At 37.7% G+C, this 288358-nt stretch overlaps 1 protein-coding gene and 1 long non-coding RNA gene across 2 annotated transcripts; one reads left to right on the forward strand and one right to left on the reverse strand.

Annotated features, from left to right (window-relative positions):
- Positions 1-16015: 16015 nt before the first annotated feature.
- Positions 16016-189601, reverse strand: LOC103348339 (uncharacterized). Its single transcript, XR_011380185.1, has 4 exons — positions 189489-189601; positions 24182-24226; positions 17487-17549; positions 16016-16153 (listed from the first exon to the last, which is right to left on the reverse strand). It is a non-coding gene; the product is annotated as an uncharacterized lncRNA (long non-coding RNA).
- Positions 31012-31392, forward strand: LOC100341515 (cytochrome c-like). Its single transcript, XM_008256867.4, has one exon. The coding sequence runs from the start codon at positions 31060-31062 to the stop codon at positions 31375-31377; it is 318 nt and encodes a 105-aa protein (XP_008255089.1). The 5' UTR covers positions 31012-31059; the 3' UTR covers positions 31378-31392.
- Positions 189602-288358: the final 98757 nt, after the last annotated feature.

Genomic DNA, 288358 nt, shown 5'->3' on the forward strand with positions numbered 1-288358 from the left:
AGCCTAGAACTTAGTCTGGGTCTTCCAGCTGGGAGGAAGAGCTCCAAGTACTTGAGTCATCACCCACCACGTCCCATGATGTGCACTAACAGGTAGCTGGACTGAAAGCAGAGGAGTCAGAATCAGTACCAGGCATCCACATGGGATAGAGTTATCCCAAGCAATGCCCTAACCATTGTCCCCAGTGTCCACCCAAAGGACCCACGGTCTTCCTTTCCAGAATTTCAGACCCATCACCTCTACCTCATCTACTAACAAATGCACCCTATAATTAAATGCTCTCAAAATATTGCATCTACAACATACCACTGGATCCTGGACATGAGCCTGTCACAATCATGACAGTAACTGCAACTAACTCCTCATCACATTGGCTTTTCTTTTACTAACCTTTGTTTTTAATTCAGGAGCAAAGCCCTGAAAAATTGTCTCAGAAAGATTGATGTCAGAAAAAGCCTGGGGGCCTGCGATATAGCATGTTAAGCTGCCACCTGTCGCTCCCCCCCTTCATGGAGGAACGACACTAAGCCCTGCCTAGGCTTCATATCCGAGTCACGGCACCATTATGTCGCTCCCCCTCTTCGTGGAGGAACGACACAGGACCCTGCGCTGTTCTTTCGTCTGCTCGGCCCTCCCCGGGTTTGCTGCTGGTTCTTCCCGGGTTGGCCACTATCCCTTCCACCTCCGTGGAAGGGCAGTTCCCCCTGGCCACATTCCCCACTTCCGCAGGGGAGCGGCACACCGCCGGCCGGCTTTCTCGGGGGCTGCACGGGTTCCCTTAGATGTTCCCCATAGATGTTCCTGGTGCATGCCGTCTCTCTCCTCCTTTATAGTCCTCCTCCGCCAATCCCAACTCGGCTGCCCACACGCCGAGTACGCTGCTCTCCAATCAGGAGCAAGTCCTACAGTTAATTGGTTGAACTGGAGGCAGCTGTGCGGAAGCTGTTTACTTCTCTCCCAGCGCCATATTGTGGGAGAGCAGATGCATAGAATAAGTCTTAATTCCAGTAACTTAGTCTAGTCCGGTTTGCTCCCCACAGATCCCCCTTTCTTTTTATTTTTGGCGTTGATACGCGCCTGTCTTCGGTGTCCCGCGGCACACACTCTGCTCTACTTGCTAGAGTTGCCACAGGCTCTTACAAGTCCTATCAATCAGGCAAACCGAATCCGGGTCCTCTCTTCGCCATGTTGTGAGGAGGTTTTTAGGCGCTGATGCGTGCCTGTGTTCGGTGCCCTGCAGCGCATGCTCTACTCTGCTAGAACTGCCTGCAGGTGCTTACAAAACCTATCAGGCAAACCGAATCCAAGCCTTCTCATTGCCGTATTGTGGGGGAGACTTATTAGTGTTGGTTCGTGCCTATCTTCAGTGACCTGCAGCTCATACTCTGGTCGAGCTGCTTGCTGGCGCTTACTGCCTTAATCAGGCAGACCGAATCCAAGCCTCCTAATTGTTGCATTGTGAGGAAGCCTTACTGATGTTAATTCGTGCCTGTCTTCGGTGACCTGCGGCGCATAAGCTGCTAGCCGCCGCAGGTGCTCATCACCTCACTTATCGGGCAGACCGAATCCAAGCTTTCTAATTGCCATGTTGTGGGGAGGCCTTTCTATTTCTCTATTTCTCTATGTCCGGGCATTCCTATTTCTCCCATTCTACTTCCATCTTCCAGCATTCCTATTTCTCTCACTTTACTTCTAAACTTCTGTTTCTCTTATCCCTGCAGCTTCCCGGCAGCGCCCGCCCCGCGGCAGCTTCACGGCTCTGCGCGGCTTCCCGGCGCCTCGCCCCGCCGGCGCCCGCCCCGCGGCGGCTTCACAGCTCTGCGCGGCTTCCTGGCGCCTCGCCCCGCCGGCGGGTTCCCGGCTCTGCGCGCACGCTCCGCGGTCTCCACGCACTTCGCGCCCGCACCACGGCCTCGCGCCAACGCCCCGTGCTCTCTCTGCACGCGGCGGCTTCCGCGAATGTTTCCGCCACCACCGGCATTCAGTCCAAGTTCCCCGGACTAACCTGGCGAATTCTGGCGGCCCACGTCTCTGCCTCTGGTTCCAGATCTTCGCCTCTTGCTCCCCGGGGTGACTTGAAGAATTCCAAGATGGCTTGGCCTGCACTCGCGGCTTCATCCTCCCTAACATTTTTCTCTACCCGGTATGTTTCCTTAAGTTTTCTTCCAACAATATTCCTCTCATTTCTCCTGGCTACTCCCCACAGTCCGTATCCGAGTCCAAGTTTCCTCTAGGTTTCACTTTCACTTTCAACCTGCAGTCCGTATCTAAGTTTCTTCTTGCTTTCACTTTAAATCCTAACTTCTTTCCCACAGTCCATATCCGAGTCTCTGCCTAGGCTTTCAATAGCTTCTTCCGGCACCTAGGCTCTTTGCTAGTCTCTCTCTCTGGTATTTTCCTGCTTCTTCCCTCCTAGGTTTCCTATCCGTCCGAGGTTTCCTATCCGAGTCAGGTTTCCTATCCGAGTCACGGCACCATTATGTCGCTCCCCCTCTTCGTGGAGGAACGACACAGGACCCTGCGCTGTTCTTTCGTCTGCTCGGCCCTCCCCGGGTTTGCTGCTGGTTCTTCCCGGGTTGGCTACTATCCCTTCCACCTCCGTGGAAGGGCAGTTCCCCCTGGCCACATTCCCCACTTCCGCAGGGGAGCGGCACACCGCCGGCCGGCTTTCTCGGGGGCTGCACGGGTTCCCTTAGATGTTCCCCATAGATGTTCCTGGTGCATGCCGTCTCTCTCCTCCTTTATAGTCCTCCTCCGCCAATCCCAACTCGGCTGCCCACACGCCGAGTACGCTGCTCTCCAATCAGGAGCAAGTCCTACAGTTAATTGGTTGAACTGGAGGCAGCTGTGCGGAAGCTGTTTACTTCTCTCCCAGCGCCATATTGTGGGAGAGCAGATGCATAGAATAAGTCTTAATTCCAGTAACTTAGTCTAGTCCGGTTTGCTCCCCACAGCCACCTGCAATTCTGTCATCCCATATGTGTGCTGGTTCATGTCCTAGCTGCTCCACTTATAATCTTGCTTAATGCTAATGTGCATGGGAAAGCAGGGGAAGATGACCCAAGTGACTGAGACTCTGAACTCACATGGGAGACCTGGAATAAGCTCCTGGCTCCTGGCTTCAGGTCAACTCAGCTCTAGCCTATGTGGCCATTTGTGAGTAAACCGGTGGATGGAAGGAAGTTATTTCCCTTTGGCTCTCCATCTCTCTCCCTGTAACTCTAGCTTTCAAATAAATAAATAAATATTTAAAAAAGAAGGAAATAGTCTGATGTCTAATGGGAAAATCTAAGGGAAATGTGGATCCTCCCTACAGTAGAAAATTTCCTTCTTTATAGTTTTTCACTGGGATAATTTCATTATAAAGAGCTTAGTGAACCCAAAACCAAAGCACTTTCTGTTAGTAAGTCTAAGTCTAGGTAACTGGCAGTGTAGTCTATATTAAGGTAACAAAGTGCCATCCAGTCCCCCTTTCAGTTCTTTCTTTTGCTTACAGTTAAAAAAAGGAATAGGTCCAAACTCCCTTCACCTTTGCAGTTTCTGTTACTGGGAGTAATGTCATAAGAAAACACATAATTTATCCTCTCAGGGGCACAAATATGTGATAAAATTCTAGAACAACTTAAACCCACACTTTTAAGTAAATATATTTTTAAAGAAAACATGAACTTCAAAGGTGAAACTACTAAAAGTGTACTCAGCTAACACATAAACATCCAGAATAGCTTAATTTATTGGCCATTTCCAGCATCAAACACCTGTTTCTGTGGAGAGTATTCACTTCTCCTTTATATAACTGAAAGGATCAAAAAAGTTGTGTTTTACGGTGGTCTTTAGCATGGAAGTCAAATGTTTTAGACGCCTCCATCCCACATCAAAGTGCCTGGTTCAAGTTCAGACCCAGCTTCCAATTCCAGTTCCCCATTAACATGCACTGTGGGAGGTAGCAAGTAATGGCTCAAGAACTGGGATCTCCGCCATACACACGGAAGACCTGGATTGAGTTCCAAGCTCTCAACTTCAGCATGGCTCAGGTCTAGCTGTTGCAGGCATTTGAAGAATGAACCAGGGGGTGAGATCTCTTTCTCTCTCTCTCTCTCTCTCTCTCTCTCTAAACACACACATACACACTTTTCTAAGAAATAATTTTTTTAAAGATGTGTGTTCTTTGTTTCATGACAGAAGTATCATTGTGTTTCCAAAAACAAATAGGTCATCCCCTAAAGATACATTCAGACCTCAAATTTATGAAATTAGTTTCCATTTTAGAAGACAGGTTTATATTTTCTTGTAACTGAGAAGAATCTCTCAAGAAAAAGTAGTCAGACCTAAAATCAATTACAACACACAAATGAGTACTGAAATCAAACATGTAACATGAATGCAAGAGCCAGGCTCTCTATATTTGTGAGGGTGAGAAGATGACAGTAGAAGTTAAAGAACATCAAACAGAAGAAGAGATAGAGGTTTCTGAATAGGAATTTATTCACTGGGAAATTTTTTGTGTGCCAAAACAGTACCTCAGCTGCTAAAGAATTAGAAAATATGAATGGAACTGGTACATCAAACATGATTTAGGCCCCTAATTTGAAGAAACTGATAGACCAAGCAGAATTCTGGTTACAGGCAACTTGTCTATGATGACCAGAGTGGAATTAACCACAAATTTAATGTGATGGCTTACTGCCCAGTTTTGACTGATTTCAGGTTCACATATGATGTTTAACCCATAAGCAGAGATTGTGCACTGGGAAAAAATTCAGAAAGACCAAGACACTGATACATCTTCTAATATTAATATTCTGATTTAAATTCAAAGTCCTCTACCTATTTTCAAAAGCTTCAACAACATATTTCAAGTGCAATTTTCCTTATATATTAGATTTAATAAGTGGTATTAAAATGTACCTTCTAAATCACATTCTTACATTTAAAAGGTGCTTATTAGATACAGAATTCTTATAGAAGGTCATGACATTAGTTTCTGTACTTCCTTGCTCTAGGAGTACTATGAATGCAATTTTCTTGGATAAATCAAGCTGTGTAACTCAGGCAGAATGTTTCACTATAGCCCACAGTAGAAATTTGATTTCTTTCATAGCAGTCAACCAATTATCTCTTATTTTTATTCTTCCTATCAAAAGGGCACATTCATACCTCTAAAAAGAATTTATTAAAATAGACTTCTTACATTTACATATTTCAGTAATACTGTACATACTGTGAAAAAGCCAACAGTGTTACTGTAGCTCCTGTTAAAATTAATAACTTCTTTCATAAGCAAAGCTGTCAGAAAATATTTCATTTAAGGTGAAAAGCTTTGACCCCATTGCCTCCCACTAGGCATCTTTATTTTGTGGCAATGAACATTTGTGTTTCAGTCAGTCAACAAGTACTTACTGACCACCCTCGGGTCACATTCACCCATACAACAGAGGAAAAAGGAGAGCATGAATAAATGGAATTTAAGACAACATTCAAATCTCATTAAATCAAGACCTTCAGACTTTCCTAATCAGATATTGGATAGGCTTGACTCTTTTGAGTTTCTGTACTTCTGAAAGCAGATTTTGCAGATGGTAGCCCAATACAAAAATGACATGTGGGGAAAGCTAAAAATATCATCTGTGGCATTACTACATTTTCAGTAGTTAGAATAAAACAATACAAATTTACAAAAGGGAAATAACGTTATACCATTATCTACTTACTGTTACAACATAAGAGCTCACATACTAAAGAGGATCAGAGACAAGGAATGGCTCCCAAGAGTTACTGATGGTCAGTCTGATACCTAAATTTAACTAAGAAAAGAATGTATCAACCAAAGGAGGAAGACTGTAAGTATCTGGCCAGAATTAGAAGTAAAAAATATGAAACACTGTAGAAACATCATTTTTGGCCATGTAAACCTCCTCTAGAAGACATTAGATAGTGCATTTGGGTACTATGATGGCAATATCTAGGCAATACCTTGGAGAAACTAGCTACTTGCAATGTAATAAAACACATCAGCTGTTTCGGATGCCATTTTTTCTGATTATGTGGGCTAGTAAACATTTGACATAATTGTGATGACGTTTCATGTTGAATACTCATTTCATATTTGAGGTATCTCCAACATTGCAAGTCTTGGCTGCCTATGGGAAATTTCAAAATGCTTGCCCTACTTATTTCATTACCACACACACAAAAAGCTCTAGTATAATAGGGATGATTTACAAAAATGTAAACTATGAGAAGAAGGGAGCTCTTAGGGAAACACAAATAACAGAAAAAAAATGAAATAACATTAAAGAAATTTGAGGCACCTGCATTGTGATGCAGAGAATTAATCTGACACCTGTGAAATTGGCATCTCATTTTGAAGTGTCTGCTCAAGTGTCAACTACATTTTTTTCCTTACCCAGCTCCCTGCTAAGGCACGTAGAAAGGCATGGCCCAGTACCTGGATCCCACCCATGTGGGAGACTCGGATGGAATTCCTGGTTCCTGGCTTTGACCTGGTTTAGACCTGACTGCTGTGGGCACTTGGGAAGTGAGCCAGCAAATGAAGAGGTTTGTCTGTCTCTTTCTCTCTCTCTCTCTCCCCACCACCCCCCCCCCCTTGCTCTGCCTCTCAAATAATGAATAGTAAATCCTTTTTAAAAAGAAATATAAAATCTGGAGAACCTGCAACTAGACCAATCAATAAACACATACCCAATTCTTAACAGGTCAACATAAAACCTCACACTTAAGTATTCAACTCAGTCCTTACCCACAACATGATGTTTGGCTTCTGATAAACAATTACAAGATACGCCAAAAAGCAAAATGAAAATGTAGTTTGAAGAGACAAAGCATAATTATAATCAGACTCAGATACAACACAGATGTCAGAATTATGAGACAGGGAATTTAAAATAAGTTTTATTAATTTTCCTAATTGAAAAAGTGTGCAATATGAAAGCACAAAAGGATCATGTCAGAGGAGAAATGGACAGTTTAAGAAAGAATCAAAAGAAAGTGATATTAATAATTGACACAGTAAAAGAAATTAATACCTTTAATGAGACCATCAGTAAAATTGACAAAGAATTAATGAGCTTAAAGTAACTCACAGACTTTTTAACTGATATATAAGGAGTAAAAAGAATGAAAAAAAATAAAACCAGAGATGAGAATAATAATCAATAACTGTGACACTGTTATCCATTAAGCTACAATGATCAAGAATTTTTTTTTTAATTTTTTTTTTTTGACAGGCAGAGTGGACAGTGAGAGAGAGAGACAGAGAGAGAAAGGTCTTCCTTTGCCATTGGTTCACCCTCCAATGGCCGCCGCTGCAGCCAGCGCACCGCGCTGATCCGATGGCAGGAGCCAGGAGCCAGGTGCTTTTCCTGGTCTCCCATGGGGTGCAGGGCCCAAGCACCTGGGCCATCCTCCACTGCACTCCCTGGCCATAGCAGAGAGCTGGCCTGCAAGAGGGGCAATCGGGACAGAATCCGGCGCCCCAACCGGGACTAGAACCCGGTGTGCCGGCGCCGCAAGGTGGAGGATTAGCCTATTGAGCCACGGCGCCGGCCAAGAATTTTTTAAAGTTAATGACAGACATCAAACAATAAGTCCTGGAAGTTATAGGAACACTGATAAAGATATATCTATATCATCATCATCATCATCATCATCATCAGTTTATGAAGCCATTTTCAGGGTCAACTACTTCCAAAGACTTAGTTCCATTACAAAAATAAATCCTTAATGTTAAATCTAATTTGTTAGGTTACTTGCAGCCAAAAAATATTCTTATTGAAATATTGCTTCATGGTTGACTGATAAGGAGTGAATACAATAACCTTTTTTTAAAATCCATAACAGACAATTTAATTTATTCCATGTTTTCCCATCTCACAGTAATGTCCAAAAATTCACAATTTACTCTCCACTCCCCAATCTACTATTAAATCTGATCTAATCTTCTGCTGCTTTTTTGCCTTGCTCCCTCTGGATGCACATTCTCTGACTCACTCAGCAAATATTTTTTTGTTTTCCTACTCTGCTACTGTTATTGTCCTAGGTTGTATACTTTCAAAGAGCACTAAAACAGAATCTAAGTTGATGGCTAATCGATTAGGTTTTATCTTTGAGTCAATGTGCTGAAAATATTGTGTTTATGCTTTTAGGTGACAAATTAATAGAGTTTTTTACAAAGCATGACCCGGATCCAGGGTGAAACATGTACAATGGTCACTGGTCAAAAAAGCAAGTAGATTAAGTATGCCAAACAGTGAACTGAGAAGGAAAGGTCAAGAAAACTGCACCATGAATTATTGTACAAGCAGGAGTTCAGGGCTCTGCCACTTACAAGACAAAAGTACAGGGGTCTTTTCAGAGTATAAAAGGAAGTTGGTATAAGAGTAAAAGTGTATTCATTATAAATTTTAGACTACAGGATATTTTACTCAGGGATACAATATCTTTTTAATGAATCTTTCACAGAAATTTGTAAAATAATACTTTACAGACTTAAAATTATTGATTTAAAGAATATTTAAAAAGCACTGCTTAAAAATTTATCCTGTTTAATGTTTTCCTTTGGTAAAGATATTTTTAACACTATTTCTTCAATGCAGGAGTTTCCAGTTCTCAATAGCTGTCATAATGCCAAGTGAAGAAGTTATTCATCCATGAAAGATTCCTTTGTTAAAATACAGATCGCATTATTTATACAATCTGAATGTTTAATGAACGCATACAAATTCAAATGTCAATGTAGATAAACTAAAATTACATTTCCATCAATGAAGAAAGGCTTTTGAACAAAGGACAAGACTTTGTTTTAAGGTGAAAAAGTTAAAGAATGAATCCTAAGTTATTTTTTTAAAAGTAAATGACAGACAACTGTATGAGAGTGTCCTTAAAGGTTATCTTAAAAACAAATGTGAATTTATAACTTTAAGCATTGAATTATGTAGACATTTCATCTTATACTTTAGATAATAAATTAAAATAACACATTTATATCCCATATCATGAAGCAAAGTGGTAAAAATCATTTTCAAGCCATTGTTAGGATAACAAACAATTTAAGAACTTGCATGTGCATCCTGACTGAAGGGGCATGAGATGTAATGACACAAGCTAGGCCTACATTGTAGCACAGTAAGTTAAGCTACAGTCTGTGACATCAGTATCCCATATGGGCTTCAGTTCTAGCTGTTCTGCTTCCCATTAAACTCCCTACTAATGAGCCTGGGAAAGCAGCAGAAGATGGTTCAAATTCTTGGGAGACCTGGATGGAGTTACAGGTTCCTGTTCCGGGCCTGCCTCAGTCCCAGCCATTGCAACCATCTGGGGAGTGAACCAGAGGATGGACGATTTCTCTGTCTCTATCTCTCCCCCTCTCTGTAACTCTGACTTTCAAATAAATAAATAAATCTTTTTTAAAAAAATGACAAAAGCTGTTAGCAATGAAACATTTCAGCATATCTTTCACTGAATAATTTGACCATAACAAAAGATTCTATGAAGTGAGTTTTTCAAAAATATGTGAAACTTCTCTCAAATAAAATCTCATACTCATATTTGTTACTTCAAGACATTTACCCCATTTGCAGCTGACATAGATGTTATGATTATAGAAATGATCAGCTCTTGTGAATTCTTTCCTGTTGTAGCTATACAAGGAAAGGCATTTTTGTGGAACCATTTTCCAAAGATTTCCCAGGTGACATGAAGTCGCATGGAAAGGAATCTAGATACACTGTCTTCATAGATGCTTCCCAGCAAGGTTACTCTATTCGTAGACAAACCAAATTGTTAAAATAACAACAACAACAAAACATTGTGGTAATCTGCAGTACTAAGTGCCTAACTCATACTTTTCCTTCTCAGCCTGGTTCTAACAGTACCATTAACATATATACCACGGAACTGCCAACAAAGATTTTGGAAAAATATGTAAATTTATCTTCAATAGGTATAAATAAACAGGCACAGAACAAATGTATGATGGAAAAGGAGTCAGTGAGTTAGGCAGCCGGGACTGCTATCAGAGAGCACAATAGAGTGGAAGTCTGAAAAGCAACCAACACTTCGTTTGTTCCAGTTCTGAAGCCAGGAAATTTGAGATTAGTTAGGTTCTTATGAGGATACCTTTCTGCATTGAACACTGCTGACTTTTCCTTATATCTTCACGAGGTATAAAGAGGGTAAGACAACTCTCTGAGGTTCCTTTTATAAGGGTGCTAATCCTAAACATGTGTACTTAACTCTCAGGAACAAATTACTTCTCCCAAATCACACTAATACATTACACTGGGGTTATGACTTCAACATACACATTTTAGGGACCCAATCATTGAGTTCTTGCAGTCAGAAATTTTTCACTACCCTTTCTTCATGTATAAATAATCTTCTGATTGTTGTGTGGGAAAACATTCTTCATTGGGTACTAAATATAAATCTCAAGAGCTATAGATTCTGGCAAAAGCTACTTAATTGTCTACATAAGAAAATGTTCAACTGCAAATCAATGTGTACAATTTCAAATATCTGTACTTGTGAATTTTAATTTGAATTCATTATAATTATTTTTTTCAGATACAAAAGAGAGCAGCCTACATTTAAATGATATAAGAAGAAAAAGGCAATCTATTGATTTATATCACTGAAAATTATAACATGAGCTCTGGATCTAGGAGCTTAAGTGATGCTGCAAGATCAGACTGTACCCTGACTTGGCTCTTCTGTGTCATCTGGAGGTTTCATTTAAAAAAAAAAAAAAGCAACCCATGTGATATCACAAGAAGGAAGTCTGACTTTTCACTTACTTCCTAGCCATGATTCAAATTTACCACTTCAAGTCTTCTCAAAGAGAAGTCAAATGTCTCTGATAAAAATGTATACTATAAAACTTTGTCCTCCTTTTCTCCAACAGGAATTGCAGCTGCTTACTTATAGGAAGAACTACACATTGGAGGAAGGGAAATAGGATATTACTGAATTCTGGCTCAAGCTCAAAATTGTTTAATCTTAGAGAATTAAAATTTTATCTTTGTCCAGGAGAATGTCTACCTGATAAAAAAATCATGCCCTTTCCTCGAAGAACAGAAGAGTTTAGACTAGCACCAAAGACTTGAGATGAAAGTATATTGTCTCTTATTATTATTAAATTCTCTTATTTTAATGCTGTGCAAGAGTAGTATATACTGCACTATGACAATGGATTGCTTATATGTTATAAATTCAATTTGTTTTTATATAATACTTTCCTTCCAACAACAGTAATGTCGTTTTTTCAAGCTCATATGGAGCACTCACAAAGATAGAAGATATGAGCTATGAAAAAAGTTTCAAGTTAAAAGGCTAGAAATGATACTGAGAGCATTCTCAGCCCATAATCTGATTAAGCTATCAATAAGAGAAAATATTACAAAATACAAATACGTGAAGATTAAACACACACTACAAAATAATAGTCAAAGATAATACTCAAGTCAATTTTTTTTTCTTTTTTTCTTTTTTGACAGGCAGAGTTAGACAGTGAGAGAGAGCGACAGAGAGAAAGGTCTTCCTTTTTCCATTGGTTCACCCCCAAAGTGGCCACTACGGCCAGTGCATTGCGGCCGGCACACTGCACCAATCCAAAGCCAGGAGCCAGGTGTTTTGGTCTCCCACGTGGGTGCAGAGCCCAAGGACCTGGGCCATCCTCCACTGAACTCCCGGGCAACAGTAGAGAGCTGGACTGGAAGAGGAGCAACCGGGACAGAATCCGGTGCCCCAACCGGGACTAGAACCCAGGGTATCGGAACCACAGGCAGAGGATTAGCCTAGTGAGCCATGGCGCCAGCCACTCAAGTCAAATTTAAAAATTTATTTATTAAATGAGAATACAATTTGCCAAAATCTGTGGAATGCAATGAAAACAGGGCTTATAAGGTAATTTGTAGTGCTAAATTTATGCATGAGGGTACTTCATAAGGTTTTTGGAAAATGCAGTTAGAAAGTATACTTTGGTGCAAAATAATTTGAAATCCATGCCTTTTTTTCAATATTTTCCATGAACATTTTTAAGAACCCTCATACTAAACACACTCTAAACTCAATAGTCTATAAGCTTACACCTTAGAACAATAGTGAAAGAAGAGCAATGTAAATGCTGAACAAGTAGAAGAAGATAGAACATATACCATTGAACTAAAACCAAATTCAATATTTAACCATAATGATATCAAATGCTGATTTCTTAATGAGATCAATGAAGTCAACAAATGCATAAGAAGACAACACACACAAAAAAAGAGAAAGCTGAAAATTATTGATTTCAGGACATTAAAGAAGAATAATTCTTATTGATGCCAGGAACTATTAAAAGAAAGAAGAAGAGGGAAGAGAACAATATGTCCAATGCTTGATAATTAGATTAAAATAATCAATTCTTCAGATTGAGAATTCTGACACTACCGTAATTCTATATTGGAATTGAGTAAGCAAATGGAAGGCGGTTGGTAGTCCAACAGAGAATGAGAATTTACATTTAAACAAGCAGAAAAGGCTAGAATGATTGATGCATTAGCTCTTAGATCTTGGTTTCTTTTTTTTTGGGGGGGGGGGAGGACAGGTAGAGTTATAGAAAGTGAGAGAGAGACAGAGAGCAAAGTCTTGCTTCCGTTGGTTCACCCCCATAATGGGCACTACGGCCAGCGCTGCGCCCATCCAAAACCAGGAGCCAGGTGCTTCTCCTGGTTTCCCATGCGGGTGCAGGGACCCAAGCACTTGGGCCATCCTCCACTGCCTTCCCAGGCCACAGCAGAGAGCTGGACTGGAAGAGGAGCAACCGGGACCAGTACCCGGTGCCCCAACCGGGACAAAAACCCGGGGTGCCAGGCGGAGGATTAGCCAAGTGAGCCACGGCACCGCCCCAGATCTTGGTTTCTAATGGTATCTTACCACAAAAGTAACCAGCAAACATTGGATAGCCAACATGCAAGAAATACACAAAAGCAATCATGGAGCAGCTTGTAGTGCCAGAAACGGAGTATTAAAAAACGAAAAATATTGTGGAAATCCTAGTGAGAAAACTAGAGCCAGCTGAAAGAGCTATCAATGGCCAAACCTGGAACAATTCAAGCAAATAGACTAGAGAAGTACTGAACTGAAAATCATAAAATAATATACATAAATCCATACTTACATAAGTTATTGGCTCAATAAATAAGTGGAAGAGAAAAGACAAATCTCTAGTGCAGAATTCCAAATAATTAATGTAAGAGCCAGAGCAAAACAAATAAATGCTTAAATATGTGCTAAGTAACTTTCTCCAAAGGGTATGTAATATGACATGATAGGAGAGCAAATAACTTTAGAATGGAGAAGGAGCTTAAGGTTAACATTAACAATAAAACGTCAGGCAGATAATACATCCCTTGGTATAATGGCATTTTAGTTCTGTAGTTTTCCTTCCAAGAAGGATCACAAAAAACAATCAGTAAAAACTTGAAGGACATTCTACAGAATACATAACTACTACTCCTAAACTGCCAAGGTCATTAAATAAGGAAACCGGACAGTATGAAAATTTTAGCACTCTAAGGAGACAGGATAACCACATGAAATGCAGTATCTTGGATAGTACACTAGAATAAGTAAAATACCTGAGATTGGAATATGTAAAACATAAGAAAATCTGAATAAAGTATGACCTCAGAAGTTAATACCATTAATACTAACATTGTTTTGTGAATTGTAAAACATACATCTTACATAGTAAGATATTGAAAATAAGGAAGTAAGGAAAACTGGGTATGTAGAATAATGTACCTTTTAATATTTTTCTATAAATATAAATATTTTCCAAAAATAAATTTTATTAAGCATTCTAATTTTTGAAAATAAGAAGTAGGCTAAAATTCTTTCCCATTAGATGTTTTATTTTAAAGAACATGAAAGAAGTTGCCAGTAACTTGTGAATAGTTCACATGAAAGAATTCTCTTACTGTGATCACATCAACGACTTCTTGACAACAAAATAAACTTTAATGACATGTAGTAGAAACTAAAAACACTTTCTACAGAAAGTGTCCTGATTGTAAATTAGGGAAGCAGAAGTAAGGCACATCTAAGCCTTAACTTCTTAGATTCTCTACATTAAATGCTTAAGATGTGTTCTCCTGTCATAAATGATCTTTAAATTATATAACACCTTAATTTATGAGTTATGTATACTTTAGCTGGTAGTCAAAATAGCTAGTCTTAGATTCTCTAGAAATGATTTGGCTTATATTTATTTAATGTATTTAAATGGACAAAATTGGGGAAATACTGTCACGATATCAAATTCAGATATTTCAAACACATAGGAACACACAAAAAGAAGAAAGATGAGTAAGAATGGCTAAGAAGTATCATGATTCTATTGTACAGAAATATGTGATCAAACATTACACTGGCCCTCAGAGTTCATTAAAATTTTCTGCAGTGGCATTTGAGAAAAAGAATTATGAGGAGATCTGGAAATCTCATTATTTTCTGGAGAAACAAACGTTATTTGTCATAGGTGTGGTATATACATATTTAATTTTGTGCATGTAAAAATGGTCTATGACATATCCTCAAGAGAAAACTTTAAAAACTACTCTCATCACACTCTACCAAACTAAAATTATCTAGACCTTACTACTGAAAATTAAGAGGTAGGTTTGATTAAAATTGGTTAATTGAGAGATTTTACTTTTCCATACTAAAATATTTTAATTTCAAAATATCATTTAGCCTATAGAAAATCCTCTTACTCATTCTGATACTAGAAATTCATCAAGTAATTTCTTATAGAATATTTGCAAGAGGTTCTTAAGTATAAGTTGAAGCAAATGAAATCTTAAGTATAAAAGTCAAGGTTCTTTTTTTTTCTCTAAGACAACTACCTTTGGTTATAATAAAAAAAATCCATAAAAGTGACATTTAAGTCCAAATAACCTTTATAAAAAGGAATAAAAAGCTTATTTCACCAACTTATATGAAATTTCAGAGTTTCAAATAAAAGAAACCCAGAGGTGGGTTTGATGAATCTTTTTGTTCAAATTCAGGCCTAATCAAGTGTCTCCTAAGGAAGACTTATCAGCAAGATGTTCAAAAGAAAGTATTGACTTGCTCACATAAAGCCTTAAATCTCCTACCAAGATATCTGAAAGGACTAACGAAGGATTTTGTCTTTTGGTGAGATGAAGGAATAAAAGCAGCCTTAGGAAACTGTATAGTTTCATTATGGATTACTGAAAGATTTCTAAGTAAAGATCCCTGTTCATCTTCAAATGAAGCCCATCCCCAACTACAATATGTTACTCTATCTGAAGCCCATGAGTAAAAACATTATCCAAAAAAACCTGACATGTAGTTTTTTACTTTTTAAAAAGGTTTATTTTATCTATTTGAAAGGCAGAGTTACAGAGAGAGAGGGAGAGACAGAGAGACGGAGACAACTTCTGTCCACTGGTTCACTCCCCAAATGACCACAATGGCCAGGCTTAAGTCAGGAGCTAGGAGCTCCCTCTAGGTCGTCCACATCAGTGCAGGGGCCCAAGCACTTGGACTGTCTTCTACTTCTTTTCCCAGGTGCATTAGCAGGGAAGTAAAGCAGCCAGGACTCAACCAGTACCCGTAAGGGATGCCAGAAACGCATGCAGTGATTTCACTTGCTATGACACTGCACTTAGTTTAAAGAAAGCTAAGCTTCCTTCTCATACACATTTTGTAAGCATCAACTATGAGTTATTACAAAAAGAAAAATACATGGCAAGGAAAGCTATTTAATTTCTATTTTCTCTCCCTGCCCCTTTCTTTGTCTTTACCTTTACTTCCCTTCCCTTCCCAAACCTTATCTTTATTAGAAACTTAATAGTTAATTCTTACTGATTTGGCTTGCTTTAAAGAAAAAAAAAAGTACATGGTGATTTGCTTAACTTTATTTAAAGGCAGAATGAGGCAGGTGCAGATGAGTTGGGGTACACTAGTCCGAAGTTCTCTTTCATAGCTGAAAATCTCCAGTCTTCTAAATGTGCTCATGCAATCAGCCTCAAGAACATTGCTGTTCAGGTATGAATATACTACTTCACGGTCTGGTTTCCATAATTATTTATGGATGGCTTCGTTCGTTGTACTTGACTGTGGTTACCTGTGGATAATTAAGATTACAGGTCTCTGTTTCATAAATGTAGGAATGGATATAGCAGCAGCTCAGATATAGCAGCTCAGAAGGCTAATAAGTGAAGAGGGAGCAAGGAGATACAGGGTCCATAAAGCAGCTCAATTCTGAAAAGCCTCTGGGAACACTGGCAACTTCAGAATTCCAAAAGTTCCAAAGTTAAATTGTTTATGAAGGAAAGAAAATATGAAAAAATAATCTTGCTATGAATGACCTGGTAATGTCAAACCTTGGATCTCAACCAAATTTCAAATGAAATCAAATACATATAGCAAATAAAATGATTTTGTCTACCTGTCCAGGTATCATATGATAAAAAATAAAGAAATTTTAATTAACATTAGAACATGCATAAAATTTATGAATTTTTCATTTTGGGGAAATCTTTAAAGATTACCTCAAAGAATTAGACAATTACATTCAGAGAGCCAAAACTGAGATACACTCAAATACTGTCAGCTAAGAACTGTAGGTAGGAGTGTCCTAAATGTATACTGAAATGCTATGTGGTTAAAGAATGAATTGAGATCACCACAAATGTCTACATCAAAACTACATTTATTAGGCTATAAGTCAAAAAGCAGCTTATTATGCAAGAACCATTTTGGGTAATCTCTTGGGAAATGAGTAACAGGGCCAGACAGAACATCTAATCATCACCTTTGATCTGTCAAACAGGTCTTAAAATCTCCTTGGGAATTTGTCATTATATAGGTAAAATAATTTTAATCTAATTTAAAATTCACAGCAGTCCTAATGCTTGAGATATTAATTAATAATACCAATGATGAGACCAAGTATCACAGCACTTAGGACTTCCTATCATTATTTACGTAAAAACTTCTTTCTGGGGTCCCTGAAAATCGAGAGGATATAAGCTTGTGTAACAATAAACTCATCCTTTGCTTTCACTGCATACTAGTAATGTAATTATTCCCTTCTATGCTTACTGTAAGAGCTTTGGAGCGTTTCTCCTTTCTAGGTGAGAAAGACTTGAGGTGAAAAAAGACATATCATTAAAAATGTTTATTTTATTGTCAAAAGTGGTTAAAGTGCTGTTTTTCTTTTTTGACTTGGCTTCAAACTGTAACATCAGCATTTCACTACTGTTTTCACAGCTCCCTTCTGACAGGTTTGCTAGGCTATGAACACTTTTTCCTACCACAGGACTTCAGGACTGCAATTTCTCATAAATTCACAAAGACTGTTTTCTTAGTTTTTAGTTATCCTTTCTTGCTAACTTTTATCTTATTTTAACATGATTCACTTTTCAATATCATAGGATTTTTTTTAAATTGCTTACTCAAACATTTTGGCTCAGGCAGAGGCTGTTCATTCTAAAAGTATTGCACATTGTTTAGGAGTGCTGTGAAAAAATAGAAATCACATTTAATTTCTATTTACCTTGAAATATGAGCATATACTTATATAAGTACATATATATATATAGTTTTGCCAAGCATTTATTCCAAGCTTCAAGTAATATACAACACACACACACACACATATATAGTCATTTTTCAACTTTTGTTATGCCTGGTTCTATTTTTTGCCAATATTTATTGGGAAAAAATAAATTTTCATCTCTATAACTCAGTACAATATCATATCTTAATTTTAAAAAGTTTGAGAAAATCTTAAGTTGCATCCCAGATAGAAATATTAGCATGTCAGAATCAGACAAACAGAATTTGAAAAATTACCATTAAAGCAGATATGCATTCAATGTCATATATAAAGCATCTTCAATTAATAAACTATCAAGTTTTGAGCAGCTAGAATATTGTGTTTTAAGCTTTCAATATTCTCACATGATAGTTTATTACTTATAGATATTTCTCTATATTTTACCTACAATTTAACAAATTTTGGGGAGGTGGGTTTTCATGAAATAGTTTACATTTTTTCCCCACTTAAAATAATGAGAAATAAGAATTCCCAGCTCCTGGATGTGGCATCAGTCTTGGCCATTGAGGGCATTTGGGGAATGAACCAGAGAATGGGAGCTCTCAGTTCTCTTTGTATATATTCCCTCTCTTGCTCTCTCTCTCTCACTCTCTCTTACTTGCTCACTCTTGCTCACTCTCTCTCCCTCTCTCTCCACACACACACACACACACACACACCCCTTCATCTCTCTCAGTAGAAATAAATAAATAAGTAAATAAATAAAAATAGTGGCAGCATACCATGGATGATCAGTAAATACCACTGAGTATTATTTTAATTATATATTATAATATTTGTAAGATATAAATATAAAATACAAGGAGGCAGAAAAAAGTCCTCTCTCAAATGTCTTATAATTCAAATCATCTTTCTTTTGTATTTATTCCTCATTCATCAGGCCAGGTGAGTTTTCTTAAAGATCTACTTAACTCAAATATTTTACATTTATTGGATATGACTATGTTTGAATCTTTGTAAACTAGGAACATAGTGAGTAAACATTCAAATGTAATTGACTCTCAAGGCATGTACCTTGGACTAGAATATAAAAATCAATTCCTTTGTTTATCATTTGGAAAACTGCTGTCCAAAAAATGCAATTACTCTTCTAGAGCAATTCTTTTAAGTGTGGAAATTCAAAGAGCAATTTCTTTAAGAAATGATTTTGAGTTGACACCTTAAGAAGACTAAGGAAAGAATCACACTAATATAGGAGAAAGTTCATGCTAATAACTAGCTTTGGAGAGGAGAATGGTGTCATGGTAGAAGAGGAAGAAAAGGCTATTTTATCTGAAACACAAACGTAAGAAAGCATGGCAAAAGAGAATGGCAAAGCAGACCAAGGAAAATCATGCAGGAACTTTACAGTATGGGAGGGAGTTTTGATTTTGCCATTTAGAAAATATCCTGAGAATATTGGAACCCACTGAGGAGTCATTTTTCTTATTAAATAAAAATAACTCTACTAACTAAATGTGCCCCAAAAATAAAAAAGTAAGGAAAATGAATTCAAACCTTGTTTGATCATCTTGGTAAAAGAGAGAAAGTAAATGGATTTTATAGATATTGAGTGGATGTGGATAGAGTCACAGTATATTTAAGATATAAGGCTAATAGTTATAACAACTGATGTTATGCATGAATTGATAGAGGAGAACCAAATATCTCAAGGATGCTTTCAGGTATCTGGATTTTCAACTAGTTCAGTGGTGTTGCCATTCACTAACAAAAAAAGCATCATATTAAAAGAAAAAAAGGGCTTCCCTTTCTCAACAGGAATACAGAAAGTAATAGCAAGGGAAGGCTGAATTACAAGGAAAAAAAGTAATCACACACACACACACACACACACACACATCATTTTTTCAAGCTAGCAGAGGAAATTTGGAAATGTTACCACAACTTTAAGAAGTTTGGAATGAATTGCAAAATGAAGATAAAGAATCTAGAAGTGAGAAAATAATCAGATAATAACAGATATCAGTGAGACAGAAGGAAGATTTGCAATAAATAAGCAAAAGACCCTAAAATAAGTTATTTTAAAAGAATAAGGAAATTTAAAAATATGAGCAAAACTAATTTTAGGAATAAAAGAAGGCCCAAATTACCAATCTAAGGAACAAAAATATGATATGACAACAGACCCTTAGGCAAAAGTTACAAAATACTCTGAACAAATGTACAACAACAGATTTTATACTCATAATGAAATGCACACCAAACTTTACATCTGACATAGGAAAATATTAAATCTAACACAATAATAAAGGGACATCCTGAATAGGTCTAGGTTGGTTCAAAAACATGCATATACATATGTAGAAACTTTCCCAAAAAATTATATTCTAGGACTAGTTGGCTTCATTTGTGAATTTTTTCAAAACTTTCAGGAAAAAAAACAAAACTGTTCTTCCTCTATATTTTTGAAAGATAGAGAAAAATACAATATTTTCCAATTCATTTAGTGAGATTTGCATAATACTGATTCTAAATCTGATTAGCATACAACCAGAAAAAAATCATAGACCAATATCTCACAGGAATATTAATATAAAAATCCTAAAAACAACATTTAAAATAATTTGGTTAAAATGAAACAGAATATGAGTATATGGAGTTGGTTCCATGAATGCTAATTTGGTTTTAAATATAGAAGCTAATCTATTATAGCATGTTAACAGAATGAAGTAGGAAAATAGCATATGTCACATGTCATCAATAAAAGCAAATAAGAAATGAATAAACCTTCCTTATCAAATTAAGGACATCCATAAAAACCTATGGTAGTTTCCCTTTCTCCCTAGGAGATGCATTCCAAGATACCCAACAGGTGCAGCAGATAGCACTGAGCCCTATATATACACTATATTTCCTCTACATGTATATACATACCAAATATAAAGTTTAATTTATAAATTAAGAACCATGAGAGATTAACAACAATAGAATGGAAACCATATAGCAATACAATGTAATAAAAGTTGTATAAATGTGATCTCTATATCTGAAATGTTCCTTCTAATATTTTCAGACCATGTCTAACTAAACCTGTGGAAAATGAAACTACAGATATAGAAGGAATACTACACCACTAACATAACACTTAATGATGAAAAAAAAATATTCAACACTGCAAATTTTGACTGTTGATAAAGAGTGGAAATCATATGAGTAGATGAGAATGGTTAGGCAGGACATAAACTGACAAGAAAAGAAAGGCTCTGGTGATCTCCGTGGAATTTCTAAAATAAGTGGTAGAAAGAAAGATGAATGAAAAAAACAGCCTGAGAAAGAGAACAATGTACATCAGAGCATAATATCATATAACTCACAGATGGAAAGTATTTCAATAAGGAGAGAAGGATTTTTATTATTTTCTCCTTCTCCACTGCCACAAACCAAGTTTAGACCTGTATAAGTCATCTACTGCTGTGTAACAACCAACCACAAAAACCTGTGTGTTATATAAAAGTATAACAGTATTTATTATGGCCATTCATCAAGAAGTCATTTGGGTCTCAGCTGATTCAGTCTGTGTTTAGCTGGCCAGTTGAAAACTGAAGATCTGGTCTAGGGCAGCTTCATATTATTTCTCAGTCCACCTGAGAATGTTTTCCTCATGTAAAAAGCTATGATACAAAAGGGTAAATAAATATGTGAAGTCTCTTCAAGTCCTAGTATTGGAACTAGTACACAGTCATTTCTGTCTGTATTTTGTTAGATAAAGAAAAATAACATGACTAGCCCCAAACCAAGAAGGAAGGTGCACTCCTATTGGGTGGAACTACAGGGTCCATTAACACTGGGTAGTTCTGGAGATGGATGGTGGTGACACTTGCACAACAAAGTGAATGCAATAATGACACTGAACTTCATACACAAAAATGGTCAAAAAATCAACACTGACTAAAACAGGAAACGTTGTCCTTTAAAATTATTTAAACTTATGGCAAAACCAATTGTTTTTACACTAACTTCAGTGCATGAGCATGTATGGTAGTTCTAGAAAATTCCTTTTTAGGAGAGAGTACCTAAACACAAAAGATAAGTAGATTTGACCACAGAGAACCTTGAAGCCTAGTCCTGAGAGGTTTTGGCTGGATCCTATTGCTACTGCCCCAAGACTCAGAAGGGAGACCAAAAAATGAGTCATGAGGTTCCAAGTTTCCACATAACCATGCACTCTTTAAGTCACCAAACTCCTCAGTCTCTCTCGTCTCAGAGGCAGCTAGACTACTGTGAAAACATGATAAAAAGCTTTAGACTCACTCAGAAAAGCATCCAGTATTTTGTAACAAATCCCAGGTGAGTATATAGTCTCAGGTTAAGAACAGGTGAATTAAATCAGCTGACATGAGTTCAGGAGGTAGAAGGGGCAGAAAGAAATAGCTTGGGCTCCCATGTGCCCCTGGTGGAGTCAAGTGTGGCCTCCCACGCAGCCCTAACAGTGACTTTTGCTTACCTCAGGCATTTTCCTTTTGTGAGACCCTGCATTTTTCTATATTTTGAAGTCCAAGTAATCTCAGATTAAAATGTTTCTTAAAGAATTTCCTGGACAATATACATAACAGGAACTGACTTTACTAATGAGGTATAGTATATGAAATATCTGGCTTACAAACTTAAAAATCAAGATGCAATCCATTCAAGCTCAACAATTTATTACTGACTGAAGTACAAAATTAGTATTTACATAATGACCATCTTAAAGCTAATCAAATATTTCTATTCTACTTCTATCTATAACTATACGGAAAACTACATTCCAAGACAAATGAGAAGCAATTAGGAAAGCTTTTCATTAGTCCTACATTTATCAAGTGATTTTTTAAATCATGGATTACTTTTTATGACAAAGTTGATCAAATCCTCTTTATTGATGTACACAGTCAGTAGTCTGCCTGAGAACCAGGAAATAATTGAGACAAATATTGTCCCCAAACCTGTCTTTATTATGAACTTATCTGGAAAGTCTAAAAGCAGAGACTTTCCATATGAATGGAAAGAAGGGGAAAAAGAGATAATATGAATAAATCTTAGGGAATAACAATATATTGATAAAAATAATTTATACATAGTTTCAGGGGTGTTTTCTGATGAAATTAAGTTTTCTGCATTTTGCAGGATCCTATACTCAAGTATTTTGGGAGTTTGAAGAGGGATGAGTTGATTATACTTCAGTTTGGATCCACAATAGACTGATCTTTAACATAAATGAACTTGGAGATTCTAAATGAAAAATTTATTATAAAAGATACGTTTTTATATGAATAATCAAAATTCAGATATTATGATAGTGAAGCTATTATTATGGAGGCACTAAAGAAAAGCGAATATTATCCTGAAATTATAAAACTGCCATTCCTACCAAAAGTTTAATCCTTCCCCTGTATATTTAAATGATGTTGATTTCACAAGTATCTGCAATCTAGTACACTGATGCAAAAATTATTATGTTGCATTGTACTCAGAGTTATGCACAAATTTTGTAGGCTAGACAGTGTGCAGCTGACACTCCATTAAAATTTTTGTACAGTTTTATGAATGATTGATTTTGTATTCATATACTTTCATTATTTATATAACTTGATTGCTTAATTATTGTATTTTATCTAATACTTTTGAAATGTACACAGAATAGGTCTTTATAGAAAACATTTGAAATAGATCATTGAGTTCTAATTTATAGTGATGTCATTTAAACTTACTTGACATATTCCAGTCTTTGCAATGAAGAAGCAAGCTCTATCTGCCATATTACAAATCTAAGCATTTATCAGTGGCATTGTCTTGATTCTACCCATAAGTGGTGCTAGTAAGTTTTGTGATTCAACTATCCTTTATGTCACTTCCTCATTTTTTTGCCAAATGTATTCCAGTATTCCTTTACTTAGGCCAAATTCATCAAAACATCCAGTATTTCTTTCCAGGGACAATTCATATCATTTCCATCTAAGAATCTTTTAGTCCAGACCACTGAAATTTCTTGCTACCATGAAAAAGTGGAAGTGCCATGTTTCCATATTTTCCCCTCTTCTGAAAGTGCTTGTTGCTTCAGTGGTTGTCAAGAATTGTCTCTAACACTCATGCTAGTCTGTGTGGCACCCTCCCTAAATATGCTCTAGCCTAATTCCTTGCTTAGAGTTCCCACTGTGCGACCCATAAACCATGGAGCTAACAAGTACAATCATGCAGTCTGTCATCACAAAAAAAGTACTCAATGGAGAGAATAACAACATAAATGCACGTAGAATTTCATTTGTCAACCCTTTGTCCTGGCTGCATCTTTCAGGAAAAGGAAAAAAAAGGAGGAGGGAGAGAAGGTGCCCTTTTCATAGCAAAAGCTGCCATCATATCTGAAGCGTCTAGCAATATCATTACTTCTTCCAAAGGAAGAACTTGTTCTAATTTGTGCATTCCTTCTTCCAATCCACACAAAATTATAGAATAAGCTAACTACAAACTTCACTGACTATGTCATCTACCAGCTACATGTAAGTGGTTTTTTGTGGGTAAATCATGACCTGAGGGAAAATTAGAGATACTTACTGATCTTTGAATGAAGAGTCACCCAGTAACTATTCTAGATAGAATCTGCAACATAGAAGATACTTAGTAAGTACTAATTATTCAATCAATTACCCCCCCCCAAGGTAGAGAACTTTGTACCAAATTTAAGATCCAGAAATGAAAACCTACCATCAGTGCTCTTTTTATTTATTTTTTTATTTATTTTATTTAACTTATTTGGTTGTGTTATGAAATTACTTATTTTTCAAGAAACATAACAATTCATACTAATGTTTTGAATTCAGACAATATCTACTACCAAATAAAATTGGTTTGTTTCAATTCTATCTAAATAATTCACTGGGATGAAGTTTCCTTATTAGATTATGCACAAGGAGGGCAAATACTTCATTAATTTTAAACACATCAATCTAAGAACACTGTATACATCAAACAGAGTAATGACTGACACTATAAAAAACATAATACACTGCATATCAAAATCAAATTCCCCAATGCTCACTTCAGAACAAATACATATCTTTATTTGTATTTTGTAAGCTTCATAAGGAGAAATTCAATTACATATTTAAACCACAATGGGGAGGCGGGTGCCACGGCTCACTTGGCTAATCCTCCTCCTGCAGCACCTGCACCCCGGGCTCTAGTTCCAGTTGGGGTGCCGGTTCTGTCCCGGTTGCTCCTCTTCCAGTCCAGCTCTCTGCTGTGGCCTGGGAAGACAGTGGAGGATGGCCCAAGTCCTTGGGCCCTGCACCTGCATGGGGGACCAGGAGAAAGCACCTGGCTCCTGGCTTTGGATTGACACAGTGCGCCAGCGTAGTGGTCATTTTGGGGAGTGAACCAACGGAAAAGGAAGACCTTTCTCTCTGTCTCTCTGTCTCACTGTCTCACTGTCTAACTCTGCCTGTCCAAACACACACAGACACACACACACACAAACAAAACAAAAAAAACATAATGGGAACTGGGAAATATTATATGACAGATAAACTACTATTCTATCATTAACTATAATATCCTAATATGTACTATATATGTAACAATTTCTCATTTTTATTTTATATTCTTTTATATTTAGAAATCAGTGGAGAATTTTTTCTTTTTTAAATTTTTTAAAGATTTTATTTATTTATTTATTTGAAAAGTAGAGTTACAAAGAGAGTGAGAGACAAAGGTCTTCCATCTGCTGGTTCACTTCCCAAAGGGCTGCAATAGCTGGAGCTGGGCCAATCCAAAGCCAGGAACCAGCAGCTTCTTCTGGAGCTCCCATGTGGGTGCAGGGGCCCAAGCACTTGGGCCATCTTCCACTGCTTTCCCAGGTCATAAGTACAGAGCTGGATCAGAAGAGAAGTAGCTAGGACACAAACCAGCACCCATATGGGATATTGGCACCACAGATGAAGGCTTACCTTAAAGTGCCACAGCACGAGCCCCTCAAAAATTTTTCTTTTAATCCAATCCCTAGTTGAGTCAACATCACTGATTATAATAGAAAAAAATTCACTTACTTCAGTACCATATCTCACTTTTTACCCAATTATTAAAGAAATATTGATGAATGTTTTAATGAACAGTTTTATGTATTTTATGCATTTTTTAAACGAGTTTGAACGTTTTATAACTTTGAGTGCTGAGAGGGGTCATTAGAAGAGCTTCTGCAGTGCAGATCAAGTGCTGTTTCTTAACCTGTGTCAATCAATGCAAATCTCTACTAGTAGTGTGTTTCCCACACAAATGCTAATGTCCTGCTTTTAAAGGTTGTTCTTCTTTTTGAAATCTTTTCTTGGCTTATCTTTTTCACTTAGAACAGAAAATAAAACTCCTGTCATGAGCTAGAAGACCCTCAATGCCTGGACTCTTCTATCATACTCTTGTACACCCACTACACATGACACAGGGCCATGTTGCACCCTGTGTGTTCAGTCTGGAAGCTATGTTTCCAATTGTCATCATGGCACACTCCATTTTACTCAGCACTTGTGAAAATGCTGCCTCTCCAGGAAACATGCCTTATTTTTCTAATGCCACTAATCAGTATGGTAAATGTCCCATCAATTTGTTTATCATATGTTTCCCTCTCTGGGAAACATCGGAAACATGCTCTGTAAGAGCAGAGACTGGTTTTGTTCATTGACACGTGACTGTCATTTATAATAGAGCTCAAAAATGTTTTATTAAGTAAGTGAAAATAAAATCACTAGGCTATTAGTCATGCATAGGTAGTATATTAGAAGATGAAAACAATATAATTCAAGAAATTCTACAGGCAGATATTGTGGTATAGCAGTTAAGCTACCTCTTGGGATGCCCACATTCCATATCTGACTGCCTGTGTTTGAGTTCATCTCTACTTCCAATCAACTATTAACGTGCACCCTAGGAGGCAGCAAGTGGTGGCTCAAGTACTTGGGTCCCTGACACTCACATGAAAGATTCAAAGAGAGTTTTGGTCCCTAGCTTCAATCTGGCTCAGCCCTAGATGTTTGGCTGTTGCAGAAATTTGAAAAGTGAATCAAGGGATGGAATCTTTCTCTCTCTCTCTCTCTCTCTCTCTCTCTCTCCCTCCCTCCCTCCTCCCTCCTCTCTCTTTCAAATAAATAAAACCTTAAAATATTGTTGCATAAGTATAGAGATCAATATTTTAAATGAAAACAATCAGAATATTCTTATCCATCATCAAATCACATGTGAACTCAAACTAATCTTTGACTCATAAAAATGCTTGTTTAGTGCATTACTAATGATTTTAAATAGTAAGTTTATATAGAAAGCGTTATGCTCTTCCAATTGGACATATTTATAAGCAAGTATTTTTAAAAGATTTATTTATGCAGAATTAGAGACAGAGATCTAAGGAGGGAGGGAGGAAGGGAGAAGCAGAGAGAGAAATCCCCCATCTGCTGGTTCACTCCCAAAATGGCTACAATGGCCAGGACTAGGCCAGGCCAAAACTAGGAGACACGATGTTCAAGTAGGTCTCCCAAGTGAGTGGAATGAAACCAAGCCATCTTCCACTGCTTTTCCTAGCACATTAGCAGGGAGCTGGATAGGAAGTGCAGCAGCTGGGACTCAAACCATTAGCCATATGGGATGTTGGTGCTGCAGGTTGTGACCTAGCCTGCTATGCCACTGTGCTAGTCTCAAGAAAGTATTTTTACATTTTTGTCCTTATCCTTAATTTTTGATGCAAATTCAGATAATAAAATGGTTGTGTACCATGATGACTAGAAAATCACTTTCTCCAGAGAAAACAAATCATCTATATAAGAATCATTGCTACTTAGAATTGGAGTACAACATTTTTTTAGAAGATCAATCCTTGCCATTTTCTCTGTTTCACTGAATAGAAGAGTTGTAATGTAATATGTAGCATCCCCACCAGAGATGAATTTTTGCCTTACATGTAAATTTATAGCTATTCTTCTTGTGATTATATCAATGTTAAGGATTTTTAAACAGGACTGCAATACCTATTCATTCCAATACCAAGGATTCTTGAGCCCCAAGAGAAATGTTTAGGTCACTAACAAACAGAATCCATGGGAGAGTTTAATATATAAGCAAATCCACATTGAATATATTTAAATCTACTGGTCGCAACTTTGCTTATGAGGGGAAAATGAAAGGAGGTAATGATGTCAATGTACATCTAATTGCTCCAACTTCTCCAAACAAAACTACAGAAGCCACTATCTTTATTATAACTCATTAAATCCAGGTGTAAAAATAAGTCCTTACTCCAAAGCTAGAACAGATGTCTGGGTCTGAAAAATAGAATGTCTTTCTTGGCTTAAGTACATTTGTTTATTAAGCAAAATTAGCACGCATGTTTTATGTACTAATATTGCAATGTATGTGATTGCACAAAAATTGTGAAAACACAGTTTCTGTTTCAAGGTACACAAAGATGAGTAAAATTCAAATTATGACTCTAAAGAATTAATATTTCTGTAAAAGACAGGCAGATAAAATAATTTCACAAGGGCAGGAGTTAGCCACCATAGTTAAGACGCTGCTTTGGATGCCTGCAGCTCCAGATCCTAGTGCTGGATTTGAGGTCTTCCTCTGTCCTCATTTCCAATTTCCTGCTATTGTGCACCCTTTGAGGCAGCAGGTTATGGCTCAAGTACTACTTCTGTCCCTGCACCAACCAGGGAGACCCATAAAGAGTTCAGGATTCCTGACTTCAATCTGGCACAGCTCCATCTGTCTGAAAACATTTGGGGAATAAATCTGCAGTCAGACAATATATTTCTACATAGTTATATCTCTATGCCTCTCACATGGCAATAAATAAAAACCCTAAAATAATTATCACAGATACTATAAGTGGAACACTCATGACATATGCCTTGTATTGCAGGATCTTCAAGAGCCTGGGATCTTTAGACAGGGTTTTCCAAGGAAAATGATGCTTGCGATGTCTCATAAAATGAGTAGGAATTAAACAAATGAATGGCCGTGAGAAGCCTTTTCACAGAACACTACTACGAGGCAGAGGATAGGGAAGGATGAGGTAGAGAGGAGACGGAGTTCACATTAGGAAGGTCCTCATATGCCCACATGAGGTCAGACATTCAGTAGGTGATGGGCATGATTGTTGTGTGGTTATGTGGAGGATGGATGCAAAGGGTCATAAGACTGATGTTAGATGGACCAGATGGGAGACAATTAATTCTTCTAATGCTGACAGTGATCAGGTTAACTGTTGTAAGAAGAGGACACTTATGTGAAAATATTTCAGATCAACAGCAGGAGGGTTTATTTTACTAGAGTGAGAAAACGAGTAAAATCAGAAAAAAGAAGACTTACATCTTATCAAAATATTTGTGTTGTGAGAGAAATTATATAGAAATGCATCCATGTGCATGTCAATAGCTGAAATTACTGGGTTATTTTTCAGTAATATTTGCTACTACTCCCTCTGGGTGAATTATCCATTGCCAGTTGTAAACAACAGCTGTTGCCTTATGTCTTGATTTGGCCAAAGAAGTGGGAACAGTATGGCCAATGCCAAGAAGAAATTCTAAGCACAATTTTAAGGTTCTGTGTTCTATTTTATATCTCAAAGCTAAAATCAGCAATGTCTTGGATGGGGGCTCTTACTATAGTGTGTGTCAGAGACAGAGAAAGTGCAGAGCACAGCCCTGGGACAGAGTTGCCAAAGGCCCAGAAAGTGCATGTTGCATGAGAGAAAAACAACCCTTCTTGTCATAAGCCACTGCTATTTCCGGAAAGTTTATTTCTGCAGCATCCCTCAGTCCCCATTATCTAATACCTTTCCTAATATCAGTCTGAGAATGAATAATTGCCTACACAACTTATTGAGTAAATGGGTGAGCTTAATGGGAACTTAGAGTACATGAGTGATGATGTCAGGAGCAGAATTGTAAATTATCAGGAGGCAAATACAAAAAATAGTGGCAAAGGTTTAACTTAAGTAACTGCAAGAAAAAAAAAAATTTGGCCTGAAACTGAATAGTGAGTGTAATGTCCAAAAATAAAGGTTTCTATTTTCTATGAAAGGATGGGAGTTAAAAAGGGCAGCAGCAAAGTGGCTGGAGGAAAGCAAAGATTTACAGTAGGTCTTCCAGGAAATGCTGATCTATCTTGAAGGAAGTTTCTGCAAATACAAGCAGAACACAAAGACCAGAAAGTATATAATTAATAACACAACTCTAGTTAGTCAGTTTTGCTTCGGGAGACCATACTTATAATCTACTGAATGTATCTGGTTTATTTCCTGACTCTCCCCCCAATACAACAAAAGGTACCTCAGGCATTTTTAAAATGCTTCATGTTGTATGCTGCATTGTAGCAAATGGAATGAAAGATTTCCATAAAAGACAAATGGATGTCACATCCTTCAATTGTCTTCATAAGACACCTCCCACTTCTTTCTGTTGAATTCTTCTGTTACTATCAGTAAACAGTTATCAAAAATAGTATGTAGACTTTTTTGATATTTTTAAACTCAAAAATGTATATTCTGCACACATTTGCTTGGGATGCAAAACAGCAGAGAAGGAAATGAATATTTAGGTGACAGTCCCAGAGTGCTGATTGTCACATAAGGGTCAAAGGGGCCAGTGGAAAAAGGGATCTGGTTATCAAAGGTACGACAGAAAACAGAATGGAAAAATCAGCATGTGGAACATTCTCCAGAACTCACCCAACATTAAGCCACAAAACAAGCCTCAACTGATTTTTAAAAATCAAAATCATATTTTCTCAGACCACAATAGAACAAAATTAGTAACCAACCAGAGGGACTGTGGAAATTATACAAATTTATGGAAATTAAACTACATGCTCCTGACCAGTCAATGGATCCTTTTAATTCTTATCAATGTACTATTTTGGAGAATGACCCAAAGCAATTAAGCAAGAAAAAGAAATAAGGGCATCTAAGGAGGAAGTTCCCTATTTACAGTTGATATAAACTTACATATAGAAAACTAAAACCTCCACCTAAAAGCAAAAACAAACAAAAAAAGGTTATTACTGACAAATGAAATCAGTAAAAATGTAGGATAAAAGGTCAACTTACAAAAATCATTAGCATTTCAATATACCAGTAACAAATCAAGAGGTAAAGAAATCAAGAAAGCAATCCCACATACAATAACAGTTATAAAAACTGGAAAATACCCTGCAATAAACTGAAACATGGAGGTGAAAGAAATCAAAGAGAACACTAAAAAGTAGAAAGTCATCCCATGGTCATGCATTTGAAGAACTAATATTTTTAAGTGTCCACAGTACTCAAAATAGTCTATAGACTCCATGCAATCCCTGTCACATACCAATGACATTCTTCACAGAAATAGGATGTGAGAGTTAGAGAGTGGACGTCCAGCTTCCCAGTGTGCGAGCTACTAACGAGCGAGTTAAAAATGGGTGATGTTGAGAAAGGCAAGAAGATTTTTGTTCAGAAATGTGCCCAGTGCCACACTGTGGAAAAGGGAGGCAAGCACAAGACTGGACCAAATCTCCATGGTCTGTTCGGGCGGAAGACAGGTCAGGCCGTTGGATTCTCCCACACAGACGCCAACAAGAACAAAGGCATCACCTGGGGAGAGGACACGCTGATGGAGTATTTGGAGAATCCCAAGAAATACATCCCTGGAACCAAAATGATCTTCGCTGGCATTAAGAAGAAGAATGAAAGGGCAGACTTGATAGCTTATCTAAAAAAAGCTATGAATGAGTAATAACTGGCCACTGCCTTATTTATTACAAAACAGCAATGTCCCGTGACTTTTTTTATGTGCACCATAATTCAATTATCATACACCAGAATTCAGATCATGAATGGCAGACAGAATATTTTTGTCCGACAGTCTAATATTGCCTTGTGTGGTTACAAAGGAAATTTTGGTAGTAATTCCAGTTCAGTGAATGCCCTCGCTGTTTTCGCCTTCTAAGGATATGATTGGACTTAACTAAAAACTTGTCAATGCCATCCCAAAACCTGCTGGGAGATTGGATTTAGATTTAAATGCTGAGGAAATTGCCTCACTGCCTCAGAACTGAACAAGATTCACTTGTTCTTTATCTGCCCAAGGCAAGAGCTGAAGACATTTGGAAACGTCTACTTCGTATTTTTGGTCTTAGCTGTGGCAATCTCATTAGAATTTCCTGTATCTAAACTTCTACCTTTTACTTACTGAAAGGCATTTTAGTGTGGTTTATGCATATCAAATAAAGAATATTTAACACTTCTCACATTTTATAGATGATCTGTAAGGTCAGGTGCTTTGAACGTCAGCATGACCAGGTGGAGTAACAAGTTACACTTGCTGTTGAATTCTTTACTACCTTGGACTAAGTTAAAATTCAGGATTGTCTATAAGCAGCCATTTGGAAACACATAACACTGAGGAGCTACTGTATGTTTGTGTTTAGTAATGGTGCTTTTGCCAGCTCAATGGAAGGACTAAGGTAGAGGAGATACCATCAGCACAAAACCTCTAAAATATGTGATCACAAGACTTAAGAGAATTAAAAACAGAATTATAGATCATGAAAAAAAGAAAAGAAATAGGATGTGAGAAAATATTTGCAAGCTATTTAACTGACAAGGATAAATAACTCAACCCAACAGCTCCAAGCCAAAATGCAATTAAAAAATGGACAAATGAGCTGAGTAGACATGTCTCAAACGAAGATAAACAAATGGTCAACAAGTATATGAAACACTGCTCAACTACATGAATCATTAAGGAAAGGAAAACATCAAAACCACAATCAAATATTATCTCACTCCAGGTAGGATGGCTGCTAACAAAAAGACAAAACAACAAATGTGAGGATGCAGAAAAGGGGGAACTCTCATATACTATTGATGGGAATATAAATTTGTGCAGCCCTTTGGAAAACAATATGGAGTTCCCTCATAAAAACTAGAAATACAACTATCATACAATCCAGCAGTCCCATGGGTGTGTATCCAAAAGAAAGGAAACAAGTATGTCAAAGAGATACCTGTATTTCCAGGCTTAATAAAGTACTATTCATGATGGCCAGAGTATGGAATCAACCCATGTGTCCCACTGATAGATGAATGAAGAAAGAGCATGTGGCTATATATGCACAATGGAGGAACAGTCAGACTTAAAAAAAAAAATGCCATCCTGTCATTTGCAGCAACACAGATGAGCTTGGAGGACACTGCGTTAAGTGAAACAAGTCAGGCACAGAAAGAAAATTACTGCACGTTCCCACTTACATGTGAAAGCTTAAAAAGTTGATCTCATAGAAATAGAGTAGAATAGTGGTTACCAGAAGCTGGAAAGAGGAGAAGGCAATGGAGGGAGGATGATTGATGTGTACAATGGTTGGATAGTAACTGTAACTTCTAATATTCTACAGCACAATGGGGTGATGTTCCCAAAACAAATGATAAATGTTTAAGGTGACAGATATGCTAATTAATCTGTTTGTTATATGTTATATTCATGTACTGAAATACAACACTGTACCCCCATAAAAAGGCACAATAATATGCATTGATTATTAATAAACATACACATGTTATTTTAAGCACTACTTTAGCTGCATCTTAAAACAAACAAAAATCAAAATAAATACAAAAGAAATGCATATCAAAACCATGATGAGATATCACCTCACCTGTGTCATAACAGCTATTGTCTAAAAGACAGAAAATAACAAATGCTGGTGAGGATGTGGAGAAGGGAGAACTCTAAACACTGTTTGTGGGAACGTAAATAATATACCCACTGTGGAAAACAGTATTGAGGTATCTTTAAAAACTAGAACTATACTTGCCATATAATCCAGCAATCCCACTACCCACAGATACCTGAAAGACATGAACACATTGTAACAAAGAGATTTCTGCACTAGCATGTTTATAGCAGCACTGGAAACAACCAAGGTGTCCTTAATCGGATGAATGGATAAAAAAATTTTGACACATACACAATGGAATATTATTCAGCTATAAAAAATAACAAAATTCTAAGATTTATATCAAAGTGGTTGCAACTGGGGGCATAAAGTTGGACACAGAAAGATAAATGCTACATGGTCTGCTTTATATGTAGGAGCTAATTTAGAAAAAATCAAAAAACAAAAACAAAATAAAGACAGAAATGCCTGTGTGTATCAGTGTTGCTGCAAATATAGCTTGATCAAACTTTGTTTTATATTATTGCCAAAGAGTTAGGAGTGATATACTACTATATTTTTAATGCTCTGTGATATAATGTTCCTAAGTCTGTATATGTGAAATGCATGAAATTTGCATACATACTTTAAATAAAATGTTTAAAGAATAGTGTATATGAGTGAAATAGACATATTTTCACTTGATTATTGGCCTTTATTATTTAATTGTTGAACTCTTTACTATGTGGAGCATTAATCTTTTGATTACAATGCAAAGAAATGAAAAAAAAAAGGGAAGGAGGATGGAGGGAAGTATTATATTTTTAGAATTTTATCTATGGGCCGGCGCCACGGCTCACTAGGCTAATCCTCTGCCTTGTGGTACCGGCACACCGGGTTCTAGTCCCGGTTGGGGCACCAGATTCTGTCCCGGTTGCCCCTCTTCCATGCCAGCTCTCTGCTGTGGCCAGGGAGTGCAGTGGAGGATGGCCCAAGTGCTTGGGCCCTGCACCCCATGGGAGACCAGAAGCACCTGGCTCCTGCCATCAAATCAGTGCGGTGTGCCGGCCGCTGCGGCAAAGGAAGAAGACCTTTCTCTCTGTCTCTGTCTCTCTCTCACTGTCCACTCTGCCTGTCAAAAAAAAAAAAAATAAAATAAAATAAAATAAAATAAAATAAAATAAAGAATTGTATCTATGAGCTACATTAAATCTGTTCCTTTCACATCAATATTACATTAAAATATTTTTAAAGTCTTACTGGTAAAAACAACTAAGAAATATACAAATAAGGAAATAACAATACCTGATTCTGCAAGCAGATATTTACACAGCAATAAAAATGTTAACATAGCTTACTGATTTTCCATTTAAAAAAGAAGAGAGAGAGAATTTAAAATAAATAAATATTTCCATGAGGCCAGCATTGTGGTACCAAATGTTAAGCTGTCTAGTGCCAGTTTGAGATCTAGCTACTCTGCTTCTAATCCAGCTTTCTGCTAACATACCTGGGAAGGCAGTGGAGGTCACTAACATACTTGGTACCTTGCTACACATGTGGAGACCAGGATGGAATTCTTGATTCCTGGCTTCAGCCTGGCCCAGACCAATCTGTTGAGGTCATTTGGGGAGTAAATCAGCAGATGAAAGATCTCTCTGTCTCTCTTTTTCTCTCTCTCTCTGCCTTTCAAATAAAAAAATGAAGCTTTTAAATATACAGAAAATTCAAAATACAAGAAAACACACTTTGCTACTCCCCAAATTATGCCTTATTTGCTACATATGTTCTATTTTGTAAAGAAATAAAACACTGTGGAAGAAATTGAAATATTCTTTAATTCTTCTGCTCTTCCCAACATCCAGAAATTATCATTATCATAAATCAATGTACATTTGAGGCTTTGCATTTTATACAAATATTTACTGATAGAAATATATGTATATTTTAATAAAACATATACAAAAAGACAAAGACTACAATACAATCTGGTTGTACCCTTAACTCCTTGGCACACTCATTTCATTTCATATTATTTAAAATCTTCTTTTCTAATCTAAATTTGTCCATGTTACTCCTGTTTTTACTCTTACAGTAAATAAATGTTTAAGCTTGAGATTTACTTTATGCATTTAGTTTCCCTCTGCTACTCCATACATTTCACCCACATCTTCAATCATTTCTTCAGTGATGATCTATAGAAGTAATCTATCTTAGTTCTGTGTATCTTTACTACACAATCACTCGCAAATGCTGGTTTAACCGGGAACAGAATTCTAAGTGAAGAGTAAGGTCTCTTTAGCTTTTTGTTTTCTTTTTTTAATTAATTTATTTATTTATTTTAACAGGCAGAGTGGACAGTGAGAGAGAGAGACAGAGAGAAAATCTTCCTTTGCCGTTGGTTTACCCTCCATTGGCCGCTGCGGCCGGCGCGCCGTGCTGATCCGAAGCGAAGAGCAAGGTGCTTCTCCTGGTCTCCCATGGGGTGCAGGTCCCAAGGACCTGGGCCATCCTCCACTGCACTCCCTGGCCACAGCAGAGAGCTGGCCTGGAAGAGGGGCAACCAGGACAGAATCCAGCGTCCCAACCAGGACTAGAACCCGGTGTGCCGGCGCCGCAAGGCAGAGGATTAGCCTAGTGAGCCGCGGTGCCGGCTGCTCTTTGTTTTCATGTACATATATCTGCGGCTATGGCTTTTTTTGTCAATTTAATCTTCCTTCCTTTACAAGTAATCTGAATATACTCTTGTTTCTTTTAATATTTCACATTATCATAAAATATTATGCAATTAATTGGTTTTCCTCTCAGAGTGTATTTTCCTTTTTAAAATGTATATTATTCACTTCTCTGTGTACATTTTCAGTATGAAGATTTTACATCTCTGTGTTTCTAGAAATAATAAACTATTTTCTATCCATTCTAAATATTTTATTTTTCAAATGCTTACAACTTGTATTAGAATTTATCAGTTTATTTTCTAATTAAATTCTATTTCATATTTTGTATTTCTTTGTGTTATTTCAGTGTGGCTTGCTTTCTTTTATTTTTAAGTATATTATTTTTCTCTAAGAATAGTTTATAATTACATCTAATAATATCTCCTTTCCCCATAATCAAACAATGCATATTTTATTTCCAAAACTTATACAATTTGTTCTTTCACATATTGACTTCTCCATCTTTGGCAACTTCCTGTTGTGTTGTAGGCACACATTATCAATTGTTAAGATCAACATACATAATTATTTTGAAACCTCACATAGTTTCACTATTTTTTCAAAATTTAATTATAGTGTTTGGTTTCCTTTTAGACCTCCAAATTACAGCGAGTTTTTTTGTGTGTTTGTACTTTCAATTTTTGACAAAAATCTCAACTTCTTACGGGGTTACCATGCAATATTTTCAGCATTTTCTTCCATCTCTCCAAGTGGAACTGATAATGATGAACTGAGTGATGATCCTGCACAAGCTTTAATCAGGTTCCCAATTCTGAGTGATTCTCTCTTTCTCTCTCTCTCACTGTGAACATTTTTTACATTGTTATTAATATATAGAGAATAATTTCATGAATTTCATAGATATGATTCCAAGAATACAATGATACTTTCTTCCCTCACTCCTTCCCTTCATTCCTTCTTTTTTTTTTCTTTGTAAATGTTGCAATAAAATATTTAAATTTACTTCATATTCACAGGTTCAATGCTCCCCTAAACAAAGAACTCTACAAGTAACAGTTTATAGAACACTGTTACATAGAGGTATAAGCAAGGGTTATAGACAACAATCAAAACCTAAGATGTCCCTTTAGTGCTATATGTATTAGCTACAACAAAACAGAGAAAACATATGATATTGCTCTTTTGGCATCTGGCTTATTTAACTAAGCATAACAGTCTCCAGTTGCACCCATTTTGTTGCTAAAGACAGGATTTCTTTGTTTTATGGCTGAATAGTATTCCATCATGGATATGTACCCACATTTTCTTTATCCAGTCATCAGTTGATGGACATTTAGGTTGACTCCATAGCTTACCTATGGTGAATTTAGCTGCTTTAACCATGGGGGTAAAGATAACTATTTCACATGTTGATTTAATTTATTTTGGGTATATTCCCAGGAGTCAGATGGCTGGATCATATGGTAGATCTATTTTCAAATTTCTGGAGAATTTCCAGATTGTCTTCCTCAATGGTTGTACTAGTTTACACTCCCACCAACAGTGGATTAGGGTACCTTTATCTCCATATCCTTACCAGCGGTTGTTTTTTTGGTTTGTTTGTTTGCTTGATTTTTGGATGATAGTCATTCTAATTGGGCTGAGATGAAACTTCAGTGTGCTTTCTTTTGCATTTCCCTGATGGCTAGTGATCCTGATCATTTTTTAATGTGTCTATAGGCCATTTGTATCTCTTCTTTTAAAAAATTCTTGTTCATATCTTTCATCATTCCCTAACTGGATTGTTTATTTTGTTGTGGAGTTACTTATATATCCTGGATATTAATCCTTTATTAGATGCATAGTTTGAAAATATTTTCTCCCATTCTGTCAGTGCCTCTTCACTTTATTGTTTCCCTTGCTGTACAAAAGCTTCTTAACATGATGTAATCACATTTGCCTAATTTTGCTTTCACTGCCTATTTTTCTAGGGTCTTATCAACTGGAAATTTATTTCCAGCTTTACCTTGGAATGCCAACCCTCTCCCGGTTCTTCTGGTATTTTCCTGTGGTCAAAATCAGCATGTCTTTTCTCTATTCAGCCACCTTGGATCTCTTTCCTCCTTGACTCCTGGAAGGTTATGCAAATCTCCAGTTTTAATCCTGTTTCTCACCAAGATTTGAGGTTATTCCTTTCAATTACTGAATCAAATATTTAATTCCTATTGGCCACATAGCCATTTATTATTTGAGATTATGCATTTTTTCTATTTTTATGTCTCACTGAAATATTTCTCTTATATTTGAGTATATCTGTGCATTTTAAGTGATATGCACTTCTCCTTTGTATAGAGTCAGAACAGAGATAGAAAGGATTAAGTTTGTGTTCACTCTGCTACCTTAAACAAAAATTATGTTTATTAATTTATATCTTTTATATTTAATTATAAACCTCATCCTGCCTCCAGACATGTGCTACCAACCTCATGACTTTTTCATTTGGTTTCCCATAGCACTTACCACCATCTGACACAGTGTACATTAATTGAATTATTTGTTCTTTATGGCTTATCTTCCCCATCTTAAAGAAAAGGATTCTGATATAGGAAAATTTTCGGGGATTCCAAGATGGCAGATCAAGGAACAACTACTGAGTTAGTCTAGGGATAAACAGCAAAAAAAAAAAAAAATAAAATAAAATAAAATAAAAAAATAAAAAATAAAAAAGTGTAGGAAGTGCATTCTCAGGGGAGATTTGGAGAGAAAACCATACTGGAAACCCAACAAAAGGAAGAAAACTCCACAGACCTGTGTCAAGGGTGCGAACACGCAGCACAAACACGAACAGAACACACAACTGCTTGGAGACGGGGTGAGACCAGACTGTAGCAAACTGTGGTGATTTAGCAGAAGGGAGAGAATGGTGTGAGTCTGGACTGGAGCCCTGGGGGGTAGACATTTCTAGCTGTTGCCCACAGCCCCACTGGAAGTAGAGGTGGCATGCTTATCTCGCTCCAACTTCCCCACAATGGTGCCCGCTGCCTGGCTGAAAAAGAATGGGTGCCATTTTGGGTTCGGGCAGCAGCTGTGGAAGCCCTTATGTATGCACACAATGAGTGGAAGAGAAGGACACCTTCTCGGCAGTACTGATGGCAGTGGCAGGGAGAGAGTAAGATTCGGCCAGCAGCTCTTGTATATGTGTGGGATCAAGAGATTCTAATGGAGGGAAACATCCGCAGTCCCCACTGACTTTGAGCCTGCATGGGAGGTGCTGGGCACCCATATAGGACTATAAGGCACTGCCAGCCTCCCAGGATCAAGAGGATGGTTTTGGGAATGTCTGCCTCTCTGCTGACTGGACAGACTAGCAGGGCAGAGAGAAACCTCTGCACTCAAGACTGTGAGAGCACATGGGGACCCAGTGGTTACATAAGGAACTGCAGGGTGTAGCTGGGTCTCTGGGAAATCATGCTCAGAGCTCCATTTAGCCTGGGCGGGTCATTGCAGTGGGGACTACGATTACAAAGGAATGAGATTCACTGTAAAGACTGCACAGATCATTTGTGCAGTTTATACGGTAGCATGGATGAGTCTTAAACACACTGGGGGTGAACACCTGGGCAATGCTCACCTTGGAGGAGAGGAGGTGAGGGGGTGTACGCGTCAACAGAAGTGACCATTCATCCCCTTCTGTAAACAAGAGATCTACCATGCTAGACTGGGGTATTACCCAGGATATGCACCCCACTCTGAAGCACTGAACAGAGTTTCTGGGCCACATCCACTACACACCTCTTGGTAATCACTGAAAGTGCAGACATTCTACTAAGCCATACAGGCATAGCTAAAAGACAAAAGCCATCAGAAGAAAAATAAACAATTAACTCTATAATGCCTAAAAATAAATACAAAAATCCAAGAAACAAGAATAAGGAAGACAACATGACCCCCTTAAAAGGAACACAACAATATTTCAACGTTAGAATGTGAAGATGAAGAAAATGCTGGGAATGGAATTTAAAAATCAATCAGAGGATTACTCATAGGCGATCAGAAGCAAATCCATGAACTAAAGACTATACATCACATGAATGAAGAATTTTCCCATGAAATTGAAATTATAAAGACAAATAAAAATGAAATATTAGAAATGAAGAATTCAATAGATCAAATTAAAAAAAATGTGGTGGAAAGCCATAAAAGCAGACTTGTTTGAAAGAAGAGCATCTAAACGAGAAGACAAATCTGGACATCTTTGAGTCAGGCAAAAAAAAAAAAAAAAAGATGAAGTTTAAAAACTTAGAAACACTGTTGGACTGTGGCAAAAAAAAAAAAAAAATCTACATGAAGGAGGCTGGGTATGGGGGAAAGAACTGCTATATCCCTAAAGCTATACCTATGAAATTTGTATTCATTTAATAAAAGCTTTTTAAAAAAGTTCAAAAAAATTTTTGGAATATATGGGAAACTATCAAATGGCTCAACATATGAGTCTTGGGATTTTCTGAAACTGTAGAAAGGGAAAATGAACTAGAAGGCCTATTTTGTGAAATAATTACAGAAAACCTCCCCAGTTTAGAGAAAGAAAGGGAAGTTCAAGTAGAGGAAGCACAATGAACTCCTAACAGACATGACCAGCAAAGATCTTCACCGTGACACAATGTAATCAAACTCACCTAAGTAAATATAAAGAAAAGACTCTAAAATGTACATGAAATGTCAGATTACTTTCAGAGGATCTCCAATTAGAGTCACAGGTGACTGCTCCTTAGAAAGCCTACAGGCTAGAAGGGAATGCCAAGATACAGTTGAAGTCTTAAAAGAAAAAAACTCAACCCAGAATACTGTACCCTGCAAAGCTCTAATTTATGAATGAAGGTAAAATAAAGACATTCCATAACAAACAGCAATTGAAAGAATTTGTCAATGCTCATCTAGCCTTACAAAAGATGCCTAAGGATATGCTGCACACAGAAACAAAGAAATATAGCCATCATTACAAAAAAAAAATGAAGGCAGAAAATCTCAAGTAGAAATACAAAGGATATACAAAGTAAACAATAGGAATATTTGTAGAAAAATGGCAAGGCCAAGTTGTTACTTATCAATAGTCACCTTGAATATAAATGGCCTCAATGCTCCTGTTAAAAGATACAGATTGGCAAAATGCATTAAAAAACAAGACCTATCTATTTGCTGCCTACAAGAAACACTTCTCACCAACAAAGATACACGCAGACAGAAAATGAAAGGATGGAAAAAAACATTCCATGATAATCAAAAGCAAAAAAGGGTAGGTGTTGCCACATTAATATCAGACAAAATGAACTTTAACACAAAAACTGTTAAAAGAGATGAAGAAGGGCACTATGTAATGACTGAGGGATCAATTCAACAAGAAGAAATAACTATAATAAATGTATACATAACCAATTACAAGGTGCCTATTTAAAAGAAGTGTTAATGGATCTAAAGACAGATATGGACTCTAATACAATAGTAATGAGGGACATCAACACCACACTTTCATGAATGGATAGATCAACTAGACAGAAAATCAACAACAACAACAAAAACATAGCTAATTGACACGATTGACCAAATGGATCTAACTACATCTGATATCTACAGAACTTGTAACCCCATAGTTGTAGAATACACATTCTTCTCATCAGTCCATGGAACTTTCTCTAGACTATATGCTAGGCCATAAAGCAAGTCTCACCAAATTCAAAAAAATCAAAATCATACCATGCATCTTCTCTGACCACAATGAAATGAGGCTGGAAATCAACAACTCAAGAATCTTCAGGTCATATACAAACACATGGTTACTGAACAACATATTCCTGAAAGAACAGTGGGTCACAGAAGAAATCAAAAAACCTCTGGAAATGAATGAAATCAATATATCACATCACAATTTATGGAATACAGCATCCTAAACAGGCCAATAATTAAGATGGAAATTGAGTAAGTAATAAAGACACTCCCAACAAAGAAATTTCAAGAATCCAATGATTTAACTGCTGAATTTTACCAGACATTAAAAGAACTACTTCAAATTCTTCTCAAGTTATTCAAAATGATTGAAAGGGAGGGAATTCTCCCAAACTCATTTTATGAAGCCTGCTTCACTTTAATTCCTAAACCATAAAAAGATATAACAGAGAAAGAGAATTATAGATTGATATCCCTGATGAACACAGATGTAAAAATCTTCAAAAAGTATTAACTAATCGAATCCAATCACACATCACAAAGATCATTCACCTGGACCACGTGAGATTTATCCCTGTTATGCAGGGATGGTTCAGCATTCACAAATCAATCAATATAATACATCACATTAACAAACTGAAGAACAAAAATTATATGATTATCTCAATAGATGCAGATAAATCATTTAATAAAATACAACACCCTTTCATGATAAAACCTTAAGCAAATTAGGCCTAGGATAAACATTCCTCTACACAATCAAGGCAATATATGACAAACCCACAGCCAAGATTCTACTGAATGGGTAAAGCTGGAAGCATTCCCCTTAAGATCCAGAATCAGGCAAGGATGCCAAGCCCTTGTATACACAGATAATGCCATGGCTGAGAAAGAACTTTTTAATATCAGTCATACAACAGCTCCAAAAAGAATTAAATAGCTTGGGATAAATTTGACCAAGGATGTCAAAACCTCTGTGAAGATTACAAAACATTAAAAAAAAAAAAATAGAAGACGACGTTAAAAAATAGAAAAATCTTCCATGTTCATTATTGGAAGAATCAACATCATCAAAATGTCTATACTACTAAAAGCAATTTACAGATTCAATGTGATCCCAATCAAAACACCAATGACAGTCTTCACAGATCCTGAAAAAATGATAAATGTATATCAAAACACAAGAGACTCTGGATAGCTAAAGCAATTTATATAACAAAAATAAATCTGGAGGCATCATAATACCGGATTTAAAGACATACTACAGGGAAGTTATAATCAAAACAGCCTGGTACTAGAACAAAAACAGACTTGTAGACCAATGGAACAGAATAGAAACTCCAGAAATCAATTCATATATCTGCAACCAAGTTATCATTGACAAAGGGACTAAAATCAATCCCTGGAACAAGGAGAGTCTGTATTTCAGGCATGGAAAACCAAGACACTCTGGGGGGGGGGGGGACCTAAATGAAAGATCTCTGCGAGTGAGATCCCAGTGGAAAGAACGGGTCATCAAAGAAGGAGGTACCTTTCTCTGAAGGGAGGAGAGTACTTCCACTTTGACCATGGCCTTGTCTAAATATGATCAGAGTCGGTGAACTCAGGGGGCTTCCATAGCCTTGGAAGCTCATGACAAGAGCCTTGGGTGATTACTGATGCTATAAACAAGAGTGTCAATTTGTTAATTCAATAACAGGAGTCACTGTGCACTTACTCCTCATGTAGGATCTTTGGCCTTAGTGTGCTGTACATTGAGATTTAATGCTATAACTAGTACTCAAACAGTATTTTTCACTTTATGTTTCTGTGTGGGAGCAAACTGTTGATATCTTTACCTAATGTATGCTAAACTGATCTTCTGTATATAAAGAGAATTGAAAATGAATCTTGATGTGAATGGAAGGGGAGAGGGAGTGGGAAAGGGGAGGGTTGCGGGTGGGAGGGACGTTATGGGGGGAAGCCATTGTAATCTATAAGCTGTACTTTGGAAATTTATATTCATTAAATAAAAGTTAAAAAAAAATTGTGCTGGGAAAACTGGATCTCCAAGCGCAGAAGTATAAAATTAGACTGCAATCTTACATCTTATATAAAAAAACCACTTGAAATGGTTTACAGACCAAAGTTTATGACCGAATACCATCACATTACTAGGGAACATTGAGAAAACTTTACAAGACATTGGCATAGGCAAAGACGTTCTGGAAAAGACCCCAAAAGTATAGGCAATCAAAGCCAAAACTGACAATTGGGATTAACATCAAGCTAAGATGTGTGTGCACTGCAAAAGAAACACTTAGAAAAGTGAACAGACAACCCACAGAAAGGGAGGAAATATTTGCAACTATGCAACTGATAAAGGGTTAACACCCAGAATCTATAAAGAGCTCAAGAAATTCAACAATAACAAAACAAACAATAAAAATAAAAACGGGCAAAGGACTTGAGTAGACATTTTTCAAGAGAGGAAATTCAAATGGCCAACAGACAAGAAAAAATGCTCAGGATCACTAGCCATCAGAGAAATGCAAATCAAAATCACAATTTGGTTTAGCCTCACCCCAGATATAATGGCTTTCATACAGAAATCAACAAACAACAAATGCTGATGGAGGATGTAGAGAAAAAGATACCCTCATCCATTGCTGGTGGGAATACAAACTGGTAAAGCCACTGCAGAAGACAGTATGGAGATACCTAAGAAATCTGAATATAGACCTACCATATGATCCTTCCACCCCACTACTGGGAATTTACACAAACCCAAATAAATCAGCATATGAAAGAGTTATCAGTTCCCCCATGCTCACTGATACACAATTAACAATAGCTAAGATATGGAATCATCCCAGATATCCATCACCTGTTGACTGGGTAAAGAAATTATGATATATGTACATTACGGAGTACTACTCAGCTGAAAAAAAAAATGGAATCTAGTGTTTTGCAACAAGTTGGATACAACTGGAAACCATTATACTTAGTGAAATCAGTCCCAAAGAGATATATATCATATGTTTTACCTGATCTGAAGTAACTAATAGAGTACCTAAAACTTAATGTTTAGGACACTTTGAGATTTGATGATTGTTTACTGCACTTGTCTCTTCTATAAGGAACAGTTATTCTTTTTTCTTCATACTATTTGTTGACCTCTTTTACTTAGTGTAGAGTTAACTACATGATCATTAAGTAAACTGAAAATAGATCTTGTGGATCTTGGCGAACTATAAAGGCTTCCATAGCCTTGGCAACCCATAACAAGAGCCTAGGGTGATTACTGATGCCATAAACAAGAGTGTCAATTGTTAAGTCAAGAACAGGAGTAAATGTGCACTTTCTCCTCATGTAGGATCTTGTCCTTAATATGTTGTACTATGTGAATCAATGGTATAACTAGTAATCAAACAGTACTTTACACTTTGTGTTTCTGTGTGAGTGCAAACTGTTGAAATCTTTACTTAATATATACTAAATTGATCTTCTGTATATAAAGATAATTGAAAATGAATCTTGATGTGAATGTAAAGGGAGAGGGGGAGGGAGATGGGAGGGTTGCGGGTGGGAGGGAAGTTATGGGGGGGAAAATCCACTGTAATTCAAAAGCTGCACTTTGGAAATTCATATTTATTAATAAAAGTTAAAAAAAATTTAAAAAAAGAAAATAGATCTTTGAAAAAATTAAGTTTGGGAATGTGAAAGGGAGAAGGAAATAGTGTTGGAGTGTGGAGAGAGGGGGTAAGTATCATTATGTCCCTAAACCTGTATATTTGAAATATAGGAACTTTGTACAACTTTTAAAAAAAAGCATTTCCTTAGTTAACAACTGTGTTTATGTATGTATCTCTACATTATAAAGCAGTACCTGAATTAAAAGGCATTCAAGGCCAGCGCCGTGGCTCACTAGGCTAATCCTCCGCCTTGCGGCGCCGGCACACCGGGTTCTAGTCCCGGTCGGGGCACCGGATTCTGTCCCAGTTGCCCCTCTTCCAGGCCAGCTCTCTGCTGTGGCCAGGGAGTGCAGTGGAGGATGGCCCAAGTGCTTGGGCCCTGCACCCCATGGGAGACCAGGATAAGTACCTGGCTCCTGCCATCAGATCAGCACGGTGCTCCGGCCGCAGCGCGCTGGCCGCTGCGGCCATTGGAGGGTGAACCAACAGCAAAAGGAAGACCTTTCTCTCTGTCTCTGTCTCTCTCTCACTGTCCGCTCTGCCTGTCAAAAAATAAAAATTAAAAAAAAAAAACTAATTAAAAAAAAAGGCATTCAAAACTATTATTTCAGAAACTGGCATTGTAGCCTAGTGGGTAAAGCCACCCCTCATGACACAGCATCTTACATGGGCACTGATTTGTGTCCCAGCTGATCCATGTCTGATTCAGCTTCCTGCTAAAGGCCTGGGAAAACAGGAGAATATGGCCAAAGTAACTGGGCCCTTGCAACCTATATAGGAGACCCAGATAAAGCTCCTGACTCCAGCCTATAGCCTGGTCCAATGATGGCAATTGCAGCCTCTGGTAAGTGAATCAGTGTGTAGAAGATTCTCTCTCTCTCTCTCTCTCTCTCTCTCTCTCTCACACACACACACACACACATACATTCTCTGTAACTCTGATTTTCAAATGCATAAATCTTAAAAGGCGAATACTGCTCTCTCCAGATCTCTTTCTTCTTCATCCTCTCTCTGTTGATCTCTCTCTCAGTTCCCCCCACCCCCTTTCTTCTTTGCCCCTTCCCTCTGATCTGCTGGATTTCCCCTGTCAATAAACCCTTTCTCTTACTCAGTGTTTGGTGTGTTTTGTGGTGGCCCTTACATTGGTGCTGCTACTCAGATCCAGGCTCCCCAGCAACTTTGCTCTCCCTTCAGGGATCTGAGCTGCTTTGGGGTCCTGGATTTCTGTCAGCCACAAAATGCACCCCAGACCTCCCTTCACTCCACTGAATGCTCCGTGATCTCTATCCACACTCCAGCCTTTCAAATTCCTGAGGTAAGATGGGGCGGGCAGAGGATCCTCTCAGTATGACTTTCTAAGGGTTGTGGTTCTACTCAACTTCACCCCAAAGTCCCAGTACTAGGCACCACAACACCTACAGCCTCATGCCTCTACAGACTCTGTGTCTGGGCAACAGTGGCTTGTCACTCCCCCTCTTCGCAGAGGAACGACACAGGACCCTGCGCTGTTCTTTCATCTGCTCGGCCCTTCCCGGGTTTGCTGCTGGTTCTTCCCGGGTTGGCTACCGTCCCTTCCACCTCCGTGGAAGGGCGGTTCCCCCTAGCCACTTTCCCCACTTCCGCGGGGGAGCAGCACACCACCAGCCGGCTCTCTCGGGGGCTGCACAGGTGTTCCTTCAGATAGATGTTCCTCTTAGATGTTCCTGGTGCATGTTGTCTCTCTCCTCCTTTATAGTCCTCTTCCACCAATCCCAACTCTGCTACCCACACGCCGAGTACGCTGCTCTCCTCCAATCAGGAGCAGCTCCTGCAGCTTGTCAAGTTGGTGAGAGGCAGCTGGGTAGAAGCTGTTTCCTCCTCTCCCAGCGCCATATTGTGGGAGAGCAGATGCATAGAATAAGTCTTAATTCCAGTAACTTAGTCTAGTCCGAGTTGCTCCCAGTTGCTCCCCACAGTGGCTGTGGGTGACAACTCAACCCTATTATCCTTCTATGGGCTAAGCCCTGGGCTCCAGGGGATGTGTGGGTGACTACCTTCACCCTCAGTTCCCATATCCTCTTGTTGGATGGCCGTGATCTCAGACACCCATTATCCACCAATTTGAGTCACCGTGAGAGCTTCTTTCTCCCGTGTTCCATCTGATCCTTCTCTTGGTGGTCTCCTACCTTGAAAACCAGTTCAAGATCTCTATCTGTGAGCATTCAGAAAAGCAGATTTCCTGTGTCTAAGCTTTCTCCTATCTCAGCTCTAAACTTTCTCCAGCTCAAGTTCTCTTAATTTCCAAAGCTCTCACTAAAAAGCCAAAACCCCTTTCTTCCAAGTTTGATGCTCCAATTCTCACAGTCTCTCTTGCTGTACCTCCCCCTCCTGCTCAGGAATTCCAACCTTATTTCAGAACTAGCTCTTGTCCACAGTCTACTACTCATGCCTTATCTGTGATCCTTTCTAACACCCTCTTCCCAGAGAAGCAAAGGAGAGTTTGGGAATGGGCCCTGTCTCCATGCCTTTCCATCCTCTGGCCCTTGTTCTCCAACTGGTCTTTGCCCCTCCCAATCCTGTTTCAATTTTACCATAAGAATAGCAAGGGATCGGCAATTCCATCCTTCTGAGCTCTCAAGTCACCTATCCCACCCTTCTGATGGCTCTTTTGTTTTATCATGAGCAAGCCAGATAGGATAATCAGGTCTTTTGATGAGTTTTGTCCCTGCCTTGTAACCAAATATCAAGCTGACCTCACCAGGACTCCGTAGTTCCTACAAACTCAATTTCCTAGTCCCATTAGTGAGTATTTCCTAGATATCTCTCTCCCAACCTTTGTGAAATAATGATCAAGACTACCGGCCCTTCAAACTAGGAGGCTCACCAGGTTAATTACTACTTCCACATATCTTCTCCCTAATTGCCCCTTACTCTTTCACCAATCAGATTATCCTGAAAAATCTCTCTCCAACCAGAGGGGTGTCTATCTACTCTGACAGATGTTCTTCCCCACTTAGGCTGAACAAAATGGCGAACAATCTCCAGTGGATTTCTTGTCCTTGGCACATTGGCCCCTAGCCCACAGTCACCTTTAGGACCTGTCTGGCAGCTGCCTGAACTGTCATTTCAGAGGCAGTCCCAAGTGGATGACTGTTGACTAGGGCATCATTGGCCCAATATGTTCTTTGGGTAAAAAAAAAAGTAATAAAATTCAATTAAAATCTAAAAAGGTGTCTGGAAAATAACAACTTAATGCATGAAAATTTGGTTCAACTGTAAGTGGACACTGGACCTTCTGGTAAATGTTTTTTTTTTTTTTTTAAGATTTTTATTTAATTATTTGACAGGTAGTTACAGACAGTGAGAGAGAGACAGAGAGAAAGGTCTTCCTTCCGTTGGTTCACTCCCCCAAATGGCCACCATGGCCAGAGCTATACCGATCCAAAGCCAGGAGCCAGGTGCTTCCTCCTGGTCTCCCATGCGGGTGCAGGAGCCCAAGCACTTGGGCCATCCTCCACTGCCTTCCAGGGCCACAGCAGAGAGATGGATTGGAAGAGGAGCAACCAGGACTAGAATCCAGTGCCCACATGGGATGCCAGTACTGCAGGCGGAGGATTAACCTAGTGTGCCACCATGCCAGCCCCCAAGGTAAATGTTTTCATAAGTTATTATTTAACAGTTGAAATTGTTTGCTATGTTTTCATAGCCTGACTTGTTCTCTCATTTCTCTATTCTCTTCAAGATGGGAAACTGACTCTATACTGAAGGACTCTCCAGGATGTACAATTTGATCTTTAGGCTTTATAAAAGGGATGGTCAACAGTTACCTGTAGTAATAGTATATAGTCAAGATGAGAACTTAAATTGTGATTTCATGGCTAGATTTACTTCTCCATGGGCACAATAAACAGGAAAAACCTCCCCATCAGACCAAAAAGGGGAGAGAAAATTTTAAAGTGAGGACAGAGCTTTCCTCATGGGCATTGTCTACCTCACAGAAAAACAACTATCAGAACATGCCTGTGACTACAGACTTCTAATTTAGGCCACCAAAGATCAGAGATGAGACTTGAACACTTCCTTGACTTGCATCCTCTTAAAGGTTTCCTCTGGACTGCTTTAACAAAAACTAGGAGAAAAAGACAGCTGGGCAGCAGAAGCAATGTAAAGACAGGTTGCAGGCCAATTAATGGCTGCTTTGCACAGTGATCTGTCATCAAGGAGACCCAACAGGCCAGTCCACTTTACTGGCTTTCCATGTGGAAAGCCTGGGCTTCAGCAGAAGTCAGCTTATGAAGAACTCTGGCAGCTCTGCCACCCAACAGTTGGATCACTGGAAATGGAATTGCCCTGGAGTCAAAGGACTTTGGGTCAGAGCCACAGATCTTGTTTGTTGGCTCTAAACTGAAAAGCTCCTCACTTTGCCCAGCTTCGAAAATAAACACGACTGCTGAGGGGACAGTCAAGTAGTGTCAGCAATGTTGCAGGCAGAACTGTAAACTTCCTATTAGAGATTCCTCCTGCCTTTATTTTGGCCAGCTCTCCTCTCAGGCCACCTAGGTAATGGAAGTCAACAGGGTATCTTCCTGAAGAGGTTCACACCGCCTTTAGATGTACCCCTGTGGAGCAGGCCTCTTAACTGGCAAGTCCTTAAAACCCATCTGATTATTATCAGGTCCCTTCTGTCAGTTTCTATGTGCCTCTTAATCAGAAAACTTAGTCATGGTTTAGACAGCAGCTCTCTTAGGTCCTCTCATATGACTCTGTCCTTTGTCCTAGACCCTATCTTGCCCACTTGGGGCCTCATTCCTTTGTAATCATACCCTCTACCCTTACATCAATGGCTGTAATCCCAACATGCATGTGCTGATGGTCCTCTCCCCACTTAACATTGTATGATTGTTCAGAATCTTTCTACAAACCCCCCTACTTCCAGTCTTGGTTGAGCTCAGCCTCACAGCCTTTCTCTCCTCAGTAATGACATCCACCTTTCCAAACTTCTCTTTCACACCTCTTCCACGTCTCTATTCAGTAACATCATGTCATTGCTCTATCATCTTGAAACTTGCGGAAAATAATGGATAGTTCTTGCCTGAAGAAAATGTTGCAAACCAAAATAAATTATTGATTTCTCATAGAAATAAATTATTTGTTCTAAGGCAAAGGATGGGTCATTGGTTTCTGTTAGAAAAAAAAATCAATATTTTTGTTTTTTCATTGGCTTACTCATGTACAAAATAAAATAATATTCTCAGTACTTTAAAAAAAAACTTTTAAGCATTCCCATTTCCATGAATTTTCTTTTCTTCTTCTAAGAGGAAACAGAATTGATTTCTGTAATCATGTGAAGAAGAATGCTTTCCTCAGCATCATCAGGCTACTTGACCGTGCATACTGCAAATACGAATTTTCAGGTTTACAGATGAACATCAAATATTAAAATCAGAACCAAAAACAATACAAAACTAGATACTCCAAACTGATATCTTTCTCTTATCTTTACATTTCTCTTTTTTTGTGATGCCCATTTCTCATATTGGAGAAAGGAATGTTGTGGTGACAACAGCCTTCCTTTTGGTCAATCCTAAAGTTTATTGATTTATCATGATCAGTTTTATGGAAAGCTCTGATCTGGAACATTCCATGCATTTTTCTGATTTATCTAAACACAAAAGTGGTAAGCATTCACAGTAACTGTCTTTAAAATTTATTTCATTATTGAAAACTTGAGAATTGTGAATATTTAATGGCACGAGAGGAAAAAAATTGTAGGCTTTAAAATGTCTCTCAGAATTGCCAATGAAATTGCTTAGATGGCAAACAAAACAGTTTCCAAGGTGAAAAGTTTTATTGAATAAATGCAGAGACAGCTGTTTTCAGAAAATCGCATTTTCCCTAGTCCCGAGTGAGACATGTTCTTACACATCACAACATTAATAGTCACATTGTGTTACTTGATTTAATGCAACATAATGCAGTGTGACTAATGTAACCTGATGGTACAGATTCATGTAAGAGAAAAATCCATCACCTTGGAAATGTGAAACTAAGATGTACTTTTCTGAAAATAAAGGTTATATAAATCAAAATTTTCTGAATAAGAAAAAGTCATGCAAAAGAGAGTTTTATTCCAAAATACATTTCAATCCATCTTTGCCGTGATCCCTGTGTACATGAGAGAAGGTAACAGGCATCAAACATGAAAAGCCCTTAAGCTGTTTGAACTCAACAGTACATAATGCTTCCACAACATTTTCCTGTATAGTACCAGCCTTCTGAAGTAACCCTTCTCATCAGTCTTATCATGTTTTGTCCAAGTGACTGCTACATGAGCCCAATTGACAACCTAGTGTCCTTTCTCCATCATTATCTTTAAAAATGTACTTAAGATATTAAACGGATTATAGGAATCTGCTTTTCAAGTCTACCTTTCAAGGACTATTAAATAAATCAGAATAGTTGACCACGATAGAATCAGAACAGGCCTAGGATTGGTGTTGGTTTATGTTTACCAATCTGTACTTCATTCTCTTTTTTTAAAGATTAATTTATTTATTTGAAAGGCAGAATTACAGAGAGGCAGAGGCAGAGAAAGAGATAGAGGTTTTCCATCCTCTGGTTCACTTCCTAGATGGCCACAATGGCAGGAGCTGCGTCAATCCAAAGCATGAGCCAGGAGCTTTTTCCAGGTCTTCTTATGTGGGTACAAGGGCCCAAGGACTTGGACCATCCTCTACTGCAGAGAGTTAGATTGGAAGCAGAGCAGCTGGGACTTTAACCAGTGCCCATATGGGGTGCCGGCACTGTATGTGTCAGCTTTACTGGCTACGCCACAGCACCAGCTCCTGTACTTCATTTTTATAAATGTACTGTATGGATACTTTTCTTTTTGACAATATGTATTGGACTGAAAACAAGAAACAAAGGTTGAACCATTCAGTCAATATTTTGTAATAGAATAAATTTTAAATTTAAAAGGTTGTGTTAAGAAATTTAAGGAGGAACTAGCACCCCATATTGGTATTTGGACTGTGCTACCAATAACTAGGTCATTATAGTCTACAAAATGAGGTCATTTAATGTTATAACTTTAGATATTTCTTGATAAATACTTCTTGCATATGTTCATGTTAGTCCTGTAGTACTGCAAATTAATTCTGAGGACAAAGTCCAAATGCTAAATAATTATTTAATAGTTCATATCATATCTAATTAAACTGTACACCTTTAGCTTATTTTCACAATTATTCAGCATTTATTTTTAGCACATTGTTTGATATACCTCACACAATTTGATATACCAAACTGAAAGGTATGTACTGTTAGTTTTACTTCTTGTGAAAAGATCTTGAAGTAGAAAGCAAAGAATGGGTCTCAACATAGCTAGTAAATGGGAGAATTAATATTTTAATAATTTTGCCTGGCCTCAAACATCTACTTTCATCATCTATAGAATAAACAGAGTGCCTATTGCATGAGAAATGCTCAATATATGCTCAGAATTATAGACTCTAATAGTTGAAAGGAATGAATTCAGGGGCCGGTGCTGTGGCTCAGCAGGTTAATGCCTTGGCCTGAAGCACCGGCATCCCATATGGATACCGGTTCTAGTCCCAGCTGCTCCATTTCTGATCCAGCTCTCTGCAGTAGCCTGGAAAAGCAGTAAAAGATGGCCCAAGTCCTTGGGCCCCTGTACCCACTTGGGAGACCCAGAAAAAGTTCCTGGCTCCTGGCTTCGGATCAGCATAGCTCCAGTCATTGCAGCCAATTGAGGAGGAACTATCGGATGGAAGACCTCTCTCTGCCTCTTCTCTCTCTGTGTAACTCTTTCAAATAAATAAATCTTAAAAAAAAATGAAATCTTAATTCAGTGTCCAAATAAGGTACTAAACATCTATATAAAAGTTCAGTAACTGTCCATTCACAGTGGAAAACTTCATTGTTCAGATATCATTTATTCAAGGTTATCTGTTCCATTGGTGGAAAATTCTAACCAACAGAAAGTTCTTAAAACTGAACAGAATTAACCTCCTTAGAAAAGCCTAATGGTATTTACTCAGTAATTCAACATAATCACTGAGAGTAAACTGATGTTAGCAATGATGAAATGTTGTGGTAGAATGGTAACATGGTAGCTTCTAGTGAACCATTCTTCATAATATTAATATTCTTGTATAATTTCCTCTTTACGAAATCCAGGCTTGCTCACATGACTTGCTTTAACCAAAATGTTAGTGGAAAGCATGATAAAAGCAGAAGCTTGGTTACATCTTTCAAATATTGGGTTTTATTCTCTTGGAAGCCAGTGGCCATGGTGTAAAGAACTTGGGATCACTACTAAATGATGAGAGGCCACATAACAAGAGATTGTAGATTATTAGTGGCAGTCTTGAACACTGTAATCTTAACTGAACTTGACTTCTATGTAGCCATACTAGTGACCAGAGCTTTACCACATGGAGCCATGCAGAAGAACCATGTCAATTCAATAAATCTTAAGAAATATTTTGTTATTTTTCACTACAAATTGTGGAGATGGTTTATTACTGTGCAACAGACAACTAAAGCACCACTTCAAGTCTCCCACATTTATTAAGAGAAGATATACGCAGGTAACTAAAAAAAGAACAAAAACATTTATACCATAATAATAATGTCAGCTTTGCCTTCATCAGGACATCCATCTAAATTTCTATCATAAAAGAAGACATTCAGATCTTTTCACTTCCTTATATTATGTACCCTAGAGTGCAGCACTTAACACATTGAAGATTTAAGTGGTTAGCTTAATAAAATTATCTTGTTAGTGCTCTGAAATTTCATTTGAATTGCTTTTACTAACTCCCTAAGACATGTGCTATTAATTTTTCTACTGAATCATTCTGAAAACCTGGAAATGCAGACATGTAATAATTGTGTGCAATATTATATAACTACAACTGACACAACAAATTCAAGCCTATATCCTGCTTGTTCTAAGATTTATATCTATATCCACTTTATTCTCCACAGACCCCCCCCTTAAAATCTATTTTGAAGGCACCCCAATAACAAAGACAAAAGCAAAGTAAATTGTCATCCACTGATTAACTATAAAATAAATAATACATGAATAAAAAGTAAGCAAAGTCATCTTAAAGAGAAAAATGAATCTCAAGACTCGACAAAATAACACTCAGATAATTTATGTCATTAAATACACCTAAGGAAAATGTGAGAACTTGAATAGAAAACAGACAAAATTAGATATTGGGGAAAAAAAGTGCCAAAGAGAAACAATAGTGATTTAGAAACTATTCTGGGGAAGTCATCCTGACAACTCTATGTTCAGTAGATGTAGTAGAAATTTTTCCATTGGGAAAAAACTAACTCCAATATTTAGTTGCTCCATATAGCTAATTATCTTTGTTCCTCAGGCTCCATTCTGATCATGATTTGTCTTTGCATGACCCGTTGCAAATCTGTAAGCTGGTATTCTGGTTTCTAATACTTCATACTAATTAAATCTAAGACAACAGGAAGATCTGAGCCCTGACTCCATCAAAGTGATAGTGTTATGAGGTCTCTGAGTGTGCTCACTTCGGCAGCACATATACTAAAAATGAGGTCTCTGAGTATTCAATTTCTTTAAATGTCAAATTTTTCTTCAAATTAAGAAATGACACTTCTGGGCTCACCTAGAACCAAAGACAGGCCAACAAGACAAGTGATACCCTGTAGTCTTTCTAAACCATCATAAACTCTTTATCAATAAAACCTACTCCATTAAAAAGGGACTATTTCACCAGATGCTCAGTCATAAATGTATGGACAAAGGAAACAGTGAGAAGCAAGGTGATACGACACCTCCAAAAGAAAATGATAGTTCTGCAGGAGTAGATCCTGATCTGAAGGACAGCCTAGTCATTTCTTATCTCATCTGCACTCACACTGAGGAAATACTAATACTACTATTTAGGGAGCAGCTACTACCCTTTTTTTAGGGATCAGGTCATTATAACATCTAGACCAACCCCTCCTGAATGAAATGGGTTTGCACAATAGACCTAGGTAGAGTAGAATAGAATAAAAAGCCCCATGGGCTCCAAAGTCTACCTCTGAAAGTCAAATAATGGCGTCTGCACAGGGTGTCTGTGACTGTCAACAAATTGTTTAACCACGTTATTCTTCCCATATGCACAAAATAGTTAAAATAAGCTAATGCATATCTCAAAGAGTTATAAACTTTGACTTAATACATGTAAAATACTTAGAATCATTTCTAGCAAGTAGTATGCTCTTATTAAATGTTAGTAGTGGCCAGTGCCGCAGCTCACTTGGCTAATCCTCCACCTGTGTCTCCAGCACCCCAGGTTCTTGTCCCAGTTGGGGCGCTGGATTCTGTCCCGGTTGCTCCTCTTCCAGTCCAGCTCTCTGCTGTGGCCCGGGAGTGCAGTGGAGGATGGCCCAAGTGCTTGGGCCCTGCACCCACATGGGAGACCAGGAGGAAGCACCTGGCTCTTGGCTTTGGATCAGTGCAGTGCGCCAGCTGTGGCGGCCATTTTAGGGGTGAACCAACGGAAAAAGGAAGATCTTTCTCTCTGTCTCTCTCACTGTCTAACTCTGCCTGTCAAAAAAAAATGTTAGTAGTGATGATGGTGATGGATATAATAATATCTGGTTCAACTGGCTCAAAAATATGCACTGTGATATTCAGAATATTCCTTTGTTACATATAAAAGAAATAGCATGTTTAGCAATTTTGGATCTGAACTAGTTCGTTTCAGGATTAATTGTTCATGAGTACAACAAGTAAGCATAAAATGGTAGTATATAATGAGAGGAAGTAAATCACATAAATGGAAACAAGAAAAGATGTAAGATACCATGAAACTCTGGAGTCCTGGAGAAAATATCCTTTGTTCTGTAGTTTCTGTTTTCTGGTAGGTTCTAATTCTACTGAGGTAAAGATTAATTTTTCTCTTATGTGACTACAGAATTGTCATTTGTATCTTTATAAAACAGAGTTCCTTTCCCCACATGACACTTAACTGGCTTGATCCTTGCCCCTGTAAAACTCCATCTTTTGTCTTAAATTTGTATAGTTTAATTAATTTGACTACTCCATTCTTTTTCACTTTATTCTACCTCTTTCATCATTTATCAATTAAAACTGTCAAATCAATATTATGAACACTGCCATAACTGGAAGGAAGAAATGATCTGAGATCCACAGGAAACTAAAGTGAGTATAGAAAGTGCAGTCACCTCCCAAATACAACATAGATTTTATGACTCCATGCTAAGAAAGATATGCCCCCATGAACTCGCCAACACTAAAAAGAGAGTATTCTATTACATGGGGTCATCATTTTATTAACACAAAGTCCTGCCATCCATGTTCACCATCAGATCCTCAGTTTTCTGTTTGCCTGTGTCTCATTCTGTCAGTCCCTCTCTGCCTGTATCTTGTTTTATCACCTCAGCTATTTTTCCTTAACTGGTGCTTGAGCACTAAAATAACTGGTGCTAAAGCACTAAATTTTAAGCTCCCTCTTTAAATCTCTACAGAGTCTGCACACAGTTTTTGAAAAGGGTTAGACTGTGTATCATACAGATTCTTATGGGTTAAAAAATTGTTAATGGGAGCAGATTGATGGTATATTGCTACTTTAATTAAAGAGTATGGAATGACATTTTAAATAATAATGTCAATTTCTAAACTGACATAGTACCATTATTAGGAAAAATATTTCTATTCAACCTGCAGTTGAATAGTTTCTTTTCCAGAAATATAGGACATTTAAGTTTAAAATTTTAATCTGCTAACAAAAAAATTACTGCCAAAGAAATGGATTTTTCCCATTATTTTTATCTGAACAATAGCACTGGAAAGCTTCAAGATTGTTTCCAAATGTCTCAAAAAAGTAAACCTTAAGTATTATATGACCACAGGAAAGTAAGAATAAATTTCTGGACCAATCTTAAGAAATAGCCACAAACTAGATTTTCCTAAAAATAGCTTTGAAAGGTATATTGTATCCTTTCTCTGGTCTCCACTGCATTACAGAAAGCAGCCACAGCTCATTGATTCTGAGCATGAGAGAGAACTGTTTGAAGGTTTATGCTGTCAGACAATTTAGTAATAAGTCAATGCCACAATACAGGTAATTAGTAGCCCATCTGGGGGCATTTTTCAACCATATTTTGTATGCTCTGACAACCAACTCCCATATCTTAAAAAATTCATATGAGGTTTTTTTTTTTTTCTTTATATCTTCGTATATAGACATTTAGTTGTAATTTTGGCTAGGACATTAAGCTGTTTTAAGACAAGAAAGGAACCCCTCCTGAGACCATCCATAAAGCCGCCACCTGCAGCACTGGACTCCCACGTATGGGTGCAGATTCAAGTCTAGCTGTTGTACTTCCAATCCAGCTCCCTATTAATGTGCCTGGGAAAGCAAAAGAAGAAAGTCCGAATGCTTAGGCCCCCGCACCCATGTGGAAGATCCAGAAGCAGCTCCTGGTTACTGGCTTCAGCCTAGTCCAGTTCTGGCTGCTGTGGTCATTTGGGGAGTGAACCAGCAGATGGAAGATCTCTCTTTCTTTTTCTCTCCCTCTCTCTCTGTAGCTCTGCCTTTCAAATAAATAAATCTTTTTTTAAAAGACTCCTCCTTTATAGTTTTTATTTATAATTTCTAATATACATATAAAAATTGTACATATTTGTTAATGGAATATTATGTTTTATTCAGAATGTTAAGATCATCCATAGTCTCACTACTGTACAAAATAGATACATAATAAAACCAGACTTCTTACTCATATTTACTTATAACCCGATAACATTCTCTATCTCTTCCTCCCCAACTACCACCCCAGCATCTAGTAACCACCATTATATTTTTAACTCTTATGAGATCACCTATAAAATTTTTAAACTTTACACAGGATGGTGATATTATATTTCTGTGCTTACTTCTCTCAACATAATGATCTCTGGTTCGACCCATGTTGTTTCAAAGCACAAGACAGTATCCTTGATATAGCTAAGTGAAATTCCATTCTGTATAGCACTACATTTTCTTTATCCATTCATCAGTGGATGGACCTTTAGGTTGTTTCAATTTCTTAGCTACTGTGAATGGTGCTGCAATAAATATGGAACTGCAGACATCTCTCTGACATATAGGTTTTACCATTTCCCTTGGATATATACCCAGAGTAGAATTACTAGATCATATGGTAGTTGTATTTTCAGTCTTTCATGGAACCTCCATACTGTTGTCCACAAAGGCTATCTTAATTTATATTCCTACCATTAGTGTATAAAGTTTCCTTTTCCTCCATATCCTTGCTAAAACACACCTTTGGATTTTTGATAGTAGTCAACCTTACTAGAGTGAGGACATATTTCATTAGGATTTTGATTTATATTTCCTTGATGATTAGTGATTTTAGTGTTTTTCCATGCAGCTCCTTTGAGAAATAACTGCTTAGACCCACTCTCCCTTTTTAAATTTAATTGTTGGGTTTTGGATATTAAGTTGTCTGGTTGTATCCTTTGTTGTGCAAAAACTCCTCAATTTGAGGAAATCCCATTCACCTATTTTTGCTTCAATTTCCTGTGTTTTGGGGATCTGGTTAAGAAAATCTGCCAATTTCAATGCCATGTTTTCTTCTTCTTTTTCAACTTTTATTTAATGAATATAAATTTCCAAAGTACAGCTTATGGATTACAATGGCTTCCCCCCCCCCACCTTCCCTCCTGTGGGGAGCAACTCGGACTAGACTGTTACTGGAATTAAGACTTATTCTATACATCTGCTCTCCCACAATATGGCGCTGGGAGAGGAGCAAACAGCTTCTACCCAGCTGCCTCTCACCAACTTGACAAGCTGCAGGAGCTGCTCCTGATTGGAGGAGAGCAGCGTGCTCAGCGTGTGGGTAGCAGAGCACAGATTGGTGGAGAGGACTATATAGGAGGAGAGAGACGGCATGGTGTGGTGGGTTGGTTGGAGAGTGCGTTGGAGAGTTCGCGGGGAAGTTCGTTGCTTCGTTCTTTCTCATTTCTCTCTACTCATTCTTGCTTTGGGAGTTCGCTGTTTACTTATTCTTACTTTACTATAGAAAGGACTTGTAAAAAAGGGGAACAACAAGCGTCCGGTCCGGTGCGGCTCCTCCGCGTGCAGAGGAGCAGCAAATGGTGCCGTGACTCGGATAAGAAACCCAGGAGGGAAGAAGCAGGAAGAAGTGGGAAAATACCGGAGAGCGAGACTAGCAAAGAGCCTAGGGAAAAGCCGGATGGAAAGGTGCCGGAAGAAGCTATTGAAAGCCTAGGCATAGACTCCGATACGGACTGTGGGAAAGAAGTTAGGATTTAAAGTGAAAGCAAGAAGAAACTTAGACTCAGATATGGACTGCAGGTTGAAAGTGAAAGTGAAACCTAGAAGAAACTTAGACTCGGATACGGACTGTGGGGAGAAGCCAGGAGAAATGAGAGGGGAATATTGTTGTTGGAAGAAAAGTTAGGGAAACATACCGGGTAGAGAAAAATATGTTAGGGAGAATGAAGCCGCGGGGGCAGGCTGAGGCAGAGACGTAAGCCAGCTTGGGATTCTTCAAGTCAGCCCGGGGAGCAAAAGGCGAAAATCTGGAACCAGAGGCAGAGACATGGGTCGCCAGGTTGGAATCCGTCAGATTAGCCCGGGGAGCAAAAGACGGGAAGCCAAACCGAAAGGCGCAGACGTGAGCTAGGTTGAATTTGCCAGGTTAGCCCGGGGAACTTAGACTGAATACCGGTGGCGGAAACGTGAGCTAGGCTGTGTGACTCGCGGAAGCTGCCGCGTGCAGAAAGAGCGCGCGGGGCGTGAATAGATAGGGAACGCGGGGCTGGCACGAAGGCCGTGGTGCGGGCGCGAAGGGCGTGGAGACCACGGAGCGCGCGAAGCCGAGCCGCGCAGAGCCAGGAAGCAGCCGCGGGGCGGGCGCCGGGAAGCCGTGGGGATAAGAGAAACAGAAGTTTAGAAGTAAAATGAGAGAAATAGGAATGCTGGCAGATAGAAGTAAAATAGGAGAAATAGGAATGCCCGGATATAGAGAAAGAGAAAAATAAGGCCTCCCCACAACACAACACGGCAATGAGAGAGCTTGGATTCGGTCTGCCTGATTAGTAAGAAGATAAGCACCTGTGGGCGGCTGCAGGTCACCGAAGACAGGCACGTTATCAACACCAATAAGTCTCCCCACAAGACGGCAATGAGAGGGCTTGGATTCGGTTTGCCTGATTGGTAGGGCTTGTAAGCACCTGCAGGCAGTTCTAGCAGAGCAGAGCATGCGCTGCAGGGCACCGAACACAGGCACGCATCAGCGCCTAAAAACCTCCTCACAACATGGCTAAGAGAGGACCCGGATTCGGTTTGCCTGATTGATAGGACTTGTAAGCACCTGTGGGCAACTCTAGCAAGCAGAGCAGAGTGTGTGCCACGGGGCACCAAAGACAGGCGCGTATCAATGCCAAAAATAAAAAGAAAGGGGGATCTGTGGGGAGTAACTGGGAGCAACTCGGACTAGACTGTTACTGGAATTAAGACTTATTCTATGCATCTGCTCTCCCACGATATGGCGCTGAGAAAGGAGGAAACAGCTTCTACACAGCTGCCTCCAGTTCAACCAATAAACAGCAGGACCTGCTCCTGATTGGAGGAGAGCAGCGTACTCGGCGTGTGGGTAGCAGAGTTGGGATTGATGGAAGAGGAATATAAAGGAGGAGAGAGACAACATGCACCAGGAACATCTATCTGAAGGAACACCTGTGCAGACCTGAGAGAGCCAGCCGGCGATGTGCCGCTCCCCCGCGGAAGTGGGGAAAGTGGCTAGGGAGAACCGCCCTTCCACGGAGGTGGAAGGGACAGTAGCCAACCCAGGAAGAACCAGCAGCAAACCCGGGAAGGGCCGAGCAGATAAAAGAACAGCGCAGGGTCCTGTGTCGTTTCTCCACGAAGACGGGGAGCGACATAATGGTGCCATGACTCGCATAGGAAGCCTAGGCAGAGTTTAGTGTTGTTCCTCCACGAAGAGGGGGAGCAACACCCTCCCACCCACAACCCTCCCCTTTCCTGCTCCCTCTCCCCTTCCATTCACATCAAGATTCATTTTCAATTCTCTTTGTATACAGAAGATCAGTTTAGCATACATTAAGTAAATATTTCAACAGTTTGCACCCACATCGAAACACAAAGTGAAAAATACTGTTTGAATACTAGTTATAGCATTAAATCGCACTGTACAGCACATTAAGGACAGAGATCCTACATGAGGAGTAAGTGCATGGTGACTCCTGTTGTTGACTTAACAAATTGACACTCTTGTTTATGGCATCAGTAATCACCTTAGGCTCTTGTCATGAGTTTCCAAGGCTATGGAAGCCCCCTGAGTTCACTGACTCGATCATATTTAGGCAAGGTCGTAGTCAGAATGGAAGTTCTCTCCTCCCTTCAAAGAAAGGTACCTCCTTCTTTGGTACCCGTTCTTTCCACTGGGATCTCACTCGCTGAGATCTTTCATTTAGGTCATTTTTTTTTTCCCCCAGAGTGTCTTGGCTTTCCATGCCTGAAATACTCTCATGGGCTTTTCAGCCTGATCCACATGCCTTAAGGGCTGATTCTGAGGCCAGAGTTCTGTTTAGGACATCTGCTGTGTATCTCGCTTCCCATGTTGGATCGTTCTCTCCCTTTTTGATTCTATCAGTTAGTATTTGCAGATACTAGTCTTGTTTATGTGATCCCTTTGGCTCTTAGTCCTATCATTACGATCAATTGTGAACAGAAATTGATCACTGGACTAGTGAGATGGCATTGGTACATGCCACCTTGATGGGATTGAATTGGAATCCCCTGGTATGTTTCTAACTCTACCATTTGAGGTAAGTCAGCTTGAGCATGTCTCAAATTGCACATCTCTTCCCTCTCTTATTCCCACTCTTACATTTAACAGCGATCACTTTTCAGTTAAGTTTCAGCACTTAAGAAGAATTGTGTATTGATTACAGTATTCAACCAAAGGTATTAAGTAGAACAAACAAAAAAATACTAAGAGGGATAACATATCAAGTTGCTCATCAACAGTCAGGGTGAGGGCTGATCAAGTCACCGTTTCTCCTAGTGTTCATTTCACTTTAACAGGTTTCCTTTTTGGTTTTCAGTTAGTTGTCACCTATCAAGGAGAACAAGTGGTATTTGTCCCTTTGGGATTGGCTTATTACACTCAGCATAATGTTTTCCAAATTCCTAACAGGGATCACTTTTCAGTTAAAATTTAAACACCTAAGAATAATTGTGTGTTAATTACAGAGTTCAACCAACGGTACTAGAACAAAAAAAATACTAAAATGGATAAAGTATTACACTGTACATCAACTGTCAGGACTAGAGCTGATCAAGTCACTGTTTCTCATAGTGTCCATTTCATTTCAACAGGTTTCCCCTTTGGTGCTCTGTTAGTTGTCGCCGATCAGGGAGAACATATGATACTTGTCCCTTTGGGACTGGCTTAGTTCACTCAGCATGATGTTTTCCAGACTCCTCCATCTTGTTGCAAATGACCGGATTGCATTGTTTTTGACTGCTGTATAGTATTCTATAGAGTACCTGTCCCATGATTTCTTTATCCAGTCTACTGTTGATGGGCATTTAGGTTGGTTCCAGGTCTTAGCTATTGTGAATTGAGCTGCAATAAGCATTAATGTGCAGACAGCCTTTTTGTTTGCCAATTTAAATTCCTTTGGGTAAATTCCAAGGAGTGGGATGGCTGGGTCGAACGGTAGGGTTATCTTCAGGTTTCTGAGGAATCTCCAGACTGACTTCCATAGTGGCTTGACCAGTTGGCATTCCCACCAACAGTGGGTTAGTGTCCCTTTTTCCCCACATCCTCTCCAGAATCTATTGTTGGTAGATTTCTTAATGTGAGCCATTCTAACTGGGGTGAGGTGAAACCTCATTGTGGTTTTGATTTGCATTTCCCTGATTGCTAGTGATCTTGAACATTTTTTCATGTGTCTGTTGGCCATTTGGATTTCCTCTTTTGTAAAATGTCTATTGAGGTCCTTGGCCCATCTCTTAAGTGGGTTGTTGGTTTTGTTTTTGTGGAGTTTCTTGATTTCTTTGTAGATTCTGGTTATTAACCCTTTATCTGTTGCATAGTTTGCGAATATTTTTTCCCATTCTGTTGGTTGCCTTTTCACTTTTCTGACTGTTTCTTTTGAATTACAGAAACTTCTCAATTTGATGCAATCCCAAATGTTAATTTTGGCTTTGACTGCCTGTGCTTCTGGGGTATTTTCCAAGAAGTCTTTGCCAGTACCTATATCTTGCAGAGTTTCTCCAATGCTCTCTAATAATTTCATGCTGTCGGGTCATAGATTTAAGTCTTTAATCCATGTTGAGTGGATTTTTGTGTAAGGTGAAAGGTAGGGGTCTTGCTTCATGATTCTGCACATGCAAATCCAATTTTCCCAGCACCATTTATTGAATAGACTGTCCTTACTCCAGGGATTGGTTTTGGATCCATGATCAAATATAAGTTGGCTGTAGATGTTTGGATTGATTTCTGGTGTTTCTATTCTGTTCCATTGGTCTATCCATCTGTTTCTGTACCAGTACCATGCTGTTTTGATAACAACTGCCCTGCAGTATGTCCTGAAATCTGGTATTGTGATGCCTCCGGCTCTGTTTTTGTTGTGCAAGATTGCTTTAGCTATTCGAGGTCTCCTGTGTTTCCATATGAATTTCAGCATCATTTTTTCCAAGTCTGAGAAGAATGTCTTTGGTATTTTGATTTGTATTGCATTTAGATTGTTAATGTACATTGTATTGAATGTTGGAATTATTGTGTTTGCTGTATCACATGGGTTTTGTATATTGTGTTTCCATTTTTTTCTTCAAGAAATTTTAAAATTTTCTTTATTTGTTTTTCAATCCATTGATTATTCAGGAGTGAAAAATTCAACTTCCATGTATATATGTAGTTTCCCAAGTTTTATATTGATGTCTAGTTTAATTGAATTATAACCATAAAAGTTACTTAACATGATTTATATTCTTTTTAATTTGTTCATCTTGTTTTATGACCTACCATATGATCTACCTGCAAAATATTCTGTATGCATTTGAGAAGAGTCTGTATTTTCAGCTGTTGGATAGAAAGTTAAATAGATCTCTGTTAAGTCCAACTGATCTATGGCACAATATAATTCAGCTGCTTCTTTCTTGATTTTATGTCAAGATGATTTGTCCATTTACAAAGGTGATTGTTAAAGTTCTCTACTACTATTGTTTTAGAGTATATATCTTCTTTCACTCTATTAATATTTGCTTTATATATTTGGGTACCCCTCATATTGGTTGCATATATATTTATAAGTGTTCATTCCTCTTGCTAGATTGAGCCAGCTATTATATATAATTACTTTCCTGATTACTTCACCACTTTAGGTTCAAAATCTATCTTATCTAGTAGAAGTAAGAGTACTTGTTTCTTTCGGTTTTGATTTGCATAGAATATATTATTCCATCCTTTTATTTTTACTCTATTTGTGTCCTTAGAGGAGAAGTGAGTTTCTTGTAAGAAGCATGTAGTTGGGTCTTGTTTTCTAATCAATTTTATCACTTTGTGACTTTTAATTGAAGACTGTAATCCATTGATACTGAAGGTAGATATTGCTAGGCAAGGTCTTGCTATAGACATTTTGATACTTATTTTGCATTTTTATTATATTTTGTTTCTTTCTCCCTTTCTTATAATTTTCATTTATGCATAAGTGATTCTATGGTGGTATATTTTCATCTTTTGCTTATTATTTTTACTAAGTCTGTTACAGGTTCTTGCTTTGTGGTTATCCTGAGGCTCACAAAAATCTTCCTTTGGCTTTAACTGCTATCTTGAAATGATAACAACCTAACATTGATTATAAAACCAGAGAGACAAATGAAAAATCAAGAAGATAACAAATCCCAATAAAGAATTCAACAATTGTTTTCTAGTCTTCCCCTCATTTTGATGTTGTTTGATCTCTTTCAACATTGCTTATGTTTTAACATTTTAATGCAGTGAATATAAATTACTTTTAGTCCTCACAGTAAAAATATAAATAACTCGTATACCATGTTTACAAGATTAAAGCATTCTAAATATGTTAGTTTGGATAGTCTTACCAGTAACTTTTCTACTTTCTGACATTTTCTTCTTACTTGTTATCATCTCTTTCTTTCAGTTTGAAAGCTCCTTTCGGAATTTTTGTAAGACAAGTATGGTGGTGATAAATTATCTGTTTTTGTTTGGGATGTTTTTATCTTTCCTTCATATCAGAAGGATAGCTTTGCTGAATACATTATTCTTGGCTGATGAATTTTTCTTTCACTACTGCAAAAATCTCATCCCAATTCTTGATGCCATGTAATGTTTCTGAAGAGAAGACTGGAGTCAGGGGGAATTGGGACTCCTTTATCAGTCATTTGCTCGTTTTCTCTTCTAGGTTTCAGTATCCTCTCTTTATCTTCAATCTTGGGAGTTTTATTACGATATATACGATATATTTATTTACGATATGGTAAACTAGCGTGAGTTTAATCTGACTAATGACATTCAACCTTCCTATACCTAGATATTTGTGTATTCTACAGCTTTGGAAAGCTTTCTGTCACTGTCTCCCTGAATATAGCTTCTGTCCCTTTTACATTTTCAAGTTCCTCTGGAATCCCAATAATTCAAATATTTATTCTTTTCATGATACCTCATATTTTCTACAATCTTTCTTATTTACTCTTGACTCTGTTTTTCATTTTGCGCATTCATCTGTGTATTTAAAAGCTGCCTGTCTTTGAGGTCACTTGGTCTTCTGTTTGATCTATTCTGCTATTGGTTCCTTCTACAGTATTTTTTGTGTCATTTAGTGTATTTTTCAGTTGTTAGAATACTGAATCATTGCTCTGTGCTCTCTTGAATTTCACTAAGTTTTCTTCAAACAATTTTGAAATCTTCATCTTAGCATTTGGAAATTTCAATTCCCAGTGGTAGATTTCTGGCACCTCATTTTTCTCTTTAGGGAAGGTCATGATTCCCTGGAAGTTCTTGATGCTTGTTGGTATACAACATCATCTGCCAAATGAAGCAGTTGGAGTAATATGGAGTCATTTGTAGCTGTCCTTTGAGAAAAAAAAAAATTTTTGACAGGAAGAGTGGACAGTGAGAGAGAGAGACAGAGAGAAAGTCCTTTGAGAAATTTTAAGTAGACTGTTTATCTTCTCTGACCCAATGATTACTTTTGCTATTTCACTCTAGATAGCACTTTAAGTTACAGTTTGTCCCAGATCTGCTGTTGATATATTTTTATCGATTCCATGTTATAAGGTTCTCCAAACACAAATTTGTCCCAAATCTGCAGTTGATGTGTTGTCCAGAATGAAGTAGAGAAATGCCTAAGAAGGGTAACAAGACCCTAAAATCTTTTTGTGGTCTTGTGATAGACTTAGACTTCTTGTCTTGTGTCCAAGAATGCCATAATGCTAGACTTCATCCAGAGCCTTCAGCCTACTGTTGTACCCTGGGAATTGAACCAAAGTTCAGCCAGCTGTGATCTGCTATTTGTTGAGTTGGACTCACTGCCTGATAACACACCTATCAGCAAATCTGGTGATGCTGTCTTGGGTATAAGAATGCTCAATGGAACCATGGACTTCCTCTGAGAACTGAAGCAAGTACAGAGTCTCTGTCTATAAGCTCTGGCTGGGGGACAGGGACCTTTAGAATATGTTCAAAGCTGGGATTATTCAGCCTGGTATAGACTCTTAAAACAACTGTATGATTCTTTGCTATCTACCTAAGGTTGCCAGAGGGGTGATAGAGGCATTCCTTTAAATACTTAAGCAGGCCTTAAGGGATCACATCTGAGTCTCATTGCCACCAGACCCTGTGGAATCTTGAGAGTGCATACCAGTTCTGCAAGCTAGTGGTAATACACACCAAAACAAGCCTTTCACACCAAGGCACCAATCTCCATCAGATACTGGAAGTCCAGAGACTCCACAGGCACTAGCCCTGCATGGAAACAGTATCTTCCTAGTGCAGAGTTTACTAGCCCCGTAGTGAATCCCAAGACATGGTCCCATGGTCCCTTATCCACTGCCCAAGTTTGAAGGGGAGTGATGAGGACACTTTTCTTGGCCATTCAAACTTGCTCCAGGTTGGTCACTGGGTCCTATAGTCAAAGGTCCCTAAAAATTCAAGGATTGTCCATCAAGCCCACCAGAGGCCAGCAGTGACACAAAGAAGAATCCAACCTCCAGTAGCACAGGTCTCTACCTGATGCTAAGCAAGTCTAGAGGACCATTTTGTTAGCACTGTCCACTGGTTAGAGGCCTTTGGGTTTATCAGGTGCGAGATTGCATCACAGTTGGCTGTGCTCTAAGCTCTGAGTCCTAAACTTTCTCTTGCCAGAAGTTGAAAGTATGACATGGGCCACCTGGCTGTAAAAGCTCCAAATACTCCACAGGTACGAGACTAGGGTCTGAGGAGGGTGACTCAGCTATCACACTGCTGGGAAGGAATCCAAAGAAAATGAAATCAGCATATGAAAGAGATACCTGCACTCCCATGTTTATAGTGCTCAATTCAGAATCACAAATATATAGAATCAATGCAGATAATCATCCACTGATGATTGGATGAAGAAAATGCAGTATACATACCTGGTAGAATATTATTTAGTCATAAAGAATGACATTCTGAAATTTGTAGCAAAATAGATACAACTGGAGATCATTATGTGAAGTGCAAAAAGCAAGACCCAGAAAAACAAATATTGTTATGTTTTCTCTAACTGATAGTAGTTAGTATTTAGAGAGAGTGTAACAATTGTGTAGATGTCATATTATTTGTTATTTAGGTATAAATGTTGCTTCACTGATTCATATCATGTTAATGACAATATACTCTTCTTTCCTCATGTTAAAAAAAATGGAGAGGGGGGAATAATAAGGACTCTTTGGGTATCAGTAATGTTTTGATCTTATTTGGGTGTTTGTAATGAGTATGTTCAAAGGACCAAAAAACTCATTTATCTGTACACTTAAGTACATTTATTACATGCATACTGTATTTTAATACAATTTTAAGTAATCTGGAAAAAAAGTATTTGTATTTCATTTAATCTGTTTTAGTCTACTTTAAGCAGCTTTCTACTATCATCACTCTGAAGAGCCAAGCCTAAGTAGTATGCGTGTATTTATTTAACAGAGTTCTTCGTAACAAAATTCACTGATGTTTCTAATTTCTAAATAACATTATAATGTTGTATGTTTCTGACATATTCAGACCATTCCATATGAATTTCCTAACATACCATATGAAAACATGTCAATATAAAGTGACTACTATCTTTTTTGTCTTTTTTAATAGAAAACTTAATAAATATAAATTTCGAGTACAACTTTTGGATTTTAATGGTTCTTCCCGCCATAACCACCCTTCCACACACAGACCATCCCATCTCCTACTCCCTCTCCAATCCCATTCTTAAGATTCATTTTCAATTATCTTTATATAAAGATCAACTTAGTATATACTAAGTAAAGATTTCAACAGACTGCACCCACAAAGACACACAAAATATAAAGTACTGTTTGAATACTAGTTTTACCGTTAATTCTCATAGTACAATACATTAAGGACAGAGGTCCTACATGGGGAGCAAGTACCCAGTGACTCCTGTTGTTGATTTAACAATTGATACTCTTATTTATGACATCAGTAATCACCTGAAGCTCTTGTCATGAGCTATCAAGGTTATAGAATCCTGTTGAGTTCACAAACTCTGACCTTATTTAGACTAGGCCATAATCAAAGTGGAAGTTCTCTCCTCCCTTCAGAGAAAGGTACCTCCTTCTTTGATGGCCCCTTCTTTCCACCAGGATCTCACTCACAGAGAGCTTTCATTTAGGTCATTTTTTACCACAGTGTCTTGGCTTTCCATGCTTGAGATACTCTTCTGGACTTTTTAGCCAGATCCATATGCCTTAAGGGCTGATTCTGAGGCCAGAGTGTTGTTTAGGGAATTTGTCATTCTACGAGTCTGCTGTGTATTCTGCTTCCCATCAAACTATCCCTCTTTGCAGATGACATGATTCTTTATTTAGGGGACCCAAAGAACTCTACTAAGAGACTATTGGAACTCATAGAAGAGTTTGGCAAAGTAGCAGGGTATAAAATCAGTGCACAAAAATCAACAGCCTTTGTATCCACAGACAATGCCATGGCTGAGGAAGAACTTCTAAGATCAATCCCATTCACAATAGCTACAAAAACAATCAAATACCTTGGAATAAACTTAACCAAGGACGTTAAAGATCTCTACGATGAAAATTACAAAACCTTAAAGAAAGAAATAGAAGAGGATACCAAGAAATGGAAAAATCTTCCATGCTCATGGATTGGAAGAATCAACATCATCAAAATGTCCATTCTCCCAAAAGCAATTTATAAATTCAATGCAATACCAATCAAGATACCAAAGACCTTCTTCTCAGATCTGGAAAAAATGGTGCTGAAATTTATATGGAGGCACAAGAGACCTCGAATAGCTAAAGCAATCTTGTACAACAAAAACAAAGCCGGAGGCATCACAATACCAGATTTCAGGACATACTACAGGGCAGTTGTAATCAAAACAGCATGGTACTGGTACAGAAACAGATGGATAGACCAATGGAACAGAATTGAAACACCAGAAATCAACCCAAACATCTACAGCCAACTTATATTTGATCAAGGATCTAAAACCAATTCCTGGAGCAAGGACAGTCTATTCAATAAATGGAGCTGGGAAAATTGGATTTCCACGTGCAGAATCATGAAGCAAGACCCCTACCTTACACCTTACACAAAAATCCACTCAACATGGATTAAAGACCTAAATCTACGACCTGACACCATCAAGTTACTAGAGAACATTGGAGAAACCCTTCAAGATATTGGCACAGGCAAAGAATTTCTGGAAAAGACCCGGGAGGCACAGGCAGTCAAAGCCAAAATCAACTATTGGGATTGCATCAAATTGAGAAGTTTCTGTACTTCAAAAGAAACAGTCAGGAGAGTGAGGAGACAACCAACAGAATGGGAAAAAATATTTACAAACTATGCAACAGATAAAGGGTTAATAACCAGAATCTACAAAGAGATCAAGAAACTCCACAAAAACAAAACCAACAACCCACTTAAGAGATGGGCCAAGGACCTCAATAGACATTTTTCAAAAGAGGAAATCCAAATGGCCAACAGGCACATGAAAAAATGTTCAAGGTCATTAGCAATCAGGGAAATGCAAATCAAAACCACAATGAGGTTACACCTCACCCCGGTTAGAATGGCTCACATTAAGAAATCTACCAACAACAGATGCTGGCGAGGATGTGGGGAAAAAGGGACACTAACCCACTGTTGGTGGGAATGCAAACTGGTCAAGCCACTATGGAAGTCAGTCTGGAGATTCCTCAGAAACCTGAAGATAACCCTACCGTTCGACCCAGCCATCCCACTCCTTGGAATTTACCCAAAGGAATTTAAATTGGCAAACAAAAAAGCGGTCTGCACCCTAATGTTTATTGCAGCTCAATTCACAATAGCTAAGACCTGGAACCAACCTAAATGCCCATCAACAGTAGAGTGGATAAAGAAATTATGGGATATGTACTCTTTAGAACACTATACCGCAATAAGAAACAACGAAATCCAGTCATTTGCAACAAGATGGAGGAGTCTGGAACACATCATGCTGAGTGAAATAAGCCAGTCCCAAAGGGACAAATACCATATGTTCTCCCTGATCGGTGACAACTGACTGAACACCAAAAAGGAAACCTCCTGAAGTGAAATGGACACTATGGGAAACGGTGACTTGATCAGCATAGCCCTGACTGTTAATGAACAACTTAATACATTATCCCTCTGAGTAGTTTTTTTTCTCTGTTCTACTTAATATGACTGGTTTAATTCTGTAATTAATACACAGTTATTCTTAAGTGTTAAAAATTAACTGAAATGTGATCCCTGTTAAACATAAGAGTAGGAATAAGAGAGGGAAGAGATGTACAATTTGGGACATGCTCAAGCTGACTTGCCCCAAATGGTAGAGTTAGAAACATACCAGGGGACTCCAATTTAATCCCATCAAGGTGGCATGTACCAATGCCATCTCACCAGTCCAAGTGATCAATTTCAGTTCACAATTGATCATAATGAAAGGACTAAGAGTCAAAGGGAGCACATAAACAAGTCTAGTACCTGCTAATACTAACCGATAGAATAAATAAAGGGGAGAGTGATCCAACATGGTAAGCGAGATACTCAGCAGACTCATAGAATGGTGGATGTCCTAAACAGCACTCTGGCCTCAGAATCAGCCCTAAAGGCATTCGGATCTGGCTGAAAAGCCCATGAGAGTATTTCAGGCATGGAAAGCCAAGACACTCTGGCAAAAAAAAAAAAAAAAAAAAAAAAAAAAAAAAAAAAAAAAAACACCCTAAATGAAAGATCTCTGTGAGTGAGATCCCAGTGGAAAGAACAGGTCTTCAAAGAAGGAGGTACCTTTCTCTGAAGGGAGGAGAGAACCTCCACTTTGACTATGACCTTGTCTAAACAAGATAAGAGTCGGTGAACTCAAAAGGCTTCCATAGCCTTGGAAACTCATGACTGGTACATAGGGAGATTACTGATGCCATAAACAGGAGTGTCAATTGGTAAAGTCAACAACAGGAGTCACTGTGCACTTACTCCTCATGTAGGATCTCTGTCCTTAATATGCTGTACATTGAGGCTTAATGCTATAATGAGTACTCAAACAGTGTATTTCACTTTGTGTTTCTATGGGGGTGCAAACTGTTGAAATCTTTACTTAATGTATACTAAACTGATCTTCTTTAAAAAAAAAAAAAGAATATATTATCGATTCCCAACTTGACTCTCACTGGGATAAACATGACAATAGGTCTGATCTGATTTCATCATCATTTAAAAAATCATCTATTATTTTTCACTTTATGTTTGTGTGGGAGCAAACTGTTGAAATCTTAATGTATGCTAAACTGATCTTCTGTATATAAAGAGAATTGAAAATGAATCCTCATGTGAATGGAAGGGGAGAGGGAGTGGGAAAGGGGAGGGATGCGGGTGGGAGAGACGATATGGGGGGGAAGCCATTGTAATCCATAAGCCGTACTTTGGAAATTTATATTCATTTAATAAATTTTAAAAAAATGTGGCTTGGGTTTTCACAAAAGATACCCTTCTAGTCATGGAATTAGACTGTCTCTGTACCTTCTGAATCTACATGTGGTTCATTTTCTCCTCAAATAACAATCAGTTAATGCAGATTTATAAGTGGTTTCACTTTCAAATCTTGCTTTTCCTTTAATCTTTAAGAACCATATTGGGAGGCAGTGATGAAGGCTCATGTAGCTGTGTCCCTACCATCCATATCTGAGACTTGAATGGAGTTCTTGGCTCCAAAACTCAGTTCCATTCCAGTCAAAGAAGTTGAAGACATTACGGGAATAAACAAGCAGAGGGGAATTCTTTCTCCCTCTCTTTCTCTGTCTCTCAAATAAGTTAGAAGAAAGAATTAAAGACCCATATTCTCTTTAAGTAATTATTAAAGGATAAAAAGGTGGAAGTTAAATGACCATACATATTCAAGTAGTTGTCAAGTTCATGATTCTACACCCCCACTGTTATATCAAGGTCCACTTGAAAGAATTGAAATATTTAATTGTTTCATCTGGGTTTACTACACATTAAACAAAAAGTGATATATACAGAAAAAAATTAAGATACCAGAGAAGAACAAACAGTAAGATCATCTCTTGATAACCACTGAATGGAATGAATAAAAGAATAGAGGATGAGGTCATATTCATTCATTTTTGAATACTTGGAGTAAACAGAAAAGGAAACAATAGGTATTCCCCTTCTTTGAATCATACTCTTAGAAGAGCATCACAATATCTTGATGTTCAAGTGTAAGTGCAATGGTTCGATGTACATCAGGATAGTTTGGGTAAACTCAAAATCTAAAATAATAAGATCTTAATTTTCTCTTTGATGAAATTCTTTAGAATCCTAAAGTATTTAGACTCACCAATGAAAGAATTCAATATTTTATTTTCAATAAGAAACTACTTTTGATCTAGATATTGTAAAAGTTCATAAAAATAAAAGACTTATAATATATTTTTATTTTAATTTTCAGGGTTTTTTTCCAAGAAATCAATTTTCCAGAGGTAATGTAGTCAAAACATTAATTATGAGGGCCAGTGCTGTGGCATAGTGGGTAAAGCCTATGCCTGCAGTGCCGGCATCCCATATGGGTGCTGTCTGGGTCCTGGCTATTCCATTTTTGATTTAGCTCCCTGCTAAAGATGGCCCATGTCCTTGGGCCCTTGTACCCATGTGAGAAACCTGAAAGAAGCTCCTGGATCCTGGCTTTGGTCCAGAACAGCCCTGGCCATTGCAGTCATTTTGGGTATAAGCCACAAGATGGAAGATATTCTTTCTTTCTCTTTCTCCCTCTCTCCTTCCCTCCCTCCCTCCCTCTCTCTCTCTCTCTCTCTCACTCTCACTCTCACTCTCTTTCTGTCTCTAACTCTGCCTTCAGCCTTTCAAATAAACAAATAAAAATCTACAAAAAATACAAGCTGTAACAGGGAATCAAACTTAAGTACTTCAATATGAAAATTGAATATCATAAACAGTAGGCTAAACTCTCATGCCTAGAGATACTTTTATATATTATGTAGATATATATTATTCATTTTAAAGTATGTAAATATGTAAAATCTCAGCATATATGACTGTACAAAAATATATCAGAATTACTCAGCAAGGAATTTTCTAGAACTTACATGGAAGACTTGTCAAAGTATAACATTGTCAATCTCATATTGCTTTAAATTTTACAACAGTTTTGAAAGCTATAAGTAGGAAAACACATGAGTAAGAATGGTTATAGGATCTTTAAAGTGATGGAATAGCAGCAAGACAACCATGGGCAGTCAAAAAAGGCAAAGAAAAGGATATGTCAAGACATCTACCTTTAAAATAGTAAAGTCGAAACATTTTATGAATCAGTACCATACTCTACACTAATGAAGAATTGAGGAACTGGACAGGCAAAGGAACACAGAAAGCAAGTTTTATTTTCTAGAAATCTGGAGGTTTACAAAGAATGGGAGAAGAGCAAGAACGTAAGGCAGTGGGGAGTCATGAAAACCAGAAAAGCTCCAGTATCCAAAGAAGAAAAAAAAGAACCAGAAGGTAAAAATGGGGTAAAAGTAAAACAACATTTTTATGTAAAGCAAATTCTGTCTCTATTCACTAATGTCATCAAAAGAAAACAGTCCATGACTCTCAGGTAAACACTGAGAAGCCAGGGGATATTAATTCCCTTCTTTACAAGGTATTCTTTTTCCTTTCCTTAGAAGTCCAGTATCTTAGGAATCTAAACATCATGAATTATGCTTTGTTAAAGATGAAATTATTTTGTGTCAATAGAATGTAATTACAGACTGTCAAAGTGACATGAAACAAGTTGGGGGGGTATACCCATTTACTCTCCTTTTTTCGTACACTTCAGTGAGAAAACTTCACCAGCTGTGTGCTAGTGGCTAATATTTGGTTTACGGTGCAGTGGGAAAGATCAACTTATAGACATTACAATCTAACCATAGAGAATACAATAGGATATTTTCTGCTTGGAAATGTCACTCTGTCTGCTTTCTGAGTCTGCTTTAAATTCCCCTGGCTTCTGCGGTGATGGTGGTGCTGTGTTTATTCTTTAACATGGAGGGAAAAGGGTAAGGACACAAGTTGGTCCCCTTAGAGTCTATATAATTGTATCTGCAAACAAAGACCAGTTTGCTCAGTTTCCTTGTCCAGGAACATTTCTAACAGGTCAACCAAGCTGAACTATCTCCAAGCATTTTCTCTCCATATCATATTCACCAAGTCCTGTATTTAGGGAGCAGAGATCTCTTGAGAACTGGTTCTCAAACAACTGGTATTGACAGTAAACACTATCTTCAATCGGTTGAAAAGCATGAATTATGTATACAAGTTTCTAATCCTGTGTTCACTAAAGATGTTCATTGTATCAATTAGTGGGAGAAGATATGAACTAGATTCCATGAGAAAATTAAACCGACCAGATGAATTATTGGCTATTCTTTCCATTTTCCAACTTTACATATACTAATTCACACAGGAGCAAAGACAGTTCATTATATACAAATCTGCATTCTCCCACAGAATTTGTTTAGAGAATGGCTGTACAAAACCTGTAAACTCACATAACCAAGAACTGTGATTGACATGAAAATTTACCCTACTTGCAAGTTAACAAATTGCTTGCCACAGTCACAGTCACAGGTGTCAGCGTAAGACATGAATCTCTTGGATCAGGAGCTTAATACTTCATCACCCACAGCAGAGCAGGAAGCATTAATTTCAGGTTTGTATTGTGAGCCTTTGCCCCCCAAGTCTTGTGGGGAAGAAGAGATTCAGGTGGGTGTTATACAAGTATTAGATTTGTACAGCTATTGAAGAACCTCAAGTCCTGGAAATTCATATCTTTTGCTACTGCTGGCATATTTGTCCAATCATTGACCCACAAGAAAATATGAGTTTTATTATCTTTGGTAGGAAAAAATCCAGCTCTCGACCCCTGAGGGATACATTATCTCTGTCTTGCACGGTTGTTTACTACGAAAATTTTTGAAAAAATTCTCCAGAGAAAAAGTGATCCATGTGTCTTCACAAGACATGCAGAAACTCAAGAGAAAAATGGAAAATCGTCACCCACCAGTGATCAACCTCACAATATTTGAGGTGTTTCATTCCCAAGGGCATACTTCCCCCATTCTTCGATGGAAAATCTATTAAAAGAAGAGTAAGAATGAGTGGATATCACTGTCATGCCAAGGACAAGCTATAGAGACAAAAAGTAATCTTAGCAAATCATGTAGCAGGTAACCTCAGGTTGGATTTAGAAAGCATATAGGCTTTCTAAATGTTGTTGTTGTTGTTTTCCCTCCCCCAAGAACAGCCACCATAGTACATTAGAAACAAACAATAGGGTAAGCCAAGATTATAAATCTACTGTATTTAATTACTGCTTTGGGGACCTTCAGCACAAGGTGGCAGCTATGCCAGTCAACAAGGCCTCTGAGAACGTCCTCAGCTTTGGTAGCCCCTGAGGGACAGCTGTAAAAGAATGTTCTTATTAAAGGATCCTTGAACAAACTTTCCAATGACATTGGAGGTGTGTGAAGAATTGTAATTTCAGTCTCTGAGGTAAAGCTATTTGTGTTTGTTTTCTTAATTTTTTTTCCAGTAAATGAGTGTGCCATTTGATAGAATCTAAAGCCTAAGACCCATAACCCGCAGTACTAATGAAAGAAACAAATTTACCCTCACTAAAAAATAAATAAATAAAATGAACATGAACTAACCCACAAGCATACCTTGTTTTGTATCCTAGAAAAATAAGATAAAGACATGAATTAAATCATTCTAAAATGGTAAGGGAGAAAATTTAATTATTATAATTTTGTTAAAATGTTTATTATTATATTATCATTAAATATCAGATATATGCACATTCAGAAAACATATTTGTTGCTCACAGCTTAAACAATCTCACAAATTCTGTTTAGGAAGTGACAATATGAGTCACTAGAAGCATCCCTGATTAAAAATAAATGTACCTGCTCCAAGCTCTAGATATTGGCCATATGAATATTATATAGAATAGTTCCTGCCCTCAAGAATTCATTAATTTAGATCATTTTTAATTCAGTATATAATTTCATTGTCAGAAATAAGTTTAAAAAATTTAAAGAGTATTAAGTTGATTCAGCCAACTCTTAAAACAAGTACAATTTTAATACCATAATGTTTAGAATCATCTTCATCAGTATAGAATAAATTTCTTTATTTTCTTCAATATAAGAAAAGTACATAAAATTCAAGGAAAAATATTTTGTTTATATGAACAGATTACAAACATATTTATCAAACATATACTGAAGCTACACTATGTAAATAAAGTCATGAAATCCCAGTATGTGGAAAATTACCCAGAAGCAACTAAAAATAAATATGCTGGTATCAAAATAGGTCATATAAATCTCACCTTTTCAGGGCAATAAAGTGCACACACACAAGTGATCACACACTTATCATGGTTTATATATACTTCTGACAAATTGAGATACGTGGTTTTCAGCACTACAAAAGGACATCAATATATCCTTTTGTTACAAAATAGTAACAAAGGAAATTTCTTTTTTTTTATTTTTTGTTAATTTGACAGGTAGAGTTAAATGGTAAGAGAGAGAGACAGAGAGAAAGGTCTTCCTTTCATTGGTTCACTTCCCAAAATGGCTGCTACGGCTGGAGTTATGCTGATTCAAAGCCAGGAACCAGGTGCCTCCTCCTGGTCTCCCATGTGGGTGCAGGGGCCCAAGCACCTGGGCCATCCTCCACTGCCTTCCCAGGCCACAGCAGAGAGCTGGACTGGAAGAGGAGCAACTGGGACTAGAACTCGGCATCCATATGGGATGCCGGCGCCGCAGGCAAAGGAATAACCAAGTGAGCCACTTTGCTGGCTCCGAGGAAATTTCAATGCAAAAAGTAAATATAAACAAAATAGACCCATAAGCATGTAAAAAGTTGTTCAACATAATTAGTATCAGATAGAATTACCAAATAATTGAGTAATTATACTTTTTGGTATATATTTAACAGAAATAAAAACAACCATACAAAGACTTCGTACACAGGTATTCATACCAACATCACATATAATAGCTAAAACATGGGAGCTACATGAATAAACATCAGTTATTTAATGGATAACTAAAATGTGCTAATCCACACAATGGGATATTATTTGACAATTAAAAGGAACAAAGTGCTGATTCATATTACAACATGGATGATATTTGAAAATGTTATATGAAATGAAAGAATACAGTCAAAAAAAGCAACATATTTCATGATTCCTTGTATATAAAATGTCCACAACAGGCAAAGTTACAGAAACAGAAGGTGGATTAAAGAAGGACTGGTTTAGTTGGTAGTAAATTGGAGTGACTGTTGCTCTAGTTTTCTAAAGGGTATCTTTTAGGGGTGGATTGAAATACTCTAAAGTTATGGCTCACATGCAGAAATCTACCAACAACAGATGCTGGCGAGGATGTGGGGAAAAAGGGACACTAACCCACTGTTGGTGGGAATGCAAACTGGTCAAGCCACTATGGAAGTCAGTCTGGAGATTCCTCAGAAACCTGAAGATAACCCTACCGTTCGACCCAGCCATCCCACTCCTTGGAATTTACCCAAAGGAATTTAAATTGGCAAACAAAAAAGCGGTCTGCACCCTAATGTTTATTGCAGCTCAATTCACAATAGCTAAGACCTGGAACCAACCTAAATGCCCATCAACGGTAGACTGGATAAAGAAATTATGGGATATGTACTCTTTAGAACACTATACCGCAGTAAGAAACAATGAAATCCAGTCATTTGCAACAAGATGGAGGAGTCTGGAACACATCATGCTGAGTGAAATAAGCCAGTCCCAAAGGGACAAATACCATATGTTCTCCCTGATCGGTGACAACTGACTGAACACCAAAAAGGAAACCTCCTGAAGTGAAATGGACACTATGGGAAACGGTGACTTGATCAGCATAGCCCTGACTGTTAATGAACAACTTAATACATTATCCCTCTTAGTAGTTTTTTGTCTGTTCTACTTAATATGACTGGTTTAATTCTGTAATTAATACACAGTTATTCTTAAGTGTTGAAATTTAACTGAAATGTGATCCCTGTTAAACATAAGAGTGGGAATAAGAGAGGGAAGAGATGTACAATTTGGGACATGCTCAAGCTGACTTGCCCCAAATGGTAGAGTTAGAAACATACCAGGGGACTCCAATTTAATCCCATCAAGGTGGCATGTACCAATGCCATCTCACTGTTCCAGGTGATCAGTTTCAGTTCACAATTGATCATAATGAAAGGACTAAGAGTCAAAGGGAGCACATAAACAAGTCTAGTACCTGCTAATACTAACTGATAGAATAAATAAAGGGGAGAGTGATCCAACATGGGAAGTGAGATACTCAGCAGACTCACAGAATGGTGGATGTCCTAAACAGCACTCTGGCCTCAGAATCAGCCCTAAAGGCATTCGGATCTGGCTGAAAAGCCCATGAGAGTATTTCAGGCATGGAAAGCCAAGACACTCTGGCAAAAAAAAAAAAAAAAAAAAAACCCTAAATGAAAGATCTCTGTGAGTGAGATCCCAGTGGAAAGAACAGGTCTTCAAAGAAGGAGGTACCTTTCTCTGAAGGGAGGAGAGAACCTCCACTTTGACTATGACCTGGTCTAAACAAGATAAGAGTCGGTGAACTCAAAAGGTTTCCATAGCCTTGGAAACTCATGACTGGAGCATAGGGAGATTACTGATGCCATAAACAGGAGTGTCAATTGGTAAAGTCAACAACAGGAGTCACTGTGCACTTACTCCTCATGTAGGATCTCTGTCCTTAATGTGCTGTACATTGAGGCTTAATGCTATAATGAGTACTCAAACAGTGTATTTCACTTTGTGTTTCTATGGGGGTGCAAACTGTTGAAATCTTTACTTAATGTATACTAAACTGATCTTCTTTAAAAAAAAAAAAAGAATATATTATCGATTCCCAACTTGACTCTCACTGGGATAAACATGACAATAGGTCTGATCTGATTTCATCATCATTTAAAAAATCATCTATTATTTTTCACTTTATGTTTGTGTGGGAGTAAACTGTTGAAATCTTAATGTATGCTAAACTGATCTTCTGTATATAAAGAGAATCGAAAATGAATCCTCATGTGAATGGAAGGAGAGAGGGAGTGGGAAAGGGGAGGGATGCGGGTGGGAGAGACGATATGGGGGGGAAGCCATTGTAATCCATAAGCCGTACTTTGGAAATTTATATTCATTAAATAAAAGTTAAAAAAAAAAAGAAATACTCTAAAGTTGATTGTTGCCATGGTTACACAGTTATGTTATAATAAAATAATTAAACTATACACTTTAATTAAGTGAATTATATGGTATGTAAATTATAACTCAATAAGGCTTTTATTCAGTAATAAATAAAAACAGATATCATTTCAAGCAACAGAAAAACTCAGTTACATTCTCCATCCCCCATTGTCTAACGCAGTGTCCAAAAGCAAAACATTATTTTTCATGATTGAATACTTCTGTTTAAGTGAATAATACTTATTCTTTGTGGTGAGATGCTTCTAACATCCCTTATAAAATTAGTGATATTTTTAAAATAACACTTTAATCTCTTTAAGTTGATTGAAAATGAAAAATCCACAAATTTCAAATAAGATATTGTTATATGTAACTCATAATACAAATTAGTCCCAAGTAATACAATAAAATGCTTTATTATTCACCGTGTCCCTCTAGCAGTACAAAAAAAAATGGGATAAAAAATATTCAATGAGAATACAATGTGTAGCTTTGTAAATACTGGTAAAACTATTTTTACTTTGTTCCCTAGGCACCTCACTGAAAAGAATGCCAAGTGCCTCTGGATATAATAAAGAGCCTGAACTAATATAAAATTCTGTTTGAAATACTCAAGTCATTTGTAACCAATATATGCTATCATTATCCCATTCCAGTCTATCTTCATTCCTGTCCACTCTCAATCACTGTAAGTAAATGATACACTGTTAGGAAAACTAGCCACAGAAATTTCTTCAACACAAATTGTTTAATGTGGTTCCCCACAAGCTCTATTTCTTAAGTGCATAACTCAGCTCCCCTTGGTCTATCTTTCAATTGACTTAAATGGAGCAGTTGTCACAACTTCTCTATATTAAAATCGATAGCTCTTTTATTAACCAATGGTTTGCATTATTTAAGGATTGAAAGATTGGAGGAAAGTCATGATCTTTAGAGAATACTAAGTAAGACACGTTTATAAATAGATTACAGATGCAAATTTGGGTAATAATTTTAAAGCTAACACAAATATACACAAAAACACTTGTTCACACATATGTACTCATAAATATACATAAACACACATATAGAATACTAAAAATAAGTATGAGGACAACCAGCCCTCAGACAAATCAAGCTCTCTTTACCAAGCTATAGCAATGAAAGGAATTTATGAAGTTTTGAGCCTTAACAGCTAATGACACCTGCATATATTTTGAACCTGAGAATTATCAGGCACTACTCTAGGTGCTGATGATAAATCTCAAGGAGATGATCAAAATTCCTATACTCAGGTAACTATCATTTCAATTGAAGTAAAAATACATTAAACAAATTTAGGGGTAGTAAGAAAAAATAAAACACAGAAAAGGGTCGGGTAACAATGGAGTGTATGTGTGTGTATGCATATGTGTGCACTAATGTAGACATGCTGGACAAGGAAGGCTAGCATGAGGAAGAACTATCAATGCAAAATGTGATTAAAGTAAGAGCTTCTTAATAGCAAGGGTACTGTCACCAGAACGGAATCAACAGAGTTGAGCTTAATGAGTTATTCAATAACTAAGTTATAAAGCCAAAATTCTACAATTAAGATATTAAATTTCATTTTAAAAAGATTATCCTGAATATTTTATGGAGAAGGGACTGTAGGACAAGAATAGGTAAAGGCAGTCCAATTGAATGAAGATAGGGATAAAATGAAAGTATCTTGGATAAGTATTCAGCAGTAGAAGTGGCAAGGAAAGTCATATATGCTATATATTTTGAAGGCTGATTCAACATGACATGATGAATTGGAAGACAGTACGTGAGGTAAATAAAAAACAATACTCTTCCATGGATAATAAAGTAAAGGAAGGAATCATATACCAAAATGGGAAAGGAAAGGAAGAATGGATTCAAAGAGCAGGGTTAATTAATCATTCTGACTAGCAGACATACAAATAGCAATGTCGAAGAAATTGTACTTATGTCTGAGATCCAGAGTAAATGTTATGGAAAAAGTTTTAGAAGCCATTATCTTATAATTGATATATTTTTCTAGGGTATAATCTAGGTTACTATAAGAAAAAAATCCAAAAATATAGTTACTTAAATAAGGCTAAAATTGGTTTCACTTTCATATAAACATTCAGTGACAAGGGACTATTCATGTAACTCTTGTAATTAGTGTATTACTAACTAGATTTTCTGATTTGACTCACCAGCCTTAGGACAAGCTATTGCTATATTTTAGAAGTAAGGCCCTGTCCTGATTTTGACCTATGGGGCTTCTCTTCAGCTTCAAATCAAATTCATTTTTTACATAGTCAGCTCCATCATCTAATTTGCTATCCAACTATTACAGTAGTCAGATGTCCAGATTTGTGTGTCTATGGAGTACCATGCATTGTGATAGACTCTGAATATATAAAAATAAATACAGCAGATTTTGTACCTGTTAGAGACAATGAATCTACAGAGCAAACAGAAGAAAGAAGCAGTAATACAAAGTGATGCAGGTCTACAAGAGGACAGCATCCAAAAGGATTTCTAGGAGAGAAATGCCCTGAAACCTAATCCCATATTTTTTTCTGTAGACCCCTGTACAATGACTTATAAAATCCTTTGTTTTCTACCTTAAGACCTCTCTGTGCATACTATATCTGTAATTTCTAATATTTCTATCATAGACTACCACAGTCCACTTGGCCCAACTGATTTTCCTTCTTTCTCTCCTAACAGATCAAACGGTATCATCTTGTAAATGAAGAATTAAACACATAAGAAGACAAGGAGTTTTATTACAAGGAGCCAAGATATGTATCTTTGTACCAAGAAATGTCTACAAACTGAATGAATACTGTATTTTGCCTACAAAATTTGGGTTAAAATTCAGCTCCCATACTAAGTGACTGGAACCTCTGTTAGACATTTTTAATATCTCTCTGCTTATATATAGAACTTACAAAATTTACATGAATTGCATTGTAATTATCATATATAAAATCTTGTTAAATAATTAATTCATAACAGCTTCTTGCTAGCATATGATTGCTCAATAAATAGATAAGTATTGATTTTTCTAGTTTATATTCTTGATCCATGCAATCCGTTCTTCCCATGGCAACTGAAGTAAACATTTGAAAATCAAGTGCAGATCATGTTTCCTGTTCAAACAGCTCCAATGACTTTCCATATCATTTAAGTCCTACATGATCTGCTCTCACTCCTGCATACCTTACGTCTTTACATTCTCACTCTTATTTACATGTTTCTAGTCATACTGGATGTGGTTCCTTAAGCCAAGTAAGTTCTAACCTCAGTAATCATTGTTCTCTCTCCCTGGAATATCCTTCTCAAAGATGTATAGCTGACTTTATCCCTTATTTTCTCATCAGCTTCTCAGATATACAAGTAGATACTGGTCGAGCCCCATTAAGGTCCTTTTCACAGCAAGATATGCCTCTCCTCTGCTACAACTGGCAGGACAAGAACTCATGACTGCACTTCCCTTATCCAAATAATTCAACTCTGCAAATGGGTATATGACTTCCACATAGGCTATTTCACTCCATCCCAGCCAGCAACCAGTGAACGTGGTCTACAAAACGCCGGACCCTATCTTAAGGAGACACCAATTCTGCAGTGCAATTTGTGCTCGAGAGCTTCTTGTGGTTGACCTCAAAGTCTCCAGGTGGGACCTGACGCTTGGTGGTCTTTATACCCAGCATTATCCTGCTTGGCTTACTTTCCTTGTCCTTAGATCAATTCACTGTCCCTCAAATAAATCTTTTCAAGAATCACCATGTCAAGATGTACTTCTAGGAACCAAGCTAAGACAGACACCTTCATTAACCAGTACATTCTGAACTACTCTATGTCCCTCTTATCTTGTTTCACTTTTTGACAAAGCACCTGTCACTATGCTTTATTTTTTGTGATTTGTGTTTATTCTTTTTCTCTAAGTAACATGTAAACTCCATGAAGTCAGGCAATATTTTTATTTACTTCTATGTCACCAAACTTACAAAATCACCAGCCTTATTGTAGTTAATAAATACACATTGCTGATTGCATAAATAAATGGAATAGGGAAAATAAGTATATAAATGGAATATGACAGTGAATATACTTTATCATTACTTTTAAAAGTATGCTCTCTTTTTTCAAAAATATTCATTTTTTTTTTTATTTGAAAGGAAGAGCAACACAGAGAGGAAGAGACAGAGGGAGAGATCTCTGATCCTCTGGTTCACCCCCAAGTGCTCACAACAGCCAGTGCTGGGCCAGGTCAAAACTAGAAGCCAAGAATTCCATCCAGTTCTCCCACTTGTGTTGCAGGGACCCAAACACTTGGGCCATCTTCTGCTGCTTTCCCAGGCACAATAGCAAGGAGCTGGATGACAAGCAGAGCAATCAGGACTCAAACTCCTGCTCTAATACGGGATGCCAGGGCAGCTGTTTCACTTGCTGTGCCTTAACATTGCCCTGAAGGATGCCCTAACTGAAAGATTCAGAACCAACAGCCTGGATTAATTTCACCTACTGTAAAGAATGATTCTGTTAGGGACCACCAGATGTTCTATGTTGTGTCAAACTATCTAGGCACTGAAATGCCTTGAGATTTAATTCATTAACATACCTTCACAAGTCTTACAGATTTTAAACTCAAATTACTAAGTGGATTTCTTAATTAGTTATTGTTTTTGAATTAAGAATTTATTTTTTCAACCACCAGTATTCTGAAGCTCAATCTTAAGTCTATACTGAAAACATTCAAATGGAAATGCATGCATTTTACAGTGAAAATCATTAAATAAGGAAGAAAACATTATAATATTATAATGGTCAATTTCTGCATTATGTTTGGAAATAAAATCTAAGATTCTGGAGGAATTTCTGAAAATTTCTTAAAATTGCTTTCAAAACAGGTATTAGCTGTTTTCCTATACAAACCCCACTTAACTATAAAAGATGTAAAGGAATAGAACCTACATCTGATCTCCTTTATTAAGGAAACATTGTAGTTGGATGTGGCACACTGAAAATATTTGAACATGGAGGCTCTGGCTAACTTTCAGCCTCTTCAGTTAACATGCTTTCTAACAGAACCTCAGCCTTGATGAGTGTTTGCATGAAACTGGCCTTATTGTCAACCACACTCCATAAAAATGGCTTGAGTAATTTGTCTCTTATAGACTTAAAAACTTTGAAAGGACTTGAGGTTGTATGCCAACTCCACAGAAGACTTCATTAAGCAATAAATAAAGTTTGATTTAATTTTTCAAAAAGAGGGTTTTGTGGGCATGAAAGCCTGTATATTCCACAAAAATAAAGAATCTTCTAAAGAGAATCTCAAACATATTCAAATACAGGCCATGCAAAGATGTTCCATTCTAATTTGGGAGTGCATAATTAATGTACTTCTTTGTAGCTAGCATTTAATGCCAGTGCTTTTATGGTTTATGATGTAACTTTTGTTTTTTTTTACTCAACAGAAAAGGTCAATGTGACTAATAATTAGAACTATGACTCTGAAAGAAGACTGTAATTAGACTATTTTTCAACAAATAATAAAATGTCAGGGAAAAAAAGAAAGTGAATCCTTGGTGTAAGCAAAACTAGTTTACAGGACAGGAAAAGTGATTCTTTCATGGTGCACACTTAGGTGACTTCCTTCTAGTAATGTAACTCAAATAATAAATACACATAAAAAGCATGACCTAGATATTTAAGCCAAAGCAGTTTCTCAAGTAAGGTTGAAATCTGAAAGTTTCTAGAAATGTTTAGTGGTTTCAACTGGTGAGTTGTTACTGACTTCTAAACCATAAAGCCCAGAAAAGCTACTAAATACCTTCCCACACATGGGGCAGCACCTCCTGACAAACAGTAATCCAGTTCCAAGGTCACATTGTGGATTTTGAGAAACTCCCTAATAAAGTTACAGAATTATATGACTTTGTAAAGTATTTGTTTATTCATTTGTACTTATTTGAAAAGCAGAGAGAGAGAGAGAGAGATCTTCTGTAAACTAGTTCACTCCCCCAAAATGTCTCCAACAGCCTGGACTGGGCCCAGCTGAAGCCAGGATCCAGGAACTCAAATCCACTTGGGTGGCAGGGGTTCAAGGACTTGAGTCATCATCTGCTGTCTCCCAGGTTCATTAACAGGGATTTGGATCAGAAAAAAGAGGCACAACTTGATTGTAGGCATTCTATATGAGATGTGGGTGCTGGCTTAACTTGCTGTTCCACAATCTCCTACCCCAAACTCTCTGGTTTCAAAATAAATTAATAAGGTTTAATGTAATGCAAAGTAACTGGATGTGGAAACAGTTATCTATCAACATCACATTGTAAGAGACGTTTTATAGCCTTTGTATGTTAAAGGGAAATAAACCCTTAAGTTAGACTTCTTCTAACTTAGCACTTCAAGAAAACACTGGGATTTAGGACACTCGGGATTGTCACATAAATGTCCATTGGTCTGTCTTCTTTGATTAAGGCTATCAGAAGAAAATATCACTGATTGCATGACTTAAACAATAGAAGTTTATTTTTCTCAATTCTGGAAATTAAAGGTTTGAGATCAAAGGTCAGCAATATTGTATATTCTGAGATGTCTCCTGTTTGTCTGTTGATGGTTATCTTCTCCCTGGGTCTTTTTGCAGTCTTTTCTCTGTGCCTGTGTCCTAATATCCTCATCGTAAAGCCACACTGGCCATACTGGCTAGAACCTATATCCATTGAGTTCATTCAAACCTGATAGCCTATTTAAAGACTTTTACTCCAAATAAAGTCACATTCTGAGTAATATACCGAAGGTTAGTACTTAAATATATGAGTTTAGGAAGGAAGGAGTTTGGACACAATTTAGCTTGTCACGTTCTGTCTGGCCTTGGAGACCTCCAGAGGAATAATGGACCTGGTGGTTAGCTTGAATGATTTCTTGACCTTCTGCTGTGCTGGAAACCAGAAACACATATACAGGAGAAGAGTAATCTTTCCCTGAATCAATCATTAATTTTTATAAAATGAGCTTGAATGTGCCTCCAATCTTTGTAGGAAATAGTTACAGAAACCAAAAGAAACAAAAACAATAAATGAACCATAAGACTAATTGGTATATATGAAACAAACAAAAAATAAAACCATTTTCCTAAGTCATCCCAGAACTAGAATGGTAGCTTCTATGCAGGGACCAGTGTTGGTCAAATCAGCTCAGGTAGTGCCTAGCATAACGTAAGCCCTCAATAAATATTTGTTCACTGACTGCATCACTGGATCAGTGAACATTCCTGTGAAACTGCTACATACTGGGTAGGTACAGTGCTTGCAACCTTTCTCCTACCCAGTCTCCAGCACTACCTCTTAACACTTGTTACCATGCATCTCATGATGCAGGAAAAACAAATCCACATTCACATGATCAGGTTATGTTGTTTTCTTTGACCTCCAACACAATATTCTCTGTGTCCTTTCTTTCTTTTTAAAGATTTATTTTTTATTTATTTGAAAGAATTACAGAGAGGCAGAGAGAGAAAGAGAGATCTTCCATCTGCTGGTTCATCCCTCAGATGGCAGCAACAGCCGGCGTTGTGCTGATCTGAAGCCAGGAGCTTCTTCTGGGTCTCCCACGTGGGTGCAGGACTTGAGCCCAAGGACTTGGGCCATCTTCTATTGCTTTCCCAGGCCATAGCAGAGAGCTGGATCAGAAGAGGAGCAGCCAGGACTAGAACCAGCACCCATATGGGATGCTGGCGCTTCAGGCCAGGGCCTTAACCCGCTGCGCCACAGCACCGGCCCCTCTCTGTATCTTTTCATACTTTCTCAAGGAATTCCTCCCCTACCTCATTACAAAAATGCTCAGACATCATCAATCATCTATATCATTTTGAAAAGGTAAATATTTTTAACAAAACAATTTATCAAATATTATAGGTTACTCATAAAATTTAAAATATGCATACACATATATAAATACACCCATTCACAAAGTATCAAGTATTCCTTTATCTGTTTATAATTATTTATTATCTAATTTGTTCCAGACCCTTATTAAACCCCAGAAATATGACACAAACAAAATCCTTGCTTTCATGTCTGTATGTATCAGTAGTACTTCATATATAGTTGTATCAGGTTTCTTTTATATCTTTGTCAAACAAATGTTTAAGAGTTACATACTGCCATAATTTAATGATCAGTGATCATTTTTTAACTTTACTGTATATGAGTTAAATTGACATCTTTTCATCTGATTCTTCTTTATATCCCTTGCCAATAATCCCACTGAATTCGTTCAATTTGTTCAGCTCTTTAAATGGAGCATTAAGCCTTTACCTATAATATAAATTAAAAATACTAATGTATTAAGATAGAAAGAAAAGAGAGAAGGAGCGGAGAGAAAGGGAGAAAAGAAGGAAAATATTATTATATTCTTAGAATTGTATCGATGAGGGCCGGTGCTGCAGCTCACTAGGCTAATCCTCCACCTGTGGTGCCAGTACACTGGGTTCTAGTCCCGGCTGGAGCGCCGGATTCTGTCCCAGTTGCTCCTCTTCCAATCCAGCTCTCTGCTGTGGCCCAGGAAGGCACGAGAGCATGGCCCAAGTGCTTGGGCTCTGCACCCTGCAGGAGGAAGCAGCTGGCTCCTGGCTTCAGATCTGCGCAGCACGCCGGCTGTATACCATTTTGGGGGTGAACCAACAGAAGGAAGACCTTTCTTTATGTCTCTCTCTCTCACCATCTAACTCTGCCTTTCAAAAAAAAAAAAAAAGAATTGTATTGATGAAATACATTAAATCTATATCTATTCCCTTTGTATTAAAAATTAATTTAAAAATGTATATTTTAGAATATACATAGTAAACAGTGGCTAGCTTTCTTTATTGAAAGTACATACAGAGAGGGGGCGACACTGTGGCACAGTGGGTTAAAGCCATGGCCTGAGCACCAGCATCCCATTTGAGCGCTGGTGCTAGTCCTGGCTGTACCACTTCAGACCCAGCTCTCTTATATGGTCTGGGAAAGCAGTGGAAGATGGCCCAAGTCCTTGGGCCCCTGCACCCACGTGGGAGACCCAGAAGAAGATCCTGGCTCCTGGCTTCAGATCGGCACAGCTCTGGCTATTGTGGCCATCTGTGTCTCTACCTCTCTCTGTAACTCTGTCTTTCAAATAAATAAAATCAATCTAAAAAAAAAAAAAGAAATAAAGTACATAAAGGCATAACATGAGTAATTAAAAATATGTAAAAGTTGCCTTCTTTATTATACTTAAATTTTACTTTTGGAATCATAAAATCAGGTAATAACTTTAAAATTCATTAACATTCAGAGGAACATTTTTTGAAAATTAGTGATTAATGAAGGCCAAGACTTTCTGTGTTTTTGAGAATTATGTGTGTTTCATGTTTTAATTGTCATATAAATTCTATGGATTATTGACAACTACTAAGTGGGGCAATAAAATAGAGTTTGACACCTTGAAACTAAAGAAAAGTGACAAAAGAAAAAAAAGAACAGATATTGGATAAGCAGAAATGGAGAGTTTGTACACACGTTCCTGCACTCAGCTGAAAGTGTAACCATGGACAAGGTACTTAAATCATTTAATTCCAGGAGTCCCTAACTGTAAAATGATGAAGTTGACAAAGATGAGCCCACCCTTTTAAACTAAATTTCTGCATTCTGATGAAAAATAATTAAAAACTGGCTTTTGTCAAATTCCAAGCTTGTCTTCTGTATTAGAAAAAGTATTTAGACATATAATTAAACATCAACTTTTTTGGTTAGCAGTATGCACAGCTAATTACTTCAGTTAGTTACTTTTTTTAAAAGATTTATTTATGTATTTGAAAGCCAAAGTTATACATAGAGAGAAGGAGGAGGGGGGAGAGAGACGGGGAGAGAGAGAGAGAGAGGTCTTCCATCCGCTGGTTCATTCTCCATCTGGCTACAATGGCCAGAGCTTCACTGATCCAAAGCCAGGAGCCAGGAGGTTCCTCTGAGTCTTCCCACGTGGATGCAGGGGACCAAGGACTTGGGCCATCTTCTACTGCTTTCCCAGGTCACAGCAGAGAGCTGGATTGGAAGTGGAGCAGCCAGGACTCGAACCAGCACCCATATGGGATGCTGGCACTGTAGGCGGCGTCTTTACCTGCTCTGAAACAGCGCCAGCACCCAGGTTAGTTGCTTTTATAAACTAACAGTGGAAGACCTTTGAAAGCTTTGCCAGTTATAGATATCAGTCATTTAAAAGGTAAATTATAAAATATATGATCTTTGCAAAGAAAGACAACTTCTGAAAATGTTATATGACCAACGAAAGACATATTTGTCAAACACATTGACCTAACTGGATTAAAACATGGGAGAATTTTCATCCATTAATATCTTTATCTGTTTTTCTTTGCTTAACTGTATCTCCAATTATGTACTATTTCTACACAGTAGAAATAATTACACAAATAATAGTTGATGAGCTTTCCTCAGCAGGACATTGACCAACACATTAAATAAACTCACTACATTAAAAAACCCATAAAAGTAATAGGGTAACCAAAAGGAAGATTGCAAGAAATGAAAAAGCTAATGTTATTTGAATTACTAGAGAACAAGAATAACAAAAAAGCAGGCGAAGAAAGTAATTGAGGAAAACAAGTACACTTTAAGATCATGTTGCCCAACATAACAAACATCCTGGTCATTAGCTTTACGTATAAAGAAAATAAAAGATTTGTCTGCATAATATTGTATGTTAGTTATGAAACTGAAAAGAATTGTCATATTTTGGATCTTGATTGTATCCAGGGAAGGAGAAGCAATATGAAGAAAAATAATTGGCCCAAATAGCAAAACCATCTGGTGAAGCCATGAATGATTGAGTTGAACAGCAGGGGTGCATACTGTTAATCATTTCTGCAGTCAATTGAGAATTCTGTAGAGAATATATTAAACAGTAGTATAAAAAGTATAGTGACCCAAATAAACTTCTTAAAGAAAAAATTTTAAATCAAGCAATTTTGAGAACTACTAGTTTTAAAAATTATTAGTTTGCTTTTTTTTTTCTGCTGTGATGGAGCTATTTTCTTCAAATTTTAAGAATTCTCTGCTTGATTGAGTTTTTGTTGATATTCCAAGTGGATGGAAAATTTTCCTCTGTCCTACATTTAGTAACTACGAAGATATATTTGTTATTTATGCTTTGATTCTGAAATACAGAGGGACAAAATCAACCTTTAGTAACTACAATACACTTTAAAATGGAAATCAAAGAAACATTCTTTATAAATGTATCTTTTATGCTCCTCAGTATCCTAAGAATCCCTTCTATCCATTTACATGTTTCTTAATAAAAGTCCTTTGTATAGCTTATACAGGATTAGATTAACCAACCACAGACTTGATTTTTACATCCCTTATAGCAGCTATGTGTGACTATTTTCCAAGTTTAAATTTATGTAAAATAGGATATGATCATAAGATACATAACTTCAATGTCATTTTGCCTTGAAAATAAAGCCAATTATTCTGAAATTCCCCTTTTTACTGCCTCTAATCCAAGCTGATAAAGGATAATACCCTAGGTTATGGTAGAACAAGCCAGAATATTATCCTATGGGCAAACTTAGATGGATGAATGACTTTCTGAAGCATACCTACTCCATCAGCCATGACATTGTTCCTCCAATAAAGATATGAGAAAAAAATTTTAAATTATGTTTAAAATAATTATATTTTGGGTTCATCTGTTATGTGAATATATCTTTTATCTAATATACAGTTTGGTAGGACATCTAAGATGCTACAATAATGAATACTGGTTTAGTGATTAAGTCAATGATGAGGCTACTGAATCATGGAAAGCTTGTAACCTACTTTTTCCCATGTAAGCCCAACAGGGGAAAAAAGGCAGCCTGGGAAAAATTGAAAAGCCAACATTACACTCTCTGCACTTGTGGGTTTAGAAGATTGGATAACTCAGAATGTTGGTGAATGGTGATGGTCCCTTGCTTCTTTCTGAAAACTGCTCTAACAAAAAAGTAAAAAGGAGTTACATACAAACAGGCCAGTTTTCAAGAGAGATTGACACAAACAGAGCCTTCTAAATGGATGCACTTTCTGAGGCATCCCATCTGTGCTGACTGGGAGATATGTGTCCTCAGAGGCCTAAAAAAGTCAAGCACTGTTATGCTCCAAACAATGAAGCTAAGTCTGTTCTCCACAGTCTTTTAAAATTCTCTCAATAAGACTTTTAAGCCAAACAATTGGAGCAGCCCAGAATCAAAGGGCAGGTTAAATAACTACTTAAAATCTGTATTTTTAAATGACTATAGCCCAGCCTATATTAAATCCAAGGTAAAAGGGATGGTAAGGGCACAAATGAAGTAAATAAGAAAGAATTCAGAAGAAGGAATTCAGGATTCAGAAGTACAATTAATTCAACAAAGTGGATGTGATCATTATGTTAAGTGAAGTTGAAATCAAAGCCCTATACAACCCCTTGGATGCAGCTAGTAGACACCATCAGATCTTAGCCTCCCAGCCTCCCTTCTTTACCTTACAGTTTCCTTGCTCTGCTTTTAGGATTGCAAATTAACCTCTTAGCAAAATTAACTCAGTGCATTGAGGGAGCAGTGGAGCCAGACACTACAGGATCCCAGATCAAAAAAACTCATTTACCTCCAATACAGATAACATCTTGATGTTCACTCTTGAGGAGTTTTTCCCCAGCTTACCATAGGCTGAGTAGAGGAGAGGACAGGAATGGGAAAAGGTTGATTTACGGGTCCTAGGTTATACCTAAATAGGGCTATATTGCACAGTACAGTGACTGTTATGTATCTGTTTTATCTTTAATAAAAATTGAAGATTAAAAATAGAAGCAAACAACAAATAAAAGTAATCTTTGATTGTGTTGGTTTTCACATGAATTTTATTGAAAATATGTAAGCTGGAAGCTTATTAAGCTTTTGAGGGAAGTGTATTGCAAAGAAGCAACAAGTTTGACCTGAAAGAAACTGTACTTGTCCTTAAAACAGAGGTCATAAAAGACATAGTTTCAATTAATGTTTTGGTTGCAGAAGAAAATTATGAAAATAAAATTTACTCTACCCCAGAGGGAAGGACCATGTGACTTTACAGAAGGTGGACTAGAGAGTTAACTCTTATAAGAGATTAGGAGAAGAGTCTGAGAAATTTACTCCATTGCCAGAACAAGTATACTAAAACCACTAGATATCAGCATGTTGCTATTTCTATAGAGGAGCGACTGCTCTATTTATCTTCTCTGTTTTTTGACAGGAGTCTACTGTAAATATTACTTCTTCTAACTTCACCATTGTAAAGTGGGTATTGGTCACACACAGAACTGGTGCAGTAGTTCATTTTTATTTTTTATTTAAGGTAAACAAATTTCATGTATTTCATGTATACAGATTTAGGAACAGTGATATTCCCCATCTTACCTACCCTCCTGCCTATGCCTCCACAATTCCTCCTTCCTCTTATTCCCTCTCTTAATTTTTGCAATGATCTACTTTCAGTTTACTTTATATTCATAAAATTAACCTTACATTAAGTAAAGAGTTCAACAAATAGCAAGAAGAAAAAAAAAAAACATTCCTCATCAGTAGAGACAAGGGCTGTAAAAATCATCGAATCTCAAAATGTCAATTTCATTCCTTTATATTACACTTTGGGTAGTCTATTAGTAACCACAGTTCAGGGAAAACATATGGCATGTGTCTTTTTGTAACTGGCTTATTTCACTAAGTATAATGTTTTACAGTTGCATCCAATTTCTGCAAAAGACAGGATTTCATTCCTTTTTACAGCTGAGTAGTATGAGTACCCAAATACAAAGGCCCCAATTCAAATATCACAGAGAGAAAAATGCAGTACTCACTTAACCTCAATTTTTATGTGGATGGGATAAATAAATTAAATGAGCTGTGGCCATTCATCTGGGGAAGAAGAGAGTATAGATACGTACAGGTGGGAAGAGGATGCTCCTGGAAGGCAACGAGAGGAGCTGATTTACACCACTCACCAGTACCTGTTCTCCACGTTTTCCTTAGTAACATAAACACTACAGGGTTTTAACTTCATTCATTCATCTTATGGACTATATTTCCCACTTGTTCCTGGAGCTTAGCATCTGGTTGTGTCTAAATCTAGCCAATAGGATGTGAGAGGAGGTTGTGTGAGAAACTTCCGGTTTTTCTGCTTAAAAACAAAGATGTTTGCCTTAGACTTCCTCTTCCTAGGAATTTCACTTAGATCATGGACCAAATGGAGACCCAGCTTTGAGAAAGTAGACAAAAATATACTATTGGATGATGGACAGCGGGATGAGTGCAACCAGAGCCCTGAATGGCCTGAGAAAGAAGAACCATCGCAGCCAGCCAGGACTACTCACTTTTGGACTATTACATGTAACAGAAATAAACTGAAGCTTGATTTTACATGTTGAATTTTCTTACTGTAATCTGTAAGTATAGATCCTAACAAAACAAATAAGTTAATCTAATAAATGTATGGTTACAAAGGACATTTAGTGTAAAACCAAATCTATAATCTATCTGAAAGAAAATACGTGTAAACTTTTACAGAATCGGCATGCTGACAGCCTGTTTCTAGTGGAAGCAAGGAAGTATCAAATAGCTTCTGAGGCCTGCTGTGATGGAGGCTTTCCACACAGCTGTGGGACTCTTGTACTTCTTATTTAATTTCAAAACGTGTACCATATGTAAATTTGTTTCAATAAATGATCATATTTTATAATTTTAAGACTCTTTAAATCATCTGTCAGACACATCCAGATGCCAAATAAGTCAAAACCTTCAGCTTTCAAACCACTACTCAAAAATAATGTATACACCTGGGAAATCAAATTAATAATTTGGAAAAAATTTCTGAATGTTATATAACATGTCTAGGATGTTATAAAGTCTTGAGGATACGGACAAGGATAAGATATTGTGCCTATAATCAAGTAAATTTCATCCTATTGAAAATACAATGTTAATGTACTTTAAATAATTATATAAATATTTCATATTAAGATTAATGCTAGGGCTGATGTTGTGGCACAGTGTGTTAAACTACTGCTTCCAGGGCCAGTATACCAGATGGGTGCTGGTTCATATCCCAGATGTTCCACTTCTGATCTAGTTCCCTGCTAATGTACCTGGGAAAGCTGCAGAAGATGGGCCAAATCCCTGGACCCCTGGATACACATTGAAGACCCAGACGAAGCTCCTGCCTTCTGGCTTCAACCTGGACCAACACCAGCTGATGCAGCCATTCAGATAGTGAAAGAGTGAATAGAAGGTCAATCTCTCTCTCTCATTCTCTCTAATTTTCAAATAAATGAGTCAAAAATTAATCCTTCTAGGTATGATTCAAATTAAAAATTATTAATGTTTACACGTAATACACTGATGAGTTGAAAATAAATGACTAATATATTGTTCATCTCATAAATTACCTTACATATTTTGAAGGAGTGGGAATGAGATAAAGAAAGGATAAATACAAACATATTAGTCCACAGAGATAACATATACACACATCAGTGAAATAAGACAAATGTCAACAAATAATAAAGTGCAGATTGAGTTCCACAGATGGACTGATGAATTATAGGCACCAGGACTCATGTTTGGAGAACAATATGTGATAGGAAAGACTTATTCATGCATTGACTAAACATAAATATTTTTAAAAGCATTTGTTATGTACCACATATTGTGTTCCAGCTGTTAGGCTCCTGCTTATGATCCTAAGAATTTTCACTTAACAAACATTTAGTCCTGCAATACACTTGTTCTGGTCAGGTGTTAGGGCTTCCTAGGTAAATGGGAAAGCAAAGTTCTGCCCCTAAGGAGTTCACAGTCAAGAGGGAAAAAAGGACTGTAGGAGAGAACATTGTTCAGTGTTCACTGTTTTGAGTGAAATCATAGAAAAGAACAGCATTGGGGGAGGAAGGAAGTCACATTACCAGATTATGTAATGTAGAATATAGAAATAGAACATCATCCAGGGCCAAATATTGGGAGTAAAGTATGATAAACGAAATAAAAATTATACTTGAGAAGCTCACAATCTAATATAAGATGTATAATCAGAAACACATCATTTTAAAATATAAGTACTACAACCCAAGTCATATGAGGTATTTATGGAAGCAGAAGTCATGAGAACCTCTTAAGAAGTCTGAGATGGGTTAATATACTGTTCACTGACTACTTTTATTATTTTTGTCTTAATTAATTAATAATAATTATTCACATTTACAATACATCAGTCTTCTCTTTTTGCAACAAGGTAAAAGAGAGGGATGTAAGAGGTGTGTTTATAGTGTCAAAGCACATAACAAAAAATAAGCTGACATATAGAAAAGGGAACCTATGTTTGAACTGAATGAATTCAGTGTTTGTCAGCTTTGTGTACTCCTTTGCACAATCCAAAGACCTAGATTTTTAAAAATACCATAGCCCCAATGTCAGAAATTTTCTTATTCTCCATTTCCTACAGCAACCTGCACTCCCCCTTTGTGTTGACTTTGGCTTAGAATTCAGTAAAACTTTGAATTTCCCTAAAAGCAAACTGGTACATAAATAGTATCAGTGATCAGTTTACTCAGGGTTCCATAAAGACAGAAAAAGGTATACACATTTTCTACCCTTAGCAAACAACCTAAAATTCAATGTCGATTTCTGTATGTGAAAATCTCTCATGGTCCTTCCCTCAGAGTCCAGACTAAATGTTTCCCCTCCCTTCTCTCTCACTTTCTTTGCCTTTTTTATTTTATTTTATTTACTTATTTGAAGGTCACAGTGAGAGAGAGAGAGAGAGGGAGAGAGACTGACTGTATCTGCTAGTTCAATACCCAAACAGACAGAGCAGCCAGGCTAAAGCCAAAAACTTAAAATTCCACCCATGTTTTCCACATCCTAGGTTAGCAGGGAGCTATGTTATAACTGAAGTAGCCCGGACTTGAACTAGCACTCACCTTCTTTTCATACAGTTGTTTTCATTTCCTTCCTTTCTTTTCACGGGAGCCTAGCTGCTCACTTCTGTATATGATGACCAACAATTTAGCAATAGCATTTTTTGAGCATTTTTTTAGGGTCATATACTTCACCTCCATTGTCCAATCAAAACAATTTTTCTCAGGAAATTCTAATAATATCCCTGAAGTGAATTCCACTGCTCAAAAGAATTTTTCTACCTTATTACTTTATGAGTGATCTCATTTTATTTTTTTTGAAAGATTTATTTATTCATTTGAAAGGAAGTGTTACAGAGAGGCAGAGGCAGAAAGAGAGAGAGAAAGGTTTTCCATCTGCTGATTCACTCCCCAGATGGCCACAAGAACTAGAGCTGGGCTGATCCAAAGCCAGGAGCCAGGAGCCTCCTCCAGGTCTTTCAAGTGGGTACAGGGGTGCAAGGACTTGGGTCATCTTCTACTAATTTCCCAGGCCACAGCAGAGAGCCAGATTGGAAACAGGAGCAGTTGGGACTGAAACTGGTGCCCACATGGGATGCCGGCACTGCAGATGGCGACCCTTCCCACCATGCCAGAGCACTGACCCTTATTATTATTTAACAGGGCCTTATAATACATTATAATCAGGAGCTGATAGATATTACCTCTTGAAAGCTTTGCTAATACTGTAAAAGGATTAAAACAGATATGATAGAGAGCACTCAATTTCCCCCTAGCTTTTTTGATCCTTGTCTACTTCCCCACCTGTGTGGCTTAACCAATTTGCCAACCATAAGCCTTGTAAAACATAGTTCTTAGAAAGTACTTTTCTGAGAGTCATCAAAATGATATTGGTCCTCCTCCTATGCAGGAGATACAAAAAAAAAAAAAAAACTTCAAATGTACATTTTGTAGGATTAAAAACAAAAATAGTTACCCTGATCCATACTATAAAGATGAATGCCTCTCCTTCTTCCTAGAAAACGCTAGTCTTGCTTCAACTAGGGAAGTTGCCTGATCTTTAAATACTCCCAAAGTAAGGCCAATTTTGTGACACAGCCAGTTTCTACCACTTGGGATAACAGTTTGCCACACTGGAGTGCCAGTTTGAGTCCTGGCTGCTCAGCTTCCCATCCAGCTCCCTGCTAATGTGCCTGAGAAGGCAGCAGAAGGTAGCTCAAGTACTTGGGCCCGTGCACCCATGTGGGAGATGAGGATGGAGTTCCTGACACCTGGCTTCAGCCTGGTACAGCCCCAAGCATCATGGCCATTTGGAGAGTGAGCCAACAGCTGGAATATTTTTCTATCTCTCCCTTTCTCCATGTCACTTTACCTTTCAAATAAATAAAACAAATCTTTAAAAAAATCATGATCCCAATAAGTAACAGTAGAATAAAGCCTGTATCCTCTCTTTGAATTGCTTAAATTATATTCTGTTAGAAGCACAGAAACGTATTAATAAGCTTTATCCCACATTTAACACATCCTCAGTGGCTTACAGAGAAAGAGAGACAACCTCCTTTTCTCCATTCTATACCTGCAGAGGGCTGGCCTTGTGAAAAATCAATTATCTGAAATACCTGAAGAAAGGTTCAGGCATTACCTGAACAGCCTACCTTTCTGGTACTCACGCATACCTACCATTCCCAGCCCAGACGTTATAGGCTCATGGCAAATTTCAGCTGCATCCTAATGCTTATATGTATTCTCAAACCCTTAGCACCACAGACAAGATCACTCTCTGGTGTCACAAAAGGGATCTTCAGAACTAATTTTCATTTTTCCCACTGTGTTTAGACTTTTTCCCCTCAAAACTTTCTCTTTTATCTCTAGAGGACAATTTCTAGTTTTTCTCAGGTCTCTATTCTCACTCAACATCATAGGTGTTCCCTATACCATCATCATGTTGTGTATTTCATTTAACAAATATTTCCAAATCCCTACTAAATGCATTGCAGGTTATCAGGCCCTGTGGTATCTAGAGTGAATTTTCCTGCAAGGAGTTTAGGAAGGGAATGGTAGGGAAGAATGACATCTCAGGCCAAAGGAAGAGCACTAGCCAGAGTATGAAGTCTTCAAAGCCAGTATCTTACTGAAAAGAGTACTCTACTCTAGCTATTCCACTGAATATACAGTGACAAAGGGAGGATAAGGCAGTATAAGTAAAAGCTGTATTCAAAAGTTACAATAATCCATGTGTAGTATTGAGAAATTTTCATAAAATTGAGTCTATAATGATAAAACACTGTTTTTGAGAAGTGGTCAGGGTGCTCATTTTAAAAGATTAATCTAGGAGTCATGCATACAAAGGATTGGAAGACAAAGACTCAGGAGGAAAGCAGGCCAACTAGAAGCTGTTGAAGTTTATGAAGAGAAACCAAACGAAATTTGAAAAAGAAAAACTTGCCCAAGTCAACAACTCAGATGTTGAGAGAACAGGGAGAAAAGAAACAATAATTATGGATTTTGATCCTGAATAACAGACATGATGTCAGTGCTACTGGCAGTAATAAGAGGAAATAAAAGCCATTATTTGATAGAATCATGAGTACTCAGCCTGGCATTCATGTCTATACTGGAAAAGTGATTCTGGAATTATTTTATTTGTTTGTTTCTGAAATCTGGCCTTTCTCCATAAACCCATCCATTTCTGATGAGGGAGAGAAAAAAATTAACTTAAATGTGCAGTCCTATTTAAAGATTAATTTGAATCCAGTGTCTCTTGGATAAAATACATTCAGATGACTGATCCCTGCTTTCTGGAAGATGAGTATGGCTTATTAACCTTAGAATAAAGGACGGGAGATACTCAGATTCTGCTGTCTGACTCACTCTTCTAGCAGTTCAACAAGGATCTTTGTACTCCTAGACTCTGCACTCTCCTTTTCCTGATGTTCAAAGCCTGTGCCTAACATATCTCAGAGCCCATAATTTTGGCAAAAACACTGTTGTTGGTGATTCTCATAGCTCATTCTGTTCACCTCAATCTTGCTACAGAAACTTCTGAAGTCTATTTATGACTTTTATTCAGCCCTGGCGAGGTTGGTCCTCTCTGCATTCTACCAATAGAGACCCTCCTCTAGCAAGATCCAAATGGAAAACAAGGCTTCCTTAGAAAAGAAAATCTCTAGAATCATTTTTTTTTTACTTTAATAGATGCATGGCCCATCTCACCTTGAAGAAGTTGTGAATCACCTGCAAGTATTCTCCTGAAGTCCCTAAATGGGAAATCTAGGTCTCCCTCTATTTTGTGAGTGTTTCCTCATTTCCTGCACCAAAGCCTCCAAGAAGACAAACGTGGACCCATTACTGGTTGCTTTATTCTTCTCTCTTTCTTCTTTCCAGAACCCATTAAGGCAAAGCTTCATGAGAAGCAGAGTTATATTCTGCAAATTATAAAACAGCTCTGAAAAGTGTGCTCCAAGAAAGGTGGTTTAGTTGCAAATATAGGGAATATAAAAATAAAAGAACTGGAACAAATTTCTAGCACTAACCTCAACCCCAGAAAACCTTTCTTTCCATTTAATTCTTTATTGCTTTCTCATTTTTATTGGTTGAGTGTTTTCTCTTTGTATTCCTTCTATAACAAATCCTAATCTTCCTCAGGCATACTGTTGCCTCAGGCAAACTATGACAATGGTCTTGTATTCTGAGGGGCAAAAGAAAAATGTGCACCAATAATTTTCAAAACATTACTCTATTGTACATATTTAGTGTAAGCTGGAGAACGTGAAGGAAAGAAAATCCCTCTTGTTAATCCACAGAGATTTGTTTCCCATTTAACTTAAAGTTTAAGCAACGTTCTGATTCTTGTTCAGTCTCTTTTTATATTAATCATCACTAATGAAGCTTGGCTGTAAACCAGGAGAAATTTTTCTACCTTGAAACCCAAATAGTTTAAAAACCATGCTTGATTTCTTGGAAAATAGGACATGAATTTAATATATCCACTCATAATTTTAGAGTATCACAAGTCCCAAGACGCTTCCTTATTTCACACTGGTAATTATCTTGTAATGCCAGCAATATCAAATCTTTGGAGAACAGGGACAAAATTTATCTTCAAATCTGGTAAGTTCTAAAGAAATTAAAGGGAGCATTACAGAGGAGAAATAAAATTTTCAGACTACAGCCAAGGGATAAATGTCTCCTAGATACCAAGGTCAAGGACAACACAGACCTAGGGCCACTTGCAACAACATCAGAGCCAAAGGGCAGTGGGAGATGGAATGGACAGTGCGTTAAGTTAGTTGGGAAATATCCAGGTTGGTAAAAAGATGTAAGTAGCAAAAGGCTACCATGCATTAGAGTACATTAGCTTTAGGAAGCCATACAAATAACATAAGGATTCAGCATTAAATTTCTAGTCTACTTTTTCTCATAGGGATTGGTGATAGATCAGCCAGAGAACTGTGGAGAGGTAATAATTATTTTTCTTGAGACTGACACTACTGCTTTTAGTTGCCTCACATGGTAACAGGAAATTATGGGACCTAATTGAGTCAGGATGGAGGGTTATTTACTTGCAAATATGGGGAATGTAACATCAGCACATAAAGAGTGACTGCATATAGAGTTTACTATTGGAATGACAGTACCTTAAGTTGAAAATGGAAGTGAGACCAGAGTCTGGGAGAACATAAGGGCTTGAGTGATTATCAGGGACACCAAATAGAGTCTGGCTTGCAGTCAGAAGGCTCAAGATATATAGATGGGTTTAACTCAATGTAATCTGGGCCAAAACAGACAGAGTCAGGAATCCGGAGAGGCTGGCAGTAATCTCTACATGGCATCAGGGTAAGGAGAGGATTGTTTATTAGGCATCTTACTATGTGATTCATGGAAATGAGAATTTTCATATTAAAAATTATGAAATTTCAAGTTCTATATGTTTCATTTACCTAATCTGCTTCCTAGTCATTTATCATTTACTCAGATATGCTGTATGTCTCAGCAAAGATTGTTCATTAAACTCTTTTTCAGTGCTAATCATTTGAATTTAAATGTCAACAATCCCTGAAGTTAGCAGAAACTGAGTTCTTAATATACATTTTAATGTTCAAAAATGTTTTAATGTTTATGTAAATCCTACTTTTTACTAAGTTACCCACAAAGATATAGGGGCAGATACCTTCCTGTGCATACCTATACTTTTACTTTTATTAGGCCATCATTTCATATAAAGCATAGAATTGAATGCTGCCTCATTCAACCAACTCTTCTTCTCATGAGATTAGTATAAGCATCCAGCTCAAAGCTGTAAATGATGTAAACATATGTGGCATATACTCCTCATCCTCAGAACTTTGTAATAAATGTATTTATGATTAGAAATGGGAAATAATTATAGAGTAAGAGTAATTCCATTTCTTCTGGAAAAAGAGATATTTCCAGGAATAACATCAGGTTTTAATAGAAAAACAAATCACATATCCTCAATAGTGCAATTAAAACTTCAAAAGGTCAAACTGTTTATACTGACAGGAAAAGGATAACTAAATATACAGAACTAGAGCTCTTTTATATGCAATTCAAAATGAGGTCTTTCAAATTAGCAAAGTATCATCAACGTAAGTTGATGAAATGAGGAAATATAGAGTGGACTTAATCATTAATTATATTTCCTTCAAAAAATAATTCATGAAACAAAAACTATAATAATTACCTATTTTGGGGCAATGTTAGCTCTTGCAGTTGACGGTGAGTGTCCTGACAGTAGGTACATCTGCCTAACTGATCACTATGCATTCAAACATAAAAATAAAAAAAAAAATGGGACACACGAAATAGCTAGGAAATATTTATTGAACAAATAGAATTTGGGTTAAATTTTGAAACAGTGACTATGACATGAAGTGAATCCGGTAAACTCTTCAGTCCACAGTAGTTGGGGACCACGTTACAGGCAATGTCATAGCTCACTGAGCTCAAGTGCATCCATTTTGAAAGATGCCAAGAAACCAGATTGTTTTCAAGGCCTATGAAAGATCTTGTTCTTCGCCAGATCACCCATGCCAGTACGCACATGAGCATTTCCTGAGGGACCTTTGAAATATAGCAAATATAGCATATTTTTGATAGCATAGGGTCACCCTTGACATTCTGTCTAGGGACACGGTAACAAAACCATTTAATCAAGGGATTTTACAGAAAGTGTTCAGCCTGCTCTATTTTCTATGCTGTATCAGATTTAGCTCTTTCATAGATCAGCATATTCAGGTCAACAAATGTTGCCCTTCAACCCGTTTGAAGCGTTTTCTAGTTCATTCTTGTTAGGGAATAATTGTATCCATTTCATTTTAAATTAGTTTTCCCATTGTGTTTTAGCACTACATTTTTATGTAACATTCTAGAAAGAACTTCAGATATCCCAGCAGGGGGTTGTATTACACATAAAATCATTGCTTAACTGACATCAGCTTTGGACCCCTGCCATTTGTGTATAACTTCTCAGTTTTGCCCTTCGAATGAACTGTATATAAATAGACTCAAAATAAACTCATTATGGAGTTGGAAGTTGAACATATGTCTGAAATGTCACAGCATTCAGTGCAGCCAATATAAGATTGTCTATAGATTACCATTTTTATTTTCAATAATAAAAGCTTTTCCTTTGAAACTAAGTTCTAGGGTTTAAAGCACAGCTCAACAAATTTTTGCTTGATATAGAAGCACCATTTTTTATGGTCTTATTTCCTGCCCATGTGGTACCACTGGGAATTTTATAATAGTAAAATGACAAAAACACATGCCATAGCTCTATTAGCACAGATAGCTTTTTTAAGAGTTCAACACAATCTTTGGCTTTATTTGCCATATTCCAGAGTGTCAAGGATAAGAAAAGTGAAACATTTTCTAAATACACATGTGTAGATAATCTTAATAACAAATGACTGTGAATGGAACTGAATTTTCAGGAAACAAAGAAAAACTTAAATGTTTGGAAAAAAAGCTTTTGATTAAGACTACATATATTTTAAGTTCAGATTACTGATTAACCTGTGACCTCTACGTACATTTCAAAGATGTTTTGGGGGTAGGCATTTATCTCAGCTTTTACACAGTCCCCACTTAGGATACCTGCAACCCATATTACAGTGCTTGGCTCTAGCACCTCCTGCTCCACGTCTCATTAAGCTTCTTGTTAGTGTCCATCTTGGTAGGCAGCACAGGATGGCTCAAATACTTGGATCCTTGTCACCCATATGAGAGACCCAGACTGAGCTCCTAGCTCCAGGCTACTGTTTCATCTGTCTTTTTCATGTTATAGGTTATATATGTGTCATAAGTCTGTACATGTTGTATGTTGTACATATGGCAAAGCATTTTCCTGAAGAGCTAACGTTAATAAAAGTCTGTGGTCCTGCTGTGATGTTATAAGCCATTATATTATCTTTTTTTTTTTTTTTTTTTTTTGACAGGCAGAGTGGACAGTGAGAGAGACAAAGAGAAAGAAAGGTCTTCCTTTTGCTGTTGGTTCACCCTCCAATGGCCGCTGCTGCCGGCACGCTGCGGCCGGCGCACCGCGCTGATCCGATGGCAGGAGCCAGGAGCCAGGTGCTTTTCCTGGTCTCCCATGCGGGTGCAGGGCCCAAGCACCTGGGCCATCCTCCACTGCACTCCCTGGCCACAGCAGAGAGCTGGCCTGGAAGAGGGGCAACCAGGACAGAATCCGGCGCTCCGACCAGGACTAGAACCCGGTGTGCCAGCGCTGTAAGGCAGCGGATTAGCCTAGTGAGCCGCGGTGCCAGCCCATTATATTATCTTAATAATAAAAGGACCTGGGGCTTTTATGAGATATTTGAGATAGCCCCTCCTATCACAGATACAGAGATCTGAAAGAGTGAATTAGTTTGTAAAATTCTGTGAGGCTTTTTAAAATGTTGTATGCAATGAAAATAACTTATCAATCACTAAACTGTCATCTAAGTTTTAAATGTGATTTTAAGTCTTTTGTCATTCCAAGTACTTTTTTTGGCCCATTTTACAGATGATTTTATTTTTTTCTTCAGTTTTTTATTAATATAAAGAGAACAGATTTCATGTGTTTCAAAGATAAAATTCTAGGACTATAAAAATACTTCCCTCCCTTTTTCCTCCTTTTCTTCTTTTTAATTTTTGTGATAACATATTTTCTATTTACTTTATAATCATGGGCTTAATGTTCCACTAAATATAGGTTCAAAAAGTAAAAAGTAGACCATTATTCCTGGGGCCGGCGCTGTGGCTCACTAGGTTAATCCACCACCTGAGGCACCAGCATCCCATATGAGCACAGGGTTCAGGTCCCGGTTGTTCCTCTTCCAGTCCAGCTCTCTGGTGTGGCCTGGGAAGGCAGTGGGAATAGCCCAAGTGTTTGGGCACCTGTCACCTGCATGGGAGACCAGGAAGAAGCACCTGGCTCCTGGCTTCGGATCGGCGTAGCTCTGGCTGTGGCAGCCATTTTGGGGGTGAACCAACGGAAGGAAGACCTTTCTATCTCCCTCTCTCACTGCCTAACTCTATCTTTCAAATAAAAAATAAATAAATAAATAAAAAACGAAGACCATTATTCCACAGGAATATAGACAAAGGCTTTAAACAGTAATCAAATCATAAGATGTTAATTTCAATCTCATACATTTAGGTTTTCTTTTTTTGTACTCTATACATTACCTCAAATCACAGAAAACATTTGATATTTTTCTTTTATGATCTGACTTATTTCACTAAGCAGAATGAATTCCAGTTGCATCCATTTTGTTACAAAAGACAGGATTTCCTTCTTTTTTTATGGTTCATTTGCACTCCTCATTCTTCTCTGGAAACATTTAAAATCAAAGAAGATTCTAACAAGTATCTGTACATTCAGGTTTCTAACAAAAGGTCAATGGGATAACTAAAATTTTCAAGAACTCTGATAAAGAAACTGATAGATTCACAATGCTGTTAATAGTAATCAAAGGAGACAAGAAAATAATGGCATATCAATTTTTCTTCCTGTGCTTATGCAAATGGTCAATTATAATATGCCTACTATGGTACAGGAGGGGAAGATGGCGGAATAGGGAGGGAGCACACCAAAGGTCCACTAAGGGAAGGTTCAAAGAGGGGTGAGAATTTGTAGTTTTTAAGGACCCAGAAGCCCTTCCTGAAACTGGGGAGATAGGGTGGACACGCGAGGAGGATGCGGACGCCTGAAACGCAGGACACCAGCAGGAGTGTGTATGCACCAGCGCTGGAAGCCGAGGTGAGATGGGGCACTCGCCCAGCACCGCGGCACAGCTGCCACCACCCCTCCCCTAACCCACCTTGGGACAGACACTGAGACACGACTGAGTGGGGAGGAAATAGAAAACGGAACAGAGTGAGTGGCGCCTGCGGAAAGAGTACACGATTCAGGGGTACTAATTGAGAGACTGAGTAAGCCAGTATCTCTTGGCACCTCCTCGGAGCTGTAGCGGGTGGGAAGCAGCCATTTTGTCTGTTTACATTCGGGCTTAAAGGAGAACTGTCTTTGCCTCCACACTAACCTTCGGAGGCGGAGCCCAAAGGTGGAGCAGAGCAACAGGACACTTCTTGCTCGAGGGAGGGCAGCTCAAAGCCCTGACACCTGTCTACTCAAGTTACAAGAAAAAAAAAAAAAAACTGAATAGCGTCTGCCTGGGGGAAAAAGGGCAGGATCCAGTGTGGGCAGCCACAGGTAGTCGCTCCCTTTGTTTACACTTAAACATAAGAATGGAGACTTCCTGGGCACAGACAACTGGGCTAGGGAGATTCCGGGAAGAGGCAGGAAGAACCTAAACCTTTCACAAGAGATGATACAGATAATCAGTCACACCTGTAACCTGCATTTATCACCTAAGTGTTTTATTGTACCCTTGTAATCAATAATTAAGAACCATATTGGGAACTCTTTGTAACCTTAAGACCCTTTTTGATATGTAAATCTTTTGTGCTCCTTCTTGTAAACAACTGGTCATGTTTAAATACTACTGGATTTATTCAATAAACGAGCCTTGATCAGGACTTGTCTTGGCTCCATTCTTTGCATCCTTGTCCCCGCATTCCCACTCTCTGTTTCAGGAAAACCCAGTTCATTGTTCCGTAGGCCAGCACTATCCAGAGCTGCAGTGGGCAGAGAGTAGCCATCCAGCCATCCTGTCTGTTTACATTCTGGCTGTGTAGAGCAGCCTGCTTACACTGGATATTGGTACAGACTCACAGAAGCCTATAGCAGAGGGAAATCAACCTGAAAAATCACCCAGATGGTATGCCAAAAAACAAAACAAAAACCCACAATAAGAATATAGAAGAACATATAAACTTGCCAATGGAGCAGGCTAAACCAACCATAACAGAGGCAGAAGAAGAAGTTGAAAACATGCCAGAAAAAGAATTCAGAAAATTAATAATCAGAATACTTAGAAATAATGAGAAACAGTGTCAAGAGCTGAATGAAAAACAAGCCCAAGGATTAGAGATCCTAAAGAGAAGCCAGAATGAGATACTAGAACTGAAAAACTCAATTGACCATATAAAAAACACCGTGGAATCCTTCAGAAATCGAACAGATGAAATAGAAGACCGAATATCAGAATTCGAAGACAAACTTCCAGAAATAATACAGTCAGTTCAAACGCAAGAAGAAGAAATTAAAAAATTAAAAAATACGGTTGGAGACCTACAAGATTCAATCAAACGGTGTAATGTTCAGATAATAGGAGTCCCTGAGGGGGTGGAAAGAGAGAATGGATTGGAAGGTGTCTTAAACGAAATAATATCAGAAAACTTCAAACAAAGGCAGCTGGATAACAACACACAAATACAACAGATAGCCAGGACTCCGAACAGAGTAGACCAGAAGAGAAATTTACCACGACACATTGTGGCAACACTCAGTTCAGTGACACACAAAGAACAAATCCTAAAATGTGCCAGAGAAAAGCGACAAATCACATTCAGGGGTAAGTCAATCAGACTCACCCCAGACTTCTCATCGCAAACAGTACAGGCAAGGAGACAATGGCATGATATATTTCAAGTTTTAAAAGACAAACAATGCCAACCTAGAATACTATATCCTGCAAAGCTATCATTTATGAATGAAGGGGAAATAAAGATCTTCCACAACAAACAGAAACTGAAAGAATTTGTATCCACGCGTCCTACCCTACAACACTTGCTCAAAGACGTGCTGCACACAGAAATACAAAAACAAGAACTTCACTGCAAAAAAAAAAAAAAAAGTGAATGTAGAGTAACCCACAAAGTTCAAAATACATAAACAGCTCGTTTCAGGAAACATGAAGGGGAAAAGACAGTACTTAACAGTAATCACATTGAATGTGAATGGTCTTAATTCCACGACAAAGAGGCACAGACTAGCGGATTGGATAAACAAGAGGATCCAACTATATGCTGCCTTCAGGAGACACACCTCATCAGCAAAGATGCATACAGACTGAAAGTGAAAGGATGGAAAAAGATACTCCAAGCTAACGGAAATCAGAAAAGAGCTGGTGTGGCCATCCTAATATCAGACAAAATAGACTTTAACATAAAAACTATTAAAAGAGACAGAGAAAGGCACTATATAATGATTAAAGGATCTATCCAACAGGAAGACATTACTATTATAAATGTATACGCACCTAATTACAGGGTGCCTGGCTACCTGAAAGAATTACTAAAGGATTTAAAGGGAGATATAGACTCAAATACAATAGTAACAGGGGACTTCAACACTCCACTCTCACCAATGGACAGATCAACCAGACAGAAATTCAACAAGGAAACAACTGAGCTAATTGATGCCATAGACCAAATAGACCTAATAGATATCTTCAGAACCTTCCACCCCACAGACACAGAGTTCACGTATTTCTCCCCAGTACATGGAACATTCTCTAGGATTGACCATATACTAGCCATAAAGGGAGCCTCAACAAATTCAAAAAAATTGAAACTATACCATGCAGCTTCTCAGACCATTGTGCAGTGAAACTTGAAATCAAAAACCCAAGAATCTCTACACCATATGCAAATATATGGAGAATGGACAACATGATCCTAAATAAACAGTGGGTCATCGAAGAAATTAAAAGAGAAATCAAAAGATTTCTAGAAACAAATGAAAATGATAACACAACCTATCAAAACCTGTGGGACACAGCAAAAGCAGTGCTAAGAGGAAAGTTTATAGCAATTAGTGCCTACATCAAGAAGCTGGAAAGGAACCAAACAAATGAACTCTCCATGCACCTCAAGGATCTAGAAAAACAGCAGCAAATCAAGCCCAAATCCAAAAGGAGGAAAGAAATACTAAAGATCAGAGAAGAAATAAACAGAATTGAAACAAAAAAAAAAAACAATACAAAAGATCAACAAAACCAGGAGCTGGTTCTTTGAAAAAATAAACAAAATTGACACACCATTGGCCCAACTAACCAAAAAAAGGAGAGAGAAGACCCAAATCTGTAAAATCAAAGATAGTAATGGAAATGTAACAACAGACACAACAGAAATGAAAATCATCAAAAACTACTACAAAGAGATGTATGCTAACAAATTGGGGAACCTGGAAGAAATGGATAGATTCCTGGACAAATACAACCTTCCTAAACTGAGCCGTGAAGATATAGAAAATCTAAACAGACCCATAACCATGGAAGAAATTGAATCAGAAATAAATGCACTACCGAAAAAGAAGAGCCCAGGACCGGATGGCTTTACTGCCGAATTTTACCAGACATTTAGAGAACAACTAACCCCAGTTCTTCTCAAATTATTCAAAACGATTGAAAGAGAGGGTATCCTTCCAAATTCCTTCTACGAAGCCAATATCACCCTTAATTCCTAAGCCCAGAAAAGACACAACAGAGAAAGAAAACTACAGACCTATCTCCCTGATGAACATAGATGCAAAAATACTCAACAAAATTCTGGCAAACCAAATCCAACTACACATCAGAAAGATCATTCACCCAGACCAAGTGGGATTTATCCCTGGAATGCAGGGATGGTTCAATATTCGAAAGTTAATCAATGTAATACATCACATTAATAAATTGAGAAACAAAAATCATATGGTTATCTCAATAGATGCAGAGAAAGCATTTGACAAAATACAACACCCTTTCACAATGAAAACCCTAAGCAAATTGGGGTTAGAAGGAACATTCCTCAACACAATTAAGGCAGTCTATGATAAACCAAAGGCCAGCATCATATTGAATGGGGAAAAGTTGGAGGCATTTCCATTGAAAACTGGCACCAGACAGGGTAGTAATAGTAATGTCTCACCATTGCTATTCCATATAGTCCTAGAAGTGTTAGCCAGAGCCATCAGGCAAGAAAAAGAAATTAAAGGGATACAAATGGGAAAGGAGGAAGTTAAACTATCTCTATTTGCAGATGACATGATACTATATATAGGGGACCCGATAAACTCCTATAAGAGACTACTGGAACTCATAGAAGAGTTTGGTAAAGTAGCAGGATACGAAGTCAACGCTCAGAAATCAACAGCCTTTGTATACACAGACAATGCTAGGGCCGAGGAAGAACTACTAAGATCAATCCCATTCACGATAGCCACAAAAACAATAAAGTACCTTGGAATAAATTTAACCAAGGAGGTCAAAGACCTCTATGATGAAAATTACAAAACACTAAAGAAAGAAATAGAAGACGACACAAAAAATGGAAAAACCTGCCATGCTCATGGATCGGAAGAATCAATATCATCAAAATGTCCATTCTCCCAAAAGTAATTTACAAGTTCAACGAAATACCAATCAAAATACCAAAGTCATTCTTCAAAGACCTAGAAAAAATGATGCTGAAATTCATATGGAGAAACAGGAGACCCAGAATAGCTAAAGCAGTCCTTAACAATAAAAACAAGGCCGGAGGCATCACAATTCCAGACTTCAAGGCATACTACAGGGCAGTTATAATCAAAACAGCCTGGTACTGGTACAAAAACAGATGGATAGACCAATCGAACAGAATAGAAACACCGGAGATCAATCCAAACATCTATAACCAACTCATATTCGACAAAGGACCTAAAACCAACTCCTGGAACAAGGACAGCCTCTTCAACAAATGGTGCTGGGAAAACTGGATGTCCACATGTCGCAGTATGAAGCAAGACCCCTACCTTACACCTGACACAAAAATCCACTCAACATGGATCAAAGAACTAGAGATACGCCACAACACCATGAAACTAATTGAGAGCATAGGGGAAACCCTTCAAGATATCAGAATAGGTGAAGAATTCCTGGAGAAGACCCCACAGGCACGGGTAATCAAAGATAAAATAAACAAATGGGATTACCTCAAATTGAAGAGTTTCTTAACAGCAAAGGAAACAGGGAAGCGAAGAGGCAACCGACAGAATGGGAGACGTTATTCGCAAACCACACTACAGATAAAGGATTAACAACTAGAATCTACACAATGATCAAAAAACACCACAGAATCCAAACAAACAACCCAATAAAAAATGGGCCAAGGACCTTAACAGACATTTTTCAAAAGAGGAAATCCAAATGGCCAACAGGCACATGAAAAAATGCTCAGGATCCCTAGCCATCAGGGAAATGCAAATCAAAACCACAATGAGGTTTCACCTCACTCCGGTTAGATTGGCTTACATGCAGAAATCAACCAACAACAGATGCTGGCGAGGATGTGGAGAAAAAGGGACACTAATCCACTGTTGGTGGGAATGCAAACTGGTCAAGCCACTATGGAAATCAGTCTGGAGAATCCTCAGAAACCTGAATATAGCACTACCACAGGACCCAGCCATCCCACTCCTTGGAATATCCCAAATGGAATTAAAGGGGTGAAAAAAGCCATTTGCACCTCAATATTTGTTGCAGCTCAATTCACAATAGCTAAGACATGGAATCAACCTAAATGTCCATCAACGGATGACTGGATAAAGAAACTATGGGATATGTACTCTATGGGACACTATACAGCAGTAAAAAAACAATGAAATCCGGGCATTTACAACAAAATGGACGAAGCTGGAAAACATCATGCTGAGCGAAATAAGCCAGTCCAAAAGGGACAAATATCACATGTTCTCCCTGATCGATGGCAACTAAACGAACACCTAAAATGATACCCATTGAAGTGAAATGGACACTATGAGAGACAATACATGAGCAGCCCTTGTCTAGACTGTTGAGGAACAACTTACTATTTTGTTCCTTTAGTATTTTTGTTGTTGTTGTTGTTGCTTGGTTTGCTCTACACAAGACCACTGGTTGAACTCTGCAATCAATGCACAACCATTCTTAAGCGTTTAAAAATTAACAGAAAAATTATCTCTGTGAAACATAGGAGTGGGAATAAGAGAGGGAGGAGATATATAGGAAGGCACATACTCACTCAGACCTACCTCCAATGGTGGAACTAGAAATGTGCCAGGGGATTTCAACTCAACCTTACCAAGGAGGCAGGTACCAATGCCAGCACACTTGGTAAAGTGATAAATATAAATACACAACTGATCAAAAAGATAGGGTAAGTATCGAAGAGATTACACAAATAAGACCAGTGTAAGCAAATAATGAAAGATAGAATCAAAAGGGAGAGAATGATCCTGCGGGGGAAGCAGGACACACAGCAGACTCATAGAATGGCAAAGGCCCAAAACAGCACTCCTGCCTCAGAATCAACCCTTGGGACATTCGGATCTGACTAAAAGGTCCATGAGAGTCTCACAGGCATGGAAAGCCATGACACGGTGGCAAAAAAACAATCTAAATGAAGGATCCTGGTGAACAACACCCCAGCAGAAGGATCAGGCCATCAAGGAGAGAGGCGCCTTTCTCTGAAGGGAGGAAGGAACCTCCACTGTGATATGGCCTTGACTAAACAAATTCAGAGTTGGTGAACTCAAGGGGCTTCCATAGCCTAGACAACTCATAGCAAGAGTCTCGGGTGATTGCTGACATCATAAATAAGAGTGCCAATTGTTAAATCAACAACGGGAGTCACTGGGTTCATGTTCCCCACGCAGGATCGCTGACCTTAGTATGTTTAACTATGAAACTCAAAAACAACACTACTAGTCGAACAATACCCTATACCTGGTTCGGTTGTGTGAGTGCAACCTGCTGAAATCCCTGCTTAGTATATACTAAGTTGATCTTCAGTATATGAAGGTAATTGAAAATGACAGGTGATGAAGGGCGGGATGGGAGAGGGTGTGGGTGAGGGGAGGGCCACGGGAGGGAGGGAGGTCGGGGGTGGGAGCCACAACAATACAAAAGATGCATTTTATATTCTACTTAAAACTATTGGTTGAACTCTGTAATTAATACACAATTACTTTTAGGTGTTTAATTAATGCTATAACTAGTACTCAAATAGTATTTTACACTTTGTGTTTCTGTGTGGGAGCAAAATGTGGAAATCTTTACTTAACATACGCTAAATTGATCTTCTGTATATAAAGATAATTGAAAATTAATCGTGATGTGAAGGGAAAGGGGAGAGGGAGTGGGAGAGGGGAGCGTTGTGGGTGGGAGGGAAGTTACGGGGGGGAGGAAGCTATTGTAATCCATAAACTGTACTTTGGAAATTTATGCTCATTAAATAAAAAAAAATATGCCTACTATTAGATTATGTTCATTGTTTGTAAGACAGAAACTTGATTTTTTTTGTTTTTTCTTTTTGTTTGTTTTTTGACAGGCAGAGTGGACAGTGAGAGAGAGAGAGACACAGAGAAAGGTCTTCCTTTTTTTCTGTTGGTTCACCCTCCAATGGCCGCTGCGGCCTGCACACCGTGCTAATCCGAAGCCAGGAACCAGGTGCTTCTCCTGGTCTCCCATGCGAGTGCAGGGCCCAAGGACTTGGGCCATCCTCTACTGCACTCCCAGGCCACAGCAGAGAGCTGGCCTGGAAGAGGGGCAACCGGGACAGAATCCGGCACCCTGACTGGGACTAGAACCCAGTGTGCAGGTGCTGCAGGTGGAGGATTAGCCTATTAAGCCAGGCGCCGGCCATTGTTATGTTCTTGTTGTTTTGTTCTCTGCACTCTTTTGAGATCTATGGTAGTGCTTAACAAAATTTTGTAGAAATACAATTCCCAGCAAGGAAATGATGACCTGGAACTTTGAGATGATGACTCTCACCCACAAAATTGATAAGGTTTATTTTGACAAAAGACTCCAGGTAAAGTTAGTTTAAGCAAAAAACTTTCAACAACCTCTTTGTTATTTAGATATATGGCCAAAAGAGTTTGATTCTTGTCTGTCAATCACCTCTTCCTTAATTTGGGACCAAATAAGGCCAACAAGCAAGACAAGCCCGTCCTGGCAGCAAGGGACAAACTACATGATGTCTGATCAGTGACGTTTTAGGAGAAAAGGGGGATGACAAAGGGGAATATAAAAGTTAAGTTGGAGTCACTGGTGTCAACCCTAAACTAAAACACATGAAGCTGGGGGGCTCTTTTAAAAGGTTCTTACACATGATTTTCTCATAGTAAATATTAATAAAACTCTGCCAGGGTTACAACTTCTACAGAGGGTCACCACTGGAAAGAAAAAAAAAAAGGAAAAGGATATGATGATTGGTATTCTAACAAAACAGGAATATATCAATATAATTGCTTATTCCTCCAGGTGTGACTAACATTTGGAGATAGGCCACTTGGCTCCAATGGACTCTGAGTTATCAAACACTCTCTTCTGAGGAGTTAGAGATTGGTTTTCAAGTATATTTTCCTGGAAGCCACCTTAAATTAGTATTCAAGTGAATTTTAAGGTTAGAATTAATATTCTTAGTATTAGTTATCAGAATTTAACTTATGTATGAAAACTATTGTGCTCACAGCAAAAGAAACAGACAACAGAGTGAAGAGACCATCAACATAGTGGGAAAATGTATTTGCAAGCTACTTATCTGACAATAGATAAAAGTCCAGAATAATCAGCAATTCAAAAAACTCAACAAGAAAATACAACAAAGCCAGTTAAGAAATAGGCAAAGGACCTAAGTAGTCAGTTTCCAGAATACAAATGGCAAGCAAAGATATGAAAGAAAAAATCTTATTATCACTAGGCATAGGAAATGCAAATCAAAACCACAATGGAATATCACCTCGCCCTGGTCAGAATGGCTATTTTCCAAAAGACAAAGTTAACAAAAAAATGCTGGTGAGGATGCGGAGAAAAGGAAACTCTTACTGTGGTAGTAATGTAAATCAGTGCAGCCACTGAGGAAAACAGTATGGGAATTTCTTTAAAAAACTAGAAACATACTTGCCATATGATCCAGCAATCATACCACTGGGCATATACCCCAAAAATATGAACTAACTGTACTAAAGAGATATGTGCTCCCCCATATTTATAGAAGCACTATTCTTAATAGCCAAAATATATAGTCAATTAAAGTGTCCATTACCAGATAAATGGATAGAGAGATTGTGGACTGGAATATTATTCAGCTATAAAAAAGACTAAAATTCTATCATTTATAGCAAAGTGATTGGAACTAGAGAGCATGAATTAAGTGAAATAAGCCAGGCACCGAATGATAAAGATCTCCCTAATATGTGAAGGCTAAAATTAAAAAAGAAAGAAATGCCCGAGTGTATTAGTTTTTGTATACAATTTTCTGTCAAACTTGTTTTAAGGATTTTTCAAATAAATTGTTTATCTTGATGTGAATGGAAGGGGAGAGGGAGTGGGAAAGGGGAGGGTTGTGGGTGGGAGGGACGGTATGGGGGGGAAGCCATTGTAATCCATAAGTCGTACTTTGGAAATTTATATGCATTAAATAAAAGTTAAAAAAAAAAGACAATATTATAGAAGCACACAATGTTGTGGAAGTCCATGTTACTGTCTGTAATTAGTCTCTATTGTCCATTGTTTGAAATTAGAAAAATCTGAAGTGTACAAAGAATGTCCATTCAGGCCCTGTGTGAAAGTTTTTGAACAATTAAATTGTGTATGTGTATAAAAAAAAAAAAAAGGATTTTTCAAATAAATTGAAGGAATTATATACTACTATAATTTTAATGATTTTGTGACTACTTTAAAATTTACTTTCTGTGAGTGAGGTTGAACATCTTTTCCTCTGCTTAGTATGAATAGCCCTTGCCTGTTTTCCTGCTGGAATATGGCCTTATTATTTTTATTTATTAAACTCTTTATTTAGTGGAGCATAAATCCTTTGACAATAAGTTAAAAGTATGTTGTCTCAAGATAAATAAAATATATTTAAAAACAAAAAAGTCTTTATATTGTATATAAGATACTTTTTAAACAAACATCTAAAGTAACCACAAAACAAATAAAATTTACCTGCTCTTCATTAAAGGTGAGAATAGAAGATGTAATGCACATGTCAAAACCTTCCATTATAAAATTTCTCATTTTACACACATTCAGCAAGAAATAGATAAATGATCTCATTGCCCAAACTCCCACGGAAGTGGAAGACTAAATCTCGCCACTGGGAATTTGTAACCACACTAAATACATCTTTTATTTTTTCATGTTCTTTTACACAAAATCTAACTACTGAGCTTTTGACTAATTAGAGTGCCTGTTCAATTCAGCAAATAAATAAAGTCTACTTGAGAATTCCAGAAACTGGCTTGGGGAAATCCATCTGAAGATGCAAAGTAATATTGCCCTCCAGGGTCATCATGACAGAGGATTGGGTTTACTGTAACAAATGCAAGAACACAGTAGTTATGGGCTCTAAGTCGGGTGGGCCTCATCCTGGTAAACAGAGCACTTATATCTCTTAACACAATGTTTCATCTCTTTCAGATCCCAACCAAATATAGCTTTGCCACTGCTTAGTTGTACATAACATCCTATATTACCCTCTTCATGATAAGGTCAAGATTTCAGCAAGTTTCTCAAAGAATTGTACTGACATTTGATAATGGAAAAATACCCTGTTACCAGACATGCAACCAGTTATGGAATCTGACTATCCGCTCCTGAAACCCTATTAGGCATGTCCACAGATACCCAATCTCCCTTTTGTACTCCTTAAAAACAACAGACTGCCCTTATTAAGGACTATAGTTCTTGAGTTATTAGTCTGCTGCCCTCCTCATTCACCAGTAGATTATTAAACTTTCTCTTTCTTTAATCCTCAAACTTTATCCATATTATTCTGACCTGGCTCTGCTGACAAGGACTGAACTTTCAGTCTGACTCCCCAGTGGCTATTGGGAGCATGTGCAGAGTAAACCACAGGAAGGAAGATTTCTCTCTCTCTCTAATAGAAAAATTTTTTAAAAAGATGCTTTGGAAATTAAAGAAACTTAGAATTGTCTATACATTCATTTGATAAAAAATTACCAAATTTTCAGTGGCATAATATAACAAATGTTTAATTCTGATCCGATAAAGTCCACTATCCAGGCAACTTTGATACTGTGGCATTTCCTTTTTTTAAAAAAATATAGTTATTTATTATTTGAAAGGCAGAGTTACAGAGAGGCAGAGGCAGAGAGAGAGATAAAGTCTTCCATCTGCTGGTTCATTCCCCAGTTGGCTGCAATGGCTGGAGTAGGACTGATCCTAAGCCAGGAGCCAGGAGCTTCCTCTGAATCTGCCATGCAGGTGCAGGGACCGAGGGACTTGGGCCATCTTGGGCCATCTTGTACTGCTTTCCCAGGCCATGGTAGGGAGCTGGATCAGATATGGAGGAGTCAGGCCTCAAACCTGCAGGAGGCAGCTTTACCTGTTAAGCCACAGAGCCTGTCCCAATTTCCTCCTTGACACCCAACTTCCAACCTCATGAAAAAGAGGTGAGCAAGGAGCCTCCCACACCAGCTCTTAAATAGCTAGACCTTTTAAGGAATTCCTATCACTCTCAGTTACATTGGAAAAAACTAGTTACAAGTCTAATTTAAAGCAAAGAGACTTAGGAATGTAGTTTCTTGTGAGCATAAAAAGATGAAGAGAATGTTCCTAATCTTTACCTCAGACTCTTATCAAATTCTGATGACTTGATTTGAAGATACCCCTCTTTGTACTAGGTCCAACAACGTGCCCAAGTATGTCTGCTAGGAACCTCAGAAAGGGATCTTGTAGGAAAACAGGGAATTTACAGATGTAGTTAGTTAAGATGAAGTAATACTGGATTAGAATGAGCACTACACCTAGTGACTGGTGCCCATATAAAAAAGTCACATAAAACCCTAGGACACAGGGAGGATGCCATGTGACAATGGCGGTGGAGACTGAAGTGAGGTATGTACAAGCAAAAGAGCACCACAAATTGCCAGAAACTAGGCAGAGAAATGATTCTCCCTCAGAACCTCCAGCAGGGACCAGCTTTGTACACAACCTTTCTTTCACACTTCTAGCCTCCAGACTGCGAGAGAATCATTTTCTGATATTTCAAGCTACCCACGTTGTGGTAATTAAAGCAGTAATTTGAAGTATACAACACACAGACACACACAATGGTATGTTTAGAATTCAGTCACTTCTCACTTGTTCCCGAACTGCCCACAAACACATAAAGAGCTGTCACACCAGCTCCTCTTAGGGGCACCGCTTTATTTCTACAACTTAGGATATTGATTCTTGAGGAAACAATCATAAAAAGTTATACTCTACTACTTAAACTCAACAGGACAACATTTAATGATAGATCAAAGGATCAGTCTGCTCTCTCCATGTTAGTACTTTGTTAATTTATTTGTCCTAGAACTCAGGAAATTTCCAAAGAATTCTGTCTCCAAGAATGCTACAATTAGAAGGGAACTAATAGTCTCTACATTCTTTGTATCTTTATTGCTTTAGTAGCAATGAAGAGGTTGGGCATATGGAGTTGGGGTTCACAATTATGATTAAACATTTATAAGAATGTTAAAATTTCTCTGCAAAGGTCACCATGTAGCAGTTTCACAAATAGCTAAATGGAATGCCAAAAGTAGGCTGTAATAAAAACAAGGTCAATGGAAAATAGAAATAAAGTTCTTAGATTATTCCTTATTTTTAAGATGGATTAGATATCCTGTAAAACACCATCACTTCTTGTGAAGAATACTTTTTTCTTTACTCAATTTGCAGCCTTCTAGCAATAGTTTAAGCCCTGTCATTTTCAGAATATTTTCAAGCTCTTTTCCTTCCCTAGGAACACTTTCTCCTAGAATGTTTGCAAGGAAGCAGAAAGAAACTGCAAAACACTGCATTCTTATTACATCAATTTATTGACATTAATATGTGCTTTCATTTGCAAATGCACCTACCTTTGAAACATGCTTATTATTCACTGCTGCATTTTATTTCAAGTTTATTTCTGTTAAGGCAATATACAACATTTTTATATAATATCTGGTTAGAGGAAGGGAAAAAACCACTGAAGTAGTCTCCTGCCATAATGATATACCTGATTTGCCACCATTTTAGTTAGTAGCTCCAAAGGTCTAACTCACTTCAATAATGTCCTGTTATGGGTACATGGGATGGGTAAACTCAATAATGGGAATTAGCATCAAATACATCATGTGAATCTAGTCAAGTGATTATGTATGCAGTTCATGAGTTGGCAATCTATAATAACTATATCATTATATCTTGATAACTAGAATTTTCTTGCTTATATCTCCACGAAGTCAACATGGTTTTCTTAGCAGTATAGTTAGCTTTAATGTAATGATACCTATGCATAAATAGATTGAAAATGTTGTTTTCTGTGATTACAAAGTGAAAAGAAATCATTGAAATGAATAATATCCAAGCAAGAGCAACCAGCCCTCTAATGTTTCTGTGTAATATAGCACTTAACTGTTTTGGAAAATGGAGATAAAATCAATCTCACCATTCTTGGTATAGTTCACATACCTAGGTGTGTCATCTTTCGTCCAATTTGCACACAATGTAACATCCTTCCATTTCTTTCCATCTTTCAACCAAGTACATGCTAAGCATTTTTCCACTTTCACTAGGCCAATTTTTATAACCATATATAAATAGTTCCCAGAAAGTTGCTTTTTCTTCCCTTGTTAAGCCCAAATATATACTTATATTTGGTTTATATTGTGAGTTTTCCTCTATGCCTTTCATGTAAAAGTTTTTTTTTTGTTGTCTACTTTATCAAATCTCAATTTGTTTCATGTAGCCACTAAAAAAAAAGATCCTTAAGGTCAAGAATGATCAAAAAGATAGACTATGTGCCTTGAACACTGTAGGACTGTCTTTTTAAAAATCTCATGATTCGTATGACAGAAATTAAATTAAATGACAGCAAATAAAAATATTTATTTGACTCCTATTTAAATAGATTTTTCAGGATTATCCAGCAAGAGTAAATGAAAATATTTTGAGTGAATTGAGCACAACCCTGAAGAAATAACCATGAGTGAGGCAAACATAGTATTCACCCTCCTAAAATAAAGTCTATGGAGAATTTAAAATCAAAAACAAGTAAAATGGACTTAACTTTCATTCTTTTGAGACAGCCCTATTTGTACAATTTATAAGTTAACCAGAGATAACCCAATGTTTATTTCTTCCCATTTCTTTTCAGATCATCTTGCTTAGATCGATTTCTGTACGGTTTATCAGATCACTTAGGTGTTCTTTGGAATTTAGTAATTAGTATCTGAGACTAAGAGAAATTTAATATGCACTATATAATTTATTTTCTAACCTATCTCTACTATTTAATTTTATTGTCTCTAAGGCATTCACAAATAATAGAACACCTACCAACTAAATTACATTTCAACCTCCAAATGTAATCAAGAGGAAATTAAGAACAAGAGTTGATTTTCCCTGGTTCTTCCAAGCACAACTAACAGTGTTAGCATTAACCAATGGTAAAAGCAAAGCAATATTATTAGCATGAACTACTTTACACTCTGTGACAGTCTTATATACCAGCTCTATTATATTTCTGTTATCAATGCACTTTTGTTCAGTCTTTTCAATACATTAAAATTCAAATTCAAACCCATTGAGCATATTTCGCAGTATTTACCTACCCATAATCTTCAGTATAGAAATTAGAAACCAAAAAAATGATATAAAATCTGTAACAAAGAGTTATTTTCCTGAGATTTGACATATTATGACAATCTGCTTTCTTGTTACTATACATTTTAAATGAAGTGATATATCCTTTAAAAATTTAAAAATTATCTTTAGAATGCTTACCAAAAATATTACTTCACACTAAATCTCAAAGGCAAAAACATTTAGAAGATTTGGTGAAATGAATTTTAGCATGGACATTAGCTGGAACTCTTTTAAATAGATAATATATTCCTCAAATATCCTCATTAGAATTCTTCTGTAAAAGAGTATACTATCTGAGATACTGTTGGAATAAGATTTTTAAAAAATATTATTGGGCAGCATCATAAATCTTTCATGTTTTTGATGAGGAATACAAAATGAGCTAGTAATGTTTTACCACTGAAATCCACAAATATATTAATTTTTCCATCCCTACAGTATGAAATTAAAGATAGGAAAGCAAAGATTGTAGGAAACGTTAGGATCTCTTAGAACAGTTCAAAAATTCAATTCAATTTTATTATGAGATAATGAAATTCAATGCTTATTTTCTATAATATTAGTATCTGTCTTGCTTTTAAATTTTTAAGATTTTTTTTTTTTTGACAGGCAGAGTGGACAGTGAGAAAGACAGACAGAGAGAAAGGTCTTCCTTTGCCATTGGTTCACCCTCCAATAGCCGCCGCGGCCGGAGCGCTGCGGCCGGCGCACCGCGCTGATCTGAAGCCAGGAGCCAAGTGCTTATCCTGGTATCCCCTGGGGTGCAGGGCCCAAGCACTTGGGCCATCCTCCACTGCCTTCTCGGGCCACAGCAGAGAGCTGGCCTTGAAGAGGGGCAACCGGGACAGAATCCGGTGCCCTGACCGGGACTAGAACCCGGTGTGCCGGCGCCACAAGGCGGAGGATTAGCCTAGTGAGCCGAGGCCCAGTTTAAGATGATTTTTAGCAACAAGTTTGCCACTAGAACACAAGTGTTGTGAAAATCACCACTACATCAAAGCCAAAATGGAAAGGAAAGGACTCGTATCATCATCATTAAAAAAAGAAAAAGAAAAAGAAAAAGAAAAAGAAAAAGAAAAAGAAAAAGAAAAAGAAAAAGAAAAAGAAAAAGAAAAAGCTATTTCCCCAAATACTCTTTTTTTAAAAAAAGAAAATCAGTATCATTCCATTTCTGTGTATAAAGAAATACAAAAACATTGCACCAACAAGGAAGCACAAAGCAATAAAATCTTTCTGGGTACTAGGACTTTTACAGACACATGGGACAAATTCTACTGCTGTGGGTGAAGAAACAGAAAATGATAAATTGATGTAGTTTCGCCCACCACTACCTAGATAATTGGAGTTACACTCTGCGGACAGAAATCATAGCATATATAGCAAGTAACTGCCTGCTACTAGAATATCAGCAATTAGAAATCCTAGGATTTCAAAATTGCTGTCATTCTCTTAGGGAGAAATCTGTTCACCTGCTAGATAATGGGAATTTTGGTCTAAACAATGCTTTCACTATCTCACTACCACAACACATATGTCAAAGATCTGCTATGAAATCAGTTCACAAATCAAGTCTTATCTTATAACCACAACTTAAATATTTGTGGATAAACTTAGAGAGAGGGTTTCCCAAGGTTACCCAATACACTTGCCATGCACACTTGAATTCATCTTTCCTTCACTACGAAGTTGATGCAAGTTCCATCCACACTGAGTGATGGTAATTTTGCTGACATTTAACAAATATCATTAACATACTTTTTTAAAAAGTGAAAAGGCCAGTATTATGGCAGGGCAGGTTAACATGACATCTGTGACATCAGCTTCCCATAACAAAGTGCCAATTTGAGTTCAGTTACTCCACTTCCGAATCAGCTCCCTGCTAATGCACTTGAGAAAGCAGCAGATGATGACCAAAATACTTGGACCCCTGCCACCTACATGGGATACTTGGATGGAGTTCCTGGCTTCTGACTTCAGCTTTACCCTGCCCCAGAAGTTGTGGTCCTTTGGGAAATGAACCAGCAGATGGAAGATCTCTAGATCTCTCTCTCTCTCCCTCCTCCCTCCCTCTCCCTCTCTCCCTCCCTCTCTCCCTCTCTTTTGCTTTCACTCGCTGCCTCTTTATTACTCCAACTTTCAAGCAAATACATAAATCTTAAAAAAAAAAAAAAAAAGAAAGAAAGAAAGAAAGAAAACCCATGTGTGGGGAGCAGGGTCAGTCTCCCGCAACATGGCGGGGCGCCCGGGAGACAAATAAATGCTGAGACTGTGGACTGAAACTAACTCTATGCGTCTGATCTCCCACCATATGGCGCTGAGAGGGAGTAAACAAATCTTACACAGCTGTTTCGTCAATTAGCTGATTCCTGATCCAAACCCTGAATGGAAGAAAGCGGCATACTCAGCACGCGGGCAGCAGAGCACGGATTGGTGGGAGAGGACTATAAAAGGGGGAGAGAGACAACATGCGGGGCCCCCTGAGAGAGTCAGTCGGAAAGCTCTTTGGTGCCCCTCCTCCGCGGAGGCGGGAGAGCGGCAGCAAATCCGGGAAGGACCAGGGAAAGAAAACAGCGTCTGGTGTCGTTCCTCCGCGAGCGGGGGAGCAACACCCATGCCTTCTCTTTCTGGGATTTTGTAGCCTTTGAGCATCATCTTCCAATCCCTCCATTCCCAATCTATGTAATCACCATTCTACTATCTGCTTCTATGAGTTCAATTCATTTAAACTCCACATGTGAGATTATGTGATATTTGTCTTTCTTTGCCTTGCTTATTTCACTTAGTATAATCTCCACCAATTCTACTGATATAGTTGTGAGACAAAATTTTCTTATTCTGCAAGGCTGAATAATATTCCATTGTGTATATGTATTCATTCAACTGTTGATAGAATGTTAGGATGACTCCATAATTTAGTTATTATGAATAGTGTTGAAATGAACATGGAGATACAGATATGTCATTGCCAAATTGATTTCAAAACTTTCAGAAAAATACCAAAAAGTGAGATTACTGGCTCATGTGGTAATTTTATTCCTAATTTTTTTTGAAATTTGCATAATGTTACATGACTGCACAGTGAACAAAGGATTCCTTTTCTCCACAACCTCACCAACACTTACCACCTTTCACCTTTTTTTTTTTTTTAAGATTTATTTATTGACTTGAAAGTCAGAGTTACACAGAGAGAGATGGAGAGGCAGAAAGAGAGAGAGAGAGGTCTTCCATCTGCTAGTTCACTCCCCAATTGGCTACAATGGCTGGAGCTGTGCCGATCTGAAGCCAGGATCCAGGAGCTTCTTCCAGGTCTCCTATGTAGGTGCGGGGGCCTAAGGACTTGGGACATCCTCTATTGCTTTCCCAGGCCATAGCAGAGAACTAGATCAGAAGTGGAGCAGCCGGAATTCAAACCAGTGTCCATATGTGATGCCAGCAGTGCAGACAGCAGCTTTACCCACTATGCCACAGCGCCGGCCCCTCATCTTCTTATAATAATTACTCTGACAGGTGTAACATAATATCTCACTATGGTTCAATAAAAGTTTCTGCACAGCAAAGGAAAAAACTATACACAGATACAACCTACAGATTGTGAGAAAAATATTTTCCAGTCACATGCCTTCAATACAGGGCTAATATCCAAATTAGATAAGAACTAAAACTTAATAGCAAGAAAAAATCCAACTGACACAGTAGTGGAACTCTATCCCTTGGATTTGGTTCACATTAGCCAATAAATGTAAATAAAAAGCTGTTATGATCTCTGTGTTGTCTAGCGCTTTTGTGGACCAAGATCTGATTGAGTGAGCTGAACTTCTCTTTGACAACAAAGCTAAAGATGATAAACATCTGAGTCACTGGTTATAAGCCATTACACATTATTCTGATCTTTCCTGCCTCTGATTCCAGCTCTATATCTCATGTCTGAATATCACCCAAAATATGTCTGAATATGACAATTCATTTTAAACAAGCTATTACAACTCTCTTACCAAAACACTTCTCTATTTTTTTCATCTCCTTCCGCCACTCCCAACAGCACCTCCTAGTCTCACCCTCTGAGACTAGGCTCCTTTTCTGTTTTGTCCACCACTAAGCACTCACTCAGTACCATAACAGTACATGGCATATACTTGTATAGCAGAGGAAAAATATTTACACTTTTAGGTGGCAGATTTATGATTTAAATTGACCTAACACAGATTAATAGAAGAAAAACAATTCAAATTACATGGGTATATACATATGTCCCACAAAAATATAAGACTAAAAAATAGCTTGTATATCCAAAGGAAAAGAAATCAGTAACCTAGGTACTTGCCTGTTTACTACAGCACTATTCACAATAACAGAGATAGGAAATCAACCAAAAAATTACATTGATAGATGAATATTTGAAGAAAATATACACAGTGGAATATTAATCAACAATAAAAAGAAGGAAATTCTGTCATTTTAAGCAATGTGGATGAAACTGGAGGACTTCATGTTAAGTGAATTAAGTCAGACTCATACCACATGATCTCACTTATAGGTGAAAACTAAAACTTGATTTCGAGAAGTGGTTACCAGAAAAACCAGGAAGGGTGTTTGTGAGGATAAGAAAGGAATAGACACAACATGGTACACAGGGACAGGGCTGCAGTTAGGTGGAGGGAATAATGTCCAATCTGCTACAGCACAACAGGATAAACCCAGTTGCAACGATTAATTATATGTCAGAGAAGCTACTAGAAAGGATTTTCAGTGTTTTACCAAAAAATAAAATAAATGTTGGAGATGATACTGATCAACCTGATCTGATCATTATACAATAATTGAATGTTGTGCTATATATTGTAAATATGTATAGTTACTTGTCAAATAAGAACGTGTATATTTTTAATTAGCCATATGATTGAGGCTTATAGATTATCTTGGGTTTCAGAAATGAATATGGGTTTTGAGTTTGGGGTAGGTGGTAGAGACAAATTATGGGAGGCTTGGGGAAAATATATGGTGAATAAAGATTGCCTTCTCATCTCTGGAATAAAAAGTTATATTTCTATACCAAAAAGTATTACTGCCTTCCTGGTACAGATACCATTACTAAGGAAAATGTTCTTTATAAACATAAATTTTCTATATGGAAAGGGAGTTTTACAGTTTATTTTAGGGAGTAGAGTGTCGCGAGCGCCTACTGTGATGCAGCTCGACAGTAGCAAGTGCCACGTACGACTTGTCAGTCACAGGAAAGAAAGGAACACCAGGACACAAGACTGTCTTTCCAATGAGAGATTTTATTGCTTACACACCAGGGTTTTTTTTTTTTTTTTAATCACACTACTCATCAGCATGCTCATTCAGGTCAATGTACTTATCAGTATCAATATACTTATCAATCTATACTATTTAATACACTTATCAATAAACTTAACACCACCACTTAACTACTTAACTACTTAGCATAACATAACTACTTATCTTCTACTTAAATTACTTACTATAATAACACTTAACTATCAGAGTAACACTATTTCCTTAATGACTAGAGGACTACTGAAATCAATACCATTAATATCAATATCAATATCAATAATACTACTTGAACTTATTCATTAATCCACAGATCACAGTATACAGTGTTAAAGTAATTTTGAGGGCTATCCAATTATAATAGTGTATTTACATCAAGGTCTCCAGCATTATTTACAGATACCTTGCATAGGGTCAAAGCATAGTTATATTATATTACACATGACTAACATTATTTGTAAAAGCTGTGTTTTCAAGGCTCATATCACAGTCACGAAAAAGAGTGTCAGTGTTCAAGGTCCAGAGCTCCACGTCTTGGCAGAGACAGATCAGTCACTTACAGGCAGGAAGTCGTGGGAACGCTGTCACTCTGGGCAGTAGGCTCAAAGTTACCAGGTGGACCGCCAGGCGAGAAGTTGGAGAGGTCCGCTGCTGAGAGGCCTGGTCTGGCTTGGTGGTCAGGTCTGGCAGCAGGCTGATAAGGGGTCCAGGCAAAGCGGTGAGGCAGCATCTCGGCTGGAGTTTTGATCCCGTCCTCACCTTGTGCCACATAGCAAAAGCTAGCAGGCTGGCTCTTCAGCTCCAAGTGCAAGGAGATCCAGAGGTTCGCACGCACTGGGCCCACACTCACACTCACACACACACACACACACACACTCACAGAGACAGTGGGGTATTACAGCTCAGGGACAGCTCTGCAGGTCGGCTTGTGCTGCTACCTGCTCCATGCAGAGTAGCAGGCTGCCTCTTCAGCTCCAGATGTGTGGAGATCCAGAGGTTCACACACACCGGACCATGATCCCTGAGAGGATGGAGAGGGGTGTAAAGGCTCCCCTTTTTATCCTCATTTTCCGGCAGTCCTCCAGCTTGCCATCCTCCAACTTGTTGTCCAATCAATGCTGTTTCCTCCTTGCTTCCAGTTGAACCGTCCAGTCAATACTGTTCCCACCTTGCTTATGTTTGAACAGTCCAGTCAGCGTGGGTAGGAGGGTACTGCCCCTAGCGCACCGTTATCTGACTGACCAGAGATGTCTGCTTGGTGTGATTAGGAGCGTCTCCCTAACAGCCGTTAGGCATTACCTCAGCTCCTGACTTATAACTCCACTTTACTTTTTATTTTGTGGCTAGTGGTAACTTTTTAACTCAATGTTTTACTGTGGAGTTTCCACAGTTCTCCTTTTCAAGTAAGCAGTGATCTGTGACTCTTTTTTTATTTTTTTTTGACAGGCAGAGTGGACAGTGAGAGAGGGAGAACAGAGAGAAAGGTCTTCCTTGTCCATTGATTCACCCCTCAATGGCCATTGTGGCCGGCGCACTGCGCTGATCCGAAGCCAGGAGCCAGGTGCTTCCCCTGGACTCCTATGCAGGTACAGGACACAAGCACTTGGGCCATCCTCCACTGCACTCCTGGGCCACAGCAGAGAGCTGGACTGGAAGAGGAGCAACTGGGACGGAATCCAGTGCCCCGTCCAGGACTAGAACCAGGTGTGCTGGTGCCGCAGGCGGAGGATTAGCCTAGTGAGCTGTGGCACTGACCCCGTGACTCTTTTTGAGACTCCTGTGGGATTCTCCACGTAGAGAAAGGAAAGAGTTTATCCTGCTTTGGTTGCTTCTGAACTTCTTTATCTCAAAGCAATCAACATGCCAAAGTGGCATATTTTGAGTAAAAATCTCCCAAAGACATTTTGTGGTGCCATGTTCTAAGCTCCATCAGCCACATTCTATAAATAATTGTAGAAATCAATTATGAAGGGTGCTATGGACTTAAAACCATGGATGAGAAATTTCTCAAGTCAAGTGCTGGGCTTTTGAGATCGCCAACAGGATTGTTCCCTGCTTAGGTACCAAGTAAAAATAAACAGCTCCTGTTACGTATCATGAACAGTTTGTGGGCCAGTGTTATCCCAAAAAAGCATGTGTTGACAATGAACATATTCAAGTGGCTCCCTCCAATAGGTTGAGCTGCCACCTGCATTGCCAGCAACACGTATGGGTGCTCGTTTCAGTCTCAGCTGCTCCACTTCAGATCCAGCTCCCTGCTAATGTGCCTGGGAAAGCAGTAGAGAAGGCTCTAATTCCTTAGGCTCCTACACCCACGTAGGAGACTGGAAGAAGCTCCTAGCTTTGGCTTGGCCCAGCCCTGGCCATTGCATACATTTAGGGAGTGAACCAACGGATGGAAGATCGATATCTCCCCCCGCCCCTTTCTCTTTCTCTCTCTCTCTCTTAACTCTGCCTTTCAAATAAATAGTTTTTAAAAAATAAAAGAAAAAAGGTTATTGAATTTGGTGGTATTCTCTCTAAAGTTATTTTGCTGAAAAGACATAAGTATGAACCAATCGAGAAGGAGCAGCTTCTAGGAAGTATACTAAAATATTTTTTAAAAGAAATAACAAGTGGAAGAAATATTACATTGTTATTTTCAGAAGAAAAAATGGTCAATAACCACAAATGGGAAAAGGCAAATTTCAATGCATTTGTTTTGCTATTCCAGTGTTTTGCATCCATGATCTTCAAAAATTCTTGCATAAATTAGTTTACCTAAGTTATATTTTATTGTGGTGCATTTAGCCAAATGTCACATCCTATTTGCACAAATATAATTATAGTACTTCAAAATAGCCAAAATCTTACTGGCAACTACCAGTTAATAAAAGATTTAAAGTTAAAAGGTATCCTTTCAGTTAACTAGTATCAATGATCCATACAAACTCATTTCTTTATGTTCTGCATAGCTAAAGTAGTGCTTTAACATGAGTCTCCAAAGGACTGGATCATATAAAGAATTACTGATACAAAGAGAGAAAATATCAATTCTGGTGCTATATAATACAACATTAAAATGTGCATTCTTGGACCAATCACCTGAATTCTGATGGTCTCAAATTTTTTAACTGGGTCATTAAGATAGCACCAAAAGCTCAGTTTCACAGCATTGCTCAGGAACGAACATAAACACTGATATGAATGATGCTTATTAAACATTTAAGAGTGTTATAATTATAGTTTATGGCTTCTATTTAGTTTCCAATATTGATTTCTTATTACCTTGATTCAAACGGGCAGTTCCATCCTTCTTGTGAGTTATTGTATCATATGTTTCATATCTTGGGGCCTGGCTACTGCACAAAACAGTAATCATTATCTTTGTTCCCATTATTCTGTTGAGATTATCTGGCAATCAATATATAATAATTCTCTTCCCAACACAGAATAAACTGAAAACTTATAAATCATTGCTGTTGTTTCTATTCCTCTTGACCCTACTCAAGTAATCACCAGCACACTCTGAAAAATATCTTTTAAAACTGCATTTTTAATGACTCCTTTACTTTTAAGTGACTCACAAATAAAAAGAATATCAAAAGTATCTAGAGTCTTGGAGATTTTCTTTCACACTTCCCTGGGCTATATTATGCTTGAGTGGGGATAATTACCTGAAAAGCATTAGGAAAATAAAAGAACTAGAAACAATTTAAATGGCAGAAGTCAAAGAAAGGAAAACAGAATGAATGTGAATAGTATATATTATAAAATTAATACTTTGTTGTACTAATGGAATTTTATTAAATTTTGAATTAGCAAATACAAATTCAGTGAAGACATATGGACTTAATATCTTCATTTTATACATTTTTAGTACAGCCATGAAGATTTAAATGGTTGCTGCAACAGAAATGGATTTTTTTATCAGTCCAGCAACAAGAAGCTCCCATGAGAACCTGAATGCCAACAGAAAGAAAAATTAAACCACTAAAATCAACACAAAGCATATATGTGGATATGACTGTAGGACAGAACTATGAGCTTGTAGCACTTTTAAATATAAAATTGTGTGGGCAGACTTGTCTGTGTGATTAGGAATGAAAATTTGTACTTTGACCAGTCCAGGCCAATTTACTTGTGAGATAGAGAACAAGTCTGATGGTCACTAAGTTGTTTTAAGATGTTATACCAGACACACTGACTGCATTATTACTATGGAAGACAGTGTAATCAGGATTGTCAAAATCACAGTGGTCACAGTGGTGATAAATTGGTCGTAAAGAACAAAATTAAATTTCGAAGTACTTATGTTAGCAGTCTAATGATACTCAAGACTATATGATAGTTTGTAATACATTATTTTCTTAGTCAAAAGATTTAAACATTTTCTATAAAGCACAATTAATACATGTTGTTTAGTTTAAATTGGGATTTTGCCAATATAGAATAATGGAACTCAGAATGATAAATAAGAGGCATTAAAATTATCTAGTATATATGCTCATTTTATCAAAAATTGTAAAAAGCTGACCTAGACTGATTGTTTCATTTTTTTATGATGATTTTTAATTTTTTAAAGTGAACAAATTTCATGTACTTCATATCTAGATTTCAGAACATAGTGATATTTCTAACCCTACCCTCCCTCCCACCTGTACACTCACAGTTCCTCCTCCTTCCTCTCTTATTCCCTTTCTTAATTTTTACCATTATCTACTTCAGTTTACTTTATACTCATAAGATTAACCCTACACTGTGTAAACAGTTCAACAAATAGAAGAAAAACACACTGTTCCTCAACAGTAGAGACAAGGGCTGAAAACAAACTCGTTATTTCTACATTAGTTAATTAACTTTTATAAACATTCCTTTTGTTTTTTCTTCTTCATCCTAGTATTAAAATTTTTAAAGCTATTGAAATATTTGTTTCCCAGAATGCTTTGTCTTGTCAGTAGCTAAGCTTCCTTATCAGTACTATACATCTTCAACTAATTTTTTATGTCAGCAACACATCATCTATAAAATTAATGATTTTAAGGTGTGAATTAAATATCTTTAAGATTAGCTTCTTCTCTCTAACATACATAATCAGGTCAAAAGCTAAAAATGATTGTCTTTTTCTAAACCTCTTTAAAACAGCCATTCTATATTATTACTTCAAGCCCTTTTTATCTGATATTTATGACAGATCATGATATGATAAGCATGTTTCCATAGTAATATATGGGATTATACCAAATTCACAGAGCAATAGTTACAGATTTACCCCTCACTCATTGGTATAGGAATATGAATGTGTAATGATGCTTGTATTCAATAACCAACTTTAATTTCTTTCATTTTATTAAAAGAAAAGTTATTCACAAATATCCATACTGCAAGTACTTTTAATTACAAAAAAGCTCTCAACCCATTGTTCATGATACCCTGGGATATTATGGCAGATAGGTAGGTAGATAGATGATAGATAGATTAGTAAGACAGATAAATAGTTGGACAATATATAATGATTGTAATTTGAAAACTGAAAGTAGGGCTATAATATTAGATTGGTATTGAATACTCAAGTATTTACTTTAGAAGAAGTAAGTATTTAAAAACAAATACAGGACTTTTGCTTCCAACTATGGTGCAGCAATAGGCACCATGCTTTCCCTTACACTTGAAATAACTATACACTGGACCAATGCTATGACGTAATTATTAGTAGGCACTGCAATTAAGTCAATGCAAAATGATCAGCCCCAAAAGCAGGGAAATACAGACGTTGAGCCTTTACTATACCCAGCTATTTCCTGAGGGGTGCTTTATAGACCATAGTGTAAGGAGGCAGAGCTCAAGTAGAGTATGAAAGTTCAGCTGAAATGAGAAAGCAAAGATTAAACACAAATTTAAAAATCATGCTAGAGCAGGCACTATGGCACAGCAGGTTAAACCACCACTTGGGAAATCTACATCCCACATCAGACTGCCTGGGTCAAGTTCAACCTCTGCTTTTGATTCAGCTCCCTGTCAGTGCATAAATTGGAGTTCCTAGCTCTTGGCTTGAGCCTGTCCTTGCTTGGGCTGTTGCAAGCGTTTGTGGAGTGAACCAGCAGATGGAAGATGTCTTTCTCTCTCTCTCTCTCTCTCTCTCTTCCTCTCTCTCTCCTTCTCCTTTTAAATAAACAAAAATAACATAAGTAAACATAAAAAGTGATATATTTACCCACTAGAATAGCTAAGTTTGAAATAACAGTCAAATCAAATGTTGTAAAGATGTGGAGCAACTAGATCTCTTAGAAATACTTTGGAAAACCATTTGGCATTTTCTAAAAACCAGGCATACACCTATCTTATGACTCAGCCATTCAAGTCTTATGATTATATCAAAGTGAAAACCTTTGGTCCTCAAAGTCTTTTTCTAGAATGTTTACTACAACTTCACTTATAATTTCAAAAAAATGGAAAAGAACAAATGGATACTAGTAAACAAAACTGTTAATAGCATGTTTAATGAAATACTATTCCTCAATTTAATTAAGAATGAGCTACTAATACACATAGGAACATAAATTAATCTCAAAATCAATATATCAATAAAAAGAATTTGGACATAATTGAGTATGCTGTATGAATCCACATTCACAAAGTTCAGAGCAGACAAAACTAATCTATTAACTAATAAACATAGTCTGATTTATCACCTATGGTTAAAGAAATTGCATGGAAAATTAATACAATGGCAATATCTAGGTTAATGGAAGTGTCTATGTCTTGATATGACATTCATAGTTTAGTTTTTTATTTTATTTAAGGAATACAAATTTCATGCATTTCATATATACAAATTCAAAACATAGTGTTTCTTCCCACCATACCTCCCCCTGCACATACTCCCACCCTTGTTCTTCCTCCTTCTCCCATTCTCACTCTTATTTTTTTAACGATCTATTTTATTTATTTGAAAGACAGAATTACAGAGAGGTAGAGACAAAGAGAGAGGTCTTCCATCTGCTGGTTCACTTCCCAGATGGCCGCAATGGCCGGAGCTGCGCCAATCCAAAACCAGGAGCCAGGAGCTTCTTCTGGGTCTCCCACGTGGGTGCAGGGGCCCAAGGACTTAGGCCATCTTCTACTGCTTTCCTAGGCCATAGCAAAGAGCTGGATCGGAAGAGGAGCAGAGAGGAGTAGCCGGGACTAGAAATGGTGCCCATGTGGGATGCCAGCGCTGCAGGTTAGGGCATTTACCAGCTGCGCCACAGCACCAGCCCCTTTCACTCTTATTTTTTTACAAATATCTTTTGCAGTTAGCTTTATACTTGTAAGATTAACCCTACAGTAAGTACAGAATTTAACAAATAGTACAAAGACAAAATAAAAACAAACAAAAACAGTCAAGACAAGGCTGTTCAAAAGCATTGCATCACAAAGCGTCAGTTTTGCTCCTATAGATTTAATCATGTTAAAACTCATCAAATTATATACTCAAGATTCAATCATCTCTATGGATGTACATTTTTCCTTAATATTAGAGAGGAGTGTTAGGAAGACTGTAAAGGAAATGTATTTTAATCTAAAAGCCTAAAGGTATCTAATTAACTTTCAAAATATGCTTTTGTCTTACTACTGAAAGAAAAGTAGTAGAATATAAAAGAAAAATAATGAAATACAGGATGATCTAGTTGGAAAAAGAGCAAGACTTCCTTAAGAGAAATGTTGAGATCTCAGAAGACAGGGTACATTTATATGAAAGGGAAAATGAGACCTGGGAGACCAGAAGAAGAAAAAAAGGAGGAGAAACACAAGGGAAATGAAATACCTGGGGTATATCCCACTAGACAAATAGGAGAAAGAAATACCACTTAAAAGTCTAGGAACTCAGAAGCTGAAGAGAGAATACCTTGAGGGGTATGTGCTAAACTTGGAGTTCTTACTCAGGTCTGCTGTACATATTTCAAGTACATCAATAGCAGCTTCAACTCAGAAATCTATGAGATAACTCTCCAGTGGAAAAATAAAATAGAGGAATGAGGAAAAGCCTTCCCCGGGAAATAAATTTATAAACATAAGCAGTTGCAGATGCAGTGGGAGCAGCCACCATACACAACAAATGCTGATTTGAATTGAGTGTGAAAATTACACCACTAGACAGAGTCCACATTTGTTGTGATTCAGAGGTAGCAATAACACAAAGTTCAAAGTGGTTATATGAATAAGAATATCTGTATATGCTATATGGGAACAAAATCCTGTTAAGAAATGCTAATGTCTGGGACTTTTAAGTTATTACAAATATATAGATGTTTCAAATGCCCACATCTAAGAAAGATTTTTTTTTCCTTACATGTGATAAGTGCATGGTGCCTTTCGCTTCTCCAGATACCAAGCACAGCTAGAACCAAGAAGACATTGTCTTCTTTCCTTCTCTGAGGAAAAAAAAATTAGTCTCTCTTTAAACAAAATAAATAATAAGTGGGGAACTGGGTTGTAGCATTGCAGGTTAAGGCACCAATGGTAATGATGATGCAAGCCAAATGAGTGTCAGTTCAAGTCCTGGCTGCTCTACTTCCAAACTAGCTTACTACTATTGTGCCTGGGAAAGCAATGGAAGATGTTCCAAATACTTGGGCCCCTGCCACACACATGAGAGACCCAGATGGAGTTAGCTCCGGAATTTGGCCTGACTCAGCCCTAGCTTTAAAACCCTTTGAGGAGTAAACCAGCAGATGGAAGATTCATTCTCTCTCTCTCTTTCTCTCTCTCGCTCTGCCCCCCCCCACTCTCTTCCCCTCTATCTCTGTAACTCTTTCAAATAATAAATAAATCTTTAAAAGAAAAAATTATTTTCCTCCTGTGAATTCTGTCCAATAGTAATGCATTGTTTTCTTTCCTATTTTCTTCTCAGAGCCCATTGGCTAGAATTAATTTCATGTTCTATAATAAAGTTAATGGTGATGACTCAGAGATCCCAAGGGTCAAGGTACAAAATTAATTCTACTTAATCGAACATTTTAGCAATGCCACATACAGAATACAGAAATACTTAAGATAAAAGCATTTAGGATCAGGGGGCCTGAGTTGGAATTCTATTTCTAACATTCAATATCTGTGCAACCATAATTTCTGTATATCACAGATTCACTTCTACAAAACAGGGATAATGATAACACTTATTGCATAAAATTACCATAAGAATGCGAAGAGATAATATCTATAAACATTTACTACAGATTCAGGAACATAAAAAGTATGCAAAATAAATGTTGGTTATAAGTACTATACTGTGACCAAGCAGCCCTCTGAACAGACTTGAGATGGATGATAAGTACAGTACTTGATTGTCCTTCACTGAAGTCTCAGCTTTGCCTTCCATTCTCAAAGGGAGAAATATTAAATCAGAAAAATAAATCATTTTCAGAAAGAAAAGGAAAATCTTTCTTGTTCACTTGTATGACTTTGAAGAAGGTCCAGATAGTAAATATAATGTTGAAATAATAGCATTTCTAAAATCCAATTCAAATCTATTTGAATAGAAAAATAACAGTAGCAGTCAACATTTATGTATACCATTTAGAATACATTTGACATAAATTATATTATTTAATCTTCACAACTAAAGGATATGAGAACTATCAATAAATGCATCTTTTAGATGAGAACAACTTTGGCTGAAAGAACTTACAAAACAAATTTCTAGAACAGTACTCAGCACAATGTTAAGAGCTGTGGTTATTCCAGCAGAGTTGAGAGCATTAACGAGCAAGAATCCCAATGGATCTTAATTATACTAAAGAAATAGCCTACCTGCAATGATAGAGATGATGTGGGAAGATTCCCATCTCACCTAAAATTTTGACTAAGAACACTACTACTTGGCAGAACAGAATTTGCACTTATTGTTAGTCAGTCACTCTGGAGGATGTAATCATAAATCAGAATAGATTTATCAATCTATGAAAGATTTTTTCAGGTTTCCCCAAGAATCTAGTTGTGGCAACGAGAGATGGCAGAATATACACATTTTCAATAGACTGAAATTTAAACCAAAGAAAGTTAGGTTTGCATATGTGACCTGAGGACATTTCAGTCATAGATATTTATAACAATTTAATCAGTTCTATTAAGGAAGAGCCCATTCATCTACTGCATGTAAGCGTACTACTGCCAGACTGCACCATCCATCCAAGGTAAAAAAATTAAGAAAGACAGTACCAAACAACAGCAGAGCATTACTCAGTCCAGGGTACACAGCCCGAAAAGCCAGCAGCACTGCTTAATGGGATTATGCTTAATCTGAAAGGACACCACTAGAGATAATGTAAAACATCGAATGGCCTGCAGTGGCAGTGAAATTATTCAACTCCTGGACTGGAGGAGCTCTTAATCAGGGCTCCTGGAATGCTGCAGCAATTTAATAAGTTTAAATTGGTTTCACTTGGATAGATCCAGATTTGTGTTACAGATGTTATCCCACCCAAATCTCTTGCACAGGTTCATCAAAAAAGGAATCATGCCTAAGCAATCTGTGGGAATTTAAAAATAAACTCTGAAGCTTGAATCTGGGAAAAGAAAAGTGTTAGACAGAAAAGCTTACCAGATAATAAGCCTGTGAGTATGCTGATTTTTTGATAAAATAAAAATGTCAGTAATGCTAGAGGTTACCGAATTGTCATTTTGTTTCATATTAATAAATGTTTATAACATTTGAACATAATGTTAAATATGCACACTTTAGACAAAATGTAAAATTCAACACATTCACAGTAAGTACATTCAAAGGGATCTAATAGACGTGTACACACAATAAGAAAGCTAATAGTATAATATAAATGCAAAAATGGTCATTATGAAGAAGAGGGAGTAGGTGGTTTTTTAGGGGTCAGAGAGTGTACATAGGCCACATCTGTCTTTAAGCACTAGAACAAAAACACATCTATACTCCTAAACTGAAGTAGGATTTTAAACGCCTTTCACCATGGATAAAAGAATTCATCTCACCTCCAAACACGGAACACAGAAAGGCAACAATTAGTTGATTAATTATTCATAAGCATTGCCAATGTTCTTACAAAGAAAGAAATTTACAGAGCAATTGCCCACATTTTTTCACTTTCACAAGGGCATTTGCTAAGTGCCTATTAAATGAATGTAACTAATCATGGTATATCAGTGCAAACTGTGCATAAATGTATCAAAATTCAAATCACCACTGCATTCAACCCATAAAACACAGCAGGTGGTGCAAAGAACATTTAAGAACAACTAATATACTAACCAACCTCTATCACCAGCTAAATAACTTTCAGCAAGTCATAATTGTGTGCAGGTGCAGATGATTGTATCCATATTACAGCTGAATGGCCACATCCAAAGGTATTGAGTACATATAACTTTGAAGATGAAGATAGAAAGCAAGGAAACTAAGCTTTATTGAATCAAAATCTCTGAAATAAAATAAATTACTACAGTTCATAAACAACTGTGATAGCTGAGGTATTAACATAGGTCATTTAACAAGGAATACAATTAGTCAAACACTAGAAGTCAGTTGCTCAGTAATATTTAAAAAATGTATCATCAGATGAGAAGGATCTCATCATTCCCAGACTCCCAGTGCTTACTTATGACCTCTCCTTCAGGAATGTTCCTTTAATAGATGAGTGCACATGTAAATAAAGGAACTGGACAAAGAGAGTGGCAAGAGGCAACTAGGTACAGAAAGTGTGTTAGACAGGTTAGCTGGGTAGAATAAACCAGGAATAAAAGTAGAAAAGGCCATCACTTGTTTAAAGAGAGAATTTCCTATTATATAAAAGATAAATGTCTCTATTTTAACAGACTAAGTTTAACGATTAATCTATTCATATGAGTAGAGTTTAAATCCGTCTGTGTGTTTCTAGGATGCTCAGAGATAAATGAGAATTTTGGTCAAGATCCTAACATGTCATAAGAAGATACTGTCGATTAATAGGCTTATATCAAAGCAACAAACTAACTCTCCAGATGTGAGTTGCATGAAATGCATTATCATAGGAGGAAAATTTGGAGAAGTGTAGTTTTACCACAAAAAATGTTGGGAACAATTTGACCCAGGAACACTGAGAAGTCAATCATAAGCTTTTAAATGCTTTTATTGTTTCCCTTGGTTTAACTGCATCCTCTTCATAATTTGACGTATGTCATTGATTTTCCCCACTATTCATCCAATTTGCTTTCAAGAAAGGATAAATTCACAAAATATTCCCAAATAACCAAATATTTGACTAAAACCAAAAGGCTCCTTTAAAAAAATGGTAGTTTTTTTTTTTTCATGTACACCTAGTCAAAGCAAGGTAGTCATGAATCATCCTGTCACTTGAAATATAAAGAAACCACTGACTGAAATATTCGGTGTAAGTGGAAGCTAAGACAAAGATGGCTAACAGTCCATCAAAAATTGGACCTTCTCTTGTCTTGCAGAGACAAACATAAGTATAGACTATATTATGTAGTCTTCCATGCATTAAAGAATAGCCACAAGGCTTCATATCACTGAAGAATATAAACAGCACTCAAATAACTAATTTGTGGCCAAGGCTTTTAAACAGATGGTAGTGGATTTCCAGAGGCTCCCCACCTACCAGAAGCATTTCCATGTATAGCTGCATGAATGAGAAACATTCTTTAATGGGATGAACCACAGAAATTCTGTTTTTAATGTCCTTTCTCTTCCAACAGTGTCACATTTTTCTATAATTATGGTGTTAGTTGTTTTTTTATTTTTTGTTGTTGCTTTTTTTTTTTTCAGGAAAAGAGTGCCATCATCAGAATATTTAAAAGTATTTCACAGCAAAAAACTTTTCCATGTTATAAACATGGAAATACTCTTAAAGTTAAATAAGCATCTTTAATATTTTGCATTGCTAAGCAATATTCTAAATATTTTCTTTATTTTATTTGATAGACACACACAGAGATTGTACACTCCCATCTGCTAGATAACTCCCCAAATGTTCACATCAGTGAGGGCTAGACCAAGGCTGAAGCCGGGAGCCAAGAATTTAATGCAGATCATCCATATGGGTGACAGGAACCCAGCTACTTGAGCTACCAACACTGCCTTACAGAGTTCACATAAGCAAGAAGCTGGAGTCAGGAACAGAAACCAAGAATCAAACCCAAGCACCCCAATGTGGGACTCAGGTGCACTAAGCAGCATCTTTAGACCAAACATCTGTCTCTATTCTAAGCATTTTCCATTAATTAACTCTTTATAGTCTCACAGCGATCCTATAAAGTATGTACTATTATCATCCTTGCTTAAAAATTGCAAACTGTGACAAAAGACATTGAACAACTTTCTTATAATCACTAACATTTTCTTACCATTAAGATTTTAATATAAAATAGTAAACATAAGGCAGTCTACAAAATATCCCCATTTTAGGATTAGGTGGAACCGTTACATTTTGGACTACTCAGTGATGCAGGCATTTACAATATAAAAATCAGCTAGTAAATGACTTTAAACAAGCATCTGAATCTCTCAGTTAAAAAGATTTGAAAAATGGGGAATGTGAATAATTTTTATTCTCTCACTCAACAGGAGACTGAAAAATTGAGGTACAGGAAAAATAATGTTTCAGGACTGTTATATACCCCAATATCTGAGAAATAAATAATCTCCAAAAGTATTAGTGTCAGCTCTTCTCACTTGGAAGTTGAAAAATAAAGAAATTCTGGTTTGAACAAGATCACGTAATAAGAAAACTATAAGCGTCTTTTAAGCTAAATAGATCAGCAGCTAAAAAAGTTATCTGTAACTTAATTTGAATGTCTGTTTTGGAAACACTGATCTTCACAAGAATGATGTTTTATCTGAATAGAAATCAGCAGAAAAATATTACAATGTGCTTATCTGTTTCAGTTTCTGCTCCTATTTTACTTCCTACTTTATTATTTTATACCACACTATTATTCAATAAAGTATTTTTTGAGTAAATGCCTTCTTTGAGTTCCTAAATAATCTTAAATACTTCAGACTCTGCCTTGTATATCTGCAACCTTATTGTGTTTTGTTTTAAATTTACAAGCATATAGTATCTCTATGGCCCTGATTTTTAAACTTTAACATTAATAGAAATCATCTAAGAAGCTTAATAAAATGCATACAACTGGATTGTACCTAACATGTGCTTACTTTTAAGTTTAAGGTAAGGAATCTTAATTGTAAAGATAGTTTTATATTTAATTAAGATGTTCAATATTATATTTTAATATGTGTATCCATTGTGAAATGATTACTACAGTCCAGCTAATTAACATGTCTCTCACTTCTCATAGTTACCTTTTTCATGTATGTTCAAGGAAAATATTTAATACCTCCTTCAGCAAATTCTCAGTACCCAATATATTATTACTAACTATATTCATCATATTATATATTAGGTTTTCAGAACTTATTCATGTTATAATCAAAAATTTGTACCTTTGGACCTATTCCTCCAATATCCCCCAACTCCTTTTGTTGTTACTACCTTCTACTCTCTGCTTCCTTGAATTTGGGGGCAGGAAAGAGACAAGGACATGGAGGTAATGGACATGTTTATTCATTTGATTGTGTTGATGGTACCCCAGTTGTACGCATGTGTACAAACCCATCAAATCATACACTTTAAATATGTGAAGTTTTTGTGCATCAATTATACCTCAATGCAGCTGCTAAGAAAAAGGGGGGGATGGTGTCAGAAAAATGCCATCTTGTTTATTCCTAATGTTTTAATGTTTATTACCTGAGGCGATCTTTTATAAGTGTATTTATTTCATTATTTATTTGAAAGGCAGAGTTAGAAAGAGAGAGAGGGAAAGACAGAGAGAGAGAGCTTCCATTCCCTAGTTCACTCCCCAAATGGACACAATGGCTATAGCTGGTCCGATCCGAAACCAGCAACCAGGAGCCTCTTCTGGGTCTCCCACGTGGGTGCAGGGGCCCAAGACCTTAGGCCATCTGCTGCTTTTCTAGGTGCTTTAGCAGGGAGCTAGATTAAAAGCAGAACAGCCTAGACTCAAACTGGTGCCTATCAGGTATGCTGGCACTTACCCATTAGGCCAGCACTGGCCCCTGAATCGATTTTTAACATAGAGCAAATAATTACTAGTCCTCCCCCAAAGAAAAGTTAGTTTCAATGTGAGTATATAGGTTCAAACTTTGAAGAACAGAGCATTGTATATAATTCTACTCAAATTTCATTTCACTAAAAATCACAACCTAAAAAAGACACCATAAATACAATCATATGTTACTTAACAAGGATACTTTCTGAGAAATGTGTTGTTAGGTGATTTCCTTGTTGTATGAACATCAGAGAGTGCAACAGCCTAAATGACATCCTATTACACATCTAGACGATATGCTATATGCCATCATAAATGCAGCCCATTGTTGAACCGAACATCATCATGCAGTGCATGACTAAACTTTCAAGCAAATGTTTATCTTTTTCCTTCAACATTTTTCTATTCTCATTTTTAAGTAAAGAAAATCGAACCCATCAAAGTTTCTATTTTGCACCCTTGACAGAGTTGGACACAGGGAATGTAATCGCTAAAACTGCTGGCTGACTGTATGATAAAATATTGATGCAAGCTTACCACCTGTTTCTATGGATACAGCCACATATTTTTACATTTGCATTACAGGGCCATGTAAATATCCAAAAGGAATATATAGATTTAATTCAATATGAAACAAGATAAAATTTTAAATAAAAACTACTTCCTGTATTATAAGAGAGAAATTCAGAGCAGAAATGCATACTAGGAATCATTCAGTAAAATGCTGGTCAGAAGGCACATTCTATTTATACAGAATAGCTTTTATATGATACATAGCCAATTAGAAAGCTATCAGTTTAAAATCATCAACTTGATATAAAGAGGCTTAAGTAGATATGCAACCTCAATTCAATTAAGTGACTTAGACAAATCAATACATAGATAGATTATAGGTAGATAGATAGTCTGAGTATACCTGGGTTTACACTCTAGTGAACAATTTTCTTTTCATCAAACCAGATTTTTTTACATATTTATAGTCTTCCCCAAACTTAATTTATTTCCCAAGAGTTCAGTCCAGTCAAGATGATTCACTTTATCTCTTTTTCAATAATTTAGCATCTATTCCTCTGTCTTTGGAGAATGACAGAGTAAGCATAACTGAAGGTTAAAGAGACTGGAAGGTTGTTGGGCTGAAATGAGGCAAGTGAACACCTAAGGGAGGCTTCAGATAGAATGTTTAAAATTTGTTCACCCTTTCTTTAGAGGCAAAGCTAATTGTTGCAGTGGGGACAAAAAGGAAGAATGAAGACAATTACTGGATAGGCACAATCACTTCTCTTGTTTCAGAAAATAAGTTAAGTTCTGGCAACAAATTCACAAAAAAAATCTGCAATTCTCCAGACTAATACTCCTTTGGCAGAATGACCACAATTTACTTCACTAAAGTAAAAAAAAAAAAAAAAAAAAAAAAAAAAAAAACCATGAACTCAAAGGGCTTATGTTTTCCCACCATATATAACATGCCTTCTGTAACATTTCTTCCACAGAAATGACATGCTCCTTATGAGCACAACAGAGAAATTTCTGTTAACTAGAACTGTTTCCATCTGTTTACCTTTCCCATGATGCTGTGTACTTCTTCACTGAAGGAATGACCTTCATATACTGACAGCTCAGGCAACTTCCCTAACTGACCCACCTATTAATATGGCAATGATTGTGTTCATCAGAATATTAGAAGGACCTAGGAAGTCAATTAAAAAGGTGATAGAGTAGGAAAATAGAAATATAAATTGCTAGATGTTACAGTAAGTAAAAACAGCAAGGTAAGAAAAATAAGGAAGATGTGATAATTTGCTTTCCTTGATGGATGCAACTAATCTCTTGAGTTCTTTGATTTTTATCTCAGTTATTATTTGTGTAAATTCTGCCTCGTAATATCATTATGTAAATACTTATTTCTCATTTCAGATTATGTTATTAAAAAACAAGGACAGTTTCTTATCGATCGTTGCACCCTACTGAGTTTTTACCAATGTATATGTTATATAAGGTAATCTTGAGTGAATTAAATTGAACAAACTTAACATTAAAGATATAGAAAAATTACCACAGCTCAAGATCTTGAAAGTGTAAACATTCCACAAACTGATCAAGAACAGAAGGTGGTTATGAAAGGAAATGGCTGATATTTGAAATTGAGTGTTATTGGTGAACTTGAGGAATTCCGACAACAAAGAATTGAAGAGTCTAACTCATATTAAGGATGCATAATTTCTAAAATAATGTGCAAAGTGGTAGTGACTGGGATAGTATAAGATGGGTGTTTCATTTAATGAAATAAGAATAAAATACAGATGCTAATAGACAGAAGTTCAAGAAAAAGGAAAAGTGTCATAAAACCATAGACCAAGTTAAAAAAAAAAGGAATTGGTAAGTGAAAGCACCTTATCAGTGGTGTTAATGTAACAGCAGAGGGTCCAGAAATTGCTAACTTAATGTTTGCTTTATAAGCTTTGGGGTTTGGTTGGTTGTCTTTTTTTAGTTTATTATTTTTTTGATAAGAAGAAACACAGTGATATATAAAAGGCGGGCAGAACATTTTGTTACTTTTTGTTACTTAAAGTTCCAAAATATAGAAGGTCAGTCAGGGCCACAAGGGATTGCATCCAAGGACAGGGTAACAGAAGTATGAACTGGAACTGTAAAGGGTGACTTATGTTATCACAGGCCGGGTGGAGTTGTCTAGATTTTTGGGGCTCCTGGCCCTGTGGAATTGTTAATTTGAATAATTTTAGTCCCCAGGTTCCAGAACAATAATGGTTAGTTGTAGACGTTAACTTGACTGCTTGAGTCTGTAAAAGAGATCAACATGTGAGACTGAGTAGACTAAGAGGAATGGACTAGGAAGGAATGGGCTGGGAGGGAAGTGCCCATCTCCATATGGCCTGACCATCAACTGGCTGGTGTGCAGGACAGACTAAATAGAGAGGGTAAATTAGTCTCTCTGGGAGCTAGAACACTCCTGTCTCCTTCCTTGGACATCAGAAAATCCAAGCATGCTAACATCTGGAGTCCAAGACATTTTTTTTAAGATTTATTTTATTTATTTGAAAGACAGTTACAGAGAGAGGTAGAGACAAAGAGAGAGGTCTTCCATCCACTGGTTCACTCCCCAGATGGCCACAGCGGCTGGAGCCACACCAGTCTGAAGCTAGGAACCAGGAGCTTCTTCTGGGTCTCCCACATGGGTGCAGGGGCCCAAGGACTTGGGCCATCTTCTACTGCTTTCCCAGGCCATAGCAGAGAGCTGGATCAGAAGAGGAGCAGCCGGGACTAGAACCGGTGCCCATATGGGATGCTGGCATTTCAGGCCAGGGCTTTAACACGCTGAGCTACAGTGCCGGCCCCCAGCACTTACTGTACCAGCTGTTTCCCCTTCTTTGAGTATTCAAGCTTTCAGCCCCCAGTTCTGAGTCACCCCCTAAACTTCTTGATTCTGAGACCTTCAGCACTGGACTAAACCATGCTACTGATATCTCAGCATCTCCTGCCTGAAGGCAGCCTTCCCCTAATAAGCTCCTCTGAAGGTATCCATATGCACATCCTATTGATTCCATCTTTTTTTTTTTTTTTTTTTTTTTGACAGGCAGAGTGGACAGTGAGAGAGAGAGAGCAGAGCAAAAGGTCTTCCTTTTGCCGTTGGTTCACCCTCCAATGGCCCCCACGGCTGGCGCGCTGCGGCCAGCGCACCACACTGATCTGAAGGCAGGAGCCAGGTGCTTCTTCTGGTCTCCCATGGGGTGCAGGGGCCCAAGCACTTGGGCCATCCTCCACTGCCTTCCCGGGCCACAGCAGAGAGCTGGACTGGAAGAGGGGCAACCGGGACAGAATCCGGTGCCCCAACCGGAACTAGAACCTAGTGTGCCGGTGCTGCTAGTTGGAGGATTAGCCTATTGAGCCGCGGCGCCGGCCATTGATTCCATCTTGCAATACAACCCTAGAAAATACAAGAGCATAGGGACTATCCCTGCACAGAAGAAGTTACTTTTTTTTCCATGACTGAAACTCTTAGTTACTCTGTTTTTTGTTTTTTGTTTTTTTTTTTTTTTTACCTTAATTTTAGAGTTTTGCAGCCACATTAAAGGAGAATCCAGCTCCCTGCTAACAACCTATAAAAAGCAATGGAAGGTGGCCCAAGTGTTTGGGCCCCCTGCTACCCACTGAGAGACCCAGATTAAGCTACTGGCTCCTGGCTTCAACCTGGCCCAGCACTGGGCTTGCAGCCATCTGGAGAGTGTAACCAGCAAATGGGTTGTTCTCTCTCTCTCTCTCTCTCTCTCTCTCTCTCTCTTCCTCCCCCCCTCCCTCCCTCCAACTCTTTACTACACACATATGAATTTAAAAAAAGAATAGTTTCAATTAGTTTATGTGTAATAGTTCCATAGAAATACATGAATATTTAGATGTGATTGGAGTATAGGACTATATCCTAAATACTTTAGGTTGATATTCATTTTAAAACTCACATAAACATCCATAATTGCTGCTTTTAAGGATTTAGCACTGACCCAAATAACCACTGGTGTAACTAATAGAGCAAATCTTCTGTTCTAGTATCAAGTTACTGGATTTGTAAGAATGGGCTGAATGAAACTTGTGTCAAAGAAAATTGCACTGGACAGTTAACCAGCAAGGGAGATTTATTCAAGACAACTACAACAGAGGAGAAAGATTGAACTCAACTCCATTGAAACAAAAGGCAAGACAGGTTTTCAGCACTAGGATGAGTTAGTGGAAAAGTACTGGAGGAAATTAGGGAGGAAACTAGTCAAAGTGATTAGGCTATGGGTGTTTACTAATTACTACTTGTCAAAGTTAGGTTCCTATCCTCCCCCACACAGTGGGAGATAGGAGCCCTATTACATTTCCAGGGGTGACTCACTGGTCTGCAAGAAAGACATCTCAGGGTTGTAAAATTGGCAAGATGATTTATAACTAAGAGTGGCAAAGAAATAACAGAGTTGTAAGTTTTCTAAAATAACTGCTCTAAGAAAGGAAAGGTAAGCGGCATGCCGTCAGGAGGAAGCAAACCTGTCTAGTCAAACTGAAGTCATCTGGCAGAGAATTTTCACCCTTTCAAAAGTACTTCATAAATTTTAAGTACTTATTTTCTTAAGTATGTGTACTAGTATTTACTAATACAATATTTATTCATAAATTTATTCACATATTTATCATATAGTGTCTATATGGTATGCATCTGACTTAAAGCAGAAGATTGGAAACTTTCATAAAAATTATTTTTAAAACCAACAAAACGGAAAGAAGTGAGATAAAGAAATTACTCCAGAAGGCTAAGAAAAGTCTAAGTGCTAATAAATGCATTTTTCTAAGGTAAGAATATGTTGAATCATCATAATCAATCAAATTTCGAATGACTTGAACAACTCTCCTTAAAAGAAAATGAAGTTAATCCTTTATATAGCATAATTTTCCCAAATCATACATATTTTAAATCTCTGTTTTAATATCCAATAATGTTTCTCAGGATTCACTCAGATTCTGAATACTTTTTTAAATCTTACAGAATCTATCAAAATTTGAAAAAATCTTTTTTCAATTATTCATCTTATAAAAGAAAGTGAATTTTCTTGATTTAAGTTGTTGTTTAAAAATCTCTCCTTAATACTAGCCTCTTTGTTCTTAGGCTAAAAGTCATTTGGGTTTTGTTCCTGTAAAACAGAATCACCTTTTTGATGCATATTTTTTGATCTGTTCATCTTATTTTTTCTCCTGATTCAACTAAGTTAAACCAGAGGTTAATTTGACTTGGGTTTTGGTCTTCTTGGTCATTCTAGAAGTGAAAATGTCTAATGTTAAGACATTTTGTGCTAACTGTATAAATAATCCTTGTAAATAATCCATTGCTCAACAGTAAAAATCTTGCTCCAGGAAGACTTAACAGGAGATGACTAACGCTGAGCTTTCTAACAGGGATTGTTAAAGAAAGTGTTATAAGACCCACTTATTTCCAGGAAATGTATCTAGAGTTACAAGCAACAAATACAGTGAGATGTAGCAATGGAAATGCAAAAAAGATATTTTCCTACTTCACTTCTCAACAATGAACATTTCCCTTCATACCCCTCTTACATTTCTTAAACATTTTAAAATTTTCTACATTGTAAAAAGTGTTTTAAAATTGTGCAGTTCTCTTTACAACAACCAAACAGAACCAAATAAACCTAAGCTGATATTTCATATCCCCATGTATTTATTAAATTTTACTTCTTGTCATATGTTGTATAAAAAGGCCTTATAAGTTATTGAATAGCTAACAAAATAACTGAACTTGACGATTTTCTAAAACTACATATAAAAAATTCAAGTGTTTTGAGAACTAGGGCTTTCATACAAGGGGTACGGGGAAAACAATTTTGAGACAGAAAGCAAATGAAATTTTTCATACATATAATCCTCGTTATTGATTCAGGAAATGATATTTCTTAAATGATTAGATTGCCACCTAGTGTTGACATACATTAGATCAAGTGCATTTCAGTAGTTTTACAAATGTAGTTCCTACATTCCTCATTTTTTCCAGTGATTGAATCAGTGGCAAGTGCAGAAGCTAAGACACCTGTAGGTGACTGTGTTTCTGATAGGAGGGCTTGGGACAACTCAGGGGTAAAAAATATACATGAACTCAAAGTTGGCAATTTAGGAGGTGATTCCACAAAACAAAAAGAGCCCTTGGGGCATCTAGTCAACTGCCTTATGGCTTTCAGGCAGTGATTCAGGTCCTGTAGAAAAGCAAACATTTTCTTTGTTCTTTTAAGATTTACTTATTTATGTAAAAGGTAGAGTTTCAGAGATGCAGAGGCAGAGGCAAACAGAGATCTTCCATCCACTGGTTCACTCCCCAGATGGCCACAACAGCCAGACCTAAGCCGATCCAAAGCCATGAGCCAGGAGCTTCTGCTGGGTCTCATACATGGGTGCAGGGGCCCAAGCAGTTGGGTCATATTCTAATGCTTTCCCAGGCCATAGCACAGAGCTGGAATGAAAGTGGAGCAGCTGGGTCTTGAACCGGCATCCATATAGCATGCCAGCACTGCAGGCGGCAGCTTTACCCACTACACCATTGTACAGGCCCTGAAAACATTTTCAACAATCTGCAGAAACTGGCTTCTTGGCGTTCCTTTGGAACACTTTCCACTGCAGAGTCAGTCTCACTCTCAGGCAACAGATCTTTATTTCCAACTAAAATACCATGCATTTTACTATAAATTCTTTTTTTTTCTTTCCTCATTGGAATTAGATAAATTATCTATGGATCCTCTATTTAGTACCAAAAAAAAAAAAAAAAAAAAAAAAAAACCAAAACACACATTTGAAATAGATTAGGCCATGTTGAATATGAAAAAACTAAGGCTCAGTTTTTTAAAGTCAATTGTCAGAGCAGGATTAGCCTCTAGGACCAAACTAAAAAATCAGCAGTTTCAGTGCCGGTGCTGTGGCATAGCCAGTTAAGCCACCGCCTGCAGCACCAGCATCCCTTATGAGTGCAGGTTCTAGTCCCAGTTGCTCCACTTCCAATCCAGATCCCTGCTAATGTGCTTGGAAAAGCAGCAGAAGATGGCCCAAGTGCTTGGGCTTCTGCATCCACACGGGAGACCCAGAAGAAGCTCCTGGCTCTTTGCTTCAGCCTGGCCCAGTGCCAGCCGTTATGGTCATTTGGGGAGTGAACCAGCAGATAGAAGATCTCTCTTTTTCTCCCTCTCTCTCTGTAATTCCAACTATCAAATAAATAAATAAATCTTAAAAGAAAAAAAAAAGATCAGCAGTCTCTCTACTCCACAACATGGTGTTTCCCTCCTGTTGATATGGTCTTCTTGATAAGGGCAATCAAATACTGCAAGACATGTGTTTTGCTCTCAGAGGTAACCCTCGCCCTCTGAAAACATTACACCTGATTCTTCCTTTCCATTATATAGTAAACATCTAGCAAAGCATGAACACACTGCAGGTTCCCAATATAATATGACCCTTTCTATTTTACCTACATCTCTAAACTTCTATTCTCTCTCTGATGATCTGAGATAGATTTGCCATAAGAAAATAGCTTATGCATCTTTTGGACTCTCAATGATCATTGTTTCTCTTAAAATATGTTTAGAATAAAAATCCTCAGTTCCATAGTCCATCAAATTGGCAAAAGCAAAGTACAGTAGTAAACATAGCCAGTAATGATTCGTTCCGTGAAAAAAGTATAACAGCTCCATATTCTCTGATGGTTTGTAAATATATGAAGATAAAACCCTTAGTGTCGGAAATTGAAAAATCAATTTTGTTTCTCCTACAAAATATTATCCATGCTTATATCATATTCCTCAATGATTGCAAATATACATGCCTTTGTCAAACAGCTGAAAGACTTAATCACAATGTAGTAAGCACAAAGGAAAAATATTATTACAGAATCATGGTTTCTGGATTTTGCTACTGCTTTACCTAGGACCAAATCCTACTTGTACATCAAAATATTAATTTCCCTGAATTGAGAGTTTTATGAAAACAATGGATGCTTTAAAATGCTAAATTGGAGTCTTTGAAAGAATCAAACTACTGTGTTTTTTTTTTTTTTTTTCTGTTTTTGATGCCACTTGGAAGCACTACTTGTAGGGCACTTATGCCTGGAGCCAACTGTTAATTTCTGCCAACTCAAACACACATGATGATGGCAGGAAAACACCTGGCATCAACCAACACCAACAAAAAAATAAAACTGTGCTTCCAAGAAATATGTGAAAGAAAGCTTGTGAAATGGAGAGATGTACAGCAAAAATTTAGACTAGAATGACATAAAACAAAAAACTTCAACCATACCCTAAATCATACTCTATTATGATTGTCTTCATTTCTCATTGAAAGATTAAAAATATATATTTAGGGTGGTGGAAAGAGTGTTGGGAGTTATTGATCCAAAGATAAAAATTTCAGTTAGATAGAAGAAGTGAGTTCAAGAGAATTATTGTATAACATATTGACTATATGTAACAATAACCTATTTTCATGAAACATGCTGAGTGGATGTAAACTGTATTTACTACAAAAATGACAAGTATATGAAGCAATCTATATGTCAGCTAGATTGAGTCATTGAGCAATGTCGTAATCACTTTGTATTTGATAAATACATATAATTCTATCTATCAGTTTAAAAATTAGAGCCTAAAATAGTTTCAAAATACGTTTTCTGGAGATATCCCCCTCAAAAATATATTTTAATACCCAATTCACAAAATATTACTTAATATCCTCAAGTCATTTTTAAAGAATAAAGTTAAACAAAATGTTTTTGGAAGTATTTATTCCCAAACAAAACAAATAGAGAAACAAAAACCTAGAAATAAGTGCTTTTTTCTTCAAAATGCAAACAATTTCTTACTGGATTAAACAACAATTTCAGCTGCAAGATAAACATCAATATTTGAGAGCACATACTTCTTCCAGTACATGTAGAAAACTATATTTTAATTACCTACCAATCTGTCTCCTCCACTGCTCTGAGATTCCTGAGGGATTCTATCTTATTTATCTTTATAACCTCATCATTGAACACACTATTTATCACATAAATCCAATAAATGTTTGTCCAAATAAACTACACCCAAGTGCTTATTGAATTGGTGATTACAATCAGAAAAACCTTGAGATATTTTTTCCTCCTGGTAATTCTTCAATTCACAAAAGCTAGTATTTAAGGTTTGCATCTGGTATTAAAGTTTACACACATTCTAGGATATAGACAAAAGCAGTTAAGACTTAATTTTGTACATATTAATTTGAACCATGCATTAATAAGTGGTAAAAAGCTCCTTTTTACCACACTGTCATGTCTCTTAAGTTCCTATATGTGAGCTTTTAATTGCATTGTTTCATAGCCCAGGTTATGTCTCTACCTATCTCACCACCCACCTTTGTTAACTATTATCCAACACTCAAGGCTCAATTGAAATCCAACTTCTCCCATAAAGAATACTATAATGTTTATAAACAGTGAAATCAACAGGAACTAGGTACAATTTTCAGTATTTTATGTCTTATATCTATAAAATGTATACCATTATGAAATTCAATTCCATAACACCACAATATCTGATAATATTCCTGGCACCTTTCTGTCTTCGGGCCTACCACACTATATCTGATACCTACATATGTCAGCAAAACAGTATGATTTTTCTGGGCACTTGTCCCAGATTCCACCCTACTAACTTTCAATATTCTAGTGTAACCATTATTTTTTTTAGATTTATTTATTTATTTGAAAGGCAGAGTTACACAGAGCAAGGAGGAGAGACAAAGTTCTTCCATCTGCTGGTTCATTCCCCAACTGGCTGCAATGGCCAGTGCTGTGCCAGACTGAAGCCAGGACTCAGGAGCTTCTTCCAGGTCTCCCACGTGGATGCAGGGGCCCAGGGACTTGGGTCATCTCCCACTGCTTTCCCAGGCACATCATCAGGGGACTGGATTGGAAGTGAAGCAACTGGGACTGGAGTCGGCACCCAAATAGGATGCTGGCACTGCAGGCCACAGTTTAACCTGATGCACCACAGAGCCAGCCCTGTGCCATCATTCTTAACCTAGATATTATGTTTCTGTCACTGTACCCTTGTCCTGAGATGTGCTTATTGCTACTGTCTCTCACTTTGGTTTGGCTTATTGTCCTCTGTTGTGTCACTTGCCTCAGCTCTGTTAATTTACATCCTTTCTTAGTCTTGGATGAGAAAGTCATCCTTCAATACCTTATACTACTCCCTTAAACTCCCATAATATCAGGGAAGGAAGACTTAGACACAAAGACCTAATAATTGATCAGTTATTCAATGTGAGCCTGAAAAATTCTTCCAAGTTAAAAGCTAAGCTTCTTCAGCCAGTGCTGTGGCTCAATAGGATAACTCTGCCTGTGGCGCCGGCACTCCGGGTTCTAGTCCTGGACGGGGCGCCAGATTCTGTCCTGGTTGCTCCTCTTCCAGCCCAGCTCTCTGCTGTGGCCAGGGAGTGCAGTGGAGGATGGCCCAAGTCCTTGGGCCCTGTACCCACATGGAAGACCAGGGGAAGCACCTGGCTCCTGGCTTCGGATCAGCGCAGTGCACCAGCTGCAGTGCACCGGCCACAGTGGCCACTGGGGGGTGAACCAACGGTAAAGGAAGACCTTTCTCTGTCTCTCTCTCTCACTGCCCACTCTGTAAAAAAAAAAAAAACTAAGCTTCTTGTACATAGAGTGTCTAAGCAAGGGAAAGTTCCAGAGAACTAAGACTTCTGTCAAGCACTGTAGAAGCAACAGAAAATAAATAATTTAGTAAATGAATAAATAAATAAATGAGTTACTACAGAAAGTGTGATCAGAAAAAGATCAATAAAGCAAATTATACTTGAGCAGACACCAGAAAGACATTAGAATCAAACCACGTGACTATTGGGAGATGAGAATTCAAGGACAATAGAAGAAAATCTACATTGAATTTTTCTTATGATACTTGAGGAGCAACATTTAGATCAGTTGGCTGGAAAAGAATAAGGCAAGAGCAAAGGAGTCAGAAACAAGGTCAAAGGAGTCAACTGACAAAAGGCCCCATGAGCCACAATAAGGACATTAGATTTCATAATGGAAAACTATTAAAAAATTAAGAAAACAGCATGGATTGATTTATAATTTTAAAAACAACTCAATTAAATGTGTGTATAAGGTTAAATATCTCACATGAAAAAGTCATCTTGGTAGACAGAACTGAATGTGAACCTTATAAAAGTTGGGAACACACTGCTAAACTTTGAATTGGATATACATAAAAACAGGTTCTTTTCTATAGTATTTTTGGTTGACTATTTCAACTTATGACTTCTAAATTAGAAACATAAGCCTACGTGTTGATCATACTTTCTTCAATTTACCTTGAGCATTCAGTAAGTAAAAGTAATGTACATAAACTGAATAAAATATTTTTATCAATCCTATTTTGATGAAACATTCAACTTTTTCTTAACCAACTCATTTAAGTATGTTGACTATTCTGAAAAAATAAAACCAAAGTATGGAACTTCCCATTTAAAGTAAAAGAGTAAATACAGAAACAGATTATAAAAATACATTTGCTAGTTGCTAAACTAGTATAGGAAGAACAGTATAAAATGAATGGAGTTAACCTCCGTTTATCTTTCAAAGCTCAGCTAAAATATCACACATCAATATATTTGCTGCCCAGTAGAACTGGGCACACAACTATGCTAACACTTTCATATTTTATTATAGTTAACTAAAAATTGAGAACAATACAGGAGAAATTGTTCATGAAGTGAATTAACCTTTATTCTATAGTGTACTTCAGCAGCCATCTGAAGGTAAGGGATGAACACAAAATCCAATACAAATATTCTAGGATTCCAAGTTTCTCCAAAATTTGAGAGCTAGTAAGACAGAAAAAAATGCATGCTGCAGAAAAGTTGATTGGTTAGCAATAAAACATGAAGTGATCTCTTGATTTCAAGTGATCAGAGTCCTAGCCATACTAAAAAGAAAATCCCAAATCTTCTCTCAAAGTACTTAAACTAATGGTGAACTAAATTTAACTGAAGTTACAACAAAGGTTAAATTCATCTGAATATACATTATATTGACCATCTACACCAAACTAGCAACCTAGCAAAGGAAGAGGCACTCCTTTTTCTGGAATTAAATACTGTTTACTTCAGTCTATACTACTGTGTTTAAATGTAGGGTCAAGAATACAATAAAATCACAATACACTCCAATATCTGATAAACTGTTCCTCATTGCCAAGAGAGGAAATTGTCAATAGAGGCAGAACCATAAATTAAGTCAGTTGTTGGAATTATTGGACAGTGACTAAAAACTGAATAAATATGGGCCAGCACTGTGGGTTAGCAGGTAAAGCCACCACCTGCAGTGCTGGCATCCAAAATGGGCACCGGTTCGAGTCCTGGCTGCTTCACTTCCATTCCAGCTCTTTGCTGGAAATGCTTTGGGAAAGCATTAGAAGATGGCCCAAGTCCTTGGGCCACTGCACCCATGTGGGAGACCCAGAGGAAGCTCCTGGCTCCTGGTTTTAGATTGGTGAAGCTCTGGCTGTTATGGCCACTTGGGGACTGAATCAGAGGATGGAAGACCACTCTTTCTCTCTGCCTCTGCTTCTGCTTCTAACTCTGCCTTTCAAATAAATAAATAAATCTTTTTTAAAAGCCTGAATAAATATATTAAAGGTGAATGGACAACATATTTGAATATATGGGGATTTTCATCAGAAGAAATTTTTCAAAAATTGGTAATACGTTTTTAACACAATACAGGAAATAAGGAATTCAATTATAAGCATAAGACAAGACTTCACATAACAGAAGAAATAATCAATGAACTTACAGAAAATATAATAGAAATTACTCAACCTGAAAGAAAGACAAAATAAGAATAGAACTAAAACAGAACAGAGTATCTGAAACTGTGGCACAAGGTCAAATAACCTGTTTGATTGGAATCTGACAAGGTAGAGACAGCACAATAGAATAAAGAGATTAAAAAAGTTAAGAATGTTCCAACATTGATGGAAGAAAACAACCTTCCTACCCAAGAACTTCAATGAATTACAGTAAGGTCAACATAAAGAAAAATCATACCTGGGCATATCACAATCAAATTTCCAAAAACCAATGATAACAAGAAAAATAAGAAAGCAACCAAAGGCAAAAGATATACACGGAGAAAAAATAATATGAATAAATGTTGAGTTCTCATAAAAAGTAAGGGTTTCAGAAGGTCAAGAAATTAAACTATATACTATTCAAAGAAAAAAAGATTAATACATAATTCCGTAATCAATGAAAATATCTTCTAGAAACAAAATCTGAAAGAATTTATCTTCAATAGATGTGCACTACAGGGAAATGCTAAAAGAAGTTTTCATGCTAAAAGGAAATTACAACAGATGGAAGCCCACATCTTCAAAAAGAAATGAAAACCACCAAAAAGGTAAATATGTTGGCCCAAAAAAATTTATTACTTTTATATTTTCATATGTTTTAAAATTCTTTTAAAGTATATTGACTTCTTAAAATAAAAATAATATGTGATTGGGTACATACAATTAAGATATATGACACAAGACCATAAACTGCAATATGTTGAGATAAGAATGTGGTAAGATGAATATGACCACTGGAATCATCACTTTAAAAAGAAAAACAGAAAAGGGGCTAGCTTTGTAACCACCATTTGTAATTATGGCATCCTATATCAGAGTGCTGCGCTGGCTGAAGTCCCAGCTGCTTCACTTCCCATCCAGTGTCCTGCTATTGGAACTTGGCAAGCAACAGAAGACAACCCAAGCTCTTGAGTCCCTGGCACCCATACGGGAAAGCACAATGGAGTTGTTGACTCCTGACTTCATCTTGGCTCAGATCTGGCTGTTGCTACCATTTAAGGAGTTACCAGTGGATGGATGGTCAGGGCTGCTCGCTCTCGCTCTCGCTCTCTCTCTCTCTCATGCTCTATAGCTCTGCAATTCAAATAAATAACTACTTCAAAAAAACGTATAACTAAAAATGTAAAAAAACTGAAAATTCATCAAAATGAGTACTTAGGAATTTTGAATTTTATTATACAGCAGGTAAAACCTGGATTTAAAAGTTATGACACATATTTCTTTAAAAAGACACTGCTTAGCTTAAGCTTTTCATGACAGCTGAGTCAAAGCTTTTACAAAAGAGTATAAAACTGTGAAACCTCAAGGAATTTCAGGTTATAATACTAGACAAATTGATCATTGGAATTATTATATAAAGGCAGATTTTCGAGCCCATGTATTATGTTTCATAAATTTAATGTCTGAAATAACAAAATAAATTTATAAAAATATTGTTTTATCTTTTTAAGATTTATTTATTTCAAAGTCAGAGTTAAACAGAGAGAGGTTGAGACAGAGAAAGATCTTCCATCCACTGGCTCACTGCCCAGATGGCTACAATGGCTGGTCCTGGGCCTGGCCAAAGCCAGGATCCAGGAGTTGCTTCTGGGTCTCCCACATGGGTGGCAAGGCCCCAAACACTTGGGTCATCTTTCAGTGCATTTCCCAGGCCATAAGCAGGGAGCTAGATTGGAAATGGAGCAGCTGGTACTCAAACCAGTGCCCATATGTTTGTCAGCATCACAGACAGTAGCTTAACCCACTAAAACAAGACACCAGTCCCTACATTATGTGTGTACATGCTTCATTATCCTGCTTGACAATTAGTTCCAAGTGAACAGTAATTTATATTTGTATATGTATCCACAGAACAAGCTCATTGCCCTCTCCTTAATAATATTCTTTTACTGAATATATACAATAAATCAGTACTAATGATAATGATATTTTATGTCTGTGAAAAATATGTATGCATATTAAAGTTGATTACAGAAATAGTAAATAAAGTTAATGATGTATATATGATATGGCTATTACCAGAGGTCACTGATAAATGAAATAGCAGTCTGAACTTAGTCTCACCTCTGAGATAATGTTTAAATCTGATTTAATAATTCATTGTCTCAATTCAGAAAATCTATGGGAAAATATATCAATGCATTTGTTCAATTTTTTTTTTCATTTAAAGAGATATATAAGTTTCAGTCAGTTGGGGTTACATTATAGTACTGGCCAATTCTCAGATTAAAAGTATACTTACCAACTGTGAAGAGTTATAATCCAAACTATTCTTCCAGAGGATTATAATAATATCATATATAAAATTCCTCACAATGATAAATTTATTTATAATAAATTCTTAGATCTTTAAATGTTCTGAAGTTTATAAGAGGGGACAGATAAATACTTCTAGGTTCTAATTTTTCCCTTTTAAAGGAAAGTGATGGCCTTACGGATATCTTTCTATGGCTATCTATATGTATATGCCTACTTTTTCCAGTATTTTTAATAACTGTGATGTATGCAAAGTTTCTATTATAAAACCTCTCTGCCTCAGATTCACAGAATGATGTAGAGGATGTGTCAAGTTCAAGGTGAATTAGAAAGGGAGAGGAAATAGAAAACTGTTTCCTTCTAGTCACTTCCCCAGTGGGAATATGGAAGGATAAGAGAGATCAAAGTTGGATGAAAGGACAGATCCCAGGTTCTCATTTTTTCTGCTTCTCAAGGCTAACCTTCACATGGATGACATTTCTATAGCATTACATCAGAGAATGGCAAGAAAAAATAAAACAGTAGGTCCACATATGTCACATTTAAGGAGGCTAAAATGCCTCTAGGAGAAATCTGGTTTCTATCTCAGTGTTATGTCTATCATGGTATAAAAGTGGTAGTATCACTCTAGACAAAGAACGGTAAGTGGAAAAAAAGCTGATGCGGTTTTCAACTCCTCTTGACCTGCATATAGCATTCTATGACTTAAAAGTTTGCAGGTATCCTAGTGGATGCACATGAAGGGTCTAAGAGAGAATAAATTTCAAATATCTCACCTCAAAAAATGATAAGTAGCGTGAACAGAAAATATTAATTAGCATGATTTAATCAACCCTCATGTGTGTAGACAAATATAAAAATATACAGATATATTTATATATAAACATAACATTATGCCCTATAAATACATATAATTGTTAACTGTCTATAACATTAGTTTTCTGTATATAACTATAACTATCATTATCCTTCAATGATCAGGTTTAAAGACAATAATTTATCACTGAATACATTTAACATATCAGGTAGGTTCTTTAAATATGTTACTTCATTCTACTATCACATAGATATATTGTTGATCCCATTTCATAAATGAGAATACCAAAAAAAATTTAAGAAGTTAAGCAACTCAGCAACAGTGCCAATATGCATACCTATTCTCTCTCATTTGCTCTGTCAAGTTGACTCCTCCCCAAAAAAAGTTTTAGGAAAATTAAAGAACTCTTTTCTTAGCACTCGGATATACAGAATCCCTTAGAATATTGTGGAATACCCTGAAGAATTAGTCAACTTACATATTTTTATTTTCTAAACAACAGAATTACAAACTTTACAGGATGTAAGACTGTTGTGCTTCTTTCTACAGGTTCAGAGCAACTGTACTGTAATTTCTACACGGTAGGGGAAAAACCTTTTGAACAAATAAACAAAGTTTTAAGTTGCTTAAAACTGGAATCTGACAACATTCAGAAGGTAGACCAAAGTGTTAACCATTATGCAAATTCTCAAATATTGGAACTTAAATGACAGACCAACAATCAACAAAAAATAATTTTACACTTTGGTGGAAGCTGAAAGACCATGAAGGAATTGAAACTAAATTTAAACAATGCTGCAGTAAAATATTTCTGAAAACATGGCATATGCTCTTCTAAAAAAACCATGCAGACATCCATATTAATGAAATAAAGGGAAGATACACATTTCCCAAGCTGATCTATGAACACACCTGAACAACAATGTATTCAGAATATTATGCAGATTTGTCTTGTGTTTTCTTCTGAAATTACTGCAGAAGGGAGAAGTGTTTAAACTGATAAACAAAGCAGTGCGGTTATTCTTACTAAGTGACAGAAAAAGTATTAATGTAACCTTTGCCTGACTTTTCACTCAGATACAAGGATGAGTTATGTAATGTCATTGCATACTAACAGAAAAACTAGAAGGTATAAAAAAATTATTGAACTAAGAAGAAAATAGCAATCCATTCAAAAGAAAAGAAATTTTCTCTGAATAACTGGGAAGACAAACAGATCAATTCTTTTGATGATTAAATCAAAGGTTTTCTTACATCATAAGACACCTCTGTATGATTTCAATAAAAAACCATAAGATATAGAACTAATTTTTATTTTCTATTTTTCTTCTTGATATTTTCTTTTTTTGTTTTTTTTTTTTTAGTTTTTTTTTGGTTTTTTTGTTTGTTTGTTTGTTTGACAGGCAGAGTGGACAGTGAGAGAGAGACAGAGAGAAAGGTCTTCCTTTGCCATTGGTTCACCCTCCAATGGCCGCCGCGGCTGGCACACTGTGGCCAGGGCACCGCGCTGATCCGAAGCCAGGAGCCAGGTGCTTCTCCTGGTCTCCCATGCGGGTGCAGGGCCCAAGCACTTGGGCCATCCTCCACTGCACTCCCGGGCCATAGCAGAGAGCTGGCCTGGAAGAGGGGCAACTGGGACAGAATCCGGCGCCCCGACCGGGACTAGAATCTGGTGTGCCGGCACCGCAGGCAGAGGATTAGCCTATTGAGCTGCGGTGCCGGCCTCCCACAAGGAAGTTTTAAAAGCACTGGCTAAATATGAGTTCTGACCAACAAAAATTGTTTTCAGTCCCAGGTTTAATATTACTCATCTCTAACTGCAGCCAAATTCTAATCATTTGACTTTGGGTTAGTTATTTTATCTAAGTTCAATTTCCTCATCTGAAAAAATGAGTTCCTACTTTAGATGGTTGTTAACATGATCCTTGGAGCAGCAACAGCACTATATCCAGAGCACTTGTTAGAAATGCATGTTCTTCAGACCTATTAAATCGGAGTCTGCATTTCAGCAAGAATGGAGGTGACCCATGTGCACACAAATACTGTTCTTGACATAGTGTAATTATTAAGGGCTGTTATTGATTTTACTCATCTTAATAATATCCAGGTAGTACCACCTGTAATACAGGGTAATAAGTGATATTTGAATTATCTTTCTTCTGTTTTTCAACTGCATAAAAAGTAAAGAATATACTGTGCATTGGGTACTAGAGTGTATATTAGCAACAAAGAACATGTGGTTCTCATCCACAACTATCTCATGAGACAAATATAAGCCACCTACATCTAATAGAAATAACAAAGTATTCTAACTTGTTGATCTATCCATAAAAAAATTAGGCAATACTACCTTGCACAAAAATAGATATGAAAGAACACATTTTATATTTGAACTGAAAAAAAAGACAAAAGGAGAAAAAATTGCTCCATGCTCAGCCAGTAACACTTGTGTGTACATTGTCTTATATCAAAAATAACCTGAATGTTCAAGGGTTGAAGCGTTAACTCCAGCCAGTTCCTTGTCCTATGGTTACCCTACTGTGACTGGCAGTACAGAGGTTATATACCATTTCAGCTGCAATAACAAAGCTCAGTGGGAAGCAAAGAATGAAATTGCTTGCTACTTATCTCTAGATCCTGTCTTGGTTTCTGAGAAACCATACTGGGATAGCAAATAAAGCTTTGTAATGATTTTTCAAAATCAACACTGAAAGGTTAAGGCAGGAAAAAAAGGAACACATTGACATTTGCCATTTTCACAAAAGAAAGGTGTATACTAACACAATTTACACAAGGAATGTACCTCAGACTAATGTTTCCAGGGATGCTCAGAGGCCACAGTGGATTTCTAATAGAATGAGTTTAAGATCTAACACACATATAATTGTTCTATTCTGCTGATACCAAGTACAAGGGTTGCTCAAGGCAAAGACACATAAATACCAATAAATCACCATTACACTTACAAGGCCTTTATTTCCTTTCCAGTTCCTTATAGCTGACTTTAACAGAAGCTGCAATGTTAAAAAATGGAAACTTTGATTCATCATAGAAAAGTATTTTTCTATAATGCCAGATACAAGGATAACTTTGTAATATGAAAATTATGTCTCATTCACTCTGTATTGTGTATGCATTGTACTCGGCACTAAAAGATGGATATAAAAGAAATGAGGAATTCGGCATTCTCTCTGAGGTTTGCTAGAGGTATCCATGAGGTACACACACAAAAATATATATCATTTTATAGCCAAAACTTTATTTACACTCTCAATTTCCATCCACTTTTCATTTTATATCACATTTCTGCAGAGCATAAACAAACTATGTACATCAAAGATATCCATTGTTTGAAGACCTATAAGACATTACAGCAATAGATTTGCATATTTTAGAAAAAACTATCAAACTGGGTAGAATCCAACCATTGTATTTTTAAATGTATAGAGACAAGGTCATCTTTTTAAACTCAAAATTCTTTCTATGTTTCAAGGGAGAAAATCATTTGAAGATATCACAAGACATTGTAAACCTGATCAATTTATCATTCTTATTCGAAATGTGAAGTAACAGCACATACATTTCCCTACATAGTTCAATAATTACTTTCATATTTCATCCTCATATTTTGTAATATAGAGTGTCATTTTAACATGAATATAAAGAGAACAGATATCATGTATTTCAAGGATATAATTCTAAGAACATAATGATACCTCTCTCCTTTCCTCCCTTCCTCCTCAGGACTTCTTTTCTTTATTTTCTTTCAATTTTTGTGGTAACATACTTTCAATTTACTTAATAATCACAATCTTGATACTTTAATAAATATAGTGTTCAACAAGTAAAAAGAAGAAAGGCCACTGCTACACAGGAAATTAGCCAAGGTCAATAAGCAATAATCAAATCATAAAATGAAATTTTACTCTCATGTATTCAAGGGTTTTGTACTCTGTATAAAAACTACTAAAGATCAGAGAAAATATGATATTTGTCTTTTGGGGATTGATTTATTTCACTAACCACAATGGTCTCCAGTTGCATACATTTTGCTACAGAAGACAGAATTCCATTCTTTTCATGGCTGAGTAGTATTCCATAATGTATATATACCACATTTTCTTTATCTGGTCATCACCTGATGAGCATCTGGTTTGAAGCCACATCTTTGCTATTGTGAATTGAGCTGCTATAAACATTGGGGGACAGATAACTCTTTCATATGCAGATTTCATTTTCTTTGCGTGTCACCTTGGAGTGGGATGGCTAGCTATGATATATCTATTTTCAGATTTCTGAGGAATCTCCATACTGTCTTCCATAATGGCTGTATTAGTTTAAAATCCCACTAACAATGTATCACAGAAATTTTTTCTCCACATCTTCACTAGCATTTCTTATTTTTGATTTTTGGGTACTAGCCATTCTAACTAGGGTGATATACAACCTCATTGTGGTTTTCACTGGGATTTCTGCTGATGGCTAGTGATCATAAACATTTTTTCATGTGTCTGTTCACCATTTGTAATTCATCCTTTGAAAAACGGATGTTCATATCCTTTGTTCATGTCTTAACTGGATTGTTTGTTTTGTTGTAGTTTCCTGAGTTCCTTACATATTCTAAATATTAATATTTTATCAGTTGGCATGGTTTGCAAATATTTTCTTCCACTCTGTCAGTTGCCTCTTCACTTTGTCGAGTGATTTTCCTTTAGTGTACAGAAGCTTCTTAGCATGATGTAATCCCATTTGTCTATTTTTCCTTTAATTTCCTTGTTTCTGGGATCTAATCTAAAAGTCTTATCTGATGCCAATGTCTTTCAGTATTTTCCCCATATATTCTTCTTGTAATTTCATGGGGTCGGGTCTTTGTTGAGATCCTTGACCCATTACAATTGATTTTCCTATAAGGTGTATGGTAGGGGTCCTGTTTTATACTTCTGCATGCAGAGATCTAACTTTAACAATTCGGTTTGTTGATGAGACTATCCTTTCTCCAGGGAGTGATTTTAGCTCATTTGTCAAAGACGACTTGGTTGTAGATGTGTGGATTAATTTCTGGGGTTTCTATTCTCCATTTGTCCACATATCTATTTTTATGCCAGCAGTAGACTGTTTTGATTTTAACTGTCCTGTTGTATGTCTTGAAATCTGGAATTGTGATGCCTCTGGTTTTGTTTTTATTACTTAGGACTGTTTTAACTACTGGGGGTCTCTTATCTCCATGTGAATTTTAGCATCATTTTTCTAGTTCTGAAAAGAATGACCTTGATATTTTGATTGGGATCATTGAATCTGCATATTGCTTTTAGTAGTGTGGACATTTCAATATTAATTCTTCCAATTCATGAACACAGAAGATTTTTCCACTTTTTTGTGTTTTCTTCTATGTCTTTCCCTAATCTCTTGTAATTTTCAATGTAGAGATCTTTCACATCCCTGGTTAGATTAATTCCAAAGAATTTTGATTTTTTTGTACCTATTATGAATGGGACTAATCTTACTAGTTCTTTCTCAGCCATATTTTGTGGATAAAAATGCTATTGATTTTTTGTGTGTTCATTTTGCCAAACTTTCTTATGAGTTCCAATAGTCTCTTGGTGAAGATTTTTGGTTCCTCTACATATAAGATCATGTCATCTGCAAACAGGGATAATTTTACTTCCTCCTTTCCAATTTGTATCCATTTGATTTCTTTTTCTTGCATAATAGCTCTGGACAATACTTCCAGAACTCCATTGATTAGCAATGGTGAAAGTGAGTATCCTTGTCTGGTTCCAGCTCATAGCAGAAATGCTTACAGCTTTTCCACATTCAATATGTTGTGGGCTGTGGCTTTTTCTTTTTTTTTAAGATTTATTTATTTATTTGAAAGTCAGAGTTACATAGAGAGAGGAGAGGTAGAGAGAAAGAGAGAGGTCTTCCATCCAATGGTTCACTCCCTAGATGGCCACAACGGCTGGAGCTGTGCCAATCCAAAGCCAGGAGCCAGGAGCTTCTTCTGGGTCTCCCATGTGGGTACAGGGACCCAAGGACCTGAGCCATCTTCTACTGCATTCCCAGGCCATAGCAGAGAGCTGGATTGGAAGTGGAGTAGCCAGGTCTCGAACTAGTGCCCACATAGGATGCCAGTACTTCAGGCCAGGGCATTTACCCGCTGTGCCACAGCACTGGCCCCAGGGGCTGTGGATTTTTCATATATTGTTTTGATTGTGTTGAGACAAGTTCTTTCCATACCCAATTGGCTTAATTTGTTTATCATGACATTTGTATTTCATCAGATGCTTTCTCTGCATCTAATAAGATAATCATATGGTTTTTATTCATCAGTTTGTTAAAGTGGTGTAACACATTTATTGATTTGCTTATGTTGAACCATTCTTACATCCCTGCATACATCCTACTTGGTCCAGGTGGATGATCTTTCTGTTGTATTGTTGGATTTGGTTAGCTAGTATTTTATTGAGGATTTTTGCAGCTATGTTCATCAGCAATATTGGTCTATAGTTCTCTGTCTCTGTTGTCTTTTCTCTGCTTTTGGAATTAAGGAGATGCTGGCCTCATTGAAGGAGTTTGTAATAAATCTCTCCATTTCAATTGTTTTTACTAGTTTGAAAATAAATGTGATTAATCTTTCTTTAAAAATTTGGTAGAATTTGGCAGGGAAGCTATCCAGTGTGGGTTTTTCTTTGTTGGGAGTGTTTTATTACTGATTAAATCTTTGTCTTAGATATTGATCTGATTAATTTTCTGTGTCTTCATGCCTCAATTTTGATAAACTGTATGTGTTCCGAAATCCATTCACTTACTCTAGATTTTCCAATTTGTTGGTATATAGCTGTAATAATTCCTAACAATTCTTTTTATTTTTCTTGGTATCTGTTGCAATATCTCCATTTTCATCTCTGATTTTATTAGTTTGGGTCTTCTTTCCCTGCCTTTTTTTTTGTCGTTAATTGGGCCAGTGGTTTACCAATTTTATATTTTCAAAAAAAAACACAAAACACAGCTCTTCATTTCTCTGATCTGTTGTATGGTTTTTTTTATTTTTATTTTTGTTTCTCTTCTATTTTTAATTATTTCTCTCCTATTAATACTGGGTTGGTTTATTCTTGTTCTAGGTCCTCTAGATTTATTTTTAGATCATTTACCTGCTACGCTTCCAGTTTCTTGAGACAGGCAATAACTGCTATTAACTTTCCTCTTAATATTGCTTTTGCTTCATCCTGTAAGCTTTGATATGTTATGTCTTTATCTTTATTCATTTCTAGGAATGTATTGATTTCCAATTTGTTATCTTATAGGATACATCATTCAATCAAGAGCATGTTATTCAGTCTCCATGCGTTTGTACATTTTCTAGAGTTTCTTTTGTTGTTTAATTTCCATCTTCATTCTATTGTAGTCAGAAAAGATACATGGTATGATTCGAAATATTTTTAATTCACTGACACTTACTTATGGCCTAGTAGATAGTTTATTCTGGAGAAGGTTCCATGCACTGATGAAAAGAATGTGTATTCTGCAACTTGTGGGTTCTATAGATATCTACTAGTTCCATTTGGTCCATAGGGTAGATTAGCTCTGCAGTTTTTTTGTTGATTTTCTGTCTAGTTTTTCTGTCCATTGATGAAAGTGGGGTGTTGAAGTACCCAATTATTATTGCATTGGAGCATATGTCTCCCTTAAGAGTCATTAGAATTTGTTTTAAATAGCTAGATGCCCTAGCATTGAGTGCATATACATTTACCATAGCCACAGCTTCCTGTAGAAATGATCCCATAATCATTACATAATGTCCTTCTTTGTCTCTTTTAACAGTTTTTGCCTTAAAACTCTATTTTGCCTGATATTAAGTTGGTTACTCCCATTCATTTTGTTTTCAGCTTGCATGGAATATCTTTTTCCATCCTTTTACTTTCAGTCTATGTGTATCTTTGTTGGTGAGGTGTGTTTCTTGTAGGTAGGATAGAGCTGGATCTTGTTTTTCAATACGTTCAGCCAGTTTGTATCTTTTAATAGAATTTAGCACATTTCCATTCAATTTTATTATCTATAAATAATGACTTTGCCCTGCCATTTTTCTATAAATAATCCTATTGTTTGTTTTGGATCTCCTTTGTTCTTTTAGGAGTTTTTCTGCCATCATAGTCAGTTTAAAAGTTCAAAATTATAAGATAGTTTCTATACTGTATTATCACTGTTTTGTACCCAAAAGAAAATTGTTGAAATCTTATTTTAAATGGCATTGTACTGTCTAATTTTCTATGTAAGAATAATCATAACTATTAATTATTTTAAAATACTCATCACAAAAATTGACAATTATAATAAAAAAGATGAATTTCTAACACAGTCTGGGTTTTAATACCTAAAGGATAAACTATGCTGACAGAATTTGTCCTTGACTTCAGCCTTACTTCTGCATGCCAACCCCAAACTGACAGTTCATATTTTTACGAACTAAAAAAATTATCTTTTTCACATGCTTTCTTGGTCAAAGCATTAAGTAATGACATTTGAGTAGTACTGAATCCTAATTCTACCTTTCACTAGCTGTGTGACTGAAGCAACCTGTTTAATTCTCTGAGCTTCATGAGATTTTTTTCTATCTGTGAAATAATGAAAATATGCAATATTTGTTCTTATTGTGGTAGTCCAAAATACAGAAGGAACTCAGTCCATGTTAGCTCCCTTCCATTCTTTCTATCCATTTAAAAGAAGGAAAGAGAATATTTATAATTCCTTCACAGTCTTGAATAAAATTTTTTAAAATTATATTTTATGACTTTCATTAGTTGATAAATTGTTTTCCCATAAATTAGTTATTTTGATGTTTCCAATAACTTTGTGCTTGAGGAAAAGAACACAATTATTCCTTTTTTTACAGGATAAAAGAAAATATTCAGGAATTTAAATGAATTAACAAAGTTTATACAACTATAAAGTGCACACTGGAAAACAAACCAAGATCTTATTCCTAAAACCCATTTCTGCACATCAGTCAGTAGTCAGTGATACTATATTTTTTTCTGAGCTGCAGCAAAATTCAGAAAATTGGTATAATCAGAGAATTTTTCATAAATTGTTTGCTATTCTAAAACAGTCACAAGACTAGACAATAGATGTTTTCGTGTTATTTTTTAGGCAAAATTTAACAATTATCAAACCCACTCAGCATCTCTCTCGCGCATGTGTGTAATTTTACTGGACTGTGAAATGCAAAAGTCTAGAAATCATACAGTAGGGTTATCTTATTACTCTCACTAGTAATAAAAAATGAGACCACAGTGAAATAGCATGACAATTCTAAATGAACTTAACCCTAGAGAATGTGATATGACTATGTGGGTAAATCTTATTTTTATAATATACTGACAGCTCCAAAAAGAATGTTTAGACTTTTAATATATTATAATTGTAGTACATCCAACAGAACTGTGAAGTTTGGTGGTGTCAAGTCTTTCACAACCTGAACACTGATAGAAGAAACTTCAGTGACAGTAGTTGACTCTTACCAGATTTGGCAGAACCCAGTGTAAGCATACATAGTAATGGGCAGCAACATTTCATGATGGCGGTCTTCAACAAAGAGCCATAGGATTTTTTTTTTTTTTTTTTTTTTTTTTTTTTGGACAGGCAGAGTGGACAGTGAGAGAGACAGACAGAGAGAAAGGTCTTCCTTTGCCGTTGGTTCACCCTCCACTGGCCGCCGCCACCGGCGCACCGCGCCTATTCGAAGGCAGGAGCCAGGTGCTTCTCCTGGTCTCCCATGGGGTGCAGGGCCCAAGCACTTGGGCCATCCTCCACTGAACTCCCTGGCCACAGCAGAGAGCTGGCCTGGAAGAGGGGCAACTGGGACAGAATCCAGTGCCCCAACCAGGACTAGAACCCTGTGTGCTGGCACCGCAAGGCGGAGGATTAGCCTAGTGAGCTGCAGCACCGGCCGCCATAGGATTTTCAAAGCAGTCTGACCACACTAGGGTTACCAGCGCACTAGTATTGCACTGCTATTATTTTCTAGGTTTTTTTTCTATTTGTAACTTATTTTGCAAAGTGTGAAATTCTCTCTCCTCATTCATTCCTGGCTATGTACCTGAGGTATCTGGCTGGACAAAATAATATTTAAACGATCTGAAATTGTGCAATATAGTATTGATTCTTTCATATGTACCCCGTTTCCCTTGCTTTACCAGAAACAATACTGTGCTCCTTGACACAACGCTCTCTATGCTGTGCAATACCATACCATAACACAATTTCTGTTTCATTGCATGTATCAGTGCCTATATGTTACACAGCACATAGCTGACACTCTGTAAGTATGAGTGAATGATGTTTCTATTACAAGTACAGCTGGAGTAATTCTAGTGTCTTTCCTCTATAGTGATATGATCTAGTGACACATTCCTTGAGAATCCCTGCAAAGAACAAACCCAAGATTTTGAACATTCTTCAGAGTCACTGAAAGACCATCTGGATTTGCAGACTCATATTCCAAATCTGTTCTACATGTGTAAAGTTTGAAGAATCTATACTGATATGTGATAGCACTCATTCTATAATTATATAACTTTTCAATAAAAAAAATAAAGAAATGTCTCCTTTGACACATCCTTGCTAATAGTCCTGTTTTAGCAGGCTTCCTTGATGTATATAGAACCAGTTATGATCTGCCCTTAGTACACTAAATGCATTCACAGTGCAGGATCAAACACACCTGTTCACGACTGGCATCTTGAAAAGCAAACTTAAAGGTAACACAATAACTGAGAGCACATATGGATGTAGTAACTATTTTAAACAGATTGTTTTAGTCCAGAGGGAATAATAAATAGCAAACACAGAACTGGCTTGTTATCCTTTGAAATAAAGTAGAAATTAAAATTACTTAAAATATGTGTTTTCAGCTGTGAATTGAAGTACTTCATATTTTAAGGACACAGAAATTAAACCTGTTTCCTAGAGAAAAACAATCTAAAATATCGGTTAAATCAAAGCAAGTCAAACCATATAACCTATGCTCTCATGACTGGATTTAGCAGAAGTGCTTGAGACAATGAAATAAGCTGTAATATACTGAAAAGCAGAATTCTAGGCTTTGGTAACCCCAATACTTTTAATGTGTAACAAAAGTTTCATTACCAAGTTTATAATGCTGTAGCTTTCTTTGACTGAAAAAGCCACCGGATACAGTTATTCAATTAAGCAATGACTTGAATATGCTCTATAAAATATATATTCATGAGAACTATATCTTTGCTAAGTACAATGTGAAAATGCCTCAGTGCTTTGGGCCACTTTAAAATCACAATAATTTAAAATCATTAAGGGACTGCAAACAGAAAAAGGATCTGTGAGTTATCATAAAATTCATTTAATGTCTGATGTACTTCCACATAGCGAGAAAATTCAATATTCAGAAGAATTCTAAGAAGACAGAGAAGGGAATACGTAACTTTGGCTGAAAAGGTGAAATGGGATTGGTATAATGCCTGGGGATGAGCCTGAGAGAGAGGGTCACAGAGAAGATAATGCTTAAACTGAGACTCAAAGAATTATTAACAATTTTCCACATGGGCAGTGAGAACAGTTACATTCTAGGCAGAAAGAATGGTATATTATTTAACACTCTGGTGGCCACAAAAGAAATAACACAAAGTGGATTAAGCCAAAAAAAAAAAAAAAAAAAAAGAAACTAGAAGTTCAAAGACCAGTCAGGATGCAGACATAAAAAGAGAAATCATATTAGGCACTTCATACAGAAAGCATTTACTATAGGGAATTATTTATTCTTCTGTTGGCATAAAAATGGAACATGGATATTATAAAATAATATCCAGTTCCTAAACACAGATATTTGTAATTTTGGGACAAATCTACCATCCCTAAAGCTGGTGGAACAAAAACCAATCTAGCATCTTGGAGAAGGGTCTCCACCATATCTGAGATTTGGATCATAGCGCAACCAAATTCAGAAAGAAATTCAAGCTTGGAATAAAAATTTTGACACTACTTTATGTATATACTGATAGAGGTGAGTTGGAGTGGAAATTTCAGGTAAGCAGAGGAGAGTGCTAGAATGATATAATGTATTAAGTATAGAGGCTTCAGTAATAACCCATGTTTACCTTAATTCAGATACAAATGATTATACATCAAATAACTATTGACGTATGTAAATACACAGGTTAGTATATCTACATAGACCTATGTGCTTTGTCATCTGAGAGATAGTAGAAGCAGTAGTACTTCAGCAGCAACAAATGCATCTAGTATCCATATCCTGTTCTGTGTTTTTTTTTTTTTATTTTAATACCATCCTTCAATAAAAAGAGTCAGGACTCTGGAAAAATGACTGATTCTAGGACTAAGGAAGGCAATATACAAGATGAGCTTGATGTATCTTGCCAGAAAGCAAGGGGGTGGGCAATACAACAAAACCTAATTGATAGGAGCATGTCAAAAGGCTACCAGAGCCAACTGAAGGATTCCCAATGGCCAAAGCTATATTAATTTGCTAGATATAACTTGACATGTAAAATGGATACTCATGAGTTCATACTGATATAAATAAATGACTAAATAAATAAGTACATGAGGAAGAAGAGACAGGTCTTCCTTCAGAAGAATTCCAAATAACTTATTGTAAGACCTGTGCTCAAGAAGCGAACAAAAACATCAGTCCCAAAATGTGGGCCATGCATGGTGACTTTGTTCCAAAGAGTTTAGGAAAGGAAGGGGTTGGAGTAGGAAAAGGGAAGGAGAAATCTTTAGCACCACTTCAATAAGGGGGTTAAGGTTAATATTTGCAAAGACAAGCAGTGTGGATAGTACATATATGTCTACTATCATTTGGATATTGTTTAATTGTAAACCAAGGGTTCATATGTTGAAATATAATCTGCATTGTGAGATAGTCAGAGGGTGGAAAGTTAATCCAACTATGGGGTTTAGAGGCAGGGCCTCTAGGAAATGATTAGGATTAGATGAGGTCATCAGGATGGGGCCCCCATGACAGAATCACAGTGGCTTTATAAGAAAATGGGAGAGAGACCAGAAGAGAAAGACACATGTATTCTCTGTGTCTTTCTGTATGATACACTGCACAGCCTCAGAACTCTAGAAGCAAGGAGAGCACCAGCAGACACAGCCCCTAACTCTTCCACCAGAACTATGAACCAAATAAACCTTTCTTTACAAAGTAACCCAGCCGGCCGGCGCCGCGGCTCACTAGGCTAATCCTCCGCCTAGCGGCGCCGGCACACCAGGTTCTAGTCCCGCTCGGGGCGCCGGATTCTGTCCCGGTTGCCCCTCTTCCAGGCCAGCCCTCTGCTGTGGCCCGGGAGTGCAGTGGAGGATGGCCCAGGTGCTTGGGCCCTGCACCCCAGGGGATACCAGGATAAGCACTTGGCTCCTGGCTTCAGATCAGCGCGGTGCGCCGGCCGCAGCGCTCCGGCCGCGGCGGCTATTGGAGGGTGAACCAATGGCAAAGGAAGACCTTTTTCTCTGTCTCTCTCTCTCACTGTCCACTCTGCCTGTCAAAAAAAAAAAAAAAAGATGTACAAAGTAACCCAGCCTCAGGCATTTTGCAGTAGAAATGATAAATGAACTAATACAATACCCTTGATATGATATAATGAAATTGGAACTTTAATGCTGTGGTCCTCCTTGTTAAAACCCCTCACTATATTTCAAGAATGAGAAACATATCAGAGAAATGCAAATCAAGGGATAATACAAAATATTTGCCTGGTACTCCTCAAAACTGTTAAGACCATTAAAAACAAAGACTGAAAAAAATAATCACAGACAAGTGCAATTAGACATAGCAAGCGCATGTACCACATACAGTACAACAGATGGAATTCTGCAGCAGAAAGACTTTGTTAAGAACCAAGGAAACTGGCCAGCGCCACAGCTCACTAGGCTAATCCTCCACCTGCGGCGCCGGTACTCCGGGTTCTAGTCCCGGTTGGGGCACCAGATTCTGTCCCGGTTGCTCCTCTTCCAGTCCAGCTCTCTGCTGTGGCCCAGGGAGGCAGTGGAGGATGGCCCAAGTGCTTGGACCCTGCACCTGCATGGGAGACCAGGAGGAAGCGCCTGGCTCCTGGCCTCGGATCGGCACAGCGCACCAGCCATAGCGGCCATTTGGGGAGTGAAGACCTTTCTCTCTGTGTCTCTCTCTCTCACTGTCTAACTCTGCCTGTCAAAATTAAAAAAAAAAAAGGTGGGGGAAGCTAATGAATTTGATTAGTCAGGGGTTTTAATTAATAATAATATACCAATATTAGTTAATTAATTTTAACAAATTGTACTATAGTGATGTAAAATGTTTATGATAGACAGACCTAGGTGAAGAGCATATATAATCAATCTTGCTATACAAACATCTCCATTTTTCTATGAATGTAAGAAAATCTATTCAATGATTCACTTAAGAATGCTTAAAGCAGTAAGTTTTATGATATGTCTGTTTTGCTAGAATAAAAATATCTATTTTTGGATGTTGATAATGGGGGAAGGCTATGTATAGGGGGTGGGAAAGTGGAGAGAAGGGAGTATATGGGAAATTTCTGCCTTCTCAATTTTTCTGTGAAGCTAAAACTATTCAAAAAAAAAAAAAAAAAAAAAAAGGAAGAAGAAGAAGAAGAAGGGACAGGTGTTTGGCCTAATAGGTAAGATTGCCACTTCCTACATCAGAGTACCTGGGGGGTTTGATCCCCTGCTCCAACTCCTGATTTCAGATTCCTACTAATATAAACTGAAGGTAGCATTGATGGCTCATGTGGTCAGATCTCTTCCACCCACATGCAAGACTCGGATTCAGTTTCCCGCTCCTAACTTTGCCCCTGTCCCCTGCCAGGCCAATGTAGGCATTTGGGGTATAAACCAGCAGATAAGTTTTCTCTCTACATGTATCTATTTTTCTGTCTCCCAAATAAGATTTAAATATTTTTATTAAAAAAAGCCTTTTACAAAAGTTCTTGTTAAATAAATTAATACATAAATAGATAGATGATAGATTAGATAGATGGACATACAGACATAGATTGGTTTGGGCTAGATCTGGACTGTGTTCAATTCCTGCAGCCATGCAGTCAGGAGCTGATTACAAGGGGGACATCCCTCTGCCCTCTCAGCTCCTTCCACTTCTACTGTAATGCCTCTCAATGGCAGAAGATAACAGGAAGTTGGCTGTTGAGTAGGGCTGTAAAGCTACCACACAGAGCTCTACTCTCTTAAAGTGTAAATTTGGAACTAAGAAATATTAGGTAAGTTGTCAACACAGCTGGCAAGGATCAGTTTAGGAACTTAAGGAATACCAACACAGACCATTTTTTGGCTCTTTTCTCCTCTGTTGGTTTCATTTCTAGATACAAAGCTCACAGTGGTTCTCTTGCTAGGCTTGGCCCAAGTTTTTGTCTTCATGTGAGAACAAAACACAAGCAAGAGACACAGATAAAGGTGAGCAGGAAAGCAAGATTGATTTAAAGCAAAAGTACACACTCAAGTAATAATTGCAGGCAAGTCTGACAGCGAATGATCTGCCATTGGCAAGGTTTGGAACTTTCCTTTATACTATTGGGAGGTACAGGAGTTGGTGTCTAGGGTGGGGCTTAATTGGATATTCAAAAGGGGTGGAGTTTGGAATAGTATTTGAGTGCTGCCCATTTCTATGCCCTTTTTTGGAAATCTCAAAAATATCATAGTATTAGGTGCATATGGAAGTGGGAGTGTCTTTAACTCCAACATGCCTGAACATGTGATTTCTAAAACATAGAAGGTGTGTGTTGAGGGGTGAGTTTGGGTAGTACAGTGAAGAGTGATTTGGCAGGACACAGAGAAGGAAGTTTTGGCAGTAAACACAAAGAGGTATGGATGGTACAGAGTTGTCATATAAGTGGGCCAAATGAGTGGGAGTTGTCACATTATAGGCCAGCACCACAGGTGTTGTTGTTGAGCCACAGGCTATGCAGACATGCAGTAGTCCCAGGATGTTAAATCTCAGCTCCTCTCTGCTTGCTACCTCCATGCCTACATCAACTATAGGTCCATATTCCAGATCGTAGATCATGAGAATACAGGGCTTTGCTTTTGCTCATAAATTCAGTATTCCGAGACTGGCTTCAGTTATACCAGATTTACTTGGATCATGTGACATACACTTCCAATCACATTGTTCTGAGAAAGTTATGATTTGGTTGATCATGCTGAGGTCCCAGGTTAAAGAGAGTTCCACCCAATTTCACGGAAAGCACACGGATTGAAAGTGGTACTCAGTTATACATGAGAGTATGTAAGAGCATTGTGATGAGAAACTAACTCCAAAGTAGGTTTATATTTCCATTCAAATGGAGGGGTTTTACTTTAATTACACAAATGCAAGGATTCAGAGGTTTTGAGCACATTTCAGATTTACATTTTAGAATAGTCATTATAGTAACACTGTGATAGGTGGTTCTGAAAAGAGCTAGACTAGAATTGGAACAATGAGGTAGGGTACAATTAACCCCAAAATGAAATTAAAATGATGAGGACTTGGTCTAGGAGACGTGTAAGAATGAAGAAAAATAGATGTACAATTAGAGTATGGCAATGCCTTCTGAGTGGCTGTGTTGGCAGTATAGGAGAGGAAAAGGTCGAGAATAAGGATTTAAAACCCAAGTGAGTTTAATTATTTCCAATTGAACTTCTTAAAATTGAAATCAAAATGCCCAAGTCAACTATTTTATTTTACTTGATATAGAATAGGAGTTTTGTTATTGTTGCTGTTGATTCTTCATTTTTAAATAGTACTGTCAGAGACTACCGTTTCAAATGATCCCTGGGTTTCATATTTGCAAAACTGTCTTTTTGGTAGCTCCACAAATCAAAATTATAAATAGAGGAACACTATAGAAAAGGAGTGAAGTGATCAACCACTCCACAGTGCCTGGGATTATGCCAGTATCAAAATCACCAAACCTCTTTCCAGGAGAATCTCTCAACCTTGGACAAAACTGGACAATCAGCCAAATTTAGAAGATATGTAGTTGAGCAAAACAGAATTGCAAAATGCCTAAATACAGATATCTAATAGGCAATTATAAATTTAGAAACTAAGTGAGAGGTATAAGCCAGAAATTCACATTTAGAAGTCACTCTTATACAAATATAGTTGAAGCCCTGGGTTTAGATGACACCAGTCAGTATTAATTACATGAAATAGCATTAAGGGTGAAAAGAAGGAGAAGAATAAGAAGCAGTGATGATAGAAATTCTAACAAACATTACTATTTAAGGAAGTAGAAAAGAAAAGCAGATTGCAAAGGAGAATATATTCTTCCAATGAAGGAAACACCAAGAGTGACAGAAATATTATAGCATGCCACCATGCCTAGAGTAAAAGACATGATCCAGAATCAAATACTGCAAGAGATACCATTGGTTTTGGTAATCAGGAGGCCACGGAAAAGTTTAGTAGTAGGGGCATTTTTGGTGATGTTGATTTTTATACACAATTCAATTTATGCAAAGCTGGTTAATGGAAATGCTTTCAATAATTAGGAAACAAAAATGAGGACAATGATAATATTCCAAAGATTTCAAACCATCAGGTAAAAGACAGAATTCAGCCAACAGAAACATCTTAACAGAATGCAAAGTGTTTGGGCTTTTGTTTTGCTTTGGATTTTTTAGTTACAAGTCTTAAGCAGCTATTTTAGATAAAAGGCAGATTTCCAGATTCTCTTGGAAAATGATAAGCTCTGGCATCTGAATGTGCATTTTTGTATGGCAGGGACTGACAGACACAGACTCTGCAATTTTCTGTTGTTGCCCCAGGCTTCACATCTCTATTTTTAATCAACAGAATGGTCCCTGCAGATATTTGAGCTGTAGACCCAGGTATAAGATTCAACTCTGAAAGGAAGAAAACTACCTTTAAAGGGTGATTAGGTCCAGTGAAGTTTTGGCTTTATTTTTCTTTTAAGGAGAGGATTAGTCTGAGCCTATTTATATGCTAACTAGAAGTAAGAGGATAATTATTGAAGCAAAGATGGAGAAATCAGCCTCGGATGAGTGGAAAGACTCCTCCAGAGAACCTAGCTGTACATAAATTGAAGTTATAATTTAAGATGACATTGCATGTAAACTAACTAGAATCATTTGAGATGAACAGTCACTAAAGCATCTTTGTAATCCTATTCAGGTCACAAGTTTACATTTAGGAAGAAAATGAAGGCCCTGATATTTTCTGTTGCATCAAGAAACTACTATTTAGTTGCCTAAGAAGCCCAAAGCATAGTTCTTGTTTTTGTGTTTCTGATGAATTATACCCAATAGCCCTTTGCTAGGGTAGCATGCTTTCATACAAACTGGAGAAAGCGTGTTTGTATAAATCCTGAGAGTTTGTAAATCACGACTCGACTGCAGCAGAAAATGATCCATTTTCCGTTGTGCCAGGGAGTACTTGTTTACACATACATATCCTTCTTATGATGCTGAAATTATTGTTCTGGTTGATGTATTGGGGCCAAGTGCAACCACAAAGATTATCACTTAACTTGCAATTTCATGTGAGTTAAAATTGTTGACAGTAGAATGATGCTAAAATGGTAATCTGCAAGTGCTATTGGCTAATTCTCTGATGATTTTGGTATATTACCCAGGCCCCTCCAAATAAAAGCACACATACTAGGTGGCTTATCACTACTGTATAGTTAAGATGAGACTCCTCAACCTAATATTCAAGATCACAACACACTGCTATTTACAGAAATGAAGTAAGTGAAATTGAAAACAATCTATTGTGATCTTACCTATGCGACAGTTCAAATGGTGTTCTGACACATTCTATTCAGTTTGGGATGACTGTTATTTTGCCATAATAATGGTGGACTAAATTTTGTCTGGCCTTAATGCCTCTGTTGGATCCCAGTTATGGCGAAACTACCACATTATGAATTTAGTCATTTTAATCATTAGCATTTAGGAATCTAATAGGTTTCCAATGAAAATAATCCCTAGCTGCAAACATGACTAAAAATATTTTTAACAGAGAGAGAGAGAAAGTGGGAAGGGGAAGAGATCTTCCATCCTCTGGTTCACTCCCCAAGTAGCCACAACAGCCACAGCTTTTCCAGACTGAAGCCAGGAGCCAGAAGCCAGGAGTTTCTTCCAGGTCTCCCACACGGTAGCAGGAGCCCAAGCACTTGGCCATCTTCCACTGCTTTCACAGGCACATTAGCAGAGAGCTGGGTCAGAAGTTGAGCAGCCAGAACTCAAACCCGCATTCAAATGTAATGATGGCACTGCAGGCAGAGGCTTAACCTTCTATGCCTCAGGGCCAGCCCCATGACTAAAATATTATAATTCTCCTACCTTTAGAAAAACTAACTCTTGTTTTATTTCCACAAGTATATTTGAAAACAGCAATATCTTATGCCACTAACAATAATATTAAAAACCACAGATCCAAAATGTGTTTCTTTAGACCTACTGACCCTTAATATAAAGATTTTACAGTAGAGAAGGAAAAGTTTACATTGTAAGGGTGCAGTGAAAGTGAAATGTCAGACTCGTGAACCAATCACATACTCATTTTCAAGGAATTTTCTTCAGCTACATTGAAACCATGCAGGTCAGTCTAATGCAATCTTCTCTGGCAATCAGTACAAATGCATGATCTTAAAATTTCCCTATTTCTCTTGTGCATATCTCTCTGAAGTTTCCACAGAAAGTTTTAGTGAAATTTTGCACTCAGCATGCATTTGTTCTTGCACTCTTTCAAACTGATTCACAAAAGAGAATGCTAAACAGCCTTCTGTGACCCAGTGGGCACAGGGGGTCAGAAATACTGAGACGAAGGGTGAGATCAGAAGAGGCCCCATCGCTCTTCTAGGTACCTTTTTAAAATTTCTCTCAACTCGTTTTAATTTAAACAGAATCCTATTCCTATGTTCTTTTCTCAACATAATAATATTTCTTTAAAAAGCTTTTGATTCCTCTCCAAAAGATGAGAGCAAATGAGAAAGTTATTGAAACTAAGAGTTATGATCCAGTTTTACTTTCCTCACATAGATATGTTCTATAATTTTTCAGTCAAATACCCTAACTTTAACCTCAAACATGTGTTAACTTTCTAGTCTTCTCCTTATCAAAGGCATTAGTACTTCCATCCCTTTCCATACCATGGATCGTGGCTCAAAAAGAACTCACCATTCTCTGTCTCTTTCTTTTTTTCCCTGTTCAAGTCTTCATCTCTGTTTAGTTTTCTATTGCTACTATAACAATTTAACATAAACTTTTATTAATAAAAATGACACCAATTTATTATCCTATGATTCTGGAGGTAAGAAGCCTACTGCAGTTCTCACTGGGATAAAATCAAGGTACTGGGAGAGCTGCTCTCCTTTTTAAAACTCTAAGGGAGATTCTGTTGCTTCTTTCAGCTTTCAGAGACCCCCTTCCTGGGATCCTTTCCCCTGTTATCAAAGCCAGCCAGTCCTTCTCACATGGCATTATTCTTTCCTGTCCATCATCCCATATCTTTCCCTGACCTTGACTTTTTCACCTGCTTATTCCAATTTTTTTTATTTTTATTGATAAAAAGAGAATAGATTTCATGTTTTTCATAGATAGAATTCTAAGATAACCATACTTCCAACAGTTCCTCCCTTCCTCCCTCTGTCCCTCAATCCCCCTTCCTTCCTTATTTTTTTCCTTTAACTTTTACAGTTACATACTTTTAATTTACTTTATAATCACAGGACTCTGGTGATTTCATTATGCCCACTGAGAAAATCTGAGATAATCTTATATTTGTAAAAATCAACTGAATAGTAATATTAATCCTATTATCTACAATCTTGATTTGCCTTTGGCATATAATCTAACATACTCACAAGTGCCAGAAAATTAGGATTGAACACCTTTGGGGACACAGAAGAGTATTTTGTCTACCATAGCCTCCAAAATTTCCTCTAGAATTTCCTCCTAAAAACTCATATAAATTTAATTTTGGTTCATCAAGATAAGATTTCTGTTCTTTTTTTTTTAAAAAAAAGATTTATTTATTTAGTTGAAACTCAGATTTACAAAGAGCGTGGGAGAGACAGAGAAAGAGAGCTTTCTTCTGCTAGTTCACTCATTAAGATGGCCACAGTGGCCAGGGCTGGGCAAGGCCGAAGTCAGGAATAAGGACCTTCTCTCAGGTCTCCCACACCAGTAGCAGGGATACAAGCACGTGGGTCATCTGCTGCTGCTTTTCCCAGGCCTTTAGCAACGACCTGGATTGTAAGTGGAGCACCTGGGACACAGACCAGCACTTATATAGAACACTAGCACTGCAGATGATAGCTTTGCCCACTATACCACAACGCCAGCTCCTCATTCCTTTAAAAGCTTCCCCAAGAAAGAAATCTATTGACAGTATGCTATTATGAGAAAGAATGAGAAGGACTTGAAACACTTTTAGAGAGGTTCTGGATGTGCAGCTAATTTATCAATATATTTAATATTTGTGAATCCAAGATTTCTGACTTGTAAATCAAAGGCAGCAAAACAGTTCATGAAAACAACCCTCACAGAGTGCTGCAATGACTAACTGAATTGATGACTTGGAAGGTTCTTTAGAACTATTAAGTTGGACAAATGATTAAAAATTGTGCCAAACTATTTCAGCTCTTTTACAACTTAACTGCTAACCACATACTAACCATGGATGTAAAAAAAAAAAAAAAAAAGATATTTTTTCACTTCCATTAATACTAAAATTTTAGGAAACTGAAAAATAAAATTACTTCATCATTTACTGATTACCAAAACTAACATTCAGTGCCTAGAATACACCATCAGCATCCTAGGAATGTACATGTTTCATCTTATTTAATTCTTCTACTGCCCCTGAGAGTTCAGCTTTATTTTATCACCGGCAAAACTTAATCTGACTGTTTGAGAAATAAACCTGAGGTCACATGAAAGAGCCAAGATTTCTATACAGGCCAAAATACTTCTGAAGTCCTTTTGTGACACTTTTTAATCAGTAAAGGTCAATTTTTGATATGATAGTGTCAATATCATTGATATTCCAACTATCTTAAATATCACCATGTGAGTTCCATTAAGCCAGCCCCTATTTTAACTTAAAAAGAATTGTGCTCCTATATTCTTTCTCAACATGGCAGTATTGATTTCCAGCATTCTGGTAAATCAAAGTGTTCTAGGCTCACGTTAGCAGAGGTCTTCAAAAAAGTACACTGAAAATGCTTATTATAAAAAACTATAAATAAATTTCAATTTTTACAGCAAAATAAACTCATCTTTTAATTCTATTTTCCATGAACTTTTTGAAATATATCAAACTCTTTTCCTGACACAAAGCTAAAAATATTTATCAAAGACTCCTTACTTTTTTTTAAAGATTTTTATTTATTTGAAAGAGTCACACAAAGAGAGGAGGAGCAGAGAGAGTATAATAGTTACACAAAGAATCATCAAAAACATGTTTGAGTAGGTAAAAAACAGTTGAATATCAGCAGTTTCATATGATAAAATACAATGACCTGTAATAAAACCAATTTCTACTATTCTGAGTCAGGAAAAGATATCTGTCCCCATATTGAAGAGAGAGCTTAAGTTAAACATGAACTGGCCTTTAATAACTACAAGCAGCAGGGCCAGCATTGGTCTGCCTCTGCCTGCAATGCCATGGTGCAAAACCACTGCTCCACTTCCAATCCAGCTCTCTGCTAATGTTCCTGGGAAAGCAGTAGAAAGCAGTAGAAAATGGCTCAAGTGCTTGGGTCCCTGGACCATGCGGGAGACCTGGAAAAAGCTCCAGGCTCCTGGCTTCAGCCCAGCAGCCCCGGAAGTTGTGGGCATCTGGTGAGTGAACCAGCAGATGGAAGGTACCTTTCTCTTTCTGTCTTTCCTCCTCTCTAACTCTGCCCTACAAATAAATAAAAAATAATAATTAAAAAACAACTAGAAATATAACTCTGGGACCAGAGAACAGGAAAATAAAATGTTCCACCCTAAATCTACAGGTTCTTTAACTGAGGTTCTTGGAGCCCTTGACCCAGAAGGTAGAAATTGAGAGCAATGGTGATGGCTATGGGGTGGTGAGTCAACACGGGTCAACTTGAGGCAGTCCATAAGGCAAATGATTATAAACTCAGGACTGTGAATGTTAGACCATTTTTCTAAGGAAATGGTCCCTAGCTTTTATTGGTTTCTTAAGAGTCTGACATACAAAGGGACAACTTCCCTATACAGCTGCCCCATCTGGGAAATCAAATTACTTTACCAGTTTTACTAGCTTAAATTCAAGGCGTGCCTTTCTGGTTTCTAACTGCTCCTGCCATCTGCCAATACTGTCTGCATTTCTTAAGCATACTTAGTTTACTCACCTCCTTCCATGAAGCCTGTCCCACTCAACCCACACTGACCATTTCACTCAAATTCTTACTCTCATTTTTTAAACTTCTTAACGTTCAAATTAGTAACTTCTCTCTTATTTTCCCCACCTTCCCTTCAATTATTTTTAAGCAAATTCCAGAAGTCATAATTTTGCCCAAACATGATGTACCTTAAAAGCAATATTCTACAAAATGTAACTATCATTATAACACCAAAAAAATTAACATCTCCTTAATAGCATACACCAAGTATTCAGGTTTCACCAATAGTTTCTTTTTTTTTAACTTTTATTTAATGATATAAATTTCCAAAGTACGATTTATGGATTACAATGGCTTCCCCCACATACCGTCCCTCCCACCCACTACCCTCCCCTTTCCCACTCCCTCTCCGCTTACATACACATCAAGATTCATTTTCGATTATCTTAATATACAGAAGATCAGCTTAGTATACATTAAGTAAGGATTTCAACAGTTTGCTCCCACACAGAAACATAAAGTGAAAAATAATAGATGATTTTTTTTGAATGATGATGAAATCAGATCAGACCTGTTGTCATGTTTAATCCCAGTGAGAGTCAAGTTGGGAGTTGATAATTTCTTTTTTTTTTTTTTTTTTTTTTACAGAGGATCAGTTTAGTATACATTAAGTAAAGATTTCAACAGTTTGCACCCCCATAGAAACACAAAGTGAAATATATTGTTTCAGTACTCATTATAGCATTAAATCTCAATACACAGCACATTAAGGACAGAGATCCTACATGAGGAGTAAGTGCACAGTGACTCCTGTTGTTGACTTTACCAACTGACACTCCTGTCTATGGCATCAGTAGTCTCCCTATGCTCCAGTCATGAGTTTCCAAGGCTATGGAAGCCCTCTGAGTTCTCCGATTCTTATCTTGTTTAGACAAGGTCATAGTCAAAGTGGAGGTTCTCTCCTCCCTTCAGAGAAAGGTACCTCCTTCTTTGAAGACCTGTTCTTTCCACTGGGATCTCCCTCGCAGAGATATTTTGCCAGAGTGTCTTGGCTTTCCATGCCTGAAATACTCTCATGGGCTTTTCAGCCAGATCCGAATGACTTTAGGGCTGACTCTGAGGCCAGAGTGCTATTTAGGACATCTGCCATTCTATGAGTCTGCTGAGTATCTCACTTCCCATGTTGGATCACGCTCCCCTTTATTTATTCTATCGGTTAGTGTTAGCAGGTACTAGACTTGTTTATGTGCTCCCTTTGACTCTTAGTCCTTTCATTATGATCAATTGTGAACTGAAATTGATCACTTGGAATAGTGAGATGGCATTGGTACATGCCACCTTGATGGGATTGAATTGGAATCCCCTGGTATGTTTTTAACTCTACCATTTGGGGCAAGTCAGCTTGAGCATGTCCCAAATTATACATCTCTTCCCTCTCTTATTCCCACTCTTATGTTTAACAGGGATCACATTTCAGTTAATTTTCAACACTTAAGAATAACTGTGTATTAATTACAGAATTAAACCAGTCATATTAAGTAGAACAGACAAAAAAACTACTAAGAGGGATAATGTATTAAGTTGTTCATTAACAGTCAGGGCTATGCTGATCAAGTCACCGTTTCCCATAGTGTCCATTTCACTTCAGGAGGTTTCCTTTTTGGTGTTCAGTCAGTTGTCACCGATCAGGGAGAACATATGGTATTTGTCCCTTTGGGACTGGCTTATTTCACTCAGCATGATGTGTTCCAGATTCCTCCATTTTGTTACAAATGACTGGATTTCATTGTTTCTTACTGCGGTATAGTATTCTAAAGAGTACATATCCCATAATTTCTTTATCCAGTCTACCGCTGATGGGCATTTAGGTTGGTTCCAGGTCTTAGCTATTGTGAACTGAGCTGCAATAAACATTAATGTGCAGACAGCTTGTTTGTTTGCCAATTTCATTTCCTTTGGGTAAATTCCAAGGAATTGGATGGCTGGGTAGAATGGTAGGGTTATCTTCAGGTTTCTGAGGAATCTCCAGACTGACTTCCATAGTGGCTTGACCAGTTTGCATTCCCACCAACAGTGGGTTAGTGTCCCTTTTTCCCCACATCCTCTCCAGCATCTGTTGTTGGTAGATTTCTGAATGTGAGCCATTCTAACTGGGGTGAGGTGAAACCTCATTGTGGTTTTGATTTGCATTTCCCTGATTGCTAATGACCTTGAACATTTTTTCAAGTGCCTGTTGGCCATTTGGATTTCCTCTTTTGAAAAATGTCTATTGAGGTCCTTGGCCCATCTCTTAATTGGGTTGTTAGTTTTGTTTTTGTGGAGTTTCTTGATCTCTTTGTAGATTCTGGTTATTAACCCTTTATCTGTTGCATAGTTTGCAAATATTTTTTCCCATTCTGTCGGTTGTCCCTTCACTCTCCTGACTGTTTCTTTTGAAGTACAGAAACTTCTCAATTTGATGCAATCCCAATAGTTGATTTTAGCTTTGACTGCCTGTGCCTCCCAGGTCTTTTCCAGAAATTCTTTGCCTGTGCCAATATCTTGAAGGGTTTCTCCAATGTTCTCTAGTAACTTGATGGTGTCAGGTCATGGATTTAGGTCTTTAATCCATGTTGAGTGGATTTTTGTGTAAGGTGTAAGGTAGGGGTCTTGCTTCATGATTCTGCACGTGGAAATCCAATTTTCCCAGCACCATTTATTGAATAGACTGTCCTTACTCCAGGAATTAGTTTTAGACCCTTGATCAAATATGAGTTGGCTGTAGATGTTTGGGTTGATTTCTGGTGTTTCAATTCTGTTCCATTGGTCTATCCATCTGTTTCTGTACCAGTACCATGCTGTTTTGATTACAACTGCCCTGTAGTATGTCCTGAAATCTGGTATTGTGATGCCTCCGGCTTTGTTTTTGTTGTACAAGATTGCTTTAGCTATTCGAGGTCTCTTGTGCCTCCATATAAATTTCAGCACCAATTTTTCCAGATCTGAGAAGAAGGTCTTCGGTATCTTGATTGGTATTGCATTGAATTTATAAATTGCTTTTGGAAGAATGGACATTTTGATGATATTGATTCTTCCAATCCATGAGCATGGAAGATTTTTCCATTTCTTGGTATCCTCTTCTATTTCTTTCTTTAAGGTTTTGTAATTTTCATCGTAGAGACCTTTAACGTCCTTGGTTAAGTTTATTCCAAGGTATTTGATTGTTTTTGTAGCTATTGTGAATGGGATTGATCTTAGAAGTTCTTCCTCAGCCATGGCATTGTCTGTGTATACAAAGGCTGTTGATTTTTGTGCATTGATTTTATGCCCTGCTACTTTGCTAAACTCTTCTATGAGTTCCAAAAGTCTCTTAGTAGAGTTCTTTGGGTCCCCTAAATAAAGAATCATGTCATCTGCAAAGAGGGATAGTTTGAGTTCTTCCTTCCCAATTTGTATCCCTTTAATTTCTTTTTCTTGCCTAATAGCTCTGGCTAGAACCTCCAGAACTATATTGAATAGCAGTGGTGAGAGTGGACATCCCTGTCTGGTACCAGATCTCAGTGGAAATGCTTCCAACTTTTCCCCATTCAATAGGATGTTGGCTGTGGGTTTTTCATAGATTGCTTTGATTGTATTGAGGAATGTTCCTTCCAAACCTAGTTTGCTTAGAGTTTTCATCATGAAAGGGTGTTGTACTTATCAAATGCTTTCTCTGTGTCTTTTGAGATAATCATATGGTTTTTCTTCTGCAGTCTGTTATTGTGGAGTATCACATTGGTTGTTTTGCGCACATTAAACCATCCCTGCATACCAGGGATAAATCCCACTTGGTCTTGGTGGATGATCTTTCTGATGTGTTGTTGCATTCTATTGGCGAGAATTTTATTGAGGATTTTTGCATCTATGTTCATCAGGGATATTGGTCTGTAATTCTCTTTCAGTGCTGCATCTTTTTCCAGCTTAGGAATTAAGGTGATGCTGGCTTCATAGAAAGAATTTGGGAGGATTCCCTCTTCTTCGATTGTTCTGAATAGTTTGAGAAGAATTGGAGTTAGTTCTTCTTTCAATGTCTGGTAGAATTCAGCAGTGAATCCATCTGGTCCTGGGCTTTTCTTTGTTGGGAGGGCCTTTATTACTGTTTCAATTTCTGTCTCAGTTGTGAGTCTGTTTAGGTTTTCGATGTCTTCCTGCTTCAATTTAGGTAGGTTGCATTTGTCCAGGAATCTATCCATTTCTGATAGGTTTCCCTGTTTGCTGGCATATAAGTCCTTGTAGTAATTTCTGATGATTCCTTTTATTTCTGTGGTGTCTGTTGTTATGTTTCCTTTTTCATCTCTGATTTAATGATTTGGGTCTTTTCTCTTCTTTTTTTAGTGAGTTGGGCCAATGGGGTGTCAATTTTGTTTATTTTGTAGCGTCTCTGGAGAGTGCTCACGTGAATTCCGTGAGTTCTCTCCCCCACCAAATCTTTTTTCACAGTCTCAGTTCAGTAGCACCACAAATTTACTAGGTCCTAATCTCCTGTTAATTCGCCCCGCCCAGAGTCAGGTTTTTCTGCTAGGCTCAGGGCCGGTGCAGACCTGAGGTCGCTCTGCTTATGACGTATGTCCAAGATGGCGCCTGCTCTTTGTCTTGCTCGCCCTTGAGAGGTGAGCGGAGAGAGAGAAACCCATGTCCGTACCAGTCACCTTTTTTTTTTTTTCCTCTCTCTCTCTTCCAGTTAGCCTGGTGAATTCCCCCCCCACCCCACCCCGGGGGTCGTTCCCTCTAGTCTCCTCTCTCCGCTTGCCTGCCGGTGTCTCGGGCTATTGAGGTTCGGCTCACCTCGCATTCCAGCGCTGGTGTGTTGAGTCTGCCGCTGGTGTCCCGAACTGTGGGCTCCCACGCTCTCCACGCAGGTCCACTCCCCTTCCAGTGCCGATGTGTGGACTCGGAGCCCTGGACGTCCCAAGTCTCCCCGCTGTTGTCTGTGTGGCACGCACTCCCCTTCGAGCACTGGCGCGCAGACCCTGCGGCTTGCACAACTCGGTCCCCCGGCTCGGCTTCCGCGGCTCGGTCCCGCGGCTCGGCTTCCGCGCGGTGGGCGACCTTGTTCTCCCAGTAGGTCCTCCGATTCACGGCCACTCGATCCAGAAGAGTTTCCTCTGCAATATTTTCCTGGTTCTTTTTTCTGAGGCTACCATAACTCCCCTTTTATTAAACTAAATTTTCCCGGACTATCGGTGCGCGCCCTCACTATTCCGCCATCTTGGCTCCGCCCCCTGGCTCTGCCCTCACCAATAGTTTCCTAACTTCAAAACAGGTTTGAGTAAAGAATAAGATAAAGGTCTGAGTTGTCTTGGTTAACAGGTCCCCCAAGTTTATAGACTTGCCTGCCTTTTTTCTCCCTTAGCAATTTGTTGAAGAAACTGAACCACTGGCTCTGTAGCATCACCTATATTTTAGATTTTATTGATTGCACTCTTGTTACATCATTTAGTGGTTCCTCAGTTCCCACTTAATCTGATTTAAGTTCAGGGACTCAGGTTCAGGGTATTGCTCTCAGCAAATCTTTCCACAATCATCTCTTCCCTACCTTCCTCAGCTTGGCTATTCTTGAACTGGCCTTCATATTAGCAACCAGTTAACCAATAGGACTGTTCTGCTATTTGTACTTTCAGTGTCAAAGCTTCTCACAATCCAGCTCCAGTCTCCCCTAAATCCCACCCATTGGGAATATCAACCATGTCCCAATACTTGTTTATCTAATGTCAGAGCCACAGAATTAGTTCTGAGATCATCATGAACAACTCATTACAGAGACTCAGAGGCTAGAGGAGTCATACAATCTTCATCATATAACAGTTTCTAAAACTTCTGTATCACCATTCTAACACAGGAGGTTCTTCTTCAACACCAAATGGTCACAGTCTCATTAAAAACAGCCTCTTTCTTCCTCCTCCATTCCCCCCAAATATCTTCTACTTATCATCCATCACAGGCTTTGCCTCTAATTTACTAATTGCCAATTCCAAATAGTGAGATGATGAATTTGCAGTTACTAGCCAAGTGAGCTTTGGGGACTACAGTTAAATCACCTGGGTCTGCAACAGCCTAAGAAAAAAGTTTGAAGAATTCAAAAGCTAAAAACCAGATATCCTATTTGAGATGTCACAATCTCACTTCTGTGTGAATCACACAGTAAGTAAATACATCTTCAAAACACAGACCTAAAACAATGCTATAAACACAAACCTAAGGAAGAATAGGAAAGATAGACCAAGGCAACCTAACAGCAGGAACTGGGACACAGGACATGAAGTAGGGAAACAGCTGGGACACACCCTCGTCAGGAAGCAGTGTTTACAACTACTGTAAAAGATTTCACTACAGTACCTGTGCTGCGCTGCAGCAGGCTAAGCCTCTGCCTGTGGTGCAGTGCTGGCTGCTCCACTTCCAATCCAGCTCCCTGCCAATGGTCTGGGAAAGCAGTAGAAGATGGGCCCCTGTATGCAACTGAAAACCCAGCAGCAGCTCCCAGTTCCTGGCTTTGGATGGGTCCAGAGCCAACCGTTGCAGCCATTTGGGGAATGAACCAACAGATGGAAGATCTCTTTCTGTCTCTCCCTCTGTCTCTGGAATTCTGCTTTTCAAATAAATAAAAAAATCTTTAAAAAAAAAAAAAGCTTTTACTACTAAATACACTAAGTGGCACAGAGTAGTGTAATATTATATAACCAATGAATGCACACTAAAAATTACAAAACCTAAGCCATTCATTCCTGTGAATTCATTTCCTGAGAGAGAGAAGATTTGCCCAACAGAAGTCTGTGTCCCATCCCTATAGAACATAGATAATGGAGTCACTGCATGATATATTGCACTGGCCACTGAACAAGCAGACTAGAAACTAGCTGTAGGACTCAGAACAATTCCCTTTCACCTTTCTTTGCCACAGATTTCCCATGTATGAAATGAGGGTAATACCCCACCTTCAAAGTGTGAACAAAGAAAACATGCAAAAAATACAAGGCCCCCATACAAATGCAATTGCATGACTGACCTCACATAAGCAACCTCAAACTTAGTAAGTCCAGATGAAAATTCTGAATCACCCCAACGATGCAGTGGCTCCTCATCTCCGCCACGCCAGTAAATGTTATTATTTCAGTACTCTGGGAGCCATTCTGCTCCACATCCAATCCATCAACAAGTCCTGCGCATTCCAGCCCTCATATACACTGTACTATGACCCACGCCTTCCCCTTGACAACGTTACAATCCTCCCAGGACGGCCCAAGTGCTTGGGCCCTGCACCCGCATGAGAGACCAGGAGAAGCACCTGGCTCCTGCCTTCGGATCAGCGCGGCGGCCATTGGAGGGTGAACCAACGGCAAAGGAAGACCTTTCTCTGTGTGTCTCTCTCTCATTGTCCACTCTGTCAAAAATAAAAATAAAATAAAAATACAATCCTCCCACTGGAGACTGAAGTAGCCAAAACGGTCTCTAAACTTCCACTTTTGCACTCTCCAATCCAAGCTAGGGCTCTAAACACGAAAAAGAAGCCAGACTCCAAATCCTGACTTTTGAGGCCCTGATGAACTCTCTCTGCCGCTTCACAGCACTCTCCCGGGTCCTGACCCTTCTCCGGCACATCTGGTCCCTCGTTCAAACGTGGGAAGGCTCCCTCCTGCCAAGCTCCTAGTACCTTGTGTGTCTCATTTCACAGCTGGGTCCCGTCACATTCTCAGACAACCTTGAAGCACTTAAGTATCCGTGTATTTTATTACACAAAAGGGTGAAGGCGCAAATAGTTACAAATCCAACTAGATCCAACAGTTACCTGTTTGGTTCACCCTTGTATAATCGGGAAAACAGAATCTAGCACAACTCAAATATCTGCATGAATCCAACTGAGGGGAGGGGAGGCAAAAAGCAGCCAACTAAACATTCTAGCTCAGTAAGAGACGTTCTAACGTAGTTATAAACATTCTAGCTCAGTAAGAGACGTTCTAACGTAGTTACTCCTTTTGCTTTAACATTGCGCCCACCTCCACTGCCAACAGCTCAGCCCCAGCCACCCACGGCCCACACCTCAGGTCGCCTACCTCTGTCAACCCCACGAAGTTCCACGTGCACTCACCCTAGCGCTGGAACCTCAGGGGGCACGCCGGTTTCGCCCCTGCGGGTGAGGGTCCCGAGGCCACACCGCAGTCGGACAGGCCCCCATTCCGAATCGCAGGTCCAGAGGAAACATTTGTTGGCGTGGCCCGGCCAGAGTACGTCCTCGTGGATGAAACCGCGAGGCTTGAGGCGCCAACTTTAAAGACTCCTCGGGCGCCGTTCCCCAGGCGCGTCCATACCCCAGGGACCGACCCCAGGGCCCCGCTTTGCGGCGCAGAGCTTCGGAAGCCCACTCTGTTCCCAGTAGAGGGACTCCTGTCTGGCACCTTAAGCGCCCCCGTTCAGGCTGGCGGGGCGCTGTGTAAATCCTTGCGAGAACCACCTGCCACCTCTTGCTTCCTCCTCTCAGTTGGCAGCGCCGGAAGAAAGGCCTCTGAATTTTTGAATCTAAAAAAAAAAATTGGATATTTTCAACTTTCCAATCGAAACTAATCATCTCGGCATCAAATGTCTATTCTGTACTCACTTTATTCTTGAATCCATTGTCTCTGTTTTAATATCTGGAATTTTAATTTCCACAGTGTTTATATATCCATAGATTTTTATGCTTAGTTTTTCCCTGTCTCACTATTTTTTTTAACTGCTAACCTCAAATATCTTTCCTATACTGGAGAAGCTCCTGGAAACACATTTATAACTGGGAAAATCTCCCTCTCATCTGTGTCATTCCTGTTCCTACACTCTCCCTGTACCCATCTTGTCCCTCTTTAATTTCACTTTAAACTTACTGCAAGCCTTTTACACTCCAAAGTTCTTATTTTTATTAAAGGTGATTGAAAGGAAAAGAAATCCCTAGAGCAATAAATTTATATTTTCTAGTTACTCTAATGCCCTGGGAATAGATTCAAGAGCAAGAAAGGAAAATACATTCCAACTTTCAGCTGTTTGGGATGCCTCTTAATACCAGAGTAATGTGTTACAAGTTAGTCATTTAGACTAAATTAGGAAAAAGATGAGAGTTCCAAGGCCAGTTAATTGGAGAAGGCATCAGTAGAGGCACAACCCGATCTATTGCTTCTGCCTTCAGAAAACATGTAAAAACTTGAAAAAGAAAACTGGAGGGAAATAGAAGCTTGTTTAGTTACTGGAATTACAGTATTCTATGGATGCATGTGGTGTCCCTCAATGTTTCTGGGAGGGTAATGAAAGGAAACATGAGGACTTTTCCAGTAGACAGTGGAATGTAGGGATAACTTGTTTCCACTTTTCTCGGGCTCAGATCATCATGGTCCTGCATTAAAAAAAAAAAAAAAAAAAACTAAATTAACATTCTCCCAGCCTCTATCAAGGAACTGAGACATTTCATAGAATGCCTTTTTCCCCCTTAATGAAAAGCATTTGGCAGAGCTACTGAGCTATAAGAATAACGGTCATTGTAGACTTTCTGTGTCTATGTTCAACGACTGCATTAAGAGTTGAAGACACATTAACACGTTAGTCGAGTTCAGTTTCAATTATTCTGACTTTTCTTTAGAGAAAGGAATGATAACTACATTTTTGCTATCAGCATAAAAAGCTTTCTGTGATCTAGATTCAATTTAGGCTAATTCGCAGCGCTGTGTGAGCCACTATATAGTCCATAGAGTAAGACAACCTAGATTTCTTCCTGTATGCAGTAAGTTACACAGAGGCTGTGTCATGCACCATTTGCCATTCTCTCAGTGTGTGGATGTTAGTTCACACTCACTTATCAGTTTAATAAAACTAATAGTCTGCTTCTTTGTGGAGTCAAGTGTTCAATTCCAAAAGACAGAAAGTTTGAAAAGCAGTTCAAATATTTTTAAACAATGAAAGGGTTGAGCATATGTCCAGTTTTATGGACTTTTTATTTATATCAAGTTCATCTTTAGATACAGGAATTATTTTAGTGATCTGAGTATATTCCAATAATTTTTCAGGATTTTGATGATTTGCTAGTAAATGTTATAAGCAAAGTACAATGGAAATGTTAGGTTAAAGTTAAATATGTTTGTCTTTTTATAAAACCTCCCATACCCTTTAACATAACAACATGTATTATGAATCTTTAAAGTAACATGGAAAAAGCAATGTTTTTCAACTTCATTTGGCAATAGTATCCTCTTTAAAAACTACTAGTTATCTCAAGGACCCTAAATGTAAATTGGAAAATGTAGATCAAATTAAAATAACTTCATCTTAAAATATGAAAAGGATGAGAAATCTCTTTAATTCCCTCCACAGACAATAAACTTCCAATTTCAAGAATGAAATGATAATTCAAGCAACACTAAACTGAACTTGCATTTTAGTGAAAGGGTATATGAGAATGTATTATTCTTTTTTAAAATATTTATTTTTATTTATTTGAAAGACCGAGTTATATAGAGAGGTAGAGACAGAGAGAGAGGTCTTCCATCTGCTGGTTCACTCCCCAGATAGCCACAATGGCCGGAGCTGTGCCGATCTGAAGCCAGAAGCCAGGAACTTCTTCCAGGTCTCTCACCTGGGTGCAGGGGGTCCAAGGATTTGGGCCATCTTTGACTGCTATCCCAAGCCATAGCAGAGAGCTGGATCGGAAGAGGAGCAGCTGGGACTAGAACTGGCTCCCATATGGGATGCCAGCACTTCAGACCGGGACATTAACCCACTGAGCCACAGTGCCGGCCCCAAGAATGTATTATTCTTACACATGAACTATATAAGAGGACTTAAGAGCAATGCACAGTGAATATAAATAATGGGCTTACATCAGATGTGTTTCTTATGGGTAAGACACAATCACTTAAAAATGAGGGAGACTGAGGAAGTATTTGGAAAAACACATTAGTTGGCTTCCGTTCAAGCTGGAATTCATATTTGATGAATACATTATAATACTTCATTTTCAAATGGATCAAAATCTGGAGACATAGAGAACTTGGGTATCTTCACTGGGAACATGGTGGTACCAAATGACCTTGATAATATGGAATAATGCAAAACATGGACCACTGTCTCCAGAAAATGAGCCCTGTAGTAAAAAGTTGAACCTGAAAGCAGATGTACTTCTCAAACTTCGGTTGCAGAAGTATAGCAAGGAGCAACAAGCAACAGAAGAAAATCCAGAAAAAATCTGCCTACTTCGCAGTTTTACCTATAAGTAGTTTTAAGGATCAAAAGCAAAAAATGGCCGGCGCCGCGGCTCACTAGGCTAATCCTCTGCCTTGCAGCGCCGGCACACTGGGTTCTGGTCCCGGTCAGGGCACCGGATTTTGTCCTGGTTGCCCCTCTTCCAGGCCAGCTCTCTGCTGTGGCCAGGGAGTGCAGTGGAGGATGGCCCAAGTGCTTGGGCCCTGCACCCCATGGGAGACCAGGAGAAGCACCTGGCTCCTGCCTTCGGATCAGCGCGGTGCATCGGCCACAGCGCGCCAGCTGCGGCGGCCATTGGAGGGTGAACCAACGGCAAAAGGAAGACCTTTCTCTCTGTCTCTCTCTCTCTCACTGTCCACTCTGCCTGTCAAAAAAAAAAAAAAAAGGCAAATAATGAAAACATTAAAAGATTTATTTATATGGCCAGCTTCGTGGCACAACTGGTCAAACTGTTGCCCACAATGCCATATTAGCACTGATTTGAGTCCTGAGAGCTCCACTTACTTATTTGAAAGGCAGAGTTATGGAGTGGTGGGGGGGGGGGGTTAGGGTGAAAAGGCAGAGAAAGAAAGAGATTCCATCTGCTGGTTCACGCCCCCAAATAAGCACAAAGCCCATAACAGGACCAGGACTAAGCCAGGAGCCAGGAATCCAATTTGGAACTCCCAGCGCATTAGCAAGGAGCTAGGTCAGAGTGGAGCAGCTGAGACTCGAACAGGCACTCATATGTGATGCTGGTGTCTTGGGAGGCAGTTTAACCCACTGTGTCAAAGCACTTTATTATTCCTAATGTAATTCAAAAGCTAAGAACACCCACTCTTGCTGGCTATCCATCCTGTCTCATCTCTGGATACACACAATTAGTTTTTGTAGGTGCAAACAACCAGAAAGCAAAGGAAATTATTTAAGCTAGACATAAAATGATATAATGTGGCATATAGTGGCAGGGGGTACTAAAAACTTAAAAACAAGCAAAAACTATAACAACAATAAAGTATGAATTATGATATTGAAGCTAAAATGTGTAACATTTACTGGATGACATGAATTGTCCTACAGTATATATTAACTGATTTGGCTATTAAGATAATTCTATGAGGTATGTATTTCAATTATTTTCATTAAAATAAAAATGTGACCCCAGATAGGTCAAGTATATTGTACCAATTTTGAGATAGTATATGCCGAAACATAATTCAAATACATCTCTTAACAATTATAACCACTCTGAAATATTTTCTAAAATTTGGCTGATAAATTTATTAAAAGTAGGTAACATTTTGAACTCCTAGATGAATCTTTAACCATTCATCTTTTTCATACATTTCAAAAACCTGTAAACTATATTTCAAAATCAAAAGGCAATGGCCAAATGCCACATGGGGATATTTAGGCTCTCTCTTACAAAGTAGAAGAGGGTTTTTTCTTCTGTCAAGATGAAGCTGAAATGGAAAGACAAGTAGGGAGAGGTTTGATTTGGTTTTTGTTTATCTCAGGAGTTCTCTGACAATCTGCCGAGCTGCTGTTTGTGCAGTGAGACTTTGCAGACCGTGTCAAGACAGCTTGCAGACAACTCATTTTTTATTTAGGAAATGTGTGCTTAATGGCTTCAGTGTCTGTGCTTGCCTTTGAATCAGATTTTGTAGTGTGCTTGCTTTGGTTTCATTTCACTTGGAATTTGGCAGGAGAGGAGTGAGTTGTGAATGAAGATGCCTTTTGTTTAGGCACTTTTCTCTGAACACAGGTGAGACAGGACATGAATTAATTATGACTCCATGGCAAACCCATGCTTTTGTGACTGAAGTCTTGATGTGCCTTAATATATTTTATTTTGGTATTCTATAGTGTGATTGCATTTTTCCTGCTTTTTCTCCATTTACAGAGCTATGACAAAAACTTCATATTGGTGTAGTTTAATATTTTTTACAGTGGCTATGAAAGTTTCCCCAATGCCAATGGTATTTTTTTAGTGAGAGCATAAAAATATCTACCTTATAGAGCCAGGATGATGTAGATCCTAAGATAAGTTTTTTCTTTGAATTTTCTCACTGTAAATGTCCTATATTCATTAAGTAAATAGCAATATGATATCCATATCAATTATCCATCCAGTTTCAGCTAATCAAATACATTTTGATGTCCACTCTCATTCCTAGTACTATATAAATTATACGTGGGTAGTAATATTCCAGAGACATTAGTAAATCCATCTATTTCATCATCAGGAGCCTCAAGTCTGCTTTTGAAGTGAATGAATCTTTACTGTAAATCTTTTTTCAGCAATATAACAATGGATAAGAAACAGTCCGAAGGACATTTGGCATTATTGATCACAGCTTGTCAAGATCACTCAGTTATAGGGCTGGAATCTTACTTGTCAGAGGATATTGTCTTCTTGCAGTTGATGTGAATCTCTCACTGCAGGTTCTCAAGTTTTGAATACCTGATGTGGATTCTTTGATTTCTTTTCAAAGACAGGAAGAATCCTTTGCTTACTGCTATGCAGTTATAAGCAGAAAATTCATTGAATTTAGAAAGTGGGAGATCAAGCTCTGTAACTATCTGATCATACAGCCACAACAACTGGCCATATTTATTGGGTTATTAATTTAGGGATATTTATTATTATATGAACTTAATACACAGAAAGTAACACAAGTTTTTGATGGGATATGCATAAACATATGTTGCACATTATTCAGGTTTGATCTGGAATAATAATCAAATCACATTATTGCCAATTCACACCACACTGTTAACAACATCAATATAAATTCTGTACATTTTCCATTATGTGCTCTTGAAGCAGAACTTAATCAGACATCTTCACTTTATACCTAACAGATGAAACCATTTCCTAAGATTTGGGATTAGGATGTTTGTCAAGCTTAGAGAACTAAATGTCAAGATGAGAAATCAGATACATGACAATCTGAGTCCATACAGCAATTCCCTGGCCTATTGAAGAGTGATTTTTATGTATGAAAATTGATTTTTTAATTTAATACTTATCCTTTCATTCAGTTATTTTAGAATAGGAAAACACAACATAAAAATTCATGAAATATATAAGTAAGTCTCTTCAGGACATCTATATATACAGTATTAATATGTTCTTTATGAATATGAAGAAATTCTATCATATAATGGCAAATTTTGATAGTAATATATCAAATTGTGAATGTATTGTGAGTCTTTCTTGGTAACCAGGACCAGATGCATCATTTGATGACATATTTTGCCATGCCCACACCACTGGACCTCTAGGAATTTTACCAAGTCTGCAGGCCCCTGATTACTATGAATGTAAATTTTCCCACTTTGTCTTACCAAGGTACAGAGTAGTTTCTACTTCCTACCTACGAGGTCTGAACAGAATAGTATCAATGCAGTGGACCACAGTAACATACAGTTGAATCAAAGACAATCAAATGCTTATGAACTATACTATGATGGAAGGCTAAACGGAGCAGCCCTGTTTACAGTTCTTTGCAGATGAAAGTAAACTTCTAGGGTTTTTAACTAATAAGTATAGAGAAAGCAGCACAAGCCAGATCTGTAGTTGTATTAAAGCGCCAAGGAATATGTTAATTTGCTCTATCTGAAGCCACGTCTGTAAAAACAGCTAGTTTTAGATAGAACCTGATTGAGTTTACCAAAATACAAAGTTCTTTTCCAGTATCAGTTTGTTTTTTGTTTTTTCTTTTTTTTTTTTTTTAGATTTATAAAGTAAGATTTATTAGAGTCAAAGACCTCCAACTAGAGTAGCATGGAGAGGGACTTCCAAAAAAGGGGGAAAAAACAATATCCATGTCTTAGTCAATGATACATTCTAAATGAATGGAAATGTAACCTGTATGTTCCAAACCCATGTTGCTGACACTACCAGAAGAATTCAGTGTTCTTTGAGGTTCTTTCTTTCTTTCTTTCTTTCTTTTTTTTTTTTTTTACAGGCAGAGTGGACAGTGAGAGAGAGAGAGAAAGAGAGAAAGGTCTTCCTTTTCCGTTGGTTCACCCTCCAATGGCCGCTGTGGCCAGTGCACTGCAGCCAGCGCACTGCGCTGATCTGAAGCCAGGAGCCAGGTGCTTATCCTGGTCTCCCATGCAGGTGCAGGGCCCAAGGACTTGGGCCATCCTCCACTGCACTCCCAGGCCACAGCAGACAGCTGGGCTGGAAGAGGGGCAACCGGGACAGAATCCGGAGCCCTGACCCAGACTAGAACCCGGGGTGCTGTCGCCGCAGGTGGAGGATTAGCCTATTGAGCCGCAACACCGGCCAAGGTTTAATATTTCAATAGGTTGCATTGGTGTTAGTAGTTTCTACTTGGCCATTCTTACCCTGGGAACCTTCATTGCACTAGACAGGATTCTGCTACTCTCTGAGTATGTTTTTAGCCAATGCCAAAGATCTTGGCCAATGAGAACATACTGCTTTAACTCTTGTTCACTTTGATAGCCTTACTCTTCTCCACTGGCTCTGGCCAATAAGAACCTGGTCCTTGGCTCCCTGAGATGCTACTGCCTCTAATTCACAGAGACATTTCAGTGTCAACAATTCCCATCGTCACCCCTTGCCTACAGAGAACACCACTACAGACCTCTCAAGAAGAGTAAGTACCTGAAGAAATGAATCAAATTATAAGGAATGTTTAGTAAACAGCTCTTGCAGTTGCCTGAGCAGGAAAAAAAAAAAAAACTTGGAGGACTATATAAAAATATTACACATCCATCTTCTGGAGAAATGCCAATATGGGTATAAGTGGAAATCTACCAAAAGTACTGGACTTTCTGAGGCTATCATGTTCGTGAGTTTATAATTAAGCATGTTATCATGGGCCTGGCTGTTGTGGAATAGGATGGACAGTTGAAAAGATTACGGACATGGAACAAGAAAGAGAAAGTCTCAATGAATTCTACATCACTGTATCCAACACTCATAATCTCTAACCCACAATGAACTTCAGAGTTTAACAGCTGTAGCTTAACTTCTGCCTCTAAAATATCATGTAGGATCACTGTTAGCCAATACAAATATGATCACACACAAAAAACTGGATGCTGGGAAATGTTTATAACAACATAAGAAAGCTAGTAATAGAGCAATCAAGCACACCAAGGGAAGAATTTTACTATGAGGCAAACACTGCACTAAACTTTTAATATTTAATAGTCACTTTATCTTAATAAAACATATGAAATAAATGCTCAACTTATATTTGCCTTTATTTGAAAAGTATCTAGACATATCAGAGTGTCAGTTCAAGTCTAGGCTCCTCCACTGGCTAGCCCACTGCCTGAGCCAACAAATGGAAGTCCTGTGTGTGTGTGTGTGTGTGTGTGTACGTATGTGTATGTGTGTCACTCTGCCTTTCAAGTAGATGAAAAGTTTAAAACTAACTAGTTTTAGCTACAAACTTAAGAACTGGTAAATATGTCCCCTTCATGCTTCCAAACCTGTCTTAGACGTGTGCACATATTCACCATATAATTATTAATAACCTTTTGGTGTATATCCTTTGTGTCTCTTTTCTATGCTTGCAGAAGTACGAGGATATCTGAAGCAGTATTAATGGCTTGTGAACCAGACTCTTTCTACACGCTCTGTGAACCACACCAGCCTCCCAGATTGCTTTATAGCCTTCAATGAGGGAATAAGGAAGACATGATTGTGATGTAAATCACAAAGTGGCAGGTTCAGAGTCTATGATAATTAATTTAAAGGAATAAATGTCATATTTATTTCACACCTGGGTTTATATACTAACGTTCACCCTGGTTCCATTAGCTAGGGTTCTGAAATTAATTCATTAACTGTTCTCTTACCCTGCTGAATGACAGTTTTTGTCATATGAACTGCTCTAGTCTTTAAGTATACTACTAAAATCCTGGTTGAACACATAACTCATTGGGCTTATCACCTTAACTATTACACTCACCAAGCTTTGCTCTCTTGGTATTGTATTCCTTACAGCTTAAAAAAGACAATGAAAGAAAATCCTAAATTAAGCATTTGTTCCATCATCATGATCAAGATTGTCTATGTTACTATTTTGCAATTGTTCCACTTTGTCCCTTTGTACAGAGTACACTATTCTACTCCATTTGGACTTTTGCCAATGATCTGCTTTGATCAATCAAATTTGAATAGATGTAGTAGTGAGAAGTTATGAGCAGACGGCTGATCTTGACCTAGAATCTGAATCAAAACTATGCCAGCTGACTTACCGAGCTCTGAGTGAAAACCAAATGTCTGTTTTGAACACTGTAAGAGTTTTCAGTTGATTAATGTGCAGTATTGTCAAAGGAAAAAACCTATTCTTTTTAACCATAAATGGGGAGATGGAGAGTCTTTTATCTAAAGATGGAAAAACAACTCAATACCAGGGATATATCAGTATTATGATAACATCATATCATTATCAAGTTAATGATATAATATTCAGAGATATAAATACGATAATGAAGGATTCATAGTAAAGGTTACTGAAACCACTATTTTTCAGGTTGTCTTTCATTCTGAATGCAATGAAATGAATAAGCTATCGAATATATGGTTTGTATTACAAACTAAAAAATCATAGTATTAAATATTTTCATTATTAAATAAAAAAGAATGAATGTATCAAATGCTCACACAAAATGTTAGAGGATAAGAAAAAATACTAAAGGACACAAAAGGGAATAATTAATAAAATGAAATCAAATATAATAACTGAAAAAGTAACAGAGTAAATCTAAGAATCAGAATTTTTCCAGGGAAAAGGCATGAAACAGTAGTATTTCTAACCCATCTAATCAAGATAAAGGGAAAATATAAATGCGTAATCAAAATGAGAAGAAAAATAAAAATTAATTTACATAAATTAGTAAATTATAAAATATACATTTGACATTAGGTAAAATTGAATTATCAATACTTGATTTCAAAACAACAATCAATAAATATTTTAGCAAAGCTCTAAAAGTACTTTCTTGATAAAAACCACCTTGTAATCTCATAATTCATACTAAAACATTGAAGAGATGCCCATTAAAACCAGAAATGATAGCTCACCCAGGATTATCCTTGTAATTTAGCATTTCCCTGACAATCTCATGGTTAATTCTGGGGAACACACTGTGTATCCAGCTCCTGATGAAAGACAATGAGTCTTCTCTAATTACTAAGTAGGTTTAATACCAGTTAGATCACCGTCAAGTGACTGCTTTCAGAAATGAACAGTTTCAAAGTTTATTAAGAAAACCTAAATGAAAGATCTCTGCGAGTGAGATCCCAGTGGAAAGAACGCGCCATCAAAGGAGGTACCCTTCTCTGAAGGGAGAAGTTCCACTTTGACTATGTGCTTGCCTAAATAAAATCGGAGTTGGCGAACTCAAAAGGCTTCCACAGCCTTGGCAACTCATGACTAGAGCCTAGGGTGATTACTGACTCCATAAACAAGAGTATCAATTGTTAAGTCAGCAACAGGAGTCACTGTGCACTTACTCCTCATGTAGGATCTCTGTCCTTAATGTGTTGTACAATGTGAATTAATGATATAACTAGTATCCAAACAGTACTTTGCACTTTGTGTTTCTGTGTGAGTGCAAACTGTGGCGATCTTTACTTAGTTTATAATAAATTGATCTTCTGTATATAAAGATAATTGAAAATGAATCTTGATGTGAATGGAATGGGAGAGGGAGCAGGAGATGGGAGGGCTGTGGGTGGGAGGGAAGTTATGGGGGGGGGGGAAGCCACTGTAATCCAAAAGCTGTACTTTGGAAATTTATATTTATTAAATAAAAGTTAAAAAAGAGAATGATGACTAAGTTAAAACATCTCAGGAAACTTCAAAAAGAGGAAGATTTGCTATGATTGATATTGAAAATGACTAAAATTGAAAACACTCTAAGAAGATTATTATGTAACAATTGACAGGTAAACAGATGGAATAAATGGTACAGAAACAAATTTTCACAAAGATGTTAGAAAATAATCAAAATAGCACTATGAAAATGTTATGGTGGGAAAGACCGGAAGTGCAAGAAAAGTTTATTCAATAAATAGCATTAGAAAAATGGGTCACCTCTTCAAATGAGAAAAAACTTTATCCACCAACATTTTTTTTAAAGATTTATTTGAAAGTCAAAGTTACACAGAGAGAGGAGAGGCAGCGAGAGAAAGGTCTTCCATCTGCTGGTTCACTTCACAATTGGCTGCAATGGCCCGAGCTGTGCCGATCCGAAGCCAGGAGCCAGGTCCAGGAGCTTCTTCCAGGTCTCCCATGTGGTACTGCTTTTACAGGCCATTGTAGAGAGCTGGATCAGAAGTGGACAGCCAGGTTTCTAATTGGCGCCCACGTGGGATGCTGGCACTGCAGGCGGCGGCTTAACCCACTACACCAAAGCACTGGCCCCCAACTTTACTTGTTGTAATAAAAATTAATTCCAAGTTAATGAAAGAATTACTAAAATTAACATCATGAAAATAAAATATTTGGTAAATATTTGTCAGATTTCAAAATAAAGAATTTTTTCCTTACTCAGTACATTTAATTGTTTTTACTTTGGAAATTTATGAACATGTAAAAAGCAATGAGAATAGCATGATGAATTCCTGTATGTCCATTATCCACCTTCAAAAAGTATCCACAGTCTGCAACCTTCTGAGACATAACTTTGATATACAAAATTATGCAGGAAAAATTCTGACTTTTTGGAATGTAAATTAAGTAAAAAGGAACTAAAATAACATATTTTCAAATTTTAAAATGATGTTGAGGAAGATATCCTGTGATAATTGGTCAGATAAAGGTAGTTTTCATATGCATCCAAGCTGAAACTCAACAGATTTTTTTTTTACAAAATATCAGCATGTACCATTAAATAAGAAAATAGTTACAAATCCAAAACACAGGATAAGAAAAATATCTGCCAAACACAGTGCATCTGGAAGCAAACCACAGGAGGTTGTTGCTTTCCAGAACTCAGGAAAGATTTATAAAGAAATAAGCAACATATATGAAAGGTCCAATCATCATTTACTTAGACTGGTATTAAGGGTTGTGGGCAAAAGCCAAGGACAGCAGGAGTAAGCAAAATCTTCATGGAGACACAGTGCCATATTGCAGAACAGCAGAGGGCCTGGAAGTCAGTCATTTGGTGAGACAGAAAGGGCAAAATAAACATTGTTTGCAGGAGTTGTGACTATATATTTAGAAGACACAAGATAATCAACTACAAAAGCTGTAAGAAACAACAAGAAAAAAGTCAGTCAAGAGAATGACTACAAAATCAAAACTAAAAAAACAAGTTTTCAGTGTACAAAACATTGTGTGTTGGAAATGGTTAAACAGATCCTATGTTCAATAGGAATAACAGAAGAGGAAACCCTTAGGAAGATGTATCACAAGAACTGTGTAGCACTACATAAAGAAAATTTTAAAATCCCACTGAGGCATATTAGAAAGTCTTGAAAAAATGAAAACATATAACCTGTCTGTGGATACAGAAATTTCACATTGTACAAATACTAGTTCTTTCTAATTTCATCTATCAAATTAATATAACCAGGAACAAAATAATTTGAAAGGAAAATGTTATCTTTTTATAAGTATTGGAAACTTAAGTGTTTGTTTCAAGGTTTATCTGTTTATTTATTTAAAAGGCAAAGTTACAGAGAGAGAGAGAGAGACAGAGAGACAGAGACAGAGACAGAGACAAAGAGAGGAATCTTCCATCTTCTGCATCACTCTCCAAATGGCTGCAATAGCCAGAGCTGGACCAGGCCAAAGCCAGGAATCTGGAACTCCATCTAGGTTTCCCATGTGGTGGCAGGAATCCATGCAAATGAGCCATCTTCTGCTACTTTCCCAGGGGTGTTAGAAAGGAAGTGGATCAGAAAGCAAAGCAGTCAGAACTAGAACACTGGCTGAAAAGGATGTCAGTATCATAGGCAGCAGCCTAACCCACTGTGCAACAAAACTGGGCCCAAATATTGAAACTAATCTGGTAAAAATGAACATGCAGAATTAGTTTAAAAACTAAGAAAAGAAAATTAAAGGAGGTGACTTATAGACCAATACATAGTATAGTTACATAACTTTGAAAAGCTTAATACAGGGAAATAATACAACCACAGTTCTCAAATAAGAGTATAAGAATCATCTATGATGCATATGAACACTTGGATTTCCCAGAGGGTTAAATATCTAAAAATCATGACTTTCTATGTTTGGACTGGAGCATGAAATATGCAGTTATAACCAAATTCCCAGTGACTGAAACAAAAATCAAGCACAATTATTATTCTTTTAACTTATCCACCAGTCTGAAGAATTCTATTTGCACCATAAAATATACCCTACAATGTCTTGTGCATACTGAAAACTCACAGGGAATGAACTATATTGTTCTATTCACATAAATCTGTTCCTCTTGTTAAGTCGATTGTATCCTTTCTCTGAATTAAAACTAAAACCTCACAACTGCTTATGCCTACTCACACCAAATAATCACCTTATTTAACTGAATATTAAGAAAATCATTAACTTGAATTTTAAAAGATTTCAATTAAAGCTAAGTAAAATCTTTCAGAAAAAAAAGCAAATTGTTAAAAATATTTTGAACTGGTATGTAATCGTAACAGATTCAGACCCATCATGAAAAATCTAGAAGGATTCTCACTGAGATTACTTATAAATATATTTAAGGTCTTGCTCCACTTTAAAGAAATGCATAAATATCATTAAAGCAAGATGGATGAAAGGAGGAAGGGAGGGAAGTATCATTATACTCTTAGAATTCTATCTATGAGCTATTTGAAATTTGTTCTGTTTTTATTAATGCAAGATGGATGACACAAAAAATTAACATTAAGTGCATAGTTGAAGAAAGTGCCTGAAATCTAATTACAGAGATTGGCAAACCAATGTACAATTATACATATTAAATTAAAACAATTTTCAAGCATTTAGAGCATTAAGTATGTTTATTATTCTGTAATATTTTTTTCCTTTTTTAATATCAGATCTTTATCTACATTTTATTTTTGAATTAACATATTTTGTATCAAAAAGATGCTTAACACCACTGTTTATAGAATTGTACAAAACAACTAAAATATGGAAACAACTAAGTTATCCATGATCACATGAATGGATAAAGAAAATGTGATGCACATAAACAATAGAATACTATTCAACTACAAAGAAGAATGAAATTCTAATCTTTACATCAAAATGTTTACAACTGTAGGCATCAAAAATAACCTGAACACAGAAATACTACATTTCTTCCCTTATAGGATGGAGCTAAAACTTTTTTAAAAAGGCAAGTGTATTTATCAGAATTGCTACAAATATAATGTTTTTTCAAATTTTATGTCATATCTTTGTCAATTTGTTATACATGACATACTACTATATTTTAATTATCTGTGATTACTTTAAAATTTACTGTATATGAGTGAAACAAATATTTTCATTTGATTATTGTTTATAAACTGCCTACATCCTTGCTGAACTATGGTCTTTTGCCTTTTTCCTTGTTCAACTCTTTACTTAGTGGAGCATTAAGCCTTTGACTACAATATAAATTAAAATGTTTACCTAAACATTTTTAATTACTATATTAAATATTATTACCATTCCAATTGACTAAAGGGACACCTATAGCAATATAATAACCAGAATTTCAGAAAAACTGAAAAAGATGAATGACAAAAATTTAAATTTTAATAAATCAATCCATTAAAAAGGAAATTAGTCAAATATGTATCCTATTTTGGGGGGAGGGTCATTATTCTATTTTTTTTTAATTTAAGGTATGCAAATTCCATGTATTCACATTTAAAAATACAGTGATACTTCTCATCCCACCCTTCCACCCACCCATGCTCCAACCCTTCCGCCTCTTCCCTTCTAACTCTTAATATTTTTTTAAAGATTTATTTATTTATTTGAAAGTTGGAGTTTCACAGAGAGAAGGAGAGGCAGAGACAGAAAGAGAGACGTCTTCCATCCTCCGGTTCACTCTCCAATTGCCTGCAACAGCCAGAGCTGTGTTGATTCGAAGCCAAGAGCCAGGAGCTTCTTCCAGGTCTCCCACAGTGGTGCAGGGACCCAAGGACTTGGGCCATCTTCCACTGCTTTCCCAGGCCATAGTGGAGAGCTGTACTGGAAGTGGAGCAGCCGGGACTGGACCAACACCCATATGGCACTGCAGGCTTTACCTTCTATGCCACAGCGCCAGCCCCCTTACTCTTAATTTTTATAATGATTTACTTTCAATTTACTTTATACTCATAAGATTAATCTACATTAAGTAAAGCGTTCAACAAACAGTAAGAAAAAGAAGGAAAAAAAAAACACTGTTCAGGGCTGTAAGCAATAATTGAAGCTAAAATGTAAATTTCACTCCACTATATTACATTTTTGGTACTCTACTAGTTACCACAGATCAGGGAAAACATATGGTATTTATCATTTTGGGGACTGGCCTATTTCACTAAGTATAATGGTCTCCATTAATTTTGTTGCACACAATTTTTAGGAACTTTTTCTGGTTCTATGAAAAATATCATTTGTGGCCAGCGCCACGGCTCACTTGGCTAATCCTCTGCCTGCGGCGCCGGCACCCCAGGTTCTAGTCCCTGTCGGGGCGCCGGATTCTGTCCCGGTTGCTCCTCTTCCAGTTCAGCTCTCTGCTGTGGCCCGGGAAGGCAGTGGAGGATGGCTCAAGTGCTTGGGCCCTGCACCCGCATGGGAGACCAGGAGGAAGCACCTGGCTCCTGGCTTCTGATCTGCACAGCGCGCTGGCCATAGCGGCCATTTCAGGGTGAACCAATGGACAGAAAAGGAAGACCTTTCTTTCTGTCTCACTTTCTCTCTCAGTGTCTAAATCTGCCTGTCAAAAAAATATCATTTGTATAATTGTTCCACTGACTCTATAGAACACTCTGGATACTATGGATATTTGAACAGTAATGACTTTTCCAACCTATGAATACTGGATCTATTCATATAGTTTTTGTATCTTTTTCAGTTTCTTTCATCAATGTATTAGAGTTTTCACTGCAGAGGTCTCTCCTCTTTGTTTAAATGTATCCCTAGGTATATTTTGGTAATATTGGAAATGAGATTAATATCTTGATTTCTTTTTCTGATAATTCACTGTTTATGTATAACAGTGGTACTGATTTTTGTATTAACTAGCATTTATGAATGAATTATAATGAGGAGGATCTTTTGGGGACATTATGTATGAGCCATAAAAGAAAAGATTAATATATTTAATTACATATTGTTTTAATTTTACTATAAAAATATTAAAGACAACACAGATGAAAAAAAAAGCCAGCAGAAGTATTTTTAATATTTATGACAGACACAGACTTTTAAGTTAATAAATATTTTGTTTAAAAATGAGAAAAGGACATTATAGTTTACAGAACAAAAAAAAAACAAACAAACATGTGCTGCATACTCTGTCATAATTAAAGAAATGTATGTTAATTGGTGGGAATGTACTGGTGTAGCCACTATGGAAGTCAGAATGGAGTTACCTCATGAATCTGAATATAGATTTACCATATCATTCATGCCACTCCAACCAAACCAAAATAAATCAGCATATGAGAGTTATCTGTACCCCTCTGTTCACCGCAGAACAGTTCACAATAGCTAAGATATGGAATCAACCCAGATGTCCATCAACTGTTGACTGGATAAAGAAATTATGGTATATATACACTAGGGAGTACTACTCAGCTATTAAAAAGAAAACTGACATCCCATCTTTTGCAACAAGATGGACACAACTGAAAACCATAATACTTAGTGAAATAAGCCAGTTCCAAAAAGACCCATATCATATGTTTTCCCTGATCTGAGGTAAGTAATAGAGTACCTAAAATGTAATGCATTGGAGTGAAATGAACATTTTAAGATTTGATGTTTGTTTGTAGCTCTTGTCTTTTCCATGGAGGAACAGTGTTTTTTTTTCCTCGTACTATTTGTTGAATTATTTTACTTAGAGTAGGGTTAGCTTTTTGATCACTAAGTAAGCTGAAAATAGATCTTTATAAAAATTAAGAGTGGGAATGGGAGAGGGAGGAGGTAGAAGGGTTGGAGCATGGGCGGGAGGGATGGTAGGATGGGAAAAATTACAATGTTCTCAAATCTGTATGTATGGAATACATGAAACTTTTATAATGAAATAAAATTTTAAAAAAGGAATGTATGTTAAAATAGAAGTGAGTTACAGTATATCACTTGTTAGATGGATAGGATTAAATTAATTGCTAGGAACAAGCCTTTGGCATAGCAGTTAGGACACCATTTGAGACTTTCACATCCCATATAGGAATGCTTGAGTTCTGGTCTCAGTTCCACTTCTCATTCCAGCTTCCAACTATGTCACAATATAAAACTGAATATATAATGATTTATAAGTAGATAAATGCTTAAAGAATCCATATACAGATATTTTCAATGTTAAGAGTAGTTGTGAAGTATTGATTTGCAATATGCAATGCAATGCCATCTACCAATTTATTATTGTTGAGATTATTTTCATCTCTTACTTAGTAGACAGAAATAATTACAAGGAATTGACACCTTATCAAGATCCTCTGAAAAGCCAAACAAAAACAATAGCCTTCGAAATTCAAAGTTGCTGAATTTTCCCATTTGAATCAGCAATTTAGTATATAAAATTCATTTTTATATCCATTATTTGGGTTCACATTATAGAATAATGATGAATTATTTTTCCTATTGGTCTTGGAGCATATATTTACCTAACAATTTAATTTACTATTTTTGAAACACAAAAGCCTGTCTATTCTACCAAGACAGAATTATAAAAGTTTCATTTTTAATCCTTTTATAATTTATATATTATATAATTTATAATTTTATAATTTATTTAGCTGAATTTTATCTTTCACCTGCCAGTGAAATGCAATGAAAAAAATTTAAGTAAAAACTCTAGGCTATATAAAAATATTACTAACATAACATTTATTTTCCATTTAAAAAGCAAAGCAGGCAGAATGCAGAAAAATATTTCCATATGTTAGTCATAAACACCCTAGTTATTGATCCCGTAAGAGTTTTTGTACTGTAATAATTTTGAAGACTAGGAGATATTTTTATAACATTTCCCATATTATTACATTTTTCCTATTATTATGGTTTTTCCTTTTTTTTACTTTAAAGCACAGGCAATTTCCATAAATTCTTTTTGTGTCATATATTATATGTGACTACTATGGAAACTGTTTTAATACCTTAGGTTAACAGGTGCTATTTATTTATTTATTTATTGACAGGCAGAGTGAACAGTGAGAAAGAGAGACAGAGAGAAAGGTCTTCCTTTTCAGTTGGTTCATCTCACAATGGCCACTGCCACCGGCGCGCTGTGGAAGGCAGGAGCCAGGTGCTTCTCCTGGTCTCCCATGCGGGTGCAGGGCCCAAGGACCTGGGCCATCCTCCACTGCACTCCCTGGCCACAGCAGAGAGCTGGCCTGGAAGAGGGGCAACCGGGACAGAATCTGGCGCCCTGACTGGGACTAGAACCTGGTGTGCCGGCGCGCTATTTATTTTTGAAACAAACCTGATTTTTAATAAGAACCAAAGAATATATGTATTTATTTATGCAAGCATATATGTTTGTGTGCATCTATATCTATATATGTATGTAATATACATACATTTATATGTTTTTGTTTACACTTATAAATACACATACATGTGCACAGACAGTATATCATGGAGTTTATATTTAAAAATAAAGTAAATTATGGCAGAGTGCATACTGGATAGGGAGAAATATGACTGGAACAGAGAAGGATTTGCAAGGGGAAAATCAATGTGAATTTGAGGTAAAACATGTGAGCTGAATTTTTATGCCACCTCTTTCCCAGCATTTCTTGATACATCTCTATTGATACAATGAGAACACATGGTTAAGACATTTGGAGGAAAGTTACATATTTACATGCTTTCTGTGCGTTAGAATATTAAGGGCTGTGAGAAGTCCTGTTCAATTTTTTCCAAGCCTGCATTACAATAGAAACTTTTTAAACATAATGTTCAACAGTATCTACAGAAACACATTATCCACTCTATCATTCCTGCTCATACTTAACTTTCAAACAATTCATAAATGTCCTAAGTTTAATACTATATTTTCTAGCTTTCCTCATTTCTTTTTTCATTCAATGCATCTTGTATTTCTTATTTCTCCTCTTACTGACAATTTTTTCTTTTTTCTTTTTTTTTTTTTTTTTTTTTTTTTTTTTTGACAGGCAGAGTGGATAGTGAGAGAGACAGAGAGAAAGGTCTTCCTTTTGCCGTTGGTTCACCCTCCAATGGCCGCCACGGCTGGCGTGCTGCGGCCAGCGCACCGCGCTAATCCGAAGGCAGGAGCCAGGTACTTCTCCTGGTCTCCCATGGGGTGCAGGGCCCAAGGACCTGGGCCATCCTCCACTGCCTTCCCTGGCCACAGCAGAGAGCTGGCCTGGAAGAGGGGCAACCGGGACAGAATCTGGCGCCCCGACCAGGACTAGAACCCGGTATGCCGGCACCACTAGGTGGAGGATTAGCCTATTGAGCCGCGGTGCCGGCTTACTGACACTTTTTTAAAACTAATTTTTTTATTTGTTCAATACTATGCTTACAAAAGTTTCCTTAACATATTTCTAAATCCCTTTCATTCTTCTCTTTGTGACCTTTTTGAATACCTGAGCATTTGCCTGAGTTCTTCCTCCTGTTTTAGTTTTTTCTCCCCCAACTTAGTCAGTTTAAACTTTGCTACTTACACAGACACACACACACATGCATGAACACTGAGACACAGACATGCAGGATTAGAGATATTCATTGAGCTTCACCTTAGTTCTGGGTGTTTTTCTTGTGTGGCATTTTTACATAATTGACCTTGTGCCTACTGCTCTCACTAAAAGCTCTGACGGGTCGAAACTATGTCTGTCCTTTTTGTCCTTACATATTCAAAATGTACGGTAGTACTCAGAATATTTACACAACATTTAATTATCAGATTAATAAATGAATGAATGGATAACGCTATCAATATGCCTGTATTCTCTAAAACCTTTTGAACATGGCTAATGAAAAGTTTACTATAATTGTCTCTCTTTGAATGAAGCTGCTGATGTAATGACTTTCAGTGGGGAGCAGGTCAGTATTTTCTGTTATTGAATAGTAATTTGTTTACAGAGACCACTGATCTCATAGAAACAAATCACTTATTTAATAAATGTTTTAAAAATAGTAATCCTCTATGAATTGCTGTTGAGAAATAACTTCATTACTGATTGACATACCTAGACAGAACCACAAAAAATATCCAAATCCATTTTTGTGTAAAGCAGAAATTTTAACTTACTAACACTTCACACATACACAAGTCTCAAAGATGAATTTAAAATCATATAAAATCATATTTGAATACGAATTGTGTGGTTATTGACTATAATATATTACTGGTTTACTTAAATTAGCAAAGTAAATATGAATCAAGGACCACAAAGGTCTGCTTTCTACAAGTATATTTTATCTAATTGCCATACAGCACACTAGAAATTTTAAACACTCAGAAAAGCTATATAATTTTAAAACACTTCAAGAAATGCATCACTTCATTTCCAAATATATTAAAAATTCATTATGCTCTGATAGGTTGATTCATTTGGGTAATCAATAATTAATCACTCTGAAAGCTTCAGTTCTTTATAAATATCAAAGACTTTTAATAATTGCTTTACAAATCCTAAGTAGCATAGTCTACAGACTTCATATATCAAGGGAAATGAATACAAGTTAAAAAGATGGGTGCTTTAAAATGAATAAACTAAATACCAAATATCTACATTTTGAAATGTTTGGTCTTATAACAGATACCAATGTTATAGCAGGAAGGTAAAAATATCATCTCTAAGCACAGACAGAGCATATATAAATGGGCAACAATGCCAACAGAGCAAGTCTACTGTCAAATCCACTTTTGAAAATATTAGATATGAATTGCGGTATCTTTTTCATTTGGGGGCGTCATAGTGACTTCCTTGTTTTTATTACCTCGATTTTTGCATTTGTTATTTGGCATATTGGAGATACTTGGTTTCTTCCCTGTGGTGCTTTTTCTTGTTATACTATGACTCTAGATTAAGTGGACTGTCTGTTTTTGATGGAGCCTTAGAGGCTTGAGATGGGTGTGGCCTGAGAGCTCTGTTTGGTGTGCCAAAGGTGACACTCCCAGGTTAGGCGTGGTAGATCTCTCTCTCTCTCTCTCTTTCTTTTTTTGATTCAAAATGGAAGTAATTCCGCACAGCAGAACGAAGTTCAAGGTAGTTAGCAGGCAAATGATATACCCACAGGAGCCAGAGATCCGAAGCTCTTTCCCAAGGACCACACAGGGAATCTGTTCCGCCCTCAGATTGGGCAAAAATTCTCCTTCAGTCTCCAACTGGGTTGCCAAAGTTATGGAATGGTTGAAGATGATGAGATAGAAAAAATGCAAGAAGCAGATCTCAAAAAAATTGATAAGAACATTAAGAAGTTCTCAAAAACAAATTCTTGAACTACAGAAATCCTTAATGGACAAGATAGAAAATCTCTCTTGTGAAAATGAAATAATAAGGAGGAATCAAAATGAAACGAAACAACTAGTACAACAGGAAACTGTGATAGTGACAAGAAATCATAATGAAGTGAAGAATTCAATAGATCAAATGAAAAACACATTAGAGAGCCTTACAAACAGAATGGGTGAAGCAGAAGAGAGAATATCAGACTTAGAAGACAGAGAACAGGAAAGGATACAGTCAGACCAAAGAAAAGAAGAGGAAATTAGAAATCTAAAACATATTGTTGGGAATCTTCAGGATACTATTAAAAAACCCAACATTCGGGTTCTAGGAGTTCCTGAAGGCATGGAGAGGGAGAAAGGATTAGAAGGCCTTTTTAGTGAGATATTGGCAGAAAATTTCCCAGGTTTGGAGAAGGACAGAGACATCCTAGTACAGGAAGCTCATAGAACCCCTAATAAACACGACCAAAAGAGATCCTCACCACGACACATTGTAATTAAATTCTCCACAGTGAAACATAAAGAAAAGATCCTAAAATGTCCAAGAGAGAAACGTCAGATTACTCTCAGAGGATCTCCAATCAGACTCACAGCTGACTTCTCATCAGAAACCCAACAAGCTAGGAGGGAATGGCGAGATATAGCCCAGGTACTAAGAGAGAACAACTGCCAGCCCAGAATATTATATCCTGCAAAGCTATCATTTGTGAATGAAGGTGAAATAAAGACTTTTCATAGCAAACAGAAATTGAAAGAATTTGTCGCCACTCGTCTAGCCCTGCGAAAGATGCTTAAAGATGTGTTGCACACAGAAACACAGAAACACGGTCATCAATATGAAAGAAGGTAAAGGAAGGAAACCTCACAGCAAAAGATCACAGGGAATTCAAAACATATATTAGAACTTATCTTTGGCAAATGGCACGGCAAAGTTACCACTTATCATTAGTCACATTGAATGTTAATTGCCTGAACTGTCCAGTTAAATGACACCGATTGGCTGATTGGGTTAAGGAACAAAACCCATCTATTTGCTGCTTACAAGAAACACATCTTTCCAACAAAGATCCATACAGACTGAAAGTGAAAGGCTGGAAAAAGATATACCATGCCAACAGAAATGAAAAAAGAGCGGGCGTAGCCATCTTAATATCGGACAACATAAACTTTACCACAAAAACTGTTAAGAGAGACAAAGAGGGACACTATATAATGATTAAGGGATCAATACAACAAGAAGATATAACAATTATCAATGTATATGCACCTAACTACAGGGCACCGGTTTATCTAAAAGATTTGTTAAGTGACTTAAAGAGAGACTTAGACCCCAATACAATAGTACTGGGGGACTTCAATACTCCACTCTCAGAAATAGACAGATCAACAGGACAGAAGATCAACAAGGATACAGTAGATTTAAACCACACTATAGCCCAAATGGATCTAACAGATATCTACAGAACTTTCAATCCTACAGCTAAAGATTTTACATTCTTCTCAGCAGTACATGGAACCTCTCTAGGATTGACCACATACTAGGCCATAAAGCAAGTCTCTGCAAATTCAAAAGAATTAGAATCATACCATGCAGCTCCTCAGACCATAAAGGAATGAAGTTAGAAATTTGCAACTCAGGAATCCTTAGAGCATACGCAAACACATGGAGATTGAACAACATGCTCCTGAATGAACAATGGGTTATAGAAGAAATTAAAAGAGAAATCAAAATTTTTCTGAAAGTAAATGAGGATAACAGCACAATATACCAAAACTTATGCGATGCAGCAAAAGCAGTGTTAAGAGGAAAGTTTATATCAATAGGTGCCTACATCAAGAAATTGGAAAGGCACCAAATAGATGAGCTTTCAATTCACCTCAAGGATTTAGAAAACCTACAGCAAACCAGACCCAAATATAGCAGGAGAAGAGAAATAATTAAAATCAGAGAAGAAATCAACAGGATTGAATCAAGAAAAACATTACAAAAAATCAGCCAAGCGAAGAGCTGGTTTTTTGAAAAAATAAACAAAATTGACACCCCATTGGCCCAACTAACTAAAAAAAGGAGAGAAAAGACCCAAATCATTAAATCAGGGATGAAAAAGGAAACATAACAACAGACACCACAGAAATAAAAAGAATCATCAGAAGTTACTACAAGGACTTGTATGCCAGCAAACAGGGAAACCTATCAGAAATGGATAGATTCCTGGACACATGCAACCTACCTAAAGTGAACCAGGAAGACATAGAAAACCTAAACAGACCCATAACTGAGACAGAAATTGAAACAGTAATAAAGGCCCTCCCAACAAAGAAAAGCCCAGGACCAGATGGATTCACTGCTGAATTCTACCAGACATTTAAAGAAGAACTGACTCAAATTCTTCTCAAAGAAGAACTGACTCCAATTCTTCTCAAACTATTCAGAACAGTTGAAAAAGAGGGAGTCCTCCCAAATTCTTTCTATGAAGCCAGCATCACCTTAATTCCTAAGCCGGGAAAAGATGCAGCATTGAAAGAGAATTACAGACCAATATCCCTGATGGACATAGATGAAAAATCCTCAATAAAATTCCTGCCAATAGAATGCAACAACACATCAGAAAGATCATCCACCCAGACCAAGTGGGATTGATCCCTGGTATGCAGGTATGGTTCAACATTCGCAAATCAATCAATGTGATACACCACATTAACAGACTGCGGAAGAAAAACCATACGATTATCTCAAAAGACACAGAGAAAGCATTTGATAAGTACAACACCCTTTCATGATGAAAACTCTAAGCAAACTGGGTTTGGAAGGAACATTCCTCAATACAATCAAAGCAATCTATGAAAAACCCACAGCCAACATCCTATTGAATGGGGAAAAGTTGGAAGCATTTCCACTGAGATCTGGTACCAGACAGGCATGCCCACTCTCACCATTGCTATTCAATATAGTTCTGGAGGTTCTAGCCAGAGCTATTAGGCAAGAAAAAGAAATTAAAGGGATACAAATTGGGAAGGAAGAACTCAAACTATCCCTCTTGGCATATGATATGATTCTTTATTTAGGGGACCCAAAGAACTCTACTAAGAGATTATTGGAACTCATAGAAGAGTTTGGCAAACTAGCAGGGTATAAAATCAATGCACAAAAATCAACAGCCTTTGTATACACAGGCAATGCCATGGCTGAGGAAGAACTTCTAAGATCAATCCCATTCACAATAGCTACAAAAACAATCAAATGCCTTGGAATAAACTTAACCAGGGACGTTAAAGGTCTCTACGATTAAAATTACAAAGCCTTAAAGAAAGAAATAGAAGAGGATACCAAGAAATGGAAAAATCTTCCATGCTCATGGATTGGAAGAATCAATATCATCAAAATGTCCATTCTCCCAAAAGCAATTTATAGATTCAATGCAATGCCAATCAAGATAATGAAGACCTTCCTCTCAGATCTGGAAAAAATGATGCTGAAATTCATATGGAGACACAGGAGACCTCGAATAGCTAAAGCAATCTTGTACAACAAAAAACAAAGCTGGAGGCATCACAATACCAGATTTCAGGACATACTACAGGGCAATTGTAATCAAAACAGCATGGTACTGGTACAGAAACAAATGGATAGACCAATGGAACAGAATTGAAACACCAGAAATCAATCCAAACATCTACAGCCAACTCATATTTGATCAAGGGTCCAAAGCCAATCCCTGGAGTAAGGACAGTCTATTCAATAAATGGTGCTGGGAAAATTGGATTTCCACGTGCAGAATCATGAAGCAAGACCCCTACCTTTCACCTTACACAAAATTTCACTCAACATGGATTAAAGATTTAAATCTATGACCTGACACCATCAAATTATTAGAGAGCATTGGAAAAACTCTGCAAGATATAGGTACCGGCAATGACTTCTTGGAAAACACCCCAGAAGCACAGGCAGTCAAAGCCAAATTGAACTATTGGGATTGCATCAAATTGAAAAGTTTCTGTACTTCAAAATAAACAGTCAGGAAAGTGAAGAGTCAGCCAACAGAATGTGAAAATATATTTGCAAACTATGCAACAGATAAAGGGTTGATAACCAGAATCTACAAAGAAATCAAGAAACTCCACAACATCAAAACAAACAACCCACTTAAGAGATGGGCCAAGGACCTCAATAGACATTTTTCAAAAGAGGAAATCCAAATGGCCAACAGGCACATGAAAAAATGTTCAAGGTCATTAGCAATCAGGGAAATGCAAATCAAAACCATAATGAGGTTTCACCTCACCCCGGTTAGAATGGCTCAGATTCAGAAATCTACCAATAATAGATGCTGGAGAGGATGTGGGGGGAAAGGGACACTAACCCACTGTTGGTGGGAATGCAAACTGGTTAAGCCACTATGGAAGTCAGTCTGGAGATTCCTCAGAAACCTGAATATAACCCTACCATTCAACCCAGCCATCCCACTCCTTGGAATTTACCCAAAGGAAATTAAATTGGCAAACAAAAAAGCAGTCTGCACATTAATGTTTATTGCAGCCCAATTCACAATAGCTAAGACCTGGAACCAATGCAAATGCCCATCAACAGTAGACTGGATAACGAAATTATGGGACGTGTACTCTATAGAATACTATACAGCAGTCAAAAACAACAAAACCCAGTCATTTGCAACAAGATGGAGGAATTTGGAAAACATCATGCTGAGTGAAATAAGCCAGTCCCAAAGGGACAAATATCATATGTTCTCCCTGATCGGCGACTACTAACTGAGCACCAAAGGAGAAACTTGTTGAAATGAAATAGACACTATGAGAAACAGTGACTTGATCAGCTCTTATCCTGACGGTTGCCAAGACACTCTGGCAAAAGATCTCTGCGAGTGAGATCCCAGTGGAAAGAATGGGTCATCAAAGAAGGAGGTACCTTTCTCTGAAGGTAGGAGAGAACTTCCACTTTGACCATGGCCTTGTCTAAAAATTATCAGAGTCAGTGAACTCAGGGGGCTTCCATAGCCTTGGCAGCTCATGACAAGAGCCTAGGGTGATTACTGAGGCCATAAACAAGAGTGTCAATTTGTTAAGTCAACAACAGGAGTCATTGTGCACTTACTCCTCATGTAGGATCTTTGCCCTTAGTGTGCTGTACATTGAGATTTAATGCTATAACTAGTACTCAAACAGTATTTTTCACTTTATGTTTCTGTGTGGGAGCAAACTGTTGAAATCTTTACTTAATGTATGCTAAACTGATCTTCTGTATATAAAGAGAATCGAAATGAATCTTGATGTGAATGGAAGGGGAGAGGGAGTTGGAAAGGGGAGGGTTGAGGATGGGAGGGACGTTATGGGGGGCAAGCCATTGTAATCCATAAGCTATGCTTTGGAAATTTATATTCATTAAATAAAAGTTTTAAAAAAAAAGAAAATACTAGATATGCATCTGTCACACAATTAAACTGGACAAAAGAGAAAAAAACAACTTACACAAATGAAATTCGCAGATTATCACTTGAACCATGCATACTAACACTAGTCCTCAATTATATAAAAAATGTCAAAACTAACCACATTGAAGGTAGGCGTTGTGGTGCAGGAAGTTAAACCCCCACTTGCAATGCCTCCCATCCCTTTCCGAAGTGCCTGCGTCGAGTTGCAGCTACTGTAGGCTTCTGATATTAGTGTGTCTGGGAAGTAGTGGATGATGGAGTAAGTGTTGGGTTCCTGCCTTTCACATGGGAGACCTGGATGGAGTTCCTGGCTTCTGGCTTCACGTTGACCAAGTGCCAGCTGTTGAGGGCATTTGGGGAGTAAACCAGCAGATAGAAGATCTCTCTATATCTATCTGTCACTCTGCCTTTCGAATAAATGAATCTTTTCTAAAAAAATTACCACACTGAATTTCAATTCCTTTATAGATTCATCCTCTGTGGGGAGCAACTCGGACTAGACTCAGTTACTGGAATTAAGACTTATTCTATGCATCTGCTCTCCCACAATATGGCGCTGGGAGAGGAGTATACAGCTTCTACACAGCTGCCTCTCACCAACTTGACAAGCTGCAGGAGCTGTTCCTGATTGGAGGAGAGCAGCGTGCTCGGCATGTGGGTAGCAGAGTTGGGATTGGTGGAAGAGGACTATAAAGGAGGAGACAGACAACATGCTCCAGGAACACCTGAGGAACCTCTGAGCAGCCCCCGAAAGAGCCAGCCGGCGGTGTGCCGCTCCTCCGCGGAAGTGGGGAAAGTGGCAGGGGGCACCGCCCTTCCACGGAGGTGGAAGGATCGGCAGCCAACGCGGTAAGAACCAGCAGCAAAGCCGGGAAGGGCCGAGCAGACAAAAGAACAGCGCAGGGTCCTGTGTTGTTCCTCCACAAAGAGGGGGAGTGACATAATGGTGCCGTGACTCGGATATGAAGCCTAGGAGGCATAATGGTGCCATGACTCGGATAGGAAACCTAGGAGGGAAGAAGCGGGAAGAAGTGGGAAAATTAGGAGATTAAAAGTGAAAGTGAAAGCTAGAACAGACTTGGATACGGACTGTGGGGAGAAGCCAGGAGAAATGAGAGGGGAATATTGTTGGAAGAAAAGTTAGGAAACATACCGGGTAGAGAAAAATATGTTAGGGAAAATGAAGCCGCGGGGGCAGGCCGAAGCGGAGACGTAAGCTAGGTTGGGATTCGTCAAGTCAGCCCGGGGAGCAAAAGGCGAAAAACTAAAACCAGAGGCGGAGACGTAAGATAGGTTGGAATCCGTCAGATTAGCCCGGGGAGCAAAAGACGGGAAGCCAAACCAAAGTGGAGATGTAACCTAGGTTGGATTTCATCAGGTTATCCCAGGGAACTTGGACTGAAAGCCGGTGGCGCAAACGTGAGCTAGGCTGTGTGATTCGCGGAAGCCGCCGCACGCAGAGAGAGCACGCGGGGCACGAGCAGGGAGAGCGCACGGGGCATGAGTAGATAGGAAGTGCGGGGCTGGTGCGGAGCCGTGGTGTGGGTGCGAAGGGGCGCGGAGACCACGGAGTGCAGCGAAGCCGGGAAGCCGCGCAGATGAGAGAAGCACGGGCTGAACCCGCGCAGAGCAGGGAAGCCGCCACGGGGCAAGGCGCCGAGAAGCAGCCTCAGGGCGGGTGCCGGGAAGCCGCGGGGATAAGAGAAACAGAAGTATAGAAGTAAAATGAGAGAAATAGGAATGCTGGCAGATAGAAGTAAAAGAGGAGAAATAGGAATGCCCGGAGATAGAGAAATAGAGAAAAATAAGGCCTCTCTACAACATGGCAATGAGAGGGCTTGGATTCGGTCTGCCTGATTAGGCGATAAGCACCTGCAGGCAGTATGCGCAGCAGTTCACAGAAGACAGGCACGAATCAACATTAATAAGTCTCCCCACAATACGGCAATGAGAAGGCTCGGATTCGGTTTGCCTGATTGGCAGGGCTTGTAAGCACCTGCAGGCAGTTCTAGCAGAGCAGAGCACGCACTGCAGGGCACCGAACTCAGGCATGCATCAGCGCCTAAAAACCTCCTCACAACATGGCGAAGAGAGGACCCGGATTCAGTTTGCCTGATTGGTAGGGCTTGTAAGCACCTGTGGGCAACTCTAGCAAGCAGAGCAGAGTGTGCGCCGCAGGGCACCGAAGACAGGCGCGTATCAACGCCAAAAAATAAAAAGAAAGGGGGAACTGTGGGGAGCACCTTGGACTAGACTAAGTTACTGGAATTAAGACTTATTCTATGCATCTGCTCTCCCACAATATGGCGCTGGGAGAGGAGTAAACAGCTTCTACACAGCTACCTCTCACCAACTTGACAAGCTGCAGGAGCTGTTCCTGATTGGAGGAGAGCAGCGTGCTCAGCGTGTGGGTAGCAGAGTTGGGATTGGTGGAAGAGGACTATAAAGGAGGAGACAGACAACATGCACCAGGAACATCTATCTGAAGGAACACCTGAGCAGCCCCCGAGAGAGCCGGCCGGTGGTGTGCCGCTCCTCCACGGAAGTGGGGAAAGTGGCAGGGGGGCCCGCCCCTCCACGGAAGTGGAGGGACGGCAGCCAACCCGGGAAGAACGAGCAGCAAAGCCGGGAAGGGCCGAGCAGACAAAAGAACAGCGCAGGGTCTAGTGTCGTTCCTCCGTGAAAAGGGGGAGCGACAATCCTCCAATTGTAATAACCACAATTTTGAAGATAATTGATATCTGTTTTATATTCATCAGATGTGCAATATCTTATACCAACAATTTTAAATATTTATTTGCATTTAATTTCCTTAATAATTTGTTGACTGATTTTATCATAGTAAAACCCCATCATGATATTTTAAGTGATGTATAAAATTTTCAATTGCAAAGAATATGAAGTCACTTATTTCAAATATAATTAAATAATTCAATTGATCCTGTACAAGATTTCAAGTAGGGGGGATGTGTGAAACAAGACATAGTATGCTGATCCCAGCTGTTGCTTGCTATCATCTTGTGACAGTTGTTACATCTGTCCAACAATTCTGTCTCTTGCCAATGGCTTGGACTTCCAGGTCTACAGTCAGGAATAAACTAGAATAAGAGGGCAGAGTTCCACAGCAGAAAGGCATTTCCTTCTCTGTCCCATATCCTCACTTCTCTCTACAGGGCTCCTTCAATTTAATGTTGTTACAGACCAGTTTACTTTGCTTCCACTCCCTAAGGCATAAATAGATATCATCAGTTCCCAAATGTTGGCCCTTCCATTTAAGATATTGGACAGAATAAAACTAGAATTTTCAAGGGAAAATTTACTGAGTACATCTGGGGCTATAAGTAGTCTTCTGAGTGCTGGAGACAAAAAGAAGTAAGACACAATTCTTGTTCTTGAGAAAGTTACAGTTTAGAAGTAAGTATGTGGTGGCTAATCCTCTGCCTGCGGTGTCGGCCCCCTGGGTTCTAGTCCCGGTTGGGACGCCGGATTCTGTCCCGGTTGTTCCTCTTCCAGGCCAGCTCTCTGCTGTGGCACAGGAGTGCAGTGGAGGATGGCTCAGTTCCTTGGGCCCTGCACCCACATGGGAGACCAGGAGGAAGCACCTGGCTCCTGGCTTCTTATCGATGCAACCCGCCAGCCGTAGCAGCCATTTGGGGGGTGAACCAATGGAAAGGAAGACCTTTCTCTCTCTCTCTCACTGTCTAACTCTGCCTGTAAAAAAAAAAAATTAAATATGTATAAGCCAATAATGCTTACATAATACAGAAGGTGCTAAAATAAAGTGCTTCCTAAATGTTTCCTTTCTTTTATACATCCTCCCCTACAATCAATACTCCTCATAGCAGCCTCATAGCTTACAAATCTGATTGTGGAAATTCACTGTCAAAACCTCCATACACTTCCCTCATACCTCAAACTAAGAATCTTTACTATATGTGCCCTAGAGTGTAGAGCACCTCCAACATATTACAGGCATGTTTTACAATTCTTAGTGGAATGAATGAAAGAATATTGCATGAGATAAGCACAGAACAGAGTCATTGGCAACCCAGAGATTCATGGAAAACTCACTAGGAGAGAAATTTCCATTGGTCTTCTGTTCTTCACAGTCAAACTTTTAGGTATTTCCAGAACTATCTCTCATGGTATTGTTTCTAGACCTCACCAAGTTTACAACCAAAATGGCTATTTGACAAATTCCAGGTGTGAATCTCCCTTTAAAAATCTGGCTCAGATCTGAACGCAATAATCCAAAAATGTATGCCCAACAAAAATATTAAGATAAGTACTTCTTATGATCTGTTCCTTGCATTCCTATTTTCCTAAATTAAGACTATTCTAACTCTTATATAGACATTAACCATCAAAATATTGCTGAATCAAGTCAAGTTAATGGTAATTTAAAACTAGCAGTTACATTACTGTTGTTAAGCCTGATTCTACACTGTGATGACTCATTTTTATAACAAAATATCAATGTTTACATTCACCCCATTGCATTTCAACTTCTCTCAGTTTTATATTCTGAACAATGAAGATGGTTTTGAATTTTTATTTTATCATCCATTATACCTGGTATATCTCCTGGCTATTTATTAACTGCAAGTGTTATTAGCAGTGTTTCCCATGCTGCAAGTTATTAAAACGTTGATGATTAACCAATATTTCTTTATTGCTAAATATGCTAGTTCAGTTTTCCAAACTGACCTGTAATTTTATCAGTTTCTCTTTTTGTCCAATGATAATAAAAGAGATTTTTTTCATATTCCTTACATATCACTGGTTTAATTTCTTTAATAAGATTCTCTAATTTTTGAAGGAAGCTTAATAATTAATGGAAATACAGAAACCAAGTAAAAATTAAGCATGTGTATTAACACATAACTGATTATTATTTTAATACTTGAATAGTATTTCTTATATGTATCTATTAAAATAATATGTAAACATAATTTGACTCAAATGCTGACTTTTTTTAAATGCTGACATTTCAAATTTTGATGCTAATTTCAAATTATTCATACACTTTTCAGTGCCAATCAAAATGCATATTTTAAGACTAAAAGGAACAAAAAAGAAAAGGAAGTTATTTGAATCATGAGTGATTAATTTGGATTGCTTTTTATCAGTAAATACAAAATTTTAAATAAACTAATGATTTTCTGAGAAAATACTGCTTACCAAAATTGACAATGAAAGATAGTCTAAAAATTAATTTCCCTGCAAAAGAAATTAAATTACTTACTATTCCACTTTATGTTACTATAATGAAATACCTGAAGCTAGATACTTACAAATAAATATGTTCACTTAGCTCACATTTGGGAGACATAAAGCCCAAAGTCCATAGCACCAGCTCTGATAGGGGTTGCCTTGACTGGTTCACCATCTGGTGGATGATACAACAATGAATGTAGATTGAGTGAGAGGGAGAGTCATGACCTCCCTCTTGCCCAATCTCTTAAAGGACTCACTACCTTACATCACAGTCACACTGGGAACCAAGCTTCCAACCCAAGAATCTTTGAGGACAAACCATATCCATACCATAGCAACTACAAAAGACACACTTTAGCCTCAAAAAAAAAAAAAAAAAAAAAAAAAAAAAAAAAAAAAAAAAGCATGTATCCCAGATGGTTTCACAAAGAAAATTAACATATGATTTAACCCATTCAGGATCACAAGAAAAGAAAGAAAACTTAACAATATTTTTTTCTGAGCTGCATCAGAATCAGTTTTCTTAATATATTCGAAGAACAATTATCAAAATTAAATTATGAAAAATAGCTACAACCGAAGATTATACAACAGTAATAAGTGCCTTTGTATCTCATTGGTTTAAAAGAAAAACGATTTATACCTCATTCACATTTCATGTCACTGGAGACTTATTACAAAGCATTCCAGGTTTTTTCTTCTTTGGGGACTACAGTTAGATCGTTACCTATCCAGAACAGATTGGCTTCATATCACAGTGGAAGGATTGATGGTTCTTAAATTTTCTGTTGATGAGGAGCATCCTGTTCTACACTCAAAGCAAGTGACAAGACCAAAACTGATACCAATGAAAAGAGGAATTACAATCTTTGCTATGAATTGGTCGTGTATACTTTGTTCGCTAACAAAACATAAATGAAATCTAGCATTTGAATCAATAGCAACTCTGAAAACAAACCTGATTCAAATATACAGTTGTATCTCACTTATGAATATTGATGTGAAATGATTAGACTACCAAAACTCTACTGCTTCACAACAAAGTAAAGTTTGTTCCAGGTATTCAAAGATAACATATAATAATTAAAAAGTATAAATAAAATCCCTTTAATACATCTAGGGAAAAAAAGCAAGATCAACTCCTCAGACAATAAAAGCATTTTGACACTTCACTTTTAAGAGAAAAAGAAACTCTCCAAAAATAACAATGGATAGATACTTTCTTGCAACAGAATGCCAGCATTATATCAAATGGGCAGACACTGGAGGTATTGAAACTAAAGACATTACGGGGCCGGTGCTGCGGCGCAGTGCGGTTAAAGCTCCAGCCTGCTGCACCGGCATCCCACGTTGGCACCAGTTCAAGTCCCAGCTGCTCCATTTCTGATTCAATTTTCTGCTATGGCCTGGGAAAGCAGGGGAAGATGGCCCAAGTCCTTGGGCTCCTGGACCCACGTGGGAGACCTGAAGAAGCTCCTGGATCCTGGCTTCGGATCAGCTCAGTTCTGGGCATGGGCATTGTGGTCATTTGGGGAGTGAACCAGCGGATGGAAGACCTCTCTCTCTAGATCTACCTCTCTTTGTAACTCTTTCAAATAAATAAATCTTTTAACAACAACAACAACAACAAACTAAAGACATTAATAAGTCAAACATATTCTCTCGTATCACTGTAATCTAATATTTCATTATAAGTATTAGATAACACTGACATAAATGAATAAAATTAAACGTCAAAAATTAAAATTAAAATTGATTAAATTACAACTCTGTACAGTTGCATTGATTGTTTAACTGGACATTTAAGAGCATCTTTTATAAAATTTTACACCTGCAGTACTGGCATCCCATATGGGCACTGGTTTGGGTCCCAAATTGCCCCATTTCTGATCCAGCTCTCAGCTAATGGCCTGGAAAAGCAGCAGAAAATGGCCCAAGTGCTTGGGCCCCTGCAGCCACATGGAAAACCCAGAAGAAGTTCCTGGCTCCTGGCTTCTGATTGGCCCAGCTTTGGCCATTCTAGCCATTTGGGAAATGAACCATCAGATCAAAAATCTCTCTCTCTTTGTCTCCTTCTCTCTCTGTAACTCTGCTTCTCACATAAATAAATAGATCTTTAAAAAATTATCTTTATCTCCCACTATACCAAAATAAACCCTAAATATATCAATGATTCAAGAATAAAAATAAAATCATGATATGTCTAGAGACGAAACTGGCAAATAAAGATTTAAACTTGAAAAATATATTTGTATAGTCAGGATATGGAGAAATAATGCCTTCACAGTTGAGAGGATTGGGGTTGTAAAGAATATCATTAGGGAAAGAGAATTCATATAGCTCACAAATGTGACTTGATTTGAGAGCTAAATTCCTCCTCCATTCTTTAGTCATTGAATAAACTTGTGTTGTTCATGCTCAAAAAAAAAAAAGTGATATATGAAGTTGAGAATGGTTTACACAATGATAAGATGTGGAAGAAATTCAAAATCCAGAGGACAGGACAATGGAAAGTCAGTCTTAAAGTATTGAAGCTTTAGCTGCAGTTGTAGGTGGAAATTCTTTTTCTTCAGGGACACCTGTATTCTCCTATTTTGGAAATTTATTTATTTATTTGGAACAACAGCCAGGATTGGGCAAAGCCAAAGTCGGAAACTGGGACTCAATACAGGTCTCCTACATGAGTGACAGGAACTTAACTACATGAGCCATCTTCTGTTGTCTCTCAGCGTGTCCGTCAGAAGGAAGCTGGAAATGGGAACAGAGTTGGAGCCAAACACAGTACTCTGATATGGGACATAGCCATATTCCAAACAGTGTCTTAACTGCAACACCAAATGACTGCTCCAGTTCTGCTCTTCCTATCTTGCAACGAATTATAATCAAGCCCTTTTAGATTATTGAGAATTAGCTCTTTTAATTAATGACAACTGATTATGGTCTTTTATCACAAGTAAAAAATGTCTTCACAGCAACACCTAAATTAGGATTTCACTGAATAATGGAAAATAACCTAGCCAAGTGGACAAAAAACTGACTATAATGGTGGGGAGAAACATTGTCCACCCAGGAAGAAAGGTAGGAGATTGTCCATAAAGAATAATATTTAATTTATTTTAAAATATTAAGGAATTCTCATTTCATACTTTTCAATATTCTATAGGTTTTTTTTTAAAACAAGTGATAAGGAAAAAATGAATTCCAGCTCAAGACTAAGTACAGACACCTGCCTTCCTTTCCTTCCATCTCCACTAAAATCATGATAAAGTAAAACTTTAAAAATAGCTCAAACTTCCCATAAGGAAAACAGAGACAATCTAGGCATTTCAGAAAATTAATACATGCAAGCAGAAGTTTACAAAACAACTGGAAGAGCTTGAAGAGTAAATGTCAGGGATAAACAACTACTAGTTCTTCAGGTCACACATTAGCAAAGAGCAATGAAAATGTCAGGAGACTACAGTTGCTTCTAACCTCTAAGCAAACAACTGGAAGTGGAACACAGAGTCCAGCTGGCTGCTGCACAAGCATACACTTGTCACACCCTAGTACAACTGCAAGAGAAAGAATGGTTTCTTCTTTGCCTCCCCTCTCCAAATAGAAGAACATAATTGAATCAAAAAACTGAACCAATGTATTCTAGAAATGCAATTTCAGAGCATTCAGTCCATTGAGACAGATTGAAAAGTATAGGAACAGTGAAAATGAATGTGTTCTCATAAAACATACACACACACACATTTCCATAACAGTAAGAGATTGAGAGAGTTGTCACTGTCAACCAGAGATCAATTTCCAGGAGAAGATCAAATGGAAGTGTTATAACATACAAAATAGTTGGAAAAGGCAGCAGTCTAGAATACACAAATAATTAGGCTCCAGTGGATGAAGTAGTTCATTCTTCCAATGGAATTACAGATAGACACTAGCCTCAGGGTAGACAAATGCAAAAGATAAAGAAAAGGTATCGACAGAAAGAGAACAGGAGCAAGAAGAATGTGTTACTAACCACTGAGCTAGTTGTCTCATCTCCACACCTTCATGCAAAGGATCAATCAGCAATACTTTAAACTGGGCCAAAAGTTAATTCATTTTCTCTAGATAAATAGAACCACCTGTATGAGGGTAAAGTAAAGAATTCTGTGGGTGTCAACATGCCCGAACATTTCCCTCATTGCTGTGGTTCAGGAGGAAGTGATCTTTACCTTGAAAAAAGAAAAAGATATTTTGCAGTTCCTCCCCTTTGAGAATCAGCTCAGTCTCTCATTCTTGAATTTGAACTACTTTTGTGGTCAATAAAAACAAAAGTAACATTGTGGAAGTTCTTGAAATTCCTGGCTTCATTTTCTTAATATAATCCTTTCCTGGGAGAAAGGCCCAGGAAAAGATTAGATGCAGAGCGTTGTTGAGTCTTCCAGACATTTCCAGTACTGCCATGTGAGGTTCAACACTTGAGATCGTCCATCTCAACCAAGCTGCCAACTGAATGAATCAATGTGAGTGAGCCCAGGTGAGATTAACAGAACCAGCAGTATTGTAGCCATTGAGCTGGAGGTTGTTTACATACAACGAAGTGGAACTTTTATATAACTCAGCAAGTCCCAGTTTCCTGTGCACTCAATAAAATTGAATTTTGTCAATTTGCATACTCTACCCATGAACTCACCATTTTTCCCCCTTTAGATCTTGTCCAAATACCACCTATTCAACAAGGCCTTTTCTAAATTTCTTGCTTTTAAATTATATCTATAATCACCCCATCCTCCCACATTCCTTTTTTATTTCACAGGGATAGATATTTGCTTCATTCATGACCTTTCCTTACTGCCTTCATTGTATTAGCCACATAGTAGACACTCAACATATTTTGTTATGTAAATTAAATCTGTGGAATATAAACAATGAAATATCAATTTTAGGAAAATTCACCTTTGAGTGAAGCAGGGATTATACTTTGGGCCAAGGGAGATGGAACTGCAATCCTGGCATCCCTATGGGGCTCAATAGGGAATAAAATAAATTCTGAGACTAAAATGTGAATTCTATACACTGGCTTTTTATTATAATTAACCTGTAGATAAAGTATAAAAGATGATTATACTTATAAAGCCAAATAAAAAAAGATTATTAATTTTAACTACAGAACGATAAAACCTCACTAGTAGATAATGGAGAAATAAATAAGAAAGAAATAGGGCTGCAATAACATTATTGTACATAGCTTAAGGGGGAGGGACAAAGGTTAGAGTCAGTAGAACAAGACTGGAGTAAAAATTATCAAAACATGGGAAAACAGCAGAGATCAAATTGGAGTAGAAGGGTTCCATGGAATAGTAAAATTCTGTCTTTCCAAAGAGATTTTGAAAATTTTTGACAAATAGTATAAACATAGTGTTTATATTTTCAAGAGCAGCCACTAGAAGAATCAGAACAAAATGGTTTAAAGAATTTACCCCTGGTATATAGGTCAGAATAAAGTAAAGGAGCACATTGTATTTTGTATGAGCTTCACTGTAAAATTTACTTTTTATCGTACATATGATTTCCTTATTTTAAAAAAACAATACGAATTGGGGCTGGTATTGTGGCATAGCAGGTAAAGTTGTCACCTATGACACTGAAATCCTGTATAGGCACCAGTTCGAGTCCCAGATACTCAACTTCCTATCCATCTCCCTGATAATGGCTTGAAAAAAGCAGGGGAACATGATCCAAGTATTTGTGGGAAACCCAGATGAAGCTCCTGGCTCCTGGCTTCAGCCTAGCCCAGGACTGGCTATTGCAGCCATTTGAGGAATGAACCAACAGTTGGAAGAGCTCTCTCGTGCTCTCTCACTATATATATATATATAATTCTTTCAAAGTAAACAATTAAACTTTTTAAAAATACTAATCAAAAGAAAAGAAAAATTACCCTTAAGTAAAAAATAAGACAATATAAAGTGTTTATCCTGGGAAAAGTACAAAATAATTAAACCACTCACTTCCTCAGACATTCTTTGTAGATATAATTTAAAAAGTAAAATCAAAGAGAAACCCATCTATAAATTAAAAGCTACTTGATGCACAAAAAATTTGGGAAAATAAGAGAGACTGTACACTTCAATATCCTGCTAATGCTTATGGTGTTCACAAGTCACAAGACTGCAGCAGTGCAAGGAATCCCCTGAAAAAGTTTCCAGTGTTCTTGCTGACAATTTTTACTATGACCTCTCTCCGACTCTGATCCTGTAGTTCTTAAGTTATTTCGTTCTGCCTTTCTGCAAACAGGAATTCAATCTCCACGAAGACTATGAATTTGTAGGTCAAGCAGGAATCAGATCAATTTACTCCCAACTTTGAGGTACAACACATTTTTCTGGAATTTTAGAGGAAAAGTAATTTCTCCTACTAGGTCTTAAAATGTTTAATTGTCTTGTGAACTTTAGAAGACTTGATGATCTTAGACTCCATTTCTAAAGTTTTCTTTCTCATTTTTCATTTAAATGGAAACAAGCAGCCTCTTGAAACTTAGCAGGGGCGTAAATTTATTGAGTGCTTCAACAGGCATAAAAAATCTTTCCCAGATCACAGTAATTTGACTGAAATGAATAGGAACCAAGAAATGAATAGAAAGAGAGAAAATAAGCAAAATTACACTACCAGTGATAACTGGTTAGTCAAAAGATATGATTTAAAATTGAAGGAAGCAGAAAACTGATGAACCACTGAGTGGAACATGGTATACTGGACTGGATCCCGGAACAGAAAAAGGACCCGAGGCAGCAATTGGTGAAATCCTAACACAGTCAGAATTTTAATTAATAATGAAGTAGCAGTGTCAACTTCTTAGTAAAGTGGAAAAATGTATCATGTTTACGTAAGATGCTAACTTCCTGGTAAACTGGGTAAAGGATACATCAAAGCTGCAGTATCTTTGATGTACCAGGTCGGGGAAGTGGAACAGAAAGGAAGTACTAGACTTTGTAAAGAAAATATTTGGCAAAAGGACAAAATGGTAAACCCATAAATTTAAATAATACAAAAATTCTAGACTTGTCCAGACATTTAAGTCTTCCCCATTAATATATGCAACAAAAACTTGGAAAAACAAAATCTATTATGTAAAAATGCATATTTCTTTTCTCAGAGATGATAAACATCATGAAGTTCCAGATCGTGTTCACTGCTATATCCTTGGCACTGGGGACACAGTAGGCATTTAGTTATTATTTTTTAAGTAAAGAATCAGTTAAGTAATTTCTCATTGACTATTGCTTTTTTGTTCAGAGCATATTAGAGTGCTAACGTATCACAATTACTCAAAGCCAATTGACTAAATGGAATTAGCTTGTTCTGACAAATATTGTTATACCATGGGGACAGAGTTGTTTTTACATGTTATTATTACTCATGAATCCCCTTCTAGATAGGGTGGTTTTAACAGGACAATTAAGGATAACATTTAGCCTACCAACAGGAAGATATTCCTCTGCAGTTCTTCATTTGATACTATACTATAGATAGCTAATTGCTATCTATAGAAGAAAAAAGAACTTCCTATGAAAGTAAATAAATACTAATAGTTTTTAATAGGATATGATTTAGCATTGTACTATACTAATAATATATTGCTTTAGACTGCATATTAATACAGCTCTGAAAAATGACTATACATGTTATTTATTATTACCAAAAATAATGTCTATGATTTGATTACCTCTGTTAAGAAACTTTACTTTGGATTCTAGAGAAATCATTTCTCCATTAGGGTTATACTTTCCTACACTTAAAACTACAACATTTAATTTAATACATCCATTTATAAAAATAATAGAAAATATCTAGCTTTGCAAACATTACAACAGTTAAATTATTAAGGGGACTTTTAACAGTGGAATATATTTCAATGAGATGGAGATTATTAAGTGTTTTAATGGAGTCATTGACTTGGAAAAGAGACTTTCATCTGACAATTCATTTTCCAGTTACCAAATGTTAAATTAATAAACTGTTCATATCTTACTAGCATAATTAATCCTACAACACAAAGCTCAGTGTCTAGTGTATTTGTTTTTGAATGGCTTACTTTCTGATTGGGTCAGGAATATATGGCTGTGTGTGAAAAATTAAAAGAATGCACTGCTCACTGAAGAGCAAATAGCCCTGCAGGGGCTATAGATAGTTTTTATTTTCTTGACAGTGCAAGTCACCTTGTAACATCACTTACCTGTGGTTTATCTTGTCATATTGCTGTCTTTTTAGGTGATAATCTAAACTATTTGAAAGAAATACTATTTGAGGCCGGCGCCGCGGCTCACTAGGCTAATCCTCCGCCTAGCGGCGCCAGCACACCGGGTTCTAGTCCCGGTCGAGGCGCTGGATTCTGTCCCGGTTGCCCCTCTTCCAGGCCAGCTCTCTGCTGTGGCCAGGGAGTGCAGTGGAGAATGGCCCAAGTGCTTGGGCCCTGCACCCCATGGGAGACCAGGAGAAGCACCTGGCTCCTGCAATTGGATCAGCGCGGTGCGCTGGCCGCAGCGCGCCGGGCGCGGCGGCCATTGGAGGGTGAACCAACGGCAAAAGGAAGACCTTTCTCTCTGTCTCTCTCTCTCACTGTCCACTTTGGCTGTCAAAAAAAAAAAAAAAAAAAAAAAAAGAAATACTATTTGAAAGATACTACTACTAGCTAATTTACTGTTGGAACAAAAATAATTAGCACATAAATGTTTTTATGAATAATCTGCGAATATCTCTTTTCTCTAAGTAGTACAATACTGTTTTTCTAACATAAATTCTACAAATAGCGAAATATTCCTAAACAACATTGTAAGTGTTCTTTTTTTTAAAACCAATAATTTTGATGGTTCAGGTCTTATCCACTAAAAATAAAATCTTAAATATGATCACTCTTAGACTCCCTTAAATATTTTTAAAAGAATGAAGCTGTACTCTCCATAATTGGATGGTACACTTACATACCTTATGGCACAAAAGTTAAAGAAACAGAAAGGTTTCTCATATTTTTAGATATCTGCATTTGTATAATGTGGGACTAGAGACAGATACATATTTTGTTGTGGAAAAATAAGTGAGAATGGATTGCCTAAGGACTTTAAATGTCTTCAGCAATGATAAAAGGCAATAAGCATAATTCAAATGTGAATCCTTCTTTAATCCTGAAAATGAAAGCTCTTTCAAATAAGATAAGCATAAACTATAAATGTTGAATACCAAAAGACCCAAGAAAGCATCTTGGGGAAAAGTAGTGTAGAGAAATTTAGATGTATAGTATCGTATTAATTTCCTAGAGCTTACCATAACAAAATGCCACAAATTATGTGGCTTAAAAAACAGGTAGTGACTCTCCCAGAGTTTTAGAAATCACAAATCTGAAATCAATGTGTCATTAGTCCATGTTCCTTCCTATATTGTGAGAAAGAATCTATCTTTGCCTCCTCCCAGTTTCTGGTGGTTGCCAGGAATCTATGTCTGCATCCCACCAGTCTCTGCCTCCCAACTATCTCATGGCCTCCCTCTCTTTGTGTATACCTATAGTCTCGTGTCTCTATCTCTTCTTAAAATGACATTAATGATCGCAATATAGGAGATTTTCAAAAAGCACATATAAATGTGTATTATGAAAAAACTATGCATGGATTGCAAAACTTTTCTGCACCAAAATAAACATTCTTTCATTCCATTTTCCCACAAATGTTTAAAGTACTCTTATATGCCCTCATCCTAACTGCCATCTAAGTATAATCTGTAAAGAAATCAGTTTAATCTATTTTTGATGTTTGAACCTGGAAATCTTTTAGGACCTACCACTACCCCTACTCCTTTTGCTCTATATCTGAGAATCGAAGGCCCAGAATCTCCCTCTTAAGGATAGTAGTGGCCCCGGAAAAGCTTAAACCATACAAATTCTTGGCCCTGCACATGCAACCTCACTTGGACTCACTCTTAACCACAATAAAAAAAAAAGTCATCATCCATCCCTTCACTCATGCCCTAACAGACTGGCCTGAGTGGCTGAACGATTCTCCCCACAACAGCTCATTATGTGAGTAGAAACTTTTGCATACTGTACTGGGAAATGTGTTGCATCTTCAGGGTCCACATCTTTAGGATTGATCCATGGCCTTCATAGGCAGCCAAGAAACAGCAGTAGTAAAATAAAGGGCATCAGAAAATCACATAAAATACAATATCTACATAGAGCAGGGAAAAGACAAAGAAATGGGGAGAAAGTAAAGGAACATTTGGCATAAAATGGAATATAATTGTTAGTCGACATCTCTTACCATTTCTGAAGGGTATTTCCTGAAGTTGTACCTCATTTATTAGCATTAAATTATAAACAAGGAATCTCTGATAGCTTTGAGCCCTTAAAAAGGCACAAGCATCCTTCAGAAATTCACAGGATATTTTCACTCAGTCATCACCCATGTCCTTGGTACATTAAAAAAAATGTACAATAATAGGAACATGTTGCAATGGCATTTTATCACCTGAAGAAGCATGCCGCATTCATCTACAACATGTTGTCATTTGTCAGATGCTATTCAGTGGGAAGTATTCAGATTTCTGAAATGTTCATTCTTCACATATGATCACAATCTACACTTGCCAGCTGACAGTTGTTGCTTGCTGTTTCATGCAGGGTAGAGCAAGCATGGATGAAAAACCACACCTTATTAAGGGTTCCCTGCCTAAGGGAAAGGAGAAATCTACTGACAAACCCTAAGAGAGCACTGATTTCCAAGTTGAAATAAGAAGAAAGAAGAAAAGAAAACTGAAAATAAGAAAGAAAACAAAAGGAGGATTAATGCCTGAAAACAGACATGAAAGTGTTTCCTTGTAAAAAAGACTTGTTAAGGTTCAGAAAATCAATTTTTTCAAAGTGTCACAGACTTTCAGTGAATTTCTCACAGATCAAAAATCCAGCATTCTGCTTAGCATGCACTGGATTCTGAATTTTACTATTTTAAAGTTCTGAGTTAGTTTTGGTCTTTAATTGCTTAAGTGTTTAAAAAGACATAATAAATAGGCCGGCGCCGCGGCTCACTAGGCTAATCCTCCGCCTTGCGGCGCCGGCACACCGGGTTCTAGTCCCGGTTGGGGCGCCGGATTCTGTCCCGGTTGCCCCTCTTCCAGGCCAGCCCTCTGCTGTGGCCCGGGAGTGCAGTGGAGGATGGCCCAGGTGCTTGGGCCCTGCACCCCATGGGAGACCAGGAAAAGCACCTGGCTCCTGGCTCCTGCCATCGGATCAGCGCGGTGCGCCGGCCGCAGCGCGCCGGCCGCGGCAGCCATTGGAGGGTGAACCAACGGCAAAGGAAGACCTTTCTCTCTGTCTCTCTCTCTCACTGTCCACTCTGCCTGTCAAAAAAAATAAATAAATAAATAAATAAAAAAAATTTTAAAAAAAAAAAAGACATAATAAATAGAATGAAATTCACTCATCAGCCTCTGGAAGTGAATTCAGATTTAGTAAAGCATCAACTGTAGGGCAAAACAATTTTAAAAGTTCACTGGTTGAAAGAATCTTTAGGGCTGTGCCAAAGAGGTACACTATGTCTGGCAGACAGAAAGGAAGCAAAGTTAGCATTTATCTTCCACCAAAATTTTGTTCTGCACAGTTGTGGAATTCTAAAAGGACTTCTGTGAGGTAGCATTTCACACATACTAAAGTACTCACAATACCTACTTCAGTCCTGACTTGCTATGCACTTTGTATTTAATTTAGAGCAATGAGAGAGCTGTGGAAATTGAATTAAAGATGGGTTTATTGTGATGTGACGCTTTTGAAATTCATGAAGTTTCATAAAATGCAGTTGCCATGAACCTTTTGAAGACCTCTTATATGAACAGACTTCAATTTTGTATCAAAATAAACTTATTTTTAATTTTATTTTTCTTTTTTATAAAGGAAACAGATTTCACATATTTCATATATACAGTTTTAAGCACATAATGGTATCTCCCAATGCCCCCTCCTCCATTCTTCCTTTTTTTTTCCTTTTAATTTTTCTGATAACATATTTCCAGTTAGCATTATAGTCACAGGCTTAATCCTTGAGTAAGTGAAAAATTCAACAAACAGAAAGTAGAAAGACCACTATTTTGCAGGAGTGCAGACAAGGGCTATAAACAATAATAAATCTCAAGATATCAATTTCACTCATATTCATTACTTTTTTGTACTCTATATATTAGCTACCACAAATCAGAGAAAACATATGATATTTGTCTTTTGGGGTGTGGATTATTTCAATAAGCATAAAGATCTATTGTTGCATCCATTTTGTTGCAAAGGACAGGTTTCATTCTTTTTATGGCTGAACAGTACCCCATTGTAAAGATATATATCACATTTTCTTTTGCCAGTCTTCGGTTGATGCCATCTGTGTTGATTCCATATCTTAACTATTGTGAATTGAACTGCTATACACATGGGGGTATAGATATTCTTTCATGTGTTGATTTCATTTCCTTTGGGTAAATTCCAAGGAGCAGGATGGCTAGGTCATATGGTTAATGAATTTTCAGATTTTTGAGGAATCTCAATACTGTCTTTCATAATGGTTGTACTGGTTTATACATTCTCATCAACAGTATATTAGGGTACCTTTTCCCTCACATTCTCTGCAGCATTTGTTATTTTTAGATTTTTGGATAATAGCCATTCTAACCGAGGTCAGATGACACCTCATTGTGCATTTTATTTGCATTTCCCTGATGGCTAGAGATTCCACTGTCAATTAAATTAGAGTTTCTTTAAAGGTAATCTGGCATTTCTCTCATCACATTTCTGGATCTTTTCTTTATGTTTTACTTTTGAAAGTTTGACTATAATGTGTCATGGTGAAGAACTTTTCTGATCATGTCTATTTGAGGTTCTATACGCCTCCTGTACTTAAATGTCCTTATCTTTCTCCAAATTAGAGACATTTCTTGCTATTATTTCACTGAATAAGTCTTCTAATCCATTTTGCTTTTCAATTCTTTCAAGAACTCCTAAGATATGTATATTTGGTCATTTAATGGTGTCCCATAGATTTCCAACACTGTTTTCAGTTTTCTAATTTGTTCTTCTTTTTTTGTATAACTGTATATTTTCAAAGATTTGTATTCTAGCTTGGATATTATTTCTTCTGCCTCACTGAGTCTGTTGTTAAGGATTTCCACTGTATTTTTATTTGACATATTAAATCTTCATTTCTAATATGTTTGATTTTTCTTTAATATCTCTATCTACTATCAGAATTTCTTGTCTGTGTCATGTACAGATTTTTTTACTCCTGTAATTGCTTCTCTGTGTTTTTTTGAGTAATTTTACAATCCTTCTTTAGAATTCCTTTTTTGACATTTTATTGCACTTCTCATGTTTACAGTCTAATATTGAAGTACTTCTGTGTTCCTTTGGGGGAGTCATAGTTTCTTCCTCATGTTTCTTGCATTTCTACATTTATTTTTATGCATCTGGGCAAACACTTGTTGATATCTCCTTTGAAGTATTTGTTCTTTGAAATGTGCCTTTAGTGAATATGCAGAAGTGTGTAGTGGGGTCAGAACAGGGAGCTCTGGACAGCATTTGGGGGTGGGGCAAGAGTTCATATTGACACCCAAGGTTGGTGTAGTAAATTTCTATCATCAGTATGGTGGATGGAATGATTACATTGTCTGGCATGTTCATAGTCTCAGTTCTTCCTCTTGCCAAGATGATTCGACTGCCTAGAGCAAGCTCATAGTATCTGTGTACCTAACCCACTCAGGAGCATGAACCACAGAAATATTCATACTCATATTGATACTCCATAGTATGAGTGCAGAGTCCTCCTCGATGACCAACACTCAGGGAGTTCTGAGCTTCTAGATTCAGACATAGTGACTGCCCAAAGACCCAGCCATGCCCTATTCAATTCCCAATTACCCAGTCTATTGCACAGACACAGGGTCCCCAAAGTCACAAGGTGCAGACAATCCATTCTCTTCCCCGTAAGCCTCCCCATGCATTGAGATCTGCCCATCCCCAGAGCCAGCCACCTTCCAGATAGAGGTCAGTGCTCTGCCTCAGCAAGCTGTGTCTGTTGCATTGATGGAAAAAGGAAAGGAATGTTGTGCCCTCATTTCACAGTACTGAGTGGGCATCCTGCTCCCCACCAACTCTTCTGGCTGCACTTGAAGTCAACAGGAACCACACAATTCCCCCTCAGACAAAGCCAACCAGTAGCCCACATGCTGCAGAAGCCTCCACTTGCCTTGTTCTGGGAAAATGGTGCCTCCCTCCAGGCATCTTGGAAAGCAATGTATGCTCCCTTCACAGCCTTAAGTGGGTGCCCTGGCCCTTCAGACCAGACTCACGACCAATCGGAACCATAAGGTTCACCCTTAGAAGAGATCACCAGTGGTGCATTGGCTGCTACAGGCTCCATTCACCTTGCTCTTGGAAGATGGCATCCCCACAAGCCACTGGCTACAGGAGTTACTGGTGATGTCTTAGCAGCTGCTGTGTGCCTGTACAGTCTTTGTCCCTCATAGAGTCTCTCTTCTTTCTATTGACTTTCCACTAAAAAATTCTCTCCAACTGTCCCCTGGGAATTAGGTTCCTCTCCTGTTTGTCTCTTATCTTCCTGTGGTCAAAATCACTGTGTCTTTTCCTTATTTTAGCCATCTTGGATCTCCACATGTTCCTTAGAACTGATTAAATGGGGTTTTTTGGTTCATTCCCCAGCTTCCAAGAAGGGTGGCATCCCAAGGTGAGAGAAGGTCAGAGAATAGTAGAAGCTGTGTTATCTTCAGAATCTAGTAGCAGTGGAGGCACCTCCTAGCACATCCTAGCACAAATGAACTTCTTTCATTTTTCTATAAACTGTTTTGTTTTTTTTTTTTTTTTTGTAAAGCAGAGAGAAAAAACCAAAGATAGGGATCTTCCATCTTCTGGTTCACCCCCCAAATGCCCACAGGAGCTTGGGCTGGTTCAGGGCCCGGTTCAGGAGCTGGGAACTCAATCCAGTTCTCCATGTGGGTGTCAGTGACCCAAGCACCTGGCCCATCACCTGCTGCTTCACAGCCTATGCATTAGCAAGAAGCTAAACTCAGAAGTGGAGCTGAAAACCAAAGGCAGGCAGTCCAAAATGGGATGCAAGTGTCTTAACCACTGCAGAAAGCTGAAATATCTTTGTATTGTATGTGTCACACATGATCACTTCATTGGATAAGAAATTATTCCCAGATATTCTCAAAGAATAGTAAGGAACAAGGTCTTTATCAGATGGCAAGGTGCCTTGCTTAGTGTTTTGAAAATAAACAAATAGCCCATAATAACATACAATAGATAACAGTCAGAATGCTAACAAGTGAAGAATAAGATAGTAAAATGATTAAATGCTGAATTCCATTAACAATGCTAGAAAGATTGATACATTATAAGGTATTTCAAGAAACATGGCTGTTGAAATATCCTCTAGAAAGCTTTTCGGTGGATTTTTTTTTATTATAATAGCTTCTGGGATTTAGGCAAAAAGCTATTTCACCTGTCTCTTTTCCTTGCTTTAGTACATCACTCTCCATAATTGTGTCAGTGAAACTAAATTGTAATGGGAATTAAGAGGACTATGAGCTCTTACAAAGGACTAAGACTGAGAGACTTTATTGTGTCTCTGAACAACTTTTAATGGGAGCAGAGGTTTGCCTGCCATCTCCATCAGCTAGACACGGCAGAGAATGAAAGCAGAAACAGGAAACAGAAAAAAAAGATCTACTGTTTGATGGTGAAAGCCTTCCTGACTATAAAGAAATATTTCTGGTTTGGTTTTCCTTTTTTCACTGATTCAATATAGAAGTAAGATTAATATGATAGTAATGAGTACTTCTTCAAAACCTTCATGGAATTGGAATTAAAAGACAAATTTTTTGGTGCAAAAAAAGCACACCTGTGATTATAAGCCTTCTTCAAAAAGTGCATGAGGTCTTCAAAAATTAATGAAAAATATGTATTATGATAAACTCTACATATATTTCAAATATTTTGTACAATAAACATGTCTTTTAATTTCATTTTCCACAAACCTTTTGAAATGCCATTGTAAGATCTTCTAGTATGCTAAAATGGAATAATAGCAAATTAAACAGAACAACCAATAACACAGGTTATTTGACTGAGTCATCCTCAAAAGAATCACTGTGTGGCTAATGCTGGTCATAAAACTTAACAGGTGATATGGACATTTGTTGATGGTCTCCCCAGATACTTGTGTTAGTTTCCTGCTGCTATAATGAAGTATCTTAGGCTGATGCTTTATAAAGAAATGAGATTTATTTATCTCAGAGTTTTAGAGGCTGAAAGTCCAAACAGTGCAGTGGCAGCTGCATCACACCAAAGGAGATGGGAGATTATGCAAGAGCAAGAGAACCACATGGTGAGACAGGAAGCCAGAGGAAGGATAGCAGGCAGTTTTGTCCTGTTACAGCAGCCCTCACTCCAGATCAAACCAAGTGACCCATGAAAACTGCCTTAATCCCTTATGAGAGCAATGACTTCAATGACTTAAGGATTTCCACCCTACTCCATCTCATATAGGTCCCACCACCTTCTAACATCGCCACATTGGAGCAAAGCCTTCAACATAAGAGCTTTTTGGGTACATACTCAAACCACATAAAACAGCACCTTTCTTTCATATCATTTCCAAATTATTTTTGGAAATGAAGTACATCCAGGAAAATGTACTCCAGTCCTCATTCCAGACTAAGAAATAAGCTGATTGCTCTTATTGGACAAAGGATGGAATAGTAGATTTGTGACAAAACCCAGTGCATAATGGAATGAATGTCTTCAAACTCTGTTCCAAGAAGTCTAGATCCAACCTTTCTCTTTTGATTGCTAGACATGGAAGAAACACATCCATAGCTCTGAAAGCCATTTTGTGGAAAAGCCAATACTGGGGAAATATTAACCATGTAGGAGACTGGGCTGAAAGTAAGAAACTGGTCCTTAGTAATGTCTGAAATCTGGGCCGGCGCCGTGGTTCAATAGGCTAATCCTCCGCCTTGTGGCGCCGGCACACCGGGTTCTAGTCCTGGTTGGGGCGTCGGATTCTGTCCTGGTTTCCCATCTTCCAGGCCAGCTCTCTGTTGTGGCCCGGAAGTGCAGTGGAGGATAGCCCAGGTCCTTGGGCCCTGTACCCGCATGGGATACCAGGAGAAGCACCTGGCTCCTGGCTTCGGATCAGCATGATGCACCAGCCACAGCACGCTGGCCATGGCGGCCATTGGAGGGTGAACCAACAGCAAGAGGAAGACCTTTCTCTCTGTCTCTCTCTCTCTCACTGTCCACTCTGCCTGTCAAAAAAAAAAAAAGTCTGAAATCTGCTCTCTCTCTAGACTTTTCAGTTATAACTGAATGAATCAATAAATTTCCATCAAAAATTGATTGTATTTGAAGCATGTTTTCTGCTATTGGCTCAGAAGTATAGCTTAGAGACCGGCATCACAATAATTGTAATCCAAACATGTCAAAATATTTTATTTATTGAGTTTTTTATAAGGAGTGCCAAACTCTGGACTAAGTCCAGAATATGCTTGATGTAATAAGCAAAACAATCATGGCAATTGCCTTATCAGAATTTAGTGATGTATGTGTAGAACAGGTGAGTTACTATGGTAAGTGTCCTGATGAGGGACGCATAGCATCCCACTGGGATTATGAGAAGAGAGGGTTTAGTGTATGTGCACTCGTATGTACACTCATTTAGTGTATGCACATCCTTCCCAAAGCTCCTGTTGTTTTTTTTGTTTTTTTTTTTTGTTTTTTTTTAGAAAACTATCCTTAGTAGAACTGTAAATTCAGATGCCTGACTCATACTACAGAAATGAAGAGATGTCGGTTCTTTCTTTTCAGAGCATTGGTATATCAGCTTAGCTCAGCTAATCAGGCATTCTTTCTCAGAGAATACATCTTGAATGGGTATGAAAAATACAGAAGAAAACATCAGAATTCATTATTCATCTCCATGAAGCAACTAAAGTGAATGATTCTGGTTATAAGATAGTTGCTGAGTTTCTTGCTCTCATAGCCTCCAACATTTTTTCCCTAATGGTCAAATTTGGGAATCCTGATTGTCATCCCATAATTCAGTTGTGTTTAAATTACCCAAAGTTAGCTGCATATGACCAAAGAATCTTCACCCATACCTGGATGTTAAGGAAGCCTCTTAGTGGAAGTGACAGTTAGTTCAATACATTTTAATTATTATCGCCAGAGTTCATTACAGAACTGATATGCCAAAGGTTAGTTTGAAGGGAACCAGGAGCAAAATTAAATTGTAAATTTGATAGTTTAAGCAAAAGTAAAGAGCAAAGTGGAACAGAGCAATATAGAGAGAGTAAGAAAAAGAAATAAGAAAAGATAGTGGAATTCTATGGCATATAATCTTGAGCTATCACAAACAGAAAATGCTAAGGAACTTACTTCCTAAATTCTACCAGTGAGGAACAGTACATACCAGAATTAATTGTCAAAAATAGACGGTGCTGAAGAAAAGAGGGAAGGTAGAACCTGAATCACTGAATCAGGCCACACGCACTAAGCATAATTTTCAACTACTGTGAAGAAGGGTTTGTGATGAGTCAAGAGCACCTTGTCAGAATTGGCACTAGTAATACACATCTAAGAATACATCTTAACAGCAATAAATACGTAACATACGGACATAAGTTATTTTTAAATAAATCTACACATAGTCCATAGTTTGTAAATTCATATGAGGGTACTTCACAACATTCAAGGAAATGCAATTAAACGTTTAAATTTATTGTGATGCAAAAAGATTTCCAAATCCAGGCTAGTTTTTTTTTCAGAGTCACAATTGTCCGCTTGAGGAATAAAATCTTCCTGGCACTGAAATCCAGAAACAATTTCTTTTGAGAATTTTTATGTGAGAACTGCAGACTATGTGTTCAACTATATTTTCATTATTAAAAATTATCATTAAAAGGAATAAAGCATTTCCTTCTGGACATTTTTATGTTATATTTGACTGAGATTTTTATGGGTGGTGTTTCTAAATGTAAACTCATTTTATATGTACTTGTTGTTCTCATTTAAACCTCCAGCCATTTATTGAGGGTGTAATTTGAACAAAGCATTATGCCAGGTGCTAAATGAGAGTGGCTCCCTAACGTGAGTCATATCCTTGGTGAGAACTAATAACTGAATTGCAATAATCTTGGAAGGTTGTAAAAATAAAAAAGAAACAGATTCTCAGGTCTCCATGCACACATTCAGATTCACAAGGTCTAAAGTGGGGAACATCTGCATTTTTTTTTTCTAATCTCACAAAGTGATTTCTGCAAAGTCAGTCTTAGGAATGCTGCTGTGTGTCAGATAAGGACGAAGCTGATATTGTTCCCTCTTTTAAAGAACTTACAATCTACTAGTCAAAGTGAACTACATATTTTTATCATCAGATTATGGGGAAATTATGGTAAGTGCTTTAAAATAATTATAATGGAATATCTGAGTTTGTAATCCTTCATTGTTTTTATTCCTAAAACAATGCTGTGTGACAATAACTTTTAATCTGGAGTCCAAGAAGCCCCAACAGATCTATGGATAGATGTCAAGAGGTTCATAATTAAGGTGGAGAAAATGATGACATACTTATTTATTTAACATCTAACTGAAATCCATAATTTTCTGCAATTATGAGTGTAGGCAAAAATCTATGATGTTATTATTAAAGTCTGAAATCACAGATAGAGAAAAACTTTGGTTGACTTTCATCACCATATCAAAAACCTCTGTCACATAAACGAATAAGTAAATAATTTTTAAATAAGAACAGGAGGAGTGAGCATTTAGCCTAGCAATTAGGACAGAATACTGGATTTAATACCCACCTCTGGTGCCTGCTAATGCAGACCCTGGGAGGCAGTAGTGATATTCCAAATGATGAATTGGCAAATAGGGAGAACTGGATTCATTATGGGCTACTGGCCTAGTCCATTGAACATCTGAGGATTCAATCAGCAAATGGGAGATCTCTCTGTCTCGCCTGTCTCTCTTTGTCTCTGTTTCTCTCTCTACCTCCTGTCTCTCAAATAAATTAAAAAAAAAAACTTTTTAAAGCAGCAATTTTTCTTGTTGTATAACTTGCTAAAATTATATTATGTTACCACATATAATATTTTTGATATTTTAATAACTATATATGGTTAAAGATGCTTCCTCTCTGTAATTATTTGAGATGTTCAAAGGTTCTACCAAACTGTCAAAGGGCCTACAGCTGAAAAATGGTTATGAATCTCTCCTTTGATAGAAAAGCACAGAATATTAAAACTAGAAAGGATGTTATCAATCATTTAATCCATCCATCTTCTTCACTTTATAATTGAAAAATAAAATATACTGAATACTGTGGTTGACTTCTGAATATTATCTCCCCTGATGAAAATAGAGAAGTTTTTGCAATTGACTTCAAATGAGTATCACCTGATTTTTTAAGAGATATATATCATCTCTCCTATCAGTGGTTCTTCTGGACTAGGTTGGTAACCATTTCAGTGGGGAGAAATGATAGAGTTTTCTGGGGAGAAATCTATATTAGCCTTTAAGTAAGAAAGACAGGTTGCCACTTGCTCTCTTCCTCTTAAATGAGTATGGAAAATTGTCCTTTTGCTTTTACTGCGGTCATCTTTCAGTTATGATGGAAGCCACCCTCAAGAAAACTATATATAAAAGCAGGAAAGGGTAGCACCATGAGAAAAGAGAATCAGAAGAGATGCCTGAACAAGCTGTGATGGGTACTGACTCAATCTTACTGGTTTTTTTTATTTGCCAGATAGAGTTATAGACAGTGAGAGAGACAGAGAGAAAGGTCTCCCTTCCATTGGTTCACTCCCCAAATGGCTGCCAGGAGCCAGGTGCTTCTTCCTGGTCTCACATGCGGGTGCAGGGACCCAAGCATTTGAGCCATCCTCCACTGCCTTCCCAGGCCACAGCAGAGAGCTGGACTGGAAGAGGAGCAACCGGGACAGAATCCGGCGCCCATATGGGATGCCGGCACCACAGGCGGAGGATTAACCTAGTGTGCCACCATGCTGGCCCCTCAATCTTACTTTTAAATTATCAGTTACAAGTTAATCAATTCTATCTTAAGCCATCATGAGTTGGCTTTAAATTACCAACAAAACTGGTTTAGCATTTCACTTGCATTTTTAAATTAACTTTTAATAGAGCACTTATTTTGTGTTAGATACTGTCTTAAGCAATTAATTTATACTAAATCCTACTTGTTTCAACAAAAAAAAAGCTATTATTTTCCTCATTTCTACAGATGAGGAAATTGAGGTGCCGAACAGTTAAATCAATTTTCAGGGTGATCCTGTTAGTAAAGTATTATATTTGGATTTGAAACTAATTGAAGTCTTGAGACCTACAATGGTTATGCAGTTCCCTACTGCTCATCCAACATGACCTTATTGTGGGAATAATTCATATTGTAGTATGAACAAAAATGACAATAATATTAATATACATTTTCTGTCTCTCAAGAAACTCATTTTTATTTTCTTTAGGATGACAGGAAATAGCTAACTATTTTGTTATGCACTTGAATTCTTTGAGAGAACACTATGTAAATGTGAGGGAAGAAAGCACAGTAAATGTGCTTGTACTGTTGCAGTATCTATGGTCCCACAGGAATCGCTGTTTTGTGATTCAGGAACACCTTTGCACATGATAAATTAGAAAATTGCATTCTGGAAACTGAGGGGCTTCATTGATTTAAGGGTTAACTTTAGTGTATTAACAACAAAAGAAAAAGAATGAGTCGAAACTAACGATGGCCAACTGCAAAATGGTGATTCGGCAGATCAAAAAAGTAGTCAACAGAATGTGAAGGCACAAAATGGTCCCTGGAGTTGAGATGTAGGAAAATAAAATCAGCAGTTCAGCACAAACAAGTCATCGGAGCTAGTTCTGAAAGATTTTGGAAACAACTGGTAACTAATATGACTTGATTTATTTGGCTCTACTAGTAAACTGAACCCAGTAAGTTGGACTCAGGTGTGCAGTAGTCAATGACAAGTAATCATTTTAAAACCAGTGTTTTGCTGGTTGAATTATGAAACTTTTGAGAAATATTGGTTAAAATAACAGATTCTTATGTCCTCTTTGTAGAGCTTCATAGAGTGGATATTAGATAGGAAGAAACACTCATATTTTATGGGTATGGGTATTAAAACACTTTCATAATACCTGGTCATGAAATCTGGTAAATTTAGAAACCACTAATTTTAGACCAGTTAGTCACAGAAAGATGTAGTGGTTATAATTATAAAATAAAGGATGCGGTGCAAATTATTTCTGTAGAGATTTATGCATTGTTCCTTTTAGCTTAGAAATATGCACAATCATCATTCATAAAGTATTTATTGATTACACCTTACTTGCTAGCCATTGTGCTATGTGTAGAAATAAAATGATGAATAAGTAGTGCATCCCCTCTCCAGAAGTGTTTAGTCTATAGGAGACACAGAAGTCAATAGTCAATCAAATAATTTTGATAAATTCAATTTTAACTATATTTTTTTGACAGATAGACAGTGAGAGAGAGAGACAGAGAGAAAGGTCTTCCTTCCATTGGTTCACTCCCCAAACGGCCGCTACGGCCGGCGCCTGCAGCCAGTGCTGCTCTGATCCGAAGGCAGGAGCCAGAGGCTTCTTTCTGGTTTCCCACGCGGGTACAGGGGCCCAAACACCTGGGCCATCCTCCACTGCCTTCCTGGGCCACAGCAGAGAGCTGGAGTAGAAGAGGAGCAACTGGGACTAGAACTTGGTGCCCACAAGGGATGCCGGCGCCGCAGGCGGATGATTAGCCAAGTGAGCCATGGCGCCAACCCTTAAGCATATATCTTAACACTAGCATGAAAAGAAACTTAAAATTTAATTTTAGGAAGTCATGCCTAAATTTATTAAGAAGTAAATAGGGAATGATTGAAGCATGTACAAAACTGAAGAAATTGTTCCATGGAGAAAAGTCATATAACATGGGGGTAAAGCTGTAAGAAGTAGGAGGGGAGGGACCTAGGAAAGAAATGAAGAGGAGTCTTCAAGAAGGTATGTCACTGGGAGATATTTAAGCAGGGTAGGGACACAGACTTGCATTCTAGAAAGAATTGTGACTCAGAGAGAATTAATTATAGCAAGACAATATTTAAAGCCAAAGTAATGAATTAGGAGATGGGGCAATGATTCAGCCTTTAATAATAGACACCTATTTCTTAGCTTCTGTTGATGACATAATAATATTGCCACAAAACTAGTGGCACTTAACAACATACAACTCTGAGAGTTAAGAATCTAAACATGGCTTAGCTGGCATAGGGTCTTAAGAGATTGTTGTAGAAGTGTCAGCCAGGGCTGGGTTCTCATTTGGAGTCTACACTAGGGAAAGATCTGTTTCCCCACTTTCATAGTTGTTATCAGTATTTAGTGCTTCAAGTTGTAGTACTAGGAGCCTCCGTTACTGCTGCTTATTGGTCATAGGCCACCTTCAGATGTCAAAAGTCACCAGGAGTACCCTATCATGTGAAGTTCCCTAATATGATGAGAACTGTTTCTATCAATTACCATGTACATCACTTATACACCTGCATCATATCTGCTAAATTGAAAAACAAAAACATCAAAAGTTTCCCCTGTGGGAGAGTCATTTCCTCTATGAGTCAAGGGACTATAGAATAATTCTCTTCACTGTCATGCAATGATCATGAATTAGGTGTTTGCTTTAAATAAACAGATGTGGGAAAAAAATTCCACCCAATGGAAAGTGAGTTTGGAGACATTCTTTAATTACCAAGAAAATGCACCCAAAGAATAGCATCCTTTTTCAACAGCACTAACTGCAGGCATTAGTCATAGTCCTGGCACTAGAGCAGATGCTAGATCCCTGGAACATCACTTCCAAGTGGTTAAAACCAGGCTCATCATTTCAACATGTCACAGTTATTTGACATTTCAGGAAAGAGACTACCAATTAGTTTAAGGACGTTAGCCAAAACCTTAGGAAATATTTCCAAGTTATTTCTACCTTCTAGCGTTGTTGTATGTCTCCAACTTCTACTTTTCCTATATACTTCCTAAGTGTGTTATTATTCAGAGAGATCAAGAGCTTATTCAGATCATTTGCTGAAATCCCAAAAGCTCTGGCAGGTTCCTGAGCAGTTAATAGGACTAAATTAAGACTATCCATTTATCTTCAGTGCTCAAAGTTCAAATTCTCAAGTGTTGATGCAACAGTAGAATGCAAAGTATTCCTCAACAGTCAATGAGATCAAATACTGTTTTAAATTGATTTCCAATATAATTGGTATTATATAAGAACACAAATGATTATTTCATGTATTAGCACTGCTGGATGATATAAATTTGAATTTTAAATGCATTCTTGATCAGCAGTGTTGTATCAGACATGAAAACTGAATTGGCCCATGAGAACACCACCACAGCAGGTAAGTTCAAACCGGAGACAGAATGCTGCCCGCTGGCATGTTGGCACTATCCAGAGAAGCTGCCGAATACTTCATGCTCGCTTCCCTTATTAGACTTTTATTTTCTCCAGCTTGCTTCTCCTTCAGGCAAGACACATGGGTGAGGGAAGCAACTCATGCTTTTACTCTGTGAGTGTAAATTAGACTATAAAAATAATAAAAACAGTTAATAAAATAACTATGTTTTTTTAAAAAAAAACTTTATATGGCAATTATAACACTAAGTATGATAAAAAATTTTCATTGTATAATAATGACAGTTAATGATAACAATTGTTAATATTAGAGTGGAAGATATGGGCAAGTCGGAGTGTTTAGGGAGTTAACACCCAAAGATTATCATCATTATGCCCATTTGAGAAAAGAAACTGAAGTTTGGACCCACAGAAATGTTTTGTCTTAAATAGGCAGAATGCACAATCAATTGTATCTTTGAAATTCCCTGACATTTTTAGACATCCACATATGGCCAATTTCATTCTAACGATGTAGAAAATGAATAAACAAATAAAGCTGAACAGACTCATTAAAGTAAAAGAAAATTTTGTATAAAAATATACTTAAGAATCATCTTTTACTGTCTTTCATCTTACACTGACACAAAAATGTGGCATTATTTTATTGGACGTCACAGTTAAAACAAGAGTGCAACTCTCCATTCTGTAACACTGACAAATGGTCCTGCTTTCCAGTAACAAACTTGGTTGTTCATTCTTTCTATTTTCCCACATATTTCGTTATGGTGCATAATTTCCTTTTAATGTTTGTGATGATGTTTATTTCTTGCGTACATGACAAGTTGGGTCCATTGGGTTGATTACACCTTGCTTCTCTTTATTTTCTTCCTTAGTACACAGTATTACCTGTAGCAGAAAATTCTTGCCAATTAAACAGATACCTCCTAATCTCAATAAGGCTACAGAACTCAACTCATGACTTTTTTTCTTTTCAGTTTTTTCTTAGCTTGAATTCTGGACACATAATCATACACTATAAATACTGCCTGTGGGAAATGAGAAAGCAGAGTCATTTGAGTGCTACACCAACTGACAATGCCAGATGACAGCCAACTGCATAACATTTAGGCTAATAAAACACAGAAACCACATTGAGGCTTCTATGCATGTGGGAGAATTGCAGGCATATGCTCACCATTCCTTTCTTAATCAAAGGTGCTCAGCTTATTCTAGCTATTTTATCATGTCTTCCCAGAGTATTACAGTGAGCATGAGTGAATACAGAAAACTGTAGGATGTTTGGGAAATGAGAACTTTCACTGAGATATGGATTTCTTTCTTTTCCATTCCCTATTGTTATCATTTGAATAATGGGCTGGTATTGTGACACAGCAGGTTAAGTCACAGCCTGTGCCTATATGTGTGCCAGGTCAAGTTCTGGGTACTCCACTTCCAATCCAGTTCCCTGCTAATGAGCCTGGGAAAGCAACAGAAGATGGCTCAAATTTTTGGACCCCTGCCACCCATGTAGGAGATCTGAATGGAATTCCAGGCTTCTGGCTTCAGGCTAACCCAGAACTGGTTGTTGTGACCATCTGGGGAGTGAACCAGCAGATGGGAGATCAGTGTGTTCGTGTGTGTGTGTCCTTCTTTCTTTGTACCTCTTTCAAGTAAAAGCATATAAATATGTTTTAAAATTGAGTAATAATTTAGTGTCCCCAAATGCCTATGTATTGGGGCTTGGTCCTCAAAATCTCATGTCAGTAGTTAATGAATTAATGTCAATGGTTTGGATTAGGCAGAGACATGATCTAATTATGTGGTCTAGGAGGTGGATACAAAGGGAGGTCTTTAGGTCATCAGGGCTTGTAGCTCTCCAAGGAGAGTTGGTGATTCAAGCTGAGTTTGGCCCAGCTATGCTCTCTCTGCTTCCTGACTTATCTTATCTCCCACCTTACTCTGGCCTTACGAGATGCCTGAACTAATGGGGCTGTGAAATTCCAAAACAGTGGCTAAAATCTTGGACTGCAATCCTTTAAAAGTGTAAACTGAAATAAACTTTTTCTTTCCTAAAATTTTCCTCAAAGATATTTTAGTTAAAGTAACAAAAATCCAACTAATACACCTACATATTAAGAACATGCCTAGAGATGAGTCTGGCAAGATGGCAGAATAGGAAGGGAACACACTGATAGTCCGGGGAGAGACAGTTTAATAAAAGTGGAGATACTGCAGGTTCAAGGAAGAGTAGGGGAAGAAACAGCAGAAGAAACTCTTCCGGAATGAGTGATTCACAGTGGACCTGTGTGGAGAGCGTGGGAGCCCACAGTTCGGGACACCAGCGGCAGACTCAACACACGTCAGCGCTGGAACGCGAGGTGGGCCGAACCTCAATAGCCCGAGACACTGGCAGGCAAGCAGAAAGAGGAGACTAGAGGGAATGACCCCAGGGGGAAAAGTATACCAGGATAACTAGAAGAGAGAGAGAGAGAAAAAAAAAAGTGACTAATACAGACACGGGTTTCTCTCTCTCTGCTCACCTCTCAAAGGCGAGCAAGACAAAGAGCAGGCACCATCTTGGACATACGTCATAAGCAGAGCAACCTCAGGTCTGCACCGGCCCTGAGCCTAGCAGAAAAACCTGACTCTGGGCGGGGTGAATAAACAGGAGATTAGGACCTAGTAAATTTGTGGCGCTACTGAACTAAGACTGTGAAAAAAGATTTGGTGGGGGAGAGAACTCACAGAATTCATGTGATTACTCTCCAGAGACGCTACAATTCCATAACTTTGGCAACCCAGTGGGAGACTGAAGGAGAATCTGAGCCCACTCTGAGGGCAGAACAGATTCCCTGTGTGGTCCTTGGGAAAGAGCTTCCTATCTCTGACTCCTGTGGGTATATCATTTGCCTGCTAACTACCTCCAACTTCGTTCAGCTGTGTGGAATTACTTCCCTTTTGAATCAAAAAAAGAAAGAAAGAGAGAGAGAGAGATCTACCACGCCTAACCTGGGAGTGTCACCTTTGGCACACCAAACAGAGTTCTCAGGCCACACCCATCTCAAGCCTCTAAGGCTCCATCAAAAACAGACAGTCCACTTAATCTAGAGTCATAGTATAACAAGAAAAAGAACCACAGTGAAGAAACCAAATATCTCCAATATGCCAAATAACAAACGCAAAAACTGAGGTAATAAAAACAAGGAAGTCACCATGACGCCCCAAAATGAACAAGACACCCCAATTCAAGATTATGAAGATGATGAGATAGAAGAAATGCAAGAAGCAGATCTCAAAAAAATTGATAAGAACATTAAGAAGTTCTCAAAAACAAATTCTTGAACTACAGAAATACTTAATGGACAAGGTAGAACATCTCTCTTGTGAAAATGAAATATTAAGGAGGAATCAAAATGAAATGAAACAACTAGTACAACAGGAAACTTTGATAGTGACGAGAAATCATAATGAAGTGAAGAATTCAATAGATCAAATGAAAAACACATTAGAGAGCCTTACAAACAGAATGGGTGAAGCAGAAGAGAGAATATCAGACTTAGAAGACAGAGAACAGGAAAGGATACAGTCAGACCAAAGAAAAGAAGAGGAAATTAGAAATCTAAAACATATTGTCGGGAATCTTCAGGATACTATTAAAAAAACCAACATTCGGGTTCTAGGAGTTCCTGAAGGCATGGAGAGGGAGAAAGGATTGGAAGGCCTTTTTAGTGAGATATTGGCAGAAAATTTCCCAGGTTTGGAGAAGGACAGAGAAATCCTAGTACAGGAGGCTCACAGAACCCCTAATAAACACGACCAAAAGAGATCCTCACCACGACACGTTGTAATTAAGCTGTCCACGGTGAAACATAAAGAAAAGATCCTAAAATGTGCAAGAGAGAAACGTCAGATTACTCTCAGAGGATCTCCAATCAGACTCACAGCTGACTTCTCATCAGAAACCCGACAAGCTAGGAGGGAATGGCGAGATATAGCCCAGGTACTAAGAGAGAACAACTGCCAGCCCAGAATATTATATCCTGCAAAGCTATCATTTGTGAATGAAGGTGAAATAAAGACTTTTCATAGCAAACAGAAATTGAAAGAATTTGTCACCACTCGTCCAGCCCTGCAAAAGATGCTTAAAGATGTGTTGCACACAGAAACACAGAAACACGGTCATCAATATGAAAGAAGGTAAAGGAAGGAAACCTCACAGCAAAAGATCACAGGGAATTCAAAACATATATTAGAACTTATCTTTGGCAAATGGCAGGGCAAAGTTACCACGTATCCATAGTCACAATGAACGTTAATGGCCTGAACTGTCCAGTTAAAAGACACAGATTGGCTGATTGGGTTAAGGAACAAAACCCATCTATTTGCTGCTTACAAGAAACACATCTTTCCAACAAAGATCCATACAGACTGAAAGTGAAAGGCTGGAAAAAGATATACCATGCCAACAGAAATGAAAAAAGAGCAGGCATAGCCATCTTAATATCAGACAAAATAAACTTTACCACAAAAACTGTTAAGAGAGACAAAGAGGGACACTATATAATGATTAAGGGATCAATTCAACAGGAGGATATAATGATTATCAATGTATATGCACCTAACTACAGGGCACCGGTTTATCTAAAAGATTTGTTAAGGGACTAAAAGAGAGACTTAGACCCCAATACAATAGTACTGGGGGACTTCAATACTCCACTCTCAGAAATAGACAGATCAACAGGACAGAAGATCAAAAAGGATACAGTAGATTTAAATGACTCTATAGCCCAATTGGATCTAACAGATATATACAGAACTTTCAATCCTACAGCTAAAGATTTTACATTCTTCTCAGCAGTACATGGAAGCTTCTCTAGGATTGACCACATACTAGGCCATAAAGCAAGTCTCAGCAAATTCAAAAGAATTAGAATCATACCATGCAGCTCCTCAGACCATAAAGGAATGAAGTTAGAAATTTGCAACTCAGGAATCCCTAGAGCATACGCAAACACATGGAGATTGAACAACATGCTCCTGAATGAACAATGGGTCAGAAGAAATTAAAAGAGAAATAAAAATTTTCTGGAAGTAAATGAGGATAACAGCACGACATACCAAAAATTATGGGATGCAGCAAAAGCAGTGTTAAGAGGAAAGTTTATATCAATAGGTGCCTACATCAAGAAATTGGAAAGGCACCAAATAGATGAGCTTTCAATTCACCTCAAGGATTTAGAAAACCTACAGCAAACCAGACCCAAATATAGCAGGAGAAGAGAAATAATTAAAACCAGAGAAGAAATCAACAGGATTGAACAAAAAAAAAAATTACAAAAAATCAGCCAAATGAGGAGATGGTTTTTTGAAAAAATAAACAAAATTGACACCCCATTGGCCCAACTAACTAAAAAAAGAAGAGAAAAGACCCAAATCAATAAAATCAGAGATGAAAAAGGAAACATAACAACAGACACCACAGAAATAAAGAGAATCATCAGAAACTACTACAAGGACTTGTATTCCAGCAAACAGGGAAACCTATCAGAAATGGATAGATTCCTGGACACATGCAACCTACCTAAATTGAACCAGGAAGACATCGAAAACCTAAACAGACCCATAACTGAGACAGAAATTGAAACAGTAATAAAGGCCCTCCCAACAAAGAAAAGCCCAGGACCAGATGGATTCACTGCTGAATTCTACCAGACATTGAAAGAAGAACTGACCCCAATTCTTCTCAAACTATTCAGAACAATCGAAGAAGAGGGAATCCTCCCAAATTCTTTCTATGAAGCCAGCATCACCTTAATTCCTAAGCCGGAAAAAGATGCAGCACTGAAAGAGAATTACAGACCAATATCCCTGATGGACATAGATGCAAAAATCCTCAATAAAATTATCACCAATAGAATGCAACAACACATCAGAAAGATCATCCACCCAGACCAAGTGGGATTTATCCCTGGTATGCAGGGATGGTTCAACATTCGCAAATCAATCAATGTGATACACCACATTAACAGACTGCGGAAGAAAAACCATATGATTATCTCAATAGACACAGAGAAAGCATTTGATAAAATACAACACCCTTTCATGATGAAAACTCTAAGCAAACTAGGTTTGGAAGGAACATTCCTCAATACAATCAAAGCAATCTATGAAAAACCCACAGCCAACATCCTATTGAATGGGGAAAAGTTGGAAGCATTTCCACTGAGATCTGGTACCAGACAGGCATGCCCACTCTCACCACTGCTATTCAATATAGCTCTGGAAGTTCTAGCCAGAGCTATTAGGCAAGAAAAAGAAATTAAAGGGATACAAATTGGGAAAGAAGAACTCATACTATCCCTCTTTGCAGATGATATGATTCTTTATTTAAGGGACCCAAAGAACTCTACTAAGAGATTATTGGAACTCATAGAAGAGTTTGGCACGGCCGGCGCCGCGGCTCACTAGGCTAATCCTCCGCCTGCGGCGCCGGCACACCGGGTTCCAGTCCCGGTCGGGGCGCCGGATTCTGTCCCGGTTGCCCCTCTTCCAGGCCAGCTCTCTGCTGTGGCCAGGGAGTGCAGTGGAGGATGGCCCAGGTGCTTGGGCCCTGCACCCCATGGGAGACCAGGAAAAGCACCTGGCTCCTGGCTCCTGCCATCGGATCAGCGCGGTGCGCCGGCCACAGCGCGCTGGCCGCGGCGGCCATTGGAGGGTGAACCAACGGCAAAGGAAGACCTTTCTCTCTGTCTCTCTCTCTCACTGTCCACTCTGCCTGTCAAAAAAAAAAAAAAAAAAAAGAAGAGTTTGGCAAAGTAGCAGGGTATAAAATCAATGCACAAAAATCAACAGCCTTTGTATACACAGACAATGCCATGGCTGAGGAAGAACTTCTAAGATCAATCCCATTCACGATAGCTACAAAAACAATCAAATACCTTGGAATAAACTTGACCAAGGACGTTAAAGATCTCTACGATTAAAATTAAAAAACCTTAAAGAAAGAAATAGAAGAGGATACCAAGAAATGGAAAACTCTTCCATGCTCATGGATTAGAAGAATCAATATCATCAAAATGTCCATTCTCCCAAAAGCAATTTATAGATTCAATGCAATCCCAATCAAGATACCGAAGACCTTCTTCTCAGATCTGGAAAAAATGATGCTGAGTTCATATGGAGACACAGGAGACCTCGAATAGCTAAAGCAATCTTGTACAACAAAAACAAAGCTGGAGGCATCACAATACCAGATTTCAGGACATACTACAGGGCAGTTGTAATCAAAACAGCATGGTACTGGTACAGAAACAGATGGATAGACCAATGGAACAGAATTGAAACACCAGAATTCAATCCAAACATCTACAACCAATTCATATTTGATCAAGGATCCAAAACCAATCCCTGGAGTAAGGACAGTCTATTCATAAATGGTGCTGGGAAAACTGGATTTCCACGTGCAGAAGCATGAAGCAAGACCCCTACCTTTCACCTTACACAAAAATCCACTCAACATGGATTAAAGACTTAAATCTATGACCTGACACCATCAAATTATTAGAGAGCATTGGAAAAACCCTGCAAGATATAGGTACCGACAATGACTTCTTGGTAAACACCCAGAAGCAAGGGAGTCAGAACCAAAATCAACTATTGGGATTGCATCAAATTGAGAAGTTTCTGTACTTCAAAAGAAACAGTCAGGAGAGTGAAGAGACAACCGACAGAATGGGAAAATATATTTGCAAACTATGCAACAGATAAAGGATTAATAACCAGAATCTACAAAGAGATAAAGAAACTCCACAAAAATAAAACAAACAACCCACTTAAGAGATGGGCCAAGGACCTCAATAGACATTTTTCAAAAGAGGAAATCCAAATGGCCAACAGGCACATGAAAAAATGTTCAAGATCACTAGCAATCAGGGAAATGCAAATCAAAACCACAATGAGGTTTCACCTCACCCCAGTTAGAATGGCTCACATTCAGAAATCTACCAACAACAGATGCTGGAGAGGATGTGGGGAAAGAGGGACACTAACCCACTGTTGGTGGGAATGCAAACTGGTTAAGCCACTATGGAAGTCAGTCTGGAGATTCCTCAGAAAACTGAAGATAACCCTACCATTCAACCCAGCCATCCCACTCCTTGGAATTTACCCAAAGGAAATTAAATTGGCAAACAAACAATCTGTCTGCACATTAATGTTTATTGCAGCTGAATTCACAATAGCTAAGACCTGGAACCAACCCAAATGCCCATCAACAGTAGACTGGATAAAGAAATTATCGGACATGTACTCTATAGAATACTATACAGCAGTCAAAAACAATGAAACCTGGTCATTTGCAACAAAACGGAGGAACTTGGAAAACATCATGCTGAGTGAAAGAAGCCAGTCCCAAAGGGACAAATACCATATGTTCTCCCTGATCGGCGACAGCTAACTGAGCACCAAAGGGGAAACTTGTTGAAGTGAAATGGACACTATGAGAGTCAAACACTGACTTGGTCAGCTCTTATCCTGACGGTTGATGTACAATGTAATACTTTATCCATTTTAGTATTTTTTTTGTTCTAGTACCATTGGTTGAACTCTGTAATTAACACAAAATTATTCTTAGGTGTTTAAATTTTAACTGAAAAGTGATCCCTCTTAGGAATTTGGAAAACATTATGCTGAGTGAAATAAGCCAATCCCAAAGGGACAAATACCACTTGTTCTCCTTGATAGGTGACAACTAACTGAGCACCAAAAAGGAAACCTGTTAAAGTGAAATGAACACTAGGAGAAACGGTGACTTGATCAGCCCTCACCCTGACTGTTGATGAGCAACTTGATATGTTATCCCTCTTAGTATTTTTTTTGTTTGTTCTACTTAATACTTTTGGTTGAATACTGTAATCAATACACAATTCTTCTTAAGTGCTAAAACTTAACTGAAAAGTGATCTCTGTTAAATATAAGAGTGGGAATAAGAGAGGGAAGAGATGTGCAATTTGGGACATGCTCAAGCTGACTTACCTCAAATGGTAGAGTTAGAAACATACCAGGGGATTCCAATCAATCCCATCAAGGTGGCATGTACCAATGCCATCTCACTAGTCCCAGTGATCAATTTCTGTTCACAATTGATCATAATGATAGGACTAAGAACCAAAGGGATCACATAAACAAAAATAGTGTCTGCAAATACTAGCTGATAGAATCAAAAAGGGAGAGAATGGTCCAACATGGGAAGTGAGATACACAGCAGACCCATAGAATGGCGGATGTCCTAAACAGCACTCTGGCCTCAGAATCAGCCTTTAAGGCATGCGGATCTGGCTGAAAAGCCCATGAGAGTATTTCAGGCATGGAAAGCCAAAACACTCTGGGGAAAAAAAAGAAAAAACTAAATGAAAGATCTCGGCGAGTGAGATCCCAGTGGAAAGAATGGGTCATCAAAAAAGGAGGTACCTTTCTCTGAAGGGAGGAGAGAACTTCCACTTTGACCATGGCCGTGTCTAAATATGATCAGAGTCAGTGAACTCAGAGGGCTTCCATAGCCTTGGCACCTCATGACAAGAGCCTAGGGTGATTACTGAGGCCATAAACAAGAGTGTCAATTTGTTAAGTCAACAACAGGAGTCACTGTGTACTTACTCCTCATGTAGTATCTCTGTCCTTAATGTGCTGTACATTGAGATTTAATGCTATAACTAGTACTCAAACAGTATTTTTCACTTTATGTTTCTGTGTGGGAGCAAACTGTTGAAATATTTACTTAATGTATGCTAAACTGATCTTCTGTATATAAAGAGAATTGAAAATGAATCTTGATGTGAATGGAATGGGAGAGGGAGTGGGAAAGGGGAGGGTTGTGGGTGGGAGGGACGTTATGGGGGGGAAGCCATTGTAATCCATAAGCTGTACTTTGGAAATTTATATTCATTAAATAAAAGTTTGAAAGAAAAAAAAAAAGAACATGCCTAGCCAATCTATCATATAATCTCAGATGCAAAGTCAAGTCAATGCTTACCACATATTCACAATTCCCTACTGAAATCATTCCTCCTTATTCTAATCCTTTCTCTTCTTCATTCTTGAATAGTCTGTGGTCCGCAGCACAGTTGAGAAACCTTGTGTACTTCTTGCGACCCATTATCATTTCAATATAATGAATGAAAAAGAACAGATATTTGTGGGGAAAATGGTTATTCCACTTACTCAGCTATGTCTCTCAGCTTCAGTCCACATTATTCAACTTCACATGATGAAGGGACTCTTCAGACCACTGTTTTGGACATAGACTACTGCCATGTTCACCTTTGACAATAAAGGATATGAAAAGGAGACTGATAAGTTGGAGGAAGAAGGGACTTGCTCTTTCCTGTACTCCTTGGCTTCTGATGGGCTTCCTGATTGCCATGGTTCTTGGTAGCATCATATCAACAAGCTCAGGACATATGCATCTTTATTTTTGAGTTTCTTGTTCACTTCAGTTTCTTGAACTCACCACTCCAGCAACCCATCTTAATAAGAGCAGAAGCAGTTCCTTCCCACAACAGCAACTGAATCCTGTTTTCAGTCTTTTCAGCATTTACAGAACCATCTTCATTGATGACAGCACTAGCAGATTGATCCCTGTTCTCCACAAAAGTCTGGCTGCAACCCCATGTGACTCCCTCCTCTGAGAAGAATGATGTACCAGTAACTGAGCAGCCCACCTTCTTTAGAGAGATGTAGTATGCAGCTCCTGTCTTGCTTGAGGGTCACACCTCCATAAACTCTAAAGAACTCCAAGCTTTTGTCATGTGTTCTTTTTTTATTTTATTTTGACAGGCAGAGTTAGACAGTGAGAGAGAGAGACAGAGAGAAAGGTCTTCCTTTTCTGTTGGTCCACCCCTCAAATGGCCGCTACAGCCAGTGCGCTGCAGCTGGCACGCTGCACCGATCCAAAGCCAGGAGCCAGGTGCTTCCTCCTGGTCTCCCATGTGGGTGCAGGGCCCAAGCATTTGGGCCATCTTCCACTGCCTTCCCGGGCCACAGCAGAGAGCTGGACTGGAAGAGGAGCAACCGGGACAGAATCCGGCGCCCCGACTGGGACTAGAACCCGGGGTGCCCGCACTGCAGGTGGAGGATTAGCCTAGTAAGCCACGGCGCCGGCCGTGGTGTGTTCTAATCCAGCCAATGGGGGATGTAAGTCATGGCTTTCATGCAGGAGAATTAATTTTTCGGGTATTCTTAATTGAGTATTTTCAGACTCTATTATAAGACACCTGTTAAATTGCTATCTTCACTAAGTTTAACTGTTTTGTTTTCCATAACAGCTTATACGTCTTCAAAGATCAATATTTTAAGCTTGTAGAAGATAGGAAACTTCTGTTTTGTATGCTGAGCATATAGACAGATGTTCAATATGTCTGAAATGACAACAACAGAAGTATTTCTTGGCTTCTGATCTACTTCTTGATTTGTGAATTGTGGATGCTGTAAAGGCTCTACCTATGGTTTACAGAGATAGGGTTGTCCCAAAGGAATAGAATGGTAACTTAATAACAACCCTAATTCACAATGACACCAGGGGAGAAGATACAAGTAGCAGCAAGAAATGGCAAATTGGAGCTCTATAGAACGAAAGGAAAAAAGAGTTAAGCAAAATTTTTAAAACTCAGGAAACTCAGGAGAGTTATACCAAAATTGCTGGACTACAACCTTCTTACAACAGTACTCTCTGGGGCCAGGCTATTGGAATCATTAATACCATAAGCCACGAACAGATAGCTGTGAAACCCTATGAAGCTACCAAACAGTGAGGGAAAACTGAAAGGCTGAATAATACAATGAAAGCGCAGAAGTGCAAGGCTTATGAGGCTGTTTATTCTGCAGCAATTTCATCACAGAGCAAACTGATTGCTTTTCTAATGCCTTATATCAAACAGCAGGTATCTATAGCCTCAAAGGAAGAAATATTAAGCATTAGGCACCTTTCAGACTTGAAACACTGCAGAGGCAGAGCTGGAAGATTTCTCAGAGTGGCTTATCTTCCTTTTTTTTTCTTTCTGTACCTTCAAATCTTAAAAAGTGAGAGTGATAAAATTATAGTTATACTTCCCATACAAACAAGGATAGTTTTCATATAAGTCACGGCCTAAGTTTCAGTACAAACCTATGTAAGTATTTTGGAAATGTTTACACATAAAAAACTTCTGTCCCTTTATTTATTTAAGTGAGTAAAAGCGTGAGGTGGAGATTCAAGACAAAGACAAAAGGGCTGAGGTTCTTTTTTTTTCCTCTGTACAATTAATTAATTAATCATAAGAAGTGTTGTCATCCTTGAGACATTTCCAGAGGAAAATGCCCTACATTCTAGAATCATACAGTCACACAGTCTTAGAAGGGAACAAAAGGTCATCTAGGTGAAGTGAAAACAAATATTTTTATGTAGAATAAGAGTGAATATTTTAGGCACTGTGTGCCATAGTTTCCATCACATTATGCAACTCTGCCATTGTATTTGTGTATACAACACATGAAATATGGCCATGCTACAGTAACATTTTATTTACAAATACGGCCAAACAGCCGTATGTGGCCCATGGGTTATACCTTAGAGACCCGTGATTTAGTCTACACAGCCATAAAAGGGAAAAAGAGAACAAAGATGAAACTCCCTTTAAGTTGGCAGACAACAATTTCTGCCATTACGGAAGTCAGTTTGGAGGTTCCTTAGAAAATTTAAAATAAAACTATCACCAGCAAGCCCATTACTGGGTGTGTGTGTGTGTAAGAAATTAAAACAGTATGTTGAATAAATAGCTGTACTCCCATGTTCATTGCAGCATTTTTCACAAATCCAAGAAAGAGAATCAACTTAAATCTCCATCAATGGATAAATGGATTATATATATATATACACACACACACACACACACACACACACACACACATACACATACCTATAGATACAAATGCACATAAATACATACACACAAATATACATAATGAAATACTATTCAGGCTTTTACAAAGAAGAAAATCCTACCATTTGGGACAATATGGATGAACCTGAAGGACATAGTAAGTGAAATAAGCCAGGAAAAGTATATATATAGAGAGAGTGAATGAGAGAGAAACCACATGATCTCATTTATGTTATTAAAAAAAGTTGATTTCATAGAATAGATAGTAGAATGATGGTTATCAAAGGCTAAGAGAATGGGAGCTTGGGGAGATGTTCATTAAGGGATAAAAAATTTCAGTTAGGCAGGATAAATAAATACAAAAGGTGTATTTTGCAATATGGTGACTATAGTAAATAACAACATACTAAATTTTGAAAACGTACTAATTTTGAAAATCACTAAGAGAGTAGATTTTAAGTGATACCACTACAACAAAAGTAAGCGATGTCATGCATAAGTTAATTTGTTCCATTGAGCCATTTCACAATGTATATACATTTCAGAACTTCATGTTATAGGTGATGCATATATGTATATATATAATTTTATATGTATATATAATTTTATTTTCTAGTTAATAAATAAATAAGAATCCTTGGATATCTGATCTCCACTTGATTATTCATCATTTTATTTTTTAGGGATAACATTCCAGCATTTAAGGTCATAAGTCTTAAGTGTCTAGCCTGGTATCTTTTTGTATATGTAAATACTGTGGTAAACACTACTCAGACCAAGATGTAGCTCATTTCCAAGACTCCTAGAGGTCCTTTTTGTCCTCTATCTATCAGAATCAATTGCAGACACAGTTAACCACTGTCCTTACTTTATCAGTATTAACAAATATTGCCTAAGTTTGAACATGATATAAATGGGAGCAACAAGTTGACAATTTGTCATTATGAGCTTTCTATTGTTCAACACTTGAATAAGGAATTATATAAAACTCTTGCTCTAAAATGTTCAATTTCAAACATTACCATAACATCATCTCTGCCGATAAACTAAATATTCAATTGTAACACAATGGTTTCATGTTGTAATATATATTTTTGTGTCCATTGTACTTATTTATAGATAAAATTACATTAGAAATTGCTTGATTCTGCCATCACATTCTTTTTTTTAACTTTTATTTAATGAATATAAATTTCCAAAGTACAGCTTAAGAATTACAATGGCTTCCCCCCCACACAACTTCCCTCCCACCCGCAACCCTCCCCTTTCCCTTTCCCTCTCCCTTTCCCCTTCCATTCACATCAAGATTCATTTTCAATTCTCTTTATATACAGAAGATCAGTTTACCATATATTAAGTAAAGGTTTCAACAGTTTGCACCCATATAGAAACACAAAGTGAAAAATACTGTTTGAGTACTGGTTATAGCATTAAATCACAATGTACAGCACATTAAGGACAGAGATCCTACATGAGGAGTAAGTGCACAGTGACTCCTGTTGTTGACTTAACAAATTGACACTCTTGTTTATGGCCTCAGTAATCACCCTAGGCTCTTGTCATGAGTTGCCAAGGCTATGGAAGCCTTTTGAGTTCACCGACTCTGATCATATTTAGACAAGGTCGTAGTCAAAGTGGAAGTTTTCTCCTCCCTTCAGAGAAAGGTACCTCCTTCTTTGATGACCTGTTGCTCACTAGGCTAACCCTCCGCCTTGCGGCGCCAGCACACCAGGTTCCAGTCCCGGTCGGGGCACCGGATTCTGTCCCAGTTGCCCCTCTTCCAGGCCAGCTCTCTGCTGTGGCCTGGGAGTGCAGTGGAGGATGGCCCAAGTCCTTGGGCCCTGCACCCCATGGGAGACCAGGATAAGTACCTGGCTCCTGCCATCGTATCAGCGTAGCGTGCCGGCCATTGGAGGGTGCCATCACATTCTTGGGAGTCCTCTTCTTCCATTATCCTATGCCCATTTTCTCTCATCCAAGACATGTAGAGGCTTAAAATTGACAAATAGGATCACATCAAGCTGAGAAGCTTCTACATTGCAAAAGAAACAGTCAGCAAAGTGAAGAGGCAACCAACAGAATGGGAGAAAATATTTCCAAACTACCCAACTGATAAAGGGTTAGTACCCAGAATCTATAAAGAGCTCAAGAAACTCAATGACAACAAAACAAGCAATCCAGTTAAGAAATGGGTTAAGGACTTGAGCAGGCATTTTTCAAGAGAGGAGATCCAAATGGTTAACAGACATATGAAAAAATGCTCAAGATCACCATGCATCAGGAAAATGAAAATCAAAACCATGATGACGTTTCACCTCACCCCAGTTTGAATGGTTCTTATACAGAAAACAACAAACTACAAATGCAGTGAAGATGTGGGGGGAAAGGTACCCTAATCCACTGTTGGTGGGAATGTAGATTGGTATAGCCACTGTGAAAGACAGTAAGGAAATACCTCGGAAATCTGAATATAGACCTACAATATGAGCTAGCCATCCCACTACTGGGAATTTACCGAAAGGAAATAGAATTAGTATATGAAAGAGTTCTCTACATAGCCATGTTAACTGTAGCTCAGTTCACAATAGCTAAGATAAGCCAGTCCCCAAAAGACAGATACCATATGTTTTCCCTGATCTAAGGTAAATAATAGAGTACCTAAAATTTAATGTTTAGTTAGGAGTGAATGTTTTTCAATGATTGTTTATAGCCCTTGTCTCTTCTGTTCAGGAATAGTGTTTTTTTTTCCTCATACTACTTGTTAATCTCTTTTACTTATTGTAGGGTTAACCTTATGATTATTAAGTAAACTGAAAGTAGATCTTTGTAAAAATTAAGAGTGGGAATGGGAAAGTGGGGAGGAAGAGGGGTTGGAGTGAGGGCGAGAGGGAGCAAAGTATCAATATGTTCCTAAATCTGTATATATGAAATACATGAAACTTGTATAATGTAAATAAAATTTTTAAAAAATAAAAAAATAAGGACTTTATGAAGTACAAAAGAATGTTGATGCAGATTTCCTTTCCCAGGCTCCAAGAAGACCTAGTGTCTACTAGTCCAAAGCTCCAGTCCCTGCAGTTTGTCCTCCCTGCCACACAGGTGGGTTATGCACAACCACAACCCTCCTAACCAATGCCACAGTGAAATCTCTCCCAAAGTCTAAGTCTGCCTTTCTGACTTGAGTCCTCTTATCAAGACTCTTGGATGGCGGCAACTCTACTACCTTCCTTTTAGTTCTTTATAGGTGACCCTCATTTAAGGCCCAAAAATCTGTAGCACTAAGTTTTTACGCATCCACATAGTATGTGCTTTGGAAGAATATCATTCTAGAAGACAATCAGGACTCTGAGAGGCAGTGGGCACATAATTAATCTGAACTCTAGATTCAGATGATTTAGATTCAATTTCTTGTCCTTTTACTTAGTGGTTGTGTAATCTTTGGAAACAGCTATTCTTTGTATGTACAAAATTGTGATTTTAATAGCATCTTCCTTTTAGGATTGATGCCAGGAGAATAGTTGGAATAATACCTGACACACAGTAAGCTATGCTTTATAATGATAGCAGTTAACTCTGAGATGCAAAGTCTTCCTTCCCATAAGTCTTCTATAACAACCTAGGCATCATTATTGTAGACCCCTTAGTAATAAACCTTATTTCCTGGGTCTCATCAAAGATTCCAAATGACTTAAAAATAAAAAGACAAAACACAAAATTGAACACATTAGATGATTTTCAACTGCAAAATAGCACATACATACACAGAGAAAACATACTGGAAGAAAACATATGAGAGTGTTAATCATTATGTCTAAGCTGTGAGATTATGAATTTTAATGCTGTCGTATGCTTTTAAAATTTCAAATACAGTAAGCAACTATAACTTTTAACTTTAATTTTAAAAGTAAAGTTTTCTCTGGTTTACTTTATGTAATACATAAAACTTGTATTTTAGTGATAAAATTCATACATTAAAGGTATTACATAGGATAAATCAACTGCCATATCCAAACATAAATTTGCTTGTATCTAAAAAAAAAAAAAAAAAAACAGAATAATACCCTTTTTGACTTGCTTGTAGAAAGTAAATGAGAAATCCCATAAGGAAACCCTTTTATGATGCAATATACTGTAGTGATGCAAAAAATTTCATTGATTTTATTGTTGGATATTTAAAAATATACAAAGTAATATTTTTTAAAACTCAAGGTGCTCATTTATATTCAGACCATTTAGGAGTGCAAAAAAGAGCAAAATTGGAGCTGGCAGTGTGGAATAGCAGGTAAAGCCACCACCTGTAGTACTGGCATCCCCTATAGGCACTGGTTAAAGTCCTGGCTGTTCCACTTCTGAATCAGCTCTCTGCTATGGCCTGGGAAAGCAGAGGAAGATGGCCCAAGCCTTGGGCCCCTGTGCTCATGTGGGAGACCTGGAAGAAGCTCCTGGTTACTGGCTTTGAATCGGTGCAGGTTACAGCCATTGCAGCCTTCTGGGGAGCAAACCAGCAGATGGAAGATTCTCCCCCCCCCCACCTCTCTGTAACTCTGCCTTTCAAATAAACAAATAAATCTGTAAAAGAAAAAAAAAGAACAAAATTTCCAGGGAAGTAAGTGATTTAAAAGATTATTAAGCCGTTATGCCTTCAATTTCTCTGTGAACCTACACAGTAGGCTGTCGGCTGGCTTCTGTCTGCTTACATGAGACAAAATCTATGCAATTATGCACCAGAGGGGCTGGGGCTGTGGCACAGTAGGTTACTTCTCTGCATGTGGCGTTGGAATCCCATATGGGCACTGGTTCTAGTCCTGGCTGCTCCACTTCTAATCCAGCTCTCTGCTATGGCCTGGGAAAGCAGAAGAAGATGGCCCAAGTCCTTGGGCCCCTGCACCCATATAGGAGACCCGGAAGAAGCTCCTGGCTTCAGATCGGCACAGCTCCAGCCTTTGCGGCCAACTGAGGAGTGAACCATCGGATGGAAGACCTCTCTCTGTCTCTCCCTCTCACTGTCTATAACCCTACCTCTCAAATAAATAAATAAAATATTTTTAAAAAATATACACTAGAGTGCTAAGAAGATTCCAACACACTTAAATCGATTAAACCCTGATTTGAGCCAGGCATTAGGGTAGCCATTCAGGATATAAAAATGAGTAAGACAGATGGATCATTGTCCTCAAAAATTTCACAGTGTAGAAAATGTATATGTCCATGAATATTTGACTGTCCTAAGCTAGAACTGTATATCATTTTTATTCTCATGCAATGTTATTTTGATTCTTATTTAAATACTAACTTTGATGTTTTACATACACACATACATCCGTACATACACACACATACACTCAGGCACAAACTCATCTGGTTTTGATTTTTAAAATTGGCAACAGATCCATGAATGTAGAGTCTGTTCCTTTCATTTATTGCTCAGTTTCAATTTTTATGGACAAAATAAGATGGTGATGCTGAAAAGCAATTTATAGGAGTAAGTAAAATAGCTTCTCAAATTTTTCTACTCTAGTTTTAAATACTCTTTAAAAAATTCTCCTTTCTTTGGTGTTTCTCTTATTTCACCCAAAGGCAGTTACAGTGATGACATTGAAATTTAAGGTGGAAAATTTAAAATGAGATTAAATTAACACTTTGTTTTCTTCTACTAATCACCACACTACCTTTCTTCAAAGATATCTAATCAACAGAAATAGAGGAATCCTACAAAATTGTAGTCACGGTGTGGCCAGAGAGCCACACTTCACTGTCTCAGAAGACAGTGATGAAATAACTTTGGACACGGAGGTACTAAACAAAGGTCCTGGTCCCCTGCGTGGCCCCACTTTGCTCACTAACTGTGTGAACTCAGTGGTCTCTACCTTTTCTTTAGGACTTAATTTCCTTAGTGAAAATGGAAAGCTTAATAAATGCAATGCTATGATAAAGTTTTTTTCTTTTAACTTTATCCAAATTAGTCTTTGTAAATGGACATAAAATACTGCTGCTGTATCCATTCATTTTATAATGAAATCAAAAAGTTGTGAGGAAGTGGTTAAAAGATCTAGACTAGGATCAGTTTATCTCCTTCATGGGGGAATACTATTAGGAAAAAGAGAAGAGCAGGGGACCCAGTCATTTAAATCCTGTGAACTGGACCTCTGTGTGGACAGAGTGTTTATATACCCTAGGGAGAAGTGATGTTTTCTCTGAAATGTTCTTATATTCCATAGAGATTCCCTGAAGAGGATTACCTATGGTAAACAGGACCCAGGATCCTTGCTGTCAGTGATATAAGTCATGCAATTATCTGGATTTCAGTGTGGAATTGTTTGGTAATTACCACACTCCTCATGTGGAAAGAGTCAATGGAACACATAGAACTCTCTTCTGTTCTAAACTAGAAGGCCATAACTGACACGGGAGGAAGATACAGTGTTGAGACCTCTCTCTGCTTATCTCTGAGTCTTTTGAAGATTTCACCCTCATAACCATGTAGAGAAAATTGACACCAGATAATATCTCTGGTTCATTTGAAACTTATTTGACAATCCAATCCTAGGCATGAGTACGGAACTACTTTGTCAATAGCAATAATGACAACCAATCAATCATCATTTTCTATGAACAATATAATTTTGCCAATGTTCTAACACCAATTTATAACCATGGAAGAGCCCCTTCTTTTTATTAGGCTTTATATTAATTAGTGCAATTGTGCAATAGTAAAAGTAAGCTCCCACGATTCAGCAGTATATTTCTCTCTATTCTAAGAGTGTCAAAAAGAGATGTCTCCCTCTCACATTGGAATGGGGAAGGAGGGCTAATCCATATAATTATTCCAGGACCCAGACTTATGAAGACTCAGCCACATTCAAAATATGTGGCTTCTAGACTCACCCTGGGGCTTATGAAGCTGTTTAGCCAGAAGGAAATGGAAGTATGAAAGAGCATCTTGGGAGTATTGTATACGCCAGGCCTAGAAGTGCATCCATCATGTTGGGCACTGCCTTGGCCTGGAGCTTAGTCACAGGGTGTCACTTAGCTGCAAGAGGTTATTAAATATTGTCTAGCTTCATGCTGAGAAAGAAGGGAGAGTGGATTTCTGAGAACAGTTAACAATCTCTGCCATGGGTCCTAAAGTTGAATTTACCCATTTTCAAAAGTATAAGACCGCAGGTAATCCGATCATTAAGAGAAGTCAGGCAAAGGGTTTCTTTTCTTCCTTCCTTTCTTCCTTTCTTCCTTCCTTCCTTTTTTTTTTTTTTTTGACAAATCTCTTATTTTCTATCCAACATAGTATTAGGTAATAATCATAAATTTTCTTCACTAATTTCCTAGTCCTCTGTCGATAAGCTCCCTCTGTTTGTTTAAATGGCTAAGCAGTATAAACTTCCCACCTTCCCTGTCTATCTTAGACAAAAGGATATATAGCCATGTCATATTCCACAGATATCACAAGGCAGCTGCATCTAGAGATAGAATGTGTTCCAAGTCCTCTCCAAGCCCTATTCTGTTTTTTATAAACTGGTTGATTAGTGGTAATACGATCCAAGAACAGCCTCTTTTTCTTACTCAAGGCACTGAGAGAAATGGCACTATTTCTGTTCTCTGATGGAACAATCAAAAACCTAGCAAGTGGCAGGCACAAATTCTGAACAGAGAGAGATATAAGAATTGAAAATAACATAATGCATTCCTATTTTCTCTTCTTGTTGTAATGTGCATAAATCATAATTTCTTTAGATGGAACAGTTAGAACGTCACCCTGGGGACAGCAGTGACCATGTTTCAATGTTGAAAATAAAGGAAGAGCTGCAATAAATTACAAATCCAAAGACTGCTCAGCACCTGAGCAAGACCATATACACTCCCTCAGATCCAAAGAGGGTCGAATCCCTAGCTACACGTTATAGCGCCATGTAGCTCTCTTCATTACGAGTAAGAACATATGTATTTTTGTGTCTACTGAATCTGTGTCATTCGCACACCCTCAGCAGTAAGCTTTGCAAGAGTAGGGACCTGTTTAGTTTCTTTCTTTCTTTCTTTTCTTTTCTTTTTTTTTTTTTTTTTTTTTTTTTTTGTGCATCTTTTAATGCCCAGTGTCTAGCACAGGACTTACATGTAATAGGATCTGTGTAACATCTGGTAAGCAATTAAGAGGCAGACACTGTGTGAGTAGTTCATTTGCAGACACTCTATGAAATAGGCACCTCACTAGTCCCCCTAGTCAGGTGACAAATATTTGGGGACACCTGGCCAAGGGCGCCAGCCAGAGAAGGATCTGGTCTGCTCTGGACCCATACCCTATACCCTTCTAGGCTTTGTATTTCTTGATCTGCTTTTCATCTCACTGTTTGGATATCCCCTTTTCTATCACAAAAGAACAACTCATGGTCAGAGTTCACAAATAGTTTTCACACTGAAAAAAGTGATTTCAAACTGTAGTACAGGTTTTGTTTTACTTAACTGTTCAGTGAGTCCAATCCTAAAGACTAAAAAGAACAGCTCAATTCACCTAACATTCTGAAAACCAGAGGCCACAGACACTTGGTAGAACACTGGCACAAGGAAGTCTTTGATAAAAAAAATATATATATATACATATATATATATATATGAGCAAGTGCATAAATATCAGCATTTCAGCACCTAAGTACAGACAGTAAAAACAAAATTTGGAAACCAGGGACCATCCAAAATGAGTAAAATTTGCAATATAAAAGTAGATTATTTGGAAGTCTTCTCTGTCCTGTAGTTTGTTTACCAAGGTCAGTTGTTATAGAAATACCATCATCTCAAGCCTGAAAAAAAATTACATCTGTCTTTTCAAATATGTAGCACTTATATGAGCAGTTCTTGCAAAGAAATTGCGATTAATAGCTGATCTGGGTAACACTGTGTTAACTGAACATAGTTTATTCTTAGCATTGTCAGTCTGTTTTTCTTGATCAAGTAGATTACGTTGTTTCAAATTCAAGTGATTATTTCCAAATAAAACATTTTTACTCTTAAACAAAAGAATAAAAATTTTTAAAAATTATATTCCAGCTTATTTTTTCTTGTTTAAATAATACTTTGGAAGAGCTTCTCAACTTCAGTACTATTGACACCGAAGACCAAGTACATACATGGTGGGATGGTTGGCACTATCCTCGATCCATTAGATAGCAGCAGCAGGCTCCTAATTGTGAGAACTAAAATTACTCCAGACATTGCCAAGTATCTCCCAGAGAAGCAATATTACCCTCTGGTTGAGAAGCAATGCTTTGGGAAAATAGATACCAAATTTTTGCAATTAACATTATTTTTAACAGAATCAGGCACAAGCAAACTTTAAGTCTGTGACAGCTATCACTCCTTCTCTCATCTGATGTGAGGTCTGTCTGGAGAACACCCAAAAATTGCTCTAAAAATCAGCATCATGAGCTTCTTCTTGTCCTGCTTATTTTGTGAGGCAAATGTGACACCAGGTTTTCCTTACGGGGAGTGGTTGTAAGGGGGAAAATTCTGAAAGCAATAGCTCTAGACTGATTTCATGGTTCCTCTTTTAACAAGCTAGATTGGTCAATACGAAATTATTACATGACTGGACCAACGAAAGAATTACTCAGAGGTTCTTAAAGGATGATGTGGAAAACATACTTCCACAAGACAGTAACATGCATTATTCAGGAAAACAGAAGAATCAGTTGTTAATGAATTTTTATTTCATTCTGGGCATTATATAGTTTTGGTACAATTTCTCAGGGCCTTTAGTGGATTAAAATGAATTTTTTAGCTCTGTGAGGGCTCTTAATTTTCAGAATCATTGTTCTACTTTGTGAATGTATTTTCAATACTTTTGAATCTGTTAATATTTAAATAAAATGATAATATAATAATCACTTGAAATTAGAATCTATGAAGATTTAATATTTTCATAAGACAAAAACAAGTTAAAGAAAATATATTATAATTTACTTTCTGATAGGAAATCTACATCATTATACCTGAAAGTGTGAATCTGGTAAAAATTAACAGATAATCTCATTATTTTTAAAGAGTTATTTATTTATTTGAAAAGCAGAGTTACACAGAAAGAGGAGAGGCAGAGAGAGAGAGAGAGAGGTCTTCCGCTGGCTGGTTCACTCCTCAATTGGCCACAAGGGCTGGAGCTGAGCAGATCTGAAGCCAGATGTGAGGAGCTTCCTCTGGGTCTCCCACATGAGTGCAGGGACCCAAGGATTTGGGCCATCTTCCACTGCTTTCCCAGGCCATTGCAGAGAGCTGGATCAGAAGTGGAGAACCTGGGACTCAAACCAGCACCCACATGGGATGCTGGCACTGCAGGCAGCGGCTTTACCTGGTACGCCACAGCGCCAGCCCCTCATTACTGTTAACTATTCCAGTATCATTGTCATTCACCTTTTCTATTCCATCATTATTTAAATTAATATAAACGGGTTTCTTCTTTTTGTCTGACATCAAGGAGCTTAAAAGTCACTACTTGGGGGGTGGCACAGTGGGTTAAGCCACCGCCTGCAGTATTACCATCCCATACGGATGGCAATAGTCCCAGCTATTTCACTTTTGATCCAGCTTCCTGGAAAAGCAGTGGAAGATGACCAAGCGTTTGGGCCCCTGCACCCACATGAGAGGCCCGGGAGAAGCTCCTGGCTTCTGGCTTCAGCCTGGCCCAGCCCTTATCCTTGCAGCCATTTGGGAAGTAAATTAGCCAATGGAAGATTCTCTTTCTCTCTTTCTCTCCCCCTAATTGCCTTTCAAATACATAAAAATAAATCTAACAAAGAAAAAGAAAAAAATCACTACTTCATCCTAACAATAAGTAAACATCTGAACATATTGAAAGATCAATAACTTTTCTTAAATCCTTCAGAGAGTGAAGTCATTGGGCAAACTGCTGCACTGAAAACTGGGGAGACAGACAAGCAGATACAGAAAATAACTGTGACCAGAGTGAGAAACCTGTGCAGGAACCAGTGCCAGGACAGGAAAACTTGAACTGCAGCTGACAAACTGCTGGGGCCTAGTGTAGAATTCTGAAAATTAAGAAATCCAGAGGGGGCCAGTCATGGGGAGATTCTATAATTTTATGAGGTTTACCTCCTGCCAGAAGATTAGAGAAAAAAAATCCCCTCGTGTTTTTGCACAGGGTGGGGAAAAATAACCACTATGAAACACTCCAGAGTGGCCATATCTTCTTAGGAAGGCCTGGTCTCAGGAGAAACCATTTCATCAGGGACTCACTTGCTAGGGTGTGTAATCAGAGGCTAGCATACCTGAGGAAAGCAAAAGATATGCACCTCCAGCTCCCTCCCCCTCACACCGCCAGTCAGCCTGTCTCAATTAATGGAGGTGGCTGAGAAATGATTTATGAAGTTCACAGTCCAGATGCACAGACTCACCAAAAGGCTGAGAATTAATCGTAAGAAAATAGGATGCTTGCCTTTCTCTCATACCTTTCCTCACATCATTGAAGGTCTATACACTGCCAATCCTTGAACCAGTTATAATGTCCACCTTTCAGGAAGAACAAGCACCAAAGTCAGATATGGCAGAGATGTTTGAACTGTCAGACCAAAAATGTAAAATAACAATTACTAATATACTAAGGGTTCTAAATAATAAAGTAGATAGCATGTAAGAACTGTAGGGCAATGTAAGTAGAGAAATGGAATTCTAAGAAATAACTCAATGGAAACACTGGGGATCAAAAACACTGTAACAGAAATGAAAAACATCTTTGATGGGCTCATTAGTAAACTGAACACAGCTGAGGGAAGAATCCCTGTGCTTGAGCTTATGACAATAGAAACTCCCAAAACTGAAGAAAAAAAAAAAGACTAAACAAAGAAAACAGACCAGAATATCCAAGAACTGTGGAACAACTACAAAATGTGTAACATATGCATAAGGGGAATACAAAAAGGAAATGAAAAAAAAAGAAAGAAAAGCACAGAAGCAATATTAGAAAAAAATACAGAGAATTTTTCCCAAATTAATATCACACACCAAGCCACAAATCTAGAGAATAATAAGTAGATAAATGCCAAAAAACCTCAACATCTTAGCATATCATATTGAAACCAGAAAATCAAAGGCAAAATAATTTCAAAAGAAACCAATATAAAATATATGTTTGCTCTAGAGAAACAACGATAAGAATTTCATCAACCTCCTCAGAAACAATGCAAGCAAGAACAGTGGAGTAAATTTTTCACATCTATCTGAATGGCCAAAATCCAGAACTGATAACACCAATTGCAGGCAAGAAGGTGAGGCAGCAAGAGCTCTCATTCATTGCTGGTCGAAAAACAAAATGATGCAAGCACTGGGAAATACAGTTTAGTGGTTTCTTATAAAAAGAAACATACTGTTATTATGCAATACAGTAATTGCATTCATGGGTACTGAACCCAAAGGAGTTGAAAATATGCCTACACAAAAACCTTCACACAGATATTGAGAGCAGAGTTATTCTTGTTTGCTAAAACTTGCAAACAATAAAGATGTCCTTCAGTATGTGAATGGATCAACAAACTGTGGTACATGCAGACAATGGAATACTATTCAGTGATAAAAGAAAAATGAGCTAGCGTGCTATGAAAAGACATGGGGAAAACTTAAACACATATTAAAATACAAGAGAACCCAACCTGAAAATACTATGTGTTATATAATTTCAACTATGTGATATTCTAGAAAGGAAAAGCTAGAGAGAAAATAAAAGCTTTTTTTTTTTTTTTTTTTTTTTGACAGGCAGAGTGGATAGTGAGTGAGAGAGAGAGAGAGAGAGAGAGAGAGAAAGGTCTTCCTTTTGCCTTTTGCCATTGGTTCACCCTCCAATGGCCACCATGGCTGGCATGCTGCGGCCAGCGCACTGCACTAATCCGATGGCAGGAGCCAGGTGCTTCTCCTGGTCTCCCATGGGGTGCAGGGCCCAAGCACTTGGGCCATCCTCCACTGCCTTCCCGGGCCACAGCAGAGAGCTGGCCTGGAAGAGGGGCAACCGGGAAAGAATCTGGCGCCCTGACTGGGACTAGAACCTGGTATGCCGACGCTGCTAGGTGGAGGATTAGCCTATTGAGCCGTGGCGCAGGCCAAAAGTGGTTTCTTATAGCACAATGCAAAAGATGAACAGACAGAGGATTTTTCAGGGCACTGAAACTACTCTTTAGAATACTAAATGGCAGATATGTGTTTTTATATTTATGTCAAAACTGCATAGAAGGTAAAACATCAAGAGTAAATAAACTCTAAACTACCAATTGGGGAAGTAATGGTGTGTCAATATAGGTTCACTGATTGTAACAAGTGTACCACTATGGTGTGGGATGTCAGTAGCTGTAGAATTTACACACAGGAGTATGGGGTATATGAAAACTATACTTTCTGCACAATTTTTCTGTGAACCTAAAACATTTCTAAAATATAAAATTAATTTATGAAAAAATGACACAAACCATAGCCTTCAAAAGCTAAGATCCTTCCAAATTGCAAAGAGATGCAAACTAATCTGATAAACTACTTTATACCATTGAAAGCATTCTATTTCATATTGAATAGTTGGAAAATAGGAGGAAAGTCATAAAAATAATTCTTTGGTGCAAAAATGAAAACAATCTTTTGTTATATTAGCTATAGAGATAGAATTGAGAAAGAAACCTGGCAATGAGTGTGACACAAAGGAAAAAGAAGTTCAATAAAAGTTACTAAGGAAAAAAGTGATGTAAGTCTGCTATGAAACCATGATAAGATGACAGGTAAGATTCAAGTGGCAGCAAGGTAATTTTTGGAACCAGGAATAGAAAACACTTCATGCAATCCATTTAGTATTTGTAGAAAACTGTTAAATTTTTTTAGATTTATTTATTTATTTGAGAGGTAGAGTTACAGACAGAGAGAGGGAGAGACAGAGAGAAAGGTCTTCCATCTGCTAGTTCATTCTCCAAACAGTCACAATGGCTGGAGCTTTGCAGATCTGAAGCCAGAAGCTAGGAACTTCTGGTCTCCCATGTGGGTGCAGGGGCCAAACACTTGGGCCATCTTCCACTGCTTTCCCAGGCCATGGTAGAGAGCTGGATTGGAAGAGGAACAGCTGGGAAATGAACCATCCTACTCATATGGGATGCCAGTGCAACAGGCCCTGAAAATTGTGAATTTTAAAAAATTTGTATTTATTCACATATTTGAGAGGTGGAGGAGGAGGGGAAGAGCTCTTCCATTCACAGGTTCACTTCTCAAATACCCACAACAGCCACAGACCAAAGCCTGTAGCCAAGAACCCAATCCAAGTGTCTTATATGGATGGCAGGAACCAGCACCTGCATTAACAGGAAGGTTCAGTAAAGAGGCAGACCTGGGATTCTAACCTAGACACTCAAATGTGGAAGGTGGACATCTCACCCACTAGGCTATACATACTTTCTCAAAATTATGAAGTTTTACATATATCATTTGACTTCACTAATCCTTTTACTATATATGTAAAATGAGAATAATAACATACGAACCTTCAAATTGTGAAAATTGCTTTAATATAGCACTGTAATTATTTGTTCTCATATCTAAGTACCTGGCCTAATCTTGAGTTTCCCGGGAGAAGTGTCATGTGTTCTCTTTTGTTATACAGTGTATCCCATGTAGTCAGTGTAATGATCATAGGATGCAAGAAGACAGAATAAAGGGAGGGAGGAAATAAGAGAGGAAGGGAGGAAAGGAATGAAAAAGGAAAGAGAGCAGAATGGAAAAAAAAGAGAAAAAAGGCATAAAAGATCATGGAAGAAAGGAGAGGAGGGAGGAAGAAAGGAAAAGGGAGGGGGAGTCCCCCATTTAAACTGACGTTCAGTTCAGAGCAGACAGCAGCCCTGCCCTACATGAAGAGGAAGTGGGTGTTTACAGTGTGCCTTTCATGGACTATATGGTCAGCCCTCCATATTCATGGACTCCACAACTGCACATTCAGCCAGCTGTGAATTGGAAATATACATAGCATGTACATTGTATTGGGAAATATAAGTAATTTTGGTAAGATTCAAAGTATTCAAAGTATGCATGTAGCTTATATGCAAATACTGCACCACTTAATATAAGGGATTAGAGCAACCACAGACTTGAGTGTCCATGGGCATCCTAGAACCAATCCTCCACGTATATCAAGGGATAACTACTTCTTTTACCTGGCAGATACCTTGTGCCTCACTGTCCAACTTGTGAACAGGGGGTCTTTCCAAAGAGAAATTGTTTATTTTTTTAAAGATTTATTTATTTTATTTGAAAGTCAGAGTTATACAGAGAGAGAAGGAGATGCAGAGAGAGAGAGAGAGAGAGAGAGAGAGATCATTCATTTGTTGGTTCACTCCCTAGTTGGTTGCAACAGCAGGAGAAAAGTCATAAAGTCATAAGGAGCCAGGAGCCAGGAACTTCCTCCAGGTCGTTCCATGCAGGTGCAGGGGCCCAGGAACTTGGACCATCTTCTGCTGCTTTCCCAGGCCGTAGCAGAGAGCTGGACTGGAAGTGGAGCAGCCGGGTCTCAAACTGGTGCCTATATGGGATGCGGTACTGCAGGTGGCAGCTTTACCTGCTATGCCACAGCACCGGCCCCAGAAATTGTTTATACTTGAAGATGCCCTTGTGACTCTTGCCTGACCCAGGTCCGGTCACTTCCCACCTGACCAATGCTCTGGTGTTGGTAGCCTGACTTTTGTTCTCCCTTGTGCACTAGGGGAAACTCAGCTTTGGGTAGCCTCCCATGCTCTTCAGATGGGAGACTCGAGTTTCATATACCACTGCGAATAGGAAATAAGGTCATCACTTCTCAGCCTTTTGGCTAAGATCAAGTATATTTTTAGATCCTTTATAGAACAGGCACAGTGAGTCAGGAGAGCAGGGCTTTGTCCAAGGGCCATGGGGCAGGGTGAAAGAATGAAGAGAGAGAGACAGAAAGGCAGAGACAGAGAGAATGCACACAAACAAGCAGTAGACTCTAGGGTTAGGAATGATATATGGGGATCCCTTTAAGTTCACAGGCAAATGCCAGAATGATCTCTTTCGGTGGGAAAGCAAGGATCCCTGGCTGCTAGGAGGAACATATGCCCCCAAGGTCTTATCTCTGGCTACTGGCTTAAACCTTCGACGTGACATAGTACTGGAAACTATGTAAAATGGCAAATAGATGCCATAGCAACAGGAAATTCTAAGAGCTGACTGCAGAAGGAAGGAAGAAACACGGAAGGGTAGAAGATGGAAGCCTGCCATTAATGATCCAAGTAAGAAAATGTTGGGGACCGTGTGACATGTGGCCTCTTAGTGGAAAACTACTGAAGTAGAGCTAAGCAGCCCGGGTCGGGAAGTACTGATAACGCCACCCTGTGTCTTAAGACTTTATGACCGTTCCCCTACCTGCACAAGCATTGCAGCTGCAAGGTAAACTCCCCTCCTTCCCCTGGGCGACATCCTGCCCTCCTAGATTCCCCCCTTCTCCCCTCGCCCGACATCCTGCCTTTATGATATATAAGTGTGTGCTTGAAAAATAAAAATCGCACCTGTCTTGCTGCCATCCTTGTGTCTCCTGTCCCTTTCATTTCTCCTTCTAAGTGCTCGGCCCCAGTTGCTGTCCCACGGGACGGGACAAGAAAAGGCCAAAAATATCACTAAAACCTCAAAATCCAAGTCTAAAATAATGTGTCTAGAAGAGAGAAGGGTCTATGACTAACAGGAGCAAAGCCATATAGTGGATTACACAGACGAATTAAGTAAGCAGAATATGGGACCTTTGAGTGGGTACAGATACTGAGTTGTACTTATGGCACTTCATAAACCCGTGGGCCTAATTTGCTTTGGCAGATTTCTAGTCCATTTAACTCACTATCCTTCAGGGTTTTACAGCAATAGATTATAACGTTCTCATTCCTATAAAGGGTATGTATACTGTTAGTAAAATGGTGCAGTCTTATCTGTGGTGCTATCTATGCCTCAGCCACCATCTTAGCCCCTGGCCCCCATTACCATGTTACACAGTATGCTTTGGTCCTAAATCTCATGGCCCAACCACTGTTGTCAGCTCCGCCCCGACCCTAATGGGATTGGCTACTCCTACATCCCTACCCCTACCTACTGCCCTGCAAAGGTTTAACAGGACCTATTCTCGAACACATTCTCTCTCTCTCTCTCTCTCTCTCTCTCTCTCTCTCCTTCTGGCCCATCAGGCTTCCCCCACCTGACAATAAACCTTTCCTCTAACTCTGGTGTTTGGTGTGTTTTGTGGCGGCCTTACATAGACATATTTATGTTCTTCTCTATTCCATGTAGAAAGCAAGGCAATAATGTTTATACGTAATGATATCATTCTATAAGAATACTTTGAATACTATTGTCAATAAATATCTTGATTGAATAGATTTCTAACTACAAACAGGAATTTGACAAATTTAACAAAGAATGAAGTTGAGTAACAAATTTAACAAAGAATGAAGTTGAGGCAATGCCTGGATAAGCAATCTCTCTCTCTCTCTCTCTCTCTCTCTCTCTCACACACACACACACACACACCTTTTCAATTGGTTTCTCAAAATACATTTATCCAATAGATAATCCCCTTGACCCAAATTTAAATGTAGCTTATTGGTTAGTGACAGTTTATGTATTCATGTCAAGGCCTAACCCATTTTCTAAAGAAAACTGATATATTAGCAGTTTTACGAACTTCTATGTCTCCCTTTCATTTTTGTGAAATATATAAGCATTTCTTTTTTGCTCATCCTGTTTTGCAGACTCTGGAGTTTTACTAGTTTTGCTTCAACTCTGAACTTTCTTTATGTCCTCTCCCCTTTTCCGAGTTGGTTCTTGCATCCTCCTCTATTCCCTGATGGAAAGCAGATTATCATCTCCTACTCAAGCATTCATGACCTGCTGGCCCCACAGCTATAACTGATTTAAGCAGGGCCTCGGGCAGCAATGTCACCTTTTTGAGGAGGCACAGACACCAAAGCTGCAGCCTTGCCCTTGAGAGGAATACCAAATTTGAACTGGGAAAAACAGAGCTGCAGTCTTCTCTATCTTAACTCAATTCATCACTGCCAGCATGACTTCAACAAGGGCATCAAGACGAAACGATGCCTCGAAGTGTCCCCTACTCCATCCATCTCTATGTTTTTATTTTCAAATACTATAGAAGTCCCCAAGCTACACGATAGCTTCTCTGGATCCTTATAAACTGAATGAGTTATTTTTTCTATAAAATGTCTTCAATGAAAAGATTATGCTTTGTTTATTTTCATTTCTGAAGAGTCCCACTATTACCATCAGTGAGTTAGAAATAAATGTACTCAGACAAAATGTCTTATTATGAAGACTTTCTAGATTTATCTTCTATAACAGTGCTGACCCCTAGCGTTCAGAATGCCTAAATATTCTTTGATTTTATTGTCATTATTTACAAGTTTTTTAAAATGGATTTTTCTTTTATATAATTGTATAAAAAGTCTATGTTCAGTAATAAATCACTGCATTTTAAGTTAGAAACTGGCTATTAGAATAAAATTTGGTGGTATTTTAAGATACAAATTTTAAAAAAATATATAAAATACATAAGTATTTTTAGGAGTAGTCATTTTAGGAGTAGTCATTTTAAGTAGTGGTTTAGATGCTACTTCAGATACCTGCATCCCATATCTGGGCACCTGGGTTCAAATCCTAGTCCTGTTCTCAATTTCAGCTTCCTGTTCATTTGCATCCTGGGAGACAGCAAGTGATTGCCCAAATATTTGGCTCTTTGTCACTCACTTAAGAGATTTGGATTGAGTTCCTTACTCCTGAATTTGTCCTGGCCCAGCCTTGGCTATTATGGGCATTTGGGGAGTGAACCAGCAGATGGGGAGTGTGACCTATGTCTCTCTCCTATCTTCCCCATAAGTTAAAAAAGATGTAAATACATATATGTAAAGTATTAGAATTTTCAATTGTCATTAAAGGCAATCACTCTGAAGTATCTTAAACTGACTATAGTCCAAAATCAAACTTCACACTTCTCTGTATCCAGCCTTCCATTTGCTCAGACGAAAAACCTAGATGTTAATTTGACTTCTTTTCTCACCCTACAAATTCATGCAGAAACCCCTGGTGGGTTCCATTGTTCAACAAAACTTCAGAATTCAGCTACTTATCTCCTGCTACAATTATCTTGACTTGAGACACAGGCTCCCTCACTAATTATAACCATCTAACTGGTCTCCTTGGGGACCTGGCTCTCCTACTACAACTGGCTCTGAGCCTCACCAGCCACTGTGCCCACTAGACTTGGAATGAAGACTGCAGCATTCTTCTGCTCAAAACTTTCATATGGCTTCCCACAGCTCACAGAGAAAAAAACTAAAACCTGGGAACAGTTTATAAAACCCTATCTGACCTGCCCCTTAGCCCCTCCTTCCTCACCTTATCAGTAACACCCCCTTTTACTCTTTATGATAGAGACACACGGGTCACTTGGTTACTTCTGAAGCAAAGACTCCTACCAAGGACTTCAAGTTCCCCTCAGCCTGATTAACTTTAAACAGAATTCTTCCAGCTTCTGGGCCCCTGACCTCACTTTGCTTGGAGCTCTGACTTTGGAATACTTACCATTGTAAATTCTTCTCTGCCTCCTTTCAAATGTAAATATTTTTGAAGAGTTCCTCTTGAGTTTTACATCCAAGAATAGACTTCTCAAGGACCTAGGGGCTATCCCTTTGAAATGCAACCATCAAGGAAAACTACAGCCCCTATGGCCCATTTTCTGTAAGAGGATAGGTATCTTTCCCTTTCTTTGATCTAACCCTACCTCCTGTCTTAAAAGACACAAGCATTTTTACCTTGTCTTTGGGATAAGCCAATTAACAAACACAGGTGGCCTGTGATTTGCTCCATCCCATCCCACCCCTTGTCCTAAAATCACCAACCTTTTGTAGAGTTCAGTTCAATCTCTGTCTCCTACAATAGTGTTCAATAAAATCTTCCTTGCCTATTAAACTTACGTGAAAATTTCCTTTGCTAACACCACATTGTTGTAGACTAATTCCTTCAGGCTTGGGTAACTCTCTCCTTTCTCAGTGTGTTGGCTACTAACAGTACTCAAGTATTCTAGGTAAACCTACATGATAGTCTACTGCTTTCACAGGACACTGTTACAAATGTTGGCCTTTGTTAAAAATGTCATCCTGTCAGTGAGCTTCACTGCCCCACATAAAACAGCAAACCTGATTTTTGTGTGAGGAGTCAGATGAGTTAATAGTCAGTCAGTGAAAACTGAGGGTAGAAAATGCTCCCCTCAAAAGTTATCCTTAGCAAGGTCAGACATGCCTGCATGCCCAGTCCTTGGGAGCTTCCAATATTATTCAAGAGAATAGCAGGGAGTGGGGACTCCACACTCTAAGCTCCCAGTTTACTGTAAAACAAATTAGGTATCCCATCCTTGTGACGGCTCTTTAGTTTTATCTTGAGGAAGCCAGACAGGATAAAGGATTGCAAATCAGGTCTTTTGGTGGGTTTTGTCCCCTCCTTGTAACTGAATATCAATCAAAATTGTGCTTAAAAATTCAACTACCACGGACCACTTATGGTTTTGCCTCTCTTGTAAGTCCTCCTCCATGCCACTCTGGCTGGAGGTCTCTGACTCTAATAAATCTTGCTTTTAAATCTCTCTGCTTGTCCACTTAGAAATTCTTCTTTCATGTGCAACAAAGAATCAGGGCAATAATATCTTCTCCACAGTCATTTCCCCATAACATTTTCCCCTTCCAAACCCTTAACCTTTTTGATATTGCCCCACCTTCTGATTGTTAACTGCTGTTCTGTCCCCCTGCCTCATCCCAAAAAGTGTTTATAAGACTCAGATCTTCAAAGTTTCTTGAGTCTGACTCTGTTGGAGCCCCTTTTCTGGCCACTGTGTAAGGAGGTTTCTGACTTAAATAAATCTTGCTTTTCTCTCTGCCTTGTCCACTTGGAAATTCTTTTTTCATGTGAGACAAAGAACTGAGATTGTCTTTTTTTTTTTTTTTGACAGGTAGAGTTATAGACAGTGAGAGAGAAAGACAGAGAGAAAGGTCTTCCTTCCGTTGGTTCACTCTCCAAATGGCCAGCACGGCCGGCACTGCGCCAATCCGAAGCCAGGAGCCAGGAGCTTCTTCCGGTCCCCCATGTGGGTGCAGGGGCCCAAGCACTTGGGCCATCCTCCACTGACCTCCTGGGCCACAGCAGAGAGCTGGACTGGAAGAGGAGCAACCAGGACTAGAACCCGGCACCCATTTGGGATGTCGGCGCCACAGGCAGAGGATTAACCTAGTGAGCCACGGTGACGGACCAAGATCGTCTTTCTATGCTGCATTTCACCTATAACAGGTTATTTGCCCATTTTTAAATCAGGTTTTATGTTTTCCTGCTATTGAGTTGTTTGATTTCTTCATACGTTGTAAATATTAACTATCAGATGTGTGGTTTGTAAATATTTTCTCTCCCCTAGTGCACTGTGTTGACTATTCCCTTCACTGTGCAGAAGATTTTTAGTTTAATGCTCTCTAGTTCTATCTATTTTTACTTTTGGGTTCACATCTAAAAAAAATATCTACCAAGACCAATGTCAATAAGCTATTTATTTCCCTGTGTTTTCTTCTAGGAGCTTTATGGTTTCAGATCTTATATTTAAGTCTTCAATAGATTTTAAAGGGGTGAAATAGGGATCCAATTTTATTCTTATGTTTTTTACATAGTATTCTCAACACGAAAGAGGGCTGTCCTTTTCCTCATCGTGTGATCTTGAATCCTTTGTCAAAAATCCGGTGACTGCAAATGTGTAAATTTATTCATCATTCTGGCCCATCTTCAGCAAGAATCCTGGTAGGTCAATTTAACAGAATCATTTCTCCTCCTTGATATTTCCTCTTAGTAATTGTCCCTCCACTGACCCTCCCTCTGATCCCTGACTATTAAATTCCCATTTTTCCTTATTGTATTCAGTTGAGCCCAATCTCTCTCCCCTACTAGGAAACCCCATCACAGTAGTGTCCATACCTATTTTGATAGTCCTGAAGAAAGTCTTAGATTTCAAAAAGTGTCAGAGAAAAATGTTTAGCACTTTGCCTACACCTTACTCTTCACTACTTTCCAAGTCCTGTAAAATAGGACCATACTTCAGGACAAAGAACCATGGTCAACATGAAATACTGCTACTCAAGAAATACTGAAAAGTTTTTCTTCCTTAATTCCCTCTAATATGAACACTGTTCAAAATGAAAATAATAAAAGTAATATACAGAATGTTTATTATGTATCAGGTACTTCTAAAAACATTTTACATGGAAATCTTATTTAGTCCTCGCAATTTTAAGGCTGTATTATTAGCTCTGTTTACTTGCCAAAAGTCACTGTATCCCTCAATGGTAGAGGCAGAACAGTTATAAGAATCAAGAGAAGTCAATGGATAAATTATCACCCAAAAATGTGTACGTAACAGATAACAGAGTAAGCAGTGGTTAACAAAGGACATGTATATTTACACTATTTTCCACCAAAAGTCCCCATATATCTCTTTAAAGAAAACTACATAATTAATATCTACTCATAGCTTACCAGTGGATTCCTGAGAACCTTAGGACTTCAGACAATTTATGACTGACTCCTCTTAAAACAGAGAATGAACTCATTCAAATCCTGTTGCCTATAACTTGCAGTACTTTGCAGACTCTATTGTCAATAGTGGAGCATCTTTTACTTTGAAAAATAACCCTCATGGCTGATCCTACATCTGCACATCAAAAAATATCAAAATGAAAATGTGCACTCTCCTGGACTTATACCATTTTGAAACAACAAAGAGAAGAATTAGTGTTTAGAAGATTGGTTAGAGGTTAAGAACAAACATTGTAGAATTGGAAAGACAGGATCAAAATGGGGCCTGGTACTTACTAGTTGTTGACTTCAACTACTTACTGAAAATTTGATCTGCAGTTTTTCATTTATAAATTGAGGAAGTAAAATCTCTGCATATTTCCAAGAGTGTTTTTGTTTAACTTACAAAAACATCCCATATCTGCATCCCATATCAGAGTGTCTAGATTCTAGTCCCAGCTCTGCTCTCCATTTCAACTTCCTGCTAATGTGACTGCTGGGAAGCAGTTGATGATAGCTCAGGTATTTGGGTCCCTATAACCTATAGGGCTAACAGAGATTAATTTCCAGGTTCCTGGCTTTGGCGTGGCCCAAATATGGTTGTTTTGGGAGTAAATAAGGAGATGGAATCTCTCTCCCACTTTAATTCTCTGTCTCTCTCCTTGTCTCTCTCTGCATTTCAAATAAATTAAATAAAAATCAATTAACTAATTAAATTAAGGCTCAGGAAAAGAGAATTTTTCTAAAATTCTGTCATTATACCATGTGAGATATGCAGAAATATGCCAAAATGAACTCCTTCCTACTCAGAAGCATGGATTGTGTGAAATTCTTTTTAATTTTGAGATCAGTGACTGAGTTTTAGTAGCTTTAAATCAATCAGCCATTGTGGGAGTTTTTGCACTTTGGAAATCAGTAATGCTATAAACAGAAGCTGTTTTCTTTAACAGTCAGTTAAGCCTTTATCAGCACAACACTGAATAGTGTAGCAAAGAGTAGAATCTGGATTTTACATAGCTTTGAAGACAAATAAACCCTAACATATCATAGTAAAGTGGTAAAATATGTTAATGTAATAATGCATTAATATGAGTACTTCAAAAATGTATTTATAATTATTTTTAAATTTTATTTTGGCACAAAACATTTGAAATCTAGGAATACTATTTCATAATATGTAGTTTTCATAAATTCTTTGAAGACTTTTCAAATTTACTTTAATATATTTCAGAGAGCCAAATTTATAAATTATATAATAAAATATTAACCCAAAGATGATTCAAAAAGTTTATATTTGTTTAAATAGAACTGTTTTCTTCCTATAATGAGTAACCATCTCTTCAATATTTAGGCCTGTAATATGCATAATATTATAACATAATATTATATATTATTAATATAGCATAATATATAACCCAGACCATCACCCAATGATTAAATGTTTTCAGTTTAATTTAAAAGATACCCTTTTGATAAAACAATTTTTATTTCTATTAGAATGCACTCAGTATGATGTTCAGCAATTTTATATCCTTACAATACAATCCTCTAGCTATGGAGGGAAAAGAGAAGATTCTGAGTGTCAAGGGGAAGAACATTAGAAATTATTTCCCCATGGATCACATGAAAATTGTTTAGTTGACTCTATGCAGAGCTACAGTGCCCTGGGCTAGAAATTTTCCAAGGCTGCATGACAGGGAGGTATAAATTATTAAATCAGAAATTTTAAAATGAAAACACATTTGAATTTCTGCCACAACATGTGCTTTAATGTTTAACTTTTAGTGGTGTAATATAGCCAATTTCTTTTGTTCTTGATATATTTTAGAATATATTCCTATTAAAATATTAAATACATTTGCTTTTGGAACAAAAAAGTCATGAGGAAAACATTGGTCTCTCCTTAGACACTAGAGAATCTCATAACAAGAAGCAAGCAAGTGTGAGAACTGACATCTTATTTTCACCAACATCTTCAAACTTTATTTCTAACCTGAGCATGAGCAGAAACATCCAGATCTTCTATTTAAATGCTGTTTAATATTCTGGAAATTAAACATCAGATTGAGTCCTAAGACTGTGGTCATATCACCTTTATCATATTGGCCAGTAAGTGGTGATAACATCCCAGATATTTTTCAGTAGTAATACATTGACATAATTTGTTAAAAACCATCCATATCCCAGATACAACTAAAGCGCATAACAACCCTATCAGGAACTTATCATTGCAAATGAGTAAATTAACATCCAGTGACTTGAAGTATTTCCTCCAAAGTCAAACAAACAACTGGCAAATGGCAGAACCAGGAGTCTTTAAAAAGACCCTCTGTCTCCAAAACCAATGTGAGTTTACTGAATTTATTGGCAATTACCCAACCTTCATGCTAATTGCCCTTAATTTGTTCTATGGTAATCTTTTCTCTGGGGAAAAAGAACATAAACATCATTCTGGCAACAGGGGCAATTATCTCCATAAACACTACCAAGCAAAGCCAACTCAAAGCAGATTGAATTGGAACCCAAAGTTCTCCCTGCCTTATTGTGGATGGTCTGTTTTGATTAGCTTACAAATGGTACAAATTGTCCTTTCGGGTTTATGCCAGAAGCAAAGTAGAAGTTGTAGCTTTTATTTTTGCCAAGCAGTTTAGACTCCACTTTTTGACAAAACAGTTGTAAGTAAAAAGTAATTATTAAGCTGAAAGCTTCATTTATAGATCAAATGGCAACCTCTGATGAAATGAACCAAAATTCATTTTCAAAGGAAAAGATGACAATTGTACACTTTTATTACAGATAACATAGATGTTTTGAGACCAAAGTTGAAAATAAGATAGCTGGATCCCTCAAATAAAACTGGGAGAAGAGAATTTAGGTTAATATGTGTAATAGTTGGATTGTGAGATAAGTTGCAGGTATACAGAAAGGACTGAAGAATTAAGAAGAGAAACATCAAAAAGGGAGACAGCAAGAAGTAACAGATTAAGTAAGAAGAGAATTATCGCGAATACACAGCCTCAGAAGTGGTATATGCCTGCTTTCCCAGGCGTGTTAACAGTGAGCTGGATCAGAAGTGGAGCAGCTGGGACTTGACTCAGTGTCTATATGGGATGCCAGCACTGCAGGCAGTGGCTTAACCCGCTACACCCCAGTGCCAGCCCCAAATTAAAGCTGTCTTGACTTTAGTCTCTGACTGTTAACATTTGTTGCAGTGGATTCGTTTCTGAGAGGAGGAGCGTGGTGGGGACAAGAGGCGCGGAGTCAACACACAGACCATGGGAGTCGGGTGAAAGCAGGCCTGAGGCAAGCAGCCTGCAGACTCGTTTATTTCGGTTGCTACAGCTGCTTATATAGCCAAGGCAGCCAATCTGGTCAAGGGGCAGTCTATGCTCTAACCAATCACAGCCTGTTGCCAGGCAGTTTCCAAAGCCATCCAATCACAGCCTTGTCAGTCAGGCTCTGTTGTCATGTGGTTTCCGAAGCCATCCAATCACGGCCTATTGCCAGGCAGTTTCTGTTATCAGTGGCCATCTTGGCATGACCTTCTCACCTTCTCATTCCACCACAAACATCAATACATAAATTCTAAAATTTTAGTTCTTATTTTTGTTTAACTTACAAATTTGAAATGTAATTGCATTATTCAGTTACTGTTTTCTCTTTTAAGATTTATTTATTTGAAAGAGTGATGGGGGGAGAGATAAAAAGAGAGAGAGAGAGAGAGAGAGAGGAAGAGACACAGAAATCTTCCATCTGTTGGTTTACTCCCCCAAATGGCCACAATAGCCAGGGCTAGGCTAGGCCTGAACCAGGAGCCAGGAACTTCATCCAGGTCTCCCAGGTGGGTGGCAGGGCTCAAATACTTGCATCATCTTCTGCTGCTTTTCCAGGCGCATTAGCAGAGAGTTGGAGCAGAAGAACAGCAGCCAAGACTCTGTTATGAGAAGCTGCCATTGCAGGTGGTGGTTTAACCTGTTGCGCCACAATGCTGGCCCCAATATACAGTCATTGCTTTCTAAAATTAACCTACATGTTCATTATGTTCATTAGTGACTCTGCTTCATGTCCCTCAGATTATTTTTGTAAATTCTCTTTCCTAAAGAATATCCTTCGGAAAATGTCTCAATTATGATTTGCCCAAGAGGTTTTATTTTTCTGAAATTATTGAAAAATGGCTGGATATTTTGTTTAGATTGATGTTTTTTTCTGCTACTCTATTGATTATTCCATTGTCCTCTGCTTCTATTGCTCATTAAAGTTCAAATATCAGAATAAGATTTATTTTTAGTAGGTAAACTGCCATATCTCCCTGAGTGTTTTAAGATTAAAATTTTGATGTACTGTGGTTTAAAAATGAAGGGTACATGTATGAGTTTTGTTTTTTCTTTTACTTTTATCCAATAAGCTTCTTGAGTCTGAAAATGGTATTTTTCAATAGCTAAAAAATCTTTAGCCATTCTTTGTATTGTCTGTCTCCCATTCCCCTATGAAAATGCTGGTTAGCACTCTTAGTGTATGCTCTATCTCTCTTTATGTTTCTTTTATATATGAAGGATCTTTAAAACATTCCTGGAAAATCTGCATTATCTTTATTTTCCATGAACTCTGAAGTACTTTTACAATATATTTTGTAGTCTTTCTGTGCTACACTATGTACAATTTGTTCAAATATATCCTTTAGTATATGTGCTGTCTTCAGTACATTCTAATTTTCTTTATCTTTTATTAGTCTACTTTTAGCTATATTATTTTCACTTTTAAATGTTCTAAATGGTTCCTTTTAAAAGGATTGGGTCAACATTGATTACCTCATCAGTTTTTCACATTTTCAATGTAACCTTTACATGCTAAGTATTTTTGGTTTCTCCATACTGTCTTCCATAATGGCTGGACCAGTTTACATTCCCACAAACAGTGGATTAGGGTACTTCCCCCCCCACACACACACAACCTTGCCAGCATTGTTTGTCGATTTCTGCATGACAGTCATTCAGGAAGCTAAAAATAGATATACTATGTGTCCCAGGCATCCCATTCCTAGGAATTTACCCAAGGGAAATGAAATTGGCATATGAAAGAGTTATCTGTACCCCTATGTTTATTGCAGCTCAATACACAATAGCTAAGATATGGAATCAACACAGATGTCCATCAACTGATGATAACTGAATAAAGACATTATGGTATCTATACACTATTTTCTTTTTTATTTTTGACAGGCAGAGTGGACAGTGAGAGAGAGAGAGACAGAGAGAAAGGTCTTCCTTTACCGCTGGTTCACCCTTCAATGGCCACTGCGGCCAGCGTGCTGTGGCCGGCGCGCTGCGCTGATCCATAGCCAGGAGCCAGGTGCTTCTCCTGGTCTCCCATGCAGGTGCAGGGCCCAAGCACTTGGGCCATCCTCCACTGCACTCCCGGGCCACAGCAGAGAGCTGGACTGGAAGAGGAGCAACTGGGACAGAATCTGGCGCCCCAACCGGGACTAGAACCTGGTGTGCCGGTGCCGCAGGCGGAGGATTAGCCTATTGAGCCGTGGCGCCGGCCATATACACTACTGAATAACACTGAGCTATAAAAAAAGAATGAAATCCTGTCTATTGCAACAAAATGGATGCAACTGGAAGCCATTATGCTTAGTGAAATAAGCCAGCCTCAAAAAGAGAAATATAAATATATCTTCCCTGATCTGTGGTAACTAATAGAGTACCAAAAATATAATGTATAGAAATGAAACTGACATTTTGAGATTCGATTGTTTACAGCCCTTGTCTATACTGTTGAGGAACAGTGTTTTTTTCTTACTACTTGTTGAACTCTTTAGCTAGTATATAGTTAATCTTATGAGTATAAAGTAAACTGAAAGCAGATAATGGTAAAAATTAAAAGTGGGAATAAGAGAGGAAGGAGGAAGAAGGATGGGAGCATGGGCAGAAAGGAGGGTAGGGTGTGAAGTATCACTATGTTCCTAAGTCTGTATATACGAAATAAAGGAAATTTGCATACCTTAAATACAATTTTTTTAAAGGTATTTTTGATTTGTCTGATCCTGTCATTGTTGACTCAACAGGTAGCTCTATATGTTTGATTTTGTTTATTTTTTTCTTTTTGGTTACAAATACATACTACCTGGAACTTCATCTCTGGCAA

The sequence above is a fragment of the Oryctolagus cuniculus genome, chromosome 11 (genome assembly GCF_964237555.1).
Source record: "Oryctolagus cuniculus chromosome 11, mOryCun1.1, whole genome shotgun sequence".
In the NCBI taxonomy this organism is placed as follows: domain Eukaryota; kingdom Metazoa; phylum Chordata; class Mammalia; order Lagomorpha; family Leporidae; genus Oryctolagus; species Oryctolagus cuniculus.

Coding starts and splice junctions, on each gene's coding strand:
- LOC100341515 (XM_008256867.4), top strand. CDS start 31,060: ATGGGTGATGTTGAGAAAGGCAAGAAGATTTTTGTTCAGAAATGTGCC.